A 288,358-nucleotide genomic window follows, 5' to 3' on the forward strand; every position below is an offset into this window, starting at 1 on the left:
CGGTTATAGCCAGGTTTCCTGTTTTTTCTCAGTGGGTGGGGGGGTTACAGTTTCTTTGATCTTCCTTTGTTGTCTTATGTACCTGAAGAAACTGTTCTTGTTACTTTTCACATCCCTAGCCAAGGTCAGCTCCAGCTGTGTCTTGGCTTTCCTGATCCTCTCTATGCCCTCGCTGGCCACATCCCTATAATCTACCCCCAGGACGTATATCCCTGCCTCCACTGCCTATGCATTTTGGCTTTGTGATTTAGTTTAGCCAAGACATCTTGACTTAGCCAAGCTGGCCTCCTGCCTCCCCTGCCCGACTTGTGCACCTTGGGATTGAGAGCTCTTGTGCCCCAAGAAAAATGTCTTTGAATATCTCCCAGCTCTCATTCGCTCCTTTGCCTCTGAGGGCAGTTTCCCAAGGGATCCCACGCACTAGTGCCCTAAAGAGCTCCAGGTTTGCCTTCCTGAGTTTTAGGGTCCTGGCTCTACTTTTTCACCCACCTTGTACCCCTCAAGACTCAATTCCACCAGGCCATAACTGCTGCAGCCCAGGCTGCCTCCAGTCCCGACCTCTCCAGCAAGTTGTTGTGCGTTGGTGAGCAGCAGGTCCAGCAGTGCCTCCCCTCCGGTCGGGCTCTCTGTCGCCTGTACTGGGAAGTTGTCCTCTGCGCACTCCGGTAGCTGCCTGGGGTGCTTACAGTTTGCTGTGGCGCTTTTCCAGCAGCGGTCTGGGTGCCTGAAGTCGGGGTCAGGGCCTGTGAATGTAACTTGGAAATGCTGGCAGAAGGTTCAGAATACGTGTGTATAAATTGGCGCAAAAGTCGCACGTGGAAGCTCAGCCTGAGTGCGCCGAGGAGCGCTACTGGCTGTGAGTTGGATCTTGAAAGGCACAATGCTGCTGCCACCGGGTGCTCTGGTGGCTTTGGAGCCTTAACTATATGGAAAACAAGTCTGAGCTTTTCCCATTAAGCTGGACCTGAATTATTTTTAAAAGCTGACCCAGAGAGCCTGCTTTTGTGCGTCCAGGCTTGCTTCTTTGTCCGAGTGATAGAAGGTAGTTGTGCACTGATTAAATTGCTGCTCTTTCCTAGGATGTGCTTTAACCTGCGTATATTAAAAATACAGTTGTGACTATGGGTCTGTTTTGATCTTAGCGCAGCAAGCATGTGGCACTCCCTCCCTTCCCTGCCCTTCCCCACCAAGGCAAGCGCCCATGGAAGACAAGTTGCTCTTACCTTGACAGCTGAAGGTAAAAACAAGCCTGGATTTGCATGGCTTTGCATGGCAGCCTTAAAGTCAGCACAGTCTAAGGGCCTGTCACAGGAATTACTGTTTTACAGGGATGAATACTGATCGTATAGATATTAAATATATCTATCGGTGTATTCTGTCCGGTTCTTTGGATGGCAGAGTAGTTTATAACCCTCACTTCTGGCTGCTGTAAGCTAGCACAGCCAAGGACAGTCGCCACCACGGCAGCTGCTTTTAGTCTCAGCCCAGCTGAGTGTGGTCCTGTGATCCTTCCTTACACTCAGAGCTGGAAGTCATGGGAGTGCCTTTGCTGTTGTCACCATTTGTCTCAGACGAAATCATTGGACGTTATTTATGTCCTGTGAGGTAACAATTCAGCAAAACAGTTAAGGGTGCGGCCGTCTGTTGTGCTGACGCAATGCCTAAACCAATCCTAAAGCAAGCATTGTAAATGGGAAGATGAAAAGCAAGTGGGTTGCTAAAATATGGAAAATAAATACTGTTGACATTTGTTTTTTTACAGTGTTTTACTACTGAACTGAAGTGTGGCGAGTTAGCACATTTTCATAGCTAAGGCTTCATTTCATTTAGGGACATGGTTTAGTTGTGGACTTGATTTGGCGGTGTTAGTTTTATGGCTGGACTTGATGATCTTAACGGCCTTTTCACCTAAATGACTCTACGTTTCTGTGATCTGGGTATTGTTTAACTCTTTCCATCTTCACGCATAGGAGTCACCTGCACTCCTCATGCCTTGTTGAGTGTCAGCCGTTTCAATTTAAGTGCGTGAAGATAACGAGTGCTATGCTATAAAAACGCCAGCTGCTGCTGCTACTGCCTCAACAGCCAAAACCTCCTTTGCTCACCAGAATGTCCCGGAGCAGGGAGCTGGCGCAGCCCCGCAGTCTTTACCGCGCGGTTCCTACGGCCGCTCTCCGCAGGATTGTCAGAGTCTGATTTTATATGTGATTTTAGTTTCAATGGTTCACCCTCACTGCAAGTTTGTCATGGAAAGGGGTTTATGACTGAAGATGGTGCCTTTTACAGTACTTACTGTATGGATGTTACACTAACACGAAAAACCCCCTCCCCTTCTGAGCTGCTCTTTAGCTCTGTGAACTTAGTGTTTGTCCCGCGCTGCGTTTCACTCAGCTGTAGGTTGCTGTAGCTGAATAAACAGGTATCATGAAACCCAACGATACGGCTTTTTGTCCATGTCTTTCCTGTAGCTGAGCTCCGCCGTGTTCCGTGAGTACATACTGGTGTGACTGCGCGGCCTGAGCGTGTCCCGTCCTTGCCCCGCAGTCACGCCACAACCTGCGGGCTGCTTCCCTTGCCAGGGGCGCGACTTCTGGGCCTGTTTACCAGCACGCAGCGACTGCAGAAGATGCAGGCGGAGCCCTAGTGCCTCAGGGACCAGCAAATGTAACTGGCTGTGGGGACACGCTGTAAGGAACAATCAGTCCTCTGCTTCCAAGGCTAGCACAGCTGTTGTTGGCTTATTTCTTTTTGGTGGGGGGGTGGTGGTGGCCTAGCTGAAAACAGGCTGAGGTCTGTCTCACCTCCCTGCCAAAGGAGTAAGACTTCAGCTCAAAACTAGTTTTGACCTGGTTTCACTCCTACACACAGTGCGTGTGCAAAAGCATCTCTCACTGTTGCTCTTGCCCTCTTTTTTTAACCTTTTTTTTACCCTTCACTAACAACCCAGTCCTGAGCAATAGGATGACACTAAGAAAGTGGTAGGTATGTTTAATAACTTGTTTGAAGCAAACTTCAGTGCCAGCCTGCAGTGCAGTGGTTATAATCAGCTGGAAGTAAAACTACTCAAAACTAGGGTTTGGAAGAAGAAACAAGCTTCTTTTTTTTTTTTTTGTGACATTTTGAGATAATTTCATGAAAGCTCCTCATTTTATATATTACATCAGCTCAACAATTTGATACAACTGTACTTAATGAAAGGAAATTGCAGGCTATGAAATTTTCTTTGGACCTTTTAACATTGTTCAGGTTTTTTTCTCCTGCATAGGTCCTTGAATGGCAGAGGAACGGAGTATCATGTCAGCAACTGACTATTAGTTCTCGGCAGAAAGGTTTGCATGGGCATTTGTGACAAGCTGGCAATGAAATAATGGTTAGAGGTGGCTGCCTTCTACAGGGACAGAAACTTAAATGAGCTCTATCTGAAAGTAATTGCTTTCCAAATAGAAAATAATGATAGCAGAGGGAGAGGAGAGCGTGTGTGGCGAGGGGCGGGGAGGACCCACCATTTCTCTCTGCATACAGCCCTGCTGCCGGCGCTGTAGCTGTGGAATCGGTCGGTAGCTGATGCACAGCCCTGGCTCCACACATCACAGTTACGAGTATTAGTTTAGTTTAACATCCTGGAAATAAACCACACTTTGCCACCATGGTTGGGAAGAAGCTGTCGGGAGTGCTACAGGTAAGAATGCAAAGCAACTTGTTGCATAAATCCCCCTACCCAAAGATGGGGAATAAGCAGCCACCAGAGTGAAAAGTGTAGAAAAGGTGGGAGAATTCTTACAGGCTAATCATAAATCCTGTTTTCTGTAGGTTAGCATTACAGAAGTTGGCTAGTTCCTGGGTGATTTTCACTGCAACCAAACACAAAAATTCTTAAGTGTTCAACCAAACTGCTTAACTAGCAGCCGGAGCTCTCCTCGACCCACGCTTCCCCCTCTCCAGCACTGCTGCTCCCGCTTTAGAAAATCCGTGCCGGAGTGGGGAAATAGTTCAGCATTTTGAACTACTAATAAGCATTGGTTGGTTTACCTTCATGTTCTTCCTCCAGGAAGTTCCAGGCAGTTGCAAAGGAGAGTATCACAGGCTCCACGTCTGAATTTTTCATCTCTTGCTCCAACAAGCAAGAGGGTGGTCATGCTTCTTCTGACACTTGTGTTAGCATGCAAGTAAGTTGACCTGTACAGGAGTGGAAGGGTCAGCACTGTTGGATCGTAGCGCTGGTAGCCGCCCCTCCCCCCCACCCCCCAGATACACTGATAGTCCCTACAGACATGGGCAAAATTTTAATGACAGTACTCCAACCGTACAACCGAGAAGCAATGGCAATGCTGACCGTACACAGTGTTTCTCTAGCCATTGCTCAAGTGTCAGTTTAATTTTAAAGATGAAGCTTATAAAAATGCACAATTCTCTCCCATGATACTGTACATTCTTCAGCAGGTTAAAACCAGAAAAAATCTTTCATTAAAAAAAGTCATTACATTATTTGTATACATCAGGGATAGCTGACATAATCATGTTCATCTAGAAAATATGTGCATTGTAAACCATTTCCAAGCAATGCAGCAATTTCTTATTTCAGAGGTAGTATAAAAAGACGACACAGCAGTCCTAACCACAAAAACGCTGTTTGTTAAACAAAACAAATATGCATCCTTTTATTGAACGTGTCAGATGAATAAAACACAATACTAATAACAAAGATTCAAAGAGACGTCAATTTTTTTGTTTCCACCAAGTGACTACAGACCCAAGAGATACAGGTAACGTGAAATATGTGGGGTAATCATTTTATGCAAAGTGCCTCTTCAACTGCTCGTCTGCATGCTAACCTGAGATAGACTACTGTGTTTAAGATTACTGTGATGTAGTTTCTGCACCTAATAACTCAGTATTCAATCACCTTGCAAGCTTAAGAGTACTGCACCTATAAAATAGTGTACCTATTGCATTAAAGTATAAAGCGGGTTGCTTACAGTTTAAAAATCTATAGAAAAAGTTCATTTTCCTTACAAAACCACTGAAATTTTGTCAAGATATAAATTCTGAGATGTGAAATTTAACACGTTCCCTGCAACAAGAAAAGGAGGCTTATAAACGCGAGGCTTCCTTTAGGATATAAGGGTGCTGTAGGAGTCAACTAACAGCACAAAAGTTCCTTTATCCAATTGTGTGACATCATTGCTTGACGAATGTTGGCAGCACGAAGAAAGCACTGCAGAGATGGTGAAGACTCACACGTTGCTTTCTAAGTCGGTGGAGGCCCGTTGGTGTACACCAGCATGAGAGAGAAAGAACGGGCAAAGTTGTTTGCCCGGGTGCAGCTGTAGTCTTCCTCAGAAAAGGGAACCATGAAAGCCAAAAGTAAAAGGATTAGAAAGGACAACTGGAAAGGTAAAGCTGCTCGTAACACGCGGTAAAAGAAGGAGGAAGACTGAGGAGTTGCTTGATTGTTGTTGCTTTCGCTTCTGAAAAAAAGGGGGGGAAAAAAAGAAAAAAGAATTAAAAAGGCACTTTAAAGTTTGAATTGAACAAGTTGTTTTAACTTCCTCTCTAGGGCTGACCCTACCCTTGCAAGGTGCGTGGCTGCACAGCGACAGGAGAATGCAGCGCGCAGTAACCACACTAACTAACTGGAAAGCCCGCCAGACTGCTCAACAGGAAGCCGAGCTGCTGGTTTGGGTTTATTGTCCTTTCTACCAAAGAAGAAACATTTATTTGTAATGGCTTAGATCAGTGCATTTTTACCTACTTTTCAGATGCAAACTTAACTTTTCCCAGGAGACAAACAAATCACCCTAAACACACGTTGAAGTGCAAAGGAAAGCCACCGCTCAGAGCGGCTAGGCTCTGCCCTGCCTCGGCGCTACTGGCGTGTCCTTTGAACAGGTCCTAATGTAATGTAAGGTGAAGGTCTCCCTTTGTCCTTCATGGCCTGTTTTTAATTAGTGGCTCTAAGCTGCAAGTTTTTCTTTTCAGGTATGCTGGTGGAATTAAAGGAAGATTTCAAACGAAAACATTCCCCCCTTTGACACAAAAATGATTTCCTCAAGAGTAAAGAGAAGCCAAGGTTGCAGGTCGGTGCCGAGGTCTAGGAGCAGGAGGGCTAAAGAAAACCATTCACCGTGGTCCAGCCCAGAGCTGGTGGGCAGAGCAGCCACTACAGGTAGGCAGAAACCATCTCCACCTGTATGTCAGCCTGTGAGGAACAGCTGCCAAGGTTTCTGCTGGCACTCGGCCCACCTCTGCCATTTACACTATCCTTCAAGAGATCACAGGTGAATATACAATCATACCTGGTGCTGCTGCCGTTTCTGCCATCTGCCGTTCTCCTTACGCTGTGCTGTTGAGAGAAACAGCTTTTAGTATCCAGGTTTCAGAAACTACAAGGAATTTCTCTTTCTCAAAAAGATTCAAAAGTCCTCTTGTCAATTCTGTAATAACGTACATGCATCTAAAAAGCCATATTTACCTTTGACCATCTGAGGAACTTTCAGGCTAAATGTGTCAAAATATGCTATAAGCTGATAGCAGAATATTAGGAAAAAAAACCAACTTGCCTTTGTCATAGCAGGGCTGGATGAATTATGGACTCTGGAGACCAAGTTGTCTGGAAGCAGCAGGAACGATTTGGTATCCTGAAAGGTAACCACACCATCCCCTTTAAAAATGCATGTTCAAAACTCACAACAGATGAAGTGCAAAGAGCCATCCCGCACTGCCCCTCTGCAGGGGCCCGGCCCACTGCTTCTGCAGGTGTACGTAACCAGCGCCTCCACTTCTCCAGCATAAAGAAATGCTTTCCTGTGACAGCCCAAAGGAACTACAATGGAACAGGGGCGTACGGGTACCAACTCGAAAATATCTCCATCTCTGCCCAGGATGGGCAATGCACTGCCACGAGCTACAACTCCTATGTGTTTGCTGCACGCTCCTAGTGTGATACTTGGTATGGATGACAGGGTAATTCAGGCTGGAAGGGACCTCAGGGAAGTTCAGCTAGTCCAACTGCCTGCTCAAAGCAAGGTCAGCTATGAGGCCAGACCAAAAGCCTTACTCAGAGCTTTATCCCATCTCCTCTTCAAGCCCCTCAAGGATGGAGATAGTGCAACCACTCTGGGCAATTCCTTTCGATACCGTACTCGCCTCGTGGTGCTCAGGTTTTTCCTATAGCCAGATGTCCCATCCCAGACACCAGACTTAACTGGTTTTTTTCAGCTTCTATTGCTGGAAGTACTGAAGTTTTAAGTCAGTCTTTTACAAATACCTTTACTCTTGGTATGTCGTTACTTTTCAGTAAGAAAGATTCATGACTTAAGTATTGAAACGCTGACTCACCAGATTTCCTTGTATTGTTTTTAAGTCATCTGAAACTTGTTCAGTAAGCCGTTTCAGTTTACTTCCAATTACATGGACCTTCTCACCATCTTGAATGCAATCACCTTGGGACTTAGGCAGCAGGGAAGCAGTGAGTTCTTGAAGAGGGCTTATGTTACGCTGTTGTTCCAGCAGCTCTTTCTCCAGTTGCTTAGAACAAACAAACAAAGAACAGAGCAAAAGACTGTTACTTTCAACTTCCCACAGAAAGAGGGATTCAGGAAGGCTTTAAGGAACACTCAACCTGCCTGAGAACCCACAATGCATAGGAATGGCTACTGCAGCTACGTACGAAATGAAGTTCTCTTGATGAGACTGGTTGTACCTGCTTGAAATAACATTTAGAAATAGTTCTAGCAGTAATTAATCCATATGGAAAAGGCAATGACTCTTGGAAATTATAAGCCTTATTCCAGCATAGAGACTGTTCGTAAGGAACCTAATTATGATGCGTAATTATAGAAAAAACCCACCTCATCTAGGCAATCTCTTAATCTATTTCAGAAACCAGCCCCATGCCTGAATACAGCAGGTTTGTGGACAGGCTGCAGGCATCTTGAGAAATAAACATACTGCTCTTTGTTTTGTGGCGAGAGCCACGGACTCACTGGAAGGGCTGAGGCGCTGTATTTAAGACCACACTCACCATGAGCTCCTTCTGGCTTTTCAGTATTGTATTGAGGTCAGCATTTGGATCTGTGATTTGTGCTTCATCCCTTCGCCTATCGGCACTTGCTAACCACAGGGTTAGTTTTTGGCTCTGATCATGGAAGTCCTAGAGAAACAAAAGATTTGCACATATGAGAAAAACCACCTTTACACTGCTTTCACCTGGCTTTGCCTACAAACAGAATTACCAGCCCAGATTAGGCAAAGCCAACAAGAAAATCAGCACTAACGAGGCTACAGCAATCTAGTTAAACTATGTGTAATAAAAGGGTATTATCCAGTCAACAGATATTTTTACCAAATCCTTTAACCCAACACCGTCAAGTTTGTAAGAAAATTAAGTGTCTTGCATTCTGATGTGCAGGAATTACACCTCTGCTCTCGCCCCCCCATATCTACCTCTCAGTAGCACCCAAAAGAGGAGTTTTCCCTTATAAGCTGGCATGTGATATGCACCTGGCAATGCAGTAGGGCTTGTTGTAAACCCTTCTTCCAGTTGTTCAGTACATGAGCGACTGTCTCCCAGTGCAAGTTCACCTTCTGAAGCTTGTTCTGAAGCTCTTTGAGCTCTGTGCTATCCGCTTCCTGGAATTCTTTGCTGCTCCGGTTAATGGAAAGCATCACTGCCCTGTAGTTATCAAATGCCTTAAGAATGTCCTGGTAGAAAAAGATTAGGAGCTTCTATGAATGATGAAAAACATGTTGTTTATTTACAATAAAACTATGCCCTCAAAAGATTCACAGGTATTGGGGAAAGCTGTTTGAATCTGGCAACTTTCCTGATACTGCTAAGGAACATATTAAGGTAGGTGGCTGTTTTTGTGTTATTGTTTTTAATGCCAAAACCTCCACTTCGAAGAAAACAAATCTGCCTGGGCTTGTGCTTCTCCCTAAGTCACAGGCATTATGGCTTAATCCACAGCTGCCCTTCATTCCTCTGAGCTGTTTCTTTCTCTGACATTTGGACAAGAATTCCCATAGGTCATCCCATGGTGTCTCCCCTTGATTTATAAAGGTTTTACCACTTCAGAATCCTAGATAATGCCAGAAGGAATATCTGGAGGTCTGTACTCCATCCTCCTGCTCCAAGCAGGGCCAACTTCCTACTCTGAGCAGGCTGCTCAGGGCCTCATCCTTTGAGTATCTCACAGGATGGAGATTCTCATCATCCCCTCTGGGCCCCTGGTCCCACACCAGGCCACCCCATCATGAGAAATTTTTTTTTTCCTCCCTAGTCAAGAGTTTCTGTCAGCCCATTTCTCTTGACATTTCCTTGACATGACTTGTCAAGAGTCCCCTGAATTGCAGTCCTGCCTGCTTTCCTCCTCTCCCTTAAAATTGCAGGGGGAAAGAATATGGAATTCGCAAATTCATGGCTGTATCATCTTAACCACCTTTACGTTACAGTAGAGCCTGAAGTATTTTTGAAGTTTTTTAAAAAATAGAATGCCAAACAATACTTCATACCCTCAAGATGTTTACGGTTTGAATCAAGGGTACTCAGTCTTTTTCAAGTTGTAGGCTCTTGCAGTAGAAAAGAGCTTCAGGATGAGTCCTATAATCAACACAGCTCAGATTGCTTTTCTTCACAGCCTTTCTAACTAAGTGTGTCCATCTATATATTCTCAAGATCTGCATCCCACTTGTTGAAAACCGCTAGTCTAAATTACATTTCACCCAACAAAGAAACCTGTCTCCCTTCTTCAAACAACAAAGTTTCTTTCAATATCAGACAATACAAACGGTCCATCACAGACTTCTAAACACCAGTAAGCCAGTCTGCAGCCAGACTGGCTTTACCCTTATCCAGGGCAATTGGGATGTCCTGATACCTCATGAAATCCATGTCTTAAAGAGGGTGTTGGCTCTTTTTGACAGCCATAGGAAAAGAGAAGTGAAGCTCTGCTCCTTGAAGAGGTCAGGCACCCACCTCCAGCCTGAAGGGAAGCTCCTCCCTCCACCTGCAAGGCATCACCAAACCTTCCCTAAGTGCTTGGCACCTAAGCCAGACTGGCTGATGGAATCAGAGTCGTTCTTCCTGGAGTCATGCACTGGGGTGCAGTTATTCTCCCTGGCCTAATGACTGCTCAAGGACCTGTAGGCTTAAGTATGCTCTCAGCACACAGGGAATCCCCCCTCTGCCCTGCAGAGTGTCTTATTTGTGAGCATCATCCCAAAGTGTAACGCCAGACTGACTAGCAGCCTCAGGACTTGGGTGACTCCGTACGAGGCTGCTGGCAGAGGGGTGAGCAGACAGGGTCTGCACTCCCACAAGCATTAGGAACACTTGCTCTCTCCGATTTCAGCCTGAGGCATTTTGTTACTTAAGTCCTGGCAACCTCACACTTATGTGTACCCTGATAACCTGCTGGTTCAACTTGCAGACCTGACCTCGTCCTAATTTATGGAAGCCGAGAGTCATAGCAGGCAACATAACGTGACCATATATGCTGATGAATGTTCACGTTATTGTCTCTCTAACTGTTCTATTACTTGGCTGAAGATTAACAGTGACTGAATTTATTTTGATTTTTAACTAATGCATTATATTCAATGAGAAATCTGCATTTGCTAAGCAAAAAAAGGCAACTGCACATTTTGAAATACTTCAAATACTGGCCAAAGGTGCTATTTAGAGCTAAGATTTTTTGCAGACACCGTATTGCTCAAAAAGACAGCTTTAGAGCAGATCTTTCTCAGTCTCCCTGTTGGAACTACAAACCACCTTCCCCTGCTGCCCCCTGCCAGATTAATTGAATTTTAAAAACCCCAACAACAGCCTAAACTTTGTAGCCTGTAGACCCAAATAATTTTCAGTCTGTTTCTGGTTTGCATAGAGGGGAATGGCACAGAACCAGGAAAAAATGCCAATATTGCTGCTCAGAATACCCAGCCTCCCAAGGCAAGGCCTGACCCTAGGCAGCTGGGGAGTCTTATGCCTTCATTATATAGCTTTTTTGTATGTTTGTTTTCTAAACTAAAAGGCCTAAAAAGAGATGTTTGGGGCTGAATGTTTTGTTTGACAGAGAATAAAGTGTCTGCAGTAAAATAAAGGGAGAGCGCTTCATTTCAGCCTCGCTGCCTGTTGTACGCAGCCACACTGCCGTCAAATCTCTGCAGATGAAGACAGAACCACCCTGCTTAACAACCCTCTCACTCCTCTTGGCTGAAAACAGCTTAGCTCCTTTGTGGCATATGCTGCCGACAGATCCTAGGAGCATAAGGACAATGATAAAGAGCATCGGCATCCTGAAATCCCACTTCTCAGTATGCCATAACTTACTTCCAATTTCTTGACCCTTTGTCCCAATGCCTGTATGCTGGTTGGAGGTTTCATTTTTTGCAGTTCTTCCAACTTTTCCTCAGTTTTATCAAGCCAAGCAGAGACGTCGCCGAGATCTGAGTTCAGCTGCTGCCACTGCTGCCATTTCTGTTTCATCTGAAGTTTATTTCTGAGGTCTTGAGCTTGGATGAGCTCCCATCTATCAATAATGCCTACAAATGATAGAACAACAAACATTTAAATCTTCAGTAAGGTGAAGAGTGTGTGAAACAGATACACAGAGTTTTACCAGCAAATTATTTTCCGGTCTACTCAAGGCCAAATAATTGCTACCATGTATTACTGTTACCCAGACAGTAATGCTACACAGGATTTTCATCACATTAATCGATGTTTTAATTCACATGGAAGAACAGAGCAAATCTAAGGAAACAGAATTCAATGAGCCCAGTTGTGATTTTGCAGACACTAAAATTCATCACGGGACAAAGTATGGTCCAGTAGTTTAGGACTTGGGTTTATGTTTCATCAATTCAGTGCTAAAGGAGCTGGAGATGCCACCTGTGCAATCACTAACACTATTTCTGGAAGGGCATCTAAGCCCTTCTCAGCGGTTTTCCCGTTCATCCCATGCATGGGCCCCAACCCTGGTCCATCTGTGAGACCAAAGACAAAGTGAGCTGGTGCATACAGCTTCAGTCTTCTTTTTATCACTTGATTCGCTTTAGTGATTGCAGTACGGATGTATTACTAGCATCTCAAGCACCTGAAAGCAGGAATGAGATCTTAAAAGGTTAAGAGAACCAGCTTGTTGGCCTCTGTGGAAGAAAGTACCACAGTGAAGACAGTGAAGAACAGAATATATTACCAGCTTTGACAAAACATTTCTGTAAATGGGAGCTGTAGCATCTTGTTATATGGAGTACCAATAACTGAGAAAACCTACAGCAATCTTTTTTTAGACAGAGACACACTTCTTTGGTTTGAAATCTGATTAAAAGTCTTTGAAGTATTCAGTATTACACAAAAGTGAAATTGTTCCCATTCATTCCAAACAGCAAAGAGGCTGAAATATGAGTAATAAAAATCTCAATTCTGGCAGAAATTGCAAAAGCTTAGAACAGCAAACGCAAGTTGGACAGTATCAGGTTGAGAAGGCAGCTCAGTGGATCTTAGCAAAATATATGAATTTAGAGAATAGTGGTTTACTTCTCTCCTTCTCAAGGCAAATGTACTGCCTTTGTGACACCTCTGCTTTGTGTCCCCGCAGAGCCACAGGACAAACACTACAGCACCAAAGCCACTCCTAATGCTCTGTACCTGGCTGCTTCCCTGCAGCTGCTATATTCACAAGCTCTTGGTCATCTTGGGGTTCTTCATCGCTCATGTTGGCAGAAGGAATTTTCTCCTTATTGCTGCTGCTGCTGCTTGCACAGCTGAGCTGCTTCACCTGGAACAACATTTTGGTGGGTAAGCCCTGCACGTTAACAAGCCGTCAAAGGTCAAACTGAATTTGTGATCCTTTGGGGTGTCTGGGCTGCCACTGAGCTCTTGCGTGTCAGATTTAGCACTGGACTTCTGAATCTTTGCTAACAGCTTATACAATGGCTCTATGTGCCTTCTCAGTAAACAAACACAAACCATAGTGATGCTAATTATTACGAGCCTGGACCCAGCAAATTAATTGCTTTTGCATGACATGTACCAGACGCTCTTTGCTGGCTTTTGGGTCTTGGCAATATTGGCTCTAATGCTCTAAGACTGTATTAATGATGACAAAAGCAACCAGATACCAGTACCAGCTTCGCTGACAACTGGTCCAGATCCACTGAGCCTGGCAGCTGCTGGTGAAGCCACGGCTGGCCCCCAGCCACCAGGGCTGAGGCACCAACAAACAATAGCCACTTGGGCACACTTTTTAGTGCCCAGAAGCAAGTTACATGGTGGCCTGCATGCTAGAAAAGGGCCCTTCAAATTGGCCTGCTTCGGAAAGGGAAGCATGTCAGAAAGTATCAAGGAATGTATTCAGCTCTCTCCTTCTGGGGTGCGGCGGTGGTGGGTGAATTCACCTAGACTTGCCCTATGACAACGGAGGAGCTAATTTGCTCCAGATACTGACTGTGATTAGAAGCTTACCACAATTGTTCTGAATTGCTTTAAAAAAGCTATTTAGTGAGGGGATAGAGACTCTCACTGGTTATCTGACCCACCAGAAATAATGTCTAAGCTTGCATAAAGTGAACATTTGCCCCCACCCCACGGCTGATCTCTTCCTTGATGCTGGAGGAGGGGAGAGGGGGGAGTAACACAGGAACAACAGACTGTGTAGTAGTGGTTCAGTGCCCGTAGAGCCTCCAACTCACATAGTCTGGCTTATAGGGAGTACTCGTCTCTGGACCAGACAACACATTTCCAGCAATCTTTGACTGGTGGTATCGGCGTTTCCTGCAGACTGGGCTATCTGGGGAATGCCAGGGATGAGCTTCTGAAAGAGACTTTTCTGGAACAAATAAAACCAAAACCATATGCCATGAGTGCAAAATTCCAGCTCCACAAGGAAGCTGTTGCTTTGTATTAAGTTAGAAAGCGCTCTGCATAAAATGGCATCAAGTTATGGCATAAAAATGACAGTTTTGCAGCTTTCCTTGCAAAGCATGCACATTTGCAAAACGTCCACAGTGTTTCAAAGGTAATGAGATGAGAGCCATGCAGTTATGGACATTCTGTTTTCTTCTGGAAAATGCCTGAATGCATGTATGAATATTCAAAAAATAAAAAGGCTGCACTGTGGGTTTGCAAAGTTTGCATCCCAACAATACTATCACACATCTGCAATGCATGCCAGCAGGGACAAGTATAGACACGTCCCTGTGTGGAGAATGTTTGATCCGGATTTAACAGACAGGACGTACACAGTTCTGTCATGCACAAAACACCAGAAATACTTGCAGAGTTGGAACTAATGTCTTCAGTAATTACGCAATCAAAATCAGAAACAACCAAACAAGTGATACTACCCAGAGCAAACCACCAAGAAAGTACCAAAAGACTTTGGATCAATACAATGAAATGCACGTTAACCACCTTGGCATTTACCAGGCAAAATCTAAATGATATGTTCTTGACTTGTTTTTAATGTACATGTGAATACTGCAGCGTACGAACACCATGACAGGATGAGACATGGTGTCCACACAAGGCAGGAAGTCAGACATTACGTATGAGAGAGGTTGAGGAATATAGCGTGCAGCACAGGGAGATTGCCATGTTCAGACACATGCATTAGCAGGTGCCTACCAGAAGATGCTTTCAAAGTTTTTGTGGTCATTTTAAGATATGCCTCAGGATTTTCAGTGATTTCTACATCTGAAAAAAGAATAATGTCATTTTCCTCACTATTCAATATTTTCCAACTGTTAAAAACAAGTGAAACAATGAGGGACAGCAAAGACAAAGAGCAAAATAGGGTGTTGGTACTACTTTCAAACATTCTTAAAAAGTAATGTTTCTAAAAACCTTGTTTCTGAAAATATAAGTTTGGTTTAGACAATGCCACTCCCTTCATCAAGGCATCCGAGAGATGAGACTGCCCACATCTATTAACAGTACCTCGAAAACCAACCAACAACGTGGGAGCAAGACCTCACCCCCCCTCCCCTCCCACACAGGGACATCCTGCAATTGTCCATGTCGAAACAAACAGCTGGCGATCGGTTCTCACCTGACAGAGCACTGTAGTATGTTGCTTCTTCTTCGTCTTCAGGAGAGGAGGAACCTCCCACATCACCTGTGTGATCCCACTCGAGTGGGATGGAGTCAACACTGACAGGGGTTTCACAGCCTGATCTTTCATGACCTTGAGCAGGGGGCATAAGCTGGCCAAGGGACTGTGCTGCAGAGGCCTTCTTATGCCAGGGATCATTCTGGATTTCTCCAGAGTCTTCTGGATCTGTCTCATTTTCAGAGGACTCTTTTTCATCATCCAATCCCTAAAAATAAGTAACAATTATGCATGTTAATAAGATTTACAATAGATCTAAACTGCTCAATAAGCTAATGACTGAGCCACACAGTACTACTAAGGACTGTTTTGCAGTCAGCTGCAGTAATCAAAGACTATGTGGCTAAAATTAAAGGGAAGCACCATTTCTGCCTCCTTCTTTTGCCAAAATGATCCTTGCATCAGCAGCTACCTCCCTTCTTTCAAGACACTCAACCACCACCATAACATCTCTCTCTAGTTTGCAGGGAAGGGTACCAAGCGCCAAATGGACTGCGCAGGTCAGCAATGAAATGATGCTCAGGCAGGGGTGAACAGCTACTTGCAGATGTTCACGTTACATCCTCTACCCAGCTTTCTAATAGATGTTTGTTCTTTTTGAGCCAAAGCAAACTGAGAATCATCTAGATGTTCCCAGTGAAAAGTAAAGAGCATGCTGTTCCCCATTCAGGGTTCTCACAAGAAAGTGGACAGATGGAGCCTTGCAAACAAATCCATAAAGAGATATTCTAAGTATGCTACTGAAATTAAAGACCACAAAGTGATATTAAAAACACCAAAACCACTTTTAAAACCCTCAAACCACTACTACCTAAATATTAATCCCGTTAACTACTTCCACACTATTAGCCAGATTCTGCTGATGAAGTCCCAACAGGAGACCTGTAAGGAGACAAGGCTGGCGACAAAAATTTAGCAAAGCTGGCACAACTGCTGAAGAGCTCCTGACCCCTTTGAGCTCAAACCACTCAGTCAAGCTGCTAGGGATAAGCAATGAGCATTGCAGTTCAAACACCAAAATCTTGCCAAAGCATCTAAACAACTGTTGCTTCTTACAGGATGCCTTGACGTCAGCCTTTGATGGAATCGAGCAACTCGCCCAAACACCTCCTGACAATAGCGATGAAGTTCCTCCAATTCGCCTTCAATCAGGGTAGCATCCAGAGGCTCACTCTTCTGAATCAACTGCTCCCCGAAAACGATGAGCTGATCAATCTTATTGGTGTTTAGTGTTATTTCCTGCTGGAAACCCTATTTGGAACAGACAAGAAAAATAATTACTTCTGCAATACCCCTTTCCAGCCTAAGGTTTGTCCTTTTCTTGCTCACTACTGTGAAAGAAAAGCAACAATTTGACATTGTTGTTTAACTTCATTGGGCAAATATCTTTTTACTCAAGAGGTACAGAGGTTTGTTTTATTAGCAGTACTACAGTTCCAATGGAAGTGACATTTTCCACCCACGTGTACGTCAATGATTGCAGTGTCCTGAGCCTGCAGGGGATCACGAAACGAGTTTAACTAATCAGTTTATTCTTCTGTCAGGTACATACAATCTTTCCTCAGTAACAAAGAAGTCTGTTTGGCTGGTTGGGCCTCTAGCTTACACAATGGTAAATCTACATCCCAAAACAATTAACAGCAGAGGGGGAAAGGAGAAACCAGCATATAAGCAGGCAGCAAGGAACTAGTATGTTCTTTAGAATCACTCACGTGCCTGCTGTCTTATTTCTGTTGAAAGTCGCAGCTACAAACAATGCACTCAGAGGAGTGATCCTACCTTAATGCTAATTCAGAAAAAATCTCAACAGAAAAAAAGCACCTGAATATAGGAACGTAGCTTTTACTGTTAACACACGTGTGCCAGATGTAATGTCCTTTCCAGGCCAGATATCACTGTCACTGACAGCCGGTGTTGGGAGAAAATGGCAGGATAGAACTGAACTTGAACACTGAAGCTAAATTTAAATACTGTACAGTTTAATCTTGATTCAGAGGGTAAAAGTCTTAACGATTTACTGGTGTCTTAAAAGAAATATAGCCCTACAGTAATCTGTTGGCAATTGTGAAGTTCCAGAAAAGCAGATGATTCTGTCAAGAGAGGGCAGCCCAGTAAGATCAGCTGGGCTGTATTAAACAACTGCTTTCTAAGAATACGTACATTTAACTGACGCATTTTGTCATCAAAGTTACTTTTTGAGAAGTGCTCCACGTTTGTCAGTTGGAGGTCCATTTCTGTGAGCCAAACAAGGATGCTTTCTCTCAGCCCCTCAAACTCATCTCTCCGACTGGTGAAGTGCTGAACAGGAAGAAGGAAGCCAGTGTTATAAGACTTCAGCTACAAAAAAAGATGGTCATGGGAGCCCTCTGAAAACAGTGTTTTGTTTCAAAACTGCTGTTCACCTTAAAGGCCTTCAGGGCAGCATGCCACGTACAAAAACTGTCCCCTTCGTTACCGACGCTGGAGCAAAGTGTCCTATGTTAGTACGCTATTCATATAGGAGAGGGAACAAAACTTCAGCAATGCAAGATGCTTCTATGGGATTATATTCTTGCTTCCACACCATATACCTTCTCCCACATCATTATAGCAGTGTAACTAACAGTTATTTGGACTCAGGTTTAACATCTAACCTGTTCTAAATTTAGAAGACAGGCAAAGGAAGCAAGCCTCATCTCTAATTACAAGTATTAAGGCTATGACATTAAAATCAGTAAAACAATAGAGAAGCTGGATCATGGATGACCACACCAGTGTAATTAATGCGTCATTTGGCAGGCAGCCAGGAGCTCTCTCTGCTGCCATCTCCCGCAGAAGCTGCCAACAGACATGCAGCTTGCAGTGGATTTGCTGTTCAGGAGGGGCATCGTATGCCACCCCAAACACAACACTCCTGAACTGCACAGACCAAACTCCATCAGCGCTCTCACAGTCTCATCCACAGACTTTCGAGATCTAATAGTTTTCCCTGTCAACCGCTTGCAGCACTGCTGCATTTTAAAATCAGGCAGTGACAAATTTGCCCCTGGGCACAGCACAGAGTATCTGCCCAGAAATCAGTTTACCTCCACAAGCAGGACACCTCTTTAAAGTGTCACAAATACACTCTTTGACAACGTTCCTCTGTCAGGCAGAGCAGAGCAGGAGCTGGTGACAGCATCGTGCCTCTCCATCACATGTCCATGTTTAAAACCTTCTGGGTGAATCATAACAGGGCATAAAATAGAGCCGTGTTGTAAACTCCAAACCCTGCCTGCACTGGGGCCCTTTTGTCTCTCTGCCTCTTATTTACAGAAAGGTGCAAGTGCACAAACACATCCACCCATGACAAGGCTGGGTAAAAGGAGAGTGGGATAGACGCAGTAAGGCCTGCAAGACACCTTCCAAAAATTGCACCCATTCTTCCCTTGTGCTTCTTCAGCTACCAAGAACCCATCTACCAAGGACACACTTATGCCAGGAACTTGGTGACCTTTCCAGAGCTGCTCTCCTACACTGGTAACTCCAGGCACAAACCAACGCAAGGGAGTTGCTCCAGGAACATGCATTGCCCTTGGGCAATTCCTACAGAAACTTGCAAGTGCTCCTTACTCTCTCACCCCACTGTGCAATCACCTTGAGTCTCCTCAGAATGGCAGCGACTCGTTTCTGGAGATTATCCCAGCGCTGGTTGCCTTCGTGTACCATCTGCTTCAACTTGCTGGCCGAGTCTGTACGGTTCTCGCGGGCGAGACGCCTGTACTGCTTATTGATCAGCTCCAACTGAGTCAATCGTTCATGAACGTGCCGTTGGAATGCCTGCAAGGCAAATCAAGGAACTCAGTTCCCTTGCTGCTAAGAGAAAGGATCTGTCTGATAATATCCATCAAGAGAGATGATGATGCCCTCCCCTTAAAAAGAGACCTTCCAACTGCCATGACTTCACTGATTAGGAAAAGGAAGGGGGGAAAAAACCCCATAGTCAACCCACAAAGGTCTCCTGCCCATAAAAAACAAACCTTGAACTTACAAGCAGGAGCTTGTCAGTTCAGAGCACTGGATTCTCCACATTAAAAAAAATAAAATCTGGAGACAAATAAATCAGCCAGACACCTAGCAGCCACACACTGGCTGAATTATTTACGTTTTCTATACCACCACTGTCAAACTGGTGTTTTTCAGTGATCCAGGCATTTCACACGGACAAGAAGTATTGAGCAGCCTGACCATGCAGCCTGGTGCTGAGCGTAAAAACAATGAAGTTTTCCACTTTTTCACCTCAAATTTCTTCAGCTCCTCCTTTGCATGTGTATACAAAACCTCTGAAGAATTAGGCTTTGCGGCTATCATTTCAGATGATTTTAGCCAATCTTCAAAGCGAGAATAGTCATCAAAAAATCTCTGCCACAGGTGCCAGGTTTCCTCAATTCTGGGAGGGAGATGCAAAAATGGAAAGGTTTTATCACAAGCAAACTATTAATTTTGGGGTTTTTTTCTTCTTCAAAATTCAGCTTGTGGCAAAAGCTACAGAGTTTCTTCAAAATGCTGCCACAGGCTCCCTTAGAAGGGGTAAGAAAGAGAGACTTACTTCATTCGCCTTTCCATAGACATGGCGCAAATGTTTCTCCACCGTCTGTCCAAACTCCTGGTAGTCTGCTGGATGGAGTCACACTCTGTCTCATTAGCACACGCATCTGAATCGTGTAGCAGGACTTCACAAATATTAAACACGGATTCCACCCCTGCAGTGTGTTGTTCTATGTCTCGTTGCAGATCCTGCCATTAGCAAAAGAACAGTTTGAGCAGAAGGAAACATGCACTGCTAGACTTCAGACATACCTTTTCAAAATGCTGCAGAGGATGGGGAAACAGTCATTTGTGTGTCAGGAAAAGCTTATTCAGCTTTAGAAAACAGACTTGCAGGATGAGCTGTGCAGATAACAGGCTGATAGGTCAGGACAGAACTGCCATGCAAAAAGGGATTGTCCAGCTTTGGTTTCTTGGTGAAACCTCCATCTTCTCCTTAACAGTCTGGACAATTTTAATGTGTATTCAAAATCCAAACCTTACACATACTGTAAACACATACTGGCCAATTTTGACAGTACAAGATGACCGTGTCTCATATCAGCTTGCTACGCTGTAAGACTTGACAAAGAACTCGTAGTACGTGTACTTTAGTGACCATATATATGATCACAGGCTGGCATCACGAAACACAGCACACAAGCAGCTGGTGTTACACTACCTTTGTTACCCCCTCTTGTAGAGCTCCTGTTTTGACAGACTATTTCAAAAGGTCTGGAAAAGACCCTTTGTCTAATCTACACAACCGTTTTCCTCTCCAGAGCCTGCATCTCCAGCATAGTCTGGCCTTGCATTCTGTACCTGTAACTACTCTAAAGTCAATGTGATTAAATAACAATTGATTAAATAACAAGAAAGCCTTAGCTAAATAGTTCTTATTGAAAAGGCAGCTCTGTACAATGCTACCAACTGTAAATATTAATGAAATTACAGTGTCTATACATTTCCATCTTTTTCAACCCATTTCCGGTGTTCATAATGAAGGACAGGGAGACTTTTGCTTGAGTCACACTAAAACAAGAAACAAACTTTTCCGACAACAGTGAACAGGAACTCCCATTAAATAATGGGATTACTGATTCCAGTGAACAGATGAAGCAGAACTGGTTTTGCTCTAGACTTACAAAACCAAACCAAAACAAACCAAATAACCCCCCCCCAACAGACACAGCCTGTAGTAAAAAGGAGTTGAAGGAAGATCTTCCCAGAAGTCAACAAGTCGCAAGGAGCTGAGTATCAGCCACTGGCAGTCGTCAGTGGTGTTACATGAGTACCTGAAAGAAGAGCTGAGCCATAACTGGTCAAAATTTGGCTTGTGGGATTTGTGGTAATGTACGGCTTTAAGGAATGTAGAAGCCAAAATCTCTACATACATGAGAGACTGCCAGAAGCAGACACAACATAATTTTTATCAGCTTATTAAGGATTCACAGTTGTTTTATGAGCAAGAAGCAGCAGTGTCTTTTTAACACAGGCTCTACGTTTGAGAGCAGGCTCTACCCCACTACTGCTGCCTGGAGAAACCCTTCTGAATTCCTGAAATTACACTGGATTTATGGCTGTTTTAGTGAAAATAAGAATTTGGACCACAGATTACAAATCCACTCTACCTGCACATGGTAGTGTGGCTGACATGATCTCATTAGTTTTGGTCATACTTGCGTTCATGGAATAATGCTAAGCAGAATCCTTGCTGTTTTCCAAGCTGTTACTCCAAATGACCTGACCCGTATTACAGTGAGACAAACACAACAATCTAAGTAACAGGGCCAGGAACATTCACTGAGCCCAAAAAGGTACTTTTCCTTCAACTCTGCACAGCATTGTGCAGAGAGCTTAAACAGACTAGGTGCTGCTAGAATTCCACATTAGTGAAACAGCTTTGAAATCTTAAAATTAATATTCACCTTTTAATTGAACAAACACGCCATAAAAATCTCTGTGGATGCACAATGCTTTTAAAATGTCATTATTCAAGACTGAACAGGTAAAGCTTTTCCAGTCATGGGTGTCAAATAAAAGAAGCCTGTAGGGCGTATTTCTCACCATCACTCTGCTCTTGCTGAAATAATTGTTTGGCTAAACCCAGGAAAGATCTTTTTACTTGTCACGTTCAGATAAAGGTTTCTTTCATGTGGAGTGAAAGAGGGCTGCTTTTTTTTTTTTTTTTTTTACTGTGGTCTTTTTAGCCAGCTGTCTTCTCCTACTCAGCCTGCTAAAAGGTTAGAGTAGGAGTCTAGAGGTGCCCAGAGGTCTGTGTTTGAAACAGACTCCAAACAACAAAGCAGTATGTAGCTCTGAGCAGCAAATGATGGGTCTTAAAGCAAGCTGAAGCTTGAATGCTCATAATAAGAATAAATTAGTTTGGACACAATTCCTTTGTGCCCCACGTTCTTCTCTGCCTGGCAATTTATCACAGTCTTTGAAAATGCAAGAGGTTTGGATGGGGAGAAAATATTTCCCCGTTGTTTACATCACCATTCACAATGCAGACCAAACTGTCAGAGGCACTCAGCACAGGCCTCTGGTGTTTGACTAACTCCTGCAGTGGAGCGTGGGAGCCATCTCCACTCTGTCACAGAGGAGCTGGCCCTTCCTGGGATGTCTGGGACAGGAGTGGACGGAGAGCCGTATCAAGCAGCAGAGAACACAGCCCTCAGGTCTGGGTCACTCAGGGATCTTTCCTTAAGACACAAAAGCAGCAGCCACAGAGAGAGAAGACAGGAAGGATGGGAAGAACACCCACGGGTGTTCTTAAAGGCAGATGTCAGAAAACTTCCCCACCTGACAGTGTTATTCTTGATCCTCAGTTTTAGGGCAAGTATTCTTGTTTAACACAAAGGCCAGATGACAGCCATGGTCATTCTCAGCCTTCCCAAGGAGGCACTTTGAACCTGGGTGTACTTACAGCACAGCCCTGAGCAAAGGCTGACTCTGCCAGCACGTTTGTGCTTTGGAGAAATTCCTTTTCCTTCCCTGGCTGCTGGAGAGAGAAATGTACTGCAGGACTATCAAACTCATCTCACACTTCTACTTGGCTGGGATAGCTGTGCCCAATCCTTGCCATTTCCAGTACTAGCCTAGATCCTCAAGATCCCCCTGGTAAGCCACCGTCTCAGAGAAATGCCTACACGCGCTCAACCAACACCCAGCAGCGCTAGGCTGGTTCACACTTATGCCTCAGCAGATTCACGCACCATCTCACCCAACCCTGAGGGAATCTTCCGAGCCTGCCCACTGGATCAGGCCTCAGTCAAAGGGCTGTTTGCAAAAGTCCACCCTCCAAAGCTCAAACATCCTGCTCTGCTGTCTGCAAGGAAGGGGACTGAGCCAGTGAGGATAATACATCAAATCACAGCACTTCAATCTGTCACAGCCACTTTGCAGGAGCCCAGGCATTCATTCATGTCAGCCCAAACCGTCCTCGTGTATTTTGCCCACTGCACGTGCCCTGCCTAACCCTTATGAGGTCAGTTGCACTTAATGTAAAAATGCTCTTTTTTGTATTGTGTTTGTCCTCTTTGGGTGGAGGGGGAAAGGGAGAAGTGGGGGTAAGTCAACATAATATTGAACCTACAGCAAGCAAGTAAAATTTTCCCACATAACGCATCTTGGCAGGAACATGCCACGAAAGGCAAACAGAAGGCCTTGCTGAAGAAAAGAAACAGGTGATTTTAAACGAGGACCAATTGTAATCAGCAGCATTTCAGCTCATTTACTCTAGCTGCTGCCATTTCCCACCTGCTGTTCTGCCAATCTCTTCTGGATTTCTTGATCATCACAGATGTCATAAACAACAGGCTTGGAAAGCTCTGACTCAATCCGGGCCAGCCAGGTGCGAAGGTTACTCATGTTTTTGTCCAATAGTTGTATAAAAGCAAATGTTTCCTTCAGTTTCTTCACCCTAAGCAAACCAGGAAGAACATTTTGTTACAAAGATCTGCAATCAGTGGAAAGGATGTTAGCAGAAGGTGATGACAGGCATGGCTTCGCAATGCACTTACTGTCGCACCAAGCTCTTGCCTGTAAATTAGAGCCATGTTTTAGTCAAAATCTACCTAAATTGGCTCAGCAGGCCTTTGCTCTACAGCTGCAAGAAGATCTTGTGTGAATTCTTTAATGAAACTACATAGGCAGAGTGAATTTTCATCTGCTAGTGAGCTCTTCAGCTCTTCCTGGACATTTGTCTAAGCGGGAGTTTGCACCATGACATGCTGCAGTTAATCTACAATGGGTACCTATGGTCTGATTTATCTGCTGTGAATTACGGCCAGTGTCTTCTTCAGCAACCAACAGGCCCACCCTAATCAGCAAGGTATCCCTCCGCCAACGGAGGCAGAATCTGCCCAAACCACAGGTCCAACATGCTAGGAAAATGGTCGCTGACAGGAGAGGAGAAGGCCTGAACAACGGCCACTGCAGAACTTACAGCACCATGATATTAAAAGCTCTTCTAAATAACACACCAACAGGTACGGAGACGTGCCAGACCACCTGGGTGGGTGAAAATGAAAAACACAATCCCGACGAGAGAGCATATCCAACAGCTAGGAAGAGTCGTGCGGCACACAAGCAAGTGAACCATTGAGACTATTTACTTTTCTTACAGCTGTTTGTAACACAGCTCTCAAACCGCTGACAAACTTTTATTTCCAGCCTTTACAGCATATTCCCATGCCAACCCCCCTTATCAGCTCCTCACATTATCCAAGCAGCATGCTTGTACACTTTGTCAAATTTGTCCCCATGTGCTGCAGGAATAGCGGTTGAACTACCTCACTGCTCTCAAATCTTGCCTTGAAATTCTCATTTATTGCAACTCTCATCAAAAATTACTAAAAAGCCCATCACCAGGGTGATGCTTATCTCTTCTGACCTCAGACTGATATCAGTTCTCCATTAACTACCAAGGTCTAGATGGCAAAACCAAAACCAAAATCAAACCCACCCTTGACCACGATTTCCATCAGACCTGTCTTAAGCATCCAGATCAAAAGATGAGATGAACTATACCAAAAAAGCATGTCATTTCTCTCCATGAACTGCAATGGTCTACCGTGCAGTACTCCACCCACATGAGCCACATTATCTAAGTCAAGTGCAGTGCAAAAAGTTAAAGTATGCATCACGAACAGGTCAAAATGTTTCCCATTCATCAGCCACCACGACTGGGAACTGTCACCATCTAAACAAAACCAGCAGCTGGGACTGGAAGGGCAGCTTGTACAAGGGGAACACGGCATGTCCCAAAATGCAGGGGCCTGTTGAGGGGTCTGAGATGAACCCTAATGTACTTGGCCACACCAGCATTCTGCACGCTAGAACTGGGGCAGGCTAGAGGGGATGTAATCTCATCTAGTGCAGGCAGGGGCAGATTACACCAAGTGCACAACAGAAGTGCCCTGACAGCGTACCTGGATGCTGGTGGCATCATGCAAAGGACCTGCCCTTCTTTGCAAAACCAATGAGGAGTTTCCCAGCCACCATCCTGCCTGCTGCCAAACTACCCCAGCAAGTTTTAGAGCAGAGGGGTCCAATCTGCCTGTAACCGAGTGGCTTTTGCAGTTGCCTGTTGCAGCGTATGATACAATGACAGAAGGCATCTAAGATGGCTAATCCATAATGAATATGCCACTCCGTCAGCAACAACTGATCTTATTAGCAACCTTAAGGTAATCAAAGAGGATACGTATGTCAGCTAGACACTTTATCTAAGGTAAAGCACTTACAGAGGAGATGTGGGAATGATCTTGCTGGATTGGTTCAGTCCTGTTGGTTACTGTGAAGGTACAGAGTAAGGCCAGCAAATCTGGGGTCTCATATGGATTAGAAGCCTGGGAAGCACCTTCCCCCACCTCTTGTCCCAAAAGGACCAGGCAGTACTACTAGCTGTTTTACAAGGAGGGTGAGAAAAGCACAGCTCCTACACTAGGAATCCGGGCAGGTATTTAGCAACTCTGTACTCTCCAAAACATAAATTTAGTCTTGTCTGGTTGATGCAACACAGCAAGCCATCTTGAAGGATCTGGCCCAAGTCCATGGCCCACCTTGTTCCATTCTTGCACCCACAAAGCCACCAACATTGGTGTAAAGTGCAAAGCAGATGCCTCTGCCCCTTTATGCTGACAGTGCTTTCCACCGCTACAGCTGATAGAGAGGAAGCCAGCAGATGACAAAAGCATTTAGATTGTTAAGGAAAGTGAGAAGAGCTCTTTTTAGAGCTTTGCTCCCAAGTTCAACCCTGTACTTAGAAGGCATCTGGCCCCCAAGCAAACAGTTGCTATACAAATCTTCCTGTTCCTGGTGTTGCTTCTATTAAGTGGTACTGAATGAACGTGTCATACTCCAGTAACTGTACAGCATTTTCTTATGCTATCATGGGCTGGCAGTAATTTAGCCAGAATATCTAATTCTTCCTCCAGCCTGTCCCCTGTTTCTGTCCCACCAGCCAATTTGGATCCAGTCGGTTACGATGCTCAGCGAGGCCTGTGACTCCCCAGGGCAGGGGCCCACCAAAGACAGGTGACTGAATCCTTCCCCCTGGAGAGATAGGATGATACAGGCTCTGTGTTGAGCACGGAAGGAAAGAACTGCTAGAAGAGCCAGGCCTGAGGAAGAGTCTGAGCCAAACATCTATGCTGTTGCGTTGTTAACTCTGCATAACTTCAAGCTAGTCGGGAGGAAAGCAAGGCTCCATTGCTGCACTGTCCCTGGCTGTATCCAGTGGCCATCTATTTGCTGCATATTCTATAACATTCCCCACTAATGCTTTGGCAATGTCTTTCTGGCAGCTTGCAGGAGATGCACATGCTGGGACCATCTGATGGTACAGCTGAACGGCTGAGACCACAGCTTACTGTGCCGCTCGACATCATCTCTGCTTCCCTGTACTCCTTTTTCTTCTGTGACCACCTGCTTCCCATCCTGAAACTGCATTACAGGAAAATTCATGAATTGCAAGACATCTTTCTTCAGTCTGCCTATTGGATAACAGATAGGTGAACATAGCCAAGGAAGTCCAAAGCAAAAGCAAGAGATATTAGATTATAAATAAATGTCTGAGTGACAGCACATTCAATAAATTAAAAAGCAACAGTTTTAGAATCCAAGAAGGGCGCTTTTTTTTTTGTGCACACACACACCCCCCCCCCCATTACTTTGGCTTAGAAATCACTCTAAAATTCAAGTTATGAATCATACCTTAAATATGTGGGTCTCTATCTACTGGTGTTCCTAGAAGCAACAGTCTCAAAACCAGAATCACTGTGGTACTGAAAGCTTGTATTTACTTTCTAGCAATTGCCCTTGCAGACACACCATTGTATTTCAGTAATTTAATCTGTTACATATTCTGGATAGAATGTGGCATTTGTCAGTCATTTAACCACCCTTAATGCTCTAAATCATTAATCTCAAACTCTCTGGCTAAGCAGCCAGGGAAGAATAAAAACCAAACAGAAGCCCACATTAGTGCTGTGTGTAAGCAGGAAGGCAGTCTTGTCCAGATGTTTACATTGGCTGCTCTGCTCTTGTTGCAGTCAGCAGACAAAGAGCCCAAGGAAAGGGTAGGGATGTACACTGAAGCAACAGGTGAAATGATGAAACAAACATGTGAGCATCCTCCTTGACCACCCTCAGCTTGCACAGAAGTCACAGGGAACTGCCATTTCTTTGGCTACAGCTCAAAGAAAAATGTAAAACAGACTAATTACATCTGTAAAGGTCTTACATTTGCAACAACCACTCTGAGATGCATTTCTACATTGCAGGTATTCTTGCAAATTATCTGCTCTTTGCATGAAAGAAACCTCAGGGACTCTTTTGAGATACATCCTGAAGGGACTATTTGTTGAAGACAGGCCTCCTGGGAGCCAGGTGGGGGTGCACAATGCAAGCCACCAAGCCTGGAGGCAAAAGCTCCCCCCACATCCAGGTGACCAATTGCCTGACACACACTGAATTAACAGCAATAAAAGTTCAAGTTCAACAGATGAAACACGCTCCTCCCAGTTATCCAGAAGGTGGAAAAGGCTGCCACCACTGTTGATTGAATTCTTCCTCTTCAAAGTATAATTCTCACGTTATTTGGTTATTACAAAGGCCCACCTATCCATTAGCCCACTTCCCAGCGTGAACTCACCTGCCACCATTCAACATGCCCCCAGGAGCAAAATAAAATAGTAATAATTAAAAAAACCAAAACAAACAGTCCAACGAATATCACCACTAATCTAAAAAACCCCAACAGACTCAAACATCTCTTGTACTTTGCAAAGGGCCCAGCTGAAAAGATGTCCAGGTTCAAAGCGGCGCTTAGACACATGCATAAGATGCCAGGGATAAGCCAAACAAGGCCAGTTTCTGAATGTCCTAATCTTTACACCAAAACAGAAGCGGCAGAAGAAGAACAAAACTAGTAGATTATACTAAAAGCTGGCTGCAAAAGTGAACAGAAGGACTAACTGGCCTGACTTGAGATTGGATTTGGGTCTTAATACCCTTGATGAAGTTCCCAGCACTGGGTTACAAGAGAAACGCATTAAGCTCTTTCAGGCTGTGTCATTGCATAGCCCCACAAACACACAGGGCTTGCAGGACTGCTCAGGAAGTACCTAGCAGTAGAAGGCACTTCCAGGTTGCCTGAAACATATTCACACAAACATCAAGAATTGCAAAATGCCTGTCAATTGCACTGCATTAGCTGTCAAAAGGCTGCAGGAAAAGGTACAGGGAGGCTTAAATAAGGTAAAAAGTAACATTCAAATTTTAGTGCCTGAAGGAACGAAAAATACCTTGACGTATATTCCAAATGCTCCTTCATAAGCACAAAGGTCAACAGAAAAAGATACTACAGACCCTTGTTTATAACTGAAGAGGAGCTGAAATCACCTTGCCAGCTGACAGGATTGTTTACCACCCTGTAAAGCAAATGAGATGCACAACCCAGGAAACCTTTGTTCAGTAAGGTGCAGGGCGAGCTTAACCGTGTGAGGGACAAAAGACCCCATCTGGAGAGGATGTCAAAGGCAAATTCTAGGCCTTTGTATAAAAGGCCAAAGACGTTTCTCCCTGCTGCGGCCGCGGTGCCATGAGGCAGCCCCCGTGTCCGCGGGCTGTCAGCACCGGGAGCAGCGCAAGCGACGGGGCGGTTTTCTCCTCACCCTGCCAGCCAGGCCAAAAGGCCCTGGCCACAGATGGCCGCCGCCGCCGCCGCCGCCGCCTTGGGTGCGAACGCCCGGCACGCAGCCGGCCGCAGGCGAGAGCCCCCGAGCCCCGCTCCCCGGGCTGAGCCCCGCTCCCCGGGCTGAGCCCCGCTCCTGGGGCTGAGCCCCGCTCCCCGGGCTGTCGCGTCGCAGCTCCCACTCGCCAGGGCGAGCTGCAGCCGGCGGCGCGGCGGAGCCCTCCCCCCCCCGGGGCCGGCCGCATCGTCCCCGCCCGGCCACGGCCCCCGCCACCCCACCTGCAGCTGCTTACGGGTCCGCACTTACGGTTCGCAAGAAAAAACCATTCCTCGGCTGGCAACCCCCAGCTGCCGGGGGACCGTGCCGACCACGGCAGGCACGGCAGAGGAAACCCCTCCTCCACTGATGCCCTATTTATTCGCCGCGTTAGCATCTCGCGTGGGGGGGGGGGGGGGGGGGGGGGCGGGCTCGCCCATCCTCCTCGACGACCCCCAAGTCCCAGCTTGGGGACACCGTGGCTCTCCCCAGTTTGAACCCCGGGTTTGGGTGGGTGTTTTACCTGGCAAACGGCCGCATCCCTCAGAACAAAACCAGGAGAGCTTCATTCTGACACAAGGGAACTGGCACCGAAGCAGCGCGCACCACTCGGCTGGCAACACAAAGGTTGCGAGCTGGAGCTTCGGCACGGGAGAAGATCGATGCGGTGCTCATTTCTCGTGCAAAAGAGACCTCGGACCCGGATGATTTGCAGCAGAGTCAATTTGAAGTGAATCCCCAAACCCGAGAAAACATACATCCATGCACAGGCACCACGCACAAAGATATCCTTACTTCCTCTACATTCTGCTTTCTCACTCTACCATTATATCCCAGGTATTTAAGTACGAATTAAATCTCCCACACACTAACCTGTCCTCTCTTTAACCTTTCAGTGCAGGTGGAAGGCCTCCAGTGCAAGCAGCCTGGTACACTGGAGAAAAAATTAACCCTTAATGTTCATTTACAACACCCTTCATTTGTGGAAAAACACACTGCTGTGATTTCTGTCTGTTATGACTGTCAGAGATCACGGGGTGGGGGAAAAAAAAAGGCAGAAGTCTGAGAACCTTGGATTAAAACTCACCCAGTCAGTATCAGGAAAAAAAATAAAGAAGTTATGATAATCCCGTCAAAAATGCAAGGAATGATTTTGAAATCAAAGATTTTTCCGTGTTCAGGTAATCTTCCGCAGACCTGTAACGGCTTGCCAGTCGCTCACATTTGATACACGACAGGACAAAAAGTGCCTGGGAAGACACTGCAAGCTGGGAGAGGGCTCCAGACATTTGTACAGGTAAATCAGGCCCCGTCACCTTGACAGTTTAACCTGATTATGGTCCAGGGAGGTTCAAAAAACAAATCTGAAATGGTAGGTCTGAGAAAACACCAAAATAACCCTCCCAGCTTGACAGGCAGACCCTGGGAAAGGCGACAGCATGCAGCAGACAAGGACTCCCCTTTGCCCTGCCAACTCCCCCTGCTCCCGGCACACCTCGGCACATGTTGCATAACCAAAATAAGCTGAAGCATCCTGCCTGATACGATAATGAATTCTGTCACAGCTTCTGCACCAAAGAGGAGAGTAATCCCTAAAGGACAGGGAGCCCAGAGAACATGGAAAGAAAGCTGGCACTTTGCGAGTGAGACTTCAGCCATCCACATTTTTGGGTTTTTGCACCAAACCAAGTACAAGAAGGAGATTTCACAGTGATACTACCACAAACCAGTATAATTCTGTTGAACATGGCTGTATAATTTACCTGAGGGCCCTCCTGCAGCATACTTTGCTTCTCTTGCCATGCAATACTGATCGGCAGCAATTTAAGACCTTTGAACTCAGACTGCACTCAGACTGACCGTGGGCTGCCTGGCCGCAGCTGCGACAGGGTAGGACAGCACACCAACACGTGGTGCCTGACAGCCGGCCCTACCCAAGGGTAAGCAATGTGGCACAAAATAAATAGAGATGAGCTGAGAGGTAGCGCGAACCCGGTCACTCCCTGTACCTACCAACCCAGGGTCTGCTGCCACCAGCGTGGCTACCCAGGCAGCCCAGCCGCAGTGAGGGTGCAGGGGGGAAGGGGAAGCACAGACAGCGGCAACTCACTGGAGCTCCCCAAGAAAACCTCCATGGAGCCCCTGCGCAGCACAAGGTGGTGTCACTGGAGAGCTGCAACTCCTTCCCATATTACCGCAACCTCGGCAGTTCCAGGCTGTTTGGGAATTTCAGATGGAGTATGCAGCAAAGCAGCTGAAAACACCTTGAATCTCCCACATTCAATGTGGGAAGGAAGGGTCTGGCTTTGATTGTGGCAGTTAAAAGATTCCTGGATCCCGCAGTGTGGGCTGGCAGCTTGCAACCACAGGGAAAAGACCTAGTTGCCAAGGATTCACATTTTAAATAAGGCAGTATATTTGACCTTGCTAGCTTCCCTCTATTCTCATGCTTGCATTAAAGATCACCATCTCCTGCTACGTACACAAAACATGTACCTTTCTCCACAAGGCTGAAAGCATGGACCAGACCCACCAAGCAAGAAAACACATCGCAGCGTGCCCACAGCCAGAGCAGCTGAGAAATGGCAGTGGGAAAAGCTGCAGGATGCCCAGAGGTACAGCAGTGTTGTATTTGTTACTGTAGATACTCGTCTGCAGACCCTGATAAAGCTGGTGGCTTTAATAAAGGCTCATGCTTTGCACAACCCCAGGCAGTGCAGACACCCTCCCGTGACATGTGGGTGCTCCTCCAGCCTGCCAGCAGGCACTATGCAAACAGCAGTGCAGAAGGCAAACACTTCCCTGCTGGCTGGGAAGCAAAGCGTGGAGTTAGGATCAGTGGTGGACCGGCCAGGGAAGGACACCAAGGAACGTGGCTGTGTGTAACACAGTTCCTTGCCAGTTAACGCATGGATAGGGAGTGCTGCTCCAGAGCATGTTGGGGATTAATTCCCACTCCACATGTTTTTGGCCATTTACCATTCCGTGGGCAGCCTGTGCGCTCCTACTACTACTGTTTCAGGCCTTCACCTGGGGCATTGTTGCAAGCATGCAGCGGTTTCCTCTGGCAAAGTGCTGCTATGAGGCTGGTGACGAGAGTAAGGTATATTCTGTGTCCAATTTTACAGTCAGCACCAATGCTCCCTTTCTGCCTGTTACTATGTTTGTATTCCTCCTCTATCAACAGAGGCTTCAGCACAAGAACCTCCCCTGCTAAGAGTATCTTCTGAGCTGAACAGAAACTCATTTGTTCTCCTTTCCAGGCATGCTAATGTCTCGATGGTTACTTTATCCCAGGAGAATTAACATTTTGAGACTTTTCCAAGTTTGCACCAAGTCACACTATGGCTGTAACACACACGGCAAAGCTTTTGTCACCACAAACCGAGCACAGGCATATAATGAAAGTGTTAAGTCCTGCAAGTGCAGCCATATGGCAAATCTGAGCTTGTCACCATGAACTAAGAGAATCACTTCAAGGACTAAATGGAGAGGTCACCTAATTTGCCCATCTGTCCCAAGACATGTATTGGTTTAAAAAGGTGAAATAAGCTATCGGGAGAAATGTCCTGTATTGATACACTGGCTGGCAACTGGTTTGGTTCATGTTGGTATCACACAGCCTTACGCTACACTACAGAAAAGATAAAACATTACTCAGGTTGCAGGGTCTGCCTCAGAGACCTCAGAAACCACTGAACTGAAACTGGCTATAAATCTCAATTAGACTCCTTTGTGGATACTGTTTATTCTATACTTTTATACCACAGGATCATAAAACGCTTGTCTAGTAGAAAGAGTCAGCACCCAGAAAGGAGGACTGGCTTCAAACACACAGCTATTCAATGGACACTTTCTCCTCCTTTGGTGCATGGCTCTGCGGTTCACTCGCTGCCCAAGTCTTGGCCTGCCATGAAGACATGATGAGATTTGGCCCTTGTCCCTGTGATGGAAGCCACTGGGGGCCAGGGCACGGTGCAGTGGGCTGTGGTACACCCAGAAGTATGGATAAAGGCAGCAGCTGGTTAGATGTTTAACAGAAAGTGCTGAAGTTGTACTTGCCAAAAAAAAAAAAAAAAAAAGCTTCAAGTGGTTGCAGATTTGGAACCCAAAACACTCAGAAAATTTTAATTTCAATTTACTTGCCACAGCTACTTCTCTGAAAAGCCGGGAGCAAAACTACCTCATCATTTCATGGAGGTGCTGCGAAAATAAGCTCCTACAAGTAGTTTTTTCAGAAGCAAGACAAGATCGCCTTCATGCCATGGGTAAAAATAATCATTTCCCTTCAGGTAGATTCTCCTACCTCGATTGCCTCAAACCCTCTGGCAGTCCTGCCCCAAAGCATCTCCTCCATCCCATTTACCTTCCCAGGAAAAGAAGCAGTGTGCAATAACAAGGGCTTTGTCTGGGTGTGCTGCCACAGCCCCCGTTGTGCAGCACTGCAGGCCCTCCTCTGCTGCGTGGCAGTGGGTGCACAGCCCCACACCATGCCCTACCGCCTCCTGCCTCCCCGGAGCCAGCGCATCCTATCCACTGAACGGTGGTGATGGCAGATGTTTGAGATTGCGTGAGGATGTCTAGACTGTGATGGCTTCATGAAACAGGGCCAACATGAATTTTGCCACTGCTCCATTTTCACATGCTCTTTTAACACAACTTGAATACATTTATTTCTTTTCTAAGTTTTTGTGCAAGCAAACCAAAAAGGAAGGAGACGATCTATCAGCAAGGGGACCACAACTCACACTCACAGGTCATCTCACCTCCAGAGCTCCTTGCTCTGCTCCACTCCCCCATGAAGAGGTCCAACTTGTGGCACATCTGTGGTTGGTGGAACTGCTGCCTCCTCCCCATCACCTGAGCTCACGAGAGGCTACCCAAAAGCACAGATGGAGCCTCCTCTTGAGTGCCCCAAAGCACACCTGAGTGAGGCGGGAATTTTAGGCAACTTACGTCTAATTTAATTCCTTCAGAATTCAAATCTCAGTGGCACGCCACCACTATAGCACCAATCTCAAAACGGAAAGTTATAAAGACATGAACAGGGGAAAATAAACTCTTAGAGCCATACTACTCTGAGTGTCTAGCCTGGCAGTTATTTGTGACTGAGCAGCTGAGAACAGCTGAGCTGTGAGCCAGGACCAAGCAAGGTGGATTAGGTGAGGGAGATGCGCTACACCCATGCTGCAAAATGCTGCAATATGCTGAACCTCTGATAGTATTAAATCCAAGAGGACCAGCAGAGCCCACCGGGCTGCCTGACAACTTTGGACAACTGAGGCAGCTGCTTAAAACCACATTTTGTCAGGTTCTTCCAGTTCACTACCCTGGTCCTGAGCACAAAGTTGGCGGAAATCACAAGCAGAAGCTAGCGTGTTCCAGACCTTTTGGGATTAAGAACACAGGAACAAGCATAAACCATCACATCAACTTTCCAGTAGCTGCAATATCCAGTGCTAGGAGCTATGTTGATGCTCTGGGCAAGTCTGCATTAATATACCTCAAATCACCACCATACACTTGTCGGAAAGTAAAGGTTTAAGACATGCCAGGCAGATAAACAAGCGCTCTGTTGTCACAGACTACTTGAGTAAGACCGCCAGATCTCTCTCTAGATATCCCTTCGGTTCTTCAGCATATTTTCCTGACGTTTACTAGAAATGTGCAGTGTTTACCTCAGTTTTAAAATAGTGCATTTTAATCCGCATTTAAAAACTGCTACAACTGAAAACTAACACACAGCAGAACACCAATGGTTGTAGAAGTGCTTGAAAAGTGATGAGTTACCCTCAGATGAGAACAGAAGTGCTGTTGTAAAAGTGAAGCTTTCTTTCCTACACCAGATCAAATGCAAAGACACCTTGAGACAGGGACTGCAAGACTATGTGAAGTGTCAGATCTTAAGGCGGCAACTTCTGCTTAACCATTCAGGGCTCACATGCTGCCATCAATTCAGATCTCATTCCCGATTAAGATCCAGCACACTTTGCACTACCTTGTCACAGCACAACCACCCACCTGATCTGTCCCAAATGTTAACTGAGCAAGAGAGCTTCTAAGGGCCCAGAGGAGGAGGTTACAGGTGAAACAAAACCTTGGGTGAGAAGTTTGGACGAATACTAATCTGGTGTCAGCCTTGCCATTTCTGGATTGCCAATAAACTCAGGCAAGCGGTGAGACCAGCCCAGCATCCTCCTCCCAAGCTGTGGTAGAATAGTGAAATAGGAGAGAATAGTGAAATGGGATCGTCTCAGTAAGGCTAATACTAAAATGATCATGATGCTCTTAACTCTGTCAAGTATAATAAAGGTGTTCAATGCTTTAAGAAGAGGTCGTTGCCTAGACTATGCAGGTTTTTGGTTTAATTTCAACTGATAGTATTTTTCCTCTCACCATCACGCGTAAGATCCTGAATTTAAAAAACAAACTCATGGTATGGTCTTCCAGTTGTTTTTAGGAAAGAGACTGAGTAAAGAAACATGAAGTTTCAAACACTTCTGAATGTAAAAAGGGAACATCATCATTATATAAATCTGACTGTCTACAGACAGGATAGGAATCTATTCCCAAATTCTCTGCATTCACAGACAGGGTGCAACAGAGGCTTGTGTTAATAACGGAGGCTCTCTTTAAGAACCCAGATGAACTCCTCCCATACTGCCTTAAAATTAAGTTGCAATTCAACACATGCAACAGAGAAATCACTTTGGCTCTTCCTTTTTACATAGCTCCCATGATTAAAATTGTACTTTATAGGAATTCTTACACCCTGCCCTCTACCATTAGATAAATTAAGACATTTGGTGTCATAATTCAGCTATAAGCCATAACAAAGAAGCATTAAATTCAGTTTAATTTGACTCTCAATAATAAATTTCAACAGAACTGAGAAGTCATGACAGTCTGCTTCTGACAATCAAGGACAGTAGCCTCTGACTTTTATCTCATATAAAACATTGAAAATAATTTTCTTACCGTGCTCCAATGACATCGAAGAGATGTTGCCAGCGATCATTGATTTTGTTGAGTTTATCATCTATTTCTGCAACCCGGTTCTTGCTGCTAGCCTTGATTAGCTGATCACCCATTTGTTTCAACTGAAGCTTATTTTCACTGAACAGGTTTATTTCTTCCATGCAATCCTGATAAATATACACAAATATTGCTTAACTCCTGGGCAAAACAAAACAAAACAACACAACAAAACAAAACCAAAACAAAACTATTTGTTTCTTTTCCCAGGTGTGTGACAAAGTCAGGCATGGCTTGCAATGGCTGAGGTTTCTATACTAGCATGTAAAACTCTTTCACTTAACACAAAACAAAAAAAACTTAATAGAAAAGCACTCTCACAATGAAGCCACTATGAAAAAATAAGCAGCTTAAAGACTTGCAAGTGCCAGGAGTAAGTACCCCTAAACCCAGCAGTTTAAATTTTCTAATTTTGTCTCTGCTTTCCTCATTTAATGTGATTTTTCAATAGCTACCTCAAAAGAACCCAAATGCAAGTCTAGGACAGTTGTATTTTGCTGGTATTCTATCCCGAGGAGATCTGGGATTAGATATCAAGACCTTTAAGACACGAGGACAAACACCGCAGCAAATAATGGTCCTATTTAAAACCAAGCTAATATAGAAAAATGAGAAAAGCACTAACTGCATGGACTACCAAGGAGAAGGGGCAGAATTAGGTTTTATTTTTGGTTGTGGTAACTTCTTGCTCACCTGGCATAAGACCTACCCCATCCTTCAATCTCCTCTTTGCCCTCTGACTACCAGGTTCATGACTGCCAACATGGGTGGAGGTGGTGAGAGCCGTGCGACACTCCCAGGGCAGCACTGGTCCCCAGCAGGGAAAGCTCTGAGCACTCTGTATGTGCATGTGTGCCCCACAGCGCTAACAACCCAGCCCGCCCCCACCGCAACTCACATACATCACGCTCCATGCCTAAGTGCAGTCAGGTGGCATTTCTGTTTTGCATTACGCTCCAAGCCTGAACATCAAGAAGATGGTAAGAGCCGACGCTAGAAAAGCTCATCTTCTCACAAAGGCCCGTACGTGCTGGTTTTATATTACATATCGCTTCCAAGAGGCCAGGAAAAAATGAGGCACAGTGTCTCTACAACAAGCTATCAGGCTGCAACTGAAGAAAAGTGGTGTTACCACTTACCTTCTGCAATTTGTCTATCATGTCTTCAATGCTGACATCTGCAGTCTGCAACACTTTGCTTTCCATTTGTACCAGCCAGGAGCACAGCTCCTTGTTCTTTTCATTGAACACAATCCAGGCGTTGAGTCTGTCCTCAATCTCCTGCTTACGCAGAGACACCTATAGATAAGCACACAACATAACTGCTGGCAACAGCTTTCTCAGGAGGGAAACCAGCAGTTATGAGCCTTCTGATTTCTGCATTTCATCATATTCCATTTTGCAGAAGCAATTATCAAATCTCTCTAGCTTTCTTTTCAAAGCCAGCAAGCAGATTGTTATTACATCTTATTTTGGATAGCAGGGCTAAAAAGTTGACTAGCAAACACCAGAGTCTCTCCCTTTGAAGAATTAAATGGAGTGACAGCTTTATAAATAATGAGCTTATACAACAATTTAAATATTACTCAGTGAACACCTGAAAATGCCAAACAAAGAAGGAATATAAAATACGTAATTACTACATACTGTTTAGTATGGTCTCATATATAAAAGAGAAATGACACCTAGGTAACTTCCTTATTTCCTGCAACTGTAAGGGAAACCTTGCAACTACTGACTGCAATTATTTTATCTCTATAAAAACCTCCTTCTTATCTTTCTATTTGCTCACCAGTTCTTGGAGAACTTGAAAAAAATATCAAGCATCAAGAATCCATCCTTTTTATTGAAAACTATGGACTTTTCCCTTCAAAATTACATTTGTCACGACAGATAAACAAATTGTCTACATACAGAAAACAAGATCTGATGCTGCCTGAACCAGCAAAAGCTACTATCACCGCTCAAAGATCTCAGAATGAAGCAGGGTCGCTCTTCTACTACTAGTACTTAGTTCTAGCCTAGGGGTCTTCAGTATTTGTATTCATTTATCTACTTCCATGGATTCCTGTACCAAGATACACGAGACAAAGGAAGTGAAAAAAGGTCAAAGTTCTACTAAAACTAAACGAGACAAACTAACCCCTCACCTGACCCTCACCAATAAACCATGAAAAGACTAAGCATAACATTTTGCTTCCCTTGGCTGCGAATGGCCACTCTAAGGATCATCCCATGGAAGGAAACATTCCCTTGTCACATATCACACGCACCTTATACAGCATATGACTCCTCAAAATTCCATCGGTGATTCTCCTAGACTAATCGCTGCCGCTATTTTGTACCGCAGAGTGAAGGTTAAGTGTATAGTGTGGAAGCAAGACCAGCTCCATGTTAACACCAGGATCAAAACAGGAGGCATCAAGTGATCTCCGGCTATACTGCTTTTGTCCTTTAAATTCTGACTTTTTGTAAGGAGGGGATGGAGAGGTGAAAGTGATTTCTAGATCTTTAATGCTGATCTGAACAAAGGGATGAGGGCTGAGAGCACTGTCTTGGGACACAGGGAAACAATCACCAAAGTTCTCAACAGGAAGAAGTTCCTGGAGATCGCAGGGACCTCTGAAAGTCTCCCTAAGAGGGCCGCTGCTCTGGGAAGCTGCCTCCTACCCTCAACCTCGGAGATATGAAGGGTAAATCCCTCATGCTTCCTCTACCACTTGCAGCATCTCCCATGTATGGAGATGAGTTAAGTTGGTCAGTGGAGGAAGAGATGATGCACATCAGCAAAAACACTGTTACATCCTGAAATGATCCTGACACCATTGTTGCCAGCTAAGCGTGGGGCAAGGCAGGATGCTAAATATAGACAGAGGGTAAAACAGGAATTAGCAAAAAAAAAAAAATCCCAGACAAGCTTCTAGGAACATGAACCTTTCAAGCCACTGCTTTGAGCACTTTCTCCTCGGACCAGCTGCCCCAGGACCAGCTCCATTTTGCATCCAGAGAGTGATGCAGGAGCAATCTCAGCGTTCCCAAGAGAGGCTAAAAGATTATCAAGGCCCTGGGCCCAACCTGTTACACTAGCGTTCATTAGAACTGGACACTCGCTGATATGAATGGTTAAATCTTTGACCTACATGTACCTTGCAAGGGCAGCTATGTAAACGCTAATCCCTTGAGTGCATCTGCTCCCTGTGTTTGTCTCTGCTCAGTCCAGCACAGGCATCTGGCTATCCCGCTCATATGGCTGTGACAGCTGCAGCCGCCTCTCGCTCTCAAAGGCTTTCACCTCCCTGTATCTATCTATACTGCAGATTTTTCTTCACACAATACATCCTGACTCCTCTAATTTGCTAGCCAAAACAAAGCAGTCATGCTAGCAGCAGAACCGATGAAGTCTGCTCTCCTACCCTTGTGTCCAGTGCTGAGCATCAGTGCAGGCTCTCCAGAGGCTCATTAGAGCTGCGTAAACATTTCTGTATATCCCTCCACTGCAGCACTAAATAGATTCCTCCCACTACAGACTTCTGTGTGCCTAACAGTGTCACATTAATGTCACCCCTTTCTTCTTTCCCAGACAGACTGAACTAAACATTGCTCCCTCAGGAAATTAAAATGGCAATTTGGAATAAAATCTGAACTTGAATTACTACAAGAAATTACTACGTGCATAGACTGTAGTGGGGTACCTACAAAAGACAGCTTAATTTTCAGGGCTGCTCACCACAGTTGAAACAGCAGCCATCAGCAGTTCGCTAAAAAAGGTAAACCAACAAAGTTCTCTCATGTATAGGCTTAACTAGACATTTCCATTAGGAAAATGGTTCTGGTATTTTGATTTTAAAATAATTGCCTGTATTTCTCAGGAGCGGGGAGGGTGTCTCTAGAACTATTTTCAGAGTTTAGAAACAATAAAAAACACTGGTTGCAGATTAACCATCCAGTTTAAGGCAAAGATACTAAATTATTCTCTCCCATTGCAACACAAAAAATGAACCCAAATAACTTATTTCACCACACCAGTGTGTGAAATAGGCATAGCTGTTCATTACTCTGGCAATATTCCTACCAAGATTGCTTTACCTTTGCCTGAGTAAGGGTTAGACACGAAATACTAACTTGCTTCCATACTTCTTTACAGACTGTAAAATAAAAGCTATTGACTTGTGAGGAAAGAGAACCAAGGGTTTGGCTTGCTGGCATGTGGAGCCATCCAGAGTAACTTAAAGACCCCGAAGTATTTGACTTCTTCCAATCCTGTTAACGAGGTAAAGTAAACACGCATTCAAACTGCATAATAACCTAATGAATCAAGTTCATGTGACTTTGCTGGTAACTGTTCCCCAGCAATTTTACAAGCAGCACTGAATTAAGTGTCATAGAGCAACAAGCCACAAAGAATGCAGACGTTTCACAGTATTTTACTGCTACAGGAAATACAAGCCAATTCTTAATGTGTTTAAGCCCATAGAGTCAGCATTTAAACACATTTAAGTTTTCTTTATAAACTTTCCTGGCATTTTTTTAAACATCAGACTGGAAAGACCTCGACCTTCCCTCCCCTGCCTTATGCCCTCGGGCAGTTCCCGTCTTTATGCCCCGCCTTGGGCAACCCCGAACAAAGCCACCTATTTCAGCAAACAGCTGCGTTTGAGCTCTGTGCCATTCAGGCACTCACAAAGGGGTTAAAACAACAACCACAACAACAAAATATCTCAGCAGTGAAACAAAGGGCAAACTTCAGCCCCGGCTAGCTACAGCAGGAGCGGCCCCATCCCCCCCCCAGGACTGCAAAAGGGAGCCAGCCCTGAGGGAACCCCGCTGCTCCCCCGCTCCCCAGCAATCCTGCCCGCAGCGCCAGAGCTTACCCGCAAGCAGAGCTCTTCCCACTGCCGGTGCAGGCGCTCAGCTTGCTCCCGGAGCACCTTCATGTCCTCGGTGAAGAAGCAGTAACCCACGTACACCTTGGTGCGCAGCAGATCCTTCATGTTTGGGGTGCAGTCTGCCAGCGACTGCTCCAGCTCCTGCATGGAAAGGCGGCCAGCTCCAGCCTTGGCACTAAGCTCCTCCGGGCTCCCAACCTGCTCGTTAATCCCCTGCCCGGCCGGTGGGGGAGGAGAGGAGGGAGCTCGGCCGCCTGCAGCGCCCTGCGGCGGGGCTGGATGGGGTCGCCCCGTATGCGGCTCAGGGCCCGACTGCGAGCCCACTGGAGAGCTGCTACTGGTCATTAACTGGTGCAGCAGCAGCCCCTGCTGCATCCCACAGTGCAGGAACGCCGCCTGACCCCCTGCAGCTCCCCACGCTCCAGGGCAGCCTCTGGGGTTCCACATCCAGGAAGAGGCATGCCCACTACTTTGGGTTTTCTTTTATTATTGTTATTATTATTATTTTGGCCAAGTTGCCTTCCACCTGCATTTGTCCCAATTTCAGGTTATTTATTTAAATGCTAAAAAATTGAAATTGGTTCCCTTCTCTAATGAATGATTCCACAGGCACTTCATCAGATCAGTCAGAAACATGGAGCTTTTAAACTGCTCATTCACAGAAACACACGCTCGCTTCGGCTTTGTTCCCCTGACTCCCCTTCCTCTTTTTAACAAGGTTATGCATTTTCCTAAACAGCGTTAAAATTGTCACCTAAAAAGCAGAGCACTGCATGCAGCTGGGACACATGCCAATCTACATAGGAGGTACTAGGTCCCATTTTGCAAGGCAGTTGCTGCGAGGTGTCACCAACTCCTCAAACAAAAAAAGCTCTTAGAGAGGATCAAATTTGTCTCATTTTATAGGGAAAAAACCGTGTTTGTACCAGAAGTGTGCTAGGTCCAAGCCCTGTGAGCATCTTCACAGGTCTTTTGATCCAGTCACTTATCTAAATCATAAAAAAATAATAATAATAAAAAAATCTGATCTGCTTTTAACACTGGAGGCAAATACTCTGTACAGGTATGCACACATGCATTTATCTGTCTTAATACCAGTCAAATCCCTGCATTAATGGAGCTAATGATGAAATTTCATGGGACTTCGCTAGCCTTGTGTAAGGTCCAGGCCTGAGAGAAAAACAGCTTTATTGCACAGAAGAGTTGAAAGTCAGGGAGAAGAAAGGAGATCCCTTCTCCCCCATTCCATTTTGGTCCTTTATTTTATTATTCTGTGACACCCAAAAGCAGCGACTGCACTGGCACTGTGACTGATGCCTCTGCAGCTGAATTTCTCTCACTGGAGAAAGAAGCAGGAGCTGTGTGCTGCCATCTCAGAAATAATACAGGGCTACAGCAAGACTGCTTGCCATGGGAAAGGCAGCCAGCACTCACAAAGAAGATTTCAGACAGTTCATAATGAGTTCAAAGCCCTGACTTGTTAATAAGCTTATTTGTTCCCACCGCATAGGTCAACAATTCACTTCATAAAAGGATGATGAAAGACTGACCAGTGCAGACCAAATGTCTCCTATCCCTTGGAAATGCTTTCCTTGGCATTTAATTTGCACAGTGCAATATGGGCTGCAAGGGATTCTGCCACTCCCTTACTCTTAATTTTCCTCCTCTTTAATTATTCTCAGATCCCACGGGTATGCATGGTGCTTTACAGACTTACAAAGTCTCTCGCCTGAGAAGCTCCCTGTCCACAATGGACTGGAAAGCAAAAAGGGAGATGCAGCCGTTAGGACAGCAGCCAACTGAGCCAAGACCAGGGAGTTTTTGCCCTTTTGTTTGAGGAACTGCTGTTTTTATAAATTCAGACTGTGGAAAGGGAGCAGAAACAGGGAAAAAATACCAAACACTACTACTACTCTTGTAATCATCTTTGTCAGCTAGACTTTGCAGATTGGCAGCTATCGCGATGGTATAAAGGAGAGAAATTCAGCATCACTGAAGAGCAGGTAAGAGGGAAAATTCTTTTCACAGGGAGCAGGTTTTGTGCAAAGATTACATCTATTGAGGTACAAGATGACTGTTCAATACCTTAATGTGTTCCTTGGCTTTGTAGAGCTCTTCATGTTCAACCGGAAGCAGATCTTCGCTTTTCTCCTTTAGCTCCTGCACCCTGCTTTCTAATTCCTTGGTTCGCTTTTCAAAGAGCTCCAAATTCTGCTCAAGAAGACCCAAGAAAATTATAAAAGGTAAAGAGACTTTATCATAACATATTGAATCATATGGATATGTTACAAAATAGCCTTTTCAACCCAGTGAAGTAAAAAGTCATGCGCTTTGGTGATTTGAATTTTCTTTTTGATACACAGTGCCACCCACAAGAATTTGGTGCACTGATTTACAGAACTTGAACCCTGTCTTGTATTTAAGGTTTATCTTACAGAACATTTCTGCTCATTTTGTTTTGTCCAACCTGAGAGGCTTTAGGCATAGGTTTTGGGCTGTGGATTTTATCAATGACAGTATTCAATTTTAAGACATACCTATGTGCTGTCTATCCATGAAAGCAAATTCATTGCTCTTAAGGAAATAAATATGACTTATCCTTCTGCCTAGGGGTGCAATGACAGGAGGAGCAACAAGTCATGCCAACTCCCTCTGAGCTAAATTTTAGCTCAGACCTCACACCCCAAAGCTGGAGAGAGCTCCAGGTCATGAGAGGCGTGAGAACAGAGTGGGAACATCCATTACAGCAACAAATGGATGTTGAGAATCAGAGGACCACAGTTTTAGCTTCCCACAAGCCCTGATGGCACATGACAGGCAATTTCCTCAGAGCCCCTCTGCAGTGAGCAGCAGCTCAGTATTTGCCTTGTTGCTACAGAGCCCAGCCCTGGGGACCGCAGGGCAGGGAATCTCTTGAGACCCAACACCAGAGATGGACATGCCACTCCTCCCTAGCAAGGGCATCATCTACCTGTATGATGTAGATGAATGCCATCTTGTTTTTCTCCAGCAGGGCCTGAACGTTCCCCCAACTCTGCTGTAACTGGCTGAGCTCCTCCTGGAGAACACTGCTGGTCTCGGGATCCGTGACAGTGCGCAGCTTCTCCCCGACATCAATGGTTAAAGAGTACATGGCTTGCCACCTCTGAAGAATCACTGCCTTAATCTTAAAAACAAAACAAAATAAAAAAAATTAAGTTTCTAAGCTGTTCTTAGCAAGCTTTAGAAGGTGCATTCCTGGCATTTCACTTGGGAAAAAGTGAAGACTCACAAAGAATGTTTCAAGGCACTAGTGTGTTCACATTCATGAAGGAGTAAATTAATAGATCTCCTATCTGCTTTTTTAATTTCAGAAAAATCAGAATCAGATTCTTCAGAATAAAAAAACAGTTTAAGTTCTGTTAACACCTCTAACAGAGATAACAGCTCTGTTAATCGTGACATACTCAAGTGAAGTAAGCCATCAATAACAATTTGCCTACAACACAAATTGGTCTATAACACAAGCAGATATGATCATTGTTTCCTTCTGTAAAACAGCAGCAGGAGGGAAGGGCAATTTGGAGTAGAAGGGAGGTTGCTTTCTCGCTTTTCTCACTGAGGAAAAGCATGAGCGCTAAATTGTAAAATCTGCTGAAAATCATCTTTACACAGCAGGTGAAAATAAAGATGAAATAAATAGGGCAAGTGCCAAATAGAATACTGGTAATGTGTTAATCATCAACATTAGGTCTGTGGGAACACAATAAACCATGGATCACGCAAATAGGGTTCAATAATACAGTTTTCAAAGGTTTTAGATTGCCATAAGCAACCATCAAGTTCATGGCTTGTTTTTACTTTCTTATAAAACAAAGAGCTCCATAATTACACGGAAAACCAAACCAGCCAAAATTAACAAAGAAAAACATTTTTTTGTACTGCCCTGAAGAACTGCCCAGGTCTGCGCCTGGTGGCTCCAAGGACAGACCCCCTTGCAAGTGCTTTGTCCTCTGCTCCTGACACCTCCTGCCCATCCCTGCACCCACCCCGCCATGGGGCCTGCCTTGCCACATATGTCCTGCTTTCTTCAGGCAAACTGCAAGGCCGGCATTCAGCAGCCATGTCAGTTAGATGCACACAGTTCCAGAGGCTACCTGCTGAGCAGTGGTTTTGCCTAATCTCCCTGGCACCCTGCATTCCCCTGTTCATATCAGTAATATTTTTTTAAGTACACAATATAACAATGTTGATCAGGAAGTCTCCTACTATAAGAAGCCTTTCACAACATTACTGTTTTATCATCTGTGCTCAGCTTTAACAAAAACTATCAGCAATTGTTTTTCCCCAAAAAGCACATGATTTTAAAGCTTTTTACCTTACTAGGCAGAAGTTGTTACAGTCTGAGAAAAAAACACAGATTTTAGATTTATGAGAAATAAATACAGTACCTTGCAATCATGAATTAGATTTCTAACATGGTGAGGGCTGTAGCGGCCCTGGCTCTTCAGCGCTGCCAAGAAGTTGTTCATATCATCAAGGAATCTGCCGAGGCTCTGCTGGGAACTCCTGAAGAGCTGCCACTGGCTCACAAGTCCATCGATATCTTTCTTCCTCTGCAGAACCGTCTGAGTAAGGTTCTGCCACTGCTCTTTCAGCAACAGGAGCTTGGAAATGAACTCTCTTCTGAAAATGACAAGTGTTGAGTGTTCAGGTATTTTGACCTCAAGGCTGCATTTTACAACAATTGTGATGGATTTCCATTTACAACACTGTATTTCAATTACAATCCTCAACTATGTAAAAAGCTCTATGGAGCCCTAAGCTCAACTCTGCTCTCTGTATTTTGTCTTTTAAGCAAGCCAAAAAACCTTTTACATGACACAAGAAGGGACAATGCAAGTCGTTCTTGCTATCATTGTATAGCAACATATATAGTACAGTAATCACAGAAACAATGTGCACTAAACATGTCTCTGAAGAACAAGAAGGTCAATGTAAGTGAGACAAGGTCTCTGATTATGCTGCAAAACTGATCTGTGCTTTCACCTGTCCGTAAGCGGGAGTTCAGCCATCGCTGCACCTTACAGCAGTGCGACCTGACTGCAAAGTGAAAAGGCTGTGTAGTTATTGAAGCCATTCAAGATTTTTTTGGCCTCTTTACAGCATGGTTAGATGGTCCAGCAGATCTAGCTGGAGTAATTAAGACTACAGTCCGTCTATCAATTCTGCTCCTCTGCAGGAAGCCATGGCCCCCAGATTAACTCTTAGACAAACACTGTATTTCTGGAGCTAGCTTCAACACAAAAATCCAGCAGCTTTGCTCAGTTCAGCCCTACTTTCCTTGGCAGCTTTAAGCGAAGCTATGGACTTCATACCGAAGTGGCTGAGGGGAGCACACATGCTGTCCTGCCAGCTCTCTGGAAGCAGCAAGCTCTGGCAGAGAGGGGTAATGCATTCACAGCAGAAATGCCTGAGGCAGTTGAACCTCCGCTCACAAATATTACTTTCTGCTTCTCACCCTACATTAATTAAAAGTATGAGATCACACATAAAAACAGGTTTAGCTGTCATATGTTTTGGGTTGCGTGGACAGTGACTCAATGCCCTGTCACATGTGCCAGGGGCAATGCTGATAGTCTCACACCTCTGCACTTTTGAAAATAGTAGAGAAATCTAGGAAGACGGAAAGGATCCTTCATATGCAGTATCCTCATCACCCTCTGTAAGAAGGTAGCTTCTCAACAACAGGTAAGAGTTTCAGCAACTGCAGGGTAGCATTAGACAAGAAAGCCTCCTGTTCAGGAGTAATTATTTTTGTTAGCAACATGAAGTTACTATCTAAAATGTAGTCTGGCCAGGGCACCTGTGTTTCTTTCTCACTGGACCTCCTCACACTTCTGTAAAATGGGCCAGGAGATTATTTAAAGAGTGAACCTAGTCAAGAATTTGAGTTTATGTCCTCATGACAGCAAGGATTCAATACCAACTTCATGAAAGAGAGCATATTCACCGAATTACCAGGACCTTAGGGAGAAAAATGGATTACCTCTTTTCTGCCTCTTCAGATGCCAAGGAGTGTAGAACTTTTGCTATGATAGAATTAAATATCTGCTGATTTAAGGAAATCTCAGTTTGCAGCATCTGAAAATACCATGGAAAAAAACAGATTTAATTATTCACTGAACCACCTTTGCTTCTGCTCCTCTAGAGTGACAGCATTTATTTAATTTTAAAAGCTGAAGCTCTATTATTTTCAAGTGCTAGTGTCAAACACATCCTAAAAGATTCCACTCTTTTTGGATGCCAGGGGGAATTTGCACATATGTGATAGGAGAACCCATCAGAAGCCGTATCTTACAGGTAATCTAAAGCCTACAGTTTGCTGGACTCATTCGTGAGAAATGCAATCTAGACAGAAACCCATAGAAAAGGTCTAAAAAAGCTACATGTAAGCATGAATTTACTCTATCACAATGAGCAAAAGTTTGTTCTATAAATAATTCCACTGCAATGAATAAAATTATTTAGAGATGTCTAAGAGAAAAATGCGAAAGAGAGAAAGGAACTTTCTCTGGACCCAAATGAATATCACTAACACGCAGAGACTTAACACCCCATGCAATTAGCTGCAGTATTTTGGCTAGGGTGAAGCTGTGGTCTACCGTGGCAGCACAAAGCTCACCCCAGCAGTTCACGATGTTTAGCATTTACCACGTGATTTTTTTTTTCTTTATTTTGGTTGTTTTTCCATCCTCCTGCCACTAGGATAAAGTCTGTGGATAGACACAGAATTGCATCCACATGCTACTGCTAGCATGCAGTGTACCTTCTGCTCTGAATGGATACTGTCATACGCACGAAGAGCTAGCTCTCTATAACAAGTAGCAAGTGTTCGCAAAAATGCCAGTGAAACAGAATTCCACCAAAACCTAACATTGGTCAAAACGGAGATACGCTGCAAAAATATTTTGATTTAAATGCAGTGCTTCCAAAAACTGGTAGAGTTCCTGCCAATTCGCCAGCAAACTGCCTAGCTAGTCGCCATAAGCTTCAGGGCTCTGGGAAAGGCAGATAGAAAAGTAACCTCAGGCTTGGAAAAATCTAGGACTTCTATGACCCAACACTTGAGGATGCACTCCTAAAGGTCTGATCCCTGCAAAAAGGGATCCATCCGTTTTGGAAAACTATTTTCACATTTCAGAGTTTTTCCTTGAATAAGTACAAGACCACATTCCAAGAGTGAAATGCTCGGCAAAACTCTGCCCATACCTAATTTTCAAAGGCTGAGCATTTTCTAGTGATTTCCCCCCACCTTCACCATTCAAGAAGATGCTTCCATTTTTTAGTTAGCTTTACCTCATATACTCTCTGTTGCTCTTTCAGTTCTTCAAACCGTTCAGGAATATTTGTTTTTAAGGCATCTCTCATTTTTTCTAGGAATTTCATCCAGTTTTCACATTTCTGGAAGATTTTCTTTTCATCATCATTAATTCCTTCACGCTTACTGTAAAACAAAAGAAATAATCAGAAACTATTGTGTTGGTGGTGGTTTTTCTGGATCTGTTTGCATACAGCCTAACACGGTGGTTAGTAATACGAACATAGTAGGGGTTTGCTTGGTACTTTGCTACCTTTTTCATCTATGAACATTCAGATTTTTGCTTCAAGTGACTTGGAATACAAATAGCCACTGAATAATCAAGTAAATTGAAACGGCAGGAATTCAGCTTGGAAAACCCCTGAGAAAGCTGAGAAAAGACTGCAAGACTTCCCATGCTTGAATTTGGTTTTACTTTCCTCACAGGAAAGAAAATGGTTAGTAGTGATTTTTTGTTTGCCTTTCAGACCTCCAGTGTTCCAGAGCAGCGGCTCTTTTCTGACTCCACAGCCGAGTCAGGCTCTGCATTTTCTTCAGGGTGAAGTCACTGAGTGGCAGCTTAACGCTTGTTTCATTCAAACTCTTTACATTTGGAGAAAGCGCAGCAAGCTCCAGTGTGTGATTCTGGAAGTAAAAGAATAAATTAATTGCAAAAAATACTGCCTTTCTTTCATTTCAAAGAAATATAAAGCCTATTCTCCTCTGTAGGAAGTGTCAGAACTTTATGCATCTGAAATGCTAACCTCAAAAGTCCCAACATTTCTGTCTTAACTTCTTTGAAGTTAGGAAACAAAAAAGCCCCAGTTCTCTTACACATGGTCCACTTCTCCAACAGTACTGAGCAGATTACTCAAGAGCTGGTACTTGCACATTTACTTTGTACCCTACGCGGAGGGCCACATGGTAGGCTCCAGAACAAAACTGGGGAAAAAAACCTCCCATCAACCCCAAATCTATGTGGTTTTCCTCCCCTCCATGCAGGCATTTGGCCTGCAAAGCATCTCTAGAGTTTTTACAAACTGAAATCATTGCTTTCGATGTTTTGGATGAAGTTATAGTTACTCAGATGGAAATGCTAGAACTATGATACTGAGGACACGAAGAGTTTCTTGAAGGAGGCAACAGCTGGCATCCTATGGACACTTAAATCCTGAGCAGTATCTTTTGGTATTTGGGAATCCAAACATACCAGGAGCAACTCTGAGCTGTCTGTTTCTCCCCATATACAGAGACTTTCAAAGGCATCGGTGCAATTCTTGACACAACCCTCCAGTGTTTCAAGGCACTTGTTGAAATCCTCCAGTTGTGAAAGACTGAACTAGGGTGAATATTGCATATTTACATTAATTATGATTTAATACACATATTAGTACACATCAAGGAGCAATAAGCAGTATCATCAATAAAACAAACAGACATGAAATCCAAATTCCAATGTATAACTCACACAATGAACTTTTTCTGTTTTTGCACTGGGTAAGGGGAAAATTTAAGCAAAGCAGAAAGCAAGAAACAGTCTCTAAATTCTGAGATTCGTAACTATGTGGAATAGGGGCATCTGTGATCCCTTTTTGTAGCTTTGGGCTGTTTGATTTATTGTTAGACTGGAAAATCAAAACTTATCAGAAGGAAGAAACTTGTGAAAATGAGCTTTCTTTGAGCTATGCACAGAGCCTGCTGCCATGTGCCTACAGCCACAGCTGTAGAACTTATACGAGCTCTGTGGAGATAAATAACTAGAGCTGGAGTTCAACTTCTTTATTCACTTGCTTGGTTTCTTTGGGTCAGAAAAGCACTGGGAAAGCTGCTTCTTTCTTGCAAGAATTAAGAACACTGAAACAGCAACATTTTCATAAGGAACAAATGATGAAAATTGGTACAGGGAAAGAGACAGTTGTGTGGTAATACTACAGGATTACACTAGAGAAAATGTCTACCTAAGAAGTGACATTTTTCATGGAGCAAGAAGTTCACAGGGAATAAGAGAAATCTGTTATCTTCACAAAGATATCTGGCTTACAGCCATTGAAATACAGGTAGATGGAGTCATAAATAAAGTTGGCTGAAAATTCTTGATGAATTTGGGTTTTCTTTAGAACAGAACAATTCCTTGAAACCAGACTTTTTCACGGAACAGACTAGTTTTGCATCAGTAACTGTACAGCAGTACATTTGATTGGAAGTTATCTCAGGAATACCTGCACAGAGGGGCAGGCAATCCCACAGCACTCTTGTGAGCAGAGCATCACAAGGGGAAACCTCTGTGCAAGTCCCTCCCTGTTCTGCCTGAATGGGGATGTGAATCTGGTCTTCAAAATTACATCAAATGACCACAGTTTCCTGTTGGGTTTGAGGTATGCTGTATGCACTCTTATCAAAGCAAACTGAGGCACTTAGGTTTTTTTCCAAGGCAGAGCTGAGAAAGTTTACAACTTACTTCAAAGTTCATAGAATAAAAATACGTTTCCTGAACTGTAATCATCTGAGGGTCCGGTACTGCTTGACTGTACTAGGACCACTTACAAAGGCTTGTTAGAACAACACAAGCAGATAAGAAGGGTGAAATCCTTCCTTCATCTGTCCCTCTAGCTTCCTGTATTATTTCTTCACATAGTTGACCATACTGCCAAGTTTTATTTTATTGAAATTTCATTTCGGTTCAAGATGAAGAAGGTAGTTCACACAGGGCTCTAAGTGAAGAAGTTACCTCACACTGACAGCTAATTTAATAATAAAAAAAATTACCTCAAATTCATTTAACTTCCTCTGCAACATCTTTTCCAAATAGTATGCTCTCTGGAGCGGCTCACACTTCTCCAGCAGAATGGTTTCTGCAGTTGTCCCAGACGTCTGTTTTATCTTATCAGCCTTGAAAGAAATCTCTGCATGGAATACTTGGATGTTTTGAACACGACGCTGTAAATTCTGATGAGGGAAGGGGAAAGAAAAAAAAGTCAGCAAATGAATCAGACCATCATTCATGTGCCACTTTCATTTGGTATCTTTTGTTGCTGTAACTAAGCACTTCTTGTTGATCTGCTCCGGGAGCCAAATTCAGCTATGGTGAAAGCTTCAGTCTTTTACTCTGAGGATAATAGGACCTGCATCCATTGACTGGTGCTGGAAGAGGCAGAATTCAAAGTTCAACAGAACACCAGTGACTTCAGGCAGTGGAATACTAGTGCTACAGAAGACATTAGGGAGAGAAATCAGAAAATCCATCTCTACAGAATGGATGTACACCAGCAGATGGAGAAACTAGCCCATGCTGCAGATGAGAAATGCTACTACGTTACCAGCATACTTTGGATCCCTTAGTGACTGAGGACTTTTAGTTTTATTTGTTCCCTTTTACTACAGAAAGGATGCTATACAATTAAGCTCTAAAGGCAGTACAAGAACAAAGGGAGTAATTTTAGACTCCTTCAAGGTACTTGTTTTTCTTCTTTTTGACCTGGACAACTGTAGTTTACTTTTAGCCATGAAACCCCCAGGAATTTGCCACTGTATATTGCCTTTTCTGTGAGTAACAAAGACTTGCGATTGCCAGCAAAGAGCAAGTGTGTTTCCCTAAAAACCAAAATGGCTCTTAGCTCCTGACCCCTGTCTTTGGTATGGATCATACTGCAAACTGCCACTTCAGCCATTTCGTAAATATCCCATTTTGATTTCTTACTCTTTATACAGGACTTTATTTTTATTTATTCTTGTGACAGTGGTCCATAAACCCATCATCTTTCCTAACGTATAGTAGAGGAAAAGATTAGAGATTAAAATACGGTTTTGTAATGCACATGTATTTTCAAAGACATGTAACATATGCCATTATCACTGATCCCCATTCTTCTAACTCACTACTTACAAAAAAACTACCATAAATTCCATGTGTCCTACTCACACATACCAGGACAGGATCTACACTGCTATTGGCACTATAGTAGTCACGCCTTGCTTAGTAGGTGCAAAACTCTTCCCAAAATTTCCAGAAAATGTGATGCCTTTTTGCTGACATATTCATGAATTTATGTCATGGTCATTAACAGGTGAGAATAAACTGAAAATGTTTTGGTCTAAATTTTGCTGCTGTCAGTTGTTTCTGACATAGGAAAAAATATATGAGGTTTTTTTCACATACTGTAAAGTTTCTTGATTGGCCACATGCAAAATGGGGTGCTTTGGACTTCTTCCAATACGTGGCTAGAGGTTCATAAAGCATGATGAATCACTGCTCTGTCCTGAAATAAGTATTATTATACACTTCACTGCAGTCTGAAGAAAATGTCAGAACCTAATGACAGCTTTGCTACCTGACAGAGTCAAATGCACCCTGTGGTGGTCTCAGCATGAGATCTCATTTGCCTAAAGTCAGAAGTATTTAGAATAATCTAATGAGCCTAGAAATTTGTGATCTTACCAGACCAGGCCAAAAAAAAGTAGCAAACCCAAATAAAAAAATCTGAAGAATTCAGAAGACCTCAAGATGTTCCTGTGTTCTGGAAAATTGGTCTTTTCCCTCGGCTATTGTTCTAGTAGACATTCTCTCTCCTACCAAACAGCGTCCCATAAAGTAAACAATTTTTGGTTTAAGGATTCCTTCCAACACAGGCCTGATTCTTTGCATAGAGCAGAAAGGGGCAGGGATGGAGTGAGATTGCTCCCTTTTGCTCTCTTCTCACCCTGTGCTGACTCTAGTTTAGTTTGGTCTCAGGATCTGGCCAAAGTATTTAAAGGAAGTACAAAGGTGCCTGTTAATGGAAAAAACCCACAGGTTTTGTTTTCCACTGACTGGATTTGGGGGAGGAGAGGGGAAGAAGATGTTCTTTTGATTTGTTTCTCAAAAATAAATCCTGGTTTTTACCAGGCAGCAGAAACATAGTCATGTACCCTTATATCCTGTATCCTCTGATGCAGAGTTTCTATCATGTTATCCTCAGGCATGTGAGCATCCAAGAGCTGATTGTACTGCTCTTCGTGCTGTTGTAACTTGGCTGCTGCCTCAGTGCATGAAGTATTCAAGGGCTCCAAAAGCTGCATGGTCGCTTGTGCTGCCCGCAGTTGATCTGTGATGTCTTCATTTACTGAGTTCCACCTGCCGACATATGAAAGGATAAGAGCATTTTCCTAGCAGATTCTCCGCCAGAATATGGTTTGGTGTAGAATTCCTGTGGGAGTTTCTTTGCGTTCATACCCACATTACTGAAAGCCTGCTGACACGGCACCATTTTGCGTTCTGTGATCCATCACTTAAAAGGTAGTATCAGCTACTCCTCACACAGGTACTCTTCGACGGGTGAGTCGTATTAATATAGAGTTAAAAACCTGACAGACAGTTAAGTCCTGCCTCAGCCACTTTTTTTTTTTTTTTGGATACTGGTAACTGGGGGTCTTTTTCATAACCTTACCTAGTGTGTGCCTCCATGCACTTCTGTTCCATAATCTCTGCAAAGGAGGGAGAGCAGTTCTTCTTCAGGTTACTTGCAGCAGCCTGGAGCTTGGCCCAGCTTTCTTCACTGCTCTCTGATTCATCTTGAAGGGACTGCAAAATGGATTATCGCAATTAGTTGCGGAGATGAATGACCTAAGCATAGCTGCCCCATAGACTGGTAGAGTTAGGGTAGCAGTAATGCGACACGTTTGCAGCACACACTAAAATGTGTGTGAAAATAACGCCTGATCCGAAAAATCAGAGAAGTTAAAAGAGAGGTGAAATGGTCCAAGTTCAAAACAATCATATAGGAGGCCTATTTTAAACTGAGGTCATTTATTTGCTCTTAAACAAACAGCTCATTTAACAAACCCACAGCTTTGAACTGATTAAATTAATTCACTAGAAACCAAAAATGTTTTTCTTTTAAGCTATGTTTCAGGGAAATTTCTACTGGCAGTAAAGTTGGCTTGACAGCTCCTGTCCCTGGCTGCGTGTTCCCCCTCCTGATACAGGCAATTGCAGAATCTGCCATGGATCGTATCTGTGACCTGATCCAGATTAAAAATAAAGCAGGTGATGGAAAAAAGGAGGTAAGAAGGTGCCCAGTTACTTCCATTTATTATGTGTCCCTAAGGGAGGGTGGAAAGTGCTTATGCAGGCTTTGCTGCCGAGAGACGTGTACCTGGCATTCACAGCCTCAGTCTGTCCTGTACCACTTCTGATACAACTTGAAAATAAACCAAATCAGGCCTTAATTACAACTGAAACAGGGAGTGTTTACACAGCCTTTCCAGATTTGTTTAAAGCCAGGGAAGGGGATTTTAGCCATATCTGTAAAACATTCAGAACCAGGGCCAGCCTGACTGCCTGCTCCAGATGCCCCACTCAGACGCTGTAATAGCCAAGCAGAGCAGCAGGCTGATCCAGGGCACTTACGCCTGGTGTTTATGCCCAGCCTCATTCAGAGGCTGCGCAGGGAACTCCAGCTCTCTGGAGGGTGACTGAACAGTTCACTTTGCACTAAAGCAACTGGAAATGCCAGGCTCAGGGGTCCCCCTGCTCTGCCCCAGGGCTGCTGCACCCATGCAACCCAAGCCACAGCTTCTAGGAAGGGGAATCCTGGGTCCTGGTCCTTGACTCCAGTGCTGTTTATACGTGGAAAGACGCTTTATCGCAAATAGCACTTTAATGCAAAATGTGTCAGTGGTCACTGGCACAGTGGCTGGGACACAGTACCCCAAGGGCAACGTTCAAACCACAGATCTAGAGACGTGGTCCCTTCGCCAATTTTCTCCCAGGTCCCCTCCATTTTTACGCTGAGTCCCAGCATCGATGCACAGGCATCTCCTTCCAGGTTACGCTACAGCCTTATGGCAGGGCATTTCCCTGAGAATCACAAGTGAAGGGGTAAATTTCCTTTTAACCAACAAGCCGAGAATCAACATCTTTCACCTGAATGGTGAGTAACCTTTAGGCAAACACACGCAATGATGGCATTAGGTTTTCCTTTGCCAGCTGCATTTTCAGCCAGACTTCCTGCTGGTCCACATGGATTAGAGACGGACTGAGTAGACATCAGCATAAGGGATGGTGGTGTAGTGCACATGTCCATCTCGACTCTGCAGGGCAACGGAGCATGAGGACCTGGTGCCTCATATGGAGATGCCTTCCAGCACGTGCAGAAGACTAAAATGTCAAGGCATCTTTGCAATCCAAAGTGGAGGCTCTGCTAGCCCACAGTAAGGCACACATGGTAGCAGCTGACCTGTACGTCTCTCTTGAACCTTGGTACCTAAATCACACCAAAGTTGATCTTACGTGCTAAAGAAAGTAAGAAGCCTCAAAATAGTCCTCAGTGCCTGTGGAGGTTAAAACTAAATAAAAATATTCCACTGACTTCAGTGGCACTATTAATAAAGCGGAAGTTGTTCAGATAAACGTTTCTGTCTTTTTTCAGTGGAGTTGGTTTGTTTGTTTGTTTAAGGGCACAAAAGGAAGTAGAGAAATAAGACAACATCGGTAGATCTACCTGGAGAGTGTTGACCTGTTTTTCCAAAGCTTCCAAAGATGCCACAGAAGGTTTGCAGTGGTTTATGCAGTACAAATATCTTGTTGTCATCAAGCTGACTTCTGCATAAGCTTCATCATATACTCTCCACTGCTCCAGTATTGACTGCATTGAGGTCTTTAACTGTGCAACCTGCAAACAAACCACTTTTGTCACTATTTCTTGGGCAGTCCTGACATGGAAAACCACCTTCAAATTGACCTAAAAATCTAAGCTCAATGCTTACTCCATGAGGTTCCAACAAGAATTTCACAAGTTGGAGTATTTTCCTACTTGGTAAGGAATTGTGCAGGCTTCAAACCAAGCAGTAAACAGTATTTAGAGTGAAGTATACGAGTTTGCTGGAAATAAAAATTTAATCAGAGTTCAAGGTAACGCTATTCTGCCAGCCACAACACCCCAAAATGTAAAAAGTACTGAGATAATGAACTGCTTATTCCTTCCTGCCAAAATCAATCTGAAATGGGAGAAAGTTGAGAGCCTTAATCTTCTTAGGAAGCAGATAGTTTGATCCAGAGATCAAGTTCCCTTTTAAAGAAAATTTAAACAGAAATTGTATGGAAGATGATGCTACTATAATACTCTGGAGAGTTTTCATCCCTCTTATGGCGCCGTGCTCTAATAATGCAAGCCCACCTGAATCGCAGCCTACGAAACTCAGGGTTCTGATCTAAAATTAAATTATGGATATCCTCTTTGTTTTCTATGTCTCTTTGATTATTACAGTCATTTAATCTATATGGAGGCAAGCATAGTTTCCATTTGCCATGTACTCCTAGACACTGCAAACCAAACGCATAGTCCTCCTTCAGTGCTATTTGTCATTTTTATCCTTCTGTATCAGGTAAGTACGTGTCCTGGGCTAGACAAAACATTCACGTAGTTCAACATCTATTTTCAGTCATGGCAGTACCTGATGCTTTGAGAAAGGCATGAAAACCAGGCAAAGAAACAAGCATGTCTCTATGGGACCAGGCAAACCCAGATGCCAGATTTCAGTTCTGACTGCATCCACACAATGAAAGATGGAAACTCCTACACCATAGTTCACCCTCAATAGACTGCATAGATCATTGTATCCATGTGTTCCAGGCACACATGGGTTGATGGATTAATCACCCCTATTCTCATTTGAATCACGGTAGAAGTGGGAGGAATCTCTAATTGCTTTTTGTGGCCTGCAGCTAATTACTGCCCAACAAGGAAGAAGGAAAGACATCGTCCATATGAAATGTCTCTGGGACATGGACTCACAGTCTTGAGGTCAACCTATGGACATTACAATCATGGTATCACATCTCCTTAGACCTATATTTGAAATCACAGCCTGGATCTGCTGAGAGGTCACCTGTGGGAAGAAAGCTGCACTTGGTGTTTCATTGGACATGCAGACAACTAGGCTGTAAGAACATTCTGCAGTTTATAAGTTTGATAAAATAGTCACAAAAATAAAGTAATAAAAATACTAAAATTAACATGACCCATAATGACTGTAAGAAGAAAAAAGCACTAGGCTGTCAATCCTGCCAATTTCTACCCCCAGCTCTACAGCAGAAGGATAATCTTTCATCTTGTACACAAACAAAAATTTATCTGCTTTCTTGGTAAGAAACAGCCACATGATTTCTGTTGAAAGCCAAAAGAAGCAGCAGCAGACCCATCCTGGACCGACACCTCATGTGGAAGAGTTCAAGCAAAAGAGTTCAGGTTTCACAAAATTCTGAGGAACAAAAGTAAGGCATTTATAATAGAAAGTGTAAGGGAATCTTTAAATACAATCACTGCATCATGTATAATCCTCTAAAGCATATTGTTATTTATATCACAAATTTAAATCTATGAAGGTACTCATTATTGTATCTTCTGTGCCCGTCGGTTACATCTAGATAAAAAATATTAGTTCCAAGTATAAACATAATATAGCAATAAATACAAACTGCTGGGGTGTCAATTTGCATGGGAAACCATCTGCCAGACTCTCCTTGAAGCAACTGGAAACTACAGAGGATTTGAAGATGGCAAAAGCCATCCAGGTGTGTGGACAAAAGAGTAACTGGGAGATGGAAAAGCTGCAGTGAGAATGGGGCAGGAGAAGGCAGCTTCCACGAGAATACTACAGGGGATAAGGACCAGGGTATGAAGAGAAGCAGACTGAGTAAGAGGCTTTCAGGTTTCCATTTTCAACTGGACAAAAAAATAGCAGTTCTGTTTCTTTTCTTGAACTGTATGTAGATGAGGGTCTATCCCTCCTCCCCCTGTATTCAGCCCACTTGGAGATCAGACTTATTGTAAAAACTTAAAAGGAAGTTCTTAAGAAGGTTAAGATGAAAGAATACTTTGCATCTTTTCTGTACCAGCTCCTGCCATCCCATGAAGAAGATCGATAACACTGGTCATAAGGATATGAAGAGGCAGAAATCTGAATGCAAACAAAGCTTTTACCTGGCTTACAACGCCGTCCACCATTTCGCACAGCTCAGCTATCCTGAAAGATGGAGATTCTGGGCTTTGTTCTACACTACCATTCAAAGCCAAACTCTGTTTGAGCTCATCAAGAGTTTTGGATTTAATTGTGAGTTGGTTTTCTAGCTCCTAAATGAAAAAAAAGAAAAAAAAAAAGACAGATAAAGAAGATCTTTCAATGAGACCATAGAAAAAACCTTCTGTGTGACTAGCTTAGGTAAACATTCTTTCTGTAAAACCAGTTCTGTGTAATTCTTCAGCCATGCAACACCACCACCATTTCAACTCTGATAGAGAACAACTGCTTTACAGGAATTCAAGATGACAGTAGCTGCTTTAAACAGTCTCTTGCAGGTAGAGCTAGAATCCGCCCATTTAGCATCAGCATGAGCACTGGACATCATGCTTGGGAAGGAAATTGTTAGAAGCTAATTCCTCAGCCACCATGCAGGCTTCTCTGTACCTCTCCAGATTCAAAAAAGTTTTTCCCTTAATGCAGCTGAACTTCTCCTTGGGCAGGTTAGCATTTTGGGTCCTCCTCTGCTCCAGCAGACAGAGGTAGTATAGGAACTGGTTTTGCAATATGAGAGTTCCTGACATCCTAACAACTTCTAGAAAGTTATTTTCAGCTTGTCCTCTTAGTCAGAGGCTTTCTCCCATGGGAGAAACACCACTGAAATAAGTGGAAATGCCTGGGCGAATAACACTCCCCCAACACAACCAGCAAGACTGGAAGCTAGGCTTGACAAGCTGGGGAAAGCTCAGCAATAAGTTCCTTCCCAACATGAATAAATACCCATACACACAATGGGCCATTACATTTTCCTATAATACTATGCTTATAAGCCACGACCTTTCTTCTCTCCCACTGGCTGTCTCCAAAACATTTTCGAATTTGGACCTCATTTTTATTGAGCAAATCCATTTTAATGAAACCATTTAGCCACCTGCAGCCCAGCACTGTACCTCACTGTGAGCAGGTCAAAGATACTGTGTTTTAGTCAAAGATACCCTGTGTCTTTCTTAGGGTCTGGCCCCTCAATAACGTTTCAGAGTGCTTCAGAGAGACAGGTAATTCAGTGTGTAAGAGAGCACTCTAGGCAATAAAAGCAGCCTACTACAAGACAGAGACATGTAACCATGGCAATGAAAGAACAAATATACCATGTTAAAAAATAGAGACGGAACACTGTACTGGATGAAATCAGCAGAATGTTAGATTAATAGGAGCCAATTATTAGCTGGCTGCACCGGTACTAATTTTGAGGGAGCTGATGTGTAGAAAAACACAACAAAACCAAAGGACACCCAGATTCTTGAGGCTGGTGCAGAGTGACTACGTTCTAGGGCAGCAGTAGAGAGAGCTGCTATTCTTCCAACTGGAATGTGCAGTTTCCACCACAGAGCTCTTCAGGCTAATGGAACTGATAGCCTTTGCCATGGCTGTGCTGAACTGAGAACTACTTCTTCCAGAGACATCTCAGAATAAGAGCTACACTACTGCTGCACAACACTCACAACACTCCAAATACCACAGAACAGAAGCAAATGCATTGCCAACTGGAGGGAAAAACCCGTAAACTAGCAATTCACATTAAAAGTGGATCTGGCTATCACCTGAACATAACATGCTGTAATTAAAATCACATCGTTGTGTTCTTCCAGGAAATGGCAGCTTCCTTCACATTTTTCCTGTTAAAATCTGTGCAGTTCTTTAGTCTGGATTCAGCAAAAGCCAAATATAGTTTTTTACAATAATACCACATATAATGCTTTACCTTGCAAACATCTAACGTGTTCTGTGCAGAGATGAGACTTGCTGGGGTTTGTAAAGATCTCAGTTGATCACTCTGAGCTTCCAGCCAGTTGTGTAGAGTCTGGGCTTTGTTCTCATTTTCAGTAATATCCTCCAAAATGTATTCCAGGTCTTGTATCTGAAAGTTACAGAACTATTTTAACTTACTTAAACCTAGAGGTGGGCAGAAACAGGGCTCCCCCTTACATGAAAAAAATGGAGATTACAACATTTACGTTGAAAATACTACTTAGAGAAAAGATTTTAAAAGGAAAAGCTAAAAAGGTTTACTGGCTATTCAGGATCTGACCTTTTCCCTGGAAAGAAACCAAGGCAGTGTGGGTTCTCGAGCTGGCAGCCTGTGGACCTGACAAGTCGGCGGACCCTGGGCTAGGTGGACACATTTATGTGAAGTCTGAAAACCTCATTCCCCCTGAAACTCACCAACAAATTTACTAATAAGCAAGGGATCCTAAGTCTCCTATCTTCAGTCTTGGCCCTGAAGATCCATTAAATCCTAGAATGGAGTTTATTGAAAATGGTTAGAGAAGATAATTTTTTCTCTCAAAAAAATTGAAATTTCATCATGGGAATTTTCAATTGGCAAGAACTGAATTTTCCATTTGAAAATGTTTCTGGAAGACTTTCTGATTCAGGAAAAAAATGGGAAATTTCTGTTTGATCAGTAGTCTTTGTATCTGGATGCAGGGAGGGCAGCTTCTCCTAAAGCCTTGTAAATTCATGAGAGAAATAGAGATGAAAGAGGAATGTGCTGGTAGAGGGATTCGTTCCAGCAACCTCACGTTTGCATTTTGGGATGCTAACCTTCCCCTGGTCTTCTCCGTATCACCAGTCACACTAGCTTTTCTGGGCACTAGGGCACACAAAGCAGTGGCATCTAATTCTGGATGCATGGATTATTTCTAGTCTCACTAGAATAAAGTAATTCTGAGGCACTGCCTGAAACAGATTTTCTACAGAGAAACACAAGATGCACTGGTGTAGTCAGTCTACATGTAGAATTTGCGACCAGCTACTGATCTTCAAAGCCCTCCATCGGGAAAGCCGATTTCATTACTGCAGAAGGAGGACACACAAGAGAGTAACCCCTTTCCAGTGTCCCAGAAGGGCTGGACCAGGGCTGGGAATTGATCCCAGCTGTGCCTTTTCCAGCAGGGTCATATGTCCCCATCTGAATACATCTGTCAACACTACTTCCTTAATAATTACTTTTTTTTGCAAATCCAACTGCTACAACAGGAAAATGGGTGGTAGCTTAATATATCCCTATTTCTCGTTCCCATCATATGGCATGTGGAAGGGTTGTTTGCTCTTTCGGTGCTGTGTTTGCTGAGCAGGGCCTGGCTGTTTGCACCAAGCAATGTAGCACCTCTCCTTTCCACAAACCATCCAGTGTTTCATTAGGTTTTTAATGACCCAGCTTTCACAGTACCCCAAAGCTTCAACAGATTTCACTGACAGGTTCCCCTGCAGACACTACCCTGAATTACTCCTTTTTCATAGCTTTCTCAGCATCTGTTGTCTTTGTTGACATGTCACTGACTATAATTTCTTCATAGGAGGAATCTTATTTTTTCCACCTAATACAGGCAACTAGGGTAAATCCCAGGCTATCAAAAAAAGGTGTTTTTTTTTCTCTTTTCCCTCCCTGCAAGTTACAGGAGAGTTTACCCTTCCAGACCTTGCTGAGGTTTGGATGCCTGCTTACCACCTGATAGCTGATGCACTACGAGACCACTCCACAGGCTGCCCGTGAGACGGCAGCATGGGTGGACAGCATAGAGCACAGGGCGTCTGTGTTCCTCAGTGTTTTCAGACTCAGGGAAAAAGACTGCTTGCAAAATACAGAGCACTGACACAGGCAAGGTCAGAGTTGTGAGAAATAAAGCGGTGAGAACTCAATCAAACCTTTCTGTTCAGAGATGCCTGCAGCCTGTGCCACCGCAGGTTCAGCTCTCCAAGACACTCGGCAAATTCTGTCCTTTCATAGCGCTTGCTCTCCACATCACAAGTGCTCATCTGCAAGAGCGACTGGTTAACAAAATCTACTGTCCACTGTTTAAAGTTCATTTCCATCATATATTCCTGCAGGGGGGGTGGGGAAAAAGAACAAAACCATAAAACAATTAGTTTGGCATTTTTAATCTGATCAGTTCCAACAATGCTTCAATGCATAGTTATGGGACATTCACAGCTTATTTTGAGCCACGGCCTAAAATATTTTTCTGAAAGAGACTTGGCTATAGGAATAATCCTTAATTTTTCCATAACTGAAACTTTGGCAGAAAATGACTATCATTACATGGGTAGCTCAAGGTAAGAACAGGCTAGTGCCAGAGCAGGGAATAAAACCTAGGGGTACCAGACGCAGTACTTTACACCCACTGGACAACACCATCACGCTGCCATGGGCGCAGACTGGGCCTAGACCAAGGCCTTCCCACACTCCTACAGCTCAAAGGCAAGTGCAGACAAGAGCTTGCGGTCCTTTATCAAAATATCTGGTATCAGAATAGAGTATCAGAGTACCTAGGAGAAAAACCTCCAATACCAGAGTGCTAGCCCACAGAGACAAGTAAGAAACTACACACAAAGTGAGAACAACGTAAGGGAATGCCTTTTTACTTCAGAGGGTCTTAGAAGAGGGGAGGAAAGGGCTCCTCATTGTATCTAGTAGCACCTAGAAAAAAGCCATGAGGGAATACCACAGTAAAGCCATAGCTGCTTCCCTGTAGGAATTCGTGACCCACATGCCAGCTTTCTTCTCAGCATACGCATCCCCACATGGCTGACAAGTGCAGAAGACACACCTACAAGCTAATCTCTAAATACCCAAAGGGCTAAAAAATGGCACCTGGCCTACATGTTCCAACTTCCAAATCCAACCGATACAGACAAAATGCTATGTATCTGCTACACTAAGGCACTTTGAAAGAAACGGTTGCGGTGGCACTTGCCTCATGTGCAGTACCAAAGTGCCTGAGAACTGTCATCCTGCCCGAGCCCAGAGCAGCGCTCAGTAGTGAACAGTGAATGCTGTACCACTTATCTAAGGGATGACGCACCTATGTTTAGTTGAAGTCAGGAGATGTCCAACCCTTATTGCAACTCGACGGATGCACAAACTGCTAAGTCCTTGGGTTGGTTATCTTTAAAAGGGACATTTTGTCTTAGATTCTTGTTGTACATGCAACGTGGCAAAGATGGAGACTTTAAACATGACAGCTAAGGAAAAGAGTCTGCATAGAGACAACTCCTCAAGGACATTGTCCAGGCACAAGATATGTTAATGTTGTTAACTTGAAGATATACTAGGTCCTTGAATGGAATGTGCTAATTGTCCAGGTGTGAGATATGTTAATGTTGTTAACTTGAAGATATACTAGGTCCTTGAATGGAATGTGCTAATTGTCCAGGTGTGAGATATGTTAATGAGTTCCCGGAAAGTTAATGAATAGACATGAGTGACTTGTATAAAGAGGGGGCTGAAAGGTTCCCTCGGTGTGCATGATTTTGGTGGAGCGATCCCCCATGCACCCAGTGCTGCCGAACAAAGATAACCTCTGCTCACTCAAATATTGGTAATTGATTCTTCAAATCCGTAGCTCTGCAAGTGAAAAGCAAAATATGGCGCTCTAGGGGTCCATGCTCTGAGGCTGGGCTCCCTGGCACCTATGGAGGTACAAGCATAGCTTGAATCCTTCCTGCGGCTGAGGCAGTCGGCCTCTGTCATTGCTGCTTTAGCATCTGAACAGAGCCAAGAGTCTGCTGCAGCCTCTCTCTGCAGGGATGTTTACCCTGTCCCCCTTTCCTAGCAGGTTATGTCTTTTGATGAAACATAATATTCAAACCCCCTGTTCTCTAGTTAAATGGATCCTGGTTATGGAGCTCTGTTACGAGGCACTGGTGAAAAGGCAGACCAAAATACAGCACAAACAGAGTCTATCTTCCTCAGGAAGCAAAACCTTCCTGCTCAATGCATTTTATAATCTAAATGTAATGATATGGAGAAATAGTGTGAAATGGGGACAATGGACATCGATCGTGATTGTATATGTCTGCTCAAGGAATGTGGGTATGATGACTGGTCATGGGTGTGGTGTATGGTCACATAGCCACACAGCTTTGAGGAGATACCTACCCTTCTTCCTCTAACAAAGGGGCTATTTATAAAAAGGATGAAGGACATTCCAATGTTATCTAGAGGGAGGGAGTGCTAAGGCTTCTTGCTGGAGAAGATCAGATGGTCACAAGGACATGAATCACCTACAAACCTGCAAGACCACCACATTCCAGGCAAAGGACTGATAAGCTACTTAACATACGAAGCGAGAGTAAGCGGGTTTAGGTAACGAATACGTATAGGCGTCAATTGAATATTCATTTGTTTTATTGTATAAATGTGAGATGGTTCGTTCGGGCATGCATGCTTGTGGAGGAGCGATCCCCCATGCATCTGCGCGCAATAAACATACCTACTTTATAACTTTCGAGTTATAGAGTCTAATTCCCTACGTCAGTAAGAGAGAGAGAACAAGCTAGACAAATGGGACAGCCTGAGGAAAAGGAGATTATAGCACAGCAAGCAGTAGCTGTGTTGCAAAGCAGGCATTGTTTTGTGTGGCATGGAAGCAAAAGGGTTTTATAAAGGAAGATGTTAAGGCACCTTTGAGACTGTTTGAGGAACCCTCCCAAAAGCGAGGGGAAGGGTATGGCAGTGCCTGTAGGCTGCTTCCATCCTTCTTACAGCCAAACACCTTGCAGAAGGCCTGGACTCACACCTTCCCACTTACCTTGTACTTCTGAAGGAGGCTTTTGACTTGGGCAGCACTATGTTGTGAATTTATTGGCTCCTCATGTCCCAGCTGTTGTTCCACATGGTCCAGCCAGGCCATTAGCTCAGCAATAGCTTCTCGCGATGAAAGTTTTTCCATCTGAAGCTGGGGGTAAAGCATATAATAAATCTTCTATGTTCTGCTTGTTAGAAACATCAATGAAGATGACATCTCTCTTTTTAGAAAGTCTATTATAGCTGCATTATAACTGCAATTATTGGGGTAGGAACGTGAAAGTGAGCCCTGTGCTCCAGAGGTGCATATGACTTAAATTCAGAAAAGTGTGAGAATTCAGAAATTTAAAATAAAATTCTTCCCATATAAAATTCCCACTTTCATATAAAATTGTGAAGATGACAGATATGTGCAAAACAGCCCAGGAAGAACACTGCAATAATTAAACTGCAGTATAATATTGAAGATATTCTAAAAGCAAGACAGTCAGCTAATTAGGAAAGAAGTGCCTTGGGGCCTTATGGAGAAGCCAACCGAATCCCAGAAGCAACACTGTAAAGTAATTATTGAGTTCAAACTGAGAGATGGCAGCAGAGTTTCTCCTCACCTGGTGAAGCTTTTCTTGGATGGCTGAGAGCTGTGTAGTCATTTCTCCCCATTTTTGCTCAAACTTTGCCAAAGACGACCTAAGTGCTGTGGTATCAGCTTGCTTCACATGAAAGAGCTGGTTGGCAGTGCTCACCACAGATGTCTTCAGGGAAGATTTCTCATCAGCTTCCTTAGAGAATGCCTGAGGTGCACAGGACAAATTTAAGAGAGGGTAAATATTTACTTATCTATTTAAACAAAGAAGAGAAACCAGGTTTTCAGTCACAGGATGAACTGCCTCAATGAACTGATCTTAGCAAGTTTGTAAAGTTCAGAAAACCTAAACTCAACATACTGTGGCAGTAGGTAAGGCCTTTTTCTGCCCAGCTTGATACAATGCTGGGTGCTACCTCTTGCTCCACAGGATTGGGAATATCCTGATCCCCACTTCACACCGACATCCAGGGAGTCCGAGTGTCTGGCCAGCTCACACCTACCAGCCCAACGCACGTGGTGATGCTTTGCTTTGCCACTGTGCAAGACTCCTAGCAGGCCTCACACTGGGGCTGAACTTCCTGGCTAGTCATACAAGTGGAGCACAGCACCAGGCGGGCAGCCAAAGACATGAAATGCAGTTCAGCACATTTCTTTTCCCTGACTTTGGCTGACCATCTTCACAGCCCTGCTGTCTTCCCCCCTGTTCCCTGAGCCCACAACTCCAGATTCAGTTGGTAAGTGGCCCACCAGGTTGGCCTAATTGCTGTGTGTGGTATTTGGCATCATACAAGACAGAAACCATGCTATTACACTGTAGGCACAGAAGAGATCCTGTCTGGGCTGTGATGTGCTGCAGTTGGGAGCTCATTATGAGAGGATTCCATTCTAATTTGTGCCCTGTGGCTGGCCTCACAATCTGAAGGAAGGTCTTTGGTGGCCTCCCATGCTCATGGTTCCCCACAGATAACAGGGCAGCTTTGGGGCAGACAGCCATTCACTGCTATATTAGGTGGGTATCTTCTAGGTCATGACAAATACAAAAACCACTCAAAAGGGTCATTTTCACTGGAAGTCACAATGTCTTATCTAACCCTGGCAGGAGAAATGACTTACAAGCAAGCTGTTGATGTTATCCCTGATGGTGGGAAGATCTGGTGACACGTTTAGAGACTGCTCCGTCCAAAAATTAATTCTCTGCTGAGCAGAATCCAGCCATTTCATTAATTCCTCTGAGTCTCTGTTGTAGCTACAAGGAGGAAACAAAACACACAGACACACATCTCCTAACTGAGTCTAGGATACATTTCTCACCCTCCAAGTTGTCCTCCTTATGTGAGGAGGCATGTGCTGTTCTTGCACCCATGCTGCTACATAACCTTGCAGAAGCATGGCTACAGCATGGACCGATGTACCACACAGAAGTTCTGCTGGACCTGCACATGAGACTGTTTGTATCGGCTCTGTGCAGTTGGTTTGCTCTCCCTGAAAACCTCCTCTTTCTGTATTCACCCAACAATTGACAGGACAAGCTCACATGGGTGATATAAGAGCTTTGCCGGAGGTCAAAACCTCCAGAGGAGACCGTGCAGACTCCAAGATATAGTGCAGAATACACAGCAGGGATAAATACGAAGAAAGACTGGGCATGCTCTGTCCACACTAAGGTCCAGCCAGCCTGAGCTCAGAGCACACAGACCAGGTGAAAGGAGAGCTGACCCTGGTGCATCAACTGGTGGACTGGGCTGGAAAGACCCAAACTAACTCTACCTGACTGCCAGGACTGCATTGACAGCTGGCCTGGGGGCATGTGAAAGCACTGAGCATGCTCAGGTCTTCCCCCTTTGGGGAGCTTCAAAACACAAGTCGAGGCAGCCTCCTCATGAATGTCTGTAAGGTGGATAGTGTACATGCACAGACAGGCGCATTATGCCTCTGCTGGGGAATCAAGGCTAGCTTGCATTTGCAGCAGGCTAAAATGTTCAGGGCAGCACGATCAGAGCTTCTGTTCACACTTCCGAAGTACAAACAGCAGCACGATGCAGCTAACTCTCACCGAGAACATTGACATTGCGATGGCAGCCATCAAAACCTTGTTCCTAGAAAAGCAGGCAGGAAGCGAATCCCCTGTCTACACAGTGAGAGAAGATCAGCTGTGTAATAAAGGGCCACTTTTCTGATCACCACCGCTTTTTTTTTCCCCCCCTTCATTTTTAAGTTAAAGGAGCTATGTTATTTATTAGTTCACTGTTGTATTTCAGAAAAAGCACCTATAGAAGATCAAAAACTAACATCTAGCTGATATCTCTAACTGCTTTCTGAATTACACCCACCTGATCAAGAGTTTGAGTAATGTTTGAAGTCGGTGTAGTTCATGGCCAACTTTTTTGGTTAAAGACAACCTCTGCTCTTCCAGCTTCCCAATCTGGCTTCTTATTTCTGGACAGCTCACAGCAGCCATCAATTTCTTCCCTTCTTTCACCATCTGATACAGCCTGGCATGCTTTTCATCAACACTGCTCTTGATTTGCTGTCAGAATATGGGAAGTTTGCAAAACAATAATTTATTAAAAACTGAAAACACAGCTAGCAAAACACGTATCATTTGTTCTAAATACTTAATTTCACATGTCCTCTTTGTGTATTTTATTTTCCAAACAGAAGGAACCTGGCTAACAGGACACTGTTGGGTTGGTTTTTTTTTGGTTTTGTTTCCTCTGGACAGATAATTCCAATTTCATACTTTATCAGAATGACTGTGTCATGATTCAATGGGCTTTGTGGACACTTGTAAACCTCAAGCAATGGACAAACACTATCAGAGCTGGCTGCATTGTCCAAACACGACTGACCCCAGCAGAAAGTCATTGCCATCCTGTTTTTAAAGGGCCTTCAGGCTCTATCCTATTAAAAAAAAAGTTACCAGTGTTTTGAAAAAAGCTGTTGGGAGAATTATTTAAGATACCATATCGATATTCAAGGCATGAAGTAAAAGACATAGGCATGGCCTGGTTTGCTTAGACAGCTGAATAAAATCAAAGCATCATTTTATCATTACTACACTTCACTGGAAGGTCAAAACGAGAAAATGGAAAAAAAATACCAGGAAGTAGATCAGTCCCAGGGAGAAGGCAGAAAGTAGTAATTGCGTGATGTGCAAGTATCTCACTTCTCTCCAGATATAAGGGGCTTGTACAATATTATTAACAAGGAAATTTCTCTCACAGAAATTAAGCCCTCGAGAATTTTATTCTGCTCTGTCCTCGAAGCTGTGAAGCTCCAAGACTAGGACTCTCCTCAAAAGCACCTTCTAAAGCTTTACTACTTTGTTTCTGATGTCCTTAAAGACCAATAGACTTAAGAGTGAAGAGCTAGTTAAGAACTTAAAAAACAAGGGAAACCAGGCAACTTCACACTCAACGGCTATGCAAATATTCCATGTCTCCAGTCTCAGTGATAAGCATCAAAAGCACCAGGGGGACACTATGCTTGTAAATATCTACTGTTGTTGTATTTCAAAAGCTTTACTGTAGCTCAGAGTTTTCTGGGAATGTCGAACGACTAGACTAAATTACGGTAGTCCTTTTTGCCTTTGTGGTCTATGAATCTAAATATCAAACTGGACTCAATACAGATCCAAATACTCATTAATTCAAAAATTTCTAATACAGTGGGTCCTCTGAAGACCGAGAAAGGTCAAACCTCTGAGGAATGCGAGAGCACTCTCTGAAGATACATCACTAAGTTCATTGAACAGCATTTCTTCTTACTTTTATGAAACAACCATAAAGGCTGGTTTCATATCCTTATATTCAAATGTTTTGAAAACATAGATTAAATGTTTCCAGCTGGAGTTGAGGTTCTAAAGCCTCCAAAGCCATCAGAGATGCAGCTATGAACAAAGTAGGAAGCTATTTAACATTCTGTACAAACAGAATTTTACTGTCTTTGGTCAGATAGAAATTTGAACATCTCATTTTGAATTCTCGGGATTTTAAAAGGACCTGGTAAACCTGTAGATCTTCTACTGCAACTAGGGGTTCAGATTTTTGAAGGCATTATGTTGATTCTCCTCTTCCACAGGTTTTATCTCATGGCATGAAAATTGCTCCTGAATTACAGAGAAGTGGCTCTGTGTTCACTCCAAGGCTTCCTGCTGTCCTTGGGAGCCACGTAACCTGCACACCATCTTCTCCCAAATACTTGTACTTGAAGATCAAGTTCTAAAGTAGCTATAGTCATTACTCCCACTTAAATGAACTTGTAGCCCCTGGCTGAAATTAAGAGCCTGATCCCCTGCTACATTTAAAAGTCAGTTTTCAGCTTGCATCCACACAGAGACAAGGACACAAAGGAAGCAGTGCCCTACAAACTGTCTTTTACTCCTATTCTAACTAATTGTTTTGCCAGCTCTACAGATCTACAAAGAAAACCAGAGACAGACACGCAAATACCTCTAAAAGTGCAATCCTTTCCATTAATCTTTCTTCTGTTTCTTCAACCAAATTCACAGAAGGCAATGCAGAGGCAAGTGCCTCTAACTCCTTATTGAAAACGAGGCATTCATCATCAAATTCCATCCATTCCTAAAAAATAATTGCATTATTAACACAGCACACATCTCTCTGCATTTTTCCTACACCAGGCTGAGGCCTTAACGCTTATTCTAGCATCTGCAGCTTTTGTTTTAATGAAACAAAACAAAAATAGGTAAATGATATAGAAATATTGAAGTGAGACATGATTTCATCACAGATTAATTCCTTCATTCTCCATTATCTTCAAGGTTTCTTATTTGTAAGTGGTATACTTAATTTTTTATTCTCTAGGGTGTTTTAAGATCAATCGTTAGGTTTTATTTTAAAGTGGCACTGGTATTTTTGTGCCTTAAAGGGCTCTTCTGTCAGTCCAGGCACTCAAAAATTGCTGCAAGAAGTCATGAAGTCAGAGTAATGGGTTGAAATGTCCACTTTCAGAGGTTTTCAAGGAAAAAAGCCAGTTGACTGACACACACAGAACAAGCAACAGACTGTTGCTGTGCAATGGTGACAGGAAAGGAGAACTACTAGTCAAAGAATCACTGGTGTGAAAAGGGATCCCCTAGATGCAACTCTTCTCCCTTCTTCCTCCCAGCTTTTACTCTGGGTTTCTTTTGGCTCGTTACCTTTAACAGGCTCTCCAAGTGTATGCCATACTGGATGGCCTTCTGCTCCAGCAACTTGACGTCATTCACCAGCTCTTGCCAGAATTCCTCTCTCTTTTGTAGGATGGAAGGAGTCACTTTCTTGGAAAATGCTTGCATGAAAGCCAAGCGGATCATAAGGTTGTGGAAAAAGTCCTGAAAAAAAGAAGTTAAAGCTTTAAGAGAGATCACAAATCCACAGCAGGAGAATGAAGAAGACAGAGAAGACTCGCTGAGAAAAATAGCCAGTTTCAGTCTCTCACAGCTGGACTCGGGAGCCTTCTACCCAAATTCTGCATCACCCCAAGACGGGCAGTTACTGTTTTACAGTTAGTCAGGAACCACCAATAAGTTGCATACACTATTTTCATTTATACATTTCTAAAGAAAAAGGATCTACATTTATACCTTCAGTTTGTGTGAAATATGAAGATGGTGCAGGAAGATGTTGGAAGGAAAAGTTTAACTATGAATAAATTCATAGTTTAGCTTGAGGTAGTTATCACCAGCCATTATCCAGTTTGTTGCACCTGGATGCAAGGCGAATCCAAGCACCAAGGGTATTAGCAGTTCTAAGGCCTAAGTAGTAGGCAGGGCACAATAATCCTTTGGGATAACTGTAAGGGAACAGTTTGATTCAGTTATAGCTCAGCTGAGCTCTTGGGAAATGTCTGATCTCAACAGAACATTTTCCCCACAGAACACAAAATAAAAAAAACTTTGAGGGTTTAAGATTACAGCCTTCAGTCAAGATCATCTTCACTAGGAACTAATAACTAGTACAAGAATTTCACTTGAGGATCATATACCAGGCATTGGCTGTGTGAGCATCCTGATAAGTCTTGATAACCAGGGCAGGGAAAACAGCTTTTGCAGTTTTGTTTCGCTTTTGGAAATCAATGTATGTATATTTGGACTGGAGATACACTATCTGTTTTCTTTTCCAAATAAATTCCTAATATTTTGCTTTGCTAAGGTCAATTTGTGAGTGACAAACAATATTCCTACAACTCTGCTGTAGTGGTTTGCAGTGCTTAGCATCCTGAAGCAATTCTTACAGGAGTTTGAGCTACATGGAACACTTTAAATCAACATGTTGACAATGACACAGACATCTTCAAGTGACTAGCATTGGCCAGGGCTTCTTGCCAAGCAGAAAGACAGGGAGGATGCAGATGCATTCTCAGCCACCTTCCATCAAGCACGTAGCAGCTGGGTACCTGGGACACTGGGCTGCTAAGGGGAGGATCTAAACTATCCCCCCTTTGGAAAAGGAGCTGTTATGGGTAAGTTTCTTCCATCAGATCACAACGGCACAGAATGCTGAAAGCAAAGGCTCAGCTCCCAGTTGCTAGACAGCAACTTCAGGAATCTCACTACTGATTTATTGCCAATAATTACAAAGACGTGTTTTCCTCACAAATCAGTATGTTCTGAGGTAAGCCAAAGGAGTATTGGACTGAAAAAAATGAAATTGTGATCTTAATTTATCACTGAAACCGCAGTTGTAATAACAACCTCTCTCTCATACTTCAGTGGGTCCTATTTTGGTCTACTGAAAATCTTTGCTTTGTTTAATGCATGTACTTCAGTCCCTCCCCTGTGCTGTGACCTAGTTATTCTTCTCCATAACACTGGAGAGAAACCAGTCACAGAAAACAGTGCTCCTGCTATGCTGTTCTGAGCAGTGCTATGATAAGCATCTTATACCTTGTGATTTTCCAGGTGAGACTGTAGAGCTGCTTTGCTTTTCGTTAGCTGCTTTGGATCTTGTGCAATCTTCTCTTGCCCAATGGCTACCAGGTCTGCAAACCCGCGAAGTAAGTCTTCATACTGGCTGTCAATGGTGGAAGGAGAGTACAGCTCCTCATACTTTGCTTTCAGAATCCCCCACATGTCGTCCAAAACATCCTATAATTTAAACATAGTTTAATGATTCATGAAGGACAGAAATTAATCCTACAACCCCGCCACACACACATTCCCAGAACACAATATAACCATCAGCTTGTTGGTGTTAAAAATACATTGCTTAGAAGAATATGGTACTGGGCTCTTACCTCTAATTTATAAACTTCCTGGATTAAGGTGGTAGGTAATTGAAATCTTTCCCCAAAGCCTCTCAGTTTTGCTACTTTGTTTTCAAAGTCTTCCAGCTCCAAAACACAGGCATTAGTTTTCTGAATTAAGGACAAAATAAGCTATTAGGAAGAGTTCTGTTTCATTAAACTTTCTATTTTCACTAGTAGTGCAGCAGATCCAGGGGCTATATCTCTGCCATGCTAGCACTTCGTAAGTTCACCATGAGACACCAAGAGCCGACGATCTTCTAAGCTAAATTGACACGACTGGTCATGACCCAGCTTATTGGGTTCACACAGCACAGCCAGGAAGGGAATTCAGGTCTGGTGTCTCAGTCCAGCGTCCAACATGCATTTCAGTTTACTAATTCAAGAGAGCCATTAAAAGGAATCACGGACTCGGAAAACATCATTTTTTCTTAAGAATTAGGAAGACTTAGGGATGGACTGAGACAGGTTCTCTCTGAAGGAAGGGAAGCTATGTCCTTCTGATATTTCTTTTCCAAGAGTGGTTACTTGCCAGAATATATCTAAGGCAGCAGTCCCTGCTAGGGGATTCAGCAGTTCTGAACATAGCTTTCAGCCTGGCAGAAAGTTATGCCTGTAAACAAGGTTATGAGCCTGTAACAGGAAAGTTCTGGGACACCTTATTTGTTTCATCAACAGCTAAACAGACAGCCGATGGCCATTTTGGGGAGGATATGCTGTCCGTTCATTTTAAATTCTCTGCTAACTTCTATGAAAGCCAAAGAAAAGAGTTCAACTGGTCAAATGATAAATGACTGCCATATGACAAAAGCGCTCATAAATGCTGAATAAGCAGAGACACTAGAGTCCTATTCCCACAAAGGAAAGCTAGTTCTTCATACAAAAAGGCATGATGTGCAAAGTGCTGTACTGTGTGTAGCTTTTTTTCTTCCCTGCTCTAGTGTGGGGTGTATTTGCTTTGAAAGGTTGTTTGTGGACAGACTGGTTCCTCCATTCCAACTATTAAAAGGACTAAAATTAGGTCTGACTACAGGTCAGGGTGTACTAAAAAAAAAAAGGGAGGGTGGTGGTGGCGGCAAGTACTGAACCCTCCCCACCCCCCGCTCTTAAAACCTAACATCCCAGTTTCAGCTAATGCAGAGAGTTTTTCCTCTCCTTTCCTTCGAACAAAACTACCTGAAGCTGTTCAGAAATGTTATGTCCACGTATTGCATTCAAGCTTTGTTGCAGAGCAGCTTTTTTCTCAGTTAACTGGTCATATAGCAGCCTGGTTTCATTCTGCAAAAGAAACAAACGGCAGAAGTACATCACATATCAGGAATATAGTATAGACTAGACAAAATTACACAGCAAACCAAATGGTTACCTCTTACAGCAAAACCACTTTTTCCTCTTAAAAAAAAAAAGACAAAATAGAGCATATGCATTATGAGCTTAAAGCCGTAACTTAGAGAGGGAAATTCTGTAGTCTGTGTAATGTAAGAAAGATTAGTCTGTCACAATGATCCTCTATGACTGTAAAAATCTGTGAAATTCGTAGAGAAACAATTTCTTCTCTTCTGAAATGAGAAAATGAGCCCATTACTGGCAACTGATGGGGCTCCATGGATTCCACATAAGTAAACATTGCAAGACTAGCCCTGCTACTGTTTGGAGACAACATCCCAGTGCTCTTCAAAGGAACTGTTCTATTATTCAGCAGTGAAGGGCTAGGCTGACTTGCAGCTGATGAGCACACTGGAGTTTTGCTGGACATTGGAAACTGTCTTTCAAAGACCATGTTTTTCTTTCCTTACTTCAGCCTAAATACCCAACCTGAACATTGTCCAGCAATAGCTAGTAGATTTAGCCCATCACGAGAATCTATAGAAAAGTTTCTCATGATGGGCTTTTCCAAAAAAGAACAAAGAAAAGCAAATTTGCAAAACTATGGCTTCTGCTACCATGGCACACAATCTAAGGGAACAGTAAATACAAAGCGTCAAATCAACCTCCAGCACATAGCTAAAGGTGCCAGACACGGCACCAAAAAGGAAGAAGGCTGCCTCTCCTGAGTCCACAGAGCAGCAGAAAGAAAATACGAAACCCTCTTTGGACTAATCTCTACACACAGAAACTTGCTTTAGCCTATAGCTCTGCATGCATGGATCCCAGGTTACTTCCATTTCTTCTGCATGCAAATTCTCTGCTGTGATTAAGGCCTCCATGGCAGTCAGCATTGCAAACGGCATCATAAATAGCAAAATTAATTTGCTTCTTGAGAGGCCAAGACAAGTTTGTTTAGTACCAAAAAGTGAAAGCTCATTATAGATTGCTCATCTGTAACCCAAATGCATTAACACTGACAAGTCTAACAGATGCTGGGAAACAAGATGTGCATTTGGCAGTCGAGTACCTGATAATTGCTATTATGATCCAGCTCATCCTTCATTGAGTTACTCCTTGAAGCAGTGGCAGCTGCAGTTTGTTCCAGCCATGCCTGCAAGTTGTTAAAGCACTTGCAGAACTCATCTGTGCTCCCACCAGTGCAGCAAATACACTTTAGAAGATCATCCTTTTTATCACTCACATAAGCCTGAAGTTTTTGCAGGTCGACAGAAAGAGTCTGAAGGGTCGAAAGAAAGACAACACAAGTGAAAATGGTCTCTGGTCCAAGGACTCTTGCCTGTAAAAGGCAGCAGGAATCAAACTGATAATTGCTGTAAAAGCAACAGGCCCAAATGTGTGCAACACCAAATAGTTTGGTGGTGTTATTCCTAAGTAACACCAGCAAAACAGAGAGGAAATATGTATTGTTGTAACAGAAATCCATTGGGGTTTCTCCTTCCCTGGATGCTTTAGGACAGTTACCTCACAAAAAGCCTGCAGCATGGCTGCCTCTTTGGTGGAGAAGACTGAGGTGGTTAGTATTTCCATGTTCCTCCCTGCCAGAAGTGGCTCAAACAAATTTCTGCTCAAATTGGAAGAGACTTTCTCTACCACATTATCCTGGGTAAAGGCAAGTCAGAAGTCTTCAGTACTTTCACCCAAGGCACAGCTAAGATTTATTCTTATACAAGATATATAAGATTCTTATATAAGGTATATAAGATAAGATTGTATAAGCTTAGAGGTTCAGTCAGCTATTAATGAAACGGAATTAATGAAATAATGAGGGACAGACCTGGATGAGACAGTTACATGCATGTAATACTCTGAGCTGTCAAGGCCAAAGCTGAGACAATGAACCTTTATGTATTGGGAATGGCTGTGGTCTTACAGGTCTCTAACCTCAGGAATGGGCACAACATTGTCTTGCCAGTTCCAGTACTGCAGGTTTACTGAAATCATTCACAGGCTCCTTGCTTTGCACTGTTTGAGGAGTTTCACCCCCATTAGCAAATTTATGGATTCGGGTAGCAGAAGAATCATAACAGAAACTTGTAAAGTTTCCTCTCAAAGTCCTAAGCTGATTCCTAGATAATAGTCCATACTTGATGCAAAAGCTACACTATAGTTTCCAGTAATATTGTTATTGGCTATGTTTCCCAGTGCCCAAACAGTGTCTTGTGTCTAGAATCCCTGCTGCTTTCTGCAATGCTAGGACATGCTACTTTTACCTCTGCATGCACCGCATTTGCTTCTTGGCTTAGGTCTCCCAGCTGGACAGTGTGAGTTTTCAGTTCTTCCACAGCTGAGGTTTCTGCATCAGCAAACGTGCCTTGGGGGGTGATGTTCATCTTTGCCGGAATCTAACATTTGGAAAAAGAACATTGTAATTAGGCAAACAGCTCAACTGGAGACAGGGCTGTGGGCAACTAGATAACACTCCCCTCAAAATGTGTTAAAATGAGAGTTTCAAGGCATTAATATAAAGCACCTGGATAGCAGGGTTCCTTTTTTACTGGCAAAAATTAGTTGGGTAGGCTATGCCGTGATGAGAGACTGACTGTAGCTCGTGTTAAGGCAGCCCTGCTGCCTCACTGCAGTGTAAGTCTTGCCTGAAAAAGACCTGACATTCATCCTTTGACATGACTGCTGTTCTCCCATTTAGTGCAGTCATTTCAGAGAACAGGAAACCTAGTCATTCTAATCTAATGTGAACAAAACTATTAATAACAGAAATTACAGTCTTGCCCAAGTAAAATTCTGCACTCTGTTCAGAATATACACATCGCGTGCGCTTGTTGCAGTCCAAACTCTGCTTTTGATATGTGAGAAAGACAGAACATAATGGTGAAGGACAGAACAAAATTTAAGCCAGAGGTTTGTTTTGACCAAAATGATCTCATCTGCAAGAGCTAAGACTTAACCCACATCCATGAAAACCAGCTGGAGCTTGCTCGCTCTCTTAGTTGTCTTCAAAGAATTAAGCAAATAGCACCTAGTCTGAATGTTAACTGCAAGGATTCACTTATGTGCTCCCAAACTATGCTTAGTAGTCACTACTTCAGAGACTTCATTTACCTCAAAGTAAAATGAAAAGACAGTCATGAAATCGCAGTAACAATTTCCTCTGGAGAACACTTGCACGCATTTCAGTTATCTGATAAAGCAACATGAGACGATGATGCAGGAAGATACACTAATTGCCATCTTTACCACAACTAACTGCCTGCAGAAAGAGTGTTTTACCGAATTTAAACGGACCGGAGGTTCCACGAGCTGCCAGAGAGGAGATTTCATCTCTGATGACAGGTCTTGTGGGAAATGTTGCCATTTATTATCTGTTTGGTCCTTTGGAGCGAAGGTGAGATCAGGCTGCTTGCTCTTTGGATCAGATTCTCCGTTGCTGTATTGCGCAAACAGCAATGCAAAAACACTGTTAGAATGGCAAATACTGAAGCAGAATATGCAAAATTAGATTTGTAAGACTTCTTAAGTCTTACAAGATCAGTGTCTATTGCTCCTGCCTCAAAACAAAACTGAAAACAAGTGCATGAAACCTTCCCCTGAAACACTCTAGGGGCATGCTCTGAAATGACAATACGGGGAGCATAATCCTGTAGGGGGTCTTGGCTCCGTGCTGGAAGGTGCACGATCCCAATTCCCCCTTTTCAAAGTTGCTGCCTTTAAATCTGTCTGCGTATCTCCATGCATTTGTACAGCAATGGCTGTGAACATAGATACCCAACTTGCCTCCAGACGGGCCTGCTTTATTTTATGGCAGGTGTCAGTCCTGTCTGATACCAAGACTGACTCTAAACACTAGAGTCAGCCCAGTAACAAGGAGGTCATCAGCGAAATGAGACTCCATTTCTCTAGACTGTTGATGGCAGAAATCTCCCAGCTTCTGCAGTTTTTCTTCTAAAGGCACACATCCCTGCACAGAACCAATAGTGCCACTGCAAAGTTTGAGCAGGTTTAGGCACTTTTACATCACTGAATCTGGTAACCAATTCTGTTATTTTGTACCTTGATTCTAATTTCTGAGTTACGCTGTCCTCAACCTGTTGCTGCATTTTTTCCATGCACGACTCAATTAAGTCAATGAGGCTTTTCTGCCCAGTTGCTTCCAGATCCTGTACACAGAGAACAGTGTGAACAATCGAATGAGTAATGTGCACTGTATTAATCTGAAATTATAACTGTGCTTTTCCAATCACATTTTACATGCATTCATTTAGCAAAGAAAATAACAATACATCTATCAGAATAAAATGCAGTTTATGTGTAAACATGAGTTTACCAGACAAACAGGTTTCTGAAAATGTGTATTTTTATGGAATATATTTCTGCCTGAGCTAAAGTTTAAAAGCAAAAACCGTCGATCAGAAACAAATTATGCACTTACAGAAATTTAAAGGCCAGTGACTGCCATCCTTGTACAAAGAAAAAGGCAAAGGAAAATGGGGATTTGCTCAAATATGAGGCTGAGTTCCACTCGTTAAAAGGAGAGTGTTGATTTAAAAGTGAGTGATTTTAGCAGCTTAGGCTGGATCATTTTCTCTAATTCTTTTCTAATAATATGACAAGAACAAAAGCTAATTTTCAGTTAGCAAAACAGATCTAGTTTTCAGAGCACAACATGACAGGATTTTTTTCACTGTGTTAACAACCTTAGAGTCATTGTGAGTTAGCCCATGGGAAAATGTTCACAAGGCTTTAGCTTCAAATTAATCTTCAAAAGCAATGTCAATATACAGATTCAGATTTCATAATACATCAGTGCTTCAAAAACAGGAGATTGGAAGGATGGGTGATGCCATCTGAACCACTGGGATACAAGGCAAGTGTCAGGGTTACATCAGTTACAAGGATGTGCAATTTATGCTTATAAATTTGCTCATGCATGGAGTTTCTACCTGCCTGTGTTCACAGAGATATTTCAACAGGAGCCTTTACCAGAGCTAATTCTCTCCGGGGCCACGAAAGTTCCCTTTTAGATGGTGCTCCTCCAGCACCAGAAAGACTGTGGCTGCTCTGGCGTCAGGTGAGCTCCTCTGGCCCCTTGCACAACAGAGCAGGAATTAGCTCTGAAGATGGGAGTTACTGTCTGACCCACTGGAAACTCAGCAAAGAGTGTACAGCTGTGGTACAGGACAGCTGGCAGTCACTGCCCTTGCTATTTACACGTTCTTCAAAGAGAAAACTACAGCTTAAAGTCGTCTCTGCTGTGACACTGTCACAGACAAACATCATGGCATTTTGAAGGCATTAAGAAAAAAAAAACCAAAACCAAGCCAAAACAAAACCCCCAATCCTTTTTCTTTACTCCTCACAAAAACTTGACCTGTCATTGAGCACTTAAAGCAGAAAAGATGTTGTTCATAGACTCCTTAAAAATCCACTACTTAGTACAAACTACAAATAATTATACAGCACTGTAGAGTAATAGCAAGGCTGACATTTCTGATTGACTTTTCTCCCTTCCTTGCTTATCATGATGAGCTCTAACTGTTCTTCTGCAACCACAGCACATTAAAGCACCATGACTCTCCCACTCTTGCTCTGCATAGTATTCATATGCTTTACCTGGTCTTCATCGTATGTGTCTTGAAGCATCCTCTGGACTTCTTCCAAATTGGATTTCACTTCCTTCAGCTTCAAGGAGAGTGACTCAGTCTCTTGTTGGTAGTCTGGACTATCTCCATAACCTCCCATTAAAGACAGGACCTTTTGTTCAATATCTGATAACCTCACCTAGAAGGGACAGCAGTCAATTATTCATCCTTAGAAGTACAATACTCCTTTCCTGATAACATTTTGAAGTCAAAGCTCATGCTTCCCCTGTCTAAAAAGAATGGAAAAATGCAGGCAAAAAGAGGAATAGCTGCAAATCCCCTAGATCTCCTCCAATATAGCCTCTCCTTATTCTGAACAATTGAATAGATTTTATACAGAATTAGTCTTAAAACTGTTTCAAACAACAGCCTTTGCAGGAAGTTATGTTAATGCAGACACGGAGTAACAAAAGAGAAGAGCAGAAATGATACATGTGGATACAACCAAGACGACAACAAACCTCAATACGGGAGAAGGAGGCAGCGCACAGACTGATCACATCACCCTTTGGGAGGAATGATGCTGAATTACCAAACCACAGGAATGTTTACACATCAGCCAGGCCATTAAGAACTGTTGGGATCTGTTTTCTGACTCAGGCTGCTGTGAATCAAAGTGCATCACTGCATTACTCTAAACTCACCTTTTTAAGATGAGTGTGGAGACAGGTACCATGGCTCAACTACAAAGTGATCAACTGCAATAAATTAACTGCTTTACATCATACGTCCATATCTAGAGCCTGTTTCTGCTTTGGTACTATGCGTATTTTTCTGTGTAGATCTTGACCAGGTTAGAAAAAGCTGCCCTTCCCAAATTCACATCTTAACATTGAGCCAAATTGCTAAATGCTGACAGGAATTCAGCAGTGCTTACAGCTGCCTGAAGCCTACATGCTTTTGCTGGTTGGAATTGCCCTCTTGAAGCCTGTGCTGACACTAACCCTGAATGGGATCCACACACAGCCAGCTACTTCGGTGCGTTCCGGATCTGAATTCCCACAGAGTTCAGCACCCGAGCACTTGGCTGAATCATAGCCTAAACTCAGAGGCACTTCTTGGTATGGACTCAGTTCCTATTAAAAAAATCCCCACCCAACAACAACAACAAAACAGCTGGAAATGTCTCCTAGTAATTTAACATGGGGACATTTTGGTATTGGCTCCTTTATGGCGAGTGAAGTTTGTGGCTTTAGGTATTAAGACTCACTGCTTGAAGCAAACTAGTACACCAGACTGGCACTGCAGGGAACTTCAAAGTGACGTGCCCACACATTTTCTTTTAACCTGCACACCAGAGAAAAAAGCTGCATGCCAGGACTCCCACTCATCCAAGCCCCTCATGCCAGTCCTGTTTTCCTCTACCCGTTTTCACGCACAGGTACCACCCACTGCCTCCGCTGCCATCCAAGGCTGCCCTAGCACTACTGCAGTAGGTCTAAATATTGCCACTGCTCACAAAGGGCAGAGGAAAAGCCCCTTTCTACCTATGCTGGCAGCTTTTCGCAAAAAGTATACAAGAAGAATTTACCAGCTTGGAAGCTACCTTCTACCAGTCTTTTATATCACTCCAGCAAAAACAGAAATTGAAAATGTCAAAAGAAAAAAATAATTTCTTTTTTCTACCTGATTTATCATGATTGCAAAAAATGAAAAATTGCCTTTTAATAGAGGATTCAAACTATACTAAGCCATATTTCTGAAAATAATCCAAAGAAAAACAGAGCTTTAAAAATACTCAAGAATTCTACCTAAATGCCCTGGATGCATAAAGTTCCCAACTCTATCTGATTTAACTAAGCCCTTCCAAAGCCACACCTGACACCAAAGCCAAGCGGTTACCTGTTTTTGGCCAAGTGTGATGAAGTCAATTAAGCGGGGAGAAGAGAAGCAGTAAGCATAGCTCTTCTGCAGACACATGCTCCAGGGAAGGGGTGACTTTGTTTGGATGGCAGCAGCGAACTGACTGCTCCGACTTACCTGGCAATCAGCAAGCTGCTGTTCCACCATGTGCTGCATTTTGGGGGTCTGAGGGTCTGACCTCAGGGACACTTTGGTTTGATCTAGCCATTGATCCATCTCAGCAACCTGGGCCTGGCACACCTGCAGGATCACTTCCGGCTCAAGCCCGCTGTGAGCTACAGCCTTCCCAGCGTGGGCAGGAGGCGGCTTGTTGCTCTGAAGCAAAGCACATGAAAGAAACGCGGTTATCGGTCTGGATTTTCACACACACACAGCCACCGTGTTTGCCAGATTATTTTTTAATTTATTTAAAAAAAAAAAAAAAAAAAGAAGAAGAAAAGAAAAAGAAAGAGAAACTCAGCAGCCAAGTGATCCCTCATCTAGTGTAACAGGTTTCCAAGCAGCAATTTGCATTGACACAGGTATACCCGAGCCTACAGGAAGCGGGATGACTCACCATCAGCCAGGTCTCCCTGGGGAGAAGTGTTTTTCTCTAGGAGTTAGATGCAAAAGCATTGCAGTTTAGAGACGCAAAGCAAACTGTTGGGCAACACTCAAAAGCTACCTGTGTTCAGCTGCAACAGTCAAATACACTTTATTTGGCTCCAGGTGACACAGAAAAAAAAAAAAAGGTGTATTTTCAAGTATGTCTTGTGCAGTTCTTATTTGCCCTCCCTTAAGAAGCAATACTGCACACTTCTGCTCCAACAGCTCCGTATCTTTCCTGTGCTGAGGACTCCGGAGCTGCATGCGGTACTCCAGCTGGGGTCTCATCAGTGCAGACCAGAGGGGGAGAATCCCCTCCCTCAGCCTGCTGGCCACGCTGCTTTTGATGCGGCCCAGGACACGGCTGGCTTTCTGGGCTGTGAGCGCACATGGCCGGCTCACGTCCAGCTTTTCACCCGCCAGCACCCCCAAGTCCTTCTCCGCAGGGCTGCTCTCCATCCCTTCGTGCCCCAGCCTGTATTGATACTGGGGGCTGCCCTGACCCAGGTGCAGGACCTTGTTGAATCTCATGAGGTTCACACGGGCCCACTTCCCAACCTCATCCAGGCCCCTCTGGATGGTATCCCGTCCCCCAGGTGTGTCACCTGCACCGCTCAGCTTGGTCTTGCCTGCAAACTCGCTGAGGCTGCGCTTGATCCCACTTGTAGTGTTCGAGAAGCCTTAAAGGGCAGCACCCACTCAACCTACAGTGGTCCTGGCCCAAGACCAAGACAATGCTTGTAACATTGATATACAGAAACAAACAATTGCAGCTATCATATTGGGACACTATGGAGAACAGAACACAATGCCAGCAAAATCGTAGCTGACTGCATCTTAGATGCTGATCTTCTCACGTACAAAGACAAGCTCTTCCAAAAATCATCCTCCAACAAAAGGCACATTTTACAGCCTTTCCAGGAATTAGGTGAAACAAATTGCTGCTATCAAGTGTGCCTTTCTATCTTTGGGATTTTTGTCAGACTAACAAGAATTAATATAGAATCATTTAGGTTGGAAAAGACCCTTAAGGTCATTGAGTACAGCCAATATTGTGCCACAGGAAAACAGATTTTAAATGGCAAGATTTAGTGTAATATGGAAGATGGAGGATCTGAATAAGGACATCATGTCCTGCACTTCTGCAGTTCTTCTGCTTTGCAGACTTCAGCAATACTTAGGATTTGCGCAGTTCTTTTCCACAAAGATGCGTTCCCATTGCCATGGAGATAAACCTGACTGTGTTACCTGAACTATGCTATCCAACAAGGTACCAGAAGACCAGGAGACTGCACTGTCTTCCTCGTGCCTTTCATCGTCTCTCCCTGAAGGCCAAAAGCTTGCATCTTTCTCTGCAGCTGTACCGTAAGAGTCAGTCTAAAGAGAACGATATTGTCTCAACATTGCTAACAGAGACCTGGAGATGGAATGTGGTCCTCACGGACACTGAGACCCAGAGACCTTGGGAAGGAGGACTGCACAGTACAAGGAGTACTATGCTGCTTCCTGCTACCCAGCACTGGAAGGAACAACTACAATAAGGCCGCATAACAGCTGTCCAGAAGATGGATCACAATCATTGTCATGACAATGAACCAGAAAACATAAACTTCAGGTTAACTTTCTACATTATAATATCATTATAATACAAAAACACACCTCCTGGTCTGAAGCCGCCCGCCTCTAAGGCAAACCACGCCTGGGGCACTCCTCTTTGGACACGCTGGTAACCGGTAACCCTGGTAACCGGTAACCCTGGTAACCGTGCTGGAGAAGGCAGAGACTGGCAACAATCCATGGACCAGAGGAGCAGCAAGGTGTGTTGCTTGGCATAAATGATGGCTCCTTAGCAACCCAACTTCGGAAATCTTCCCCGCCAAGGATCACGAGGATCGGAAGGACCGGTGGGATGCTGCCTGGACCTGGGACCATAGGGACGCCTTGGACCCGTGGTGGTAGCTATAATCCTCTTTCCTTTTCTTTTTTTTCTTTATCTCTTCTTCACTTTCTGTCTTTCTACCTATTGCATGCCGCTTTATGGGCAAACAATAAAATTGTGCTGTTTGACTGAAGCATAACCCTTGGCGTGGTCACCTTGATTTTTTGTGCTTCGAGATCATAGTAAATGAACCACCACGAGTCCACTGAGTGGACCGTGACATGTACTTCCCTTTGAAAGCAGTAACAGCTCAGCATTAGCTTGTGAGCAGGAAGCTCAGATATTCCTTCAGGCAATGTAAATTACTGCAACACCTTTAAGTAACACTTTGATATATTTCTGCCTTGTTTAACTATCTTTATTGTCTTTTCTAAATCCCACCTCTCCCCTTGCTCTATAGCTTCGCTGCAAGGGTAATGGCAGCTGGATGAAACCGATAGATTGCTCTAGAAACCTCAGAGTATCCTCATTGTTTTCACACTATTAAAAAAATTTAAAAACCCCAAACATCAAGAAATAACCTTTCTCCTGTCCTGGACCCTAAAATGTCATGTATACCAAGAACACTGCACCAGTGAAGGTGCAGAACCAGAAACTTGAAACTGAACTGCTTGGATCAGACCAGTAAGACACAGGTCTATCCAAGCTGTCTGGACTTCTTTGCATGGTCTAGCCATGGAGTTTCATCCTTGCCTGGCCTAAGGCAACCCCTCCAATACTCTTATCACCTCTTTGCCACATTCCCTTTTGATTCTTGTTGCAAGGATGTAGCAAAAAGACTAAGTAATATTCATAGCCAGGACTTCAGAGAAATGGAGATTCTTCAAAACCTGGTTGAGGCCACAGTCCCTCCCAGGAGATGCAGATGACAACAGCTGCTCACTACCAGCCGGCTGTAAACTGCTCTACAAGTGGGTAGCCAAGCTATAAACTCACCAGCACTTCTGCACATTTCTGATTTCATTCGAGTATATCTCATTTAGTCCCTAAGGTGCAGGAAAGTGTGCAGAAGGTTTTATGGGTTAAATTTTTTTTCTTTTTCCAAAAAGCTATAAAGCTAATTTCATCTGAAACTTCACTCCCAGCTTTGCTCCTCTGCAGTTCACCTGGAGTCTGAAAGGGCAACCCAGATTCAGAGCAACCTGTTGAGCAGCATCTCCTGTTCTCCCAGAAATCTCTCCTGTTTTAACTTCATTCCCAACAGTCAGATCATGCCTTTTTTTCTTAACACTTTCATAAAGACGTATTACTGCATAAGTAATCCCATCAAAAGCAGGATCACACATTACAGAATGAGGTGCTGTGTGATATTGGTATCATAACATCAGTAGGTTGGCCTGAGTGCAATTTCCTAGTATCCTGGAGCAATAACAGATATTTTAATTTGTTCTGACGTATTTCAGATTTATACATTTTTCATAATTTGTCCTGTACCAAAATCTTGTATCTTACATGTATAGCTGTATATGTAAAATATATACTGAACTCACCTTGCTGTGGACAGAACAGTCTTCTGATTCTTCGTCTAAGGAAGGTAGAAGAGACATCATTCCTCTTTTTTTCAACTACAAAAATACACACAAAGAGACAACCCAGTTATTCATGACAAGAACAGTAACATCCTCTTCTCTTTTGCCTGTAAGCCACAAGAAAGTTACCACTTGGAGTCCACTTTTGGAGAAGCACTGAAAATCTGCCACCCTGCATTAAAGTAATTGAAAGCTGCAGGTACTAGGCACCACTGAAAATCAGGACTTGTCTCTATGCTGTAATGTTTCAACATGGCAGCTATAATTGGGACAAATTTCATTTTGCTTCATGAAAACAATTTACCAAAAATCCCAGAACAACTGACTATCAACAAAACTACATATCGAGCATTTTGCTGTTGATTGCTTGGTGCAATCTTCATGTTGGATCTGCTCATGCTAAAAAATAAACAGAGGCACACCTCTCCTGCCTCCTCCTAGACATGCATCACGCTTAGTCCTTCTGGGACCATTCAGAAGCACAAAGGGGAGGAGAAATATTGATTCACAGCTGCAAGGGTGCTCCCCTCTCACATGCCACTCCTCCTGGAGGAAAAAGGGTTATTTACCTTCCCGCTTTGGCTCTCAGGTAAGTGATCACAACGTGGTGCTCCACTTACCTGCTGACCAGGAACATCAGACCCCATCAAGTCACTTTGTGCTAATACAGAGGCTGTGGGTTCACTGTCTGATTCAGGCACTTCTTGCTGTAAGCGCTGGTGAAGCTCAGACATTGAATTCTTCATCCCAGTAAGGATATCTTCCTTTCTTTGGCACAACTTTATGATTTCTTCTTTTACAGCTTCCATTTCTCCCTAAGGAGCAACAACATCTGTAAGCATCCATTTTTCTTACTTAACCAAACAGTAATGTAACAGATGATACTAATGATGCATCTTACTGGGACTGGGGCTGTTTCCCCTTTTTCCTTTTTCAGGGCATTGGGACAGTTCCCCATTGTCACTGCAAGAGATGTCCAAAGACATGCAAAACAGCAACAACAGATTCAGCTCAGGACAGCACTTGCTGCCTGTAACACAGAAGTTGGTAGTCTGGAAGGAAATGCGAAAGGCTGGATAACTAATTCTAACTAGGTCCTGCATAGCCATGGGAATACAAGTTTCCTTCAGGACAGAGGGAATGCAGCTGGGTTACATTACTCTGTGTGTCAGCGCAGGTCATGTTACCTGTAACTACCTTCTTTGGGAACCTGACAGAAAACACTTGGGATAGCCTTGATGGGGGCAGACAGCAATAAGGGTAGCCCAGGGCTGAATCTTTGCTGAAGTTGGCCTAAGAGAAGGAAACAAGCCATTTGGTGGGCTCTAGTGACATGGCTAGGGGCAAAACTACCCCACATATTTGAATGAGATATTGGGAGCAATGGTCCCCAACAAAGTACAAGGAAAATATATGATGTTCTGTGGGGATTAAACAATAAACCAAGTAACTCTGTACTAACAAATAACAAGTAACTTTGTACTAACAAAACTAATAAATCAGTCTTGATTGCCTCCTGGGCCATGGCTATTGCTCTAGCCGGTGTTTTGCCCTTCGAGCTTTCTGCTAGAGCCTTTTCTTACCACCCAGTCTCCAGGTGAGCACAGAAAGCACAACAAATAAGAGTAAGGCAGGGCAAGGAATAAAATTACCTACGCCCTGCGTTCCTGGAAGTGCTAAAGCTCTTTGAAGCATTGTTGCTTGCTCAGAAAACTGAAACTTGGGGCTAAATATCCCATTGCACACTGGGCTCAGTCCATCAGAGCAAGCTTTGATGCTAGGCTTGAAATAAGAACCACAGTGATTCCTTATCATGCTCTACCATGAAAAATACTATGCAAGTAATAATCTGTGACAGATGAAAACAGGAAGACTGCTGGTTCTGTCTCAGCTACAGCTTCTTCTCTTAATAACACTAGTGCAGCTGCATGACAGGGAAGGTGGAAGGAGATACCCCAGCAAATTTTCAAAGGGCATGGAAACTCTGCTCAGAAAAGGATGTTGTTTTCCTTTTGTACACTCAAAAACTCAAAAATCTTCCAAAGGTAGAGGCAAGAAAATGTCACTGGAACCAAGAAACAGCCATCCATGGTAATTTGGCAGATTTTAATAAATGTGCACCAAGAACAGTATTTCTATTCATTGCAAGAGGAGACTTTACAGCACATGTTTACCAGCTACTGTTTTGCAAACTTAATTAGCCAAAAACTTCCTCAGACACCAAATTTGTATTAGCATCACTTTTTCACCTGAAGTCCCTCAATAAGATAGGCAATTCCATTGCCCACTTCTATTATGAAACGCTACAATTATGAAACACGTTTTCTTTTAAAACAAGAGCTATTCAACAGTAAGTCCTACGCTCAAAGACAAAAAAAAGCAAGAATCAGGAAATTAGTCATGCTTAGTACTAGCATCAAGTCTCCAACATCCAACCACCTGAAAGCAGAGCAGCTATGTACTTAGGAGCCTACCGAGTTATTATAGTTATTAGGCAAGTATAATGTATGTATAATAACTTTATCGTGACTGACTGCAAACAGCCAAGCATTTCAGAGGCACTTTATAAACAGTTATTACACTTAATTAGTCATTTCCTGACTTCTGCAGTGCTGTCCTTAAAATACATCTTATTTTAGCATTGAATAATCAACTCATCCACTGCAGAAAGCCCCTGACTGTAGAAAGAAAAGCAACACATGTTTATCTGTTGATGAAAACACAGTGTGGCAGTGAGGACAAGGAAAGGAGTGTCAAGAATCTAACCCTAACCAGAAACACCGAGAGCACCAACGCATGGTCAGTGATCAGAAATGGTCTCAGTTCTCTCCTTATGCACTATCCCAAGCTGCTACCTCAGCAACATCAGGAGGATGCTGCACACAGGCAAGCTATCAGTGCTACATATTCTTTCACCAAAACAGCCATCATGAAAATAGCTAAATTTTCCTTATAAGTTGATATAGATACAAATGACACATCAAAATCAGTAAGGAGTAAGTAACAAAAGATAAACCCATCCTGCAAACTAATATTAGTTGTAGCGTCTCTTGGTATACATCAATTTATAGTCACACTATGACATTCAATTGCCTGCTTGACTGTGGCAGGGAGGGGAAGAACACTGGTCTTTCTCAGTGCTCTGCATTGTCATGATTAGCGTTAGTCAGGACAAGTAACACACATGGAGAGAAAACAACGAAACCCACCTCTGGACAATGAGTCTTTTGAGCCAGTGGCTGATCTTCATGTGATATTTCAACCAAGTGGTTCTTTAAGAATTGTTTCAACTTTTCAATTTCTTGCTCACATTCTTCTATTTTCATTACAGCTTCCTGTGAAATAGTAAATAGTAATCCTCATAAATAATTTGGAATTAAGCAGTACAGAAACAAACTAGTCAGTAATGCAACAAACTTGTACTGAGGAGTACTGGAGCCTCCTTTGCATCTGTAGTTACATGTAAAAGAAACTGTGTTTGTTCTGCCAACTTTGCACAACCCTATCGTTACTAAGTTTATTATTCATTTGCTAAAGACAAACAAACCGCTTTATCCATAAGGCAAAGTATGACGGTGTATTCTGCCTAGGAGACATCTTTGCTTACTCCAGAATACAGATACAAATTTGGCTATAAAATGCAAATGGAGCATATTTAACACATTCACTACAATGTAGAACAGGTTGGGGGAAAAAAAACAGAGAAATTACAGGGTTTCATATCAAGTTAGAAAGCCTACCTGTTTTTTATTGGTGCTCACGCCTTTACTACCAGCTAATTCTGCACTGACCAAAAATGAACTGTGCAGTACACTAGGCAGACACTGCAGCTCAGAGGATAAGCCAACCGCAGTATCTGACAATTTGAATATTTCCTATAAGAATGATAAATATTCCCACTTCGGGTGAGCCTCCTCTTCTTACATGGCTTACAGGAAAACGTATATTATAAACAGCCAAATTCACTTCTACTCATTTGACAGTGACAGGAAAATCTCCTCAACCCCCATGCTTTACTGTTCATACAGAAATCGGCATCTCCCCACAAACACTGCTCATGTTTGTCAGCCACAGCCTGTCACAATGTCTCAGGTAATTAGGAATTTGTTACATCTACAAATCAGAATATTTTGTGAAAACATTTAATTTGCAGAACATTTGGTGGCTCTGTGTTTTCTGACCCATGGGCTGAGAACCAAAGAATATCCAAGGACTGACTGTTCCTCAGGTGTCTGCAAAAGGTAATGAAGAAAATGCGGCCTATTGTCAACAGGCTTGAACTTACTCTGCTGATGGCAGCACCTGAACAGCCCAACATGTCAAAGAATCTCTCTGCCAAGTCTGCACAGACTCTGCCTTTCAGAGCAAAGAGTCTCTCCTGCTATGAGCAGTAGTAGCAGTGTTGTTCCTTCAGTCAGTTCTTCATAGGAGCACTCCCTCTCAATAAAATGCAAACTAGTAAGGTTCTAAATGTCTGGGGTTTTTTTCACTTACGGGTTTTAAAAGGAAGAAAAATCTATTTTCCCAACTTTAAAAAAAAAAAAGAAAAAAAAAGCCAAACTGGAGAGGAAGATATTTAATTTCGGCCTATAATCTTAATGTCATAGCTAAAGAATCAGAGAAGGAAAAAAAAAAAGAGTAGGTCTTCTCCTGCTCAGTTTTAATGAGAAACTAAAAGCCCTTCTAAAAGGGAGATTCTCTTACCCATACCTTCACTTCCATGCAAATAGGACTGCCTAGTGATAGGTAAAATTTCCTTGACTAAGTAAAGAACATGAATATTTTGTTCTCCAAAATGGAGACACTCCAGTGTCTTCCATCACAGGCCAGTGAATATAGCCACTTGCCTGAAGATAACTCATCTGTTCCCTGCCTTCCACTGAAGGGCAAAAAAATCTTTTTGTATCCTTTTCCTAATGCAACTTAAATTATGCCATATATGTGGGGTTGAAACTCTTCCTAGAAGTGTTGCTTCTCTTTTGAGTTATTTCCTGCTTAATATCTGCTCTTTACTTTTCATGTTGTGGTGATACTAGAAGACCTACCCATGGAAAAGGCCCACCTGCCCAGAGTGTACACACAGGCAGGCACTGTATTTGTTATGGAAGAGGTTACTAAAAATGAGCATAGTACATCATCTGGTATGCAAATACTGCCACTCTCCAGCACAGAAAACCGGTAGAAGCAGCTGTGGCTTCCAGCTCCTCTTCCTGATGACATTTAGGTAACGATAGGTGTGGTGCTTGACAGGGCATAATAAAAAAGAGGGCAACTTCCAACACAGATCTAAGTCACCTAAAATTCTGCCCCGAAGCGTTTACACTACTTCTTACAGTTTTTTTTTCTGTTATACTTTTCAGCTGTTACACTGCAACTTAATTATACAACAGTTACTAGTGCAATATCCTATTGCATCACCGATAGGAAAATATGGGCAACTGCATCCAAACACTAACATTTCAAAACTAATCCTCAGGACAAAAATAACTATGTCTATACTTGTACAGGAAGACTGCCTTTCATTTGCTGTCCTCTTTATCAGGATACTTGCTACCTTTTTACTGCAGCACTCAAAATGCCGTCCTTTATTAACTTTATCCTTTGTGGCATCTCAGCTGGTGCTAAACTTCTATTGTAGTACTGCTGCTTTCAACTCATTCAACAGGACTGAAAAAACCTTTTTTTTGCACAGGTTGACATCCTAGCTGCCAAGAACTACAATTTTTCCTATCTGTTTTCTCACAAAGAAATTTCACTCAGCTACAGATTGTTAGATGCCTACAAAATAAAGGCAAATCTTGAGCAAAAAAAGGTTACAGCTCCCTTTCAAAAGGGAGAAAAATCTAGATCTTGACCTAATGCTCCACATAAACCAGTTAGAATTCTTATGATAACACTTCATAATTGCAAAACATCCTGTTTCTGATGGGTTTTGAAAATTCTCGAGTATTTAAACTAGTAAATCTCTGAAAAAGTTACATTTTACCACATCCATTTTTCTGACGTAAGAAACTGTACAGACTTACAAAAAAAAGATCATAGGGATCATATGGATCTCACCTAGTCATTGCTTTTTGGAAAACTCCAAGCATGCATTAGTCGTGTAGCATGTCTGAGTTTTCTCTTGGTGTGGTACTCAATCTCACAAACTGAAAATCAAAGATGGACACTCACATTTTAGTTGCGACTTGTGTCTGCCTGGCCTCTGGAATGCCCAGTAAAAAGTTAGATGTTCTAAAGCATTCTACTTTACTGTAATAGGTTTGGAAAACCAAATCAGCAAAGATACTGTATCATTTTTCTAGGCGCTGCTATCATCCTGCTGAGAAATGGATGGGTCACATGAGAATTTTCCCATCTCTGCTGACACAGGAACACGCATAACTGAACTCCAGATTGCTCCCCGAATTAAAACCTTCCTGAGCTGATACAACCACATCACTCAGTGAAGTGCTGCACAGATACTACTTCAGGTCTGGAGCCAGCATAGCTGTTTCATAAACCTTCCTGCCCACGAGTTAATGCTCACTGACCCTCGTTAATGCTCACTGACTCACCAGCACTGCCTTCTTGTACAGCCGTGTGTCAGACCGGTGCTGTTGCATCCCTTCTGTTTCCAAACGTAGCCTAGCAAAAGCACCTCCAAGCCCCCTGTCGCACAATCACTTATGCAGACACATTTGTACATGGGACCTTCTGAGGGCAGGAGTTCACCAGCCTCAACACAATGAATTAACCAAGTGACAGTGGTAGAAAATGCTCACTTCCCTGGCTCACTGATTTGGGGACATCATCTTTAGCAAAAGACTTTCTGCTGTCAGCAGTTTCTATCTGTTGGCTGTCAACAAGAACTGACACGTTCAAGATAAGTTTAAGCACTTGAACGTTGCAGATTTGAATGCCTGCATATAACACTGGACCTCAATCATCAGTTGTGGGTCATAACACACCTGGGCCTTCTTTTCTTCTACAATATGCTAAAACACATGGTGTCAACTGTGACTGAACTGGAAAACTGAAATGAATTGCAAGACTATCCAGTGTGCCTTGTTGTAGTATCAAATTACACAGAAAAAACCACCCAGAACAAAAAAATCCCCAAACCACAACATAGAAGACACAGCAGGTGTATTATATACCTGTAAAAATTTTGATCACTAGACAATATTGTTATTATAAAATTAAGGCGGTTTCGGTGACAGAAAAAAAAAGGAAAAAGAAATTAAATCAATTACCTCCAATAGGTCACTTTGTTCCTTAGTAATTTTTTCTAATTTCTTCAATTCTCTCAAGAGTTGTCTTGCTGTTTGGAAGACTGAGAAAGGTTGCATTTTCACCCCTGGTAGCTGAAGTGATTCTTTGTAGGACTGTATATGAGCAATGGTCTTTTGCATGGGACCAACACGGTCAAGTATAACCTATTAGGATACAGGACAGATGATGGATGTGATTCTGAGCTGGAAAAATCAACACTGAAAATTTATATTACTGTCATGATGTGCAAAAGTTCTGTTTGGTGAGTTTCCCATTTAAGAAGGAAGAATATTTTAGTCTTGGAATAAATAAGTGAAAATGCATGCTGAGGTTGTCAAAAGCAAGACAGAGATACAACTTACATTTACCGTTCTGCTTTTTTTTGCATATACATACATAAGGTTTGCACAACAAAAAAAGATCACATTCAGATTAGTTACTATTTACTAAACATGTAATTTCAAAGTAGTGCATCTTTGGCAGTGAAGACAGTTAAAACACTGGTGCAAACCCTTTGATACCACTCTAGCCATTCTGGTTTTTCTTTCTTATGTTGCAAACCAGCTGTGAAATGCCCTACGCTAAACCTCGCCATTTTATAATGGTCTTACAAACAGCCTTATCAACATAGCTGAGATGATGAACTGGGATGGAAGCCAGGAGAAACCTCTGAAGATGGCTTTCCTGTCAAAGACATTTCATATCAGAACACCCCAAGTGGATGCACAGTTTACAAGCACCTTTATCAGTTCTGGATGAACAGAAATGTGCAGTTTCATACCACAATACACATTTTATGGAAGACTTGGTGATCGATCAACTTAGGCAAGACACAATGGCAATAGCAACTCACAACTTCTAGGCTCTAAAGAAATATGAAATCCTACTGAGGTCTCATTCAGCTGGGAACTCCAGAAGAAAAAAATATAAATACAAAGCACCTCTGGGCCTTTTAATTACTAATATTTTTGTTAAATTCCCTTTCAATGTCATTTCAAAGGTTCCAACCTTTGATGTCATTTCAAAGATGTCATTTCAAAAGGTTCCAAATGGAATAGAGATGTTTATTCTCTCATTCATAAGCAGCCTGTATAAGGATTTTTTTGTTATTAGCATACTATCCAAGCTTCAATTTAAAATAAGGAAGTAGGTGAATGTTATTTTCCAGAAGAAATATTACCTTAGGTTTTCCATATAGTGTAGCCATTACAAAATTGTTCTTTGTATAACAAAGCTATGAGGTATGATGACATTTTTATCCCTCCCCAGAAACTGAAGCCACGCTTTTTGCATTTAAGTCAGCTAATGAGGTGGACTGCACATGGTACGAAAGAGAAGATACCATACTACTTTGCTTTACTTCACTCAAGGAGAGAAAGTAAACAATCTGGCCAAGGTATCTTTGCAGTGAAGTCCCTGCATGACGAAATGGTTTTATGGTAAGTCACCCCAGCCTATGTTTCCAGAAATACCTACTAAATTTTGCCTCCTTTAGGGAAAAACAGGGCCTGATCCTCAGACTTTCAAATTACTTAATGTCTGATGCTAACAGACGGTCGGGCAATCCCTTCAAGAAGCATACTCATGGTTTGAACAAAACCATTCTGCTTTAGTAGGGTTTACATTGAGCAGTTGTCCTGGACCTTGCAAACTGGATTGCTTTCAAATGAAGCTAAAGCAGAAGACACTCTCCAGAAGAGTCTCTGAAGACATCCAGCCACTAATGGATGTCTGTTCTACGGGATCAGTCCAAAGTAAGCCCCCGCAAGGCACATGCAACTATCAGGTCCTCTGCACCAACTGTTTTGCCCTACCAGTATGCTCCTCTTGGATGACACTACTTGCTACTGTAGAAATATGGAACAGAAACTATGGCTGAAATAATACTTTCACTCTTTGACCTGAGGGTTAGAATTTGTGTGATACTAACATTTCAGTCACATACCAAAAACTTGTTCAGGGAGTCTGCACTCACAAAACAGCCTTATGCTTCTGAAAGCATATTTATGCTAACTTATGCTTAAAGATAGGGGGGGGGGACACACACTATACAGGGATTTTCACGGACCTGTCCATGTTGAAGTTGGTCTTTAGGAGAAAACTCTAACAGATCTTCTGATGACAGGATTGTCTTCATTTTGGCAATTTCCTTCTCAAACACTTTCACGTGAGATTCAATGGCATCCAATTCCTAGATTTTTGGGAACAAAGAGAGTATTTGCAGATAGTACAAATGCCAAAGCCAGCTTGCATTTCTGCCTTCTGCTTACGTCTAAAAAGAAATACTAAAACACAAGTGCAGCACATGCAGGATATGTGAATGGATGTGACCTGTCAAAAGGCTAGTTATTATAATTCCATATCATCATAACTTCTGGAGGAATTAAGTATCTAAAGTTACCTAGTCTATTTTAAACCTTCAATACAGAAAAGTCACGTTATAAATCACCAGTAGTGATAAGACATTTCTCCAGCGGTGACTGTTGTCAGCATAGGAAACTAATTACTCTGTTGTGGCTTCCTATACAAAGACTATTATGTGAGTTGGAAAACGGATCCACATACAGTACAGCTGCTTCTGAACTCTCACGGAGACAAGAGTCATAGAATAAATTAGGTTGGAAGGGACTTCAGGAGGTCTCTGGTGCCGGTCAGAGCAGGTCATTTGGGGCCTGATCCTGGTGAGATTTGGGTATCTCCTGGGATGGCAATTTTAACACCACTTTGTGCCCTTGATCCAGTGTTTGATCAATCTCACTGAAAAAAAAATCTTCCTAATAGGTAGGTGAAATTTCCTTTGTTATGATTTGGGTCTGTTACTGCTCATCTTTTCTCCGCACACCCCAAGAAGAGTCTGGCTGTATCCTGTCTATGGTCTCCCATTATGTAGCAGTAGACAGCAGTAATACCTGCCCCACCCCCACCCCCCGCCTCCCCCCCTAACTGTCTCTTCTCCAGGCTGAACTGACCCAGGTTTCCCAGCCTTTCCTCCTACATCCTGTGCTACAGTCCCTTGACCACCTTGGTGACCTTTCTGGACTCTCTCCATGTATGTTTATGTCTTTCTTACACTGGGAAACCTAAAACTGGTCACAGCACTCACATATGATCTCACAGGTGCCAAAAAGAAAGATCACTCCCGTGGACCTCCTGGGTACACTCTTGCTCAGGCAGTCCAGGATGCTGCTGGCCTTCTTGTTGCAAGGCCATGCTCCTTTGTTATGATCAACTTGTCTACCAGGACCACCAGCCCTTTTGGCAGAGCTGCTTTCCAGCTGGTTGGCCCCCTGCCTACACTGGTATTTGGACATATTCCCTCCTGGGTGTAGAACTTTGCATTCACCTCTGTTGAACTTCATGAGGTTTCTGTCAGCCCATTTCTTCAGCCTGTCCAGGTGCCTCTTAAGAGGAGCCCTACCCTCCAGCAAGATAAGCCCTTCTAATTTGCCAGTCAACAAGCCCTGCATTTCTCCTCCTAAACAAGGAGTTTCACCAATACTCCTGAACCTTACAGCTTAATTAGATACAAAACACCTTCCTGATGGTTGGTTTTCAAACAATTAATTTCCTCACATGGCACACCTACTAAAACCAGCACACCCTTTTCTATGCCGGCAATATAATCTGTATTTCATAGCCTATGATGAAGCTCTGATAAAAGGCACTTACAGATCACCCAAACTTACATCAGCCACATGCTGGATCTGCGGAAGAATCTCTGCTATCTCATGCTGTAAAGTTGCTACTTGATCATTTATTTCATTTAACTGCTGCATTATGCTGTCTGTTTCAAAGACTGGCGCTAGCTCTTCCAGCTCCAAGTAAACACTGTGTAGAAGTTTTTGCTTTTGCTCCGAGTCTTCCAAAGCCATCTGGAGACAAAATAAGAGCTTAGTTTCATCCATCAATGGTGAATATGAAACTTTCACAGGTTAGGACCAGAAGGAATCAGTTTTAATTCCCTGTATGTCACTGACCGCTGCATATACTCCCAAAAGCTTAGTTCAGACTAAAACACTTCTAAGGGAACCGAACTGCTGCATCCTGCAGGCAGAAAATGGAGAGACTGCTGCTATATTTTTAAGGCAATCAATTAGATAAAATAAGCCTACATGAGCATCACAAAAGGCATGAAGAGAAAGACTTCAAACTCAGAGAGAGGTTCCACACCAAAAAAAAGGAAAGCATCAGATCCTGGGGAAGATTTCTCTCCAGCTCCTGTGCCACAGTCGGGCTAATCCCAAGTAGATGAACAAGACATGTCAGCCAGAGACATGAAAAGGTTTTCTGCACACCAGCCTGCAGACAGCAGATGTAACAAAGTGCTCCAGAAAATACCTGGCCAGTTGCGTGTGATGGGAAGATTCTTCCCATCTCCTGCAGCTAACTGGATGAGCTTTTGGATTAATTACAGTGAAACATCTTCACGAAGAACAGTAAGGGCTGCAAGAAACGCATGTGATTCACTTGTCTCTGTAGTGTATGAAGGAAAGGACCAAATGCATGTCTCAACTCTAATGCAAGCCTTGGGTGCATTTCCAGATCCACTAGTTTCCCAGCCCACAACACATAAAACAATCCAAATCATAAATGGAGAAGACTATAAGATTTTTCATGAAAATGGTCACAGATTTTGGAAATCACAACCTCCCCATTGTAGCTATTTGCTCTGTAACATACCAGTCCAGAACAGTCAGCTACTTCTTGTGAGGAATTCTTACTAGTTTTAATACAAAAATCTATGTTCAGGGCACCAACTTCTTGGCCTAAGCCAAGGAGTGGATGTATAGAAAACTTGAATTTCAAATATGAAATTGCCAGAAATCCTCTTGACACTTGCCTGGCCCTAATCTTCCCTGTAATATTACAAACATTTGATTCTTGAAATCACCAATCACTATTACTTTCCAGATACAATAAGAAATGCCTTCCAAACCACAACTCACTTCAAAGTTTCCATCTTTACACACAGACATCAAATCTTTATCCTTTTTGGATCACACACACAAAATACAGAAAGAACTGTATATATCCAGGCAGTAAAAACTGATTATAGCCACACAGAAGGGTAACAGAAGACAATCACATATTTTTGGAAGATAGATGTTCTACAGTTCAGCACTTCTACAAGTCAGATATGTTCAACGCCAAAAAGTACCCATCTATCTTTCATGAGTGTCAACTATTTTTCACTTAAAGGATTTACTGAAAATGGTAAATTATTTATGTCAGTAAGACTTAAGAATGCATTGTTGCATCTGTACAGAGCAATCAGTTCTAACAAGACCATACATCTGCATTAACACTTACCTGAAGGTTATCAGTATGTTTGCGTAAGCTTTTTCCAGAGTTAATTTGAGCATCTGCCTTTAGCAAGCAGTCAGTGTTTTCTATCCAAACTTTCACATTCTTCAAGAGTTCATCATATTCTTCCATCTTGTTGGCAGCCTAGGAAATGACAGGATTTCACAAAAAAGCACATACGCATTTCTATCCCTTGTATAGGATAAATGCATCTATGGACAAGATTAAAAGAAAATAGCATGTATTTTCATCAAGGTCAGTTAAATTAGTATGGTGAAATAAAGATCATAATTTTTTTGAAACAGTTTCATGATTTCAGGCAATCTCCCATAACCAAAGGTAATTTTGGTGCTTACATGCTTACATTTCATGGGGGCATTGTTGCAATTTATATAGCAACGTTACTTTAATAGATAGCACATTAGCAGAGAACCATCCCATCACCTGCCCAGGGGCATGAATTCCTCCCACTAACCCCTGTCAACCAAGGTGCAGAGCTGGTTCTTTGGGGTAGCAGCTGGGGGTGATGTTTGCCACTCCAGACGCTCTTAGCTACAATAAGCCAATGAACCTACAGCAGGCTTTTGACTGTTGACTCATTTGACAGCCTTTGATGATGTTTATTGCAAGGCCTTTGTTTTGTTTTTTTATAAAATATGATTTCTTTTTCTAAACTTGTACATTTGCATCTACCTTGTTTAAAATGGCAGTTCTGCGCTCGGCAAGTTGCGAGACCTGTTGGTACTGCTGAAGGGGGGTCACTAAGATATCCATCAACTCCTGTGCGTGGCAGGAATTCTGCTCTACTATATCGTGCACTTCTTCATCCAGTTCATTGAGTTTGTAATGCCAAAGGTCCAGCATATCCCAGATTTGCTGCATGTGGAGGTGGAGAGAGGGGAAATTAAATACAAGGTCCGGCTCAAAGATAACAGAGGAATTACTTGCTTTTCATGTGGAGCACATGGAATTGCAAAGATTTCAGAACTGATACGATGGGAACAGAATGCACTGCATCTAGCAGTGTGATTCACAGTTGAAAAAAACCCAGGTCTTTTCCTGTGAGAAAGAACGGGTAAACATTCACCAGCTAAATGCTTGCTTGTACTTCTCCCTTTACAGACATAAAATGAATGGAGGGCCACTTTACACTCCCGCTAAACCAGGCCCTGTAGAAACAACCAAAAATCTTTTGGCACCCACAAGTTTTTTTGGCAAAATACCTTCTGAACTTCTTTGGCTTTTGCAATGTTTTCACTCTTCTGTTGTAACATCTTTTCAATAGCTTGAAGGCCATTGTTAATAGTTTCTGCTTTTCTTTTCAGCACATACTGAGGAGAGCTCTGCAAGATTTCAAAGCTAACCTGTCAGAGTAAAGAGAAAATGATAGGGAAGATTACAAAGATCTGCTTGTTTCTGTGCACCACATCACCAAAAATATTCAAATTCTTTTAATGTTTCTTTTGACAAGCCATTTTAACACACAGGAATAGAATTACACTTGCAGGTAGAAGCATTAATACGAGCAGGTTCAACATTTACCTGTTGTTCAATCATTTCCCCTCACTTAAAAATGACTGGTCATTTTTAAGTGCAATTCCTGAACAAAGGCAATCCCTGAAGAAACAATAAGACACTGCAACTCCCTGCCTGGGTGCCTGGCTTCAGCTGCTCCTGTTCACATCTGTAACAGAGGCTAATCATTCTGCACTGTGGAAAGGGTCACCTTTAGATTCATGCTGTAAGAAACCTAGAATGACACCTTCATGTCTCAGCTGACAGCTACAACTTCCACATAACAAACAAGGCAATGTAGAAATGCATCCGTGTATAGTGAATTTCTAAATATAAATTTAGAGATCTATTACTAAAATAAAAGGCTCTGAGCCCCGTAAAGCATGCGGAAGTTAATACTCTGCAGAACTCCACAGAAACGAAAACTTGGTACACTGGAGGGCCTGACGTTCTACGTGAAGAGAAAAACTCTTGAGCTGAAGTTGAGTAATTTAATGAGGACAAAACTGAACACAGGAAGGTACCAGGCTACTACAGACTAGATGAAGTGCAGGGAGTGAGAAAGTCCTTGGTCTTAGCCCAAAGTGACATCTTTTCTTCCTAAACCCTGCTAGCTGCTAGGGTCAGCCAAGCACCAGGAAATTGTTAAACCATGGTAAATCTTTTGTGTGCTGCAGGCTTAGGGTTTATGGGGCATATGTACATTGAACAGCTTTATGCTGCATTGACGCAAAAGATTTCTAGTTCAGTAGTTATTTTGGTTTGAAGCTCCTGATACTGAAAGACTTTTTCCTTTTTGTGGGAAGAGGAATTAAGATCATCATTAGTTAATAAATGATTTATCAACTTTTATTTCTCAATTTTATTACCATTATTTATAGATTCCAGCTGTTGTGTCAGACCAATATAATAATGCCCATAGTAAGGTACTGTATTGGTAAAACTGCACTGATAAAAACAAATACATAGCGAAAAACCCTACAGTGCTCCTCTCAAATACTTATGCTTATACAAGAAAGGTATGAAGTTGTCTGTACTTAGTGCCCAAGACTCCTTGGAGAAAGGGACTGACTGTAATCACTAAAAGACCTGACCATTACTACTATCTTGGAGTACATCAAACATGAAAAATCATTGATGTTTGTAGTGCTAGTTTCCAAAACAGAAGGGACTCACGTATCAGCGACGCAACACAGTTGGAAATGAGAAAGCAGCCCGAGCACTGACTTTGTATCTTTCCTCAGAAAAAATACTGCATCTGTCAATGCTCTGGTCATCAGTGGCAGGATTTGAATTTCAAGGCTGCTTACTGGGATAAATTTATTATGTTTTTCCAAATAAAATGGATGGTATCAAAATTACAACTTATTTTAATTTTTAGCTAGCAGATTTAGAAGAAAGCAGAATGCCATTAAAATATGGCAAGTTAATGCAATTTAGCACATGCTGGTATCTCCTAGTTTGTAACTAACTTGGCCTCCAGTTCCACTAGGATTTATTTTGTTTCGTAAATGCATTTTGAAAAAATTTATAGAAATATATATCAAATATATATATTTTTATATTGTTTCCCACTACCTAAAATGTGAAAAGCAAATGTTATCTAGTTTCCAGGACCAGCTCTTTCACTCCAACATGTAATGTGTGCATTGGGATAATCTTTTATCTCAGTAAATGAAACAGTAAACAACCAAAAAAAAAACCACCAACCCAAAGCATAAATACTGTTCTACTTCCCTTCTCCTTCTCTCTCCTACCCAGTTGTTGGTTCTGAAAAGAGTGGTTCCATTTCAAAACAGAAGCTACAATGTTATCCAAATTAAAACTAATAAGCTGTAATGAATATGTCTCTAAATATTTAATGAAACACGAATGAATCATCTGATAGACACTAGCAAGTAACTGGATTTTAGAATGGTTTCATTAAACTTTCATATTTTATCAAATTAACTGAGATTTAGTCTTTAAAATTAGCATTAAATATTATTATTTCTGAAATAAGAGAACGGAAAGATTTTTTTTCTTTTTAAAAGTAACACAAATGAATAAATAACAATGACAATAATTGTACCAGGCTAAAATTTGACCTCAAACTTACAATATTACTCCATTTTCCTTTAACTTTGCTTTCAGTAAACTGTTTATACCCCCTGTAGATAGAAAGCATTTAAAAAACCCAATGCAATATTATTTAGTTGTTTAAATGCCCTGCCTGCTTTTAAAGGAATGCAACCATGTCTCAAGGTGTGCTATAAAGAACCATGCTGTGATACCCTACCGTGTGTGCAAATTAGTTTAAAAAATATCTGGTTTCAAAGTCCTCTTTTTACTCAGTTTTGAAAATAGCTTCTCAGTTAAGCTATACAACTTTCCAATCACCTTTGATTACTAGTGTAGTTTAAGAATCAGACTGGATAGAAGACAGCATCCTATATCACATGCAAGACTTTGTTGCTAGCAATTCTGCAATGCCCTCTTCTAACAGAAAAGGAAAATACTATATTCACACTGCTTACTTACTGTAAGGTTATTCTAAAAGGAGAACAATTAACACGAGGAATCTTTCCTCAGGTATACATGTTCCCCAAGAGGAAAACGCAAATGAAAATAATCAATGTTTCAAGTTGAGATTTAGTTACAACATTCATCAAGTATTACTGCACTTATTTATACATTACAAAAAGGTAAATATGAAAATTACAACAGTCACCTTGTCTTCTAGGTCTTGCAATACTTTCTTGCTGTCCTCCAGCTGTGTTTGGATTTCTGCAGGAACTGTTGTATACATTTCAGAATACTTGATCCGGAGTTTCTCCATGATATCCTTTAGAGTTTGATTTTCTTTACCAATCACGCTCTGAACCTCCTACAAAATTAAGAATAACTTCAGCAGTTTAACCCAGTTTTTACTGAGTGCATGTGTGTATATGTACATATGTACATATATATACATACATACTATGCTTTGTATTTCCTACCATGATTATGGTTTGGAAAAGTTGGTTTTGTGATATCAAACCTAATCTGACTACCTCTGCAAGCAGATTAACTTTGAGAAATACTCACTCATTTAATCAAATAATGCTTTTCAATCTGTAAGAATTAATTAAACTTAATACTACTCCATGTCAGGCAACTGACGCACTGATGTTTATTGACAGGTATAGCAATTTAATCATTTGAAGTGCTCCTAAGATTAACCCTGTTAACCCCTGTGCTCTCCCTTTGAATGACGTTTAATAGCCAATGCTCATTTCTTCATTATTATAAACAACACAAAGGCCACAAAAAGCAACAGGTTTCAAGCTGAAGTGTCTGCTTTCAGGCAATTACGCAGAGCAGCACAACAGGCTCCTTTCAAAACAGTAGTTTCCAGTTCTTCACGAAGAATGTAGCTTTTGTGAGATAAAAGAAACTTGAACAACTGACTACAGCCTGTGGCCTAGAAATAAAATCTGATCTAAGTTCTATTGCAGAAAGAATGAAGAAACTTATTTGTTTTGAAAGTTTTCTAGAATTTCAAGTTGGAGAGTTCTGTTTTTTTCCTTTATGGTCCTTTTTCCCAATGTTCAGCTGTTTGAGAAATTCAAACGTTAACTCAGGTTCTTGGGAAAAGTGATCCAAAGCTCCTACCAGGCAATGAAAGACATTAAAATTAACATCCTTTTCTTTTTCAAACAGGGGTAATGACAATCCATTAACTCCTAGTCTTTACATGGGAATCTTTTCCCTCACACAAATACAATGCACAGAAGAGATATGTAAGAGTCCGAGACTGATTTACTTCCTATCACCCCATGACAACTGGGTCTGCTATTAAAAAAACTCAAAGCCATGAAACAGCTGTGTGCCTCTACCACAGAGAAGACTGCTGTTGTCAAATGGTCTGGGTGAGACTGTGCCAACATTTACAGGAGATTAGAGATTCCCTGGCTTGAATTTGGAAGAATCGGTTACAATATTAATCTCAAAAACAAAGCATGCCTCCGCAAACTTGTTTCTGTATATAAATGCATGTTCACAGATTATTTAGCCAGAATGCAGACATCTGTCAAAACTGTCCCAGGTTTGGTTTTTTTTTTCCTAGGGGGCTAGATCTAGATGATATCACTTCCCATTTGCATACCCATCTATGCTGGTGAGTTACAACTTCACCACCCAACTAACGCAGACTTACTATCATCTATAAGTAAAATAGGCATTTCCATTCAAGAAATGCAATGGAGCCCTGCATAATGCTATAGATTTTATAGAAACTAGGTTTTCTTTGGAAGTAGGAATGAAATTGCCCTGCAGATTTTAGCAATACTTTTTCAATCCTTTTGGCTGAATCTTCTCAAAAGGAATAGGCCTGCTGCGATACACTGCTACGAAGAAATCATTTGCCAGGATTGCTGTTAACAATTTGCTTGTGCCTACTGTTGCCGTGATCAGGAACAAAGTCTAAGCTTACTTTTGGGTGACTTTCAGGTGCTCAGAGTAGCACAGTTAGGATGTGAGGGGAAAAAAGCAGGCATCAAACACCTGCAGTGGTAACATTTCCTCATGGATACAAAAAACCTCAGCAAAAGAGCAGACCCAACTCTAACTTCTAATTCTAAATAATTTTAAATGGAAAAATAGCCCTTTCGGACAAATGCTGGTTCATGGGTTTTCAGAACTTCCAAAAGATGTAGTTAACATTCCTCTCCCATGCTAACCCATAGGGAAATGCTCATATCTGCCACCACAGTCTTTGGCTTCTGTGCTTTTCCTAGCCCGTTGCCAGCTTTAAGCATACACCTTCTAAAGAAAATACATGGCAGAGACTCCTATTGGTTTTATACAAGACAGAGAAAAGAGAGTCCAAATTTGTGATAGGCCTTAGTAGGCTAGAATAAATAAATAAATAAATAATGATGTTCTATAGTTAAAAGATAACTGAATATAACTAAAAATAAATTTCTGATCAAGATTTAAAAATTAAGGTAGTAATATAAACAGTAAGACTAAATTGAAACAGATATAATTAAAATAATAAATAAATAACCCCATATTCAGGAAGTATTAGGAATAATAGCATTTCATAAAGTCTGAAGAAGGGTAACAAAAATATACTGAAATCATAGAAATGTATGGACTGGGTTGCTGCAGAGTGCTGGTTGCTGCTGCTGGAGACTGGTCTTGATCACAACTGGATTTCTAAAAAAGCATTTACCAGGTTAACCCCCTGATGTGGGACATCAAATCCAGAGCATCTGAAGCTGCTCTGGCTAGGCATGCAAAGGGGGAAGGGGTGCAGGATGTACACTAAGTAGTCCTTCCTAAAAGGCATGCAACTGACTGTGAATCTCTCTGCAGTCTGGACAGACAGATCTGTTCCTGCTAACCAGACCACGTAGAGGGAGAGGATTGTAAACCAGAGATATGGCAAGGCCAGTCATACTCCACTGAGCCAGATTCATTCTCTTCAAGTCAATGTGCATAGCATATACTAATTGCCACTAATTCTATCTGGAACAAGTTCAAGTCACAGGATAAAAGAGATCATATTCAAAGTGTCCCCACGCAATAACAGAGCCGTTACCAACCTCCAGTTGTCCTGCCTTTCCAGCAGCATCTTGTGACAATCCAGATGCAGCATGCCGTAATGCATTTGTCACAGCACTTATTTCCTCAGTGATCTTGCTCCTCTCTTGAATCTCAGCTTGTACGGAATCCTTATGGTCTTGAGTCTTTTCATATAACCTATGAAAGATTTCCAGCAAGAATACATTACGTGTTAGGCTCTACCCAAGTAGGCATGTATTATTTTCTGTAACTAAATCTCAGAGTCCTTTATTTCCTCCGTTTCCTCAAAAATGAGTCTGCAGATATTGCTAAATGAAGTATGCTTGGTAGACCAAATCAGACAGCATGTGTGTTTTAACAGCAAACAGAGCTCAGGTTCTCAAGAGTCTGAAGATGCTGGCAAAACAGAAGATATTCACAAAGATTTCCATGTCAAAAAGCAGGCGTGGAGAAGGGCAAGTACAATCACAGATTTGCAAAAAATATTTGAAGCAAATTTTAAACAGTGGCACTCATTTAGTAAGGCAAAAGTTGCACTGTTGCAAAAAACACAAGGTTCGATTTTCCTAAGAGTGGAAGATCCACATATCTCATTCAAGTTCACAAGAGCTTGAAACCTCCAAAACTGGCTGTCATCCCTTCCGATTACTACTACATTTGAACACAAATTGCAGACTAACATGGTATGGCCAGGCTCAGGTCTTCTCCCTAACTAGTATCTCCCAATGTCCATGCTGGAGACAGCAGATGGGTTAGATGGAGCACTGGTCTCACCCAGTAGGACATTCACTATCTTGTTAAGTGCATTACAGTTTTCATTTATTCTTTAATACCCAATAAAACACTGTGCTTATAAGTAGTCCTATGTCATATCTTCAACAGAAATTTCACACCACTTACTTTTTACATCGATCCTGCATTGCCTTTATCTCGCATAAGGCAGGAAGGGCAGCTTCTGCCTCAGTATTTTCAGATGTATTCAGGATGTTTCTTATTCGGTGAAGAAGTAAGAGTAAGAGGAGCTGTTGCTGGTTGATGTTTTCCTCAAATGAGTTCACAAAATCTAGTAATTCTACCAGTTCCTCTCTGGTAGCCTTTTCTTTCTCTTTTAGACTTTCTGGCTGTTCTTCCTGGAGCTTATCGAGAATTATTGCTTCACGTTCCAGCTAAGTAAACAGTAAGTCAAAGCATGAGGTAAAGTGATTTTTTTATTCCACCATCTTAAGTTACATTATTCATTTACTCATATGCGTGACTAAGTCCTGGGAATTACATAGCCAGAGAGCTTGAACCTCTGAAGTGTGCTAAAACATTCGAGTTTACTCTAACAAAGCACACAACCACAAACAGAGTTGTTCTGGGTTCAGAGAATTTGTACTGTAAATATCCCCATCATTTTTTACTCCGGGTTCAAGAAAGGCTAGGGACAACTGCCTGATCAGCGAGCGGGAAATGATGTTCTACACTGATGTCAGCTGTTTACGTGCCATTTTACTGAGGGCCTCATCCCTACCACATTCCCCCAAACCTACAGTTTGTTGAGCAAGTCACCTCTTCATTGATGAATTTCCATTCCTGCTTTAGTTCTTCACAGTTAATTTCCAGCCCTTTTGCAGCCTCAAGCAAACTCAGCCAATTTTCCCACAGCACTGTTACAATCCTGCCCAGTGCCCTGTCATTTCTGCAGCGTAATTTCATCAGGTCTCCAGAGACCTGCCTCAGCTTCACAAGATCATCTTCAGCCAAGTCAATGTTGGAGACTAAAATCTGACAGGAAAAATAAACAAGTAAATAAATAAAACAATACAGTTAGAAGTGCTAATGAAGCATTCAGTAATATGATTAGGATCCTCTAATAAAATGGCAACAACTCCACTGAGCTGGTTAAAAATGGTTTTAATGAGAGAATTCTGTTGGCTAAGACTGCAGAGAAATATGGGGTAAATAAAACAAACAAACCAAACAGAACAGTGTACCCAGGTGATTAGGTTGTCCTTGCTGCTTTCTAGTTATTTGGAAGGGAAGATAAATGAGCAGGAGCTACAGATATATAAAATGACAAGCCTGTAATATGATGAGTACTAAAAGAGAAGGCAGCAAAGCAGCTGATTATAGCAGAGGTCTGGTGGGGAGGCAGCAAGAGAGTCTTGCGGGGGGGAAACTGGAAATCCTCTGGTTTTCACTTCTGAGAGAAAACAGCAGCAATATTAGAAATCTGAACAGTCCTGGTCCTGCAAAGAAGCAATGAGGGATCTAAACAAAAATGCAACATTATCTTAAGCACAGACAATGTTTGATTTCTACAGTGTTATGACGTACTCTTTTTATGTGACCTATTATAATCTGGTCTTTTTATAGGTATATATTCTGTGGTTTTATATATACATAAATGCAGGATAAAGGAATTTAACTTCTTTCTACTGTGACACCATACTGTGTGCACAGCTACATCACAGTTTTGTGTAAGTTTTTCAAGTTCTTCAGAGCCTCTCTTACCTTGCTTTCTTCTAAGTGCTCCAAAGCTTCTTTGTAAGACGTTGGTATTTGAGACAAAGACTGTCTAAGCATCTTTTTCAGTTTGTTAAGATTATCACACACCTTATCTTTGGTTTTTGTGTAGCTTTTGTATTTTTCAAAATACCTGTAGGAAACAATTAAGAGACTGATTAAAATCTGTTGTGGTTGCTCCTCTCTCTAACCATAATGCCCACTAGAATAAAAAAAAAAAAATTAAAAAGAATCTTCTGAACTAGCAGTCCTTACTATTTGTTATATACTTCAGGTTCGATATCCAAGATACTTTAGAGATGCAGGTACAAATGCCCCAGAGATAAAGAAATATAGGTATGCATATCCATATATCACCCTAGGAGCTGCTCAAAAGAATTGTATGTCTTGATCTAGGTCTCCATCCTCCTCAGACGTTCCCAAAAATTAGTTCCAGTTTGTAACACACATTCTACTTTTCCCTACGATGTGTGCTCTGCACAATTCCAACATCTTATTTCTATATCTTATCATTTCTTTTCTATTACCAAAGCCTTTAAGGTTGTCCAATTCTTTGATTATAAAACCAGATTTTAAGGTTACGCTCAACAGAATCAGAAGCACTGGATCATGAGCAAACAATTTAAAAATCCTTTAATCTATCTCCAAAACTGTTTGTGTACATGTATCTGAAGGCCCTTCAGATCTCCTCTGCACCTGTATTTGAAGGAAGGAAACTATGGCCTGTGTCTTGTTTGGTCTTTACTTTCTCAAGCCATCAGAATAGCTTATGGAAGAGACACATTAAGGCGCCTCCAAAAACCATTCTAACCCACAGCAGCACTGAACTAGAGACTGTGAAAATGTGCTTTACTCTGATTCTGGCACCCTATGACCCTCAGTCAAGCCCCATACACACTTTGTGCAATATACTAAAAACTATTGCATTGTGAATTAGTAGCAATATGCTTATTGCCTGGTAATTTTCCTTCCATTACTATCACGTCTAGAAACAACAGAAATGCTTACAGTTCTTTCTGCTGAATTACCTGGTTCTATGACAGCAGAAACAATACTGCATTTATTATCAGCCAAATTCTTCATAATAAGTAACACGACCCAGGAAGATCTCTTAAACTTACCTCTGTTCATCAGCTTCCTTTCTTTGAGCCTTCTCCCTTAATGCCAAACTCTTACTGACTAGTTCTGTTAAAGTATTTTCCAGGCATATTTTATCTTCTGGTTTCACTACGTTCTTCAGCTTGGAGTACACGTTTTCTATGTCAGCCTTTGCAGAGTTGAACTCTTCTTCGTTCCATTGTGGAGTCTGACAGATCTCCTCTGAGCTACCAAGCTCTGCTGTGGCAGACTGGAGTCCAGCTTCATAGTCCTCAAGGAACGTGGCAGCCCTCTGAACAGCCTTGGTATAAAGCTCACCAGCTTTACATGCCTCCTCCAGAGCACTCTGACAGTGTTAAAAAGACAAAGGAACAATTAAGAAAGACCACTGTGCTCCTCTGGACCACCCGATGGTCTTTTCAGAATTTCACACCTGTTTTTGAGACCAGTGCTCCCAGAACTGGCCTAAGGAAGTGAGGGAGGACATGGCAAATGTACTTTGCTACCTAGGCAGTCACAGAGCAGTGCTGTAACCTATGGACTGATTGCTCTCAACCGCAGGAACAGGGGTTATGTAGGAACTGCCAATACTGGAAAAAGCCAGAGAGAAGGATGGCAGAAGACAAAAGCGATAAGACCCCTTACGGACATGGCATCCCATATGTCCTGTTCCGACAAGGAAAGCCCACACGTTGATGCTTTATTCTGCTCCAGGTGGTATACCCACTCTGACTTACCGAACTACTTCTCACTAAACCCTCTTCTTGAATGATGTGTAACTTTGCCAGCTCTTGGATTCCCACAGGGCAGCGGAACTTTGGCATTGTGCTTCCCACACAACACCCAAGCAGTGAAGATGAAGCACAGCAAGCCAGGAAATCTAGCAGCAGGACCGTAAGTCCATCAGTGAAGCAGAGTCCCTCCCCCTGTTATTAGCTACTACCTCATATTTCCTCATTTGTATCCACTGATCCTTTGGGCCATCATGGCACAGGTTGTCTTGACCTGGATGCAGTTCCAGAACCAATCTGCTATGAAGATTACCACTCTTCTGGTTTCCAGTGTAAATTTATTCACTAATTCTTTCTCTGTGTATTAACACTGCCCTTTAGCTTAAGTAGTCCTTTTCCATTCATTAAGTCTACCTCCAGCCTAATTACATTTCTCAACTAGATTTCCCGCTTGCCCTTAGCTTAAGAGGTTGAGCAAATTCAGTTTTATCAGCTACCCTCAACAGTCTTCATCCCTCTAATAGCATCTGTTCCAGTTTGAGTGGACCCTTCCTGACAAACGCATCAAGAATCAGGTGGATCCTCCAGCAATGCTTTATATACTTGTGTTAAAGCCTTGGATCCTGGTTGTCTTTCCTTTGCTTATCCTTCCTGAGCCTGACCACATTGGTGCTTTACTCTCCTTGATCATTCCCAATGAGTAAGCTTTTTCACTATAGTAGGAACAAGGAACTTCTGTATTTTTCATCACTGTCAATACCAAAAATGTTACATAAAATCAGTTCCAAGAATAATTCCAGGACAATTTGCACCCAGTCTTTTTTCAACTCAACATTTTCCTTCCTCCCCTTTACCTTTCTTTTCTTATGCTAAACCCCAGTGCTCAATTATAATCAAACTGAATACAACTAATTTCGTTGTATCCTTGGTTTCTTATCATGATTCCCATCATATCCGTCAATGCAGAGATGATCACCGGCCAATTCAGTTATTAGAATAAAAGAAGCATATAAGTCATTAAAATATAAACACTACAGTCACAGACAGCTGATCTAATTATTGGGAAAAGACATATGGCTATACCTTATTTTTAATAAATATACTTACAACACGGGCAGCAATGTCTATCTTCAGTTGTGTTTCATGATCTTGCAGTGTCTCTAGTTTTGTTTCTATACCAGCCGCAAGAGATTTTTCTTTTGGATTTTTTCTCTCTTTTTCCATTATACAATTAATAGCGGAGAACTTTGCTTGCATCATTTTCTGAATTGCTTCCCATCGTAACTTTTCATACTGCATTATTTTTATGTCTATCAGAAGTGGCTGCTGGAGCTCTAATTGAATATGCTTTATGATGTGAAATATATATTCTACTTCATTCTGGATATCTTCCTTATTTACACAGTGGAGACCAGAGATGAGGTTTTGAAGAAACTGATTCAGTTCCTCAGCATCCTTCTCCAGGCTCTTTATTTCTTTCCTCTTAGATTCTTTGAATCGTGTATCAAGGACATCATTTTTGTTTATTTTATTTGCTACCTCCTGGGTTAAGTACAAGATTTGTTGAACTGCCTGAAACAGAATCTGTGCAGACATAAGATTCTCAGCAGGAGAAGAGCAAGAGCCGTCATTTAGGATGTAAGCTTCTTTTCTTACAGTAGATGTTATAGCCTGGATTTCATTTAGCAACACTTGAATCTTATTGCATTCCCTAACGACATTATCAAAGCGTATTATCTTGCCCTTAATTTTATTTTTAATTTTAAAAAATTTCGTTTGCAATTCATCTAGCTGTAGTGAGTCCCATTTTAGACCTACGCATTCAAATATTTCTTTGTACTTCATTATTTGTGACAAATTGAACTGGAAATCTAATACTTTTTTTTGAAGTGCTTTGCATTTATCCTTTAATTCCTGCTCGGAGCCCAGTAGTTCATCTTCTTCCAAGTTCATTTCACCATACTGCAGGACAAGATCTTGTTGCAATGAAGTTATTCCTTCAGCAAACTCTTTGTAGACAGCTATTTTTTTTTCTACTTCATGAAGTTTACTCTGAATTTGCCTCTGTGTCTTCTTTGCTCTATTCTTCAGACTTCTTAATTGATCAATCAAAAATAGTTGTTCAGACAGGCTCAGTTCCTCAGCTGTGATCTGACTCTCTTTATAGTGGGATGAGATAAGCCCTTCTATTTCCTGTACGTCCTTTAAAATCTCCTTTAAAATGGCTTGTCGATCAATTAATTCTGACCACGTGCTGGTTTGGTTCATATCAGGCCTGGCAAGCATCTCAGCATTTCGAAGCTGACAATGAACTTTTTCTATTTCTGCAATAAGTCTTTGCCTCTCCTCCAGCTGGAACTCTAAGTGCTGTAATCTTTGAGCTGATTTTAAAACCAGAGCCTTGTATGAATCCTGCAATGTTTGTAAAAGAAACTTCATATCAGATACCTCCTCAGGCTTCAAGCTGGGCATGATGTGTTGGAGCCCATAATCCAGCGATACAATCACAGGCTCTCTGTTTAGAACTTCTGTGCTCATAAGCTGACAACTTCTGATCTGTGATTTAACATCACTGGGGAAAAGTGCTGCTTTCTGATCAAGAAAGGACAGTGAATCTCTGACCCATGAAATATTTTCTTTGATCTTCTTCATCATTTCATGTTTCATGAGAGCAGGACCAGTGATCTGAACATCCTCTCGAGGAGTTTGTTGTGCTGATAATGCTTCCAATTTGCTCTGCAGGTCATGTATAGAGCTCTCCAAAGCTACCTTCTCTTGATCACTCCAAATTCTTTTCATCTGCAGTTCAATCCTCCTTGTTAATAGAGAAAGACCATGTTTAATGTCCTGTAGCTCTGTCATCCAAAGTACAGGATATTTGGCTTTTCCTGCAGCAGAGGAATGTAACTCCACTTGTAAACACTGCTCTTGTATCAGTCTCTGAATATCCTGTGCTTTATTCATAAGCAGGTTAAATTCATCAATTTCTGCCACAACTTGATCATGTTTCTTTTGCACTGTTTGCTCCATGTGTTGCCACCATAGCTCCAGTTGCCTCATTTGGCTTTCAGTTAACACTTTATCCATGCCTGTTAAATGCTGAGATAAACTTTCTTGCTGAGTTTTCAACTGGTTTAAGACATCTCTTTCTTTTCGTAAGGACTCTATGCATGCCTTAATTTTCTCCAGAAGAACTGTATTGTTCATAGGACTTCTGTCAAAAATATGAATAGCATTTAAAAATAAACCCTAAAAAGTTCCTAAAACATGGACTAGACACATCTAAAAAAAAAAAGAATTTGACTGTTTCAAAAGTGATTCACTCACTTTATTCATTTAATTACATGTGTCTCTCAATGTTCTCTCACAAATTTCCTAATCACCGTTGTAGTATCATTGTTTCTTGCTTATCTGTACAGCATTAGTTATTTCTAGTTATCTCTGCAGGAGAGGCACATTCTAATGCATTTTATCTAAAATTGCAGTATATGCAAATACAGAATGCATCATTTCCTAAAGAAATGTAGTCTCCTGTTAAAGCTACAATAAATAAAATTTTCAAAATAAAGAATAGTGTTAGAGTCATCTCTAAGCAAATTAACATTTTATGGTAATTTCTGATTTACAATGAAGATAAAGTTAAAAGAAAAACTTAAAAAATTCCCATTCATTCAAGATTAATTTGGAGTTCATCTACTCATCTTTTACCTCCAGGAGTATTTTGAAATTCTCACCTACATTTAGCAGCTAGATTTTTTCAATCTCTTTGCTGTAAATTAAAAATTATATAAATTATTTTAAAGATTTTCAAATTATTGTGATTGATAGGCTAGTTCCATGGTTTGAAGGCTAATTCATAGTGGGTACTGAACATTTTGTGTTAACTGATTAACTGTGAATTGGTTCTGCAGACTTATTTATTGCCACAGAATTCTTCTTATCAAAGAAAGTTAATTTTTCAGAGCAATGAGATATTTCCCCCCCTAAAAAAATCAGAACTGATGAGTCCCTGAAAAGAAATTAATATTTCCACATCTGCCATATTTTTTCAATAATATTTTAATATGGCTTTTGTATAGGTTTTTAGCACAGCAACCATTTCTTTGTGCTGCCTAAAAAAAATTAAAAAGAGTAATGATGCTAAAGGATGGCAGAGAACCACCAGACATGCTTCTTTTAAGGGCTGTTTAAACCTACAAATCTATGAGACTTCTCTTGTTGCCTAACATCAATGAGACAGATAAAACACTGTATCTTTGTCTGAGTATTATTGAAGTATGGCAGAAAATTCAGTCTAGGATCACATTTGTTCAACCTACTCACAGAAACCCTCAACTATACTTACATTTTTATGTTATCTTTTTCTGTTGACAAATTTTTCATTGAGGACTGTGCAGCAGAAAGATTTTTCTGGTACTCATTAATTAAACAGTACTGTTGTTGCTTCACTGCCTTAACAGCATCTAGTTCTTGAAGCAGCCTGTCCCAGCAGGGCACCGCAGGCTCTGTGGTTTGCAGCTCTGCTCTGTTTGATCCTGTTGCACTGGGAAATGCTTCTTGACTATGACATAAAGATTTTGCTTTCCATGTTTCCAGTTCAGTTTGTAAATTCTACAACCAAACCCACCACAGAGAAGAGATTAAAAGAGGACCTTAAACACTTTCAGCTTTCAACACAAAATATAGTTAAATACCGATACACCTACAAACATACACTTCCTCATTCACATGCAAATGAGCATGCATGGAAGCACACATGCAATCGAAGGTGTATCTACTACTGCATTCTAGAAGAGCCGTACAATTTACATGGACATACCTGCATTAAGACACTGTGTTTGTAGACTACCTGGTAGACAAACGGACTAATCATGCAGTCAAACCTCAGATAAGACTATATGCAAGAATTTTGCTAAGCGAACCATAATTCTGTGTATCAGTACATTAACAATGAGGAATGACTTCGCAATTTCCATACCTCCAGCTCTTTTAGTTGTTCATTTATAAGCACGATATCCAGTTCAGCCACTTTATTTTTCAGCTCATTGACCTTTTGTTCCTCTTCAAAATATTCAGTATTTACTTGCACTCCGGGAAACAATTCTTTCTGAACAACCACTTCTGCACCTGTGTCCTACAACACAAAACAGGATTCTTATTTCTGAGGATCCTAAATCAACAAGTTTTCTGACTGCAACACTTTGCTTCACATGTTTAAGCCATGCCTAAAGGTTGCTGTGGCTTCCCCCACAGCCTCTGTGGGTCAACCAGGACCCAGAGGCTAGAATCTCCATCACTACCCTCCACCTCACCCTGGCTTGCCAGCACTGCTCAGATACCTATGAAATCTCTGCCCATCATTTTAAGCTTGAAACTCGGACATCCCCACCTTCAAAGAACATCCTCCCTGCACCCACTTCTGCTACTGATAAACTCACAGGTCCGTCCTGTCTTCTCCCCCTCCTCCTTACACATTCATGGACTTTTAACTTTTCCTCACAACCACATTCCTTCTGCTCAGCACCTGCCTTAATATACTGCTGTGTCCTTCACCAAGACCATCTCTTCCAACTGTTCTTCATGGACTCACTCACGCATGAAGCAGCTTGCCTGTGACACAAAGCCACGGCTGCTACTGCCACAAGTGCTATCCAAATTCAGGGGCAAGAGCATTAGGGAGTCATGTCTCAGTCAGGGTGGGGAGGAAGGGAATGAGGGGCTCCAGAGCCAGTCCCTGGCACTGCCATCAATTCCCACAATGGCAGAAGAACAAGTCACCTGTGGTGTGGCCAGGTTGAACAGTCCACCAGCTGAGCCAAGGTCATTGCCCAACTGGATGCTCTTAGACAGCCCCAGTTCAGACGTAAAACGTAATCCTCTAAATCACCTTCAGCTATTGCATACAACAATATAAATGAAATGTCACAGGCTTATTGGGTCACACGGCAATACCTTAAAAATCTTTCTGCATTTCCCTTCCCCCAGTCCTTGTCTCTATCTGGTAAACTGTGATCTGTTCCACATATAGACTTCACGTGAGTGAATGCATACAAATACGCAGATATGACTACAGTGTGAGCTTCCCCATGGTACCAACATATAAAATGAGCAATGATAAATTCTTGTTGGATAAACTTACTGTATTGCTACTTTAGATACTATTTTACTAGGAAGCAGTCAACTATCCCCACAGCCGTATCACTTGTAAACTGTCACGGTCATCTGTTTCTCTGTGGGTCACGAGCTACTAAAACATATACCTGCTCCTAAGCGTGGGAAACATATAGGAGATTGTACATTCAACTCAGACATAAGATTTCATCTTAAAAAGACTTTGGAGTGCCACAGAACTGAAGTAAGCAGAAAAACTGAGCTCAGCTATCACAGAGCGAGGAGAAAATCCACTTTACCAGATAGAAATATAAATGCATCAAAACACACAGAAAAGTGTCCTGACACTAAAAAAAAAATCAGGATTGCTGTATACATGTTTTGCTTGTTTGTATGACTCAATGTACACTGTAGCACCACCTCTCCGGATACACAGGCACACAGACAGTGTCCACCTCCCAACACAATAATTTTAATGTTTCCCATAGTTTTTCAGTCTACTAGATGGTTGGGGAAGGAGCAAAACATGAGAAGGGAAGAGAATGGGGGCTGCTAACCAGCTACTGTCCTTCAGACAAAGCCAGGGCTCCCCTGTTGACTCTTCACCGTGCAGGCCTCCAGGAAACCACCAAATGTGACTCTGGCTTCAGGCTTGGGTATGACCCATAGTTTAAATCCTTTCTTATCCAACACCTTCCTCAGGAGAACAGCAGAACCTACTTCCCTTTCCCTTTGCAAGCTCCAAATCTTTTGAATATAAACAATCACAGTCAGAAGTGAAAGTCTGTCAGTTTAGAACAGAAGAGTATTTTCAGTTGGAAGAGACCTACAATGATCACCTAGTCCAACAGCCTGAGCAATTCAGGGCTGACCAAATGTTAAAGTATGTTTTTAAGGGCACTGTCCAAATGCCTCTTAAACACCGACAGGCTTGGGGCATCAACCACCTCTCTAGGAAGCCTGTTCCAGTGTTTGACCACCCTCTTGGTAAAGAAAAGCTTCCTAACGTCCAGTCTAAACCTCCCCTGGCACAGCTTTGAACTATTTCCAGTGTCCTGTCACTGGATCCCAGGGAGAAGAGATCAGCACCTCCCTCTGCACTTCCCCAGCTCAGGCAGCTGCAGAGAGCAACGAGGTCACCCCTCAGCCTCCTTTTCTCCAAACCAGACAAGCCCAAAGTCCTTCGCCGCTCCCCACAGGACATGCCTTCCAGCCCTTTCACCAGCTGTGTTGCCCTCCCCTGGACACATTCAAGGACCTTCACACCTCAATTGTGGGGCCCAGAACTGCGCACACTATTCAAGGTGAGGCCACACCAACGTAATCACCTCTTTTGACTGACTGTGGTTAATACACCCCAGGATGCAGCCTGCCCTCTTGGCTGCCAGGGCACATTGCTGACTCCTATTGAGCCTGCTGTCAGCCAGCATCTCCAGATCCCTTTCTCTCTCCAGCCACTCCTCTCCCAATTTATACGTGCCCAGTGCTACTCCATACCAGGAGCAGAATCCAGCATTTGGACTTGTTAAATTTCATCCTGTTAACCATCGCCCAATGCTTCAATCTATCTAGAACCCTTTGCAAGGCATCTTGTCCTTCAAGAGAGTTCAACAGCACCTCCCAGTTTGGTATCATCATCAGAATTGCTAACGGTGCATTCAACTCCTGCACCTAGATCATTTATAAATATATCAAACAGAACTGGCTCTAGATTTGAAGCCTGAGGTACACCGCTGGTACAGTCACCAGCCAGACGTAGTCCCATTCTTTACAACCCTTTGAGCTCTGCCCTTCAGGCACTTCTTCACGCAGTGCACTGTGAACCAGCCCATCCCACAGTTTGACAATTTGTCCAGAAGGATGCTGTGACCAACAGTATCAAAAGTCTTCCTAAAATCCAGAAATTTTACATCTTTTTTTTTTTTTTTTTTTTTACATCCACCACCTTCCCTTTACCCACTAGGTAAATATCATAGATGGATATCAAATTAGTTAAACAGCACTTTCTCTCCATGAACTCACGTTCACTGTGCCTGATCTGTGCCAGTCCTGTTTAATATCTTTATCAGTGATCTGGATGAGGGGGTTGTGGGCTCCCTCAGTCAGTTTGCAGATGACACCAAGTCAGGGGGCAGTGTTGATCTGATGGAGGGCAGGAAGGCTCTGCAGAGGGGTCCGGACAGGCTGAAACAATGGGCTGAGGCCAGCAGTTTGAGGTTCAACAAGACTCAGTGCCGGGTCCTGCACTTGGGTCACAACACATCCATGCAACACTACAGGCTTGGGGAATAGTGGCTGGAAAGCTGACTGGTGGGAAAGGACCTGGGGGTACTGGCTGATAGCCAGCTGAACATGAGCCAGCAGTGTGCCCAGGTGGCCAAGAAGGCCAACAGCATCCTGGCTTGTACCAGAAGCCGTGTGGCCAGCAGGACTAGGGAAGTGATTGTGCCCCTGTGGCACTGGTGAGGCCGCATCTTGAATACTGTGCTTGGTTTTAGGCCCCTCACTGCAAGAAAGACACTGTCCAGAGAAGTGCAACAAAACTGGGGATGGGTCTGGAGCACAAGTCTTAAAAAGAGCAGCTGAGGGAACCAGGGTTCTTCAGCCTGGAGAAAAGGAGGCTCAGGGGGGACCTCATTGCTCTCTACAGCTGCCTGAAAGGAGGCTGTAGCGAGGTGGGTGTGGGTCTCTTTTCCCAAGTACAAGTGCCTCAGGTTGCTCCAGGGGAGGTTAGATTGGATGTTGCCCAGCATTGCAATAGGCTGCCCAGGGAAGTGGTTGAGTCAGCATCCCTGGAGGTATTTAAAAAACCATATAGAGGTGGCAATTAGTGGTGGATTTGGCAGTGGCAGGTTTATAGTTGGACTTGATGATCTTAAAGATCTTTTCCAACCTAAATGATTCTATGATTCTATGATGATTGTGTTGTTCTCTAAGAGGATTTCAATAGTACCCAGCATGATCTTCTCCATAATTTTTTCAGGAACTGAGATTAGTGTCCTGGGTCTTCCCTCACCCCCTTCTTGTAAATTTGAATAACACTGGCTAGCTCCCAGTCAGCAGGGACCTCCCCAGGCTCCCAAGACCTTTGGGAGATTTTGTTGAGGCTTCCAGTTACAGCAGATGTGTGCAAGCCCCAGGTAAGACCTGCCAATGGACAGGCCAGCTGTGGAACGGCCCATAGACTTCACTGTGAAGATTAGCTTGGCCCTACCTTCAATTTAAGAATGTGGTGACCAAGGATCAGCAGTCACAGGGCACCTGTGAATGTAATACCCTTACTCTTTAAAGAACAGACTTAGTAATAATGTAATTTAGTAATGCATCTTGTAATTCATTCAGCTTGAATTCATCCTTCTTCCTCTGTTTTATTTTATTTATTTTCTTATGCTGTCACTCCTGGATTTCAGTTTTCTGATTTGCCTTCCTTATGGTGGCAAAGACTACCACAGCTAACTATAATGACATGGAAAGAAGCTGTATTGATTAACAGCTTAAAAAGAACCTCTAAATATCATAAAATAAAGACTGATTATGATGGCTCTGAAAACAAATATTGCCCTTTTGAACATATCCACTGAAAAATACAATGTGGCTAGCACTCTGGATAACGTTCAAAACTACCATGAACATAAAGCAGAACTATACACTTGATTTTGTGTACACAAGACAAAAATCTTGATTTTGATGCAGCAGTAATTGCCTCTTCTTTTATAACAGAACTTCAGCTGAAGCCCATGTGGAAACAAAAATTCAGTGACTCTAACAAATATAGCTTGAAATAACAGAATGTGGGTTACCTCACGTGCAGGAACTGGGGGATTAGATTGCAGACCCCCTTTCTCAACTGCTGCAGATTTCAGGACTTGACTCTTTTGGCACACCCTTTGCTGAACCTGCTCCACATCTTCTCTATATGACTGATTCTTGACATCCTCCTTTTGGTGTAAGAAAAATAAAAGAAACAAGTAATCAAAATGCCATAATCAAACCTGCTGAGCAGTAATTACAGTGCTTGAGATGACAAAGTTACAAAGCCCATAATTATAGGTAGATGAGGAAAACCACAACTACATCTCATAATTTATTGTGGGCAAGGTTATGGCAAAGGAAACCATCTAGGAGAAGCAGTGCTGTAATTCTGTTATGAATTTTTAGAAAAATTGCAGACTGCAAATGTGGTTCTTCTACCTACACTGTTCATGCTTTGTTACTCTAAGCATGGGCCTTGAACTGTGTGCCCCTGGATGCAATCTCAAATGCATTTTTAAAAAAGGTTAGACTTTTTCCTGAGGCTCCAGTCTTGTACTTGTACTGTAGACAGAGAGTCTGTGGTGAGGCACCCAGCACATTACCAGGCAGGATACTTCCCTGGGCAGCCCAGGAATTTGTTGTATGTACATGCTGAGGTATTTGCTGACTGTAAGTTCTGCCTGAGTTTGTTTATCATCTGGAAACAAGATAAAATAAAACGGCCACCTACACAAAATAAAAGAATGGCAAATCCTTACAGCATGAATCTGCATGGTTATTTGAGCTAGTGGCTGCAAGTCACACAGGATATGTACTGAAAGTAGCCCAACCTGCAACCCAGAATGAACAGATATACCCCAATTCTCGGCAAGCTCATGAGTGCACACCGTGCTCCATCTTGTCACAACCACACTGCTTTCAGCATCTCACACAGTTTGCTGAAACTTAAGGTCTGAAAAGAGCCTGGCTGTTTTCTCTGTAACACCCCTTTCAGGGAGGGGATGACAGCAACAAGAGCCCTGTTAGCGTTAGCTTTTTCATCTCCAGCAAGAACTTTGTTTCTTCCCACTCACTATGGCTCTAGCTCCTCAACACTACTCTACTCTGTCAAAACTTCCCTTGTACCAGGGTGCACAAAACAGGACACAGCATTTCAAATGCAGCCTCCTACGTGCAAAGTAAAGATGTAAATAAAAAATCTAAATAAATGAAATAGACTCAAGCAGAATAACAGTATTGAAGCAAAATGGTAAGAAAACGTCACAAAATGTCCAGGTGACTTGGAATACATTATCCTCAGCAAATCACTAATGGAAAAAAAAATTCCCTCCATACTAATTTTAAATGTACAGGAAAAGATTCAGAGGATTAACACATACTAAGCATACAGCACATCAGACAAAAATAGCTCACTGTAACTTGAGGGTTTTATTATTTATATATTAGTCATATCATCCCCACTGCAACTAAACTGTATACATATACCCTCAAATTCAATCAGTCTTGTGGAATCTCATGTTCAGTTACCTCTGCTGGATGGGTGTCCTTTCTTGTTTCATCACCTTCAATACCAACACCATCCTGATGTCTTTCTAGTTCTGCTTCACCACCCTGAACCGTGTTGTCCAGAATGTCCTCTTGGACCTTCTCATGTTTGTCCATACCTGGGCTCTCTTTATCAACCTCCCCCTGATTTGAAAAATACAAAATGTTCACAACCAGTAAAAGTCACAGTCCAAATTCTAAGTTTACTAAGGAATAACACACTCCACAAGCTGCCTACACTTTCTTCAATTTAGCTTAATGAAGGAAGCTGAAAAGGCTGAGGTAACCCAAACCCAGAGCCTCTTGGAAACGCCTGCTCAGATCAGTTTGCCGTATTGGGACCTCAATCACTATGAAACAATTTCAGGACAAAACAAACAGGAGTAAGGGCTCACATGATTTTTAATACTGTCATAGAAGTTTCTGCTCAGACACACTTGGCAACTCTAACTATTGATCTTGTTCCTTCTCCAGAAAATGCAGTACGGATGGTTTCCACTCTGATACTTTGATGGTCATCTCTCCCAGCTACTGCTACCACTCAATGGTCAGGTCCACGAGGGAATTCTCCAAATCCTTCCCTCAGTTTTGCACATGTGAAGTAATTTACAGTGATAATGTCCTGAGGTCCCCTAAAGATCAATGGTTCCAGGTTAGTGACCTCTCATTACCTACCTAGTGCACGCAGATGACAAAATGTGTTAAATTCACAGGAATGCTGCACATTTTGCATCATGGAGAAAGTAGGTCCAAGCCCTGGGGATGTGCAGAGATCTTGCATACTTCACATGTGCAAGACTGAGGGGATGATTTGGAGAACATAATTTACCATTCCTTTCATTAGACTAGGAAAATACATCTCTAAGACCACAAGTTTTAAGGAATTACATATGCATTTCTGGTGAACAGACACAGGCGTATATATGCATATATATTGACATGTATTAGAACATATTTGTCAGGCACCTGAAGAGTCTGCCCCAATCTGTCCTTGCTTTGATGGATGCCCTGTAACGGATTATCTGTCAATACACTGCCTTCCTCCAAAAGCAGACCATTTTGCTTCTCTCTCTGACATATTTCCATTGACGTCTTGATCCAAAGAGAAACAATATAAAAGACAACCAGCTTGTGTGACCGTTAATACTGTGTTTTAACATTAGATCTCTGAAAGGCACAACATTATTTATGAAAACAAATAGCACAAATTGTGTTGCAGTTCTAAACAAGCCCTACTGGTTTAAGAGAAGCTCTCAAAGTCCTTTGGCAGAGGTGTATCTGCAGTTCTCTCATCTATACACCTTCTCCCTTTGTATCCTGACCAAGGATACCTGCCCTAATCACAAGCAAGAGAAAGCTATGTGCAGGTTGTGTTTCAATGGAAGACTGCAGTTTTGAATAGACATTATTGGCTTGTCACAGACTTGTTAAAGTAAGTTACGGGAGTTCTTCTCCACATCTTTGATTTAAACACATATAATTACAGATGGCTTCATTTCAATGAAATGAAGGATGCAATATAGGATGCAACATACAAAAGGCATCTGAGACACAGATGCCTCCTTAACCAGTCTCCCATTGTGACTGTCATTAAATATACTCACATCATGCATTTCAAAAGGGTCCTTTAACTCCACTGCTGCAGGGCTCTCTTCTGCAGCAACAGGAGTATCAGAAGTGATCTGTGTCTCTCTCTTCAGCATTGCATCTGCCTTATCTTCCATCTGCATTTCATTACCAAACTCATCTTTTAACTCAAGGACTTCAGTGAAAATATTTTCCTCCTTTTGCTCAACATTTTCAAGTCTTTCTTCCAGACTCCTGTGTTTACTCTGAAGTGTTTCAATATCATCCTTAATAAACTTCTGCCCTGGTGAAGAGGTGTTTTGTTTAACAGTTTCTGCTAAAACCAAAATCTTCTTTAACATGTCTTCGCATCGACTAAGAGGTCCTTGTTGTTCCTTTAAACAGAAAGAAAACATTCTATTGAAAAGCATCTTCAATCAATATACTTAATGCTAAGATCTAAAGTCAACCACTAAAGTCATAAATAAACAACAATCTGTGCTGAAAAGTACATGCAGACCTGTTTGCTGCATGCAGAGAGTTAAATACTAAATCAGTAATTTTAGTCAGCCATTTTTATGAACAAAGGACTCCGAAGTTATAAGCATTATGACAATGATAAATAATCAGGTAGTATCCTGTGAGGTGTGTGGTGATCTTTCCAAGTTCTCAACTTGGAAATCCCCTCCCTCTCGTATTCCTTTTTACTTGTTAGAGGTATAGCAAATTCTGGTGGAAGGGAAATTGCAGTGATTCGTATCTGGCTATGGTTTAAGCTTTCAGTAGCTCTCTACACTCACAGCTACAAGACTGTACAAGACTTTTGACGAAGTGCAAAAGAATGCCTACTTATGCATGAAGGACACTTCTTAAAACTGAATTGGTCTCTCTGACATTTTCCTAAGCTTTCCACTCTGGCTAATTTAAAGGCACTTCATAACACCAAATTTAATGATCTCTTTCACCATTACATCCAGAGACACACAAAAAAACCCCCAACCAACCAAACTGAAGAAGCCTGTGTGCTTGAACTTGGACAATTCTACCTTCAGTTCAGCTGACAGCAAAGGTCCTTTCAGTTCATTAAGAGTGGCTTAGGACTACAATTATCTTGATGAATGGAACACCACATGTAGTTTATAAAGTTTATAAGTTTATAAAGGTTTCTTAGTTTTTCAGTTTGACACCATTAGCAGCTCTTTTTATATAAATATGATGGTCTCTACAAGTGCCTAGGGCATGGACCCACTTTCTCCATGATGCAAAACCTGCAACATACCTGTGATTTCAACTGGTTTTTCTCAGCTGATGGTTGTTCTATTGCTGGACCTTTACAAGCAGCAAGCTTCTCAGAGACAGTTTTCAGCTCAGTGCTCAGGCCCGTTACCATATCCTGAAACTGCTGGTGCTCTTGAACGTGACTTTCCAATGTCTGCACTATGGTCTAGAAACAAAGGAGTTTCTAGGATTAGTCCACCATTAGCTCAAATAAATATAACTCATCCACAGCCTGTCACAGCAGCACAAAAAACTTGCTTGTTTCCCTTAAGATACCCAGCTAACCACAGGTGCACAAAAAATATCTTGCCCTCTTCCCAGCACACCGTGGGCTCCACCATGAACAAAATCTTTACTGGTAGCCGGAAGTGGAAGAGTTTGCATTCCATAAGAAGGTACTTTTAAAAGGGATGTTTTCTATTAAAAATTGGTGAAAGATTAAATGCAGTATGCCACATAGGATGCAAACGCAATCTGCACTAATCTGGTTGGAACCAATAACCAACAGGATGCAGGAAAAGCCATTCATCCTTCCAAAAGGAAAAATGAAACTATCGTGGCTTGGAGATTAGGAACATATGCCTCAGTATTACAGCTCCCTGAACCTGTTTATGCAGGTACAAAATGTTCTTCACACTTACCTTGGTCTCATTTGTTTAAACATTTATCCCTCTGCAAAGCATAAGGCAGTGAAAAAATATGAGCTTCCCATGCTCTTTTTCTCACAGTAAGAGACAGAGAGAAATTCCCTGCCCTTCTACGGAAGAACTTCCACCACTCCCAGTTTTACCCACAAACTTGCCTGCTGAATGACACTACAGGCAAACAGTGAGAACCGCAAGCAACAGGCACACCAATAATCTCATAAGGAAAGACAGCGAGGTCCCAACCTGTAGCTGGCTGAGCAGATTTTCATGTTGGTGCTTTAATTCCAACCATTCCATCTCTGGGAAGCAGGAATCCCCAGTGTGACCCTGTAGGCAGTCTTCCTGGCTTTCCAATTCATTGAATCGGGAAGTTAAGTTTTCTGCTTTCTGCAGGAGGTTTGCATAGTTTGTCAGCTGCGCTTGCTTCTCCTTCAAACCAGGCTGAAGGGCAAAACCTATCTCCTGTTGCTGTTTCTCCACTTCAGTCAGAGCCAGTCTCAGATCTTCTTTGCTTTGCTCATATCGCTCCCTCTTGAACTGAAGTTGCTCTTGAGGGCTAGGAAAAAATACTGCACTTAAAAACTTTTTACTTATTACCCAGAAAATGTCAAATTGTGAATAAGTCAACCATTAGAATGAACTTGAGCACACTGAATAATTTTCTTTAGGTTTTAAATTACTGATCAGCTCAGACTGGAATTTTTAAAAGGTGATGAAAATGAAAACCACTGAAGTGACTGCATGATGCTCATGCTCTGTATTTTTCTGCCTTTCATTACAGCAGAAATTCTACAATATGGCTATGAATCTAATTTCCTTGACAACTTTTTATGACAGTCTCCTGAAAGGGAATAATCTGTAGCAGATACACATTGCATTGGTTGAGGTGGCCGTGGGGGAGTTGTAGAAATACAGATAACAAACCCAGCATATGCAATACGGGTTATGTCAGCACAGTCCAGTGCCTACTTTCCTGATACTGACACTGGATTTCGATTTGTGTGCTTTGTAAGCACGCAAGTTGATCCGCTGCAGGTGAACATGTTGCATTTGTCCACTGCAAATATGCAACTATTATCAGCAAGACAAAAGTGACATTTGTATGTTCACATTTGGTGATGAAGCTCAAATATTTTCCAGATGGAACTTAAATGCCAAGAGTTGAAAATATGATCCCACACAAACAAATCCAAATAAATAAAGTCTGGCTGTAATTCTGTAAAGTACAGCAGGATAAATGAGGACAAAAGCAAAGCTTAAGTGTTTTGGGTTTGGCCCCTCAAGATTCATGTTTTTTGGCAAATGACAAAGCATAGCCTCACATATGTTAAGTACTCTTGCTTCAGCTTCACACTGCTGCTGTTACTGTGTCACTTCTGTTATTCACAGGCCTGATCCTGCAAGGTCCTGAGCATCTCTTCAGATGTGCTGTCTTCAAAAGCTGTGAAAAACGTGCTCTGAATTCTGCTGTGTTGGATCCAGCATAGCCAATGCTCTACCTTTCTGAATGCCACTTGCATTGCTTGTACAGAGTGCTCAGTAGTAACAGAAGGCAACTGAATACTCTCAGAAATACTTATTTTTAATAATTCTTTCCCTGGATATTTTTTAAAAAAGCATACAGTGGGCCTACTCTTGCTTCCATTGCTCTCAACGGCAAAGTTCCCAATGATTTTACTGAAAGTCAGTTCAAGGACATTACGGCAGACAAATACCTTGAAAGCATCTGCATGTGCAAGACCAGTACTTCAGTTTCTGTTTATACAACACATCTGGAATCATCTGACATGTTTTAAAGGATCAAGACGGCTCTCAGACAGAGTTGCCACACTGCCAGCAACACTAAAGTGCCTTTGCTGACTTAACCATACCAGCTGCCACAGCCAAGAAAGCCTCTCTCAGAGCCAGAATAAACCAGCCTTTAAAAACTCTACTTTAAAATCCCAGCCTCCTGGATTTACCCCAAACTCTCTTCTGAAGCAGGACGAATCTCTGCAAAGGCAGATCTTACCTCTGCTGGGGAACCACGCCTGGGGCTGGGGCAGAGACCAGATCACATTGCAGGGAAGGGCTACCACAGTGGTTAAACCAGCGCACCCTCACTGCACAGTCCAACAAAACAAGGAGCACTGGCTGCACTGGTTTTTTTTCTTTCAAGAGTGGCTGAGCTACTTCAGTATCAAACAGGAACCTGAGGCGAGCTAGGCAGATCCCCTCAGCTGTCTTGCCACCCCCTCACGCCTCCTGCTTACAACCTACGACTGGACTGCTCAATCCAAACTGTGACCTGCCCTTCCACAATACTGCAGAAATACAAGTATTTTTGTAGGTGTCTCGTTCTGCCCACCAAGAACACAAATTCAATCCAACTGATGCAGGAAGAAGAGAAGAAAGTCAATATAGCAGTAAGTCAACTGTACTGCTTCTTGGCAAATTCCACATTACCTTCTATATTCAGTGGTTTGCTGACAGATGCTTTCCCACTTGTTCTGGAGCTCAGAAATAGTCTGCTGAACCACTGGCTTCCTACTTTTCTCATTTTTCATTAAAGTTTCTCCTAGAGCTACCATGTTCTGTATTTTGGCCTCTCCCGCATCTCTGAGAGCTGTGATTTCCTGTATTAGGTGAGAAGCAGAAGCAGTACATATACAACTGGGTTTGGTTACAAAATAAAACATATTACCAAAGATTTTTTTCATATTTTGTACATTGCTGTTCAAGACAAAATAATTCTCCTTCCAACTTACCACATAACTGATATATAAATGGATAGATCATCTAGGTTTAGCAAGTCTGGGATAATGAAGCTGATTTTTAAATTATTCTCTACCTAACAGAACCAATATTGTGCTGACCAATAAAGAAAACCTCTCCAAATCTTAGGGAGAGATATTTGTTACAATACTACCCCTTCCACAGAACAAGGCATGTAATCTCAGCATCCCCATCCTATGTAGTCAGAGAATAGAGGACACCAAAAAAAAACCTGACATTGGGGCCTGAGAGACTCGCCCAGGCAGTGGCACAGCCCAGCTGGACACCCAAGAAGCCACACACTTTGCAGAGGCTCTCCAGACGCCCCAGCTGTGTTACTGACCTCCCTCTTCACCTCTGGAGTAAGCTATGATGGGGAGATGCACGGCCACCAGCACCATCTGAGTTCAGTGCTGCTCCACCCAGACATGCAGCAGAGAATCTCATCTTACATAATAAACTATGCAAAACCAAACAAGAACAAAAAACCCCAAACATCTCCCCTCCCCAAATAAGCCACAAAACCACCTGCAGTCAGCAGTGACAGTATCTTACAAGGGACTGACTCATCAAGCATTCCCCTGATACTAGCACAAGCTGTGAAGTGGAAAAGGAATAGATTTAAAACAATACCTTTATCTGATTAATCCTTTTGTCTGATGGCAACTCACTTCCCTGTGAACTCAGGTTATTGACAGCCTCCTCCAGCTTTTTGATCCAGCAAGAAACATCCTGGACAAGTTCTTCAAAATTTTGTCCTTCCACTGGAAGTCTCTCAGTATTGCCTGTCATTTCACTTACATGTGTTATCAGTGTCTGATATCTACTAAGAAGATGAGCAGCTTCTGAAACAGTTTCATGTTCTGTCAGCCCAGTCTCCCTCAAGGAATTTACTAGCTGAGCCATGGAGTCAAATGGTTTTCTGGAAAACACAAAAAATGTTAATGAACATCTATTTGTTGTAACAACATGGAGCAATCTTCTTTAGAAGACAGTTCTCAGATAGAGACCAAAGAAAACAATACCTCTGTGCTAACAGTGTTTTATAGAAGTTTTCAAGTTTTGTCTCATCTTTTTGGATCTCTTTGAGTTTTTCTTCCTGAGCAATGAGCCATTCTTCTAAGACCGTGCTGCTTTCTTCAAGGCTAAAGAGAGTATAACAATAATAATAATAGAGGTCAAAATGAGAGGCATTACATGACTCGAACCCGCTGACAGCAGTGTTTTGCTGAAAAGGTAACATAAATATAATGCACCCGAACAAGCAGAGTTTTAAGCACAAGCTTAATCTTCAGTATTTCAGATCATCTCACTGAAACTGTCCAGAAGCACATACTGCCATATAACATTGAGTCTGCTACAAAGCGAACAAACACATAAAGCAAACAACAAAACACTCACTACCCTTTATTAAAATATGATCTTTAAATAAAAAGCAGGGTTGTCTGCTATTCAGTATGGCTGTTTAATAATGAATCATTTTACATCACTTGTGATTAAAATGTCAGAAACTACATTAGTTCCCTACCTACTGAGCTGCTGGAGAGAAGCACCAAGCTCCTTTTCCCGTTTCTGACATTTGGAGACCAGTCTTTGTAGTTCTGCTTCTTGATCTCTCACACAGCTGTTAAGGTGGATAATGCTTGCTTTGGACAAGTAATGCTTCACTTTATCCAATAAAGTTTTAACTTCTTGGATATCTCTGTCTTTGCCTTCAGATGTTAAGAAGCGCTGAGTAAGAGCACAAACACAAGATGCATTTGTCAAATTTGCTGTGGTAGAATAGGTATTTATGTTACAAGAGTTTTTCAACTCCCATTACCTCCACAAATGTTTTCTACAGCAATTTCAGTTCCTGAAAAGGAATATATGTTAATTCACAGTTTGCTTACTATTCCACTCGTGAATGGAAAATTTGCTGTGTGTAAAATCAGGAGAAAGTCAAGTAGATGACTTGGATCTACAGCACAAATACACACAGAAGAAATAGGCAAGCAGCATTCAAATCTAACACTGACGTCACTGTCTTTGGCTGCTTAACTGTGATTGCCTCTTCCAGATGTTGGGGCTTTTCCATCTCTTTCCCGTTGATTCTGTCTGACAGAGGGAAAATCTGGCTAAGCAAAGCAAAGTGAATGCAAATTGTTCACACTGGAGTCCAAGAGGGGTCAGAATTTCATTTTATTCTCTACATACTTGACTTTCTGCATCTTTGCACACTTAAATACTTGGTCAAGGTCCACTGACTTTCACTAACTACTGTCCTGTCTCTTGTTTGCCCAACTATGTCTGAACTTGAAACTGATATTCCATTTTAACAAAGTTTTATTTTCATTCCACTTACTGTCCTAATTCTGTAAGTCACATGAAATGTTCTCGCAGCCTCAAGCTACAAAACCACTGTCAGTGAATTCACTCCCAAGAGTAGTCTTCCGTGTAAAAAATTAAAACTTAAAGAACAACCAGCTTTAGAAATTAGAACATTTTAATGTTTTACCGTTAGCCTCTGCAGTCTTTCTTCCATTATTGGTTTTGTTTCTGACAGGTCAAAGCAGTCCTTCAAAGACAGCTGAGTGCTGCTGAACCAGTCATTAAAATTCTTGCATTGACCTGAAAAAAAGATACATTCCAATTTTCTTCATTAATTGTATTCTGCAAAAGAAAATCCCATTTAACACACAGATTTCAGACAATTTTTAATTACATTTATCAGTGCTACTGTCAAAGGTTGCTTTTCACTACAGACCATGTGACAAAATGCTGAAGGCCACACATGTTTTTACCCAGCATTAATTGACAATAAACATACCTATTCACTTGGGAGGGACAGCCTGCTACACATAGCAGTTTCAATAAAAAAGACTTAGTATTAGCCTTTTGGCAACTTTTCTCATTTCCACACAAATAAGTATTACTCAAAAACTATCTGAAGATGAGACTACCTTTAGGCCTAATTGTACACCTGCAAAATCCCATGTCTGCATAAAATAGAAAGTAATTAATTATGTTATTCCTTCTCACAACCAAGATTAAATAAAAAATAACTGGAAAAATGAAAATGTTTGATTTCTGTAGTTTTTAATGAAATGCTCTGCCATTTGTTCCTCAGTTATGCTTTATACTACTTTTATCTATTTTTTTAAAATGTAAAAACAAGAAACAAAATACTTTCATTCAGACTGAGTGGTTTGTTGGAATCAAAAGCCATTTTTAACCAAATTTTTATCTTGTACAGAATCCTGAAGTAGTTTGAGATATTGAAACAGTTTCAGACATCTAAGCAAAAATAAATTCATTGCATACCCTTTAAGTGATTGGCATGGTCAATAAAAGCCTATAAAGCTACATAAATGTGAAATGTGCTTGCTTACGGTTCAAAACTCCTATAAAGTGATCTTGAAACACACGTTTCTTCTTATTAAATAAATCAATAACACATTTAAGCTGCTTATTTAATTCATCCACATCAGGACAATCCGTCTCTTCTTGGAGTAATGTGACAAGGTGTTCTTGTTGCAGAATTTTCTGGTGTATCTCCTAAAGTTAAAAAAAAAAAAAAGGACAACCGTTAAAAAGAAAATTTTGAAGAGCAATCATAAGTACACTGCATAGAGCTGCTTAGTAGAAACTAGGGTTTTGCAAAAGAGTTTAGTCTTGTCTATGTGTCAGAAAAATTTCTTAAACTATATTGACATTAACAAAGCAATCAATAGGTAGATGTAAGCAATAAACTATCCTTGAGCAGTGTGTATGCATTTGTATGAATACATAACCACACACACATTCACTCATGCACATTTTGGTATCACACAAAATAGATACATGAAGTGCACAGTAACACAGTGTGTTTCAGAGCGGATAATACTACAAGTTGTAATGCCTTAGCTGCCATAGGCACTATTCCACCCCTAAACACTTTAGTCTGTATGTCAGGTTGAAAGGTAACTTAAAAGAAGCTGTGAGAATTCATTAAAAGCTATATCTTTCTTCCAATGCCTGTGATTTCACTGCCCCAAACACTAGTGGTCTGACACCCAGAACGTGCATAATCCACTCAACGTTCAACAGGTTTAAATCTTGCCAGCCTTGAACCTCCAAGCAGGAAGCATCTCTTTCTTCACCTCTCTCCCTGGTGGAAAGAGGATGGAAAGTTGGCTGAAATTTGCCTACTGGGAGTTTCCCTTGCAGGAAGGTTCAGGTGGCACAAAGATAACCTCTGGATATTATCCAGTCCTGGAAAAGATACAACTCAGTACCCCCGCTGCTGCTTCAACATGTGTTGGGTGGTATTCTGTTGTCGTGCCTATCACTTAACCATTTCCAACAGCTGCAAGGGTTAATGAACTACATCTGATAACATCCAGTGAAAACAGTCTTTTTGTTTCATGTTTCTGGCAGCTTAAAGAAATATTCAAGCCAGGCTCATCACTTGAGTTATTCTAGCAGTTTACAACATATACAGGAGAAACACTTACGAAGACTTGCCCAGGAGAGAAATAATGAATGAAATTATAAAAGATGCTCCATTTGTGGCACATTACCTCTAATTTAGTAAAGATCTCTAAGGTGTCAGAAGGAGACAGAGCTTTTAAAAGTGATTCAGTCATTCCAATTTGTGTCTTGGCCAGATCAAGGTCTCCTTTTAGTTCTGCTGTATTCATGCTGAGTTCACTGGTCCCCTGCTTCATTGACAAGAGCTCTTTTATTAGCTCCATTTTTTGCACAACAGATGATCTGATGACCTAAAAATTGGAAATAAGCGTATGTAAGAAATTATGCTGCATTGATTTCTTATAATATTACAGAACTCCACAACAGACATAAAAAGCAATGAAATGATCCAAAGTCCAGACATTTCAGTCACAGTTGGTTCCAGTGTCTTGTCTTCCCTTCCCACTCCACAAATTGAAAAAGAATAGTATATAGCTCTCCTTTTCTGAGAGTAATGATCTCAGATCATCTTTATAAGCAATGCATTTACTAGTGCTGCCTTACTAACAGTTTGATTTGTCAGCCTACTCCAGGATCTACTCTCAGCTGGATAAAGGCCTCATATGTGGTTTGGCTACCATGAAGAAGAAAGTACCAGGTCTTTCTGTAACACACTCCCCTGCAGTGACCCCACCGGGGCAAACTCCTCACACTGATCCAAAAAAACAGGCAAGGACAGCAGAGAGGTGGGGACCTCTGGCTCCAGACTAGTCACTAAGGAGGAACAGGCCCTTAACCTTACCCGTAAGGCTCCCGCAGGTTTGCCTAAGACAGCAACTCAACTAGATCACAGCCACCTGCTGAAAGACCACCCAGGGGGCTCAGGGCACCTGCTGCTCCCAAGGAGCACAGCGTGCACAGTACAAGGTTGCAGAGTCCTTTCCTAATCTCCTTAGATCACTTTACCCAGTGAAACTCTTCCAAGTTCACTGCCTGCTGAGGATAAACACAAATAGCTAAACTGGGTCAAGCTCAAGGGGCATCTGACACTGGGAGCGGACGCTTAGGGAACTGCTATAGGATCAGGGTAGGCTAACGTGGTCTCAAATGGGGAGGATTTTATTCTTTGCTGTATGAAGGTAACACAAGAAGATGATATTCCTTCTGATGTCCCAAAGAAAAATACCACAGTAAACACCACTTTATGCAAATAGCTACATACTACCAAGCTACATTAAGCCATGTCCAGGTAAAAGGGTGGTTTAAAATAGACAGTCAGCATGCTGAGTTGCTGGGATCCCCAAAGGGATGATAAGGTCCACCACGCCACCTTCTCGGCCAACAGCTAAAAGCCAGATATCACTGATACAGGCCTGCAAACCAGCTGTGTCAGGTCTAAGCCCCTAAAAGCCACAGGACTGAGAGAGGACTATGTGTTTTAAATGACGGGTTTTGGTCTGACAGCTTGAGAAAGACAACAAATGAAATGTCACTGCTAATAGCCAACAAAACAACTCCAATTTTCTTTGGGTAGATTAAGTCAAACCAATCAATGATTGTGCCAAAGGTGATACCAGAAGCAGGGCTGTAGGAATGAGTGCTGGCATATTAGCTGTAAAAGCTTCTTCACACCTGTAGTTCCAGTGGAGGTTCATTACTATTCAGAAGTTCTTCTATCTCAGCCACCGTGTTGTCAAATTTCTGAAGCTTCTGCTCCTGGACTCGTAAGCATGCCTAAAGGTGGAAAAACCCACATCGTTAACTGTGTTTCCCCCTAGGTTGTTTCTATTACCAAATTATATTACTAATATTCTGATTCTGCATTTTAGCATATAACGCTCCCACAACTGGTCCATTGCCTGATTTTCAAATCAGCGAGTTAGATTTTTTTTTTTTATTAGAGCCAGAAACACGCTGTTGCTCAGGCAAAGCAGTTGTTAATGCAAATCCAGCATAAATTTAACAATCTTAATTATTTTACTTCCATATTGTCCCAAGTAAATTTGAAGGAAAATAATCTTAATTTTGTATTTATTTCTTGCTGCTTCTATTAAAAAAGGCTATTCTCAGATGTTAGAGACTTAAAGTCAAGAATTGGCATCCTGATGATACACTTCAGTAGGGATGTGATAAAATACAGCACATGCTGTAAGCACTTTTTTAATGTAAATTCTTTGTATACGAAAAGACTTCTACTCATTTGAATGGATTTTGGAACAAGCCAGTAATGTGAAAGTAAAATACCAGCTTCAACTTATGAAATAGGATATATCTAAAACAATCATATTGTCTCACATTCCCAGATCGATATTCCAAACTCCCTCAGCACAAAGTATTCCTCTGCAGTCTCTGTACAAGCAACCATCAAAACCCATTCACGTGCTGCAGCCCTTAAAAGAGTTCCCATTTGTGTACTGGCTATAGGGGAAAGCAGAACTTCTCTCACGTTATTTATACTGAAGCCATCTTTAAATACGCAGTCAAATAACCATTACTCTGTTCTTTTGTGACAGGCTTCTTGGCAGCACATGCACCAGCGCTTTGCTGGGTGGTCACAAAGGACGCTGGGTTTCAACCATATGGGCCATGATACACGTTGCAACAGTTGGGGGTTTTGTAACATGGTTAACATTTACAGAGATGTTTCAGGATCAACAACAAAAGAAATAATAACAAATTGAGAAATGAACCTGAGGCCTTCTGCACTTTAAATCATTCTACAAAAATACCAATGCACTGAGTTCAGTTTTCTCTCCTATTCTGGTTTTATAGTAGCTCATGGGAAACACGGTTTCTCTTTCCCTTGCCCTCTCCTCCCCTCTCCTTCCAGGATTATCCTCTCAAATAGGAGCAGTGGAGTAACTTTAGCACAGCCACCTCCAGCACGGCCCTTCCTAACCACCCGTAGGGCACATCAGGGGCTTGGTCTCATCACGCCAGGACTGAGCAGTTTCCAGTAACAAATGACTCTTTAAGATGCAGTTGCCAGCTGGTGCATTTTTACTGGAGCCCTCAGTGACCTGAACTACCCCAGGTAAATTCTAACAATACAATAACAAAGGCAATAATAAAGTGACAAAATATCCACCTCTGCATAGTGTGTATACTACTGTTTCACTGAGAAGATCTATATTCAAATAAAACCTTGGCTTTTTACTGCTCTTCAAATCAAAACAAATGAGCTGTGCTAACAGTAGGCGTAATGCTGCAAATAAGCATAATAAAAATCATGGCATTTTTAGCATGTAAACACCGAGAAAAAACTGCCTACATATTTTCAAACAAGTGGATATGGGATATATGTATGTCTCAACCCCACTCAAGCAGGAAATTATTTTTGTTGAGCTATTACCACAACGAAGCAGGGCAGCTGGTCGATTATGGCCCTTAAGCCAGAAATTAAAATATTTACCTCTGTACGTGAGGCTTTTCAATGGCATAGAACTAGCGCATGTTTTTTCACACCCAGCTGCACCCTGATACCAAGAGTTGATGCTACAGCGTGTGCAACAGGGGCACGGGCAGCCCAGGCTCTGCTGATGGCTACCTGTGTGCAGCCCCTGGAGACCCTCAGCAGCCAGTCACTACTAAGGGTGCTTTAAGTTATACCAGAGAGCACACTGGGACAAGGGTCACAGCAACAAATAAGCCACCTCTGCAACCTCTCCTTGAACACTGCCCAGCCATTTCTGAGGCTCCAGTATCTTCACTGATAGGCATTTTCAAACTAGAGAACTAATCATTAGCCTACGCACACTCTCTTCCCTTTCTTCTCTAGGCACAAGGAAATATGTGCACCACCGTGCTCTAGGCTTCAAGCTTCCCAGGCCTTCTCTTTGCTGTATGTTTGTACAGCACAAAGGAATGAGGGGGCTTTTGTAGGCTAAAGCAGCATTTACAGTGTTGCATTAATTTTAAACAATTTAGTATACAGATATGCCACCAAGTCATGAGTTTCCAAGACCTGTATCCCCAATACATTATGCAGTATCTTCAGTGAATCCATCCATGCAGATATAATTGCAAATGTTACAGCTTCCTCTGCTTTTGCAGTGCTGGCATTTCTATGCAATGTGCATGTTTATATCCTGAAGAATAAGAGTAAAAAATTTCTATTCAAATTACCTTCAGCTGTGTAAGGTCCTCTTCAGTCAGACAATGGGTTTCTGCATTCTTCAGTTCTGCATTTGCCCAAGCATCGATTGCGCCAGATAAACCAAGGAGTTTGTCCCACAAAGCCTGAACTCTTCCCAAATTATCACAGTAGTTTTCAGTCTTTTCATTGATCTACCATGACATTTATACATAGAAAACACACAGAGATTTCAAAAATGTTGAGTTATATTCTAAAATCAAAAGCAGCATAATAAAATCAGAGCAAGATAAAACCAAGCACAAAAACAAGGGCAGCAAGGGGGAAAAAAAAATCTCATGTGTCTTCTCAGTGAACTGGTCATGGAGAACATATTTAAATCCCTGCCACACATGTCACCATCATACCAATCACAATGGCAGCTTGCCAGTTTTAAGGCAGGTTTAGGAAGAAGCCTTGCTCATTAATGTTTATCTACTCTCAGTAAATACCATCTAATCTCAGTATTGATGCACTGCTTAGATCAACAGTGGCAAACATTTCTCACCAAAAGCACCAGCATTGTGATTCTCCAGACTGTCTCCCAAAGCCTAAATCCACAGAGGTTGTTAAGGAAGCTTACAGGTTCATGCAGAAAACACAGATATTGCCTTTCTGCATTTCCTAGAATTATCTACTGTCCAGGAGGACTCATGATGTAAACTACCTGAGAGATCAGAAACATTACACCAATAGACACTCTGCAAGCTTTCCTCTGGTAAACACTTGGATTTATCTCTTAAGAATCTTTGCCATATTGCACTTCATTTATTCCAAATATTACACACGCGTCAGACTCAATTACTATAATGCATAACAGATAAGACCACCCTGATAATTTACTTTTTACATACATCCAGCCATCTGTCCACAATAATGTTAGCCTCATTCTCAAATGGAGGCTCCTCAAAGCTTCTCATTTTATTGAGCTGCAATTGAAGGTTTTTGCAGATCTGATTTATTTTGTCTACATCTTCTGAGTGTTCATTAAATTCTTCTTTTGCCTCTTCAATCTGTGAAAAAGACCAAATGGATATTTACCAGCATGTTTGCTTATGACTGTTCATTCAGTAAAACATTTTTCACTGATGTGCTGTTCTTTTTAGTTTAGAGAAACAACAGCATTACTCAAAATCATGTATTTTATATAATATGATGAGACTAGGAATGTATCCGTTGTTGTTATATCCCTGTCATGCTGATAGGAACATTTCCCTGTTAGAAATCCTTATTATTCTGGTATCATCTGCAAAACAGCTGAGTGGGAACTGCAGATAATATATTTCTCCCTAAAGGCAGCCAAAACCACCGTTTGCTTTAAAAGTCACAATCGCAAGATCCAAGAGGACTGTACATCCATACACAGAACCTCAGTTACAGAAATCAACAATGTATACCTAATAATTGTCTGAGATACTACTACAACTCTAAAAAATATAACCTGGCATTCTAACCCCCAGGTTTTAAACTACTTTTTTTTAAAAAAAAAAAACAAGCTTAAAGCCTACTTAAACGTAATCATTGTCAAATATGCCATTGCCAGAAATGGAAATGTCCCTTTTTCCTACTTCCTAGTTAAAAACTAGACTACCTCTTTGTGCTGAATGATGATGGCAGTGTTTACAAACAACATGGAAGCTGGCTGGAAAAGAAACACTGACCTCTGGTGTTAGGCAATCTGGTACCAAAAGCTCTCCTTATCTCCCAGAGACAAGCGTTACATCTTCCCATACGGATTCTGACAGCCACTGAGAAATGGGGATGGCAGAGCAGCGCTCACAAACCAGAACAAGGCAGTGGACCTTCTCTGCTATTATTTTATATAATTATAAAGAACAAGTCATCAGCACCCACGGACAGGCCTGTACCGTGCTGCAACTCTTGCAGATCACAGTTCTGAGAGTGGGAATCCCAAGACTCGGGGTGAAGAGGAAGGGTTGTTAGCAGAGAGGGCTGTCCGTACAAGCAGGGGCCGGGGTATGCAGGCAAACTCCTCCTGCAGCAGGAGCCTGAGCCATACAAGGTGCCAGAAGTCTCACTGGTGAAACCAAGAGAAGACTGCCTCAGCTACAGGGTGGGTGCTACATGCTGACACCACCCCATTGCCCAAGGGAAGAAACCACATTGCTTCTTAAATTTAACCATCCCAGGCACTGCCTGAGAGCAAATGTTCCTGAATGACTTGGGTGATGCCTCATCAGAAAGCCTAAACGTGGCATCCAAACAACCAGTTACAAAACCCAGCCAGGAAACGTGAAACCTGCACAGTAAAACGGTCATGACAGACATGCTGCCGTTCCCTAATCCATTAGCTATGGACAACTGTGTCTGGTGGCTGTATTCATTTAGCCAAGAAGAATGTAGCTGGCTGCCAAATTTTTGTCTGAAAAAGCAGTAAACTTTAAACTAAATGAGGGGATGTCCAGCAGGGCATTCATTTACGCTCATTCAGTCTCATCAGCTAATGTAAAAAAACACTGCAAATGTTTAACTGCTGTCAAAGACAGCAGGGAGCAGATGTCAGTTACGGAGGCCAAGGCTCTTATGTAGAAGGTCTGTCATCTACATAGGTTTGTAACACAAGAGAAGCAAGAGGAGAAATACCAAACTACGTTGTTATGGCTTCTGACAGCAACACAGTTCAGTCAGCAAAGTCAGCGTGAGGACAGAGATTCATGCTGCAAATGTAAAAACCAGCTCAAGGAAATACTGTTATCATCAGCCCAAGTCAAAACCATTCTGGCCTGCAGAAGTCCACATCCCAAGGCAGCACCATGCTGGCAGCCCCCACGCTGTCTCTGAGCACAGTGGCAATGACACACAGCGAGGTACACAAGCTCCAGCCTGGGAAGCAGGACAGGTCTGGCATGGCCCAGTCTCTGAGCAGATATGCCAGCTGACAGCCTTACAGTTTCTCTTCCTGATCCAGCTTGCCTGGGGCTAGCTGAGGATCTCTGCACAGCGTTGGATGGTGCAGACAAACCCTGTGGCTCTGCCTGGGACCCAGTGACATGAGCAAGGAGAGGATACACATCTAAATTCTCGGTTATAAGCTAGAGCAACAGCACAGAAACAAGCAGCCCTAAGGAGCTGCGTTACTTTACGTTTGCTCTAAGTGGTACAACATTTTAAAGTATCTTCTTAGTAACAAATGAATTTGCTCTTTTTATATATTTACAAATGGCCCACTATAAGGCTTTTTTTTAACTTGGTAGAAAACACAGAAACGTTCGAAAGGGTATGGGTGAATATGGCTGATTTCAACATGTGCTTTTAGTAGAACAGGATTTCATCTGATTTTTGTACTTGATTATAGTTTTTCTATGGGGTTTTGCTTTTGTTTTTTTTTTAATCCCTCATCTTTAACAAGACCTTGATTCACTAAGCAGAACTGGACTTCAACTTAAAACAAAACCAGAGTATGGTCCCTAAAGTATTTTGGAAGCCAAAGCCAGGTCTTAACATTTGCCCTGAAGTCTAGGCATATAAGGTAAACCCTACAACTGAATGCTCCCAGGAAAGGCTTTTCATCCTTTTCACTCACCTTTGTTATCAGTCTATTCAGATTCTCCTTCCCCATGTAAGAAGCTTGCTGTGAAAGCATAATCTCCTGTTTCTGGATAATGCTGGTCAGACTAGTTTTGCAGCTTTGATATTGCTTCAGGAGCTCCAGAGCCCTTGCACACTGCTCCTGGCTGTTAAAAAGAGATGTATTATTTATGGCCTAAGCACAAACCAGCAGCCTCAGCCTCTTATCTGCTTCCTTCTCCTATATTCAAATATGTAGGGACTTGACTACTATGTTTGGAAGGGAGAAAAGGGGGGCTAAACCGTACCAGTCATAAACCCTGCAATATTGTGGGATACCTGGTGTGGTATTTGGACAGATTTTGGAATCAGAAATGCCCTTCACTATCATATGCCTCTGACTGACATTTAACTGTGATGTGACCTGAATGTGACTCTCCCACCTGAAAGGTGAGCTCAGTCACCAGTAAACTGAAATACAGGTGCAGTAGATATCACAACAGCTTGGGTGGTGGACAGTGGGAAATACCACCTCAGCCCAGCCTTCACTGGCATATGAAAACAGATTACTCCCACTGACACCCGTGCAAGCCATAAGGATTAACCAGAACTGTGCCAGTCCATGCAAAGCCTCTAGGCATCTTGAAAAACTGTAAGAGGAGGACAGATGCCTTGGGTGATCAATCATAGCCTTTCCCAGGCCTCACTCTCACAGACTTATCAAACCAAGCTCCTTTAATCTTTGCCTGCAGAACAGACTGTTTTCCCAGCTGTCCTCTTCCATTTTTTCAGTTTGACTTTTCTTTTTTAATGTGCTGGCATGAAATTTACAGCAAATACGGAAGACACATCATTCCCAGCCACAGACACGTTTTTCTTTTGGTTACCAATTAAGTCCAACACATCACTGCATATCTGCTAAATGATGGGGCTGTGATGTCTTAAAAATATATAAAATTCATGAGCTTTGGCTGCAAATCATTATGTGCAATTCTTGGCTTTATAATAGTTTACAGCATCATAACAGTAAAGTTTGCAACTGTTTCAGGATTTAATTTACTTTAAAGTATGGTCTAAGGCTTTTTTTGCTGTTTCATTTTACCAGCAAAGTTCTTACTTGTACAATACTACTTTAAAATGTAGCTTTTCTCCTTACCATTCAGCAAGCAAGAGTTTTGTATCCTCCCATAACCTCTCTGTAACTCTGCACTGCTCATTTGCTTCCTCTGCTTTTTCCTCTTTGATCTGTAGGAGCTTATTAGCAATTTCTTGCATAGGTTTCATTTCAACAGCAACACGATCCAATTCCTTTTCCAATTCCATTAATGATTTTAGCCTTTATTAGAAAAAATTAAATACAGCCTTATATTAAAGAAAGTCCTTGATTTTTTCCCCAATATAATTATTGAGTTCCCTAGAAATTCACCCCGAGCTGCATATACTGACTGTATTTAATGACATTATAGAAAGTCTAATTTGATCTTCAGCTTGTTGTAATTTGACACAGTCCTTCAAATGAGTTATGCTGACCTAAGCCCTTTGAGAAAGTAATCCAAAATCCTAAAGGCCAACAGGGTCTGTATGAACCTTCTGAATCATTTTGTATTAAAAGTGCGTTCTACCTGTCTTAAAATACAGTCTAACAAAGGAAGGTATGCCATAGTGTGGGATTTCACAACTGAAAAAATGGCACAGCATACAAGCCCCTCTCCCCTCCTCCCTTTTTCCCTCCGCATAAACAGCAGCGAATTGGTTATTCATCCTTTGCAAGGCTGCAGAGAGATCCTCTGAAACAGTACCAGTGACATACAAATCATGTTAGTGGCTTTCTCGTGGTGTGGTGAATTAACACAAGGCTTCCACACCGCAGAGTTCCAGATCTCAGGCATCAGTGCTCAGGAAGAAGACCCGTTTCTCTGTTTGACAGTTTTCTAACTGAAAACTAAGATCATAACAGTCAACCTCCTTCTATTTTTTTCTTCATCAATGCTGCTTCAAACTCAAAGGAGTTTAAAAGAAAAGATAAAAGGGAGAAGACTTCCTTATTTAGGCTGTGATAGAACAAACAAAGCAAGTTCACAGCTTCTTTCAATGCTCCGCAGATACCTCAAGACACATTCAGGTTTCAGTGCTCTACTGAGAAGGGGCCACAGGCCCTCCAAGTTCATTGGAATTATGGAATAGAAAGAGTTTTAAAAAAGGATTCACCTTTGTTGAACAGCTGGAATCGTTGGATCCTTCAAGCCTATTTTGTTAATTCTGTCACATAGATCCTGAATATTTTTAAGGAGTTCACCGTTTTTTGTGGAAAAGATCTCGTATAAGTCTTTTTCCTCTGAAAGCATCTGTTCACTTGAGGAATCACAAGTTGCCTTTAGGGCTTCAGATAAAGTCAGAACAAGGTTTTCACAGCAAGTCTTTCTCCCACATTCACCATCTTCCAGACAGATATCAACTGTTTTCAAGCGTTCATCCAAACATTTAGCCTTTTCTATCATGTGAGAAACTTCTTGTGCAGCCTCTCTCAATGCTTTTCCCTGTGTTTCAGGGTGACCTGGGGGATCTGTGAGGCATTTGATGGAAGACTGACACTTCCTCAATGAGGCCATGAAATCTTCCAGATCTTTGAGGACTGTCTCACGGATCTGCATTTTATGGCTCATTTCTTCAAGCTGGTTTTGATAGTAAATCATGATTTTACTTGCAGCTTGCAGATCTATTGGATTAAATTCATCTCTTGCTGAACTCTCTAGGTGTTCCAATTGTTTGCACACTTCAATCTGATTTAATATGGACCTCTGTAGCTCCTGAAATTGAGAGAATGACAAACAGGGTTAACAAGTGAAAGAAAACTTGTATCCTGCATTCAAGCTAAACCTATGACTGAAAAACAAATCATGCTAGCAATATCTGTTTAGTATGCTAAACAGGGCTGTTCAGAAAAAAAAAACCCCAACTCTTTTATCCTACTCTGGACTTTGGTGGAGGGAAAGAAAAAATAGAAGGAAAAAGAAAAAGGTATTCCACACACAGGGAAATTGGTCAGCACTATAGAAAGCTCAAGCCTCTTTCCAGCAATCAGACAAAAACGAGAGAATGATGGTGATAGTCCTGAGACTGAAACTAGCAGGCTCTTACAGCGGGAGATCACTCAGCACAAGCAGGCACACAGATGTTTGTTACTCTGCCACCTTTTAAGTTCTTTAGGCTACACTTTTTGAGAAGCCTTACACGCATTTAAAAATCTCTTGATGAAGTCTGTGTGCTATCTGGTTACAGATTTCAGACAAACAGCAGTGTGTCAGTGTTGTGAAACTCCAAACATGCAGAGAGCTGGGATAAAACTAAGGGTCCTCCCAGGCAAAGAGTCGTCTCAGGCAGACAGTGCATATCCCCCCTGCCCTAGAGCTTGAGAGGCCTAAATCCTACCTCGCTCAAGAGCCAAGGGCAGACAAACACAATCTTTCAGCTCTGTGTAGCTGTCAGTGTGTTCAGCTCGGAGTGTGTGTCAAGAACAAAAAAATATTCACTCTGCCTAATAGACAGACCAGAGCCTAAGCATAAGAACCTCACAGTAGGCGAACAAGTTATTGCACACGTGCAGAGCTTCCAAAACCATCCTGAGGTGTGCTCAGATACCTCAGCAGATGTGACACAGACAGCTTAGTTTAGCTCACAAATTAACACCAGATTACGTATATGAGTCCACAGAGTGATGTAAAGCCAGGTGGGAACACAGTAAATCTGGATCAAAGGAAAGTCCTAACCTAAGACAAAAAAGTTCATGGCCATGCTTTTTACAGTAGAGCTCATTGAGGGTCCCTGGTTGGCTCTACAGGAACAATGACATTTAAAGCAAAGGGAGTAAAATGCCATTATAGATTTTGGAGGGTTTGGGAAGTCTTGTGAGCAGTCCCAAACTTCTGAATGAAAATCCCATGAAGTTCTCCAGCTCCTAGACATATTAAGAAACACGCTGGCTGGGGTGTGGTCTCTGCATTTTCCCTTACCTTTAGTTCCCTATAAGCAAGATCACTATTCATCAGATTAAACTGCTGGATTTCCTTCTTCTTCAGCCGCTGATCTAATTCACATAGAAGAATGGATTCATTTTCTATTGGCAAAACAATTTCCAAAGCCGTCCTTAAAGAGTTTGTTCTACAAGAAAGGTAACAAACGATGAATGAGGAAAGCAAGCAAGAAAAGACACTCAACATTTTACAGTACAAAAAGCCACAAAGATAATGTAATTGACTGTCTAACAGATCTAATCATCCTCCTCCTGAGGTCAAAAGAGTTTTCCCATCAATTAGAAAGACAAGTAGTGTGAATACTAGTGAATTTAACCAAAAAGTTGAAGGAAATAACAGCAAACTTGAGAATACTGCACAGTGATGTTACACAGATTTGGCTCTGTGCTTCTTGGAGAGATTCACACTATCTGCAATATGTATATGAACCAAGTACAACTAAGAAAAAAATTAATCTTATGCAATTAAAAAAAAAGGTTAAAAACGTACAGGTATTTTCTGTAATGGCATACCATTTCCTTCACAATACACACGTTAGTTAAAATGAACTATTCTTTAGCTATTATCATGAAGTGTTATTTTATACCTGTTACTTATAATATCCTGAAGCTCTTCCCATTCTTCTTTTAATTTGCTTCTTGTCTCAGAGATAGCAGCCTGCTGCACTTCAACTCCAAGATTTTCCAAGGTAGATGAGATGTTTTCGAATTGTGTCCAACCACTAACAGTTTCACTCTCTACCACCTACAAGATAGGCAGCGCTAATTGCATTAATATGATACTGTATTTCTCAATGGACTAGACAGCTCATAAAATTACAGTCACAAGACTCTCTACAAAAGAAGTGAAAACATCACCTGAAAGTAAGAGTATCTAATGCTTTCTTTTTCTTTAAGACTCCATTTTTAGCTGCATGCAGACCTCTACAACCTTTTACGATCAAAATTTCCCTGTCAGATATATGTCTCAGCTGTATTTTATAAAAGGGTCAATAAATATGCTTCAGCCATTTTTACTACAAGAATAAAGAGAAAATACCTCAGCTATGCTCAAAAGAACAAAACACAAACATTCTGAGATGCTAGATAAGCTTCACACTCCTTTCAAGCAAGGACTTGGAAAATTACATTAATAAATTCTCCAACATCAATTATGTGCCTTTTATTATCCTCTTAAGGACCTCACAAACTTAATCAAGTTTTAAGTCCTGCACATACACCCCTACTATTTGATGGCTCAACTCCGTTGACTCCTCCAACCCTGACCGTGGTTCATCACTTACCGCTCCTGCCGATAAAAAGAGCTGCTTTCTGGTTATTTTTACCTTTAGAACTATTTCAGCCTGCAGAACACAAACTGAGAGCCACCCATTTCTTCTTTCAGCAACATTTGCAAACTCCACCACTAAGAATGAATGTAGTTCTGCTGAATGCTAAACCCTTGATTTCCCTTCTACTTCTAATAAACCTGGTCATAAGGATGCTACTTTTCCTAACACAGAGAGGTGAGGGCTCTACATAAGAAAATAACAATTTAGGCACCAGGTAAGTTTTTAAAAGATGAACACTTACCTGTAGCTCAAGCAGCTTATTCTGAAGGCATGAAGTGCCTTTTACTTCATCTGTAAAGCCAGATGCTACTTTATCTCGGCTTATTTGTAAAAGTTCCTCCAGGTTACTTCTTTGTGTGTTATAGCTAAAGAAAGATGCAATCACTGTCACAGAGAATATTACTTCTAATTCAATGGAAGAAGGCAGGGTATGGGACTAGCTGACCAATAGATCACTGCATAAAATAAGCACAGTCTATTGCAAATGCATATTTTTACCTAAGTCCCAAATGAATGGGCATAAATGAGTAACATACAAGAGAGCTGAGAAATTCCTCACCTGGCTGATTTTCAAGTATGAATGTCTGCCTGCAATCTCTAAATTCAGTTTTATGAAAGTAAAAATGTCAGTTCTTTAAAAATGTGCCACTTCTTTTTATTTTGCAATACTTGAAGTTATTAGTAAGGCAGATACAGATTTTTCCAGCCCAAGAAGAGAGCAGAAGAAAAAGTTTCATAGCTCAAAGTGTTCTTGCCCCAAAATCCCAATTTTTTTTTTAATTAATTTTGAAGCATTTAGCTACTATAGTTCTTCCTTATCAATTACAGAGCAATGTTAAGTACAGTGTAGTAGAACAAGAACAGAACTCCGCATAGCAGAAGTGCACCCTATGTTCAATAGATTCAATTAATTTATGAATGTCTAGCACAGTACCATCTCTTAATATATAATCATTTTATCCTTTAAAAAGTACCTCTCCAATAAAGCTGGTATGGGCAAATCACTGTCTTCCTCAAATTTCTTTGCACAGCTTTCTCCATTGTGATGTTTCACATCTGGTTCCAAAACTGTATCTGCAGCAGGTCTTGAGGTCTAAGTGAAAATAAAAAAGGCAACAGTGACCTCTGCATCATGCTGCGTTAACACACAGTGAAGACTGACAGACATCTGTGAACCCCTGAAAGAAGCAATCGCTTCATGTTTCCCAAAGGAGAGGAGAGGTACCACTCCTGAATACAAGATGTTTTTAAACTCATCATAACCAAAAGAGCAAATCTTTGAACACTTGCAGCCAGGTCATTCATTCATTCCTTCCACAGATGCTGGGGTCTTTGGCAAGCACAATCCACTTATGCAAGTTTTTGCTGCAGCTCCATGGACATCCTCGGGCAACCCCAAGGCACTGTCTTCTGCAGCTTTTGTCAGGCTGCTTGTACCAGATGGCTTCAGATGCCTCTCGCCCTTGATTCCAGGGTACACTCTACTGCTCGGCTGGAGGCTAGCTTATGTTATACAATTCATACTTTGATTACCCACGAAAGAACAGATTTCATCGTTGTATCAGGGACACTATTAATAGCCTTACAAGAGGTGTCCCTTCATAATACTCAATTCCTACATATCTTCAAACTATGTAAATGCAGTGGGTCCCTTCCTACAAACCACCGGTCTCGAGGCTGTCTGATGATGAGCTGTCTGCAGCCTTACTTGCATGAATGTTTAAGCTGAACAAGACATCTGTGGCATCCAAACAATGAAGTGCAGTATCTTCTCTCTGAAATTATTTCTAAGAAGATACATGTGTTCCAGTTTGCCCTACGTTTTTCTAAAGCAAATGCCTCCAACTCTTCACTAGTTTTTCTCTCTCTATTCTTTGGAACTTGTTCAAATTACAGGGGCACTATGGGTGATTTGCACTTGAACACACATGATGACTCCAGCTAAAAACCACTCTTCAGGAAAATACAATGCAAGGTCAGAGGCTCGCATCTCCTCAGGATGCTTAGAGTTGTCCCTTGCACGCTACTTCTTAGTATTCACTTGGTCTACATTCCCAAGGTGCAACGGGTTTTTGATGTCTGACCAGAGGCCTGAGGTCCTACCACAGTAAGAACAGTAACAGAAATAATCAATTTTTCCTTCTGGCAATGATCTTCCTTACACAGGGCACTGTTTTCTAACAGTAAGTATGGACTTCTTACCTCCTGCACTGAGAAGATACCAATTTGTTGAGAAGAACCAGGCTTTTCTCCATTCTCAGAAACAACAGAGCTCCTGCAGTTTAAAAAAAATCTCAGCTTAAGAACAAAATACGAAATACAAAGGGAAAAAAAGAAATCCTAGCTAATGATTAATAACAGTGCAGCTGTGATGGAGGGTAATCAAACATTGTACTTGCCAGTTTATAAATGCTTAAATGTACAGTTACCTATAGTAGTGTACATAGTAACATACTCGGTAATACATTTACCCGATCACAAAATCTATCCATGTATCCGATTTCTACAATGCTACAACACACCAAGCACTCAGTCACCCACTCTTTTTTAGATGACTGTCCTTTTCCAGCATGAGACAGCAGGGCTGTGTAAGTATCTGCCACACTTTGTTGAAGCTTTTCTAGCTTTTGCTCACAGTCTGCAGTCAGTGTCTGTAACCCTGGGATGATTTCTTCTGATAGTCTTCCCAATATTTTAAGGTTTTCTAATGACTTGCTAAGTTCTCTCTGGCTGCCTTCATGTGAAAAAAAGGCCTAAACAAAGAAAAACAATATAATAAACTCATGTTAAGTCATGAGGATATGCAATTATTCTCATACATTTTTTTCTGTTTCCATTGTCTTCTCAGATGAGTGCACTTAAAGCATAAGCTGTCAAAACCAGGAGAGAAACATTTATCTTCCCTTGATTCTTTTTCAAATAGAGACAGGAAACAGGATTCCTGGCAACATGTTGCTCAGCTGCATTCACAAGACTATACTGACTCTTGCTTGATTATGTTTCTATAATTTTAGCTACTTTGGTCCCAAGTCCTCTTCACACTGATATCAGATATACATGTTCCATTGACTACAGAAAAAGAAGAATTGGACAATTTATTTAAAATATTCCCTATTGATAACTATACTTTCTAGGGTAAAATCAAGATATACTAAAAATCTAACAAAAATATGAACAGAAGGAATGCACCTGAGAATGTTTATTTCTCTTTACTCTTGCATATGTAATATTTGCTGAATGTGAACCCATAAGAAGCAAAGACTAAAACTCCACTGAATTCAGCAAAGACCAAAATTTCATCAGGAGAGCAATTTCTTAATCTTTGAAGTGGTAAACTGGCCACACCAATGCATCTCAAAGAGGAAGAGGAAGGAAAACACTAGAAGTAATGAAGTGTAAAACTCGCTGCTTATGGAATATGTAAAATTCACCATGACTCACCCTGGCAAATGAATCATGAATGTCTTATGTCTAACCCTGTAGTTAATTTATATACAGCACAAGCACAGAGGTAAAGTGCAGCTATTGCACTGTGAGAAGATACTCTCACCTGAAGACACCTAACACCACCTATGCAACTGTAACAAATCAAGGGAGTCATACTTAATAATTACAACACTTAACAATTTCTTAGTTTTACATTTTGCACAGCTAAATCTGTTTAAATGCTTCAATGTCTTTTAAAAAAAAAAAAAAAAAAGGAAAAAAAGATACCATCCATGTAACAAGGAAGTAATCCTAGAAGTCTGCAAAGAGGCTAATATATGCAGTCAAAAAAAGGTAAAGAAATAAATTAGGTAGCCTCTTTATTCTGTATTTACATAGCATAGAGCACAAGGGTCTTGTTCCACAAACACAGACTGCAATAATGTACCTAAAACCGAGCGAGAGGGACAGACAAAGCATTCACAAAGACAGGTAAGTGACCAGATAAGGAATGTGTTAGGTACCTCATGTTCCTTGATGAGCCCTTTGGTTTTATCCATACTTAGGAGTTTCTTCTCTTTGCCTAATTGCTTATTGATTTTTTTAAAAGTTGCATTAAATTTCTTTTTTTCCCTTTCTACTATAAGCTGGACATAGGATATAATTTCATGATGAACTTCCTGCAAAATTCAAAACACATTGTCCCTGTGAGATGGTGAGACAGTATTACAAAGTAAATAAAAACCTCAGAACATACAGTGACCAAAAAAATCATTTTCAAAGATGCAGAGCTTAATGAGAACAGACAGTGGATTCTCCTTCCTATATTATCTCACCTCCCATCTTCTACGAACATCCTTACTCTTTTCTTCCACTACCAGTTTTTCATGATCAGGTGAAATATTTTTCAGTTGTTCTGCTGCTTTCAAAAATTTGTCAAGAACTTTATTGTCCAGAGCATTAAAAGCCTCCTGCAAGAAAAACATCACAATGGAAAATGACCAGAACTGAATGTAGTTTATTTATCTAATAAAATTACACCAGTAGCATACAAAAGCCATGCATAAAGCATGTACACATTGCATGTATGGGCTGTGGTGGCCCTTGCATGGGTGAGTATGAGGGAATTCTCCACCCCTGCATATCTGCAAAAGGTTGCAGACAGTACCACTGTATGCTTTTTGGAGAAAAGGAGATGTTCTTGTAACTCCTCTTTTAGGGGTGAATTTGGTACCAAAGAAGAATGATTAAGGTCCCTGAACTCTGCCTCATTTCTAGGGAATATACCTGGCCACGACCCATGCCTGTCAGAGAGCGGGTGGAGGTCTGCCTCAGTGTGATGGGACCCTGGGAGATGGATGGCCTGGGGTGAGGCTCTGTGCCACGTCTGGCACACGGCCACCCAGGCCTTGCTGTGCAAGGCGAGGCAACACAGATTCTGTGCACCTCCATTTCTGATACCTCACTAAGGACTCTTTTAAGAGATTCAGATTTTGAGATCAAACACTTTACCAGTTAGTCACTGGGAAAAAGAGGAGATTCAGTATTTATAATCACATTTGAAAAACCTGTCCAAGAATTCAGAATGGGATTCTCGATGGGAATCATACTTATTAATCGGGCAAAAACCCATGGCTGTAGTTCAGAACATGATGAGTTCTGATGGGATGATGGAGTAATTTAAGTTAAGAGAGGGCACTGAATAAACTGCCACACAGATTTACATTTCCTCATTCAAGCTGTCTGCCAAGTTTATATATGCAAAAAGTGCTAAATTAAACAGTTGAAAAAAGCATTAATAACTACCAAAAAAAAAAAATCTGATATTTTTCTCACTGTGGTACCTTAGACCCTTAGAGACTAAATAGCACTAATACTCAAATTCATCTGGCTCAGAAAACAAACTCACCTCGTATCTGGAAACACATTCTTCAGGACTTAACTTTTGACTGACAAGTTGCACAGCCTTTGAAATAGAAGCCTCAAGTTCTTTCTGGGTTTCTTCAAAATTGAGCAAAGCCTCCTTCTCTGAGGGTCTCTTCTCAGATTTGGACAAGATATTGTTAATATCACCCATGACAGCCTTTGAAGAAAGAGACTCTTTTCAAAACATGCCTGAGTGTCAGTAACTACATAAAGCTATTGGTTCATAACATCATTCAAGTTTTTCGAGTTGAGATACTGATCTTTGAAATCTTCTAGTTTTTGCCCCAGAAAGAGTCTGGGAGACTGATTCCAATAGTATAAAACCTTTTCCATTTTACCTGACTGACAAGGAGTCTTCCTAATCACATAATGCTAAAATTAGAGATGTCTGTGTGTATAAAGTACAGTAACAATAAAAAAGGAGTACCTCTATTTTGCCTCTGGCTTCTTTAATTCGTGCCTGTAATCCAGGGACGTGAGAATGCTCTTGGAACACCGGACTTGAAACGTTTTGCGTCAGGGATTGCAGGACCTCTTCTGCTGCCACAACTTGTTCTCGACATGAAGTTCCCCTTGCAGCCAGGCTCTGGTTGAATGAAAAGTATTAGAAGTCTCTACAGTGTTTATGTTGTTTTACTTAAAGGAACTGAATGAAAAAGCCAGCCCTGATAATGGGTTATCAGCAGTTACTCAAGGAAAAATTCTATATTACAATTATGGTCAGTGTACTGCACTGCAAAAGCTCTGTGTAGAGAGAAAGAAATTTGCTGCCATCCACAGGGGATTCTGTTGGCTGAAACAGTCTTTCTGTCAATGTAACACCTCCCATGTCTTTGCCTTAGAGCCAATTAGACTTATTTTTTAAACAGGGTCTCCCATCCTAACAGCTTTCCAAATGAATGTACAAACTACACATTTGGATATGCATCATCTGATCACAAAGTCATCCAAAAGTAAGTATATACCAAGGCTCAGACTTTCTTGCTGAAGTACTAAAAGACAGGAAGCAGCTGGGTATTTTGCATGCAAAAGTTGTGTGTGATATTTGAATATTTATAATGAATTGTCATTATTAGAGCTGTTTTGATCTATGAATATTCAATACGTTTTCCTGTTTGGTGTTGTCAGTTAGCATTCTTCTAATGATAATCAGTGCTTTATTCTGGATCTCAGCCTATTGTACCACAGGTAATAAGCGATGCATCTCTTCTGCTCACAGACATGGAGATACAGTACGAGTCGCCTTTTTGGAGGCTGTATTTCAGGGTATCTTTCGTTACTTCATTGGTTTTAAAAAACTAGTGTCACACTGCAAAATAAGGCTTCTTTTTTAAACATATGCCCACAACTACAAAAAGATTAATGCATTCTTTTCATAGTCTCATACTCCTAATTCTGTCAACTAAACACAGAGCAAGAAGGCACAAACCAAAAGTAAAATAACATTTATTCTGGCTCACAGTTATTGTAGGTGGATTTAATGTACTAAAAAAGATCTCTGTCTAATTTTCATACTTGGAGGAAGCTCCTTTTGGTGGTCACCTTCCTATCATTAGATTATACTGGCCCTGTTGCAGAAATAGCAAAAGGCAACATAAGACAGTGCTTCAACTTCTCCAATGCAAAGCTTGGCATCTTCGTTCAGTCTCACCTTCACTGGCAGGTGAAGAAAATAAACCAGAATTTCTGCTGAAACTGCTAATTTTTCCACCTGCCACCTGCTGGTGGGGGAAACAGTAATCCCTTGCAGAGAGACATGGGAAATAATAGACTACTGGAAGTAATAAGAAATATATCGGTGCTCACTGCAGATGTGTAGAGCAGCTGCCTAGAAGCTGAGATACCCAAATTGCCCAGCATGCCACTGAAAATACTTCAAGCATTCTAGTTTTTGACAGGTAAGCCTTGAATACAGCCAAGTTGTCCTAAACTTTCTCCCTGCGCTGGAGGGCAGATGATAGAAAACACTGTATGACCAGGGGAAATTCTCAACTCTACACCTTGCAAAGTTTTACTGTGCTAGGAAAGCTGTGCTAGACAGGAGGAATTAATATCACTTAAGAGCAAGCTGTTGATCAGTGGCACGAACAGCACTTCCTCAGCACCTGCTCAGCACCTGGAAATGCTGATGTTGGAAGAGTCATTTATAGCTCATCTGGGAGTGATCCTGGGAAATAACACCAAAACACTAATATGTATATGTAATGCCTTGGCTTTTACCAGTGTTACAGCACAAAATCCACATTCATTTCTGCTTCATTGATGACGGCTTATATTACCCCAGCCACAAATCCATGCTGAAAGATGAGAATCTGATGAGCAAGTATTTCAAGCAGTATTATTTCCATTTTCACCTGCAAACGTTCCTTCAGCTCAGGTTCCACAAGCCCCTCATGACTGATCTCACTCAGCAGACACCCAGCCTCTGCTGCCCAGCCGTCCACCCCTCCAAGGAGCTCGTCAGTTTTCTCCAGGCTCCCTGGAAGCTCCCTGGTCTTTTCAGCAGCACCTGTGCTCTCTTCACCACCAACCTATAAACAAAGAGCAGGGTAAGATATTCATTCCCCTCATCGGTTCACAGGGCTCTCCACTACCCTCCTGCAGAGCACAGTCACCACTTGAGTTACTTTCCAGCTTTAGCACCCAACAGGGGTTGAAGAAGAGATAAATGCCAAACACATTGGTAAATAAACCACGTGAGGCTCGGTTCTTCAACCCTGAGAGCAGGTGGGACAGCATAACCTGTGCCAATATGGTCTGCCCCCTCCCCTATAAACAAGCAGCCATAGCCACACTACTATCAAGAGTAACTCCTGGGCTGCAGCATCCCCCAGTCTATGCCAAGGAACTGTCCAGGAGAACAACAGCTGGGGTTGGTCAAATCAAGACCAGGGAGGGTGCTAACAGTTTAACAATACTGGCAGTCACAGGCTACAGCTCAAGCATTTAACCTTGCCTTTTTATATACAAAAATAGATATAATATATATTATAGCCATAATGTCCAAAGCAATGCCAGAAAAATAACTCCTGAAGTCCTTAAGCCCTTGTAAGGGTGCAAGAGGCCTCTTTATCCCTGCTTTCTGAATGTATTTCCTAAAAGCATCTCTTACTAAAGGTTTTTCTAGGAAACTCTCGATTTCCTTCACCCTGGGGAACAGGTTTCCTTTGATCTTCTTGCATTCTCACCAAGCTCATCTGCTACAAAAATGTTGTCATATTTTGCCACCGTCTATTGTCACAGCAATACCTTTAATGAATGTGAATGAAAGGCTCAACTTTGAAAATTAAGAGCTCTAATACTCCCAGGCAGAGTGAAAATGTCATTCTTGTGAAAGCATTCTAGGAAATGTAATATACATAACATTAAGCAGGTTGTATAGGAATTTACAGCAGCCTAAAAACCTGTCAAGTGAGATGGTGTGAAGTCGCACAACCCTGGAAATATCATCTGTGCAGCAATAATTACTTTCTACTAGCTGAGACACAGATTATAAAATTTAGCAAAGGCTCACAAGCTCTTAACAAATTGATTATTTCTGTCTCTGAACTTGAATAAAGAGCTTCATTCTGCAACAAGACTACCTTTTATAAGTGGTTTTAAAATTTCCATTTAAACAATTGAACACTTTCCATTGTGTTATAAAGAGCATTTAACTGAGTTTAAAAGACTTAAAAATGGGATGCCTCTGTGCATTCTCTGTTCCTCCTGTTTTAAAACTAGCAATACTGAGTTGACTGAAAGATTCATTCATCTCTTATTAGCAAGCTAAGTCTAGAAAACACCTCTTTGAAGGCTGCATGGCAAAAGAGTCATATGACACTAGTAACTTACAAAGTGTGTCCTCTTGATGAACTTTGCCCATCTCCTGTTCAGTTTCTTCAGCTCTTTGGCAATATTTGATCCAACTTGCTCTTTGCTAACTTTGATAAGATAATTTCCAGCTTCATTTAAGGAACCATGAACCAAATTCCACTTTGCCAGATTCTCAGCAGGGATCTAGACAGAGACACTGAAATTGTTTAAACAGAACCCTGCCGAAAGTCTATTTCCAAAATGAAGAACAGAAAAGCAACAACAACAGCCACGTATAATGCTTTCTTTCTAGAAGGCTTCCAGGTATCTGTCTGTCATTACAAAGAGAAATCCAGCCACATACCTCTTTCAGATGCTCATCTCTGTTTTCATCCAGCCACATCTTTAGTAAGCGGATGTTTTCTGTATAATTACTCCAGGAAGACAGGACTTTATGTAGGGTGGTATTTACATTGGAAATATAGTCTCTGCACACAGAAATCTTTGACCGCACTGTCTTAAAAAGTTTGCTAATTTCTTGAGGATCTCCAGCTAGGACATCAAATAGGGAATATCGTTATACGTTTGGATGGGAACAGATGCTAATTACAAAGAAGCAGTATTTTATACAAAACGTAAGAGGGAGTTAAAACTGATGATGGCACATCGGTTCAAAATAGAGGTCTTCATATCAGTTTATGTGCACAAACTTACCGAAATCAGGACTGCTTATGTTTTTGTTTTTCAAATCTTCACAGATGTGAGTAGCAGTTTCTAGTTGCGTTTCAAGTCTCTTTTCTTCAATGAAATTCTGCCCAAAGTGAAAAGTAATTGGCATGGGTAACACTAACCTACATAAAACTAGGTAGGAAATGTAGCCTGGGATACATTTCTCTAAGTATGAGCCTATAACCTGCATCCCATCCAGCAACTCATCTGCACCCTTTAGTCTGAAACAGACTTGCTCTTTTTTCTGCTCGTGCAGAGAGTAACTTAAATGGGAACATAAATACCTGAATGCCATTGCCTAAGTCACAGCCCTGCATGAGTCAGGACTACCTATTTCAAAAATTCACAGCCCTAGGACAATATTGAAAAATGGTATCTAGAACAAGACAGGCAGAATTTAGTCACATAAGTCAAAAAAGTGATGAAAGTGAAAGGTGGGTTTCTCTGCATGCACAGAAATACCGACATGCCTAGTTCCTGCCACAGATCAAGTAGGATCCAAACTGAGGATGGAAAGGCTGAGGGAGGAAGAAATGAGAGCAGAAAAGGAGACTCGTGCTTTGAACATTCACCCAGGGAATGAGGGTTGATCCTCAGTCCCTCTGTCTGAGCTGCATCTCACCCCAGAGCTCCCCACTCCTACAAATGTATTATCCAGTGGGCTACAAAACAACCCCTCCTGTGGCCATGACAAACCTAGGCCACCACGCCACCACTCAGCCAGGACTGCACAGCATGGGACCAGAAGAGCCAGCAACAAGCCTTAAACTCCTGGGGAAAGCTCTATATTCTATCAGCTTGAGAAAGATCGCGAACCACAACTGCAGAAATAACATGATAATAAGTATTTAGGAAACCAACTGAACCAAGAAACTCAGTGCAGATTAACTCTGTACTCCCATCTCACCACAGGGTAAGGTTAATACTGTTCAGGAAAACTGGTATTTTACAGAACCTCCTGTTGCCTCCTTCCATAGTTCCGAGGCTGGTGAAATTCCCACTCATTTAGCTAGGGATTGGCCAGGCTGAAAAGCTTCAGAGAAACTCTTTAGAAAATCCACTAAGACGGAATTCACAAGGAGTCCCATTAACTGGAGACAGGGCAAAACTGATGGCATCAGCATTTTCATCTCTCTGCCACTATCCTTGATGCAGTATTCTTTGTCAGTATTTGGGCTAGGGTAATCCATCCCCTACTATAAGCCTACATGTGGCATTATTTTAGTAACTTGAGTCCAGAAGCTGAGCTAAGCACAAAACGTAACAAAATAAGACAATTCGTCATATTCACCCTGAAGGACAAGGGGGTAAGGAAGCTGGGAAAAGGAAGAGACAACAGCAAAAGGCAGTATTACCCAGCACTGTGAGCAATGTTTGTTTTTGAAGATAGCTACTACTGAACTGCCCCAGAGAGGTTGGTATGGATTTGTGCTAGGGAAGGGGTGCTACTGCTGGCTCTATAAATAGTCTAGAAAGAAAGAAATCTTCACAATAAAGAATAAAAAAGGGCAGAGAGAAGATTACAATCACAGCTTTCTCTACTTCTCCAAACTGAAGAAAGAACCCTCATTCAGAGCAAAATGGGAAGACATGGAGGGGAAAGAAAGCTTCCATGGAAGTCTACCTGTCCTTTGATTAAATGCCAAATCTCACAAGTCTACCACGCTTCTGCCAACTATCACAGGATCTTCAGATAAGGACAGACACAAGCTTGAAGCTCAAAGAGAGGTGGGAAAGAAGAATTATTGTCTGGGTGTGATACATATATTTTAAACTTACATTCCAATTTTCCAGCAGTGATTCCACGGACTCTTTTGACCCATATTTCATGTCTGAAATATTCAGCTTTAACATCACCTCATTGGCAATGGCTGAGCACAGTCCATAGTGGTATTCAAGAAAGGTGCTGGACCTTGTGAAACTAATATTGCTGAATCTGCAAACGGTGAAATGTTTCAAAAGTTGATTCAAAATCATTGGATGTAGAAGACATTAATCTATAAGGTTTCTAGCATAAAAACTCAGAATTACATATATGTAAACATTATTTTGTTAGGACAGGAGTAAAATTTTAAGATAACAGTTCATATTTTTAAGTAGCAACAATTTTGAGTCAATACTGACTGCTCAATTTATAAAAAACCTTAAACACCCAGAGAAGGGGCATCTGCCATCTATATGTCATAGCGTCTCAGGTTACCGACACAGATTCGCTGGTGATTTTAGAAAATATCCACCAACCGACATATGGGGTTGCACAACCTGTAGATCTCAGTGATGTTAGAAGGCGGAAATTATTTTCAAAAATGAGAGAATCCCCACCTCCAGAGAAATCTGTACATTCAAAATAGTCATGTTTCCTACCCCTAGTGGGTGTTTCCTATCCACACTAGCAAAGGGCATCTGAAAATGTTCTGTTAATGAGCTCCACTCTGTACACTATGTAATTAGACATTCATTGGACCAATAAGTGACTCTGTGCTTAGGTGTAAAATGCTCTTTTTCTGCAAGGCATAAATAAATTATATGCTTTGTTTCAGAACAGCTGAGCAAGTCAATAGCAGAGCTAGAATACAATGTAGTCAAAGTAGAGGGAATTTGAGTATCACAACCTTCTTTTCATTTCCTCTAACTTTTCAGGCAAGACTAGCGGCATACTCTTCTCATCTTCATTCTTAAATGACTGAAGGGTGTCCAAGTGAGAATCAAAACAATTCATCAAGCCCTGGGGAGAAGAAGACATAGTAAACCAGTCATTTTTATTCTAAGTATTTCATCTGGGAATCTGCAAGTCACGAGCCATTTGGGTGAGAGCTATTAAGAACTAGTCAGCACAAGACAATCTTCCAGTGTCTTTACTCATCAAAGTGTAATGGAACTATTGATCTCATCACCTTCTAAAGTGTATGTTCAGTGCAGTACTATCTGATTTCTCTTACCACTGTGCATCTAGTTAAATATAAGGAACATGAATCTACACTACCCATGCTCTCAGTTTTTTCTGCACTTTCACTGTCACCTTTAGGACAAAAAAAAAAAAGTGTCATTGTAACAGCTTCAGTACATTAAGTTGTTCTGTGCTATGTGTTAGCACAGAGTTGACAGCAAAACCAGATGCATAAACCTATTATGTCACACTTATTTAATATGTCATTTGACTGCTCAACAAATTTACATCTAACACCATACTGATAGCATATCACATTAACTCTCTGATGACCAGTATCACATGATTGAAAACTATTTTACAGCCATGTGTCTTAGCACCAAATTCCCTATGAAAAATAAAATGTAAAATGCATTGCACAGAATATAAGCATATTCATAAATGGCATATAAAGAAATATGCTAAAAGTTCATTTCTGTGTAATAAAGCCTGCCACAAAACATGGTAATGGAAATGGCAAAATCCTGGGGCAGCCCACAACCCCCAATACTGCACAGATTTTAAACACTTTGTGTCCTGGTTTCAGCTGAGATAGTTAATTTTCTTCTTAGTAGCTGGTCCAGTGCTATGTTTTGGATTTGGTGTGAGAACAATGTTGACAGCACACTGATGGTTTTGGTTGTTGCTTGCTAATGTTTATACCAAGTCAAAGACTTTCCAGTTTCTTGGTCCCTGCCAGCCAGAGGGCTGGGGGGGCACAAGAAGTTGGGAGGGGACACAACCAGGACAGCTAACTCCTACTAGCAAAGAGGATATTCCATACCATATGACATCATGCTGAGTATATATAAGCTGAAGGAAGTAGGAGGAGGGGGGGACGTTTGCCATTATGGCATTTGTCTTCCCAAGTAACTGTGAGGTCTGATGGAGCCCTGCTGTCCTGGAGATGGCTGAACACCTGCCTGCTGATGGGAAGTGGTGAATGAATTCTTTGCTTTGCTTCGCTTCGCTTGTGTGTGTGGTTTTTGCTTTACTTATTAAATTGTTTTTATCTCCATCCTTGAGTTTTACATTCCTTTCCAATTCTCCTCCCCATCCCTCTGGGTGAGAGGGAGCAGTGAGTGGCTGCATGGTGCTTAGTTACCAGCGGGGGTTAAGCCACAACAACTTGCTTTTGTAACCTTACAACTATTCCAGTCAGACAGTTATGGACATTGGTGGGTAATTTCCTAGACTTTAAAAGAAAGTAAATTTTCCATTATAAGGCACCACCTTGTCAACAAGATCCCCATATGAGATATACTAAAAGGACTGACTAAAGGAAGGCGGGTGTGTGTGTGTGTGTGTGTGCGTGCGCAGGGGGGGAGCAGAATTCTCAGCAGAATGTCTTCCCATCAGGAAAAGTGGATTTGACAGAAATTAAGTATCTTGGGTTTCTCCTTCTTCAGGAACTTCATGATTTTATCTACATGTTCAATGGGAAAAAAGAAACTCCTAAAGCAATGACATCTCTCTCTCTGTCTCATTCTTAGAAATGCTTTAGCTACTTCAGCTAAACAACAAAAATCACAGATCAAATTGCTTAAGTCTGGCAAAGCTGTCATCAGTTAAAAAGCCATCTTGTAACAGGAACTGACTAGCAACAGTACAAAAACTGGTGTTATTAAGCCATTCACAAGAACCTCTGTTTCCCATTTTTTCAAATTCACTTTAAGGACATGTCACAAAAACATCCAACTTCCCCTTGTTCATTAAAAAAGTACAGCATTATGATGATCAACCAGGCATCACCACAGCTACTCTTTTCAAAGTTTTCACACTCACGAGAATGTTTAAACAATTATCTACATAGAGATTTCAAGATCAGAACAGAAAACTCGCAGGTACCGAGGTATCAAAATACCTTTCATTGCATTGAACGGAATTACACAGCGATTCGGCAAATACTTAACTCTAAATACACAAACTTTGTGAACTCACTGGAATGTAACCCTGAGCCCAAGTGCTTTTCTGAATAGGTATGCAGTAAGACTAGATCTAAAGATAAGCATGCAATTACCTTGTGTTATTACTTAACAAACAAACAAGTTGCAGGAACCACATAAAAGAGACCATAATTCACTCATTCAGATAGTATTCAAATTTAATCTCACCCCAATGAAGTCAGAAACCTTCCTTATAGAACCATGCAGTTATTTAATTAAACTCATCATTGTGCAAAGGTATGTTCACAAGAGCTTTTCATCTTCAGAAGATAAGCATATCCACACCACTTCCCAAAATGTCAAATAGCAATTCCATAACAAATGCTTTGCTAGGTCAGACTGAAGCAGAATGTTTCTTTGTAATCAGCATACCTTAAATACTACAATTATTTCTCTGAAGACAAACATTGCTTTAAACGGGTCCTGCAAATCAGGCAATTCTTCTGCCAGCAGATGTTCTACCTCCTGAAGCCAAGCCTCAATGCTATCCAGAGGGGAGGGCAACATCTGGTCCAGCTTCGCTTTCCATTCATTCATCTTAAAAATGAAAACAAGTGATTACATTTCTCACTATTATTTTCTTCCCCATCCCCAAGATACTGATCCCAGAAAAAACAAAACCAACACCTGTCACTACTCAGAAAAGGAGCTTCCAGTGAAGTCAGCTGCAAATCAGCCATGTTTACCTGAGACCCAGGTTTGCTCCCCAGCCTGCAATCTCTGTAACACTGCAGAGAATTTGGCAGTTACTATCCTTGGCTGGTGACAATGTTGAGGCTCAGCAACGGGGAAACATATAGAAAACCAGTTGCAAAATAGAGGGGAAACAGGGATGCTCTGGACAGCTTTCCATCATGGGGTTAATGGAAACATCTCTTCCATAAAGAGTGATTGCCAGCAAGGCCAAATACATCCCCGCTTGCGGCAGAGGGAGGCAACACAGCCAACGTCATTGCAAAGCACTGACCAACTAGATCTCACTATATCACCATCTCTGCTATGAGAAAGAATATATTAACAGACTTTGCCCAGTTGCATCATTATCTGAACCATAATTACATCCCAAAAGAACCTTTTAAGCATAAATAGGCCAAAAACTTTGATTAGAAGACGTGGGCTGTTTTTTGAAGATGTCTCACAGTCCTGAGGCTCAGGAGGCAGAACGGTAACAACACATAGTCACCTTCTGCCTCTTCTTGGGCACTGTACATCCCTCAGTTTGTCTGGACTTCAGGTTCAGGGTCAATACCTCTTCTATCAATCCAAACAAACATCACCCCTCTGCTTTTCCCTGGGCGAGTTCCTGGGGTAGACTTAGCCGCCTTCACCCACCATACTCAGGCTGGTAATGAGGTGAGCTAGAAACGCCTCTGACCTGAGAGATCAGTTTGTCCCACTCTTCCCTCATCTGCTGGTGGCCTTCACTCAGCTCAGCTTCATTTCTTTTAGGTGACAACACAGGCAGGAAGGGTTTTTTTTCTTGGTTAAATGCTTCCATAAAGGACATCATTTCCTAAGGATAAAAAGGAAGAGTAATTTGTAGAAGACTTCAGATGGAAGCTCATGGAGCCAAGTACTGCCTTTGAACACACTGGTATGACTTCCATTAACTTCAAAGGGTGTGATGCATGGAAAGGTAAGATAGCAGGAAAGAGGCCTATTTCTCTCCAGGCAGTATTTCAGTTTGAAATTATAGGTGCCATTCACTAGCAAGATCTGTATTTAATATAACGTTAGTGCAGTCAGGACATGGTTCTCCCCTCCGACCAAAGGAAAGGGAAAATTATTCCCCTCATATTCCCCACAGGCCATTTTGTTACAAACTCGGGCTACAACATAAACCAAAGGAAATTCTACTTCAGCACAATCTACAACCAACATTTCAACTACTCCTCTACAACATTCGGCTAGCAAAACCTACTGTTATTATCACAGAAATGACAAAGGTAACCCTGTAAAGGGCCTATGTGCTTTAATCTTGTCCAAGTCTTCAACTGTGTCAATTAATTGAAAGACATTACTTTATTCTCTCAAAAAAAACCCTTGCTCTGCTCAGAAACCAAGCAGCATAGATCTTTTTCTTAACAGGAAGAATTTTACCCTACCCTTCTCTCAATCATATGAGAGCATTTACCAAATTCATTGTCAGGTTTCCAACTCTTGTTTAAAAGTGTATTTAACACTTCAGTTTAGGCAACGAAGATGAAAAATATTACAAATATTCCCAGAAACATAGCTTCTTTTCACAGAAGCAGTTAAATATGAAACGTAACTTACTTTGTATTTCTGGTAGTGTGTTTCATTCTCTGTGTCAATCAGCAACTGTGCTAACTTCTTCTCCTGTGCAGCTAACCATCTCGTGGCCTCTCCTACTTTTTCCTGGTAATTAGAGCAGAAAATTTCATTTTTCCATTTTGCAAGCCTTGTTTTTAATTTACATTGTGCTATAAAACAACACACATTGAGCATATGATAAACCCCGTTCAAAGCTACTGAAAACAAATAATAATTCCTGGGAAGTCTACTGAATTTTGCGTCAGGCACTATTATAAGAGCAAGGCCAAAGTTTTAAACCTGGCACCTGGCTATATGAAGGCATCTTAAGAGAGGAGCCTGACTGCAGTCCTACTGAAAGAACATTATCAGTATGGAGATACACAAATAAAATTAATACATAAACTATCATAGGAGAATACAAGGAATAGAAAACTTGGTTTTCCAGCCAGTGTGATGAGAGTGACAACTTTTGTCCACTCTACATGTGAGTTATTAAATTTAAAGCTGGTTGTTCTGCATATTTGCAAATCTGTCTGCCTCTACCCCAGTATTTACATACACACTTCAGAGCACTCATGAGACAATCAGGCTTGAAAATGTCCTCTGTAATAGTTAAATGTAAAACCAAGACAACCTCCACAGCAATTCCACCTGTATCATCAGAAAGTCTCATCACACTGAGTCTTGACTACCACACAGGAACATCAGAAAGTTCAAGCCAATTCAGCCCTATCAGTAGCCGAATCAGAGGTTCTACAATCTAATTGCTAGTGAGTCTGGTTATAAACTGGGCAAAGAAAGTACTAATATTCTTGGCATCCATGATGCACATTCATTTGAAAATACCTCAGTGATAAACCACATGCCATGTCTTTTCCAACCTGAACAATTCTATGATTCCAAGACATACCTGCGTGTCTTCTTCAGACTCACACAAATTCCTGGAGTATTGCAAAAACTGAGCCACATAAGTCATGATTGATTTTTCATCCGGATCCATAATGTCAACATCTACAAGAGCCAATGCACCATTTACATAGTTATGCAGCCTTCTAGGCCTGATCACATAATTACACCCTATACTGCAGTTATTAAAACACATTACCATAAACATGTTTATTTTGCAAGAGCTCAGTTAACATACCGTTGACAGAAATTAATATGTAATGAACATTTCTTTTTTCCTTGGGAATATTTTAATATAACATGATTAACTAATGAAAAAGTTTCTCGCATGAACGGGAGAGTTTCATATCCTTTCTTCTGCATATTGTTCCTGCATTTGCTGCCAATTCAAAAATCCTACAAATCTTAAGTACAGTCAGTGTTATAAAATAAAGAACCTCAGGTTCGAGCATTACAGTAAAAATCAATGTTCCATTTCAAAATTAAGCACAGTCTTACTTGTTCCTGTATTACAAGTCAACACATACAGGATTATATTAATTGCACCCCTGATAACAAAGACTAAAAAAAAGCAGATCATTTACCTTCGGGTTCAAGAAGCCGTGGAATATTCAGCTCCAGTTCTGCTATTCTGAAAGCTTCTTTCAGGTTCTCTTTATTGCTTCTAGCTTCTGCCTTCTCCAAATCAACTAGACCTGGTCGTAAGGTTTGGATGATGGCTAAAAAAGGCAGTCCACTTCGCCAGCTTGACTTGAAATCAGTCACATTAATAGAGCCATACCTATCCCAAAAATTATTAGAAACAAAATGTTATAGCCTATTTCCTCAGATGTCCTAAGTAAAAATTCAGAAACAGAATATAAATTAGTAAAATGCAGTATGAACCGAATCCAAGGAGTTATATAGAACCTTGGCACTGAACTTCTGCAGAAGCTGGGTCAGACAGCAATACAGCCAGTACTACCGATCACACGAAGTTATACATTTTTATACTGTCTTTGCAAAATGATTCAATGTTTTTATCTTATGTTGCATTCTGAAGATAAAGCCTTTCTGATCCAATATTCTTGCTGAACATCACCTTTGTGCTCAGTATCTGTGCATTCCATGGGACGGTAGAACACCAATCAAAGTACTGAAGAACATGTAGGTATTTGTAAGGGCACCAAATACTGGAATCACCTCTGGCATTTTACAAAATCCAGACCTCAAAAGTGATCTATTACTGCAAGAAAAGTATTTCAGTTTCTCTGATTTACCTTAGTGTCTTTAAAACATCTTCTATTAAGCAGTGCCTGGACAGTGCTGTGAGGTGCCCAGCTCTGCAAGCCATAGTGAATTCTGGGACAAGTTCCCAGAAACAGCCCATATGAGTATGTTATGACATGGAAAAGATGTGGGGTTTCAGGTGATCAAATTTAGTTACAAAACAATGGGCCAGGACTTACAAGATTTGTTCTTTTACCAAAAACTATAGCATTCACTGATAACAAAATCATTCAATGTAACCACTGCTCAGAAGGGACATTACAAAACAGAGAGCAATATTGCTGAAAAACAAAGACAAGGAAAAGAGGAAAATTAAACGGACAAAGAGCTGTTTTTTGCATGCCAATCAATCTTGTCCTGATAAAACACAGCTAAAAGGGAAACTTCAATGCCCAAAACCATTCTCCCAGCAGAAAGTGTCTGATGCGCTGATGAAGGCCTTTATTTCCCACTAACAACATGGAATATTAGTAGGATGTTATTAGAACATAAAGCAGCCAAAGCGCTGGAGAGAAAGGGCTGACATTATTGTAACACACATTTGAAATGTCCTGGAGTTAACTAGTAGCCCTTGAAGAAATTGGAAAACCTGTCCTTCCCAAGAAATATCCGTATCTGCTCTAGGTTGTGTGCTATGAATACTCCTACTGAAATCAACAGAGCTGTGTGTACATCAAGCATGAGGAAACACCTTGTCAGAACTGGGGACTAAGACCTCTAGGACTAGGGTCCTTCTTGGGGATCATGCAGTGTTTTGACAGAAAAGCAGGAGATATGGTAATCTTAGAAATTCTACGTTTTCCAGTTTAAAAAAAAATAATTATTGAAACTTTGTTAACCTGTGCCAACCACAAGGATTAAAACTAACAAGTCATGTAAACATTCCACGAGACTTATTACAGAGATGCCCCTAAAAGAGAAAAGCCAAACAACTCAATTTATGTTGTGGTATTTTACTACTAGGACTAGCTTCATGTCATTATATTTAAAGGGATCATGCCAAAACATTTATGGCCTGATTGATGCTAAAAGCACTGGTAACAACATCGGAAATCTAAAGGATTTTCTGCTAAGCTGTCACTAAGTGATGTTAAAAAACCAGGGGAAACTATCACCACATTTAGAGGAAAGCAGTAAATACAACGTGTAACATACTATTGGTGAGTCTCGGGTGGAACTTACAGTGAACACTGTTCTTTTGCCCACAACAAAAGAGCCTTTGTAGCAGAGATCTTCCACCGTTCCTTAATTTTAGCGCTTTTTTTAGCTGATCGACTTGCCTTTGGAGAGGAGTCAACAGCACTTGAACAATCAAGTGAAGGCTGATTGTAAGTAAAAGCAAGTGTCCTGGCAAGTTCTTCAATCTATCAAAGATGATGGGAGAGTTAATCAGGCTTCAGTGAAAAATTACCAAGACATCAATGGCAGAAAAAAACAGTGAATTAGAAAGGATTCAGTCACAGCTGTAATAGTAAGTTCCCTGCCCCCAACGTTCAGATCAGGTTTTTTTTAATCTGTTCAACCTGAACTATTTCATGCTGAATTCCCATCTTTAGGTGATTTTTTGACAGGAAATACTCACCCAAAGACTTCCATGTTATACTGTGGGTACCAGCAATGGCATCAAGGGACCTCACTCAATGTGCTTTTCTACTCCTACCAGTGAAAGCAGCCAGTGGCAGCTGTGTTCTCTGCTGTCAACACTGGCAGGTATTACACACGCTTAGAGTTTGTCTGAGGTGCAGGAAAACTTACTCGATAGACCTCAGAGATCTACATCTGGTTAGAGAAGCTTGGTTTAGGTTAAAAGATAATGCACAGGCTATGTGCAGCACAAGAATCTTTAGCACCAAAGTATCTTCACCAAGAAAACTCTGGGCTGCAATACTGTTAAATAACTTTGCTTCTCAGTGCTCTCCTGAGCCCAAATCACTCCCAGTGCACCTATGTTAATTCACTGCTGGGCTTTTGGTCAGAGACAATTTGGCTCCATCATCCCCTACAGTCCTACAACATGATTAAAGCAAGGCCCTGTGCTTTCAAACCTTCCCAAGACCTCACGCCACAGAAGATGCATGCTCAGTAACTCGTATAAGAAACATTGCTATGACAGCTTTCATGTTATTTCAGGCACCTGGTACTAAAAAAAAAAGATAGCAAGAATTACACATTGTCAGCACAGCCAACACTGAAGAGGGGAGCTGCCTCTGAGGGAGATGGATATGAGCCATTTTGCACTGTTTGCTCTGTTTGGAGCTTAATCATTACAGGCCTTCGACAGACAGGCAAAGTTTAGCCTATTTTTTAACCGGTTACTTTAGAAAAAAATCTCAATATCTTTCCTTCCTACCATTTGCAGCTAGATACTGTTCAGCAGGCTGTAATGCATCATCGCATTGGTGAAGCAGCTCAGAGACACAGGGAAGACGCACTGCTGTGTCTCTTCCCTGAGCCATAAGTAAATAATCTTCCTCTTTGTACTAATTCATCTCATCTGGCAACCACGTAAATCAACACGTTTTTGTGCTTTCCTCCTCTACTAAAACTCTCTTACATTGCTGAAATACTTACATGAAAATGAAATATAATTGTCCAAATCAGGCCAAGCACAATGGAAGGTTTTCCTTCAATAATGTCAGCAACATGAATATTTATGAGCTTGAGCTAGGGGAAAAAAAAAAAAAAAGGATCATTGTTAACAAAGAAAATGTTCCACCAGCTAAACTGGCTTTAGTTGTGAATTCTGAAGTTAATACTCACTGATCTGCTCTTTAAAAATGTCAAAGCATTTTCTATGTTACTTCTACACTGAAAGGTATTAAATCCTTTTTCCCGTGGCTGTGAAGCAAAAAGAACAGGTTACATCTGCAGTTGTAAAAAATCAATTTTATTTTATATTTTGACAAGGGAAGTCCTTCAAAAATGCACAAATTACTTTGAATCAACTCATTTCAGCATGTTTCAGTATCAGCAGTGTAAGAATAAGTAACTTGCAAATAGCTCTATGACTCCAGAAGGATCACCCATATGATTACAATTAAGCATATCCAGAAATCTTTGCTAGATTTGACAAAGGACTGAGGTAATATTTTTGTTACTCTGTCTTACCAGATGTTGCCCTGAAAGCACTTCCAACAGATCCAAAAGCAAATGTCCTTGCTGTATGTCTGTATATAGGTCTGAGATAACAGAAGGAGGTGTATGCTGCAAAACAAATTTTAATACTTGTCACACCATCTTTCGTCATTTTGAATTCAACACACCACAGAACATCTCAGACTGTTACTAAAAAATGTTTAGCATCCTTTATTTTTTCAATAAGCTGAAATATAAATTTTGCATCTAATCAGCCATATCCTGCTTCTTCTGACTGATTATTGTTTGTTTCTTATTCCTCCTTGCCCTGCCTCTGTGTTTTATAAGGGTTATTTTAGGCCTCATTTTCAAGTATTTACACTTTTTAGGGAGGTATGTGGCAAAAGCCCCCAAAACTTTGAAAAAGGGAAAGTTAAGAGCAGAGTTAATCCACATTTTGACTTCTTAATCAATGTACCCCAAGTACATATCTGACTATAGAGCTGAATAACTAAACGCTCACTCTCTTCACCCACTTTTGGACAACACAAATCTAACATGAGCTCAGCAGCTTCTGGTCAAGGAGGGACCAACACAGGATTTTTTTTTTTTTACCTGAGCAAGTCAGAGCCCCAGCACATACTGCATGAGCTGCTTTGTGAAAGCTTAAAAAGCACCTACACTACTATGTGTTTTGTCTTAATAGTTACCACTCATTCAGGTCATCCCATTAAATTCATGTTCTTGGATTGCATAATAGAATGATACCTACCTAAACATAGTAAAACTAATCATAAATACAGAACCTCATAAAACCCTGAGAAGTGTGCCACGATCCAGCACAAGTACGTTTTACCACATCAGCAAGAAAGATACTGTCATCTACTTAGAAACAGTCTCTTACAAATGTCCTTAGACAATCACCAATACAATTCTGTTGCACCTATTAAATAGATGCCCTCCAGGGGCTACTTTTTCCAGTTGGTGCCTAAAAAGGCAAAAGGCACCTCTTTTCTAAAGAATCCCCTTCTTACCTTTGCCAATACTGAATTTATCCAGCTAGTGAAGGTTTTCTTCTGTGTAAGCTCTCGCTGCACTGGAGGGAAAAACAAAGGTTAACGGAAAAAAAATGTATCTGGTTTTTTTCCCCAACTTTCTCAAAAAGATACACAGCATCCATCTCAAACCTAAGGTCTGTTCTTCCAGATATTAAGTTACTATTTAATACTAGTTTTTCTCAACTCTTATTTTAGAGTTGATATTTCCTTGCTTGCAGAGATGATACTGCAAGGACCTCTACAAACATCAAGCATATTTCCACATTGGATGCAGCAAACAGCAATTAATGAAGGTTTTCTCAAAAGCTCAGCAAATGCAAACAGCAGTGTGAACACATCATTCTACAGAGCAATACATCTAGAATAACTCCATTCATTCCTAAATGTTCCTTGAAAGACCCAAGGCTACCATCAGTACGAGATCTATCTTGAAATTTGGGAAAAGCCAGGCATGGTGTTGGACGATGAGACCACGATGGAGGCTGTGGTTAGGCAATAAACGCTAATCTGTCGGTGAAGCCACATAAAAGCATGTCTTCGCTAATTGAAGGGCTGAGGAGAATTAATAGGCCATCATCGGGTAATATATCCTCTAAAAGCATCCTTTTCAGTGCTGGGCCCTCCCTGAGGTATACAGACAATTAATCCAGTCAAAAAGGGCCACACAGGTCTTAAAATAGAAGGGAGGAAGAAGGAAGTGCTTGGACCCCATTGCCCCAGTAAAAAACAGTTAAATGGGACTCAAAGCATGACCCGGTCACACAGAGATCCAGCCCTTCAGGGTGGTACACAGTGATAAACTATCAGCAGTCATGAAGGGAGACGGGAAGTTGGTTAAGCCCATATTTGAAAAATCAGAATATTTAAACTGTTTCTTGTACCAGAGTAGAGATCAAGAGAGGGGGCTTCTCCATGCCTTGTGGGTAGCAGAGACAAAAAGAAGTCTCGTTGCCCCAAAAGGTGAAGCAGAGCGTGAGCAGCAGAAGCAGACCAGACCAGCTCCCAGGCCCCGGTCACAGCCTGTGGATCCCATGACTCCCCAAGCCCATGCTCCCTCCCAAAAAACCACCCCATTCCCAAGCTGTACTACCACCAAAGCCATGTGTCCCTGCTGCATGTCTGTACACAGGTCTGAGGCAACAGCAGGAGGTGTGCCACCAGCAGCCATCGCAGCGGCTCCTGGGAGCAGGCGTGAACACAAACTCCTTTTTCTCTCCCTTTCCACATTAGTTTTCACTGCAAGTGTTGGGGTTGGCTTCCCAAAAACAGGCCAAAGTGCAGCACTACCACCCTGGGGAGCCAGCCTGGAGCTGCGGAAGGGCGGTCATCCCCTCCTTCTTCCCCATTTGAATTAAAACCCAAAAGGCTGCACTGGTTTTTAACAGCCCAGACATTACAAAGCAAGTCAAATAGACTATGAACTGAGGGAAGGCAAGATTACAGTTAGGAGAGCTGATGTTTTCGTTGCCCAAACCACCATCTTCGGCCTGTGCCAGCTGCACGGCTCTCCCAGCACTTCCCTCTGGAGGCTGAGGCGGGTGCCAGCCCCCCCATGCATGGCCACAGGCAGCCACGCCAGGGGTCAGCCTGCAAGGCTCCTGCCTCTCACTGCAGGCAGCAGAGAAGCAAAGCCTGAGAGGTGGCAGCAAGCTCCTCTCCCCACTGCATCAGGCAGCCCGGGGAAGAGTCTTGGGCCACGGCAACATAGATGCTTGGAGCTCCTGCACACGAGGAGACAGATGGACCAGGGGATGCCAGCCCACCACCCTGCTGGGGAGTAGGAGAGGACAGTGCATGTCCTGCAGCATGGTCCCAGGGCAGTTCCCCAAGGGCAGTTCCTGGAGAAGCAGCGAGTGGTAGGGCAGCATGCACAGCCCAGGCCCGAAGGGAGATGGCAGGCAAGGCAGCTGCAGGGGTACTCGCTGCCCACTTCCCAGCTGGGCCAAATCCTTCCACCACATGGGAGAGACAGCTGGAGACCAGCCAGGCCATCAGCTTGCAAAAAGAAACAAATCTGGGAGATAGGGTGGGAGCAGATGATCCCCTCTGCCCCTGAATGCATGCTCTTGCACAAAAGATCAATGTGGAGGCAAGTTTGACATCATAAGGCAAATGCAAGACTACTCAGCAATAGATGTGTATGTTTCTGTAGGCTGGGCAGGATGAAAGATACCAAAATTATCAACACCTTGGGGGAGGAAAAAAAATCCTGACTGCCCATGAAAATGAAAATGCCATTCAGAGGAAAATGTCCCACACTATTACGCCCTGGGATTTTGTCAAACACAAACCCCAGTCCTGGGTGGCTTTCCATCATCCAAGACAGCCTGAAGTACTTGCCACGCAGAGCTTCAGCAGCTCACAAAGCAGAGCAAGCTGCTCAAGGGTAATGCGGCCTCCTGTTCCTGACCCCACCATCCGACACACAAACCTTCTTCTGCTTCACTGGGTGCTTGAGCAGCAAGAAAAACACTTGAGTATTACGTGTGTCAAGGGCTGTTTTGCATCCGGTAGCTAATGCATCTTTCAACAGTCCTCCTCTGATCTGCAATACTATGATCCTGTCGGAGCATGAAACAGTCTATTTCCCCTGCTTGCTGGATTGTTTTATGCTTCTTTTTAAATATCACCAAGATAGTGTTGAGCAGTAAGATAAGGGCAGTCTCAAAGACACGGACACAAATGCAATTTTAAAATTCTCTTTCGTTTGGAAAACAGAAAGTAAGTGCAAACATGCCACACAGACCACTCAACATTGCAACGCTCACAAGGAGGACATAAAACAGCATGGAGATACTGGCTTCATGTTAGCACAGGACCCAGCCACACCCTTTGGTTGAATACCTGTGCAGGAGCCGTTCCAGTTACCTAATGAGCGATTACTGCGTGGCTGTGCTCATTTTATCAGGCAGGCAAGGCTGGTATTGCTGGCACTTGAAAAGGGACGGAAAGCAAATATTGACCACTTTGGCTGACACCAGCGACTCTTCCAGCTATAGCTCTTGCCAAACACACACTACTGCTACTGATTTGGAGAACTTTCTTTTGGGGTCAGTTACAAAAAATGGTTAGGATGAGGACATTTGGTCTTTTCTCGTTGAATGTCTCCATATTAACATACTCCATTATGCAATATGGGCCATTTTGTGATGTGTGTTGATTCATGTGGGCAGCTCCTCAGGCAAATACGTCACCTAGCACAAGGCAGTTATTTCACTGCACAACCTAAGCACACCTCAAACCCCCTCAAGCTACAGCCTCTGCCTAGTGCAACCCACCAGGCTGCCTTGCAAGCAGCTGCCATCTCAGCTGCAATGTGACTTATTTTCCTACCCAAATAAATAATAGTAATAAAATCTCCTCCTGAATTAATAACAGAACTCCATCCTTGCCATTATTTCCACGGACTGTAGTGCAGCACTCCGTTTCCATCCAGACCACACAATGCACAGCTCAGTACAGATGTGTTTCTGGCACCGTGGCAGGCAGTTGTATTGCAATTTTCAGGCTGAGTGTGTTTTCCCTCCCAGCTCCCCTCCGACTCTCCTGCTCAGAGGCACTAATGATTTAATCAAGCTCTCAAATTCTTATCTCTACCATGTGGTTAATTAATACGGATTTTTATTTTTATGAGGATGAATGGATTCTTTGTTAGGCTTTTTTATAGGACTCTAAGTGACCTTGGTTTTCCCTTGCCCTAGTTTTCAAAATGCCACTGACCCAGAATAAAAAAGCTATCAGGAAAAAACTGATCATTTCGTTCACTTTGGGCCAAAGCTCACCAAGCCAAAAAGTGGATTTGAGATAACAAAATAAGAACATGCTAATCTGAAAACAGCCAAAATCTATCACATTTCACCCTGTGCTTTAAAGTTAATCTTCAGAACAACTCTTTAGGGAGGAATAACACACAGAAGCAGCGTGTCACGTAGGCTAGCCAAAAATCAATACACGCTGCTGGACAATGACTGTTTTACCCAGTAATGAGCTATCAACAAGTGCTACGAACCACACTAATCATTAAGGGCTGGAGCATAGGGACACAGCAGGAACCATGGTGGTGCTGGAGTCTCCCAGGAGGAAGAGAAGGGGGCAGGAGCACTGCCAGCTATAGTTTCACTCTCACTCTTCCTTAAACAGTGATACAAAGAGCCAGACTTAACATTAATCTCCTCTCTGCTGCCTTTCATGCCTCCCTTTCTGAGGTGGGAGATGGCAGCTCCCAGGAAAGCACCTTGCCAGGGAGCTGGGGGAAGCAAATCATAGCAGAACAGATGTACCCTGTCTGTCCACCTCACCAAACATCACCAAACAGCGAAGAGGTTTTATTCTATTGTAAGGACTGGTGCGTCACTGCCAGTGAACCATTTACAACTGTGTGGCTTTTTTCTTTTAAAAAAAAATAATTAAACAATTGTTTGAAATTAATGAGTGCAAGCCTGTCTGTCATCTTCCTATCTCTGTTTTGCCACAAAGAGTTAAGCTCTTGTGTATGATATTTTTATATCTTCTTTCCATCATGCTGGTCAGCTGAGGCTGTATCTACAGCAGGATGCAGTGAAGCTCAACAGGAACAGATCAGCAGATCAAAGAAGCTGGCAGTCAGGATGTAGCCTACCCACAGCCAAGAAAGGTTATGTTGGACTACCTCTAGCCTGAATGACCACAGTCAGCCATGGTACCTTCTTGGAGCATTTGTTTTAGTTTCATCCAAAATAACCATTCCCACACTCCCTGACGGCTCAGCAAAATGAACCAAAGCATGGTCAGCAAGGATAACTGGGAAAGCTCCTTTAAGACAGCACTGCTGATAAGAACTAAAACACCAAGCAGGTACATGCTGTAAGTGACAGGAACTATCAGAAGAACTGTTAAGTACTTGCCAAGCCAGGGAGAGGGTGAGCAATTCACCCCTGAGCCCTTTACACAGTCCCTTCCCTTCCACCCACTAACAGTTTCATTTTCTGCAGACAGGAAAGCAGGGAAAAAGGAGTTATTTCCAGCATTTATGTTCAGCAACATGGTGTTAAGCAATTAAAAACAAACACAGGTTTTTTTTGTCAAGATTATGAAGTTTATCCAAAACCCAGTGAAGGTGATGAAAATAATTCTACAGTAACAGGTCTTTTAAATCCAAGTATCATATAAATATTAACTAATTAACTACTACCATGTCTGTGTGGCAAATGGGAACTTTTCTTTCTACACTATTCCTTTCAACCTCCTTTTCCTTTTGTAAACAAATTATCCAATTTACCAAAAGTGCTGCTAACTCAGGAAGCGTGCTCACATCGAGTTTTGCCCTCCTGGCTTTCTTAAACACTTGCTCTTCTCATAGCCAGGATCCTGGAGCTGCTCTGCTCTGAATCACTACTGTCTTTATGGCCACAACAGCCCATGAAGTGAGGCACTGCAGCACTTGTGGGCATAGACAGAGGATGCAGATTAAATTCTTAAAAGTACTAAATCACATCATTTAGATATCAACATAAAGATAAGGGCTTAAGTGGCTTTTCTAACGTTTTAAAGAAAATCCACAGTGAAGCTGGGATTTCAGTGCCCTGTGTGGGTGGCTCAGAAGCCATCCACTCCTTAGACATTTTAATGGCAGATTTTAACCAGTTAAAGCACCTGATAATGCCTTTAACAAACCAAAATTTATCTAGGAGGAAACACATTTATACAACTATATAATCTATTTTTTCATTAGACATGCGAAACAGACCAAAATGTCCATGACCGATTTTTTTTTTAGGCAGTGTCATGTATCAATTGCCTCTCCAGTGCCATCAGCCCTGTCATGTGCCATGGCAGCTGCGCAGTTAGGGGAACTGCAGACCAGCTCCTCACTGGGCAGCAGGCAGCAGAAACAGGGCATAAATTCCTGTGCAGCTCCTATAGGAGCTTTTTGGTTTGTAAAAGCCACTCTTGAAAAAACTTAATAAACATGTAACGATCATTCTGGTTAAAGAAAAAAACCTGTAGCTGTAACAACATACTGGCCCCAACAGATGAGGCATACAACTAGAACAAAAAAAAAATACTGCTGTGTAAGTCTACTTGACCTCTGGATAATCGGGTCTCAGATAGATATCCTCCTTGCAGATGAGTGCTATCTACTATATGTGGCATAACAAAACCTATCCATACATACCACTGTATTTTCAATTTCACTTGAAATCATTCATAAAGGATTAGACGTAATTGCATGGAAACAATATAATTAATTTATATCATTAAACACTCTTCAAAAACAGTTTTAGCAGCCACATTCTGATATGATCATCCTTTGGGGTACAGTAACAAGCAGTAACAAGCACATAGATCAATAAGCAGAGCCAAATATTAGGACCCCTGCAGTTAAGTAAACAGTGAAAAAGTAAGTGCAAGCCCCAAACTCCTTGAGCTAAAACACACTCTCTTGCTATCAATTAGCTCAGTAAGCACGGGAAAAAGGGAAAACGGAGTTCTGCACAGGTTTGATGTAAGCTCCACACACAGGTTCTGTCTGTTTTCTTAAGGAAGAACAGGGAAAGATTTGTGCATGGGAGGGAAAGCGGAGGTTGGATCCTTCCACAGGTACAGAGATCTACATCCTGAAAGCGAGAAATATTCCTGCTCCAGAGTGCCACGAACCCTGTTCAGTTTCTGCTGTAGCCACCCATCCACAAGTGGCTGCACATTCTCTTGCTGCAATCCCACCCTCCTGCTCATCGGCAAAGAGTAGTCATACCTACAACAGTTCTCAAAACATTGCCATGAAGCCCTTCTCTTGCCAAAGAAGGTGACAAACCTCCTCATTTCAGGTAGCTGAAAAGAATTTTGGACCCTGACTGTGCCTCTTCCACTAAGGCTGAGGGCCAGACTGGACACGTCTGTGGGGCCAGCCTATAATGCAATGCTGGGAGGGAAGCTATATCCTAATTAACCAAACTAGATAAGTGCTCTATCACCACTGGATGCCTTTCAGGACTAATAGAAGATTGGATCCCAAAGAATTTAAATGTAGATTAAAATATGAGCAATTCAGACTAGATCTCACCCCTACTTTTTTCTTTTGCACCAAGTATTTATGCATACCTCCTGTGATTCTGTGTATTATACAAAGCTGGACATACCCTTTGAAGCTACATCTTAATTTGAAAAGCAGCTCATAACAAGTTTTACACCCATCTTTAGTCACCCAAAAAGTAAGCTGCTTTTCTGATAGTTATAAGCAGCTATTCCTTCAATCTGAGATTTCTCTACAACTTATCCAGGTGAACCTGAAGATGTGAAGTAATCAAAGTCTCTGGCTGCTTTGCAAATCTCATCCCAAGATTCTTATTAATGGAAAAACCTGTTTCCTTGAGTGACCCTATTATTCTTATTTGACCTTTGCTACCACAGATCAGCAGGTAGAGTTACTAATGGTTTCTATATGTCACGTCAGGGAATGTGTCTTCGGTGCTTCATTGCAGCTGTGCTGCCATTTATTTGTTTGACCCAGAGCAGATGCTGCAGCATCACAGCTCCATACATAGAACACACCTGTACCATTTGTTGCATCTTTAATTATCACAAAAATTGCTTATATTGCATCTAAGGGATGTCTCTGGATGTTTTACAACAGTCAGGCACATACAACTTGGCCCCAGATTTGCAGTGTGTTCATTTCAGTGTAATCTAGGAGCTCAAATTACGACAACAAAGAAATATAATTTACTCATTTTAATAAGCAGGGCTCTTTCACTGCGATATTGACCAAAAAGCCCTACTGTTATTCAACACAAACATCAATCCGACTTTTCAGAAAATAGCATAAATATTATTGCAAAATAAAACCCTATTCTAAAATCGCATGTAACTTTAATTCAGCGCCCTCTGCCTTAAATCTAGGCAGTGTTTTCCAAACCCACTTCATGACAACAGCCACCTCAGTCTTTGTACCAAAGGCTGACTTTGACTGGCACAACAAATGTGTGTCTGACAAACTGTGCTTGGTGCAACAGCCAGACTAGCTCCTGTCTGCTAGGAGTTTTTGCTTGGTGTCCTGAAAATGTAATACTGAAGCAAAACGGAAGAAAATTCACCATTAAAGACATTTGGCTTTAGACCACTGTTAACACTCACTCATCAAAACACATGGCTTCAATGACAATATTAGTGCAAATATGGATTGCAGAAGTGACTTGGCAGAATATTCTTTTGCACCATCTGTTTTAAACATATTTTCTCTCAACTAAGCACCATAGTAATTTCATTGCAAGTGAGCTAAAAGGAAATAGCTCTGTGGAAACACGACAGCCCATCCATCCTAGAATAACCAGGCTCTGCATACATCAAAGACGGGCTTTTCAGCAGTGCTAGTCCTGCTGCCTGGACTAGCGTCCTTGGTAGCCTCCATGAATGTTTTCACAAATAAGTTCAGAGGAAAAATCAGCCTTCCTAGGAAATTCTTAAAGAAGGAAATTCAACACATGATCAGAAAACCCAGAAAGCCTATCTCAGAGGCCAGCTCTGATGTACTCATTATCACCTAACCATCCCGGTAGCTGCCATTAAATTGGAACAATTAAAAATCATCCAGTGAGTGCTTCCTTAATAAGTTATAACTCATTGCCAGTACAGATGAAAGACTCTGATCTCTAAGAAATTTGTTTAGAAGCCACAAAAATTTTCTACTTGTTTTGGCCACAAGCTATCTTTCTACACTTCCAGGGGATCTAGCAGTAAGAACAGAAAACCAAAACTAAAATCAAATAAAATAGTACTGTGGTTAATAGCCTCATTAAGACAGCTTAATGTAACCACCTAATTGTCAGCAAATTGAAAACAAGGAAACTAATGAAATGGCATAACTGTTTTCATACTGGCAGTTCCCTTGAAAATAGTTTACAGTAACATGTATTCTGAATAACAAAATATAAGAACTAGTGAGCACATCTGTACCAGAGAAGGCAACAGATCTGAAAATATGAGAAAGTACTACAAGAGCTGTTATCTTTCACTGCTGAAGTGCCTCTCACAAAACATAGAAACATCTGCAAAGAAGCACAGACATGAACTAACTACACTGATCATAATGCTAGTTTTAACAGGTTTATCAGAAGTCCCTTCAACTTGTACACACAGTCACAGACTTTTGCCAAAAAAATCTACATTACAAAGGCACAGAAAACTACAGTAACTTACCTTGCAGCGATAGACAGAGATCATCTATTTCAGAGGAAGCCTGCTCCTCTGTTGAAGGAGATGACTGCTTTGATGCCATATTTAACTCCATGGAGATTCTTTAATCAATTTCCAAACTGAAATTATAAACAAAAAAGAAAAAAACCAAAATCACTACAGTTTTACATTAAGTACTGATGATGCTCAAGTGTGTGGTGATGAGATGTGTTTTGGCTTGTGTTTTCTTCCCTTGGTAGGCTGTTTCCTTAGCTTATACAGAATAAAGTAACTTCCTACTGCATGAATCCAAACTTTGGTCCCTTGACTCTTTTCTAATGGTGGCCAGCAGTACTCCACAACACAAACCATGGATCCCAGCGTGTCTTTCCATGAAAAGAAAAGTACTAGGATTAGGAAAATTCAAACACAGTTGCTTTGAGAAAGTCATGGTGACAAAGGCTTACAATGCCTTCTGCAGAACTGTTGCTGCCAAAACCAATTTTTTTAAAAAAATCTTTGTGCTTTTCAGAGTTCTCTTCCTGTCCAGATAAGTTGTTGCAGAACAGCAACAATTTAGGCAGAATCTGCAAAGATTTAAGTAAAATGAAAAAGCAGCGGTTATCATGTGAGAATAATTACAACTGCTGTCTCTGTCTGGTACCTTTGTTACTCCCCAACCCTATGCAGCAGTTTCTTTTTCCAACTCCTCCATTTTCCCCTCCTCTGATAACTCCCCTGTCTCTAATGCAACTTCGTAAACGATATGCTGTAGCTTTCTTAAAAGACTAACATTGTTTCTGGTACTGCAGTAGCTACATTGTTCCATTTGCCACTGCAGGAAAAACTGTATACTTAGATACACTCATGTTTATCAAGAACTTAAATTCACAACCATATAAAGCTGAAAATTAAACAAGGGTTTACCTTAAACGAGCTTTGTTACCTAAATAACTGTAAGCTTTTCATCAGAAGTACTAGGATTTACACACCATATATTAATAACTCATCCACCAAGTATATGTCAAAATAAAGGGCGTGAATAGAGAGAGGAGCAAGGAAACACAACACTAAAGAATGCCAGAGAAATTTTTATGTTCCCTTGTGCATATGAATTATGAGGCAGCCTTTGTGTACTCCACTACATACTATTTTTCCTCACTCCCTGTCTCCCTCACTGCACAGAAAGGACAACATGTGTTTAATGAGGAGCTATTAAATATTTTGTTTTCCTCACCCTGAACAATGTGTGTCCTTGTGCTTTATCCAAGAGCTGCTCTGATGACAGGATTATTAAGTTCCTCCCAAGACTTTCTATGGCACTCATCACCCTGGCATCTGAACACTTCAGAAACATCAATCAATTCACATTTACAGCATCTATGTGACATCAGGGGTTATTGCCCACATTTAGAATCACAGAATGGTTTGGGCTGGAAGGGACCCTTAGAGATCTTCTAGTCCAACCCCCCACACACCATGGGACATCATTTTATCAACAAGCAAAGGCACAGAGAAAATAAAGGGGAAAAAAAGTCGCTAATTTGCCTCTGGTTTTCCAGAGAAATAATGCTAGTTCGTATGGCTGAAGCACTGATTCCAACAGCTGCAGTGAGTATGCAACATTTCCGAAAGTCACCACCAACTTACGACTAAAAACTCAAGGCACCAGATTCAAGAAAGGGGAGTTCTCGCAGGGGCAGGTAAAGATGAGACCTGACTAAATAATCAGAGAAAAAGGAAAACAAATGTTTTACAAGTTTGGCTTGCTTAGCCTACCAAAAAGAGTATGAAAAGGATTAATTTGATCTTTAGCAGGCACAAGAACAAGATGATATAAGCAAGCCATGCCTTGAGGGTAGAATGGAAATCAGAAAATTTCTAAATAGCCAAGAAAGCCAACAGAACACTGAGTTGCATCAACAAGGGCATCACCAGCAGAGCTAAAGAAGACATTATCCCACTCTACCCAGTGCTCATCAGGCCACACCTGGAATTAATTCTGTGTTCAGTTTTGGTCCCAGCTATACAAAAAAGATGTGGACAGGCTGGAAAGGGTCCAGGGAAGGGTCACAAAGATGATCAAAAGACTGGGAAGCCTGATATATAAGGAAAGGCTGAGAGAAATGCGTTTGTTCAGCTTTGAGAAAAGCAGCTTAGGGGACACCTTAACACCATATTCCAGCATATAAAGGGTGCTACACAGAAATTTTACAAGGTGTCACATGGAAAAGATGAGGGGTAATGGGTACAAGTTACTCTTGGGGAGATTCTTGGACAGAAGAGGAAAATTTTTCACAAGAAGAATAATCAGCCATTGCAATAACCTCCCCAGGGAAGTGGTGGATTTCCCCAACATTGGACACTTTTTAAGATTCTGCTGGACAGGGTGCTGGGCCATCTTGTCTAGACTGTGCTTTTCCCCAGAAAGGCTGGACCTGGTGACCCTTGAGGTCCCTTCCAACCTGGTATTCTACGATTCTATGATAAATATTGGGTTCTAATAAAGCCTACTCATATAGGCAAGTGGCACAAAGGGTTTATGTGATTTTAGGATTGGAATTGTTCAGAAGTAGACAACATAAAGTGGTTGCCTTTATTAAAGGGACACTAGGACTTCCAACCCTGGAGAACTCTCAGAAGTTCTCTGTTCTTGAGCTAGAAGTATGAGTCTCAAGTCAGACAATCAAATAAAACCCACACAGTTAGCTGCCACTGATAAAACCTGGGGTTTATATGCCAGGGCTAGCATCTTGCAGGAATTGAGCAAGGGCAAGGGCTGAGCAAGAATCCAGTTCTCCCAGCAATGCTGCCTATACCCAAGCAGATGCAATCCTTCCTGGGAAATTCCTTCCTTTTTCTATCAAGATCAAGCAACACAAAACCAAAGTCTAAAAATGCAAAATGTCAGGTGGCCTTCATATCATTTGGGTATCACTGTATGTCTTGAATTTGATTTTGTGATCACTATACCTTGAAAGATACTAAGTTAGCAGCAAGACCCAAATGGAGAGTATGTAACCAAACCACATCATCAGATCTGTTGCTTTTTGTTCCCAGGACACAGGTATAGTTAACTGCATTCCCTCCACCTTGTATTTTCCAGTGCCCAACTGTAAGCCTTCAGAGACATTTAAGAAATAGTAAAACCTGGGCAACAGTGAATCCACAGGTGAAATGAATAAGCCTGCCTGAATCTGGACTTAAGGTTATAACTCAAATTGGGTGTCCATGTAAAGGGTGAGATTACTTAGAAGCACACAGGTAGACACGTGCCATTGCCACACCAGCATAACCTACAAGCAAGACATCCCCAAAACTATGTATGTTCCTGCGGTTCTGGGGCATGCACTCAACGTCAGAACATCAGTAGCAACACATGTTCTTTTTCTCTTCAACACAAGTTTATTCTCTCTTTTTTTTTTCCATTTTCTTTTAAACTAAGCACTATTTAAGGACTCTCTTTTAAAGGCACAAAAGCAGCACAAAATCCCCAAACAGCAAAAACATACGTATCTCTAGACTTTATTGCATCCAAATTTGAGATGGTGACACAGATGGAGCCAAAGCACGTTCACCTAACTCGCACAATGCTACAGACATTGGGAGCATAGTCTAGCATAAGGATTTGGCATTAAAAAATCTTCTATAATAACTGGAATATATGCAAAAGCCATGAACAGCATTGACAAAAGTTTTGTAATCAAAACAAAATGCAATTTTAACCTTTCTGTGACTGTTCCTCCTCTGTCCCCATCCCCTTGCAGCTACAGCAGCCACACAGTTCATAGCATCTCCTTTTATGTGCTTGTACTGCACGTCATGTGATGGGACCTCAAACTTAGTTCAGATCTCTAAGCATGAAAGTAGCTGAAGTTAATAAAACTTTCAGGATTTTAAAGCAGAAAGTATATTAAGCTTTAAAGCATTAACTTTAATTAAATTATTAAATAAATTATGGCATATGATCATAGAACGTGTATAAATGAAAAAAAGCATATGTTCCTGTTTTCTTTTAAGGTCAAATTAAGGCCTCCTTCCCAAAAGGATGGGACATTTTAAAATGTCTTTTTAAATGCAGAAATCCACTCAACAAATCCACAGTGCAGGTTACAAAATCACACAGCTAATACCAGGTAAGTTTGTGCTAAAGCCTTCACATCCCTGAAACCCCCCAGTCACCATCCAACACGGCACATACATTTTGCCCTGCCTCCAATTCCTGCCCAGCCTGAACAGAAGACTCCGCAGCTGCTCTGAAGGGGAGACACTCACACTCTTGGAGGACATACCTGCAAGGATTAGTATTCTTTAAAAGGTACAAGGTACAGATTGTCTGAGAAGAGATTATACAGGGACGATATGCTAGTCCCTTTGCCCTTCCCCCACCCTGAATTTCATTCAAATAAAGTATATTAAGTATAATTATATCATATCAACCTCTAAAGAGTCTAAAACCATCAAGCTATGGGTAAGATTGCTTAGCAATGCTTTTCATAGGTAATAACAACAACCACCTTTTTTTCTAGTTCATATTTAAGTCAATTATTTTGTTTCATAATTATTCAATGAATGGCAGAGCTAAACCAAATCCTTCATTTCCAGGACAACTAGGAAATACATACCTATAGTGCTGAAAATAAATCAAATGCTTTCAAACGACACCATGCTTTTTCAGTGGGGATAAAACCAAAGGTGAAGAGAATGACCTTGTCTTTCACTCTTTCTCGAGAGTCTAGCATTAATGCAGGAAAGCATTAACTGCTTACACCTTGGGATAACCTGTGAAATACCACAGAGCCAAAAAGACAGTTCCAGGAATGCTGGGACCTTGTTTCCAATGGATTTGTTTCCTGTTTATTAACTTATATGAATTGCACCAGAGCTGTTGGGCGAGGTCATCTTCTCTTCAGTGTGGGAGATGTGTTTCAACACACAAGAAAGGTACATTACAAATGTACTCCTCAAGAGAAAAGCTTTCCATACCATTCTCCAGAGGAGTAAATGGTCAAGACACCCTGGGCTTAACCTATAGCTCATATGTTTCAACCATCAACAAAAGCTTTTCCCATGACAAGAGCACTCATAATCCTCAAACCCAGGCTTGCCTCTACTGGGTATTGGTAGAGTACTTACTTCCTTACCTCTCTAGCTGTTCCCAAAATAGGCATCTAAAAACATAGGTGGAAAACAGATCAACACAGTCATATTATGTAATTTCCACTTAACTTGCTTGGAATCTCTCTTCCTTTCCCAAGTTCAGCTGAAATTAGCCAGCAGAGTGAAAAAAAAAAACCCTGGGTATTAACATACAGACATGGGCACACTGACAGAGAGAAACCTAAGTGCAGGCAGCAGACTAGAAACCTGAAGGAACCAACTTGAAGATAATTCTACCCAAGTTTTACATGTCATTATCATAAGAATAGACAACACTGATTTAAATACCATGTCTCCAGTGAGATGTAAGTCCCAATCAGACCTATGAGATGCTCTTCTTAAGCAGGGTCTTTATAAGGACATTCTTGTCTCAGAAGAAAGGCGGGAAAAAAACATTTCAGATGGATTTGGAGGATTCATTAGCAAGGATTTCACAGCCTTAACATTAGAGTTTGGATCAGGATGGTTTACAAATATGTTTCCACAGTACCAAGCATAGGAAGGTTTCATCATATGAAAAAAAGTTATACAGTATGCTCCTCTACAGTGAAAATGCCATTTTCTAAACAATTATGTAACTACAGTTAAAATATAAAATGTGTATTTCATGTGCATTCTACAAGATATCTGTGCACACTAATTAGGAAGCAAGGTAAACTAGTTGGTGTGATTTCCATACCGCCCCAGGTACGACCGTTTTCAGCTTCTGAGTTTACAGCTAACTCCTGTATGCCACGACACTGTGCCTGCTGCACAGATGTACCCTCAGACCCCTCCCCATGAGCCAATCTTGAAAAATCATATGGCATGAAATTATCTCAGATATGCACTCCTTAAAGCTGAAAGCAGCAGACACCTTGCAAACAAGCCTGGCTAGAGGTAGTTGGATATTATAACCCCACTGTTAGTAAACCCCTGCTTGGCTGGTTTTGCCTTTGCAGACACATGCCCCACATTTTCCCAGTTACGCTGGCTACATGCTTTCCACTGGTGTTGCAATACGAATTACAGACATCTTTGCATGGCATCTCCAGCCGCTTGCTTTTACTTTTCCTCCTTTGAAGTGCCACTGATTATTTATGACCCATCGAGGGACTCAAAAGACTTTCCCTCCACAGAGGCCTCTACATGTAAACTGAAGTCTGTTCCTAGCAACAGATTATTATTACTCATGTATTCACTCGAGCCAACGTCATGAACAGAAACAGCAGATTTTTATCTTTGATGAACTAGTCCAAAGGAAGCAGAGCTGCACAATGCAGACTGACAGAAGACCCTTTTCCTTTTTAGTTATTAACAAAGATCTCAGTTTATTTTATATTCAGAAAGAAGCAGTAACATTCAGAAGTGCAAGTCTCAAGCCTTACAAAGTGCTGCTGAGCCACCTTCTTTTGGTAAACTGGTTTTCTGTAAGTCTGTCACAGCCTCCCTAAAGGCAAATTGTTGGCATCCAGATCATAATATGACCTAAAGAATTATCACAGAAAATCCCTCAAGTTGGTTTGGTTTTTTGCTTTTTTATGATATTTTATTTCCCCTCATTTCCAATGTACTCACACCTCTCTTAAGTCAGAGAAGTTCACACAGCACTTAAGTCTGATGGTCATGCTTTCTTCTCAACACTTCATTTACAAGGCTTTCACCATTTTTTCACCCAGTGTCAAGAGTGGGGAAGAAGTTCTGTTCAAAACACACATTTTCCAAGATCTCTGCGCTAAAACGCTCCCTTTTTTTAAGGTCCAACTCCAGAATGAAGTTTATCCCTCCCACATTTAAAATGTTTGCCAACATTGCTCTCGTGGGGGACCTCAGATTGTATACATGTCCACAGCTGGAATAAGATCACACAGCAAACATACTGATCCCCTTCCCTTCAAAGCCACATCCTCAGGTAGCAAAAATCAGGACAGCACCACTGACATCTACTTTGGCCTCCCCACTTGTGCAGCTGACACCTTCTTTTTGGCAAAAAGCCCCAAACTTGTCATCATCCAGTAAGCAATAACAGCACACCCTCTGCATTTTCCTGGAGGAAGAAAAGGGTTTCCATTAGGTTTCCATCCCTTTGAAGGTGATAGGAAAAAAGCGGCTATAGCCTTCTGATCCTACATAATATCCTACAGCAGTCAGATGGGTATCAGCCCATCTTTTAATAAGCACATGCCATTAGAGAGACTCTGCACTGCCTGGGATAATGCAGAAAGAAGTCTAGCCTTGGGTCTTCCTAAGCTATCAGTACAGCTGGAGATGAAGGAATCAGAAAGGGAAAAGCTTGCAAAAGGCGGAACAAGTCTGCTCAGAAAGAACCAAGCCCAGAAAGCACTAGATCTGTGGGAGATACAGAGATGGACACAAAGCTACACCCCATCGCCACCAGAAATAGTCTTGCCTTGTGTGAACTGACACACCTAAACTATATTCACCAGTAAGGACTCCTCCAAAGAATAAAAGCTGCAAGACCAAGACATCTCTTACTAGTTTATTTATGACAACCAGCGGCAGTACACTTTTGTTATCCAGGGACTTCCCAGTGATCTATTTATAATTTTTGAAAACATGCCAGGACAAGCATATGAGTATACAAAGGCCACACCACTTTTTAAGGCCAGCAAATGTTGCTGGTTTGTCTTTGATTTACACATCAGTAACACTGCCTGTTACAGAAGCACAATGGATCTTCTCCTTGCGTTAATCAATTTAAAAATGTGGTTAGGAAAGTGTCTTTCTTAACCTTTTCTTTTTCTGAGGGGTGGTAATATATTAGGTATCCTGGTACAATTACACAGTTTGAAAACTGCACTAACTCCATGCTGTTGTTAACATACACACAAACCCACTTTTATTAACAGAGCTAAGCCTTGTTCCCACATTCACAAAAGTTGACCTGTGGAGATGCACGATGCATTTGCTTGCCCATGAGGGCCTATCTCACATTTATCTATTCCCAAGTGGAAATGCAGGGTCAAAGTACACTTTCTAAAGTCGGAGAAAACATTCAGTTTTCAACTGGCTTCCAAGTTCTCCCACACCGTTAATAAAAACAAGAACTGCTCAGAACTCAAAATCACAGTTGTTAATGAAAAAAGGAAGAGTGATGAATGTCTGGAGGCTCAGAAAGCTGATGCCATGCCCCTCCATCCCTGAAGGGTACACTGCTATGCAGGAAGCCAAAAATACTATGCTGACTTCATGGCTCCTTCAAAGTCAAGGGTTTGGGTGACAACTCAATCTCCAAAACACAAAGCCCATATGCACACCCCAGCCCAAATCTACCTGTGCAATGCCCAAAGTGTAATGCCCAAAAGCCTGCAGTGATGTGCAAAAAGCCATGGTGTTTATGTGGTGTGTTGCCACAAGGCCAGAATGGAAAAGCTCTTTGAAAGCCTTTGTGTGTTTCCCTGCTGACCGGCACGCCAGTTGAGCTGCAGCCCCAAGGCCACCTCCAACAGATAATGGGGACTGCAGGGAAGGGTTATGGTAAAAACAACATGAGAAACACAAGCTGGCTCAAGATCTGCGTGGCTATACCTGGGGAGTACACCCAGTGCATAAACACGACCTCTTCCTACTCGCTTGGTTAACTCAGAAAGCATGCAACACAATAGCAATTGCTGTAAAGAAATTGTCCTACAAGCCCTTCTCCATTCCCACACAAGACACCCCTAGCTGACCCCCGTGCCCTGGCAACATGGGCTCAGGCAAGGCGCAGCAGCCAGGCACAGTGGTGAGCAGCCATGCTCTGCCTGGCCTCCTTGGGGAAAGGGTGCAGTGCGGCCGCAGCTGTCCTGGCGCCGCAGGGTGCAGACAGACCTCAGACCTGTAGGCACACAGCTCCCATCTCAAAGGGGAAGGGCTGCTCGCAGCTCATCATACCCCTTCCTCCGCGCTTCCTGGCCCAGAGTCAGTTCTTACAATTGCGAAGGGAAGGGGGAGGGAATTGCCAGCAATCACAGCAAGTTCAATTCTCCTGCAGGGGACTGCCTGATCAGAACAAACCAAACAACGCTTCCAGAACAAACCGAACAACGCTTCCTGCTTCAACCAAGCAAGAAGTATTGCAATAAGTTCTATCTTTTATTTACAAATGTTTCTTTCTTTCCCCTGGACTGCAACTGGAATTCTTCGGTTAGTCTTTTAATAGAGACTCACAGCCAGCTTCTCATTAACACTGGAGCCACTTCACATGGTGTAAAAGGTATTTAAAATAGCAGTACATAATAACTACACCTGCTTTGTATTAATGACACGATATTAATGAGAATCAGACTCCTAGTAATGTTCTGCCTTTGAAGTAATATGAATGTTTCCTTTCTACTGCCTTCCTAATTCCCCTTTTCCCAAAATAAAGGAAACAGTCAGATGGTTAACAAACAGATTATTCTGTTGAGTGAAGCTGGCCTGAGCAATAAAAGGCCTGGAGTTCCTCAATTAAATCATAAGGCCGTGCTTGTTTAGAAAGATCTTCCTGAAGACTAGTAATCTGCTCTTTCAGGAAGTTAAGAAAAGGGGAAGGCAGGGATAACAGCAATCTAGATGCAGGAGTTTTCACTAAAGCAGGGACTTGTTCTTACTGAGCAAAATCACTGGAAGTGTCAGCGCAATGTTTGCACAACAGACCTCTGCAGAGAGAGCCATCGATGCTGTCAGGACAGGGAAGTGAAATGCAATGTGCATTTGGGAGCCAAAAGAGAAAGGGCATGTCTCATGCTAAACCTATCTGCTTTGGCAGTATTCCTGTAAAGATCACAAACTTGTTTTGATCCCTAAATATAGCAGAGAAAAGTAATCTACTCCAAGTAGCTCTCTCCGGCAGCACTTGCTGTTTCACGCAGGCAGCAGAACACAAAAGAGATTTGTCAAGCGAATGGGCAAATGAAGCTTGCCAAATTTGTAGGGCAAATTACAATTTAAATGATAGGTCCCAGCCTGGCAGCTGTGAATTCATCAGCTTCTCTCTCAAGCATGTCCAGCTGAGGCTACAGCAGTGCAAACTACCACTCTTCCCCAGTACACCTCTGCTCTGACCTGGAGGAGCTGTCTCTCCAAAGAGTCAGTTTTTCAGGTCCATATAATTCGTCCAGCTAAAAGTTCCCCCCCCAAGTGCTAGTCAGGGTCCTGTGTTTAGTTTTTACACCTTCTGTTCCATGCACTTCAAGCTTTGTGGGCAAAGCAGCCTTCCTCCAAGCACAGCCTGCACATTCGTGTGTCTGTGCTAGTTTTGCACACATGAAAAGGGCCTTTCGACAGTGTCTCCCATGCTGACTGTGCAGGACCCTCTGCTGCAGGAGAAAAACAGGGCTTTGCACAGGCAACTCAGCAGAGCCTCTCCACTACTCCACTAAGTGAAGCACTTTTGTTTACTGATTAAGACAAATAAAATGCCTTTCTCTTTGCTTTCAAAGAATTAGTTGCTTTAGAGGGGAGAAAAAAAACATCACACAAACCTAAATCTCTGATTTACAGCATAGTTTCAAGCCTGTAGAATAACTTTGTGTGTGCAGTGAAAACCAGGCCAAACACTGTTATTCTTACCAGTACGGTTGCCAGAGAGGACCAAACAGCCAAACTGCACATAGACAAGGCAAGAGAAAGAACTGGGTGCTAGGCAGTAACCTGCTAGAATAAACTGTTCACGCTATACAAAATAGATTAAAAAAAATACAGTTGCAATTGCAAAGCCAAAGACTCCAAATCAGAAATAGCCCAGACTAAAGGATGCCTTACTTATTTCACACATTCCCCTTCTGAGCACGCAGGATGACAGAGCCTCCTCACCAGTGTCTGAATCACAGAGAAGTCCAGGCTGCCTTCTTTGAAAACCGGGATTTTTCACAATAGACATAAAGAGGATGAAGGCCTGTGAGCCCTGTGCATCTCCCTCGCTGAAAGGCAGCAACATTACTAACACAAAAGCTACTTACAGGCAAGTTCAGTCAAGCAACAGAGAACGCATGTTGCGTAAACAGAGCTGCGGTGCCATCCTCTCCTGGGCCAGGCAGGCGCCGCTAGGCCACGGCCAAGCAGGGGAGGTAAGCCGCAAGCCACAACGTCTGGCTGCCCCAGCCAACCCCAGCCCACCGAGGCATGGTTCTGTACATTCTGCAGAGATGTACCTCTCGCAGTCACTCCAGTTGTCCAGGACAAAACTCCAGCAAGGAGATGGCATGTGACCGCCAACGCAATTCCTTGGAACAGGATATGCTTCAATTTCCTTACAATTCCACCGGCTTTCGGGACAGTAAACTCCTGGACTGGCTTTTCAGAGACTCTTTGCAAGAAGAAACATGTTCAGTCACCTCAAGCTTTTCCAACGTGAAGCCTTCCCTCACAAATGTTGTCTGTAAAGCCATTCCAAGTTTACCTACAGCACTAGTAAGGCACAACTGCTCTGCAGGAACAGTGTTTACTCACACCTACATTGCACAGGTATCTGCTTCCTCCCCCTTAGGAACTGCTGAGGTGCCCAGGGCACATAAATAGGAAGAAAATTCAGATTTTTCACCCCTCCAAAACAAAGCCAGCTCTGCTCTTGCTTCCTTCTTACAACAACAAGCTCTGCTTTCTCCATCCCAGGAGTATTTCATCACCAACATCCCACCCACTTCTGCGTAGGAAGCATTTGTTCACAATCAGACACTTTTTTTTTCTTAAAAAAAAAACAAACAACAAACCAAACCAACCTTAAACCTGTCAGTCTGCTACCTGTGAAACCCCTTGTTGCAGTCTAAGTGGTTGGTGATGCCAGATGACAATACCAGGAAATACCAGGAATTGATCTTCAATGTTTATTTTTAGAGACTGGCTTTTCTCCCAGCCCTTATTTAATAGTTTACTCTTTCCCTCCTCTCCCCAGTTGTTCTCTCTGGGATCAAATTGCCATTCGTTTCACTTCCAGAGAGTTCACCCATGGACCCCCTCAGCAGAACTTTAGGAATTGAATCCTGGCTCAGACAACACATTCTTTCTATTTCATGGCTATCGTATTTTTCCTCATTTATCAAAAAGGTAGGAGAATGCTCTGGTATTTGTCTGAAATCCGAAGTGCACAGGATCCATTTAACACTCGGCACTTGTCTGTACTTCCTATCTCTGCTATACAAGCAAATTCCTTCAGCAAATTCTCCCCTTGGACACTCAGCTCACTTAGCAAAAGAAGTCTTTCTGCTGTAAACTAGTTCTCCACACAGGAGGAATTTTATCCTTAACCTACCCTGGTTTCCCTGCACAGATAAATTAGGCTTTTTCCAGAAGAGCTCTTGATTTTATTTTTTTTTCCCCAGGCTGCTAAATAACTCAGCGGTGGCAGCAACACTTCAGATCAGACCAGGTCACAGCTCCCTGTGTGGTTCCAAAACTCCCTGAGTTTTGCATTTAGATATGCACTGCAAGGTTCACATATGTCTGTTTAAAGAGTTCCACACCTACTCTGAACATGACTGAATAATCACACACGCCGTCTTAGGCCACTACGAGCCTGAACTGTAGCACTTTTACTCCAAGGCTTATCTGTTTGTGACAGCACAAGTACAATCATCCTCAGCAGCCTAATGGATACACAGTAATTCAGCTATGTGCCTGAACTATGGATTTTGGGATGAGAAAGGACAGGGAAAGGAGGATGAGTAACAGCCTATATAACTTCGCAAAAAGTTTTCACAAAAAGGAAACTAGTACCTACCAGGCACCATCCACCTGCAAAAGCCAGGCAGCTGGTCTCACCCCCAGGAGAGCAGCAGATTGCAAGGCAGCTGCCAGGAGCATGGGCAGGGGAAGGAACACGCCTGCGGCAGCCTGCAGTCATCCTCACCGCTTCCACCTCTGCCACTAACCTGATGTGCGACCTTGAAAAAGCCACTCCACAAATCCCCTCAGCCCCATATTTATAGCAGAAGATTGTCTGGCGCTGTGGGTCCAGCCCAAAGCTTTTCTGAATCCAATGACTGACCAGGGGAGGAGGATGACTTTGAACTGGGCACTGCTGCCTGCTCTCCAGTCTTGGGTAAAGCCCTCCAGGCACACTGCCTGACACGGTGCAACCTACATGGACGCCAAGTCTGGTAGAAATGAGGACACTAGGAGCCCTCCTAGAATCTCCGCTGGGATATGAGACACTTTGGCCGAGATTCAGCTCTCCTGACACTAAACAGCTACAAGAGAGATGCCTCCATGCACATTCATTGTTTGAACTCTGCAGAAACAATGGAGAGAAACAGGCACTTTTAGGGCAGTTCGTCGGGTGTATTTTTAACTGTTCAATTCAGTGTAGATGAATCATGGTCCAGAAGTGTTTGCTCCTCTCTAGTGACTATGAAAGGAGTCTGGAGAACTCTCTCGCAGATAGTTATGTTTTAGCATGGCAAGAGGAATCTCAGCCTTTCAAGTTGGGAGAAAGGAAGTAAGCAACCAGACACATCACACAAGCTCTATGCTTCCCTCCCTCATAAACATCTTGTAGCTAGACAGTATGCATCCACCTTCACCAAGAGGGCTTGGCTTTGCTAGAAGGGTTCCATTCAGTCACTGAACTTGAAGCTTTCACCAAATATGCCTGCAAGCAAAACTCCAAGTTGCTCACCGCATGAGAGCCTCCAAGAAGCAGGACATGCTGCTTGCGGGGCAGCTTTTGTTTCTCTCCCTGCATCATTTAGGTGATGTCACTAAAGCAAACTGAGCTGAACTCACTTCTAAAGTGTCTTTACAACCGCTTCATGGCCAGTTGTACACAGGCCATTTCCTGCAGACCAACAAGGTATGTTCAGCAGTGTATTCACTCCCCTCTCTGCCTCGCCCCTTCATCATTCACCAACTTCTCTTTCTCCTGGCATCCAACAGGCCAAAAGGTCCAGAAAACAAAAGTTTTTTCCTGTAAAACCCACATTTCTGCCTCCTCCCTACACTTCCATCAAAGTAATTACAAGTGCTTTGTTTTACATCTGAATTGTCATTTCCTGTGATAGAACTTGCAGCTTGAGTCTTAAAGCTCAGGTAACTAATACTATTATTTTCTCTTCTTCCCCATCCCTGGCCACAAATAGTACTGCTTGTATCAGTAATATGGGTCAGCAATTCCTTAAAAACCTCTCAAGCCAATTTGCACGGCTGCATTGTGTAGGGAGTTATCAGCACGCTGCAGGAACACTAGAAAGCAAACATGCTTCCCCACAAGAGACCAGTGACCAAAGTTATGGCCAGAGTCAAAGCTCTGCCCCATTTCCCCTCCTGTGGGGAGATAACAGCCTGTTCTGCACCAGCCCTTTCTCCCTTTCTGGGTACGCAGCTGAACTAAACAGAAGTTTTTCCCCCATGCCCTCTTCTGTCCCTGTCCTGGTCCTGTCACATCTCCACAGAAGCGGCTCGCTTTGTCTCCTGCTGTGAACACTCTGAAACAGGTGATCTACAGAGGCTGGCTGCCTCATGGCCTCACTTATACTGGGGTTTGTGTGTGATCCATGAAGGTCACAGAAAGCTGGTCAGTATTCAGAGGCACTGTTTAGCCTTCCCGACCCCACTCTGGAATCCCTTTGCAGATAAAAACACTCCAGACATCAGGGGTCTCTCCCCTCTCAGCATTATCTCAAGCCAAAATACGTTCATACATTTATCCTGCACAGTGACTGCTTGCTGCCGACACCCCTCATGCTCCACAGGATGCAAGTCAGTCCAGGAAGGGTAAGACAGTCAAATCCATGTCCTATGGGGTAACATACACTATACGGTTTGATTCACAGTCCAGGTATAATCTCCTGCTCCTGCAGGGGAAGCTCCATGTTGGCACGGGAGGGAGCGAGGTGAACATAGCCTGTGCCTTAGCACAGACATACCACTTGTATTCCCAGACATATATTTACACTCTAGACCAACTCATCCACACCAGCTGAAGTAAAAAAATCCCCCAGACCCCAGCTAGGTCTCAATCCCCTCTAAGGAGCACAGCTGGCAAATCAGATCAACCTGATCTCCCAGTGGCTATGCAGGCTCTGTCTCATTTACAGGAGTATTCCACCCACACTGGCTGGGGATGAAATTCAAGCAAAGAACGATTAGGTGCAAGCTGTAGGAAATGTCACCTTCCCTTTAATCACAGCTTATGGATCCAGTCCCGAAGCGTTACTCATACACCTCATACACACTCCACGTGTATAATCCCACCACTTAATCCAACTACTTGTTCAAACAGGCACGTTGCTAGGAGTGGGTCCCTGCCACCACTGTCTGCATTTCCAGCGTTCCTCCAAGACCAGGTCCTCTCCCACATCTAAAAGTCCCATGACAGTTCAAAATAAACCATGGGAAAGCGAGGGCAAGTGTGGTGGCACACACAGCTCATTCCCTCAACATGAGAAACAACACAGCCCACTGCAACCTGGTATGTGCTCTCCCACACCGCCAGATCATCTTGGGGAAACACTTTAGTTGTGGTAAGCAAGAGATAAGCATCTCTGCACATACACAGAAAAAGCATCTCAGCTGGTAGACTTTTAAAACTAGTACTTATTGTGCCCCAGGGAAGAAAAGAAATTGGGTAAATGGGCTGAAGGGCACAGCTTTGCTAGGACGAGTTTGGATCATCTCTTCGTATCTCTCCGTACAAACCCAGCCATTGAGAGTCCAGATCTGAAACAGAGCCGCAGTTGCTAAGAAAACAACGCTGCAAACAGATGTCAGGAGATGATTCATGGAGTACGGGCATATCCCTGTACTACAGATAAACCCAAATGAATGAGGCTCTTTATACCTGATCTTCCAAGCTGTGCTTCTTCATGCCCTCTTTGGGATTTTTTCTTTAGTTCATTTCTATATTCAGACAGCGAGGAAACGAAGCAGAGCTGAACTCACTGTTAACAGAATTAATTACTGGTAAAGGGGTTTTACAATGTGTATAACAAACCCAGTAAAAGGGCTAAACTCTGGCCCATTTTTCTGCTGAAACACAAAGCAACTTTGCCCAAAATCCTATCAGAAGAAATAACATGAAACCCACAGTTTAAAACTGCAAAGGAACGAATAGCAACAATTTTTGCCTTTTGCTATGTTCCCATACACCATAAAACTTAAAATTAACAGCTAGGGAGATAAAGCATTTGCAACCTATTAGATCATTAGCCAGCAGTGCATGCCACTTCTTGAATTACCTCATTGTCTCTATGCCTAAAATCTTTGCCTGACAAATAAATTAAAAAATCTCTAGCGTGCTACAGGACTGGCCGAGTGCTACTGACACCAACAAAGTTCTCATTTACTTTAGTGAGCTTTTAATCAGATTTAATTGGAGAAAAACAGCTCCTTCGGCCCTCTTAAACCATCACAGTCAATTCTTAACACAGTATGATAGGAACAGCACTTCAAATACAGTTTCCTGAGGTTATTTGTAAAGAACTGTTGAAATAAAGGAATTCCGCTACATGTTTTTATAGATAATTAGGGTAAAAAAGCAATTATTCATTACCCTTTATTATGAAGTAGAAAAGAACAAACATAATTTATACACTTCTGAGCACGTGTTTGTACAGCATCTCACACAAGTAGGGTCCAAACATTGCCACAGTATGCATCAGTGCAGGGCAATGCGTTGATTGTGGTTACCGCTGATTTTTCATCACCCCCCCAAACTCCCCCATGTCACTGCCCATCCCCCTCTGCTTCAACTCGTCCCCGCTGCCATCCGCTCCCCTGCCACCTCACACTCACCCCACGTCACCCTGTCCTCTCCCACCAAGGCATGTCACCTTCTGCCTCAGAAATCAGCTATTTAGGCGACCCCGATTTCAACGTGAGGCAGCTGCATGTGTGCCTGTGGGGCAGCAGACACTGTTATTGTGGGCAGCGTTAACAGCCACCACCGTGCCCCTTCCCGGAGCCATAAATCCACCCCAGGAACGGCTGAAGCCCATGACTCAGCTACCCAGGCGCCAGAGGCCACGTGTGTCCCTCCTGCAGGTATTGCGTTTCAAGCGGGGCTATAAACACGCTACGGTCTTGTTAGCTTGGCCAGCGGTCACAATAACCGGCCCAAATCCTGCACGTGGCACTTACGTCTTTGTCGTAAGTGTCTCTGTGACGTGAGATCGCCCTGAAAGCTGAAGAGAACGTGGGGATGACAGAAAGAGGGGGAGAGGGCAGACGGGACACAAGGCATGCTGAAAGAGGGACACGGAGGTGTGAGGAGCACAAGCTCGCTGACCTGACAAAGGCCGTGAGAAACTCGCAGCCAAACTTTAAGTGAAGTTTCCTCGGTGTAGGTACTGAGTAACTCGAGGAGCGCGCACCTGCTCTGCCTCCCAACTCCTCCAGCAGCTCCCAGGCGGGACACAGGAGCAAGAGGAATGACCCTGTTGAGGGGAGGGAGGGCCGAGGCTGGTTTTAGGCATCTAAAAGCCAGGTGACGGCATCTCACCTTCGGTGAGGGGACAGGCCAGAGCGCCCTCCCTTAACCCCGCAGCCCCCGCCCAGAGCCCGCCCCGACCGCAGCCCCAGAGCCCCGGGGCCGCGGCCCGGGCCCCGCCGCGCCGCCCCGGGAGCGGCTGCAGCCCCACGCGGCGGGAAGCGCCCGCAGCCGGCACCGCTTTACCCGGGCCCAGCGCTACCAAACCGCCGGCGGCAGAACCGCCCGAAAGTAGCAGCTCCTTGTCCCGAGAACTTTGCCTGAGCCAGTACCCGCCATCGGTTCCCAAGCGCGGAACCCAAGGGAGCGCGACTGCCCAGCCCGGCCCGCCCAGCCCCAGCCCGGCGCGGGGCGGCCGGTAACCGCCGTTTACCTGAGCGCTCCCCCGCCCCGGCCGCGCTCCCCGCCGCCTCCGAACCAGCCGCTTCCCGCTTCCCGCCGGGGAAACGCTGCCGGCCGCGCCGCCGGACGGGCACCGCTGCGGGGAGGGGAGGGCAGGGCCCGGCGGGGGCGGCAGTTCCCACAGAGCCCGGCTCCCGCCGCCGGCCGTGCCCCGCCAACTCCCGCCGCTGCCTCCGCCCCCCGCGGCCCCTCAGCCGCTTCCCCAGCAAAAGGGCTGGGAGAGGGGGCACTCGCCCCGGGAGCGGGGTCCCCTCCGCGCCCCCCGTGGGGCGTCGCTGCGCAGGGGGCGCGGGCGGTGCCGAAGGTGAAGCCGGCAGAGAGGGAACAAAGGCGGCGGGGAACAAAGAGCGGCAGGTACCGGGGCAACGGAGGGGAGGGCGCCGGGCGGGGCGGCGGCACCGGCGGGCTGGGGCCGGCGGAGCCACCGCTCTCCGCACAAAGACGCGAGCGGGCCGCGCCGCAACTTCCCGCGGGCGGGTCCCGGCGGGGCACACTCACCACGGGCGCAGGCCCGGCGTCGGCGGCGGGCGAGGGGGCGGCGGCAGCAGGAGGAGGAGGAGGCACCGGCGGCACCGGCCGCTCCCCGCCCCGGCCGTTGCCAGCGAGCGAGCGCGCTCTCCGCCCGCGAGCGGGAAGGCGGCGCGGGCGCGCGGCCCCGGCCCCCGCAGCCCGGCCCGGCCGGCGCTCCGCCTCCCCCCGCTGCGGCGGGAGGGCCCGGCGGGCTGCGCGGCCTCCCCGGGCCGCCGCCGACCCCGCAGCCGCGCCGTCCGCCGGGCGGGCGGGGGCTGCCGCCGCCTCGCACCCTCCCGTGCCCCCACCAGCCGGCGGCGCGGGGTGCCCGGGTGGGCCGGGGAACGGGCTCTGCCCCGGCCTGTGCCGCTCCTCAGCGCGCCGGTGGAGGTCCCGGGCCCCGCGGGAAGAGCCCACCGGGCCCTCGCGCCCCGGGCAGCGGCTCGTCCCGGAGCCGGATGGGAAGAGCTGTGCGGTGCTCGGAACCGCTTTCTGGCCTGGGGAGACGGAGACACAAAGCAAGAAAGTACCTCAGTGCTGTCACCGCTCTGCAGCCTCCCAGCCAGCTGTGGAAGGGCGGGAATACGAGCAGGCAACAGCTGGAGACCTCTCCCCTCCCTGCACGGCCTCACAGCCCTGCCCGGCTCAGCTCCCTTCGCCTCAGGCAGCGCTCCCTGGCCCGAGCCAACTTACCCCCTTCCAGGTCCAGGCTTTCCCCAGCCGTAGGGGCAGCGTCATCTGGCCTTGCCTTGCCAGGACTCCGGCAGGGGAAGCAGGGGCCCGGTTACGTGAACATGGAGCAAACCGGGGCTCTTCTAGAGCTTCAGAGGAGGGCTTTTGCAAGGGGGAAAGGAAGGAATTCCTTGGATTGGTTCCACTTGATACTGGCTAGCTTTTGGCTGCAGGCTTCGCGAAGTGAGAGGGTATAAATACTGAGATTTGCTTTACACAACCAGAGGTCAGCCACTATGCAAAGAAAAATACCACTTCCCAAAAGCCTCTTCCTGCCAGCACCAATACATCGGCCGTCTCCTCAACCTGTGCTGATAACACATCAGCCCGCTTAAAATAAGCAGAAGCAAGCAAAGTCTTGCATTTGAAGGCTACAAAGCCAAACGTACCTACTTGTTAAAGTTTCTCTTAATACCCACAGACGTGCAGACACTCAGAGAGACTCTGCCAGATCTGGAGCCCTGATTTTCTGTAAGGAAATCCTTCTTTTCCAGGCAAAAGTGAACCCTGCACCTCTCTGAGTGCTACTTCAGCTCAGCCCAACTTGCAGAAGCACCAGTCAAAGCTGGTTACAACTTTACTGCCCTGCCTTGGCAAACATATGCTCCAGTTCATGCTGTCCTTGCGACAGATTGACCCATGAGCGCCCTTTATGTACTTTTTTTACTTATTTTATTGAAGATTAATTGGTGTTTGTATAGTAAGTAACACCATTGTCTTCGGTACTCCACAGACACAGCTGAAGGCGAAGGGCTGCACTCTGGCTGTGCTGTAGTTTCTTAACTTCTGTGTTATGACTGCTGTAGTGCATGTCCTTGAAGTGAAACAAGCATTTCTGACTGATTTGCTACTTTTCACTGCCAGATCTCAGCCTTGTGTTTAAGGAAGGAGAGAAGAAAATGCACTATCAAAGCCAAGCCCTATTACTTGCAGAATTATGTCAGCCCCCTTCTTGATCATTTGAGACTCTTCCACGTGCCATCAAATTCAGCAGAAAAAGTCTCATGGAGTCTTGACCTTTTGTGCCTTGGAGAACACCACCCCACGTTACTGCTCCATGCTGCTCTTGCTGGCTTAAACCTGCTGTGAATCACACAGCTCCCCATCCCAGTGTGCACAGCATTGCAGGCACCTGCCAGGCTTTGTCAAACACAAGCACAGGTCCCAGCCCAAGGTGCTTGTTTCCACTGAAGTTATGCATTTCCTAACTAGCTTGTGAAGCACTTTGAAGCTATGACACTAAGTATTACTAATACTGAATGGTATTATTGGACAGGCATAATGTGAGTAATTAATTAGTAATACCATAAAACCCGGTGCGAGACACAAAGGTAGAATTAAGCCATATAGGCCTACTTTATATCCAGATCTTCTAGCTGTTGATTACTCAGTACAGCCTGACACTCTGAAAATAAGCTTTCTTCTCTTTTTTTTACACAGCCTTCCAGCTAGGAACTGCTGGAGCCCTGTGCTCAGACTAATGCTCTCACAGGTATATGGGCACTGCCAGCAAGGCTAGCAAGTGACTGCCATGGCTCAGCCACTGTGGAAGGTGACCAGCTAGAAGCTGGGTGAGCAGGGCTCTCACCTACTGCCCACAGGTGTCCGAAATGAGCTGCCTGGATGGATGCACAGGGCGCTGGGCAAAAGCCCTGCAGAGCAGCACTGCAGGCTACAAGCGGCGATGGTGAAGGTAACTGTGGTGGGGATGAGAAGCCCTCACAATTCCTGCATGCCTCCTGAACAAGCGCGTATGATAGTCCAGTGGTGTGTCTTGCCCCAGCCTTCCCACACCACCCTGAAGAGCAAACTCACAGAGCTGGATGTCTTTTGTACAAGGCATGCAGGTATCTCGCACTCGCAGGTCCCATGGATGAACGGCGTGAGCTTCATGGTGGGACATCCCCTTTATAATGCAGAATTTGCACAACTAGATTCCAACATTGGAGGGAAATCAAATGCCCCAAGTCCACTGGATAAAGTGTTAATTCTGAAGGATAGTGATGGCTGCGTAAACTAAGTTTGTTTGGAAACTCCAAGTCATGTTTACTCTGTAGTCTGCCAGAACAAACCTTTGGCCTGGTGACCCTCCTCCTTCCCCTGTGTGCAACCCCCTGGGCCATGCTGGCACGGTGTGTACGCTGGAGCTGGGACCCATATTGAGGTTAGCCCAGAAGAATACTTTGTTTTCAGCTGGATTGCTCCCAGGACTCGATTGCAGTATGGACACACAAAGAGGTATGTCAGCACGACTGAGGGTGCAGCAGGATCCAGCACAGAGACTGGAAAGCATGGCATAAGCTGGAGCTGGGAACAGGACTGTAGAGCAAAAGAACAAGGGACCAGCACCATGCCAGAAATCTTCCACCCTGCTGGTGCAGCAACACTGAGGAAATAACGCTGTGGTTCTACAGACATCATTTTTGGTGGCAGCACTTTGATGGAGCAGTTGGGTTATGCTCCCTCCCTTGTGCTGGTGCAGCTCTTTGTGCCGTTCTGTCATCAAATGGACCAGAGACTGCTTAAAAAAAGCAGCACCCTCCCCACCGCAGTTATTTTTACCTTGACTCAGTTTCAAGGCACAATTCACCTGTTTCTACCCAGGTGCAACTGGAGGGAGAATGTTGGAGTGGGCAAGTGTAGCCAGGAGCAGGCAAACAGGGGTCTGCCTAAATCCACAGTGCCCCTCAAAAAAAAAAAAAATAAAGCCCATGGCCTAATGCCTCAGGGAGCATTTCTTTTCAGCAATCATGGGCAACTTGTTTGTCAGAATTAAGGAGATCAAAAAAGAGAAACAAAAGGTTGAATCCATACAGGCACTTGCAGCATTTGCATACAATTTTCCTCTGCAAAACATAAAAGGAAATCTGACTGTAATCATGTTAGAAATGCTCCCTTTTCCCCTCCCATTTAATCTAAACATCATGTATGACACCATCCCCAGCATGAAAGATGACAATCCAGCAGACCACTTAGGCGTGGACACTGGCTTTAACATCTGATTGTTTCTGATGAAGGCAGTGGAAACACTTAGGTGGTTAAAGTTGCACATGCTTAAATGCTTTGTTAGGTTACAAGCTAATTTAAGGACCGAGAAGCACAGCTCCGGAAGAGAAAAATAGGTTAATAACACTGAAGTCGCAGCAAATCTGTAGGAAGTCTCCTGGAATAGGCTCATAATTAGTAAATTTATACCTCTCAAAGTAAATATCCTCACCTTCAGTTCCCTTTTTCCCCTGATTTTGCCTGCAGACTACGGTTCCTGGCTAAAACCGAAGCCTTCTACACTTACACTTAGAAATTAGCACCTGAACCTTATAGAAGCATATAGGAGCCTGCACCACATGCATCTTTCTATAAAGCATTGCATGAGTGATGTGTTTCAGAGAGGTAAGAGTCCTAAGGTAACCAATGCTGAAAATGCAGTTTGATGTGAACTCCCAAATTTTTCAGAGCAGAGGCACCAGACTGCACTCACCCAGAGGCACAGCCCAGGTTAGTCTCCTGAGGGCAGGGCAGGCTCCTGCAATCTGAACTGAGCAAGGCTTGTTTTGCTCTATTTATAATGCAGGCACTATGCGTGAGTAAACGTTTCCAGTCTACATTTTCCCACCTCCCAAAGCACATCAGCTTCTTAGTTACAGGCAAGGCACAGAGTTGTAACTTCAGGTTCCACTCTGAAAATTGAAATTCAAAGCTGAGCACCCCCAGCCCTCCCTAATAGCTGGGTGGAGTCTCTTGGATCACCGGTTTTTACTGAGGTACCTCTACCTGTCCAAGTCATGCTTCAGGTACTTAAGTGCCTTTTTGGATCCCACTTGAAGCCTTGTATTGATGGGCTTAGTGGGCTTAGCAGACTGTGTTTTAGGAGTCTGTTACACTCCTGGTAAGATCGTGTCAAGGTCTTCCCAACCTTTAGTGGTCCATAAGACCTTGACTCAATCTTGCCAGTAAACTCAGCCAAGGCTTTGGGCTCAGAATAACCTTATCTTAAACTCAAAAGTTTATCCACTTTTTTCACTTACAGTAGTCGGTCTAACAGAAAACTATGACCTCTTCTGTCCTTAGACTGTTGTGGTGCAGCACTTGTGCTGCAGTGTATTTGTAAGAGCATTGTAACAAGGCTGCAGTCGAGATCACACCAGTCCTATCAGCTTTATCCTCATGCTCCAAGGTTGGCTGGTGCCTCCCAAGTACACTGTATCTCACTAGCAGTTTGGCATCTCAGTTTTGGCTCTAGTTTTCCGAAGCTGAGTGAGGGAAACCTGCCAAGAAACACGCATTCAGCTGACTGTAGTAGAAGCTGGAGAAACAAAGTGTAGTGGTCAAATGCCAGGTCTGGGTTCAGGAACCTGCAGGACGTGTGAGGAAATAACAGCGGCTGGGCAAGCAGCTTCTTTGCAAAATAGCTCCAGTGGGCCACCTGCAAGCTCCAGGTGCCTATAAAGCAAATCTGGGCAGCAGAAGGCACCTAAGGGCTTATGCATTTTTCATTTGATGGCCTCCTCTCACCCCCGAAGCCCTTTCACTGATGCTCAGACAAGACCTGCAGTAGTTTCACTTTGAGAAGTGACTGTTTAGTCTCTTGACAGCCTTTCGCTTCCTTGCCACCTCCAGCAAAATGCCCTTTCTCCATAGTTGCAGGTCTTGATGGTTCTAGGACACACCTAGGCTGAGCACTGCCAAAACAACATCAGCACTTGCCTCCTGCTCATGCTGTACCAGGCACCCTTCTCACACCTCCATCCTCCTGCAGGACAAGGCACCCTTGAGCAGCTGTCAGGCAGCAGTGGTTTTATTTGCCTCTGCTTCTACTGGAGGCAGAACAATCCCACATGTCTTGGGTGGCTACAGCCCATTTTCAGCCATGATTCAATGGAGAACAAAAAAGCTCTCAAGGGTAGGAAGCAGGGCTAAGGCTTCTTTGGAAGCAGGATTTAGTAATCCTGATCACCACCTTTAAAAATCAGTGCCCTTGGGCCCCAGCCAGCCCTCAGCTCTGTCAACATCTTTACTGCCAGCTTTACTAACAGTCACACAAATGTAAATCTAGTGTGAGAAGAGGATTAAGCCCATTCTGGTTTTATGGCCTATGAAATGTCTACTGCCCCGCTGCCACTGTGTAGTAGAAAAGGGGAATTCAGGTTGCTATTGCATCTTGAAAATTTTAAAGGAGAAAATGTAATTGCAGAAACTTCACCAGCCAGCGAAGTGTATATGCATACAAGGTTTCTTCTAAGTCAGAAGCTAAAAGCCTGTACCTTGCCAGATGCTGGTTAAGGTACACCATTTTTTTCCTGCGAAATAAGATTAGCAACAGCAATTTTCCATGCATTCAAGTTCAAGATTTCGTCTGCAAGGGGATTACAGCGCAGGCAAACATGAGCCTGCCTGGATACTGCCCTGTGTGCTGCTCTCACTTGGGATGAGACCTGTGCAGGGGGCTATTTTGGAATCTTACTAAAATGATTATTTCTTCACTCATGACTCGGTTGGCTGAGATCTGCAAGAAGGACTAAGGGAATTAGATTTATGGTTTCTAAAAATTTCAGTTCGATGTGGGTACCTGACTCCCTTAGGCTGATATTTTCATACAAAAGGCTAGTAATGTTTTTTTAACTATAAAATTTATGATTGGATTTCAGCACTTGGTTTGGGAATATATTTTGGTTCCAGATTTCTATAATCTTAAAGCATCGCTTAGACCTCTTAGGAGAATCACAGTACCACTGAATAATTGCTATTGTTTATTAACAGTATAACTCCACTGTTCTGTCAGCAGAAAAACAGCCGGGCTGAATACATAGTTTAAAGATGCAGAATTATGCGCATTTATGCACAAGCCTGAAGAGCAGACAATATTTAAAATGTACTTCAGGGCAAGAGATTAACTTCTCATTACATTCTTTATTTTCCAGTTTATCCTGGTCTCTAGCTTGAAAGTCTCATTCAGTCCTTTCCCGTGTAAAGCTGCCGCTGTCTTCAATTGTAAGATTTCCTGGGTGACTGACTTTTTTGGTCACAGCAGGTAGGTAGGGACTACAATGAGATGCTGCACTGACCCTTGAAGGCACAACGGATGGCATTTGCCAAACTGGGATTCCATCTCCCTGGCAGACACTTGCATACGCTCTACCTCTCTGCTTCATCTTTCAGTCCTCTCAGTGAAAATCTTTTGCAGATCAGAAAGAAAAGTGGCCCATGGAAGACAGAAGGCAGTGACCTCTTGTTTTGGTATTTAGTGCTGTTTGTTTTGGCATTTCAGGTATATTTAGTGAACTGTCATATGTTATAATTTGCGTGGGGACAAGCTCCCATACTGTGAGAAACATTTGCTGTCCTGCATCACCCAGGGTCCTTAAATTGCTCTTTCATTTTCACACTGGTCTATTTTAAAAGCAGCGTTAGGGGGCACATTGTCTCCTGTAAATCCACGGTGAGATCTTGAGCTACCAAACACCTGTGAAGCATCACTGCAGGTTTTTAGCCAAGTCCTCTTCTCCTGAGCAAATAATTTGGTCTTTCTTTATAAATAGTTTTCCTGAAACCAAGGGTAATGCATGCTAAACAAGACACTGTTGTGTTTTCTGACTGTGTGGCAGACTGTCCCTCGAAGCATGGCCCCAGCCTCTGGTGGTATCACCCGCCCTGCGACAGGCCTGGATATTTTTGGCTGTTGAGGCCCTGGTGCCAGGCGCTGAGGGACCTTCTGCTGCGCAGGAGCATGTGTACCACCATCCCATCGCATGCGGGCAGCCACCAGCCACACATCAGTACTGCTCACGGGTTTGCTTATTCATCTGCTGCCCAGGGCTGACTGCAGAGCATGCCTTGCTTGCAATTTACAGGGGGAAAAAACAACCGTTATTTTGTGTTTAGCCTGAACACTGAGTTGTCGGTGATCAGCAGTCACCCTCACATCTTAAAGAAAGGGAAGGAACACAACAACAAAAAGAGCCCCTACCAGCACAAAGCTGGGGCTAAATCATCGGGACAGGCGCAGCGCTGCTGTCATCCCTCCCCAGCCCCTGCAGGGCCCCCCAGGTGGGACCCTGCAACCCCTGCTCTCCCCAATCCTCTCCACAGCCTTGCAACCTGCTGTCCCCACCCTGGGGATGTTGCACCCCACGGCCAGCCTGTCAGGGTGAAGCTCGCCCACTGCACCGGCTGCCAGCCCCAAAGACGAGCCCGGCTCAGAGGCAGCCGATTACACCTCCTGCAGCCAGCTCTGCGCTTCCTCAGCGCTTGTCCCCCTGCCAAAAAGGAATACTCCCGTCAATACCACTCCTGACATGGGCTTTTCCTGCAGCAAGTCCCAGAACATACTCAGATACACACTACCAAGGTGGATCTTGGTGCACAACAGGGAGCCAAGCTGCCCCCTCCAGCTGCTGGACTTCTCCCGGCTGCTGTATAGGGAAGGCCTGGCCCTTATTCTGCAGTAATAAAGTAAATGCTTTTTCCAGATTTTAATTTCTGAGTAATATCTACTGATACATACGCCAGTGCAATACATTATCAGGTATTGTATACTACTTGCACTGGAAAAAGCAAGGTCAAAGGAGTACGCCTTGCAGGCATGGCAAAAATTCTGTGATGATTGCAGATCTTCCAGTTGTTGTTATTATTAAGGGTTGCAGTGCATAAAATCCAGGACTCTCCTGTGGCAAAGGAGCGAACCGCTGCCACCAGCAGGAAAAGGGTTAGAGAAGCCTGTGCACAGCCCTGGAGGTGTCAGAGGTAGTGGAGTCATTACGGGTGCCGGTGCAGGAGGTCATTCCTGCCAGAGGTAGGACCTGTTCAAGCCTAAGTTGGTCAAACTGATGTCTGAGCCTCCTCAGGGTTTGGTGGGCAGGGAGCAAAATGCTCCCGGCAAGTGTGTGGATGAAGACGGGAGCAAAGGAGTCCCTGTTGGAGCACAAGCTCACACAGGTGAGAAGGAGCAGGCCAAAGATGGGGGAAACATGGCTGTGAAGAGCAACAAAGTCCTGGCAGGGCCAGGGCTCGAGTGGACGGTGGCCGACGCAAGGCCTCACCACTTCTCCAAGAGTTTTCTGTCCTTCCCCACCACCTCTAGCTGGGTGGTCTTTGCATCTCCTCCGCATGGGGACTGGCACTTGTGGGAGCCATAAATTCCAGCTTAAACGAGCCAATGCAGCTGCAGAACAGTCCGGAAAAAGGCATGTGGTTGGGTTTCAGTTGGCTGGCTGGAGCCAGCACAGGGGTCCATGGCTGACGGATTAGAGACGTGGGGGAGCAGGCTGCAGCTTCTGGCAGCTCTGCCCACATAGGGAGCATGAGCCAGCGTTTCGTTTAAGCTGATGTGAGTGGGGCAGGCACAGTAGGGTGATCCCATCCTGCGCCACCCCAGCCGTGCTCTCTCTTTCTGTTCCACATCAGATTTAGGGTTGCGAGGCTGCCAAGGTAAGTCAGCTCAACTAGCAGATCTAACAGAAAACTACTAGGAAGCTTTTCTTTACCGAGAGGGTGGTCAAACACTGCAACAATCTTCCTCGAGAGGTGGTCGATGTCCCCAGCCTGTCAGTGGTTAAGAGACATTTAGACAATGCCCTTAATATCATGCTTTCACATTTGGTCAGCCTTGAATTGGTCAGGCAGTTGGGCAAGATGATTGTTGTAGGTCTCTTGCAACTGAAAAATTCTATTCTGTTCTACTGTTTCATGGTGGTACTTTCTGGGATGCTTCCGATCAATCAGATCAGCTCACTGAACAAACTCATCCCATGGTCATGTCAGCACTCGATGCAGTGCAAAGTCTTACGCGTGTGGTTTTGTGATGTGACTGAGCTCATTTACTTGCCCACAGCCCCCGAGGCACATGGTCGGGTCCCTGCTCCCCACCCCATCAAACCTGTGGCTGGGGAGGACTGCAGCACCAGCACCGGTACCCGCTGAATACACCGGTACATGCAGCAATCCTGCCCTTCAGGGAGCTGAAGCAACAAACAGCTCATTGCGAAAAATAAAAATAGCTTCTGGCTGTGCTGGTCCAGCACCCTGACTCACCATGCCGGGGAGCACCAAAGCAAGGGATCGGGGGAAATGGATCTGCTGGCAGTTTGATGCACTCAGCCATACCCTAAAGCCACCCCACCCAGCAGAGTCGGCCCACAGCAAGACTCGCAGTGCCAGCTGGCAGGCAGAAAGCAAGGGTCGCAAGCCGACGTGCAGTGAAGTGTCCTGCTGCAGGGCAGTGTACGCTGCTGTAGCAAGATGCAGCGCAGGGCTCCAGATGTTTCACCAACCCAGAAAAAAAAGCCAGGTCAAGGTCTCTCCAGGCCATACAAAACAAGCTGCAGGCAGATGTGCACGAGCAGACCGTATTTCTAGGAAAGAACACATCTTTTAAGACAAAAGGCAATTCTTGCTGGTGCAAGCAAAGGTAAGCTGGATGTGGGAGAGCACGTGCCTGTTGGGGCAGGGAAACAACTCACCTGCAAGTGCCAGATGGGCCCCCAAGAAAGCCCTGTGTGACACAGACATGCTGTTCTTCCACTGCCACCATGGACTAAAACAAAAGGTAAACCTCTGTCAAGGTCAGAGTCTTACTCCTTGCTGTTTTAATAACAAAGTTCACTGTGCAATTCGTCTCCGTGCTCCTTCTTCACTTCAGGCAAGTCCAAAAGTGAAATGGGAATGGGGTAAGAGGCCAGAGCTGAAATGCAAGGAGAAATTGCTCATGGCTAATGTTTAGTTTGTGCCGTTGAGCCTTTCACTTGCAGTGCTACTAATCCATTTTCATGACAACTTCAAAGATCCATTATAATTATAATTTAATGAAAAACTGAATCCAGAGATGTAGCTGCAAAAGGGCAATGGCCTGCTGTGCATTGTATTTACAAGAGGGTATTAACTGTGTATTGCAGGGAGGGACAGAACAGATGAATTTTAACGATGACAGAGTTAAACAATCAGGAAATCTTAATTTTAAACATCTATCTGGCATTTTTATTTTCTTTTTACATGAGGTCTCCATAGTTATTTCAATTTTTAAAGAAAGATTGATTTCAGTGACTGTTAGGAATTAATTAGACGTGACTAACCAGGAGGATACCTGTAGCTTTTACTTATTCAAGTGAGCCTGTATCTTACATGCATTTGTTCAGATGACTAATTATTTTTTTTTAATAAAACTATTACAAATGGTGAATGGTGCTTTTTGTTAAACAAGATTATTTCCACTTAGGTCAGACTGGATGGAGGTTGGGTTGCAATTAGAAATGAACAAACGAGTGGGTTAAAATTTATTTTTAGCTGTCCTGAATATATACAGGAAAAGACACAGAACTTACACTTTTTTAAAAACTAAAACCGATTTATTCAGTAAAGGAGCACTTAATGTAATTTGATTTGGATTTTTTTTTCTGGATTTCAAGGTTTCAGAAGTGCTAGCTCTCATCCTCAGCTGTCTTCCTTTCTTAGGTAAAAGGAAGAAAACTAGTTTTCCTGCTTTTTCACTTGTCAATTAGTTTCTTGAGCTATCCTTAACCAGGTAACTGGATGAACTGAAAATAAGAAACACTCTTTCTGCTCCTGCAGCACCAGCTCTCGTCAACACCAGGACCCTGCCTCGTGCCAGGGTGGCTGCTGTCCCCCCAGAGCAGAGCACCTCATCGGGAGACTGACACCGCCATCTCCAGTGACTGTGGCTGCATTAAACTGGGGGTGCTGTGGGCCGTATTTAGTTATAAGTAGCCTTATTTCCAATAGAGTAAATAAAATTAAACAATTCCAATGATCTGAGTGTTTTTAGAGAATGGCACCAGGCGCTGGGGTAGTAGTAGGTGGGCTCCTGGCGACATGGATCGGCACGACAAACCCTCCTAATGAAGTTAGAAGCGTTTCGGTGCAAATCTCCTCCAGGAAGCATATCATCCAGGTGCCAGCGGGGAGGGGAGTCTCCCACCAGCGCGGTGAAGGCCTGGCTGCACGGGGCACCTTCATTAAAGGCTTTTAATCAAGACCCCCGTGATTTGCAGAAGCAGCGATGACATCTAGCGGGGAAGCGCGACTCGCTCTGCGGGGGAAACTGCAGTTCCTGCTCCGGGCCGGCCAGTAATGCGGGCTTGGGCAGGATTTTTCCAAGGAGGAATTACCACCACTGTTGCTAGCGGTTGGAACGGCACCAACAATGAACGCTTTGAAAGCCTTACTCCAATGATTCGTAAATGTTACGTGACCCTGAGTTTCTTGGGGGGGAGCCGACAGCTAGCACTGAGACCAGCCCAGTTGTTTTTTGCACCGTTTTGAGCACTGTGGAACCAAACCTTCTTGTTCCAGCCTTAAAACCGAAGGGTTAAAGCAGCAGAAGGGAGGGATCTTGCTGTCGAGCTTCACTCTGTGCTTTGTCCATTTTGTACTACCGAGATTAATGTGGCGTGCCCTTACGTGAACACGAGCAGAGGCACATGCTCCATATTGCCCCTCTGCCGTCATAGCTGACATCAGCTGTGAAAGCCTCAGAAATCGGAATTGTTATGCCTGCAGTCCGTGCCTCTCTGTGCTTTTAAAGGGTGGTTTGCCAACAAGTTGGATCAGAAAAGAAGTTAAAGGAGGAGGTGTTTCCCTAGAAACCTGAAAAGGCAATAGCCGGTTTTATAGTCCTGATAAGAAGAAAGATATCGAAGGGAATGATGAGCCTCCCACAGTTTAGAAACGAGGGTGAGACTAAGGAGGGAGAGCCCACAGCAGGCTACCAGGAAAACCTGCTGCCTCCAGAGCCAGCAAGGCGAGGCTGAAAAAACAGGAGCGTGCTGTGCATGTAAGGTTTATTTTGCTTGTTCAACCCAAAGTGCATGAGGTCTACCCATAAGCATCCTGTTTGGAAAATGCTATTGTGTGTCAGAGCAAAGCCTTTAGACTGTGCGGGTTAAGTTTCCTCCAGGATCCTGCTTTCCTACAGGAAATCTGGAGGCAGAAGCGGCTGCCAGGGGCTTCCCTGGGAGAGGGGCAGCGAGGCAGTGGTGGCAGGGCTGCCCGGTCCCACAGACTGCAAAGAGCATGGCCTGGGAACCATGAAAATGCTGCTTTTTCAGACTTGAGTTATAATAGCCCTACAATCAAATAAGGCATGTTCTCAGGCAATGAGTAGGAAAGAATGTCTAGTTTTCACTGACTTAAGGATATTCCTTAAAAAGAAGGGATTCCTATGGCTGCAAAGAAAATTGACAAAACATGCCCTGGTTTTTTGACAAAAAAAAAATTAATGAAGACCTTAAACAATGAGTTCAGTTACACAGAGAGCTAAAGCATTCCTCAGTTTAGGCTTGTTCATTAAAACCTTAACAGAGAACTTGGGGATTGTTGAGGATTACTGTAGTGCTCAGCCTAAATCTCAGGGTAAATATTGACTCATGTTTTAGGCTCTGGGAGTATATTAAATACTTCTCCCCGTACTTCTCCCGAATAAAGGGTCCCGTGTCTCACAAGATCCCTTGAAGCTGTGGCAGAAAGCTTGCAGACCCTGCAGGGCTCCTTGCCTGACTTGGTTGGAGAATAGCAGGACTTAGATGTAGAGGGATGCTGAATCCTCTTCATCCATGCACTGCAGATGCCCACAGAAACACTGGAAAGCAGGAGTGCTTTTCTGAAGTGATTTCCACTGCAATAGCTTCTTTTAAAGCAAACTTCTTCACCAGCAGTTCCCAGTGTCCCCACGTTCTGGTGGTCACACATGATTTTACTCGCTACCTTTCGGTGTCTTTTTTTTCCTCTCTTTTGTTTGCCTTTGCAGTTCGGTGCTTTGTTAAAGCTTTATTGGGACCCTAACTTGAAACTTGGCAAAGCCACTCACAGACAAAGCAAAGATGCAGCTGCTGGAAGAGGACAAAAAGTAATCCCTGCCAGCGCTGAGGTGTGTTTGTTCGGAGCAGAGTCAAGCGGACTGCATGGAAATAGTAACGCATATCACACAGGCGATCACGTCTGCATTTGACTGCCTTGCACTGTTCTCTTCCAGTCTCACACGCCAGATCTAGGGACTGAAAACCAATTCCTAGCATTGCCTCTTTGGCCAGAACAGTATCAGTACTTCAGACTCGCCGTATATGCCTCTGTACTGATTTTCTCTTTCCAGCCACCCAGACAAGGCAGCCCAGCACCCACCGCAGGGCCTAGGGCAGCAGCAGACACAGGCACAGCAGCACTGCGCTCTGCCTCGCGTGGGTACGGGGGGCGGAAAGCTGCTGCCATCTCACACGCGCCAGCTCGTGTCTTACAGTTCCCAGCAGCTTTTGGGCAACCTTGAATGTTACTGACCAAATGCCTTCCAGTCCCACCCCTCTTCCCCATTAACATTATCGCTCAGGGCGCCCTTTTCCCCGCACAACACGAGCTGCCCGCACAGATAACCGAGCTCGTCGCTGAGGCTTGGGAAATCTCCACTCTCCGCTCGAAGCGACTTCAGCTGCAGTGCTCCTTTTTCATTTATTTACCAACAGCGGCTTATTTTTGTCCCTACTGCTTGCCCATAAAGCACAGGCCAGTGAACAAGAAGTAGGAAAGCAACGAAAGCAGGAGGGTTCCTCTCCCGGTTGGGTATTCGGGGCTGGGCGGAAGCAGACAGACGCACAGCTCCCAAGGGACAGCCCCCCTCTATCCTTACTCAAAGCTCGCAGTAGTTGGTTAAGGATCAGTAACTTCTCATACGTTATACTTGTATCCTTGCTGTCCTTGCCAAGCAGCGCTCTACTCCAGGATTAGCCCAACGGATTTGAACAGGCTCACGTAAAGCTCAGCACAAACCACGAGGGGTGCGGTGCACAAGTACCACTGGAAAGCTGCCAGCCTGTGTTACGCAGCTTGGCAGAGCGGATCGTCAGGAGGGGGGGTCGAAAGCTCCGAGGCCCATGTCAGTGAGGGGGTTTTGTGTAAATGGTTGGAGAACTTGCCCCCTGGAAGGGCAGCAAAGAAACTTCACTGAAAAAACAGACAGTGGTATGGTAACGGCTTGGTGGAAGAGGTTTTGGTTTACCTTTCCTCCCTTGAAGTAAGCAGGAGGCTGTTACATTTCTACTGGTGACATTTTTTGGTGACAGACGCAGGAAACGCATTTAAAGGAGAAGGAGGGATCTGCATTGGGGAAGATTTGGGAATCTGGGCATGCCAGGAAAAGCTACCGCAGAAATTTCAACAGTGTTTGCTCATAGATTTCCACATTTCTCTTGACCATCACCAAAGTGAATGGAGCGCAGAGCAACTTTCCAAGGTCTTTCCAAAGCTTTATGGAAGCTTAGAAATAGGTGAGATATGAGGCTGCTCTGCCTGTAAAGCGTCGTAAGGATGCTAGCATCGTGTGGGATTTGGTGCCCGTGTGGGTGAGACTTGCTCGTAGATCCCGTGGCTCTGGGCACGCACCAGCTGGACTGAATGTGGCCGCAGCGGCTGAGGTTTTCTGGGGAGCGGGGGACCCGCGGCACAGGCGTGTGCACCGCGGTGCGCGGGCCCTGCAGTCATGCAGGGTGTCTCGGCCCATGGAAAGTACTCGGAGATCTTTCACGGAGATTTCGGCTACTGCACCTCTGGCAATCTTCAGCACAGAAAGGACTTAACCAGAGAAAAGCAGCAGATGTACAGGGGCCTTGAGTCCATCTACAAATGCAAGCGCTTTCAGGCACTCTGACACACACACCCACACCCCAAATCAGCCTCCTCTTCTGATTAGCTCTAATGAGCACAGACAGCCAAATATGAGTGTCCTGGGAGGGCTGGCGTGTGCCTTCTCACAGCCACGCAGGTTCCTCTTTACCTTCATCTGGAAAGCTGACGAATTTACTCGAAGCTATGTGTAACGTTTTGTGCTCGCAAGCTGCGAACACTGCTCCTCACAACCCTACAAATGGGGCACATTTCCAGAATTTCCTTCCCAGATCCCTTTTATTTTTTGCCACAGATTTCCATCCCCCTGGTTTAGGTTTCTCTTTGCCCATGCCATACCTGCCTCAAGGATGCCTAAAAGGCTCATGGCAGCCATGTGCCGCAGAAAGAAGAAAGTAATTAGTGCCTTCAGAGCAATACCCCATGACCTGGGGCAGGTCTCAGTGTGCACAAGCCAGCTGTTGGTTAGTTGTCCTTGCTCCCTGCTCCTGCATCCTGACCTCCCTGGCTACCAAGCTCCATGTTGGCTGGGGCAATGCCAGCACTTAGAGATATTTCCCTGCACATCTTTGCTCCTCCTTTAGCTCAGCAGATGCAGTTCTGTCGGTGCACATTCATAAATGCTGTGATTTACAGATTGGCACATTTATGCACTTACTACATGTAGTAAACCCCATGCCTGGTGTGTATGTACAGATGCATTTATGTAATTAAACACTATGGGGTAATTACTCTAATTGCCTAGCTTGACTTGTTAAGCCTCCCATTCTGAAGATGAAATTCATTTACCTAAAGAGGCTCCATCTTCACAGCCTCTTTCATTCATATATCTCTGCCTTACACATATCTCGCTCCTTACATTAGAGGGAGGCCGTGACTAGGGCTGCTTAATTCCCGGAGCTGGCTGCACGTCTCACAGGTGGCCTGCAATAAGGTGTGTTTGCTTACACAGTCCCACAATTTCTAGCCACAGCTTGGCATGGTGCCCCCTTCTCCCTCCCTCTGTCACCACTCATCAACCAGCACAGGCTAAGGAATCCTGTAAGGTCTGACTGTGTGATGTGGCCATCTGCATATGTGCATGAGCTAATCCCTCTGTTTGCAAAACTCCCTGATCTGTGTGTTCACAGATGAATGTGACAATGAGAAATCACTATCGTTTGAGGGCAAAGCTGCAAAGACCCTGACGTTATAAAACCCAGGCCTCCAGCATGTGGGTTGTAACTTTGCATTTTGACTCTTTACATAAGAACACACCACCTATGTCATTACTCTTTACAAAGGCTCAGGTTTAATCATTGATGTGCTGAAAGGAGATAGGCCTCCATTCTTGCAACAGCTCTCCACTGCTTGCACTGAGGTGAAGGGTCCTGAAGGAACGGAGCTGTTATAACCGTTTGCCAGCTCCTCTCAGCCTTTCCAAAGAGGCAGACTTTCACACATCAATCATACATGGTCCTGATCTGCCTCACCCAGCAGCTTTTTGCTAGAAGGGTTAATATTTGTTTTCCCAAATTGGATGCCTTTCCCATTTCTTTTCAACAGACATAGAAATTATCCTCAAAAAAAGTAACCAGTGGGACCCTGAACAGAGCTACAGCTAACCAGTGTCCTTCCCTAGCTCTGCAAATGTTATTGTGCTTTAAAGCCATGACATAATGAAGATTAAAACAAATAGTACAGATGCTTTATGTGCTTTCTTCTCTTCCTGGGCTCTGGCCAGCTGTACTTAACAGTAACTCCTGCATTTATTTGGACAGGTGGGAAGAAAAACGGGGCAAACTCATTCACCCTCTTTTAATTCTCTGAAATAGCTCTAAATGAGATTTTGTTGTTTACACAGCATATATAAAACAGGCAATGATCCAACATAAAGTTTCATGGTACTGTCCTCTGACAAATTTATTCAGTAAGTTTGTGGGTTTCCTGCTTGTGTGTACTACACATACCAGACTCCCACGAGTAATAACAAAACACCTTTATAGCATGCCACAGCACCGTGGCCCTGTAGGAGAACAAATCTTTCCTTGGAATTCAGAGGTGCCTGCTCCTGCTTGGCACCATTTCTCTGTATACCACTAGGTGGCTTTTCCACCCCGTAGTTTGTATCTTTCTTCAAAGTCACTACAAGTACAAGGAATCTGCTCCTAAGCGCAACAATCAAACGGGTGGAAAAGAGAGGCGGCTAAGTCATCCTTCAGCAGATGAACTCTTAAATATCCCATACTTTCACAATGTAATCTTTACTGAGCCCTTGTCTGTCTTTCTGATGTTTTGTTTCAAGTTGGTTACAGCTAGCTAGCTTATTGCTAGATTTTGAGTAGCATAGGTATCTGCTCAGATACATTTTTGTACAGCTATGAAACTTTGCAGAGTAGTGCATGCGTCTAATTTTATGATAGACATTTTTGTAATTCATCAGAATAAACCTATTAGTAACACAGAAACAGGATGCGTACTATTTAATGAAATGCACTGTCTCAACATATTCTCAGGAAGAGTAAATCCAGGTTTGCCTTTTCAGATATTTTACTCCCATTTTTAATTTACCTTCAACTTTTTAACTACAGATCTTTACTCACACCGAAACGCTTCAACTACCTGGTTACTGGTAGTATTTTTTTTCAGGTAACACTCAATGTCTCAAACTCTCTCCAAAAATAACAGCTCTGAGGGGCTCATTTGAGTACAGAACAGTATGAGGGGGAAGGAGGAGGGTCACAAATCCACAGCTGTGTTAAAAAAACATAAATACCTCCCCCATTAGTTTTTCTTTAAGTTTGGCACTATTGAGTATCAAGTACTTTACTGGAAGCACAACACAGCTGAGTTGGGCAGAGACAGACCTAAGAGATATTACAAATCCGGCAGAGAAACTCAGGAATTTGCATTTTTCATTTATTTCAGACATTTTTTTCTTTTCACACATTTAACTCTTGTTTTCTATTACAGAAATGGCCATATATTCACTGGAGAGAAACCATGGAGCTCTCTCCTGACGAGCACCCTTCAGTGGTATGAAAAGCTGCATCAACAGCTCTTTCAGGCTGAACAGTGACACACATGGGATTGACAAGCAAATTTTAGGAGGCTAATCCTGCAACTAGTTTTACACACATCAGGTGAGACTTCAAAGAGGAAAGCCAGCTGCTGATGAAAAGGCTGGAGAAAGCTCCTGCTTTCGCAAATGGCAGAGAGCAGCGTCTGGACTCGATTACCTGTGTAAAAGCCAGTTCCCACCTCCACATAATCAGCAAAGCTGGACCCAGACTGGCAAGAGGCTGAGAAAAATGCACTGGAAGCTGCTCTGCGTGGATGCAGAACTACTCACTCTTGGTTGCCATGTGCCAGTTCGCCCTGTTTCGATCCAAGTCTCTGCCCTGATAGTAGCAGCCAGCTTTTTACACCAACTGGTTTTCGATACACAGTTTTCCCAGAGCCCCTGGGCTAACAGCAGATTTCTGAGGGAAGAGGAGGATAATAGTTAAATTTATTGGAGTAAACTGGTGCTCAGTAAAATGGAGTAGTAATATAGCTGAATAAATAAAGCCATTAGGAATATGTGATGCCTTTTTTCATTACACAAGTACCTTTCCAGCAGCGTTTATATAGCATAACTGGCCATGGCATAATCCCCTCAGACCCACGCGAGCTCTGCCTGAGCAGCCAACTAAAATGTTATTATATTAGCCTGGTGCTGATTCACAGTCAATATATTCTACTCCCAGGGGGCTTTTCTGCTGTGGCTCAGCACTGCATGAATGCAGGCACACAGCTTTTGGTGGGCATGGAGCACGGGCAAGAGCTGTCTGCAGTATCTCAGTGCGTGCCACACCGGAATACTCAGACCTACCTGCAGTGCACTATGCAGGTGCATGTCTAGGCTGATCTTTAAGTTACAAGAATCCTAATCAAAACAAGAAACGTTTCGATTTGTCATGCTCAAGTCCATCATAATCTGTGCCTTTGCTTTGGCCCAGCAAAGTTTAAAGCACCTGCACAGCATGAATGTAAAGCCCTGCCAGTCGGTGCCGGCAGTATTTCGCTCCCAAGGAGAGCTGCACTATGCAGCTTCACCAGTTGAATGGCACTGGACAGCTGGTAAAGCTCAGGACAACCTCCAACCTCTTGGCTGTCCCTCAAGCTGTATTATCTCTGCAAACATGCACTTCCCTTAATCTCTGTGTAATCTTTCCCCAGACAGCAATCAAAAAACAGTTCCATGTCTTTTCCCTGGCTTCTTTTAGCTGCGCATTTTGCAGCCTCCCCTCCTTGTGCCAACACTCCATACATTTTGTCCTGCGCTTCTTTTTTTAATGAAACTTCGTACTCCTCTGTCAGCTCTGCTCTTTACACAAAAGAATTGCAGGTGAAATGCTCTTTTTCCCTCTCCACCTTGTGCAGCTTTATTCACGTGCCTGAAGAGTCCTTGTGGAAGCAAGCTCTGATCCCAGCCCTGCATGGCTTTTAAACGGTCGCCTCTACAAATTTCTACCATCTCTTCTTATCTCGCTGTGCCCACAAGCCAGAGCAGATGGCTGCAGCACAGGAGCAATGCGAGGGGGGGTCTTGGTGCCAGGGCTGTTTCCTGACCTGCTGCAGGTCTGCATGCACAAAGGGATTTCAGTACGATGGCTGCCAGCGCGTACAAGCCCCGGCAGAGGAAGCATCACCCAGATGGGTATGTCAAACTGACAGCCTGGGGCTGCTGTGGGAGGCAGCTGGACACCTCTCCCGGCCTTGCCCAGCCTCAGAAGCCAGGGCCACCTCCTGCCCACGAGGGCCCTGCCCTTCTCCCAGCCCTTGGAGATACCCACTATGGAGGCTGTGGCTCTTGGTCAGGGTAAGATTCGATATGCTTTCTGTAGGGTCAGTATTTCTGTTAGATATCCCTCTTGAAAGCTTCTCTCCTGCCATCTTCAGGATTATGCTCTTTGGTTTTATGCCTTTGTGAAATACTTCTATGCTAAACATGGGAAATATGCATGCTGTGGTGTGATGGTTTTTAACGTTTTGGTATAGTTAGAGGACGTGTATAGGACTGACATCAATTTTCCAGCACAACAAACAAACAAACATTGTTATAATCCTATATTCTCAATGATTTTCCCCTGAGTGTGGTTAGACCATATGGGGAGAAGTATGAAAACAGCTTTTGCAAAGCATCAATTTTGTTTTATCAAGGACTGTGCTGGCAGCTTACACCTCATATTTTAATTGTTCGCAGTAAGGAAACATAAGTGGATTCAATGCAATTATATTTTTCTATGTGGGTGCCAAGGTTCCTGCATCTGAAAGGCTAAGTGGAAATTATTCATAAATGCAGGTATTCATTGATAACAGCTTTTCTAGTGCTTTTCACCCGCTATCTACAAAGGAAATCAGTGTCCTTATTTCCCTGTTATTGGTACAGAATCACAGAGAGGAAAAAGAACTAGATAAGGTTTATGCCTGCTAACAACATAATAGCTTGCAGAGCTGCTAAAGACTTCGGACTTGGCTTGACTTTATTTGGAGTTAAGAGAGCCCTGAAGGCCCATTAAGCAACTATCAACCTTGACCTAAATAATTTCTTTACATTTCAATCTATTTATTGCCTTTACTGAGAGTATTTCAACACTAAGAAAGGAAGCTGCATTTTAATTCTATTAGCAGTGTCCCACAGGCTTCTCAAAACTCATTTCAAACATTTTATGTCCTTGCCAGGATACAGACATGTTCAGCTTTCAGCACTGAACCACGTGCAAGCTCCATGACTCCAAAGGGATGCGTGAGCATGATGCATAAAGAAAAGTCCTTGCAGAATCAGAGCACTGGTCAGAGTCGTCACTAGAAATTAAACATCTCATGGTGAGGTACTACAAAGAGGTATTTTTTTGTAATTATGCATTTGGGAATATAGTGTGGCTGCTTTAATTCGGAGATCATTTTATACCGAGAACCTACACAGACTGCCCTGTAAGAAATAACCCTTAAAGTAAAAGACAGAACTTTCTAACTATTTAAGTGCCACCCAGATTCATGCATACAGGCTTCCTCCATCTCTGCATGAAATGAGTATTTATATTAGTAACTGTATGTGGTCAACAAAGCAGCTGAAGCCACAAGGCTATAAATTACTATTTATACAAACTTTTCAAATTTCAGGTTTTTGAACCATTTAAGCCAAAATACATAAATCAAGCCAGATTTGTTGAACACATGGCTCAGGTTCAGTGATACAGATCATAAAACTTAGGCAGCCTTACAGAGAATCTGATCTGAGTTTCAGATTTGTGATTTACACTGGTTTCAGGTTTTTTTGCAAGTATTTTGCATGTCCTAACAAATACAACTGCATTTTAGTTTTCAGACTGTCAGGATCCTTCATGCACCAATACACTCTGTAACCTCTTTCCACTGTTCTGAGGGATTTGGCGTCCATGTTCAGGACCAGCTCTATAACCTGGAACAAGCCTGCAGGGAAAAGAGCTATGAGAAGTCTCCTCCAGGCTGGGCTATGCCTGACCTTGGACCTGACCCTGCCCTTGCCTCCTTGACTTGCCTTCCTGGTTTCACCGTGGCCCTACCTCCTCGCTGTGGCTTTGCCCCACCATCCTTGGGCTGCCATCACCAGGGCTGCTCTGCTCAGCCTGTTAGGGTGCTGCAAGTATGCACCCCAACAGACACCCAGCTCACATTAAGAGAGCCTAACACCTGGCTTTTCCAAGCACTTGTTTCAAAGATCAAACCGGCTTGTTAAGTTACAGATAAAAACTACTGCACCTTCACTAAAAGTCTTGCAGGCAGTAGTCATTTAGTTAAACAGTAGGGTCTGCCACTTGGGTGAAATTTGCCAGGATTTCACTGAACGTGACATGCAATAGCACCATGATGAACAGTCTCTTGCACCATTTAGATGCCTTTTTTTGTGAGGGTTTTGTTGGAGGGCAGTGATTTTGTTGAGCTAAGAAGGTGTTTTTATTAAATCTATACGTGAAATAGGGCTGTAAGTCATTGCTAAACTGTGTTTGTCTTGCTCTCTCCGTTATTCTTTGGACACAACACAGAGTAAGCTGCTACTAGCGTGAACACCAAATCTTGCGGACTCAGAGGCTGGCACTTTCTCTAGAGCAGGAAGGGTAAGCTCCATTTACATACTGGACAATATGCAGAAATCTGCGATTCTATCTATGAAGCTTTAACATTTCAGTTAGGTTTCGTTTATGATTGTGCTTGTGTAAACGACATTGGTTAATTATTTTCATACTCATCCAAGGATATGTCTTCAAGCAACCGCATCACTCTGACTTTTGTGTCTCCAGTTTCTTAATGAAGTCCAAGCTCACCAGGAAAAACACGGGGAAGTCCTGCCCTAGGTAGGACTTACAAGCCATATCCCACAAAGAAATGACTCTACTAAGGGAGTGATTCTGTCAGGATTTTTATTTCCCCCAGAACAAATCCAATTTTACCCTTGTTATTCTCATTCTTAGGAAGACTCTGCCAGTGCTTTTCTTCAGCTGGCACTTAAAGGGTGAGGAAAATATGGTGAAATGTAGTAATATGGCCCTGATACTACCATATGACCAGATGTGTGAGCACTCCCAACAGTGCTGGTAGGATTAAAGAGTAGGACAGAAGTGGTTGTACAGTTTGTGGCTGCAGAAGCTCTGTCAGACACAATAAGTACACAAAACCAAAAAGAGTTTTAAGAGTTCTGACTGCACACATGGGTTAAGTATCAACCAAACAAATACAGGAGAGAAAGCAGACAGAGCTAATGATAACAAGGCATATTAAAAGAGGTGTACAGACATATATATACATTTATATCTACATATACAGAGATGGAAAGCAGGACAGTCATAAGGCAAAACCACATTACAGAAAGTACGCATTTTCAACCTACAAGAAACAAGGAGAAAATGATCTGATTAGCCAAAAAACCTGCAAAATTTAAGATGAAGTGAGCATGACAACTCCAGCCCCCTCATGAATAGTGTTTTGTCTTCCTTTGTTGTCTGGCTAAGCTGGTTGTAAAAGCCCCTTCATCAGCAGTATGTAATTTCTACACAATAAAGGTGCAAAACTAAACAGTCCTTAGAACACTCAGGCTCTTAACTGATGAACCTACATTGCAAGTTCTTCCAGTCCTGTTTAGTTTCTTTTTTTTTTTTGAAATACAGTGATCCAAAAGATATGCAGCCTCCCACTTCCTCCAAAATTAGTAACTTCTTTAAAAAATGCTTCTTTTACTATACATCATATTATATTGCTTGCCTTTCAGCAGGCACAGCAGATCATGAGGGTGCTGTTAGAAAACGTACAGGCAAACTAACGAAGAGCTCCTGGATCCTAAAGTTACGCTTTGAGCGCAGTTGCACCATAGCTCTGTGAATCAGCAGTCTTGCATTCTTGACCAACTTCTACCATTTACATATCCTGACTCCAAATCTACAGCTGCTTTTGTTGCATGACTAATCTCACCGAACTCCAAGGGCAGGACTCAGGGGGCCTCCAATACAAGTATTGCAACTCCCAATACCTGTTGATTCAGATCACCTATGCTCCCTTTTCAGCCAAAACGGTTAAGCTCCATCAAACGCAGATCTCCTACATCCCAATCACATGCACTCTCTTGCTAGATCTTTTTCTAGTCCTCTGTATTTTACAGCCAACAGTCTAAATTCAAGAGGAGGGACAGAAGATGCAATGCCATGGATTAAGCAATAAGCTAGTGACTAGCAGCCTTCTGAGTCACGAATGGGTTGCATCCCATCAGGCCAAGGTGAAACTGAATTTAGATTTCCCACTCCCTAGTTGACTATGTTTACTAAGCTGCTATGGGAAGGAGAAGCTCTGGTGCTTCCCTTCCCTCATCCTTTTCACAGAAGCCTGTGGTTTCTCTGTGGACTCAGCACTACGAGACTCTGAGCACGCATAGCAGAGTAGGCTTCTCCAGGAATTCAGGTGGAATATAGACACGTGTTTGCTGTGCTCCTGATCCATGGCAGGATTCAGCCAAGAGCCTGGCCCTACCTGTCACTGCCACCTGTGCAGTCATGGGCATTCCAGTTTAGTGAACTAGGGAACTGCCAGGACAAATGCGTAGGTGGTAGGAATTTTTGCATGCCTCTAGGGTCAGACAGCTGCCACAGCAGGAGATTACAGGTAGTTTTCTTGAACTTGGCCAAATGAATCCATATAAGTTCCATTTCTGGTGCCCAAAGTAAATACTGTAGAACTTATCCATTGGGACAATGCACCTTTTTAAGGACTTGGATGTCTGAGAGCAATCCCATGTATTTTAACTCATCACTCCTAAAATTTTAATTAGTTACTTCATGATGATACTTTAAGGGTTAATTTACATTTGAGGAAATATCACGTACACCCACATAATTCTGAGCACTTTTTGTGTAATTAAGAAAAGCAGCAATGTTCATGCTATCCTGAGAGTGAGAGCCTGCAGAACTACCGGTTACATTCAAAATACTTGTCATACAGGTTCTGAATTGCCCTGGGATGCATGGGCTGCATTACCTGGAACAGGGTGCAGCGGTAAGGCAAGCAAGTTGTTCCCAGTACCATCACATGTGTTGAGCACACCTGGCCTTTTCCTGAGAACCTCCCCACGACTGGGATCACGTAACATCCCGAACACAGAAGACTGAGGGAGGTGGCTCATTGGCATCTTCAGCAGATTGGAAGGAGAAGGCTCTTGGTGATGTTGTGGATATTCTCAATTGACCTGCAACAAACAGCACCATAGCGAGAGTAAATGAATATTGGCTATCACATTGTTAAAAGGGCTTAGAAAGGTTCTTCCCAGCCAAGAACTCTGACCACTAGGCATTTACATCAAAAGCAGGCCTCCTATCCTGCAACAAAGTGAGATCTACCCAATTATTTATAAAAATACTCATGACTGACTACCACCAGTAGATCCTGTATCACACATAATTCAAGGTATCTCTCTTCTAGTTCCGTGTGAGGTGTGGGATGGAATTTCAGAGCTGTCCTCACATTTGGTTTGTTATCAGCCTACTCCAAACAGCTCTCTCATCAGCCTGTAGACTTTCCGGTCTGTCTGGCAAGGGATCTGCCTTTTCTGATGAATTGCAGAAGGAGCATAAGGGCTTAATTTTGCTCTCTAGATTGTAGTTTGAAGGGTAGGAGTTAAAACGAAAATACTACAGTGCTTAATATACACACACATATTTTTTTTATTGGCTGCAGATCAGATCTTCATTCAAATGTGGATGACCTCATTTGTAGTAACAGCCATGGTTACAAATGGTGCTCCTGAAACCCAAGAGAATTCATAATTAGTATGAATTAGGAACATATTCCTCCAATTGTGGCTTCTTTTCCACCTCTGAATAGAAAATTAACAAATGTTATCAGAAAGAACCCCAGGGAAGCTTTCACTCCTCCTACTCTAATGGCAAGCAACTTGACACACCCTTGAGGATGAATCAGCTCCATTTCATAATCTTGGCACTGTGGTTTTCTAAGAAAAAAAGTCCAGAACTGATTAAAACATGCGTCTGTGCATGCAAAGGCAAATTCCCATCTGCTGTGTATCTTATACTTCGTATCCCAAGTCTCTCATCCTATCAAATCTGTCTTCCCTAGTCATTTATATGGCACATACATGGTCTTGCCTAGTTTCCTGCAAATGAACATTTGAACCTGATGGTAGGATTTGAACATGCTACCTTTCTCCTACCTTTCATGTCCTAGGACATCATGTGGTAAACTCTCTGCTCCTGCTATTCAGGTTGACTCCCATGATTTCCTTCCCATTAGTGTAGTGTGGGGTGCAACCCTTTGATGAGTTTGAGTAATCAAAATGGGTCTAGCCTCTTTAAAAGGCACTTATTTTCTGTGAAGCTGTAACTGTCAGGATGTGATCACCCTGTCTCGGAGTCCTGGGTGCCTCCCAACTCTGCAATGCCCCATGGAGAGGCTTGCTTTCATCCTTGGACTGGGGATATGCGCTTTGAACTGGCCCATCAACGAGTGGGTTCTGCCGCAGCTGCTCTCAGCATGCTCCAACAAGAAGCTTCCCGCTGCCAAGAGTTCTCAGTACTTGTCTGCCCCTGCAGCACAGCTGGCTTGCAGACATGGATGTAACTCCCACTCTTGCACACAAAATTCGATCTAAAATGCAGTAATTGCAGTTGATGCAAGTCAGCATGAAAGAACTTACTCCCTTCTTAAATGACAAATATCTTTAAGGGATCTGCAGAAATTACAGTGATAAAATGGCTGCTAGTATTGTATAATCACCAAAATTCACAATGTATGAAAGAAGGAACCCTCTAATGCTGGGCTTTAGGTTAATGAAAGCTATGTGCAAGTTTTGGCATTTTATTTTTTTTTTACTCTATCGCTCCTCTGCTTTCTTGCTAGTAGCAATATTTAGCTATAAAATAATGCAGTGATGGTACCCAAACAGGTGCATGCCTTGGGTTAGTGCCTTGTCTCTTCCATAGACAAATGGAGTGGATAATAAAGGAGAGCATGGGAATGAAGGCACAGTCAGCTATTCCAAGTAAAAACAAGCCATCCTATGATTTAATCCCTAGTAGCCACAGTGAAGAAATACCTTCCAGAAATCGGTTTCACCCACAACTAGGCATCATTAACCCAAGCTTTTGAAAAAGCGGGAATCTAAACCTCTTCCTCCTCTTTGATTTCTTGTTTCTGAAAAAAGAGCAAGCAAACCCTACCCACCCACAATGCAGCCATCCTCTCCCCTGCCTCCCTAAATGTAACTGTTTTCAATTCCAAATCCTGGGATGACGAGGCAAAAAGACCAAGGATTTGTTGTTGCTTTAGGATTTGTTAATCTCTATAGACACCACAGGGGGAAAAAAATACCTCCATTTTCTCACCATATAGACAACAGATGACAAAATTAGAAAATTAAAATTACGGGAACGTGGGAAAATGGAAGAAATGGAAGTATAATGAAACTGCTATCAAATGTGTATCTCTTTCCCAGTTGAGAAATGAAGGGGGTGGTAACTATACATTCCAGTCCCTCACAGAGCTGTTCTGAGGAGTTAATGAATGTAAGACACAATCATGCTATAAATGAGGACATACAATAATTTAAAATAATGTAAAAAATGGAACAATCTCATTTTTAACACAATAGAAACACTCCTTAAATAATGTTACCTTTATCTGAATTATGTTTGAAATGGCAGGTGACATAGATTTAAGTTCATAGATGAATGAAAAGACTATAATTGCATTCCTGAAATGACTTTACAGAGGAGATCCTATCACTGCAGTCACTTTTATTACTTAGTTTCAACTTTTTTATTCTTTTTTGTTATAACAAATCACAACACTGTACACTTTGCATCTGCATACAATTAACCTGGTCAATACAATTTTGCACCTTTCCAAGATTACGCGCCAATATAGACACGTGGAGAAAAAAGAAAAAACAACCCAAACAGCTGGGCAGATTCTGAAACGATGAGCGTACTTGGCCCTCATCTAAATGAGGTGGCAATATAATAAGAAGTATATCTTGTGACATGAGAACATGTGCTCCTGTGGCCCCCAGTGCTAAAATAGCAACACACCAAAGCCACCTGATTCCATTCCCTGGAAAATCCAGGCCTGTAACTCTGAAGCAAACTACCCACGACTTAAACAAAGCCTGTACTTTCTGCTTCTGTTGCTCGTGGGACTATAGCCAAGTGAGTGTTATTTGGGCCTTCGTGTTTCAGTTTAGCTAGTCTGCCAACAGATCAGATTTCTGAGGCGCCCAGTGTCCTTCCCCTATCATACCAAATGCTACAGCAATTCAATACTTGTGTTAGTATTAATACCTTTATTATTATTAATAATGTTATTGATATTAATATTAATAAATTAATGAATTGTGAACAATTTAACAAATTTACAGAAGTAAATAATACAGGGAAAGGGTTAGAAAACCAAACAAAAACCACAAAAGCACTCCCGTATGGAACTTTGAACATTATCCTGCAGAAATAAATCCATAACCAGGCTAAACTGAAATCAGGGGATTACAGCAAGTCATCGAGCTCATATTGCAGTTGGTAAAGTTTTTAGCACAGCAATCAGAGTACCAACAAAAAGAGACAAGATCCAAGCCTTATTCTTTCCAAACCACAAACTTTTTTTAACCCATGGAGAGTAGCATAGCTGTTAGACCTTACCTAAAAGAAGTGCTCAACTGGCTCATTAAATACACTTTTACTAAAGACAGCTAAGTTCTTTTAAGTTCTATTGAAAAAGCTGGAATTCATGAGCGGTAACTTGTACAGAGATAAGCTGTATTTTAGTATCTTACATTGTTCACTAAGAAAGTACTGTGCAGAACCCAGCACTGTCCAAGTACAGCGTAAGCAAGTCAGAAAGCCTTCAGCACGTTCTTTCTCCCACTGCTGTAACGGAACATTAGCACTTGCCCAGTGTTCCTGCACTGTGCTATTGCAATAGCTCATACTCACGAACAAATTAAAGCACTCTTTCATTTTTGCTTAGAGTAATATGTATTAATTGGAAGTAAAATACATTTCCTTATTCTCCCATCTACTTTTCAAGATGAAATCTTACAATAAATACACTCTTGCCTTCTCAAATCTGGATACTCAACTCACCAATTACTTCAAAAAATAATGATAAACCTAGTATGATTAGCACTAGGTTTTATTCATTTGCATTCAAAATTATCTCAAATGAAGCCTTCCTCTAACTCTAGGCACTTTAACATCATTAATAATATAACAAAACCCTAGCAGCATTGGAATGATTATTTCAACAGCAAACTAACCATTCAGACCTCTACAGATACTCCTTTCCATCCTTCATTCACCAGGAAATAATTTTAATTCTCTTCACAAAATGCTATCAAACAGACGTCTTTTGCACAAAAAGATGACCAGATCCAAGCTATTTCAGATGATGACAGAAGACAAGTCCCACAGTCCTGGACAATGTCCTGCCACCTGCTCCTTCAGAGCCAGAGGGAAAAACAACTGGCTGCTGTTGACTCAGATAAATTGGTCTCCAGTTGTTTGAAGATTTACAAGGCAGAACCAGTACCTTAAATACACGCAGTAACCAGTGGTGACCCAAACAGATGCCAAGCAAGATGTTCTGCTTCAAAAAACAGCTCCTGGTTCTGCTCCTGTCCCTTGGGCAGGGTGATCACGGCAGATCACCTCACTTGCCATCGATTCCCACAGCTGTCTTGTCAAATAGGTACAGTCTGTGGGAATGCGGTTGCAAGCACCCTGGTTTGCCAGACATCCTTGAAAATGCCTGTGTTGCGGGTGTCATGCTCAGACAGCACTTCTGCAGCAAGCTGCAACGTATTTCGAACAGCTTTGGGGCCATCTATGGCAGACAGTACAATAAAACACATTTTCTGGAAAAGTTCTGTTAGAGGGTGTACTCTACACTCCTCTTGGAATGCCCACTGCAGTTGTCACTTACTTCAACGCACAAAGGTAATTCAAAAGCTACTCTAGTATTAATATCATGTAATTTTTGCACCAAGTTCAAAGTCAAGGTAAACAAGTTTCAACCACACACACAAACACTTTCTACTTTTTCAAGTTACCAGGTACATACCATAAACAAGTCTTGCTTTATCCTTTGTAATCTCTGCAATTTTTTTCCCCTGTACAGTTATTCAGATCTCATTCCAGAACTCCGCATCAAGTTAATTAACAGATTTCAGTTTGTACTGTGTTGAAGGGGAGACTGTTTGTGGCTTGACTCTGGGAAAATGCACAAAAGAAGGTGGCAGCTTGTTTTTCAGCTCCTCTCTTTACATTTTCTGCTCAAGAGCCAGGGAAGTATGTAAATTAGGAAGCACATGTATCTTGCAGGATTAGCATCACATGTTTCTCAGAAGGCAGGGAAATGACAGCACACTTTCCATTCTTGAGACAGAAAAATTGATCATGTACCCTTTCAGGGGTGGTGTTTTCACATTTCTCTGCCAAGCTGCTGATCTGAAATCTTATTTATATTTCATTCATCCCTTTTCAGTAATAGCAGCTCTGCCACTGGTAATATAATTGTTTATATTATGATAACGCCTTAAGTGAGGTTAAGATTGTAACATGCAAGCACACACAACATACAAATATATGTAATGTACAATATAGGAAATCTATCAGGCTTAATTTGGTGCAGTTACCTGAGCACTCTGGATAATAAACCTCCAAGAAATATTTCACAGTGTGAACATCAATTATGTAAAACTGCCCCAAGGCCAAGAGAATCAGAATGTACCAAATGAATTTTCTTGTAAGGATCTATTCCCTTAGAAATTTAAATGAAAATGCAGATAAATATTTCCAAGTAATCCCAAGAGTGTAAATTTAGGAAGCAAAAGGCCAAAACCTTTAGATATTGTCTTAGCAAGTATATTCTGCAACCAAAAACTTCATTTAGATCAGCTTTTTTATGGCTTATAGGTATTTCAAGACAAAAACAATAATTTTATTCTAATGCTCATGGTTATTAACGGAATGTCTTCTGGCATTTAAAATTTAAACCATGATGGTCCCACTAGATTAACCTGACACTATGCATCTCACGGATCATCAGACTTCAACCTGTATTCATCCAATAAAATAAAGCATAACTTCTGCTCTGCTAAAAAATAATTTTCAGAAATACATATAATTTTCATCGGAAGACATAAAACGATGGAAAATCCTCAGCTTCTCTTGGGAATGTGTTCTGGTGGTTAACCATGTAAAAATGCGTGTCTTATTTCCTATTTGAATTTGTCTGGCTTTTGCCTCTGGCCATTACTTCTTATTATGCCTTTCTTCAAGTAGATTAAAGAGCCCTTTCATATCCTGTACTTCCCCCTAGGAACGTTCCTATACACCACAATCAAGTCACCTCCCAATCTTCTTTTAGATAACTTTTGACAGCCTGAGCTCTTAAAATCTCCCAGTGTAATGTATTTTCTACAACCATCGGAGCATTTTCCTTCACTCTTTTGCTCTCTCATATTTTCCAATGTGCTTCTTAAAATCCAAAAATCAGAACTGCATGCATTATCCTGTGGATGGCATTGCTGAGGCTAAACATGAGATGTAAAATAAACATTCCTTTTTTTACACGTTGATTAATCCTTTTCTGCCACAGCAGCCTACAGAAGAGCCCTTATCTGATTGTTTACTTATTCTGACCCTTAAATCCTTCTCAAAGTCATTACTTTTCCAAGCTATAGCTTCTATTGTCCAGTTACAGTCTCCACGCTTGGTTCTTAAGATAGACAACTTTATAGTTGGCTAGATTAAAATTCACTGAGTATGAATGGGCTGCTTCTACCAACCATTCTGATCAGTGCCTCGTCCTTCATCACTATTTACAACTCTATTAATCCTGGAGCTGAATTTTTGCAGCAGCAGGTTTAGATCTGCTTCCAGATCATTGCTAAGAATGTAGGACAACACAGAACCTACTACCGGAACCTGTTTAGACACCACCTCTTCCAGCTGAGTTCTCCTACAGACTTACTCTTCTTGAGAACTGGCAGCAAATTCCATTTGCATGGTTTATTGACGCTGCATGCACCCAATGTTAATGAAGATACCATGCAGCAGCAGTAAGTCTGAGTCAAGTACCTCCTCAAAACAGTATCAATAGCTACTTTTAATACAATGCTGTGTAGACTTGATTACATTCCTTCGTTTCAACTTTTTATTATTTGAATTCCAGATGCTCAGATGCTCTATTTTGGTTAGGACAGCCATCAAGCTAACTAGTTGCTTGGGTCATACTGATCACCCTTTTCAAAAACGGCACAAAGCAGCACATTTATCACTTGTTTAACCTCCTAATTTTAAGATCTGAACACACTGGAGTGTTAGCAAGCCATAGATCACCACCAGTTGGACAGGCACAAGCATCAGCGAGCACCTGTGACCAAATCTCATGTTTCTCATGGCATTTCCAGGACGGAAACCCCTGCAACTGTGGCCTGTCAAAGCACCTGACTGCAAATTTTCTGGCCCTGCTGAAATTTAAGCCATGCACCCCCACGCCGGCGGGGGTGTGGAACCTCCTCCTGACCACGGAGAGCTGGGGTAAGGCACAGGCCCTTCCCTCAGGCCCAGGAGAAGCCTCCCCGAGCGGCCGGCTGCTCCAGTCCCTGCGGGTAACTGACTGCCTCCGCCGCTTACCCGGCCTCACCGGTGGGGCTCAGACCTCTCACGGCCTCTGCTTGAAACCACCGTTCCCTCTCGCGTGCACACCACCAGATTCAGGCTCCTGGGGCCGCCCCGGGCAGCAGGGCAGGCGGAGGGCCGGGGCGGCCGGGCGCAGGCCGCGGGGGTGCTGGTGCCGGACAGGGTGGCCAAGGCGAGGGGTGCAGCAGCTCACCCTGAGCCAGAAGGACGGGCTCGCCGGGGGGCGGCCGGGCCGGTGAGCGTGCTGCAGCCGGCGAGAAGGAAGCGCCCCCCTCACCCGCCGCTCCCCTCGCCGCCGCCCGCGGCCGCCTCCGCGCCTCACGCTCGAGGCCGAGGCACGCCGCCCGCTGCCTCCCGCAATGCCAAGTCCTGATTGGTTCCCTCTGCCAGCGGGGGCGGGATCGGGAGAGACCCACGGCCAATCCGCGCCGCGATGAGGTTTCCCGGGGGGTCCCCGCGCGTGCGAGTGCGGGTTGGGCGCAGGCGCAGCAGTGACGGCGGCTGGCGCGCGCGCGAAGGAGGGAGGGAGCGAGTGAGCGAGCGGGCGATCGCGCGATCGGCGGGCGGAGCGGAGCAGGGGCCGGGGCCGGGCGGCCGAGCTGAGGCGGGGGCAGCGGCAGCCCGAGCCCGGGGGAGCTGGGCGGTGCCCGTCGCATCGCGACGCCTCGCCCTCGAGCGGGTTTCTCCTCAGGGAACGGCTCCCCTCCCTGCGGCGGGCGCGCCCGGGAGCCCCCGTCCCTCCCGCCGCCCCTCAGGTGAAGCCCCCTCGGCTCCGCGCCCGCCGCCCTGCGCCCGCCCCTCGCGGGCGGCCTCGTCCTCCCGCCATGGCTCTCTGCCGGCGCCTGGCCCGGCTGGCCGCCCACCTGCAGGACCCGCGGAAAGTGGCCGCCTTCCAGCGGCTTTGCGGGGTGGAGGGGCCTTCGGGCTGGGCCGACGCGGAGCAGCAAGCCGGAGGCCGGGAGCCGGTGGCTAACGGCGGCCCCCCGGCCGCGGAGCATCCCGCCGGCAACGGGACCGTGCCCGGCCGGGCGGGCCCCTCGCGGCCATGGAGGAGGAGGCCGCGCCGCAACTCCCTGACGGAGGAGGACGGCAGCCAGGAGTTCTCCACCCGCAGCCGTTTCCTTTACTATCTCTTCAGCCTGGGCACGGAGCTGGGCAACGAGCTCTTCTACATCCTCTTCTTCCCCTTCTGCATCTGGAACGTGGACGCCTGGCTGGGCCGGAGGCTTATCATCATCTGGGTGTGGGTGATGTACCTGGGGCAGTGCACCAAGGATGTCATCCGCTGGCCGCGGCCTGCCTCCCCGCCCGCGGTGAAGCTGGAAGTCTTCTACAACTCCGAGTACAGCATGCCCTCCACCCACGCCATGTCGGGCACTGCCATCCCCCTGGCGCTGCTGCTGCTCAGCTACGGCCGATGGCAGGTAATGCTCACCTCCTTGTCCTTCTCCGTGGGGTTTCCAGCCCTAGAGTATAAGGTTGTGACAGACTTAATCTCTTTTGTGAGGGGAGGTGGCTGAGTTTTGGGATAATGTGAAATTCGTGCCTTCCCCCCCCCCCCCCCCCGCGATCCCTTTTTTGTATTTTTTTTTCTATGATCTAAGTGAGTGCTGAGGTAACAAGAACTGTTCTAACAATTCTGTCTTCTGAATGGAAGTTCTGCTCCCTTTGGGACTGGCTAGCTCAGTGTGCATTAGAAGTCTGCACTAACAATCTGCATTTTGTCCTTGTGCAGTTGTTTTTAACTTATTTCTGGTAGGGTGAGCGCTTTGCACAAAGTTTGGATAGGCGTTTGGTTTTACTGACTGAAAATTTGGTACAGAGCCAGGAGCTAAAGGGCTTTTTGCTGATCCTTCTTTGCCTTGAGTCACTTTGTAGCTTGACTCAGTCTGTGGCTTTAGCTTTTTCTTTTTAACGCTTTTAGTTTCGTCACCCACAAACTGGAAATTATTATTTCTGTTTTGAGGAGTACCTCTACTTTCAGATGGTTTTGCAACTATTCATGTGCAAATAATTAGTAAGAACTGATAATCTGATCTTTTCAGTACCTTTATTCAGCAAAGTCTTAAGATCTGGCTATTGCACTTTGGGTTAATAGATTGAATTAAAATAACACAGTTGACCATCTGGTTGACGCAAGCTGTGGCATGTGCTTTGGCGCTTGCTGTTAGCACTATGGGCAACACTAAGAACTCCAAAGAAAGTGTAACACGTTCAGCTCTCTAAATCACTGCACCAAGTTCAGAAGTAGATGAGGGAGAAGGATTTCCTAGGCAACAAATGTTCAATGTAGGGTTTTAAGGGCTGCGTGTGTAATGATTAAGAAGTTATGCAGTAAGTCTACTATTAAGTTGTTAATGTTAACAGATTCTAATTATAATACCTATCTGTTTTGAAACAGATGTATGTCATCTCTGTAGGGAGAACCTTTTGTTTTGTTTTTTTTTTTAAAGCTTTATGCAGGGCCTGAACTCTTGTCTTCCCAGTTACTGTTAATCACGAGTTGTCTGCTGTTACAGTGTAACACTTTGGGGCTCTGTCTCAATATATAGAATGGGTGCCTGAAAGGGAAGACAGTTGAAGGTCAGGGATTGTATTGGGCCTCTCTTTAACCAAAGTTTATATATCTGCTTCTGCAAGGTCATCCAGCATGCTCAAAAGCAAGCTCTTAGGGTTTCATATTCTTTGCTAGGAAAATGTGAAGTAACAACTCTCTGTGAGAGTTGTAGGCATCAGATAATGCCATGTTTTGTGGGTGTTTGAAATAAGTATTTGGAGTTCTGTCACCTAGATGCTTGATCTTAAAGTTGGTTTTGTTTTTATTTTTTCAATGACTACTCTGAATATGTGATTTTTAGTTCTTGTATGTGTAGGGCTGATGTCAGTTGAAAGAATGAACTGGATTTCTATTTCTTTGCATGTGGGAAACCTTATTTAGGAGTATCAGTTGGTTAGTTTTGTACAGGCTGATGTCTTGTACAAAGGAGAACTTGGCCTCATTGCTTTTATAGAACCAACAAACTGACAAATGTGTGAAATGGTATTTTTGCCAGTGAACCAAGTTCGATCTCAGCTTTGCCAGCCCTGCAACTGTGGTCTCTGAAATACTGTGCTAATTGACTAAATATGTTTATAATGAATGCATATTAAGAAATCATAAACATGCAGCCTTGTTATTATTCATTTAGAACCGTGCTTAAGAAATGAGGAAGCAAAGTGGTTTAGGCTTAATTTTAACTCCTTTTTTCCTATGAAACGGCTATGAAAAACAGAACTCTCTGAAACCAACTTCTACCATTTTGAAATGTTAATTAAAAAAACCACAACAAACTCCATGTGATTTTAAAATTATTTACGCATATTAATCAAAAGTTGGCATGTTGAGTATCTTTTGATTCACCTCTAAAGAGAGTTAAGTTTTCATCTAATGCTGCTTCTGTTCTCCATATTTTGCTTTCGTTGAAAGGGAATAGAATCTATATGACAACTTTTCGTCATGCTTTTCTGGAAATAGATGGGGTTAAAAAAGACTGAGTGTAGAAATTCCTGGAAAGCTATTAACAGTAAAGGAACTTGTAATAACTCTGATTTTTATTAAATTATACCTATTTATCAGTAGATACAGATCATTAGATTCAAACTTGTTTGTAAATGTTGGGATATAGTCTTTCTATATATTCAGTATAACAAGCATTCACAGACCCGATTCTGATGAGTCCACATCTTAGTACTGTTTGTTCAGCAAAATCATAGTGGAGCAAGGCTGAGTATGAATTCAAGCAGATACAGCTATAACTCTCTGCAGGGACTTTTACGCTGGAATACAGGTAACTTTAATTGAGTTTAGCTTAGCTTAAACTTCAAAGGGACAAAGAAAGCCACTCTTGCTCTAAAAGAGGTTACTCCGGTGAGAAGGGAATCACTTTCCTGTATAGCTTATTTGGAGTTTGCTTTCATTAGGCTATGACTTCCTACTATTGTATCATGGTTCTTTTCTATCAAAGACAATCTATGAGTCTTTCCCTTGAACAAGATAAAGAACAGAGAAATCTGTTGGTATGCAAATTTAGGTATGGCCCAAATTGTCCATTTAAAAACAAATATTTTTTTATTCCAGTAGGTTTTCTTTTGACCTGCTGAATTAAGTTTGTGCTTTCCAAGTTTTCAATGCCTGTCAGTAATCCTATTACAATTATTTTCCTTTCATGTAGTATTCCAAAGGATTTTTGGCTATACATAGTAAAACTAAAATGCTTCCTTATAAATGCAGTTGTTCAAGTAAAGTATTTTCGGAGATGATGTATTTAAGATGGTTGTGACAAATTTTCACAATTAGAGACTTTGGACATAGGGAATATTCAATGCAACTGACTTTCAGACAAACAAATGTTAAGATAATTTTCATAATAGCTAACTGTACTGTCCATTGTGGAGTATTACGTTTCAGTTTCTCCTTGTATTATGAGAGCTTGCCTGAAACTTTTTGATTCTGCTGGTGTAATCCTTATTTATTTATTTTATATTTCAGGGAAAACCACTTGTTTCAAAGAAACTTCAGTAACCTTGAAATATAAAGCTCATGGCAAAACCTCATGAGAATTTAGGAGTGTTACAGATGCTGATGTTTTTCTTTCTGTCTTTGAAGCTCTGTTACCCTGAAAGAGGAGGACAAACACTTAAAAGACAGTGAAGTTATACATCTTGATATGATGTAGGAAAAAGTATACCTTTATCACATTGGGAAAAGTGCTTTCTTTGAAATATTGACAGCTTGAGCCAGGCTGGCTTATATTGTGTCATGAATGGGGAGGAAGAGAGTGTGAGCTACTAATTCTCTAGAAAATCTGCAGAAGCCTCAGGCTGAGACTACTGAGAAAAGTCTTTTTTGTATTTGTGATGACTTTGAACTGCTGATTTCAGATAACAACACATTTTATTAGAAGTGGTGCTTGACTTAGGATGGTACTTGATTGTGTCATAACCCCGCTGTTTTATTTGGGGAGTGGGGTGGGGCAGAATCAGTCAGGGAGACAGAAAGCACACTTTTCTCTCAGAGTTCCTCTGGGATGCAGCTGGCTGTAGCAGTAGCTGTGCGGATTAGGAAGTAATGGGTTTGCACTCCTTCCTGAGCTCTGCATGAATGAGCTGAGTGAGGAACTGCTGACTCTCACTGTAGGCCATTGAATGAACTTTGTTAAGTTGATATTCAGCAGGAGCCCAGAGCCCTGATTGATGAGTAGCTGGCCTCTATAACTATATTAACCAACGTTGTTTGAATGGACTTATCTGATGAAGCAGTTTAGATAGCTAAATATGACAGCGTTGTCCTCCCTATGTACTTGTCTGCCAATGTTTTATATGCAAATCCTATGATCAGTGACTGTCTTTCCACCCCACTGATGATAATGGCAACCTTAATAAGCACTACTGCTATACCCTTAGTAGAGTGCCTCTATTCTGTAATGGTTTGATTAACAAATCTAAAAGTATTTTTCAGTTTTCATTTATGTAGTGCTCTATTGACTCTCCGTAGTACCAATTTTGTAAGGCTGTCATGTGGTACCATGTCAAACACCCTTCCAGAAACCTTTCATCTGCACCATTACTTCTACCAACCAAAGCTGATGAATCTAGTCAAATGTGATGAGTTTGACAAGATCTGTATTGGGATTTCAGAGAGATGCATCGTTGTGTGATTCTGATTGACTGCTACTAAGTACTACCTCTAGAATTATCTGCCTGCCCTCTCATTTCAAAAGGGTAACTTCTCTCAGATCCTCATTTAGGATGGGGAATAATTGGTTATTGGGGTTGGATGAGTACTCCAACCATGATACTGCTGTGGAGAGAATTTTACAGGAAGTGGGCAAATACTAGTTCTAAGTGTCTGTCCTTGTTGAAAAACTTGCATAATCAGTGAGAGTGTTGTAATAATAAAACTGGAAGCTACACATAGGAAGCCATCTCCTTATATATGTGTATATACAGTACAGACTCCTTTCAGAAAGAGTTGCCTCACCTCTCAGAGAAGTTCAAATGAATTTTCACTGAAATACTAAAATGTTGTGAAGAAACTTAAGCAAAGAAATGCGTGCTTGTCTGATTGGTTTTCTTACATGTTTCTTAAACAGTGAAAAAAACCCTCTTCTGACATGAGAAGCATAGCTGAAGGGGTGATCTGAAAACCCAGAATTGCCCACACAACGAAGAGCTCTTGAGAAAGAGCAATGGGAATTTGGAGGGTCAGCACTGGCCTTGTCTTGTGTATTTGGGTTGTAAGGTTGTCTTTTGTGAGCCATATTAATGCCTGTAGTTTATTTTTAAAGGAAGCTGGGAAAAGTTGAGGCCTGTTTGATTCGGGTGCTCTTAAAAATTTGAAAAGAGCACAGCCAGTTCTTACAAATCTCACTGGGGAATCTCTGCCATAGGAATGCAACAGCTTGTCCTATTAAACTGTGTTGACTGGCATTAAATACATTTTTCAGTTTTGCATAAACAAATCTTTAATTCATGTAAAGGAACTTGGGGGGGATATGTAAAACCAAATGCCGTAAGGTTAGATGCAGAGTTTTTGATAAAGAAAGGAATCAAAGGAGATACTTTACTTCTCAAGCAGGTTTTTTTTCTTAGTGGACTGTGCACATGTAAAGCACTCCTTGTACTTTCACATAGCATGTCTTGATTAAACCTGAGAACTTCAGTTTGTAGAAAAATTATTTTTTAGCTGTTGGGGGCATAAGCAGAGCAAGCTGTAGATGATTCTGGCTGTTTGTGGTCAGGGAGGGTTTGTGTTTGTTTTATTTTTCTGATGACTGCAAGAAAAAGAAGTAAGAGGCTCTATTTCCTCCTGTAACTCCTTAATTTCTTTTCAGGTGATGTGTAGCAGAAAATTAAATCTTTTAACTCCCAGCATGGCTGGCACTGAAAGCTTTATTTTGGAATTTAAAGAAGAGGTTCTTGTCGTGACATGTAGCACTCTCAACTTTTTATGCTTTTCAATGTTAAGGTTGGTTAGTGGAAGAAAGAAGGAAATAATTGATAAATGTAGCTTAATCAGTGTTATTTATCACTTGGTCTCTTTTGAAAAGATAGATTTCCTGTTCATTTTTCCTAAAATAATTGATAAGTTGTCTTTCCTTTTAAACCATCCTTTTCTCCCTTTTCTTCTGTTCCCTCCGCAAAATCATTTATATGCTGTGCTTTTTGTACTCTGCTGTCCAACCAGGGTCTCGGGGTCATTCCTGTAAACATTGGTTGTAGCTTTTTGTATGACAACTGCCAATATATAGCCCAAATATCTTATTAAATAAAGCATGAAGTTGCAAGTGCTGCTTGGATTGTTTCTGTGAACTCTGACCCAAAATAATTGTCTCAAACTCAGGCTGAACTTCTTGAGTTATCATATGATTAAAAAAGATCATTGAGAAATACTGTAGAACACTGAAAATATTAGAAGACTAGTTTGGAACCCTTTGTGGATGCTGGAAACATCTCCGGTGTAGAATGTGCTTTAAAAAAGTAAAGACATGAGCATCTAGAGTGTGTTTTAGGAATGTTCCGTTATGAAAGAAATAATTTTCTGACCTAGGTCAAAGCTTTTAGGACAGATTGTTTCCTTATGAGCATTTTAAAACAATGGTTATGTTATTAAGACTCTTGGCAAAAAGTCAGATTAAGGGGAGGGAGGAGGATAGGCATTTGAGGGAAACGTTCTATGGAATTTAGTCAGAAGCTTGCAAGCCTGTTTTAGAGGATATATTTTAATAAAATGGGAATTTCCTATTAAAAAATAGGGCATAAAATTGTCAAAGACTTACTGGGAGTAGTTTCACTGCTTTTTTCCAAATATGATCAAGTTAATTCTGTTTCTTTGATTAAAATGAGATTCTGGACATGGGAACAAAATTGAGGCCTGGAAGAAGATGAGTAGTCTACTTGATGAGCTTTATTCTTTTTTCTTTAACTTAATATGTGAGTTTAGAGAAATCAATTAACCCTTTTTATCTTTTTTTTTTTTAATAACATGCTTGGTGATCTGTCCCTTAATCATACACATCAAGACTGGGAAATTTTTCTTAATGGGTAGGATGCCCTCAAAGAAACATATCTATTCAAACATTTAAAAGCCAAAATGTTAATGAAGGTATCTTTTCAACCTGTATGTTGCATTTGTTTCTATCTCCAGTCTCTACCTTGCTGTCAGTTCCATCTGCTTCTACTTCATCTTCTAATATTGTGTTTTTATACTACATGCTTATGCACATTATCAAAGTTTTATTCTGGCCTTTGGAAAACTATTTGTGCAAGCTGGATAGCAGGGATTTGATCTAATGTGTTGTGGGGTACTTAAGGAGAAAAATTGCAAGTTAATGTTGGTTTTGAGTCAACATGTGATTCTGAAATGCAGATTGAGTACTATGCGAGTGTCTTTACTTTCGTATAAGGTTAAGATTTTCAAATTGCAAGTGGTTTGGTTTGGTTTTGTGTTTGTTTTTTTTAATTTAGAAAAAAGAAAGCAGTATGCAGTTCATTAAATGCTCCCCATACTTCAAATTATTGAGGTGGCATGGTAGCTATGGAGGCATAATGAGTTTTTGAGGATAAAGAGAGACCACAGGATGGTCTTAGTAGAGAAATGGAGACAGGGTTTGAGATATGTGTGTCTGAAAATGGGCTGTTCCTGAATATTTGACTTAAGTGACTCTTTAAGTGTGGCCAGGAATGAAGAGATGTCAATTCTGTTATCAGAAAGAACAAGCTGAGAGAATGAAACCTGGTTTTTACATCTACTTCTGCCAGCTGTGATCTCTGACAACTTTTCAGACCTTCATCTTTTCTTACAAGGATCAAGGTGATGTGCCCTGTCGGTGTTACGGCTTGGCATGCTGCTGAGAAGACTTCTTGCTGAGCTAAAAGGTGTGTGGGAGTGTTAATATTCTCCTTTACTCACCTTGTACACTTATCCCTATGCGTGAGGACAAAATATGTGGTTGCCTTATCACCTCAAGGCAGACTTTAAGCAGGTGCTACCAGTTCTATGTTTAAGGAATCTTTGAACCCAGTAGCTACTTTTAAAAGGTGAGTGAAAACAGGCCAAGGAGGCACCAGGGTATTGTGCTTTATTTGTGTGGAAGTAGGGGAGGAGTTTTGCTTGATTTGTGCTAGTGCCTAAGGAGGCTGGTGAACTGTGGAGCCCCAAAGGGTACATACAGCTTTGTGATGCTATGCAGGTGGGTACTGGGGCTGTGAGAAGAAAATCAGATCGGTTATATGAGAAATTCAGGAAGGTATGGATATAACACTGGAAGAAACCAGGACAGGTAAAGGTTAAAACCTTCTTTAGATTAAATTTTATTTCTGTACATTATACATAAAGGTGTCTTTACCTAAACTGATAGTTATTTTACTGACTGGTAAGTAAGCTGCAAATGTAAACTGACAGTTGTCAAAGTGTGCCGGTTACATAGTGGGAGCGTAGAGGAGAATGCTTTGTGTGGGAACTCAACACAAGAATCGACTTAACTGTTGTATTGTGGAACATTATTCCAGACAAAATTAGAATAATTGCTTCAGCCTTTTGCTTTTTTTATAGTGGATTGGATATAGTACAGGTAGGTATGCTGTAGTGAATAAGTTTGCATGGGTGGAAAGAAACTGGCTTTAGTACTTATGTAATTATTGTGCATTAAAAATACCATAAATCAGCAGGTGCCTAATACTGCAGACACATCTGTGAACATGTCATTCTAAAGCTATTTCAGTAAGAATTGCTTGTCTAGGTTTAAGTTAAAGATTTAAGAATATATGAATCAGGATTAAATGTATAATTGGCTTTTTATTGGGGATACAGTAGGGAAGTGTTTGAGCTGTTGGATACAGATGCTTTGCTACTAAGGAACTAAACTAGCCAGTGCTTTCAGATGTTTTTATGGGTATTTAGTCTCAGTGCTACTAAAAGCAGATTTAGTGAGATATGACAGAACCAAGTGTTCTTTCCAATATTTTCCTCCAAGTTGAAGTTTCTGATGGTCCTTCTTCCTCAGACATTCCTCCCTTGAGAGTTCCTAACTGGGAGTGAGCATGTATTTTCATTTTCAGAATTTATCCTACTCTTCATGCTGTTTACAACGACCTGCCCAGGACTCCTCACATGCACCTTTCATACTCTTTGTTATTGGGGTCTTGCTCTTTACTGCTCTAACCTCCCCCACAATCCCAATTTCTTACCCACAGTATTGTTGACTGCTATAGCCTGCTAAGCCTGGCATTTCATTGGTCTTCCTGCTAAAGCTCCAGCTTCTGTTTCTGTCAGGTATTTAAGAGATACAGGAAAAATCTTTTATTTAAGGAAAGCTTTACACCTGATTTGAGCCTGAAAGCACAAAAGATGTGACCCTGGAAACAAGAATGGACATATGGTATGGAGTGATGGGCAGAACGGTTTGAAACTTTTGACACATGCAAGCTCATTCTACCATCAAGTAATTGCAATGCCGTTAATTTTCTGGTCAAGAGGTTTGCATTGCTGCTGGAGGTAGTAGATCTTCCCTTGCTAGTCTGACAAACAAGAAGACTGTTTTACCAGGCTTTGATCTTGCAGAGCATGTAAAGAGGTGCTAGAAGCTCCTCTTTACTTCAGAGGATATAGGGTATACCTATGCCTGTATATACAGCATTTCTGCTCTGGTAGTCCTCTGGGGGGTGTGAGTGGAGCAGCACCATGCAGGGGGGGTTGGGTGGCCTGAGTGTCTTCCTGGTAATGCTCTGCCTGCACTTCTGTGCTGAATTTGATGGAAACGGTGGTAGAGGCATGCATAATGGGGATGAGTGATGAGGCTGCACTTGTAATGTGTTTTGGTGGTGCAGCACAGGGTACAAGGATTACTTTGGATTGCTCCAAGGGTAACTCCAATCGTGTCTTGAGTGTGACCTAGTAACAGGTATATTGCCCATTATTAGCATAATTCCGAAAGGCAGGAATCTTAATTTGTTCCTCCATAATTTCTGTTAGGAATGAATCATTAAGTACATAATTTAGGTACAATTTGTAGGTGAATGTAGTAGAAGCACAGACAAATGTTGCTACAGAAATTAGAGTACTAGATGTAACACAACTGTGAGCTAGGCATTTAGAATTGATTTTAATGTGAAATAAATTTATGTGAAGTGTAAGCTTCCTCATTTTCTGTTGGCTTGAGAGAACTTTTTAGGTTTGTCATGCTAACATGATCCTGGAGCTGAGAATTCAAAGAATGTTGGAATAATGCAGAAGATTGATAATCTTCTCTCAAACCTTTTATTGAAAGACTGGTCAATCTGTTAAGTGGCCTTCACAGAGGACACAGAACTCTCTCAAATAAGTTTAAAAATACTTTCTATAGTTTGTTGGATATTCTACCCTTCAGGATACCCGTAAGAGGAACAAGGGAAAGGGCAAGAAAACTGAATGCAATTCTTATTTTTTATTCTGAGATTTGAGTACGTCTAGATGGCCTCTTTGTATTGAAAATGTTTATCGTTGCTTTCATGTAGGAAGTGAAGCAGTTTTGGAAATGTGCCATTTTGTCTTGTGACTGCTGCTTTGATAGAACTAATAATTATTTTTAATACTGAAAAAAGGAAAGCGTATCCTGTCTTGTACAGCATTTTGCAATATGGTAGTCTGGAAAGTATTTCTTTCTTTCTGTGCTCCAAGATGTGAATTAGCATACTTTTATCCAAAACTGAAGAGACTTAAAATACTAAGTTTCTACACATGCTGATATGATATGTGCTTATTAAAACAAAGTATTTTGTTTGTTCCTGGTAAACAGTCCTTATTAATAAGGACTCTCAGAAGACGAAAAATAATTGGAAATAATTACTTGAAGTTTTTTGTTTAATAAATGTGGATTGTAAGAGGAAGTTTATATGGGTTTGTAGAGAACAAAAAAGATTACTGTTCTAGGGAGTTTAATACTGATGCTCAGAGACTGCCTCAAGGATTGCGCAAATTCTGAAACTGTGTAAGGAAATTTAATTTATTCCTTTTCAGCAGAAAGGTAAAGCTACTAGATTCTGCCTGGATAATTGTTAACAGTACTAGTATATTATGTAGCTGCTTCACCCACTGTAAAACTGTTCCACAATTTAGAACACAAGGCTTGTCTCTGCCGATATTGCCAATTCAGGATATCATAACATGGCAAGACTAACCGCTACAAAAATCTACTAACTTGTAACTGCTTTGTCTGAAAAGATATGACCAACGCCCTGGAATTCATATATCCTGAATGCAGATGAAGAGGACAAGGAAAAAGTTTGACTTAATGTTTTGTTTATGAAAAGTGGATTTACTTGAGGTAGTCTAATAGGCTTGGTTGGGCTAGGGTAAAGAAAAGGGTAAGCATAAATTGCATTAATTGGAATTAATTATAGGATTCTTACAGATTTATTTTTAATTTTTTGCCCCCCGAATTTTAATACAATCTCTCAATTTTTTTCTACCAGTACCCCCTTATGTTTGGACTGATCCTTGCATTCTGCTGGTGCTCTTTGGTTTGCTGTAGTCGAATTTATATGGGAATGCATTCAATTTTGGTAAGAAAATAATTCTACTAAACTTTAATGTTGTTCTGATTTCATAAACTTCCATCACAGTTAAGTTTTTACAGTAATTATATATAGATTTTTTTTTTTAGAATGTCCTGCCATATAAGAACAGAATACATAACATTTCTTCAGAGAAATTGATAGAGTAGCTAAAAGTGGATGTCAAACTTCTGTTTATGTATACTTTTCTTTCATAAACTTAGTCCACAGTTGTAACTTAAAAAGATATTTAATAGCAATTTTAGTGTGGAAATTTATGACTGCACTTAACAGTGGCCTTTCAATACTTAAAGGGGGCTTATAGGAAAGATGGAGACAGACTTTTTAGTAGTGCTTGTAGCAATAGGACAAGGGGTAATGGTTTTAAACTGAAAGAGGGTAGATTTAGATTACGTACTAGGAAGAAATTATTTACTATGAGGGTGGTGGGGCACTGGAACAGGTTGCCCAGAGAAGTTGTGGATGCCCACAGTGTGGAAGATGTGGAAGAGTGTTCAGGGCCAGGTTGGATGTGGCTTGGAGCAACCTGGTCTGGTGGAAGGTGTCCCTGCCCATGGCAGGGGGGTTGGAACTACATGGTCTTTAAGGTTCATTCCAACCCAAACCATTCTGTGATTCCATGATTCTGTGAAATTCCTCTTCAACAACAAAAGGTGACAAAAGTTGCACAGATAATTCTGTGCAACTGATTAATCAACAGTAACTGAAATTTAATACTACCTTAAAGTGTAATCTTTTTCTAATTCATAAAACACATTTTTAAAACAATAATAAATCTGAAAGTCAAGTATGAAGCCACAGAAGTTACCTCTTCCTGTCCTTTGATAGCTGAAAGCAGTTCTCCATTTTTCTGGTATTGTTAATTCTGAAGCTAGAGTTGAAAGTGTAAGCTGCTCTAATGCTTAGCTGCAGCTGTTGCTGCCAGCGTGCCTGTGTGTTGGCACCCAAGCACTTAGATCCAGCGTTGAACTGTTCCAGCAAACTAAGTTGGCAGATTTATTTAGCTGGACTATCTTTGTGCTGACCAAGTTGGAATGCTCCGGTCCTGGACAAGGACTGTTGTAACCAGCAAATCGAATCATAGAAGAATCATTGGACGGGTTGGAAGTGACCTTTAAAGGCAATCTAGTCCAACCCCCCTGCAATTAGCAGGGACATCTTCTGACCGTGAATGTTTCCAGGGATGGGGCATCTACCATCCCTCTGGGCAACCTGCTCCAGTGTTTCACCACCCTCATAATTTAAAAAAAAAAAAAAAAAAAAGTCTTATATCTGGTGTGAATCTACCTTCAGTTTAAAACCATTACCCCTTGTCCTATTGCTACAGGCCCTATTAAAAAGTCCGTAGATCTACAGCTTTGTTTGATCATGGATCGTTTCATCATAGCTTCATTCATGATCTGATTATGATGCAGGTGTTGTGTTAATAGGTGATCAAATGCAATTCCTTACCTTAACATAAAACAGATTTAATCTTGTACAGTAAATGGGAAAAGAAGGGGATCCATAAGTAACTTTTAGAAACAGAGCAACTAGGCTTGTTGTCTTGTGAATGTAACTCTAATTATTTTTTGAAATAGTTATTGCACTGAAACAGTGTCTCTCTCTTCAACAGGATGTTATTGCTGGATTTCTGTATGCTATTCTTATCTTGGTTGTCTTCCATCCAGTTGTAGACCTAATTGATAACTTCAACTTAACTTACAAATATGCACCCTTAATTATCATCAGTCTCCATTTAGCCCTGGGCATCTTCTCTTTTACTCTGGACACCTGGAGCACATCGCGAGGAGACACAGCTCAGATACTGGGCTGCGGTGCTGGAGTAGCCTGTGGCTCTCACGTTAACTACATAATGGGTCTAAAGCTAGATCCTCCTCCCGAGACATTACCTTTATCCCTTTCCTCTCTCAGTGTAACTGTGTTTGGAAAAGCCATATTGCGGTTATTGATTGGAGTAATAGTGCTGCTGTTAACAAAAGTAGCGATGAAAAAAGCCACTATTCCACTGGCATGTAAGATATTTCGCATACCACATGACGATGTACGGAAAGCAAGGCAACGCATGGAAGTCGAGCTTCCCTATCGCTATATTACGTATGGAATGGTTGGGTTCTCCCTCATGTTTATTGTTCCATGCCTCTTCCATTTTATTGGTCTGTCTTGATGCAGTTTTATCACTTCAGGCAGGGAGAACAGAGGTAATTGCTTTTTGAAGAGGTCCACTAGTTTGCTGAGGGAAGGCCAGTGAGCTTGGCTTTAGCAGGCTCTTCACTTTAACAGCAATACATAGCAGGCAAAGCATTTGAAGAACTTTGCACGTCTTTGGGCATGGTATGGGGCCAGAAGTCAAATACCATCCATGAGAAGTGCCAAACTCTATAAATGCTCTGTCTAGACTTACTGTTGTAACAAAGTCTCTGTGTGAGTGTGATGCAAGGAATGTGTCTGGGATGTCTGTTATCCAGTACCTGTATACGCTGACATTTTAACAGGTATGTCTGACAGCTGATCAGAAAGCTCCATTGACGATCTGTTTGCCATTTCATAGTAACTTATTCAAGTTGTTGGACCATAAGACTGCTAAATTTGCTTTCTTCTTCTTTCCTGAACTCCTGCTTCAAGATGTTTCAGTTAATAGGCATTTCTAACGGACCAAACTTGCAATGAGATTGAATTTTTCTAAATAAACAAACAGAAGCCTTTTTCTTTAGCCCCCTCTACAGAGTAAAATGTCTGGATTTGCATTGGTAGATATCACTAGAATATATATGATTCACGTACTGTATTTTATGGTTTAATAACTGTGCCTTTTTGTTGCTAAATGAAGAAATGCCATATATACTGTGATGTAAAAATGCTGAATTTTATTTAAAATCCTACATAATTAGGTAGATACTTTTAAATGTTAGCTTATCCATGTTGCTGGCATGGTTCAGGTTAACCAGAATATTTAGTTTAGCCTGATCAAAATTGCATCAATGAAATGACCCAAGAATCGTGTCCTTAAGCTCAAGATGTTGTAAATGGACAATAATCCCTTTTGTAAGTGTTTTTAATGTGTATTGTAAGTTACTGGAAGAGGATATATTTTTCTGGAGATTGTTTATACAGTGGACAGATATTCAAAGTTAATTGTCTAAAAATATAAACAATAAACCAACCCCATTTTGCAAAGAAATGGGCTTCACTTATTATTCCAAACTAATCTAGAAGGACCATTGTTTTTAGATACTTGCTTAGAAAATATAATAGATTCTAGAAAAAAAAAGTATTTTTATGCATTAACATTATATTTGAAGGTGATAATCACTTTTACCCAATTTAGATAGCTATAAGACAATATAATGATCAAATTAAATTTTTAATCATTCTTATAGATTGTTAGCAGTCAAGACAGTACAGTCAATGCGTAAATGGTTTGTGCATATCTAAATTTTACTGAATTATTATGCACTTCTCAGCCTTTCATGATCCTTTTTCCAGTGATGAGTGGAATATGACCCTTCAACTGTAACTTCATGTGCCTCTCTTGTGTTTCCTTTTGTCTATGTTAATGTTTTGCCTAATCTGTTCTTTCCATGTCAGGAACCGTCGTATTGCAGCAAGAGCTGTCTTATTGTCTGATTAGACATGACTTATGTAGTTTTGTATTGTATGTTTTTTTTCAGGAAAAACATAATTTGGTTGGGAAGCGTAGTGATTATATAGAATACAAAGCTTACATTTTTTGTAAACAGTATTTGGAATTGGAAAATTTTTTGTATTGGAGCTTGTATCTCCAAACTGTTAATATATAAATTAACAAAATTAACTTTGTATTTCTTCAAAGCAGTTGAAGTTATGGTATGCTGCCATTAGATGATGTGTAAAGCTAACTTTTCTGGTGCATTTCTTCAGTGCATTCAGAACGCAGCCCTATGAATGTATTCAGAACTGATAGTGTGTTAACTTCTAGAGCTGAAAAGACCTTACCCAGTAGAAAATGGTTAGCTTGTTTCAGTGCATTTCTGGATTTGATTTTTCTGTGAGTTCCTTGTTAGCAGTTTCATACAATAAGTGCAGTAAAAGGTAAATTGATTTCCATGGGTTTGGCTTTGCACACTTAAGATAGTAATTACATAAATAGTTGGGGGGAATGTACACAAAATGCCTTACGCTTAAAGCCCTGAGCAAGTGGTATAGTTCCAATTACATTAAATTACTCTTGAGGACTGGTGAAATAATAGTATAACTTTCTCTGAAATTTGGGGCATACTCTCCTTAAATATCCTAGCTTTACAGTTTATAAAGAAAAATGTTTAAAATCTAGCACAGAAGAGACAGGTGAGCAAAACTAATTTTTTTAAGGTACATGTTTGACTTCTAAAGAACTCCAAGTTTACAGCATGAGAGTGTTCTTATAGCTGTCTTTTCTAGCTGTGCTTGCACTGTTGTACTATTAAAGAAAATAATCTACTGTGGAAGATCTAGAATGAGTGAAAAAAATCATATGCAGATAGGGCTTTCAACGGGCTAAGGAAAATTGCACTGTAGCTTATTCTACTGTTACTCATAAATACATATTTTATATTTTTGTACATTACACTGGGTAACTTGGAAATGTCATGTTCCATGTACCATGTAGTCTAGTACACAGGAAATGTATATCAGAATGTTTATATAGCACCTTTACAACCCTGTCTCTAAGACTGCAACTACTTTACTGAAGTTTACATGAAAAAGTTTTAGTATTCTATTTTCATGTTTTATAAGGGGCTAGGCTCAAGAGGGCAGTTTAGCACAAAATGTCATGCAATATGAATACTGTTACAGAAAAAAGAATCTAAGACATGCAAAAATTCAGAAATCCAACTTAAAACTTGTATTTTAGTATATTTTTGTTCAGTAATAAGCTAGGATTTCTTCAAACAGGGCATAACAAAACAGCAGGTAAAATTGGAGCACTTTCTTTGCCCTAAGCTATTCTTAGAGTTGAACATGAAAAATGTTTCTAGTATGAGCATCAGCTAGTACCAAATTATTTCTAAATAAATCTAACATAGCTTTAAAAGATAGGTAAATGTCTTTTCAGAAGGACAGTGCACTTGAAACCTTTCATGAAGTGGTGCAAAACCATATTCATATGTCACTGCTAGTGAACTTCCTTAGATCCAGGTTGTATAGTTCTAACGAGAGAAATGCTACTGTTTTATAGAAGCAGATATAAATACACATTTATTACAAAAACTCTACTGATTTGATTACTGTACGAAATAAGCCCTGAAACTGTGTGGAGTGTAATGTGGCACAAAATTCTTGCCAAGAGGCTGAAGAGACTTGAATTAGTCTTAGACTGCCTTAAACATAGGAGCAGGATTTTTTTCTGACCGTGGCCCTCAATCAGAACTAACATACACATTGCATCTTGGGTAAGTCTGAAAATCTATAATTTTTTAAAAAGTTTCATGTTTATAAAAAAGCTATTACTTTGGCTTCCCATACCGTGAACTGGGGTTGAAGCATCTTTCTCCTGTGTGATCACCCAGTCTCTGATAACATTTGCCTTACCATTTACCTTGCAAATTGGGGGTGGGGGGGAGGTGGAGAAGATATTTTAAGGTAAATTGGCAAAATAAAGGGAATTGTATTTTGTTTATTTACTTGGGTTTTGGTTTTTTTAAGCTTATGTTTAGCTTTTCTCCTGGAAAAAAACCCAACAAATGCATTTCTTCTAAAATGGTATCTCTAAATGTGATACATGGCTTTATTTTTTTTTTACTAGAACAGTGTTAAATTGTCTGGATTTTAAAAGCTATTATGCTTTCCTTTGCTACTATTTTTTATTACTGCTTTCAGTACTTTTTACTCCATTTCTTGCTTATTTCCCAGAGTGTCCTGAATTTTTCGTAAGCAGTTGCTACTTATGTGAAGATTGTAATTTTGAACTTGTAAATACTTAAGGGCTGTTGGTGGCTGTTAGCTGCTCAAATACATAAAAACAAACCTTGCATGTTGTAAGTAAATACATCTGTTGTGCTAAGAGTTGTTTCTATTTCAGTATTTGCTTTCTCAATACAAAAATGAGATATTTTTTTTCCCACACACAATACATAAGATATTTAATAATTCAATGGTGTGAAGGGGCATTGCTGTCTAAGTCCTGTTAAATTTACTTCGAGTTCTGCACCTAGTTCCTTCCATATTACATTGAGAACGAACCCTGAAGGTCATGTCCATGCTCTGACAGGTTTATAGACAGTAACTTACCTTCTAAGGAGTAAATGTAATATCCTTGCTTTTGAGGTCCGAGAGGTGGTTTTTTAAAAAATCATACTAGGCCCAGTTTTTACAAGACTTTTAAAGGGCTTAACTTGGAAGCTGTTTCTTAGTAGCTGGAACTGGCTGTACCTTTGCAACACTCGATGCTTTCCCCTCTGTACCATAACTGTGCTGAATTATGAGATCCCAGAATAATGTCTGTATATAAAATAATGACAGGAGAATTGATTTCTTGGGGTACTGTGACTCAACTGTAATTGATTCTTGGGTGGTTTTTTTGGTCTAACGTAGAATGTTTCTAGGTTATACAGTGTATTTCTGTATTCTACAAATAACTTTGAGGAAAAGGACTTTTGTGGGATGAAGTCTCATTGAATGACTTCAGAACTTTATTCTGGAAAAGCTGAAGTGGCCTTTTTGTTTCAGTAAAAATATATAAGCCTATTTTAAAATTTACTGTAAATAACATATTTGTCAAATTGATAGATTAGTTGGGTCACTAATGTTGTTTTTCTTCCTGTAGTACTTTTTGAAACAAAGGAAAACAAAGCTTAATATGGAAACAAAATGTGATATCGTGTAGCAGAGAGGATGTAACTCTTTAGGTAATCTCTAAAAAGTAAGTATTGCATGCAGGAAGTGAAGTAAATTTAACTATGCATTAGAAGAATTTCTTTGCACTCCATTCTGCACCAGAAATAATTTGCATGTTGGTAAGTGTCCATTTAACAAAGTGAAGCAAAGCAGTATGTGCGTGCAGTGTATAATTAGTAACTGTTCCTGTAGGATCAAAGAAGAATAGAGGGGTATGTAGGAGAAAACTATGTTAAAGGTATCGACTAGCAAGTGTAAATAAAAAGTCTTATCAAGTTGGAGCATTTTATTAGTCACTAAACATTGACTAAATTAGTCACTAAGTTTTTCCCACAACTTTATTTTTGTTAGAAAGTATAATGAAAGACAAGGGTGATATTCCTGAAATGGAAATTAGATCTTAAGACAATTCTAGATGTCTAAAGTATCATAACTGAAAAAGATCAGTTCAGGAGCTAGTAACTTGAAAAATAAGAACAAAGTTTGAGGGGGATTTTATATTAAACTTAATGCACTTAAAAATTATGCCAAAATTTGGCCTATACTTGATTTATATGAAATCTGTAGTACAATATATATATAGAGAGAGATATATACATAATATATTACATAGTGGAGTTTAATTTTTTATGTATAGATTTTTTTCTTGTTACTGCATACTCTGTTAAAAGCAAGTGTTTATAAAATATAGAACAGCTTTGTCTGTGTGAGGTAAGGCTTATGTTAGTATTCTGGAAAATAATGCAGTTGTAACCCCCAGTCTCTCAACCTCTTGCAGAACTTTATTGAAAAACAAACAAACAAAACAAAAACAAACAAAAAAAAACCCCAAAAACCCTTTCAAATGCAGGCCCTGTGCTAGTTGAGGATCATGTAATGGTTGCTGTAAAATAGTGTACAACTGAAGTTTTAAATACATTGTAACTTTTTGTTATATTTTTGTTAATGATTTTGTACTTATTGTACACTTCTGCAGTTGTCAACTAATGTTTAAATTCATATTGACTGGTAACTGAAGTGTCTAACTTCATCTGCAATGAGTGGGTAATAAACTACTATTGGATTCAATTGTATTCTGTTTTCTCTGTTCCTTCCAGTGCTAAGGAAGATGTGGTTGGACGTGTACCACAAGTGTAAAACACTGATCACAAGAAAACTTACATTCACATCAGTAATAGTAATAATATTGTCTTTTAAGGTGTGGGCTTTAGATCCAAAAGTTTAGGAAAAAGAATGAGGAAATACTGAAATGAGGTTTTTCTTTTTCCACTGCCTTAAAATCTGGACTCTCCAGTTTCATATACTAAATAAGAAATCAAGTCATTGAGCAAACTGTATACAAAGATTGAAGTTGTATCTTTCTATAGCTTTTGTCAGTTCTATGCTGATAAATGAGTATGGAAGCATGCTGTTACTCTGCCAGAAAACTTGTTTTCTGGGAAAGCGTGTGTTGTGGGGAAAGAAGAAATAGTTCCACAAGTTCTGGAACTACTGAAACTGGGGTTTCCAGTGGGTATCTGATGGCTGCTTTGACTTACACTGCAGGGTTAGCTCTGTGAGAGAGCTCAGTCCTTTACTTCAGAATTCTCACAGAAAACAACCATGTGAGTTTGTATCCTGTTGGGTCACCTTCCAGTAACTTCTGCTCACCTCACAAATCAGCTTTGAAAATTGGCCAGCTGTGGGTATTTTTTCCCCCCCCAGACTACTGAATATCTACAGATCTTCATGGAATGCATGTAAGCAGCATATTTACATGAGCTTTACTTCCTTAGTAATCAGAGTAACTGGAGAAAATTATTTATTTAAAACACTGTGAATTTTGTTTTACCATGGTCCCAAGATGTTTTAATTGCTATGTGATATACTAACATGAGAAAGTATTAGTTCATTTGTATATCTGTATGAACTTTAGGTAGCCTTAAGTTGCTTGGAAGAAGTGCAGCAAAAAAAATACTAGCATAACTCTTGCTTCCTCTCTTTCTGTAGTTGTACAATGCCCAGTGAGGAAGTTGGAGCAGTTGAGTAATGTATCTGAACAGTACTGCAGAACACACTAGAAGAGGTGGGAACTGCCTTTTAAAAGGAAGCTGTTAGGCCATTTCAAATCTGTTTATTGGGCACTGTACAATATTCCTCCTTGTTTTGGTAACTAGAAGGGTTTACTTGGAGCCAGTGCACAAATTCTACTTTTTACACAAGGTAAAAACTTATATATTTATGCCAAGGAAATCCCCTACAGCTTGCAGAGGTTGCTGTGATTTTTATTTTGTCTACCAAGGCCTTTTTGTCCTGTTAAAGCTGCCAAAAACGTAGATAAACCAGGATGTTAATGCCGAGGACCACAGAAATGTATGATCTGATGGTTGTTAGTTTGTTCTATAAGTTTGAAGGTAATTTTCAAGATGTGGAAACAAAAACATCAAAAAAGCAACTGACACTTGAAGAACCCCAGAAAAGATAGAAGAAAGTACATGATTAAAACCTCAGCAAATGTAAGTAAACCACACCTCTGTGGCAAGATTTTAATTCATATTCCACTGATGTTTCTGTTTATGGCCTTTGCTGGGGAAACAGTGGTTTATTACAAGCACGTAACTTGTTACCAAAGCTAGTCTTTGGTCCCTTGCTTCATAAAATGTTTCATAAGTGCTTGGTCTTTCTAATTCCTGATTCTAAATAAAATAACATTGAAGGAGTTTGGAGTAAGCATTCCTTCTCTACTTAAACAGCTGACGGAGCTTAATTGACAGACTCATGGCAGTTCCAGTTTATGCCATAAGCTGAAATTTGAAAGATGTAATTGAAAAACTTCTGATCAGCCCATCCTAGCCAAATATTGCTAAACTGATAACTAAATCTCCATAGACCAAAGATTTGGATCTTCCTCAATTGTGTATGGTTTGTTGCTCTTTCCATGAGACATTAGATGACAAGAGTGGACCAGATACAGAAGTGCATAAGCCTTTATAGATACAAATCATCTTTAGTAGTCAGTTTAGCCATGATTTGCACATGTATTATCTAATCTGATTGGACTTCCTGCTTGCTAACTACTTTCTGCAAAGTAAAACCAAGTTCCTCCCAACAGTTTAAATTTGCAGTGCACTAGTAATTGTCCCTTCCTCCACTTTACATTTTGTAATAGAGCTTTCCCTGTGTTTTAAGATCAGTCTGTGAAGAACAGTTGGATAGAAACACTTAATGTTTTCTGAAATATTTTCTTATTGCTCCTTTTAATTGTCAAATATTTATTACTCCTTTTATTATTGACTTAACTGACTGCTCTAGCTTTTTACAGGTGACTTATTCTGACCACATGCTGTGGCATTTTTGGATGGCGTGGCAAGTACTTGGTGTACAGATGATGTGGTTTTGATACAGTATGTAACAGCCTTTTTGAAGTGTGGCTGGTATGTTTGCTTTTACTTCACTCTGATGTTCTGACCCTCCCTCCCATTTCTGGGACAAATACCACCTTTTCCTGTTCCCACAACTATAGAACATGGATCATATCCTAAAGAGAAATCTTTTTTAACTATGTGGTAGATCTTTCAGGGAAATCTAAATTTGTGGTGTTTGTCATCACCCCCCACCCCAAGTGCATATGCATTGCAGCAGTTTGCAGGGGAGCCAAACGTCTTTTCTTAATCTTAGGAGGAAAATAGCAAACTTCCTTTATGCTGCTTTAAAAATCAGTGAAAGACCACTGTTTAAATAGATGCTTCATAATGAAATTCAGTGAAGTTCAGACAACAGCAAACTCAACAAAAGGATCTCATTTTGGTGGCTACTATCCTAAACTCGTTAGTTCAACAGAACTAAAGCACAAGTTCTACTCTAGAAAACACTACAAATTGGTGACAGAAAGCAGCCAGACTGCAATTAGGTGAGATTACCTTTAACTAGATTCTGATCAGCCTTTCCTGGGTGGGAAAGCAATGATACCTGATTCTGTACAACTGGCCACAATTGCCTCCCAGCTCTCTGGTGCTTTCCTATGTGCAGCTTTCCCACGTGCTACAAGCCATTTTTTCTCACTTTCAGGGATGCCTACTTCTTATCTACTCTTCAGTTTTTTCCCTTCAAGCAGCTCCAGAGACCAGCATCCTACCAAGCTTTGCAGCTGTATTTCATGCCTGGTGATACGCTACACCACAAGGCTCCTCCAGCTCACAACGGACAGCATTCATGGGCCAAACTGGTTTCATTAGGGTGGCCATCCTCTGCGTAGTTGGGTATCTCCATTCTGTGTTAAACACTGTGGCTGGTCTTAAATGTGTAGAGTAAGATGGTTGAAGGTGAGAAACAGCAAAGTATGTCACTGGGGCATTGCAGAAAGCAAGCAGGGGAGGAAGCTGTGTGTGGCAGAGGTAAGATGTTGGCATATGGAGGAGAAAAGGGTTGTGGGAATAGGTAAGGGGAGGACATAAGGGATTAACAGAGGTGTTGGGAAGTGGTAGGCTGAGGAAGAAATTGACAGGTGTAAACAAGGCATGAGCTGTAAACACTTTGCTCTCTTCAGAACATCCTTGGAGCAAAATTCCATCTTTATAGTCTTCTCATAACTTTAATTCCTTTTTTTTCCTTTTTTTTTTTTTTCTCCCTAGCGGATATGCAGTCTGGATATACTTAATAATCAAAAAGGAACTACTAAGAGTTTTCCAAAGTTGGAGAGTGGGGAGCTATTTTGGCTTAAAGTTGTGGCTATTTGTTACAGTAGCAGGAGAGCAGTTCATCGCCTGTACCAACTCTAATGCAGTTCAGTTCCAAGTAATCTCAGATTTGAGTTTGTAGATGGATTCAGCAGTCAATCTTCTCAGAATCTTAAAAAAAAAAAATCCCCAAAACAAAACGGCAACAAGAAAACCCAAAGCTTGTTTTCTGGAAGTTCTTTTCCCCTTAAATGTGTAAGGCTAATTTGACATGACAGCTTAGCAGCATAAGCAGAAATACATTCTGCTTCCATATCAGTTAAAGACAAAACCTTCCCCTGAATTACTTAACCCATTACATGTTTGATCATCTCTCCTGATATGCCAGTAGCTGTGTTTGGGCAATTCCTGTTGTAAATTCAGTCCTGGTGGCTGATAAAGTGCAGAACTGCCTTGGGAGGATTGCCAAACAACCGCTGTTATGAAGAGTTACTTTGCAATTGCTAATCTTGTGCTCTTAAGCAAAGGGATGTTATCATATTTGTCTCGTACACAATGATTAAATTTCAGAACATGATGACCCAGATTTCTACTAACTTGCAAAGATTTTTAAACTGAAAATTTAGAGAGGCTGCTACCTGTGCTTCCACTGTGCAGCATGTCCTTTAGTCATTCATTTTGGTGATCTACTGTTTACAGCATTATTCATGCTGTTAATAGCTCCTAATTGCTTAGTGGACATTGCTGTGGACTATAGTAGATCACTTGCAGGTGCTGGAACTATAAATTAAATACAGTTATTACTCAAAATTGGTGCTTGCTGCCTTTAGAGCTGAGAGTGTTTATAGGACATAATGCTGTCTGACAAATTTTAATGGAAGTTTGAAGGACTAAAGTTGCCAACATCTTTAAGACAGTGGTAAAAGCACAAAGTTAACCAGTTCAGCATTCAGGCTGATTTCATACCAACACTAGCACTGCATCGTGCTTGCCTTGCAGCAGTAGCTGTTGGCCTTGTGAGTGTTGGTGCTGTGTCTATAGACAACAGGCCACATGTGTGCACAAGCCCATTGAATTGCAAGTAAAAAAAAAAGCAAAAAAGAGTATTATTTGGAATTTGTAAAAACCCAGGGGTCTGGAAAAACGTAACAGCAAGCCCCAGGAAAAGGAAATATAATTAATTCTTCTTGTTTGGATCCCTCCTGGGAAATCGCCCTGCACAGGCTTCATTTCCAGCCGCTGTCAGTCGCTTATAAAAAGCTATAAAGGAAAATCAGCCCCCGGGCCCCGTCCGCTCTCGCGTGCGGCGGAGCAGGCTCTGCCCACCGGCCTTTCGGGTGCCGCCAGACGATCGCTTCCCCCCCGCGGCGCCCGGGGAGGGGACTGGCGCACCAGGGCCGTGTCCGAGAGCAGGCCCGGCTCCAGCCGCCCGGGCTGCGTCGGAAGATGGAGGCCGCGGCCTGGTACCCGCCCCGGGCCCGCAGCCCCGCGCGCCCCTCTCCGCGATCCCACGGCGCGGCGCCAGCCCGCCCTTCCTCTCTACGGGCCGCTAATGGCGCCCGGCTCCCTCGGCCGCGGCGCTGCCTGGCGGAAAGGCCGCGCCCTCGCTGCCATGGCAACGGGGCGGGGCGCCAGTGTGTCGCGCCCCGCCCCGGCAGCCAATGAAACTGTGGCGACCGTAGAGCGGGCAGCCACGCCCCCGCCACCTGCACCACCCCCCTTCCCGTGCGTCGCTTCCTTTCCCCGCTGCCAAGGAGGGAAGATGGCCGCTGGAGAGCCGCCGGAGCAGCCAATGGGAGGGCCGGGGAGGGCTCCGGGGGCGGGCCGTGCAGGGGGCAGGGCAGGGCGCACGCGGCGGCGGCAGGCTGTGGCGCGTGGCATGGCGGGAGCGGGCGGCTCTCAGGGGCCGGGGTACGGAGCCCGCGTACGGACCCCCGGGGGGGCCGGGCCAGGGTAAGGGACGGCCGCGGCGGTGGCGGGGTCCCTGGGGCGAGGGGGCAGCCGTGGGTAGGGCAGGGACGGCCGCGCTGGCGTCGCTGTGAGGAGGGCGAGGGGGGCGCCCCTCGGAGGGCGGGCGTATGTGGGGGCGAGAGTGGGGGTGTAGGGGAGGGCTGTGCTGCGGCTGGGGGCGGCCCGGTGGGTCTGCGGTGGGCGAGGGCAGGGGCTGCCCACAGCCCGTGGTTTGGGTTGGGAGAGCGACGGCCCGGCGGTGGCCCTGCCCCGCCGCCGTGCGCCCGGGTCGGGCATCGCTGGGCCTGCGGTGCCCGCGGCCCCGGGGAGGGGAGCGGGGCCTGCGGAGCCTTCCCGCCCTCACCGCTGCCTGGTCTTCTCCGTTAGGCTGAACTGAAGCGTCCCTGGCTTGGCTGCTGGCGGGGCTGCTGCGTTGCAGGTGCAGCGTGAATTGACACACTCCACTTACACGTGAGTTTACCTCGTTGCTCGTTGAAGCCTAGAAGCGTGGCAAGGCCAGCTGTGCGCTCAGAGCACCGGGCAGGGGGCAGGGGGCTGGTGGGGCGTTGGCACTGGCCTGGGCACCCTCACTGGCTTTCGTGGTTTAACCCGGCCAGCAACCAAGCCCCACGCAGCCGCTTGCTCTCTCACCCCCACCCAGAGGGATGGGAAGGAGGATCAGAAAGGGATGTAAAACTCCAGCGTTGAGATAAGAACAATTTAATATGTAAAGCAAAAGCTGCACAGGCAAGCAAAGCAAAGCAAGGAATTCATTCACCACTTCCCATGGGCAGGCAGGTGTTTGGCCACCCCCAGGAGCGCAGGGCTCCATCACACATAACGGTTACTCAGGAAGACAAACGCCATAGTGCCAGATATCCACCCCTTCCTTCTTCTTCCCCCAGTTTATATACTCAGCATGACGCCATATGGTATGGAATAACTTTTTGATTAGCTTGGGTCACCTGTCCTGGCTGTGTCCCCTCCCAGTTCCCTGGGCCCCCCCAGCCCTCTGGCTGGCAGGGCCCAGGAAACTGAAAAGTCCTTGATTTAGCATAAACACCACCCAGCAACAACTAACAACATCAGTATGCTACCAACATTGTTCTCGCATCAGAGCCAAAACACTACTGTACCAGCTACTAAGAAGAAAATTAACTCTATCCCAGCTGCAACCAGGACACTGGCTTTGACGCTGTGTTTGTGAGAGACTGGGCTAGGACTGAGTCTGGCACAAGGATTCGGTCAGTGTGTTGCTATTCTGGGCAGGCACATCTGATTAGAGTTGTGACTGGCCACTTCAGGGCTGTCAGGGTTGAAGTTAGGACCTGTATTGGAAGATAAAATACATTTATTAAGAAGTTATGCTGGTAAGTACCAGCTGACTTCGCCTACATTTGGTGAAGATGGGGATCTTTTTTACTAATAGTCTAAATAACAGTCTAAAACAAAAAAATCAATCTGGAAAAGGTCAGAAGAACTAAAGAGTTTAGTTTTATTTTTTCATTTGGTTGTTTTATTCCCTTGGGAAAAAGTGGAAAGAAACTTTTAAATGTTTTTGAAAAAAAACCTCAACAAACTACTGCTAAAGCTGTAATACGTGTATCTTAAAATGATGTTTTATATAACCAACAGGTGTTTTAAAATATGCTATGTTGGAGAACTAACTTTTTCTTACGAGATAAGGGAAGTGAATTGTCAATGCTGTGTTATGTTACTGACTCATGGGTTACAGTTCTACAATTCCAAATTCATTTTCCCTAGAAATGTACTGTATATTCAGAAGAACGCAGAAACACAAGGTCTTTTCTTAATGCGCTGTTTTTTTGGATCTGTAAAAACTTCAGAACTAAGCTATGTTAATGCCTTTTATTTCCTAAAATTTTAAATGGGTTTCCTGTTTGAGAGCAATCCACAGATTCAGTGAAGTGTATGTACAGAGCAGCTTCTGTAAGATAATTGTCATTGTCAGCAGAGTAACTGAAAAGGTTTCTCTTTGTCTGTATCCCAAGGATTGCTTTCTGGCTGCTAACTTTATGCAATGCTGCTTTAAAGTTTACATGTTGGTTTCTGTTTGTTCAGAGTTAAGGACTACAGTAGCTATTTGCACTTCCCCCAAATAACTTTTTATGGGATCAGGGAACAGCCCTGTAGGGAAGGTGAGCCGAGGCTCCTCGGAAGCCTCTGCATAGAGAGGGACGTGGGGCCTGGCTGTTCTTGTGTGTTCTCAAACTGTTTTGGAAACAGTTATCTTTTTTTTTGCCCCATAAGTGGTCTGCTGTGCATGGGGTGACGGATGATGTCCAGGTAGTTTTTTAAATGCCCTAAGTATAAGATGATTTTTTAAATATTTTTTTTTCTTTCACTGTATCAGTCTTGGGGACAAGAGTTGTTTGATGGGCAGCCCTAAGGTCTGGTCTGTACCTGACTGCGTGGGAGGTCTTGTGTAGTACCAGATTGTTATGTGCTGGCAGCACTTCCCGGCTGGGTTCTGCAGCTTTGACGTGCTTTTACTGTAACTGTACATGTAACGGGATTGCTTTTATTAAAAAAAAAAAAAAAGGGCAAAGCAGAAGGAAATTGGCACTACCATGCAGATTAGCTGTGTTGATGTGAAGTCACCTGTGCAGACTTCTAGGACTTGCTTTTAATTGGTGAGTAAAAAGACATCTGTGTGGGTCAGCATCTCCTGTGTGATGACAAGTTTGTTAGTGGGCTCCACACCAAACATAAAACAAGAAAGTTGAGACTTGGCAAGGCCAGGTTTTGGAGGTGTGTGCTTGGTGACTGGCAAACAGTTTTAAGTGCAAGATGGACAGTGGAGGGCATAAGGAAGGCAGTAAGAGAGTGTGTTGCCTATAGGCATGTAGGGTTAGAAAATTCAACTTCAAACATGCCTTTGCCCTCTTCAGACTTTAGCCTGACCCACTGTCCTCTTCTCCCTCAGCTCTTTCCCTTTCTTGTGTTCCTGTACTGTCTCTTTTCCTGTAACAGAACGGTGACATAAATTCTTGCTGGTGCATTTTCCTGTCATTTCCTCCTGCCATCTCCTTTTTCTTCCCCTCAAAGCTGCCCTCAGACTGTTCCCTCCTTCCTGCTTGCAGCTGTTGAAGCTCTAGGAGAGGACGGCTCTGCTGCAGCACTTTGCACCTACAAACCAAGCAGAGCCGGCACTGGTTCAGATCTCGCAGAAGCATGTTCTGTTAATTTGTGGGGCTGGTACAGTCAGCATGTAGAGACAGGACATGTTCAGCGCAGTCTGCGAAGAAGCTTAGAACATTTAATTTACAGCTGGTTAGTTAAATATATGTGGAAGTAATCTGGTGGATGAACGTGACTGACCAGAGAATCTTGTATTAGCTTCTAAAATAAACGAGAGGGCAAGGAATTGTGAAATTATATGTAGAAGATGGTTGCTTTGGTAGAAAAGCTTTAGGTTGGGAGTGAAGGATGTCTGATGCTGAAATACTGCCTTCAGATTAAATTTCAGTAGCGTGGATGCGTTGCTTCTATGACGTATTTTTGCCTTAGCTGATATCTTGATGCAAGTTTCAAGAAAGTATTTTAGTGAGAACAAAGCAGGAGATGGGTGTGGACAGCTCCCTGGAAGAAGAAAGTAATCCAATCTGTAGCACTGAAAAAAATCATGCTCAAATACTGAATAATTTCATTAGACTGTTCTGAAGGGCCCAGCACAGAATGTGTTTTCTGTCCCATTTCTAGGCCTTACAGGTTATTTGCGTGTTTTCAACAATCAAAATATTTTCTAAGAGTGGCAAGAAACAAATATTGTGCAGCTGTCCATTTTGACAGGTTCACATTAATATTTCTTAAAAACCCTTCAGTCTGATACATTTTTATTTTGTTCCATTATGTTATATGTTTAAGCCCAGAAGGACTATTGTGTTAGCTGTCTGATCTCCTTTGCAAGATAAACCATCTGTAGTGTTGTTTATACCTTTTACAGACTTTACATAAATTTATCTCCCCTTTTCATATTAATCTGAAGGCACTTCTTGCAGACTGTTAATATTCTCAAGGTTTTGTTTTTTGGGTTTTTTTATGCTGTTTGTATTGTTGAAAATGTTTTGAGGTGACCTTAATATTTAGTTTCAGGATAAAAGTTGCAACAGATGGAGGAATGAGAATATTTTAAAACCTCTTACTCCCTATTAGTTTGCTCTTTGAGGATTCTTGGTTTATATGAGACTTCACTGTGGCCTTACAAGGGCACTTGCTACTTTTCTTTAGTTCTCTAGTTTTCCAGCTAAATGAAAAACTCATCATGAAAAATCCAAACTAAAGGGTTCTGAAAATCCCTCATTTAATATAGTGACTGAATCATATCTGTGAAACAACAGATGCATTGAAACACTCGCTGTTCTTATACTGGATTAAACCAACTGAGTCAAAAAAATTAAAGTAAAATAATTTTTTTGCTGTGTTGTTAATAATCTTTTGTGCAATTTCTTTTTTTTTCAGCAGTATCTTCATCTTTTTTTTCTTTTTTTTTTTTAGTTGATTAGCAACTTTTCACTTGCACCTTTCTCTACATCTAGCCATAACTACTGTGATCTTTCTTTTTTCCCTGTGCCTGCTATTTCAAGGCAAAACCATTGCTCAGCTTCTCAGTAGAAATAAGATGTAAGCATGTTGTGTAACTGGTAAGCAGGTAACCTGGGGAAAAGACAACCTAGCGTTTAACTAAAATTGGCGAACTGCTTGCTAGGTGGAGTTGTGTGCTGGCAGGGTGGGAAATTGGTACTTTCAGATATTGATCACTTTTCAATAATTTGAAGATCTGCTTGTAATAAGGTCTTTTGTATGTTTGTTGCTATGGGAATGACTGTGCTGGACTTACGTGTTACTATTCCTTTATGGAATCAGAAGGGATAAGCAGATGGCTGTGAAACCAAAAATTCTTGTTCAGAAACATACATCTCTTTCACTAGCAAAGCTGATGTACTCAAGTTTTGTACATGGTTTGTGGAGGATGTTTTTGAGGTAAGTGGATTTTAGTTTACTGAACGTCTGTCATTAAGGAAGGAATTAATGAATTTTATGTAATTAAGGAAATACACATAAGGAAGTACATGACTTAGTTTTGAAAGGGGGGACAAACAGATTTAAGGAAAAATTTATTCTAGTGGTTCCATGTCTTTGGTAACTATTACCGTGTGTGTGTATTGAATGTTCCTGCTTCAGGAGTGTTCATAGCAGCCAGTCAGGAGTGTAACAGATTGAGAGAGGAGGGGTTTTGAGTTATGGGATTTGGTTTGTTTTGTGGCTGTCCCCCCTGCCCCTTCCCTGGGAAAATAAAGTAATGGATGTTCCTGGACTTGACACTTGCTGGATGCTCGAAGACCAAATACAAACACACAAAAGTCAGTTATTCCCTCTGTGCTTCTGTGTCCATTGCAGGGAAATAAGGGAGTCATGTCTTGCATTATCATGAACTCTGAAAGCTCAAAAAGCTTTGAATTAAATTCACAATTAAAAAAAAAAAGTCTTTAAAAAAACCCATGTACTTCTTAAATCTCCTTGACAGATCAGAGAGAAAAAGTTGCAAGTAGTTGAATTTAGGTGTGTGTTTTTCTTCTCCAGTTTTTGGTGCTAGACCATTGTAAGTGAAGGGTATGATTTTTGATTAAAGTCTGATTTGAGGAACTGAAGCCTTTGAAAGGAAGAAAAAAATGCTGGTACCCGAGTAACATAATGTCAGGCTTATTTCCTCTGCCTTGCAATGTAAATTAAGTTTTCGTTTCCTCGATCGCCACTCTGTTAAGGCGATAATCAGCCTATCGTAAGTGATTAAAATGAGAGGCGGGATATGTAGATGCACTAAGAAGACTTTAGTGCTCTGCTGCTGGATTGCGTGATCTGAATGGGACCGCGCCGGTCGTTGCTGACATCCAGCGGGCTGGGTGCGGAACGGCAGCCTCCCGCTGCCGGCGGGGGTGCCCTGCACGTGTTCCCAGCCACCCTGATGTCATCTTCATGTGACGCCGAGAGATGCAGTCACCGCGGGACAAAAAAAAAAAAAAACCACCAAAAAAACCCCACAACACAAAGACTTCAGTTCGGCATTGCAGTGACTGATAAAACCTTCACACCTGAGAGTTTTCCACGCGACAGCCTTTGCAAAAAGATGTGGTGTTGCAGCATGAACTCACTCACCGGCTGCAACAAGGCTTTTACCATCCCAAACCAGGTTAACTTCAATAAGTAGCTGTCACGCCTTGCCCTGGCACAGCCACCAATCCCCCACAAGGTTTCAACAGTTCATCTGCTCTCCATGCTGTTTCTTCATACTCTTCAGGCCAGTCCACTCTGCTTCTTGCCTCTGCTGCATCCTTCTCCTTATCTCTCCTACATCCAGGCACTCTCTCCTCCCTCTGTTTCTTCCAGCACTCTCTTCCTCCCCTGCTCCTCTTCATACAGTCCATCTCTTTCATACCCATTAAAGCTATTTAACCACTTAGCAGGAACCAGCCACAGCTGCACCTTATCCACATCAGCCAACCCACCGCCCCTGAAGCCAGCCCACAGCTGTATATCATCAATGATAATTAACCTGCCTTCATTCCTCTACAATTCCTCTACACTGTGGCTGGTCAGAGGAGCATGAGCAAGTCCTTAGACTTTTATCCCAACGATTTCAGGGGCATTGAGAGAGGAAGCCACCTTAAGCTAGAAGTTGCATTCTCTCTGTGCACACAGATACCTGCTTATTATGGTCTTAATATTGCTTTTGAAACTATGCAGTAAATGTGTTGTGTCTTGCTATTGTCTGTCTGGCAACGTGGTATCTTCCAGAAAGAAATGATGTGCCAGCTTATCTCGTAGTTGCTTGTTTTTCAGTCTGCCTTCCTATCTGTGTTCTTTGCTGTGCAAGGGCAGTCGTGGGTGTCAGGCTGATGAGGTTATAAAAGTAGATGAAGACAGTCAAAGGTTTTGCCCCCGCTGGTCTAATTGGAAACTATTTTGAAAGACAAAGTTTATAATTTCTGCTCTAAATTTTATTTATGGTCAGTTTATATTCTTAAACTGTTGTGCCAGTATTGTTCTTGAATAGCTCCCCTCCCTCCTCAGCTTTTATTCCTTTGATGTGTTTGTAGATAGTAATCATATCCCCTCTCAGTCTCTGTCTTTGCCAAGCTATACAAGGCAAAACATCCCAGCTACTTCTTGCAAAATAAACAGTCGATTACCTGGGTCATCTAACCCATTTGCCTCTGCACTTGATTGTGATTTAGTTATCAAGAGGTTGGCTTCAGCAAAGAGCCCTGCTGGCAACCTGCTAAATATGAATTGGCTAAAATATTGAGAACAAACATGGTTTGAGTGCAGGATTATTAAATTACATAAAGCTCTTGACTTTGCTTTCTGTCCTCATCTTGTTTTGGGGTAACACTGTCTGCCAAAGATGTTAGAAGGGTCTTTGTGGATGTCGGAAAAACAAATTCCCCACCCAGATCTTAGGGGCTTGTGGGTGCTAAGAAAAGTGTAGTTTTTGTTGTGATGTGCCAGAAGGGATTGTCTGTGTGGCTGCATATAGTAGATCTCTTGATCAGAAAGTGGTAGAATATCCATACCTACGCACTTGCTCTTTTGTCCTTCCCTTTTGCGATTCCATTTCTAATGACCGAGTCCTACATCAGTCTCATAATGAAAAAGCAGTTGAACGTGAACTTCCAGTGCAGTGTGGTGGAAAGTCACTGTGCACTTGGATATTATAAACAGGGAAAAATGATTATTTTTAATCTGTGTATGGCATTGATGAAGCTAGTACTGGAGTGCTGCATATGGTTCGAGTATAAACACTGTCTAAAGGCTTTTGAAAACAAAGAGCTGAAGCGAGTGCTTTGCACAGGTACAATGAGCACATACTTGATGCCTTAGCATCATTTATGGAGACTGAAAAGTAAATTCTCTTGAACAGGATAGAGTCAACATAGCTCTAAACCCTTTTATTTCAGCCTCTTCTCTCCTACTGTTGTCACTGAGATGACATCTTTTCCTTTTGTCTGCTACAAAGCATTGAAAACTGAGCTTAGGGCATGATAAGGATTCAGCAGAGCCTCCAGCTGTCAGGCTGTGCACAAAGAGCATGTTTTGGAAATTGATAGTCTGTGAACTGTCATAGGCACGCAAGGATCTCCAGTTTCTCCTGTTGCTCTGATACTGGAGAGGGTCTGACAAATTACCTTGACATGGTGGTGTCCTGGATTAGCTGAATATAGAAAATGGATATTGTAGGATGTGACTGGCGAAGATACCTTAGTGATCTGCATATTCCTGGGGAAGCAAATGAGGAAAACGAGAAGTCATTTCCCCTGCTTAGGCTTGACGGATGTTTGTGCTTGTGCAATACATCTGGAACTGCAGAGAACTGCTTGGGTAGTGATGTTGGTATAATGTTAAAAATCAGTAAGCATGCAAAGGTTGTGTTTGGAAAACACTGGTGCCATATCTGCACATGTAGGGGAATATCTTCTTAGCTGTTCAGCAGCAACATCCCCAGTGAGGCTGAGAACTGTAGTAGCTGATTTAAACCTGGGTTTTAAGAAAAGAGTCTTGAAAACATAATAGTTGTGTTTTGTAGTATGAGCTCTGATAATGAAGTGTACTTAAGCTAAATTACTGTTGTGAAAGAATGTTTTTATTCTGGTAAATAAAACATTTTATCTCATTATAGGTATTTTGGCACCAGTGTGTGGCAGTAGGAGCTATTTTTCCTGCTGTAGCTGTTTCTTTACATCCTTTTATTACAGTTGCTGCTAAATTTAGGCTGAAATTTCCCAAGCTTTCGGTGCTGTAGAAACAATTCCTTTGGAAGAATTTCAGAAAAATTTATTAATACTTGGGAACAATATTCTTAGTTATTTCCAGGGTTTTTTAATATGAAGATGTTGGTACCAAGTATCAATGTATTAATTGAAGGAAATAAGTGGTGTTATTTTGGAGACGCTAAATTATTCATGCAGCTTCATACATAATTTTTTCCTTTCACCTTTCTCTGTAGGGTGGATCATGGGGGTTGCCCATTCATGTGGTGGTTTTGCTCACCTTAAAATGACCGCGAATATCACTCTTGGAGTCCTTTCTTGTAATACCAAACTTGACAGGACATCAAAGTACTTTTTGATTGTGGAATTCGCAGGTGCATTGGAACTTTACTGTGACTTTTACATTTGATCTTGTAGAGTAGATGTTTAGAACAAGGCTTTTTTTTAAAAAAAGCCTGCTGCTCACTGTACTTAATAATGTTTGTGTACGTAAGTGTTATGAGTTAGGCAGATACTGGTTTTGTTTCACTAATTAAGAAAGTAAAGAGTGAATGTTGCCTCTTGCTGGGAATTACTCAGTAAGCTGTTCTGCCAGAATCCAGGCTAGTAAATGTTTGTAGGCCAGCCTTTTCTTTTGTTCCAGTCCACTCAGATGAACACCATTATTTCTGTCGTCTTTATCTGTGAGATGACCATCTTGGTGCGTAACTCAAGTGCCAAGTCAAACAGCTTGCTGTTCGACCTTTTAACAAAAGAAAATGCTGTTAGTGAGGAGGCGTGTGAGGAATAGTTCAGAGAAAGGTACGAATCTTCGCTGAGGTGCTTACGGCTGTATTACAGAAATGTGAATGGAGAAGAACTTCATACTACCCACAGAACATTGTACCCTACATGTTTGATTTTCAGCAGTTGCTGGCTGTACGTAATTGAGAGACTGATTAGTTCTGTCTCTTCTTTCCTATGTTTGTGGTTACGGAAAGTAATGTCAATATGGTGTCTACGATGGGAGGTGCTCACAAGAGAAAGGAAATTACTTTTCTGTGGTCACTGAGGTCTGATGAGATAAGCACAAATGCAGAAGGCGAGACTTGGATTCTCTTCAAGTTTTGCAGCGGGTTGGCTGTACAGCCATGGTTACATTACAGACAGACGCCAGGACACAAAGGTGCTGTGTTCTGAAGCTGTGAATTATCTAGCATCTGCTGCAGTTGGGAGCATCGATGTTTGCATAGCACTTGGACAGTGAAGTCTTCTGGAGTGGCTGGGCACCCACATCCACCTTCTGTTCCTCGCGGGGGTGTTAACCAGGGTCCTGGCTCCCATCACAGGGGGAGGTGGTTGTCAGAGAAAGAGTGAGTGTGGCAGAACCGGCCACGACTTTCCTCATAGACACTTACTCTTCTTTGAGAGGGCGATCCGGATGTCTCACTCCATACGTTGTTAGTGTGCTGGGCTGGAGTAACAGGTTAGGCACCGCTTGTGCCTGAGAGGAAGGGGGAGAAGGGAGGAGGAGGAATAGGCACAAACCTCATGTTTGACCCTCATCTCAGAGAGTCAGTCCAGTGCGAAAGCCAGGGCCCAGTGCTGGGACAGTTTTCCTGGCACCTCTTGCCTGTTCTCCCAAATCCACCTGAGGATGCACTGTTGGTTTTCCTGTTCAGAGGCTGTAAGCATGCAATTTAGGCATAGATTAGCTTTCACGGGTGGTTTTAAATACAGTATCCTTTACAAAAATAAAGGAGAATATATAAAATTCAGAAGATAAAGACCCAAATACAGTATCTCTTTCAGTAATTTAACCTTTGCCTGGGACTCTTTCAGATCTGTCTTTATAAAATAGGATTGCTTCTGCTGCAGCTTCTGTCAGCTTGACCTGAGAATAGCCAGGAGAGTAAAATAGAGCATCTTTTATCCTCTTATTACTTTGCAGTCTCCTTTATTGGCTGACCACCTCATCAATACCCGGATGCAATATCTACCTGATGCAATACGCGGAGCATCCTCTACCTGGTGAGGTCACTACTAGGAAACCTCCTCCTTGCAGGAAAGTTCTCAGCTGGATCCAGCTGCTCATCTCAGTGTGATTTCAGTGACAGAGCTTACTTTGCCGCTCCTCTCTTAGTAGGTCTGTCTCACTGGCATGGAGTTGGATGAAAGGAGAAGATTGAAAAAGGAAAGTTCTCAAATATGTTTGAAATAATGTTTGACACGGCTTCTTAAGCGTATTTAGAAACTGTTTCTCCCATGTTTTATGTTAGGGTTCTCCTAAACTGGTATAGATAAGGTAGTTTAGGTATCCAAGTATCAGATTTTAATCATGTTGACTGAAATTTCAAGCCAAAATTAGTAATTCGAGCATTTTTATGGTTTTATAGGGCGTGTTCTGGCTTACTTGAATTTTTAAATTGTGTGTTGGATTGTTCTACACTTAGAATTTTCTTACAGTGGCTTGTCATCTGGGTTCTTTGCAGCTCTCTGCCATCTCTTTAGTTCACGCATTTATATCAGTAGGTTTTCAGTTACTCAAGTTTGAATGTTCATTCATTTGGGCATTCATTGCAATTTGGACTTGAAAGCATGCCTAAATTTTCTAAATCTCACCTGACTCCACCATATTTTCCAGTATAGGATGCAAAATCAGAATTGGTCTTTCTACTTGGAATGCAAAATCTTACACCAAACCCCTAATTTTTAAAGTTTTATTTTGATGAAAATATTCGGTGTATTGGTTTGATGATTTATGCATTTAAAACTACACCTGGTCAAATCCAAAAGTTGTTTTTGTGTTTTCTCTCTATGGACGTCTGGTATAATATTCAAAAAGAGGTTTTATTTCTGTACTGACATAAACACCTGCTTATGTCCCCAAAGGATGAGTGCACAAAAATTGTGGTTTCTTTTTTTAAAATTATTGAAGCCCAAAGCACTGAGCACCTGTGACTTTTTCCCTTTGTTCATTCCTAGCTGACTTTTATTAATTTTTTCCCTCTAAACAATACTGTCGTTTAAAGCTATTTCCTTGCTTCTCTGGCCCACCTACAACTCTTCTCTCCATTGCTGAGCAGGACTGTACCCCTAAGGTCCATGCTGGTGGGAGGGTAGGAATTGATTTCACGGAAGCAGATAGTTCGGTAGACCTAATTTTTTTGCTCTTCCCATTGACATTTTTGTGGCAGTGTTTTATCTTTTTCTTCCTTTCTCCTCTTGATATAATATTTTTCTCTTTACTGCAAATACAAAATTACGTGGAGTTTTTTTCTTGCTGCACTTTATGTTTGGAAAGGAGATGTAGCTGATTTGAAAGAATGAAATAATTCTCTTGGCAGTTTACATCTTGTCTCTGCTCTTTAGCGTAGCCTCTCACGCATGTTATTCCTTTCCTGCTTGATAGCCTAAATGCTATTCTCTGTGCCTTAAAATGGCTTTGTGGGAATGCTGGAAAAACACCTTATCTCTCTGCTTTGGTAAAATAACAAAATCAACTATAGGAGTTTATATCCTGCAGAAATTATGCATGCCTGATGGGTGTTTTGTGCTTCCTTTCAGTGCTTAGATCATTTGGCTGATCCATCTTCTGTTGTGAAGTGGTGCCAGTGAGGAGAGGTCTCTACAGGCATTTTGCATTAGTGAAGTGCGGCGTGCTAATGCGTTCTCCTCAGCCAAGCTTGCGCTTTGCATTTTTATTTTAAAATGCAAACCACATGTAGTGTTGCATGCATGAATTGCTTTCTGCTGCCCAGAGCTCCAGGTTTGTTTTTAGTGTGTTCTTGAACTTTTAATAATCAAGAAAATAAAGGGAGGGTCTGTTTGTATTGTTTATGATAGGAAAGAACAGTGCAAGATTTCATCTAGTGCTGTTCAAATCCCTTGCTATTTTTGGTATTTGACCTCTGCAGAGAAGATTGCCAAAACTACAGGTTGTTTTCATTTTTATTACGTGTTCCTATCCTCCTACTCATAAGTTAACCTTACGTTGCTGATTGAATCTTTGTGAAAGTTCCATTTCTCCCACATTTTCCATGGTATTTTCCAGAGAGGTAATTCTATGTCTCTATGTGTTGTTGATTCTCTTTTGGAAATTAGAACTATGCAATTTGGCAGCATTTCGTGTACACCACTAAAAGGAGAAGAACAATAACTTATTAATTACTAGTTTATATTTTAAAAAAAATTTCTGGATTGAAGAGGACTCATGAGCCTGTTGGCTTGAGTTGAGACTACAACGTTTAGAATACTGCACAAAGAGCACTGTTGTATATACTGAGATGTATTAAATATTTAGGTTGTGCGGGTAGGTGTGTACCTTTCATTTCTCCATCATGGTAGAGGCCTGCTTTCGGCTCTCCCGGCTGTTGGTTTCTAGTCTTGCCATTTAGTTGTTTCCACCCTCCACTAGTGAGAAATGCAAAACTAAGGCATCTGAAAATCCTGTCCTGCCTCTTTGGCACCGCTTCCACTTCATGCTTTCTATTCTAAAAATCAGGCCTTGAAGGATGCCCTGGAGGTCAAAATATTTTAGGTTATTTCAGAGTACTCTGTTTATTCTGAGTTCCCAAGATGTGGGTGTCCTTCGAGAAGCTTACTGTTTCTGGCAGTTGTGATGTCAGGGAGATGTGCAGGGGTTGTATCTAACTGCGAGGTTAATTCATAGAGAAGATTGCATGAATGTGCTTCCAGAGGACTAGATACAATAACACGGACATTTCAGGGTTACTTTGTAAAAGGTGCCTTTACCTTGTTCAGGGGATGCAGATGTGAACGCAGATGAGAGGTGCAGCCATTACAGAAGAGGAATGGTGATCACTGAGGATGGGACTGGACTTCTTTTTCAAACACAGGTGACTAGCCATGCCAGTCACCTTCAGCAGGTATTTGTGTGTCATACAGGTAGTGTTGTTTTCCTGGCACCTGAACATCACCTGGATTTTGTTTATGTTGAGACTGTAGACCCAGACTATGGACCACTGTGAGCTTGAGTAAGTGAGGAACCTGAATTTGCCTGCCTGCCTTATGTTCTGAGCACAAGAGGGACCTTGGGGAAAGAAGAGGTTTCGGCCAGTGCTCTCTGCGGTTTCTTCTGAGACTGGAACAGTTCAAAAGCAAGCCGCCTGTGCCCTGCAAAGTCTTTGTGTCAGTTTGTCACATCATTATGAGCAGTTTTCATCACTGATCATCGCACTTGGCGGTTGTGCTATATCCATAGTATGTCAGGTTTCAAAGAGACTCAGTTTGCCCGAGGTTTCTTTGTGGCACAAACGAAACAGATACCCGTGTTGTTGAAGTTAAGGAGCGCTAAACTAAAAGTGCTTCACGGCGGCGGTGCAGAGCACCATGCGCTTTGTAGGTGGCTGCAGTCCAATCCTTAGTTATCTCCTATTGTGTTTGGAAGACCATTGTTTCCTATTTGTCTCATAAATTTAACACAGATCCTATTCCTGCCATTTAAACTTTCCCATCAAAATACAACAGTGACTTCCCCTTCTGAAAAGGAAGGGCTGGCAGCTACACCCTGAAGTTTGAGCATGAATTGTTTATGTAACCTTCAATCACAATTTCATAATAGTCTGAAGGCTTTCTTACTAAGGCAGACATTTTACTGACTTTTTAGCAAAAACCTGGCTGCCATCAAATGCAATATGAAGGCTTCTTAGTTGTTGTGGTGGAAATAGAATTGAAAACCATACCTTCCAGCTTCCTGACGGTATAAATTGCACATCTATCTGGAAACATGAACAGCATTTTCTGGTATTTCAGAATAGCTGTACCTATGTCGTTTGAGGGTAAAAGCTTAAGAGCTATCTTGGGCTAATTTTATTTCCTGGAAAATATTATTAAATCTGAATGAACACGCTTTTGCAGACTGGCTTTCTAGAACTTCTGGGTACTTGTGGAGTTCCCTCACCCTTTCCTCCCCAGCAGTAAAAGCTCTGATGTGAGTGTTGTAGAAACTGCTCATTGAGTAATATTATCAAAGTCAGTAATATTTAAACAACTGCAGCTTACTTTCCAAATGGATGACGTTTGTCAGGAGCATGCCTGTTTTGAGTTCACTTGGCCTTTTGAGTATAAAAAGTCTGAATATTTAGCGCTTGAAATTCAGGTCAGTCTGGAAAACTACATTTTTCTTACAAAATGTTTACAGAGAGAACCCAATTTTTCAGTAACCGTAGCACTACAGGATAGCTGGTTTATGAAAACTCTACCTCCAAGCACGTGTTTTTGAAACAGTATTTAAATAGGAGCTTCCATTGTAATTCTTCAGTATATTGGATTAAGTAGAAGTTGTCATTAAAAATAGGAGAATGTTTTATTTCTTAAACTATTAATTTGCATGAGAGTTCAATAGTTTTACGTTTAAGCAGTGTAGCAAAGAGTGTTTGAGGACAGTTTGCTTTATATAATAGTTCTGGTAAAAGCTTGTTCCATTTGAGGACATACCCAGACAAGTAAAGAGCAAGCAAGCTCGGTGGGTAGGGTTGTACAGAGGCTAATGCCAGAAAACATGTTGAACTTCTCTTTAGAGGGGAAAGGAGTTTCCACAGGATGTCTGCGTTTTATGGCAAAAATTACTTGTAGATGTGCTCTGAAAGGCTGCTTTGATGTAGAAGATTAAGCTGGGGACCTCATTGTCAGGATATTACTGAGGCAAATAGCTTAGTGAGATTATTTGTGACTTGGGAATTAAGTTTTTATGAGTGTGCCTACTTAAGCTGTTTCTTAAGAATTTGCTCGTTTGTCACATGGTATCATGAATATCTGTATGTACCGAATAGGAGGGAAAGCAAAACCCTGAAACAACAAGCGACACCAAGAAGAAAGAAAAGCAGAATGCATTTTTGTCATAGCAACTTTTCCTTTGATGCCAGTCTCTCGTGGACCGTTAAAATAATTACCCTAAATCAAATAATACATGGAAACTTGCTCATTCCATCCCCCAAAATCCAACCTGTAATTTTAACAGAAGTCATTCGTGTGGATGGTTATGCTTACTTAACATACCCAGCCTACGTCTTTCTATTAAAAACGGTTGTAGTTTGTGAACTCACTAAAACCATGTATTGTTTATGTTGGCAAATGTGTCTTTTAAATTTAAATGCTTCAGTACTTTTTCTGACACTAAATTGATGAAAGCATTTACTGCAATTACAGAATTGAATTTTCCTTTGTGTTATAGAAAGGAAACTTTTTTTGTTTAGAGCACACAGTTTTTTAAAGTGAATCTACGTATGCGAGGATTAAGGGAGTATTGGTTAATTTTGGTTGGTTTTGCTTGGCAAAATTTGAATTTGAGTAACATCACTGAAATAGTTTGGTTTTCTAAGAGGTTTCAGTAGTGCCAGAGGAGAATTACCTCTGAAGGGAAGATTTTTATCAGTTGCACTAAGAGCCAGCATTATGTGGTTTTATAGGAGGCTGGAAAAACATTTAGGTTCTTAGGAGAATTGATGAAAAAGGCAAAGGTGCTTAATTCCAGTGAATTCCACTGATGTCATGTAACCTGTTTAGGTGGTCCATGGTATGCCAGCAGGTGTTTATGTGCGTCATTGGGCACCTAAATACTTGTAAAATTTACTTATCTGGCCATTTCAGGCTGTAGTTCTGTGTAATTTTGGTCTTGTTCTCTGCCTACTCTTTGCACGCCCCTCAGCAGGGAAGTTCACCAAAGTGTCCTGCGGTTGTACTGATGCAACTATTTGTGGGCTGTGCCTCCTAGCAACTTTTTAGAACAAAAATTACTCCTCCTTACGCAGGTAGTGGTGATGGCTTCATTTTCTTTCCGCTTGTGGAGAACAACACTTTATTCTTTACTTTATAAAAATAATAAAGCAAATTTAGCTAAGTGACTTTCACGAGATTCACAGACAGACTATTTAATCTTTTAAGGGGATTATATGATATAGTGCTTACAGTCACAAGAGACTGAACTCCTTAACTCAGGGAGCCCTTTCCGGTTCTCTGTTTCTCTAAATTAAGTTGCAGGGGGTAGGACATCAGGATAATTGAATTTTGACTTCATGCATCATTTCTGTGCAGGATGCTTGTTCATACGTGATTTTTAAAGCTAGTATTATTTATGAATGTTGTAATTAAAACTCACCTTGGATTTTATTTATTACAGGTTTCTGACAACATTAGGAACAGCATTTGGGATGACTGCAGTGGAGAAGATTGAGGAGCAGCTTGCCAGTCTGCGCATAGCAAAACGTTCTGTGCTAAGAGAGGAACCTGCTTACTTACTGGATATAGACATTTCCAAACCTGCTCAATCTGAAAGCAATCGCTTTGTGGCAGTTTCGTGTTCCAATAAGTCAATTAGGGTATATAACAGGGAAACATTAAACTTCCTGCGGGAGTACAGTAGCTGTCCTGGGATACTAAATGGTGTCCGATTTGCACACACGTGTGACAGCGTAGTGTTCTCAGCGTGCAGTGACGGTACAGTAAAATGTTGGGATATTCGTTCAGCAACTCAGAAAGCTGTGCAGATATTTAGTGGCTATCCTTCCAACATTTTCATCAGTTTTGATATCAACTGCAGTGATATCATAATTTGTGCTGGAACAGAACAGGTTGAAAAGGACACGTTTCTGGTGTTTTGGGATGCAAGAGGCGTTACAAACTCTGCCAGTGCAACTAAAGAACCCTTGGGAGTCTATTCTGAGTGTCACAATGATGATATCACTAAAATTTGTTTTCATCCAATCAAACCCAATTTGGTAGTTTCTGGGGCAACTGATGGATTGGTTAATGTATTTGACATTAACAAGGATAATGAAGAAGATGCTTTGATATCAACTTGCAATTCAGATTCATCAGTAAGTTTTATTGGCTGGTCTGGGAAAGATTATAAACAGGTCTACTGCATGACACATGATGAGGGATTTTGTTGGTGGGACATTGCTCAGGTAGATACCGAAGAACCGATAACACTATTGCACGTTCTGGATGTCAGAGACACCGTCTGTGTTGAAAACAACAGCTTACATTACCTGGTAGGTGGGCTGTACCATGAAAAGGCAGACAAACTCTTTCTTATTGGGGGAACATCCACAGGAAACATTCACCTCATCAGCTGCGGCGCCAACGGGCTGAGCTGGGTGGGTAGCCTTTGTGGAGGACACTCTGCCACGGTTCGTTCCTTCTGCTGGAACCTGACAGAGGAGTCTCTGCTGACGGGTGGAGAGGATGCTCAGCTGTTGCTATGGAAACCCGGAGCTGTGGAAAGGTCCCTCGCAAAGAAAGCATCTATGAAGATTGGTTCTTCCGTGCAGAACAGAGTAAGAGTTCACAACAGCTCCCTCAAAAGGAGGAAAAAGTAAAATTCTGAAAGTGGGTATCTCTGCTGTGTAGAGTTTTCCTGGTGTTTAGTCTCTCAGGCAATACTTGGCTGTGCTTTATTTGGGGGTGTTCTGTGGAAAGAACTATGATGCTTGAATTCTACCGGGGAGTGTATTTCAGTCAGCAGAAAAATGCCTTTGTTTGTTTGTTTCTTTCTTTCTTTCTTTTAAAGTTGCTAATATTAATCAGAAAAGAGTAAATATTTGCTCTCGGGTTCTTGAACAATAGATCTTAAATCATATTATAGAAAAATGTTTCTGTGGTTGTTTAATGCCTCAGCCAACATTTTTAATGTGGAATATAGGCCTGTGGCTTGCATAATTTGTTACCTTCCCACTGAAATTCCCTGGCATGTTTTAAAAGCTTTTGTATTTCATGTTGTATTTTGCTTTCTTTACAGAGAACTTAATGAAATTGCTCAATATATTAAAAGATTTTATGTCAGTTCTTAATGCCTGAAGGAATTACTTCTTAATGAAACAAAAAATAACAACTGTTTTGCACTGTCATATTATTGGTTTATTGCAAGCTCATAAAGAAGCAGTTGATAGAGCTGTATTTTTCATAGTGAAGATATGAATGTATTCAACCAAACAGGAACATGTGATTCCAAGCAGCTAATTATTAAACGTATAAGAACTGTTAAACTGGTGTTATTTAGGGCATATTTCCTGCATGAAAATACCCAAGAACCTCGCAAGCAGCTTCATCCTCTCCTGGTTAAGTGCATCTCAGGGGGGTGCACCTGGAAGACTGGAGAGATCTGCAGTGGGTTAAAGAAATAATAGGTATAATTACACCAGTGGTGCTCAAAATCCCAGGTCCTGCGTTTGAAATAACCTGGTATCACATTCTTATCACATGCTAAGTGGGAAGCTTAAAAATGAAAAATGAACATTGCCTTCTGAGACTGTAGTTACGGAGTAACAGACCAGTATGAGGAGACTTTAACAAAACCTTGTAGAGGTTAGTGTGTGTCCTTTAAGAAATGAGACGTTTTATGCTTAGGCATATCCCTAGGACAGCTTTGGTTTAGTATTCTGTGAAATACCTATGAAGTGGTACTTCATACCACTTTATAGGTATTTCACGGAATACTAAGATAAGTACATTACCCGGTACTTCTGAAATGGTTGTGCCTTTACGCTTACTCTGCCCCGCTGGCAGACTACGCCCTGAGCGTCTGGCTCTGCGTACAGTCACCTTCAGCCTCCTGAGGACCACTGCAGCCATGGTGTTGGCAATTAAGCCATGCTTAACATATGTGGACTACAACTGAAAATGCACGAGCGTATTTAAGAATTGCTGTGTTATAGAATAGTTGGCCAAGGAATTTATTTTTATTTATTATTTTGCCTGAGGATGGATAGGTAATTCTTTCCAAACAAGTTTTGAATGTCAAGTCTGAAGGAATAGCCTTGTTCAGAAACGGTTTCTGAGGTACAGAAGATACCTCTAGTATATGGTTACTGCTGTGCTGAAAATGTCTTGATCATCTCTGGAAACGAATCCTATTCAACCAGAAGTATCAAGATTCCACATAATGTTTTACAAACTTAATGTCCTTCAGCCACAACTATGCATCCACAGTTGTTTTGTGTCTGCCTGTTAGTGATAATTAAAATGACTCACTTGCTTTTGATACTGCTGGTTATTTAAAACTGTGACTTCCATATAAAAATCACATTTCTCTAAACTTTTTATATTACTTGTGTTAAACTCAAGTTATGCCCGACAGCTGTATCTGTTACTTTTCAAATTACTTTGTGCTATTTTGAAACAACTTGGGCAGCAAGTGTCAGGGCTGTGACGCACCTGGCTCATGTGCCCTTTCAAGATTTATTCTCCCCTGTCACTAGTTATTGCCTGTTTCTGTGGAATTCATGGTTCTGTAACTAAGTGGACCGAAAGCTTCAGACCCCTCTGAATTCACCGTTGTGCCCTCATGGACCTGACTTGGTTCAGTACCAGCAGCAGTGGGTGGGGAGCTAAAGGATGACTGACACCTATTTCATTGCAAGGATGTTCTATAATTCGCTTTTGAGGTGTTTGTCTACTCAAAGATACAGTTTCCTGGTATCTTGACACACGCAGTGGGGGAAGGTCATGGGTCTGTCTAACACTGGATTTCATGAAGACAGTTCTGTGTGCCACATACGGAAACACACAGTCAGGGAGAAGGAGCTTTGGGTTGACTCTGCTTGCTTTCAAGTGTCTGTTGTTTCAAGTGTCAAGTGAAGTGTTGTGCCAACTGTCTCTGAATTAAAGCAGCATGGATGGGAGTTCTGGTACTAAAAGCATTTGAAGTATGCAACCTGTAGCTGTTACCTTGTTTCTGAATTAGATTGATACGTAACTAATCAACATCCATCACAGTTAAAGCCATGTTTTCCCTAAAAAGTTGATTTTTCCTTTTTATGTGCATAACTTCAGTAGCAATGGAAGGGGGAAAATGTATGTATGTGCCTTAAAATTTGCAAAAGCAGAGCAGCTGTCAGGAGATTCAGGCTTGTGTTGCCTCTGAAAATACTTGATAATTTTTTTTTTGTACGTGTTGACTTAATTTCAGGATAATATCCGTAAAATAAATGTAAATGGAAACCACATGTTAATGAGTAATTAGCATTGCTTGCTTTTTTAAACTGCAAACAATATTTCATAGAGCACAGAGCACAAGGCAGGATGTGTATGTAATCATATAAATAATAATAGACTTGAAATTAGGCGGGTTAACTTGCCTGACTATTTAATCTCTTAGGTTAATTTTGATGTAAATTGGCATCAGCATTGTTAAGAAACATAGAATCACAGAATGGTTCAGGTTGGGAGGGACCTTTAAAGGTCGTCTAGTCCATCTCCCCTGCAATTAGCAGGGACATCTTCTGACCTTGAATGTTTCCAGGGATGGGGCATCTACCACCTCTCTGGGCGACCTGCTCCAGTGTTTCACCACCCTCATTGTAAAAAATTCCTTCCCTGTATCTAGTGTGAATCTACCCTCTTGCAGTTTAAAACCATTACGCCTTGTCCTGTCACAACAGGCCCTGCTGAAAAGTCTGTCCCCATCTTTCTTATACACCCCCTTTACGTACTGAAAGGCTGCAGTAAGGTCTCCCTGGAGACTCCACTTCTCCAAGCTGAACAACCCCAATGCTCTCAGCCCGTCCTCATGCAGAGGTGTTCCCGCCCTCTGATCATTGTCACTGCCCTCCTCTGGACCCGCTCCAACAGCTCCGTATCTTTCCTGTGCTGAGGACTCCGGAGCTGCATGCGGTACTCCAGCTGGGGTCTCATCAGCGCAGAGCAGAGGGGGAGAATCCCCTCCCCCAGCCTGCTGGCCATGCTTCTTTTGATGCGGCCCAGGACACGGCTGGCTTTCTGGGCTGTGAGCGCACATGGCCGGCTCACGTCCAGCTTTTCACCCGCCAGCACCCCCAAGTCCTTCTCCGCAGGGCTGCTCTCCATCCCTTCGTGCCCCAGCCTGTATTGATACTGGGGGCTGCCCTGACCCAGGTGCAGGACCTTGTTGAATCTCATGAGGTTCACACGGGCCCACTGCCCAACCTCATCCAGGCCCCTCTGGATGGTATCCCGTCCCCCAGGCGTGTCACCTGCACCGCTCAGCTTGGTCTTGCCTGCAAACTCGCTGAGGCTGCACTTGATCCCACTGTCTACATCACTGATGAAGATATTAAACTGTACCGGCCCCAACATGGACCCCTGAGGGACATGACTTGTCATTGATCTCCATCTGTACACCGAGCTGTTGACCACCACCGTCTGGATGCGACCATCCAACCAATCCCTTATCCACCAAACAGTCCACCCATCAAATCCGTATCTCTCCAATTTAGAGAGAAGGATGGCGTGGGGGGCCATGTTGAAGGCCTTACAGAAGTCCAGGTCTGACCTTTATAAAACTTATGTTATTAAAACTATGTGCAAGTAACAGGCATTCAGAAATCATTGCCGTGTGAATTGTTTAACTCCAGGAGAAGCTTTAATTTTGGAAGCAGTATCAGATTCTTTCCAGTAAATGAAAAGCAAAAATCCAGCTAGACTACCAAAGCACTGAGAACAGCTCCCGTCTTTATTCAGAGATGATAGTAAACCCGTTGTACAGTATTTCTGAGCAGTGGGAGATGATCCTGCTGTGAAGACATTAAAAGAAATTCACTTGAATTTGGCACGTACCTAAATTTCCTCTTTGTTTCTTTTTCTTTTCTCTATAAGTAAAATCCAATCTTGCACACTCACCATCGTCTAGTTTAAGGTGCGCTCCCACTGAGTACGAGCTTGCTGCCTTTTCTCGTTCCTGTTTCACTGTTTTGTTCTGTTCAAGTGAAAGATGTATTAGGATAACATCCCATAGTCGGTGCATAATTCCAGCAGAGTCTAGGACACCACCAACAATTCAGGATGGTGGTGGCAAAATCTAAATTTAGGTTTTGGGCAAGCCTAAAGGTGTGAATTCATTTCTAGGTGGAATTTATTTAGCTAGTTGTCAGCTTGAAGTTGTTTTGTGGCCAGGTTGTGCATCCTACGTATTCAAATGGACATAACTGCACAGCTACATTAAAATCTTAATTAGCAAAGATGCTGATACAGCAAAACATTTTAAAGGCGTAAACTGCAAGCTTTATGCTATGTTTTTGAATGATGGCTTTCTCTTGGCTAGCGATCTTATGTAGCTCTGTAGGTCATACTTTTATATGAAGCAATATATTTTGTCATGTGAAGCGCTGACTTGGAAATAGGTTTTTAACGGTGTTAGAAGCTGGGCACCCGCATGCTCCTGTAGCTGCACCTTGGGCCTGCGGTAGGGCAGCCGCTCTGTCGGGATGGAGCCCAGGCCAGGTGTTACAGGGGTTGGTACGGATGGGTTTAATCGCAAAGCCTTTGTACTCTTGGAAGAACTGACGCTTTTGGCCCATCTCGTAAAGCTCACCTGCATTTGCCATGGTTAAACTGGGCGACTGGTCTCCATCCCTTCGAAAGAGTCTTCTGTTACTCAGCTTCTTGGTCTTTTCCTCTGGGTAGTAGTGAGTTGTGTCTTGCTCTCTGCTCTTCTGGAGAGGTGTGAGTCCTGTCCCTTTCCCCTATCCTCTGCCCAGGCTGCTGGACTCTGCACTTCTGATTACACCAGACGGGGGGTGGGAAGCAGAGAGGGGGAGTAAACGAGGGAGCTCGGCCCCTGCCCCCCCTCTGAGAGGGCTGGCTGCCCAGGGGAGCTCCTCAGCTAAGGAGCTGGACCCTCTGCCTTTGAAATGTGTGTAATGGCTTATTTTTGAGCTCGATGGAGGCAGGATAGGACCTTAAATAAATTATGCAAGACATAAACACTCTTCAAGCATAAAAGCCAGTTCCTGTTTGTCTGCGAGATGAACAATTTGGCAGCGAAGCGTGCAAGAGATGCAGAAGGTGTTTGCTCACAGGGGCTGGGTATTGTAACTTCTGCGAGCAGTGAGGAGAGCCACTAGTCGTGCCAGTACTGCTGCCTCTACCCTGCGGGAACCAACAGATATGGGGATTTCAAGTGCCGTGGAAAAAGAGGAAGGCAAAAGTGGGTGTGGAGATGACAGCTAAAGGTAGCAATTCAGTCCGTGAGCTTACTGTTAGTCATTACACGGTGTTCTGTTCCTCGGTTCCTTATCAGATTTATTTGCAGATGATCTAACAATCAATCATGAGGACCTTTGGTAACTTCTTGGTTTCTGTTTCCTTTTACTATACCAGTTTGTAAACTGGCACAGGTTTGTTGGCTGGTGGGAGTGGAGTGGGGTTAACTTCAGTTGCTGCTGCTGGCTGCTTGGCCTCAGCTTGCTGTCGTGGTGTTCTGCCCTGCTCAGATTCCAACACATGCCTTTCTTCCAGTCTTATGTCCTCGTGCCTTTAGATACTCTGAATTCTGTGCTTTGGAAGTTACCTTCTCCTCTGGAAACGGAGTGACAGAAAATACTACTCTGTATACTCCTGCTGCAATCTTGGCACCAATATTTTTATGGGAATACATTAAATTTTCAGTTCAATATCAATTTCAGTCTTACTCTCTCATGCTCTGAATAAAGATTTGATGCTGCCTAGATCCCATAAAGGTGGTGCTTGAGCAGCCTGTTGTCACAGAGACTCAGAACTGGCAACGAGAAATGTTGGGAGGAGTTCAAGACAGTTCTCAGTGCTCATTTAAAATGATCATTTGGAAAAGTCTAATAAAAGTGGGAAGAAAAGAAGGTCCAGGGAAGCCAAAATACATGGTACATCACCAAAGGACTGCTGCATCCCAGGCAGGGTACTTGGTATTACTAATACTGGCAAATATATTAGACTAAAGCTGAAACACAAGCACAGATGCACAACGGATTTTTCTGGGTGTTTTTAGTAGAGGAATTCTTAATTACTAACGGAGTTGAGTGCCTGTGAGTACAATGTATGCCAACCTTGCTACTTCAGGTCCAGGTTAAAAAATATGGAACACAGAGTAGGTAAATAGCTGGGAGTGACTCAGCTTTACCTGGAGCTTCTGGAGGGTGCTGGAGAGCAATGCCTATAAATCACGTGCAGTGGTTCTGATTTCTTTGATTTCAGTACTCTGGGTATATGAAGAATGAAGGCAAAAGGTAAACCAGCGCAGTGTTTGTAACACTACCTTAAACTTTAATTATTCCTGCCAAAATTTATTCTGTGCTGGTGGATGTAAACTTTGCATTCAGAGTTTCATGTGTCTTGTCTTAGAGAAGAGCTATTTCTTTATGTGCTTTTGTTTCTGCTTGTATCAGAAGTGAGGGAGGAAGAAGTACAGACCCTGGACTGGAAATTCTGGTGATGCTCTGTCAGCAACTGCCCAGCTGCACACGCCTCCGAAATACCTTCCTGTGTTTGGTAACAATTTCAGGTGTTTCTCGGGTATCCCCCAGCACCACAGAGCCTGCAATACTCACCGGAGTGCTGCAGAGGATACTAGTTGATATGTGAGCTGATCACCGTGTCTTGGAAGAAATTGAGGCTGACATGCTTTGATGGTGGGAACTTTCACTTATACACAGAGATCTCAAATGTTTCTTTAAAAATCTTATGCTCAGACATCCAGACGATGCATAGTGCAACATTTTCTAGCAGTAATTTGGGGATCATTTGAAGAAGGAAGCCTCAAGACTTGACTACAGTAATGGTCTTGCTGAGCTGCCTCAATTTAGGATGGATAAATGAGGGATCGGGAGAAACGAGGATGATCCTTGCTGAGGTACGGTATTTTTTGCAAACTTTGTGTAGCTGTAGATTTGCGGTAGGAACACATAGAAACAGAGTTACATTTGCTATGCCACACTAAAAAAATGTATACTTAATATACTTCAACATGTAAATGTAATAATTAAACTACCAAATGAACACATAGGTGCCAAGCGGTTCTATGTTTCAACATCAGATCTTCTTGGCAGAACTAAGTGGGGAGCAATTACGCCTGTCATTATGCCAGTATGGGCAGAGACCACACCCATCAGGGCAGCAGTGTCTTGGATGAGCTGGGATGGTGTTTGTGCTTCACACCCCAAAAATCAAAGTCCAGCTGAGGCCAGTGCTGGACGACCTAATGTTTAATAGAAAGAAAGGAGCATTTTCTGAAACAATCTTGTTTTGCTAAATGAAGACTTATAATGATGTATGGGTCCAAAGGAATACCTCTAGATAGCAAACCATTAACAGGGTAATGATAAAGGTCTTGGGCAGTCTTCTATATGTGTATGGTATTAGAGTGACGAGAAGATTAAATGATTGATGGAATCAATTCTTATAGTTGGGTTCAGTTCATTGAGTCCTAACTGTTGCAAACAGTAGAAAGTCTGAAGGCAATTAAGGAATGTAATAGGAGCACACAGGCATCCCACCACATGCCAAGGAATGAATGGTGGCATTTTGTTAAAACATCTTGGCTGAAATAAGCGCAAATCCTTATTTATTTTTATTACTGTTATTATTTTAACATTTCTGTTGTGGTTTATTGCCAGGATGCCTAGACAGTGAGAGAGCTGTAACTCTGGGTTGTTATGAGCTTGCTCAGTGGCATGTGCATGAGTGAGAGCTGCTCTCCCCTTCATGCATTCACCTGCCGACCAGGACACTTGTGCTTCCCAGTTTCCACCTTACTTTTGTTCCAGATGTTCTAAGCCTGCATGTTTATTACATTTCGCTTAAGAATTTATTCCCATTTATTTTCTAAACTGTGAGAATGCCCCAGTACTGCATTCAAATGAGACGTAACTGGAGTGTTGGTGGTTTCTTAGAGGGATGTGTAATGTATTGGACACATTTGCTGATTGCTAGATTTACTAACATAGTAAACTTAGCACATGGAAAATTACCTGTTTATGCGTTAATATGGCAGTTTTAACAGTCCTGTCAATACTCCTTAAATACACCCCAAAACAGTGCCGAGAATTGATTTTAGTTGACAACTTCTGTAGGTGTGGGTGTTTTTAAAGAGTTTGGTTTATGAAACAATTCTGAAAAGCTCTATAGTATCTTGTAAATGAAAAGCCAGTGTTTTCCAGATGGCTCTATAAATAAATTTGGTAGACGCAGAAATAAGTAAAGGTATTTCAAGAGCTCCAGGCGTGTTTTTGCACATAATACTATGGTGAGCTTGCAGAGGAAATGAACTTCCTTTTGTTTGCAAAACATAAAAACCCTGAAGTTCTTAACGTTTTTTCCACACTGCTGGGCGTGTTAAGCTACTACGCAGGTTTTTCTTGTCGATCAGAGGTTTCCATGTGTACCACGTTCATGAACCCTCCTACAAAACCTCATAGGAGAAAGGCCAGTGTCAGCTCTAGACAGCTCATAGAGATGCAAACCACAGCATTCTGCTGGGTCAGAGTCCAAGGTGTAGGAGAATAAAGCGTACACGTGTAGCTGGCCTGTAGCAGAAAATACAAAGTGCAATTCGTATTTCCATTCTCCTTCCTACTTTTAAAAAAGTTGGTTTAACTTACTATGCGATCCAGGGTCATCTTACTACAAAAAAGAAAGAGTTACCGAAGTTCTTTGCTGTCTCCAAGAACCTCCTGTATTTGTTCCCTGCCTTGCGCTTCTTGATCTCAAACAATTTCTGTTCTTTAGGCAAAGGTGAACTTGACAGTGCCCAGGTTGATTTCCAACTGCCTGGCTTGCCAGCGTGCGCGCTGGGACAGCACCAAAGAAACAGGAAACATACTGGTTTAAAATAAATGGGTTTGATCCTCAAAGTGCAAGAATGTTACTGAGTAAGTGCTCTAATAGCCCTGTTTTCTTGCTGACGTTTTGGGCCATGTGGCTTCGTGCAGCATATTGAAAAAGGAATGGAAGGTGCAGAGCATTGCACCCGCCTGCCTTGTTACCTGTCTGACTGTGCAAAGGGATTTGGTGTGTATTCACACCTGAAATCACAGAATCCCAGCATCGTTGGGGTTGGAAGGGACCTCTGGAGGTCACCCAGCCCAACCCCCTGCTAAAGCAGGGTCACCTACAGCAGGCTGCGCAGAGCCATCTCCAGTTGGGTTTTGAATATCTCCAGAGGAGACCCCACAGCCTCTCTGGGCAGCCTGTGCCAGTGCTCGGTCACCCTCAAGGTAAAGAAGTTCTTCCTCATACTCAGGTGGAACTTCTTGCTGTTTGTTCTTGTTGCACTTTGTGCCCGTTGCCCCTTGTCCTGTCGCTGGGCACCGCTGGAAAGAGCCCGGCCCCATCCTCTTGGCACCAGCCCTTCAGGTATTTGTAGGCATTGATAAGATGATGGTCCAAGAGGCACTTCTGTAACAGAACACATGCAGGAGCTTGGAATTGCTTTTCAGTATGATCAGCTGTCGGAAAGGTTGTAATATGGTTGATATTAAAGGAACTGTGTAAATGAAACAGTCTAAATATATACCTGGAATAATAAACTATTGCTAATCCTCTGGAAGAAAATGGTGCTCTGTCATTCAAAGGTTATTTTTCCCAGATTTTAGATGGGGTTTAAGATTTTTTTCCCTATTATCTCCAGTATAACTAAAATAAATTAGATTATTTTTAAAGGTATGTTACATAGTTATTCTCAAGGAGTGAAATTAAAACTTCTAAACTTTAGCACCCAAGTGGAATCTAGGCTTCTAAAAGTGCAGCTTTTTTTCTATATACGCTATGCATTCTGTTCAGTCAAGATGGTTTCATTATTATACATTTCATGAGCAGAATGGTCTTGAAAACCGTTAGTATGTATTATACCGGCTTTTAGAGAATGATACAAAATAGCATATCTCTGTACCTTCCCTAAAAACCTCTTCTCCGAGTGCCACTGACTTATTTCTAAACTGTGTTCCTTCCTGTTCATTTGTTGTGGCTGGAGGCAGCAGCAGAGACCACGGCTTCCCTGGGCCCAACAGCTCTCTGCACGCTGTACGTGGTGCTGTGTGGATGAATTGTCCTGCCAGAGAGCTTGTTGGTTTAGCGTGTCAAACAGAGAGTGGCTGTTGTGTTTGTCATTTTGCAGACAGGGACAGTGATGCAAAAAGCTCCCCAGTTGCACATAAGAAATCTGTGCCAGAACTGGATTGGAGCCGAGAGCTCCTGCTTCTCTCCCCTTCCTCTGCACCACAAGGCTGCTGCTGCTTTGGCCTCTTCTGGAGTTTATAAATGTTACCAGCAGAGAGAATTTATTTCATTAATTTAAAGCTTTGAAGCCTCTGATGAGCTCTAGAACCCTAGAGGACAGAGAGACAAGGAGCAGGCAGCTGATGTACTGGAAGGAACGACCTGCACGTGAACAGGAAAAGAAGGGTACGGAGCTGGGAACACCAGCCAAGCCACCGCTGCCAACCCAGAACCCCCAACCAACCCTCAGCCCCTTACCAATTTTTGTAAAGCTTTTGTGGACAGGGGTGGCAGGCAGGGGAATGTGTCGTTTGGTGGTTGCTTCCTAAGAGCCCCTGGGAAGAGCAGAGGGGTGGCGGCACGCGAGAAAGCAGAGGGATGTTCATTTGAAAGTCAGACAACTGATAGAAACTCCTATGAGATGTGGATCGGTGAGGCAGGAGTAAGACGGGTGTAACCTCTGTGGCCTGTCATGTGCTCCATCAAACTCAAGGCCTTCTGCAGGGAGGGCGGGGGGACACTATGGTCCCAGCAGCCTATTTTCCTAGAGCAGAAGGCCTCAGAGAGGGAGCATGGCTCCAAAATGTGCGGGAGATGCCTCTGTTGGGCGTGAGACCCCAGTGCTGTTCTGCAGGTGACTGATGGGTAACGAGAAGCTTTCAAAGGACCCCAGCGGGCAACCGTTTAGGGTGTGAGGAGGAAAAGTGCGAGTAACTGTGGACAAGGTGTGCAAAAGGAGTAGGATAGTGTTAGCCAATGTCAAAGGCAACGGGATGGAGGAGGAGGACTCAGTGCTGTTTGGGAATCGGCTAAGATGTCACCCCTGGTATTTGATGATGACGCCCTGCAATGTGATCTCTTGTTTACATTTTAATAGATCCATTTAGCGAACGTGGTGGTAGGATCCCTGCCAGCTCTGTTCGACCAGCTTTGTTTTCCTTGCTAATGAGCGCTAGTGGAAGGCAAGTGCAGGCAGGCAACCGCTTGCGCCAGTCCGACAGGCAGCCGGGCCTGGGCCTGGGCCGGGGTGAAGCGGGGCTGGAGTTTGTGCTTTGCTCAACTTCTCTGAGGAAGGATTTTTGCCAAGCTCTGCCCTTAGACCTCTTCACACTTTGCACCTGTACACACGTTGTCATGTGGCTGGTGTACAAACTGTCCCAGGGAAGCATGGCGCACCCGCACACCTCCGAGGCCATGTCGCAAACGCCACCAGTTGCTAGTGACTTACAGCTGGGGAACCCCGAAGTGGGATCTGCTGGATTTAAAGCCAAGGCAGCTGGGCAGACACAGCAGTGCCTGTGTGGCTGCTACACAGCTGCAGCAGGTGGCAGGAAAGCTCTCATTGCAGAGCGTGGCTCAGCACCAGTCGGTTGAGCGCAAGGGGCAGGAGCCTGTCCAGGGACAGTCGGGGTCTTGGTAGAGAACAAAGTCCAGGCTGTGTGATCCTGAGTAGCCCCAAGATAAAGTTGAATGGAGGCTTTTTACCATGGGTGACGCTAGAGCAATCTTGTCGGGTTTTTATTCATGTGCTTTTGTCCATAAGAGAGCCCGAGGGGAGAGCACTAACACCGAGTCAGAGGCACGATGCGAAGGTGATGGTGTGAACCGAAATTACGTGAGGCACATGGAGGCTGTTGCCTTCCCAGCTCTGTTGTAGCAACCTTTGTTGCTTTGCCTATTGTGCTCCTGTGTGGGTTTTATGAAAAGTGGTAGCTCTTAATACCACACACACTTGGGATAACAGCGCGAGGTGTGTGCAGGAGCCAAGGCTGCACTTGGTTGCCACCGTACATTATGTAAGAAGAGATGATTAAACAAGTTTGTTTCATTTCATTTAAGTTTGATAAACCCGTGTAGAGGAATGAAGGCAGTGGGTTGATTAACATTAATAATATGCAGCTGTGGCCTTGCTTTGTAGGCAGTGGGTTGATTGACATGGATGATGCACAGCTGTAGCTTGTTCCCAAAAGTGGTTAAATAGCCCTGAGAAGGGTGGGAGAGGAGGTTGGGTGGTGGAGGAGGAGTGTGGTCTGGTCTCTGGAGGAAGGAGAAACAGCATGGACAGCAGAATCTGACTGAAGGTAAGAGCCAACTGGTAAGAGTCTCACCTGTAAGAAGGTGGTGGTGTTACTGTACCACTTGCACAATGAACGTGCTTCAGACTGTGCTTACTGAAATGGATTCCCTTAGTCCTGGAATGTTGGAAATATTGAGTTTTTCCAGAAATAAAATGGGGTTGTCAAGCTGGCAGCTCTTAGTGAGATGCAAATGCTTTTGATTCAAAAAGAAAACAAAATAAAAACCAAACCAACCAAAAAAACCCCAACCGAACCCCAAGACTAGCTTCTTGCAAAAAATTATATTCTTATTTTGAGGGGCACTTCTTGTGTTCTGTAAGTGGGGTAGTGGTACCACTGGCTGGATTTTACTCTTACAGATGAAGTAAAAGAAGCTTACCTAATGTGTTTTTCATCTGGGACTAAGAATTGCCCAATTTATTGCTCTCCTTAGTTAACTTAGTGTGACCCAGATCTAAATTTAGCTCTGTAAGACAAGTTTTTTGTAAATTTCAACACTGTCTAAACATTTAGATTAAAAATCTGTATTTCAGTGTCTTCCCCAATGTTTGTTCTACCCTTGTTTTATTTTCACTGAAGTTTTGTATTTGTTGCTTTTTGCATAACAAAAAGACCAAGTGGCAGTATCATTACATACCTGCAAGTTGTAAATCCTTAGCTGCTTTGAAATGTGCACATAGCAACATAGCCTGCATTAGTAAAGTGGAAATATACACAACAGACTGAACTCTACAAATAATTGTCATTTCCCTAACTTATGGTGCATCTATTCAAGTACAGTATATAATAGAGCTTGCGTACTGTTGAAATTACTTACATATGAAAAGCTTCCAGCATTAAATGTATAAAACTGTTCAGCCACGTTTTTTTGGAACAGAGGCTTCTGTGAATACATTAGAATTAGTGGTATAATTAATTAACAGCTAAGAATATAAGCATCTAATCCTGCCGCATGCCTGTGAGATCTGCTGAATTCAGGTTTGGTGGGATGACTACACAGAGTGGCAGCCCTAAACTTACCAGTATTTTCCTTGCAGAGGTCATAAAGAAAAATCAAGTGACCTCCCCTGCAGCATGTTGTGGTTTACACCTATGTGTTATAGGAATCAATCTTTGTAGAATTACTTTCCCTATAACATTAAAATTATAGGAAGCTTACAGTCCCTCTGCAGTGCGTGTGAGTGTGGGCCACCTAAAGGTGGGGTGTGTGCCCTGTGCTGAGGGATACGTGCTGCTTTGGGACCTTAGGTTCGAATATGACCCCCTAGAAAGTACCAGCCCAGCTCTGTGGCCTTCCATCCACAAGACCCTGTAGTCCTTCACCTCTCTCAGGCACTGGAGGAACCCCCTGGAGAGGAGACAGAAGGTTGTCAAGAGGCTGCTTATCCCTGCGTGAACAGCCTGTGGGTGCTGCGGACTCTGCTCTTCAGCTGACAGCTGCATATAGGAATAAAATCTGGCAATAATATTTATTGCAATAATCACGGTGTGACAGGATGAATGCCTGTGAGCCGAAACTGAACATCATTCAAGTTAGAAATAAGGTACACTCAAATGACAGTGGCCAAAATTAACTATTTCAGCAACTGGCCTACACCCATGCAAGACCATGGCACTGGAAATGCTAAAATTGGTCTTTTTTTTACAAGAAATGACAACTACTCATTTCCTACAGCATCATGTTTAAACACTGATAAATATTTTCTTTTTTTCTTCTCAGGCTCCTTTGGTTGACAAAATGCAGAACGAATCTTAACTCTTTAGCCAGGAGTACTAACTGCCATTGAATTCTTCTCCCTTCTCTCCCCCCTGGTTAAGAAATCATCAGTCTTGTCAATTCGGTTTAATAATACTCTTAAAGGCATTATGGCATCTACACTCCCATAACTTCTCAGCTTTACTTCATTTGAAGGATTAAATGTTTGAACTTCAAATTTAAACACAAAGATGAAACTGCCTCCCTTAGACCGCCTGTGCTAGCCTGACTTCTCCAAATCCAGCTCTGGAATGGCACCTGGGCTGTCAGCAGCACTGGATTGTTTGGGGACTGCGTGGGTATGGTCCATGCTGCAGGTGCAGCTCTGTGAGTGAAGAGACTCACGCTTGTTTAGTGTCTTTGTCTTAATTTTTGAGTACTTTTCAGGATTCAAGTACAGGCACGAGCTCCTCCGCACGAAGGGAGGAGCCAAAGGAAGAAGGAGCTTTTGCAACCACTTCCCTAATCACTTGCTTTGCCTTGATAGCGGTGTGTCATGGAAGTGTTAAGGGCTCTGAACAGATGTTGGAGAGATTTGCTGAGTACCAAAAGAGCACGTTCTGTAAAGAGGTAGTGGAGCAATTACCAAAGCAATTGCTGAGGAAGATGCCGTAACTGTTAGTAAAAGAATCTCCACATGCAAGACAGTCTGACCCTAAGCAAGAAAGCTCCTGGTTTCACCTTCCAGAGCAGAACCAGGTGCTCCACCTGGAGAAAGAAGATGCATCGTTACTTAAGCAATCATTCCAGAGCTATCCAGCTGCTTCCTGCTGCTCATAGCTATGCTGGGAGGTCAGCACTCACTGGGCTTGGTAAGGAACTGAAGGCAAGGTCACACCTTACATTTGGCTTTCAGATGTCTGTCTATGCTCATGGTGTATCATTTATCAATTTTCAGGAAAAACTTGTGAAGCTGAAGTAACTTTGGGCATCCTGGGATATGGGCATGACCAGCAGCTAGTAAAGGATGGTATAGGGGATGGTTCTTTCCTCCTTAGAATGATGCATAACTTTAAACTTGTGTTTGAAACACAGATGAGAGCAGTAGGAACAAAGATATGTTTAAATACTTATGTATTTCATAACTATATTTAAAATGTGTTAAAGAACAACAAAGTTACAGGAGAAAATGACCCTGAGAAGGAAAGAGAAAAGAAATAAGCAATTCACAGGAAGAGAACTAAGAGATGGGAGAAACTTGCCTGCTAAATTGTGTATCGCTGAATCGGGAGGCACAGTGTGGTGTGCTTTTAACAGTCTAATACATATTATGTTTGACGTATTTTTGTCCCTTTTTCCTCAAAAGTTAACAGCTCCAAATAAATCGTTCTGGTTAAGCTAAAAAGAATGGAGAAATGGGTGGTATTTCTAGAGGAGAGGTATTTTTCACTTAAAGGGAAGGTTTTAGAATTCTGCTTGTAACACTGTTGGACCTGGTTCTTCTCTGTTGTTTTTATTTTGAATTTTCAAGTCACATACTGAATTATGCCAAGTGACAGAAGGGAAAATATCTGTGTGGAGCAGAGTCATGCTCTCATGAGCAATTGGCTTCCTTGGCATATCGGTGTTTTCAGGCACTAGTGACCCTCTGAGTGAGAAATGGAAGGAAGAATGATGAGCCAGATTTTCAGAGAGGCACGCACAATTAAACACATTTGAATGGGTCTTATTTACTCTTGCAAGGAGTTACTTGTATTTCCCTCCTGAACACTCTGAGCCTACT

The 288,358-nt window shown here is 42.5% G+C and overlaps 3 protein-coding genes across 8 annotated transcripts; 2 read left to right on the forward strand and 1 right to left on the reverse strand.

The window, feature by feature from the left end:
• Positions 1–4,268: 4,268 nt before the first annotated feature.
• SYNE2 (spectrin repeat containing nuclear envelope protein 2) lies at positions 4,269–189,986 on the reverse strand. 4 transcript variants are annotated; one of them, XM_037393367.1, is made up of 113 exons: positions 189,859–189,986; positions 177,045–177,160; positions 167,847–167,908; positions 166,846–166,941; positions 166,498–166,575; positions 166,309–166,401; positions 164,920–165,101; positions 163,053–163,249; positions 162,473–162,573; positions 161,563–161,664; positions 160,661–160,798; positions 159,658–159,822; positions 157,026–157,138; positions 156,193–156,349; positions 154,399–154,495; positions 154,049–154,236; positions 153,724–153,888; positions 152,244–152,420; positions 150,317–150,475; positions 149,873–150,046; positions 148,800–148,934; positions 148,488–148,643; positions 147,079–147,290; positions 146,740–146,812; positions 145,512–145,630; positions 144,779–144,902; positions 143,794–143,951; positions 143,187–143,334; positions 141,385–141,983; positions 140,333–140,512; positions 139,193–139,343; positions 136,503–136,661; positions 135,642–135,803; positions 133,149–133,250; positions 131,627–131,827; positions 130,457–130,622; positions 129,583–129,695; positions 128,614–128,816; positions 128,111–128,230; positions 127,719–128,007; positions 126,777–126,946; positions 124,575–124,887; positions 123,686–123,850; positions 122,445–122,801; positions 120,823–120,984; positions 119,343–119,480; positions 114,410–114,565; positions 113,777–114,042; positions 110,539–112,645; positions 108,724–109,046; positions 107,591–107,735; positions 106,646–106,861; positions 105,995–106,260; positions 105,115–105,271; positions 102,255–102,410; positions 99,253–99,393; positions 98,723–98,905; positions 98,036–98,173; positions 96,412–96,597; positions 94,794–94,916; positions 92,707–92,889; positions 88,681–88,806; positions 86,092–86,286; positions 85,433–85,507; positions 81,536–81,733; positions 79,527–79,694; positions 77,967–78,073; positions 77,187–77,343; positions 76,172–76,303; positions 74,968–75,177; positions 73,749–73,850; positions 72,564–72,683; positions 72,214–72,414; positions 70,486–70,659; positions 69,776–69,907; positions 67,655–67,851; positions 66,438–66,570; positions 65,347–65,529; positions 64,743–64,889; positions 61,858–62,034; positions 59,912–60,067; positions 58,113–58,262; positions 55,632–55,802; positions 53,577–53,710; positions 53,059–53,263; positions 50,920–51,099; positions 49,364–49,492; positions 48,644–48,798; positions 48,153–48,300; positions 46,843–46,937; positions 45,245–45,479; positions 43,786–43,980; positions 42,900–43,025; positions 40,800–40,955; positions 37,069–37,227; positions 35,873–36,039; positions 23,418–23,580; positions 19,678–19,865; positions 19,368–19,518; positions 18,726–18,908; positions 17,271–17,408; positions 16,167–16,361; positions 15,051–15,318; positions 14,627–14,695; positions 13,693–13,829; positions 12,650–12,779; positions 11,330–11,541; positions 8,503–8,703; positions 8,024–8,152; positions 7,339–7,527; positions 6,561–6,638; positions 6,297–6,343; positions 4,269–5,465 (listed from the first exon to the last, which is right to left on the reverse strand). In XM_037393367.1, exons 2-113 carry the CDS (start codon positions 177,133–177,135, stop codon positions 5,249–5,251), a joined length of 20,346 nt encoding a protein of 6,781 aa, XP_037249264.1. In that variant the 5' UTR covers positions 177,136–177,160; positions 189,859–189,986; the 3' UTR covers positions 4,269–5,248. The 4 variants fall into 4 exon arrangements, with proteins under 4 accessions (XP_037249264.1, XP_037249265.1, XP_037249263.1 ...); XM_037393368.1 differs by having other exon boundaries at positions 4,269–5,468; positions 77,202–77,343; positions 189,859–189,985; XM_037393366.1 differs by having other exon boundaries at positions 4,269–5,468; positions 189,859–189,985.
• Positions 189,987–228,567: 38,581 nt separating this feature from the next.
• SGPP1 (sphingosine-1-phosphate phosphatase 1) lies at positions 228,568–248,534 on the forward strand. Its single transcript, XM_037395321.1, has 3 exons — positions 228,568–229,444; positions 240,510–240,599; positions 242,227–248,534. Exons 1-3 carry the CDS (start codon positions 228,845–228,847, stop codon positions 242,776–242,778), a joined length of 1,242 nt encoding a protein of 413 aa, XP_037251218.1. The 5' UTR covers positions 228,568–228,844; the 3' UTR covers positions 242,779–248,534.
• Positions 248,535–253,960: 5,426 nt separating this feature from the next.
• Positions 253,961–274,803, forward strand: WDR89 (WD repeat domain 89). Of its 3 annotated transcripts, XM_037395329.1 has the most exons (3): positions 253,961–254,074; positions 254,459–254,542; positions 270,980–274,803. In XM_037395329.1, the coding sequence occupies exon 3, from the start codon at positions 271,011–271,013 to the stop codon at positions 272,178–272,180; it is 1,170 nt and encodes a 389-aa protein (XP_037251226.1). In that variant the 5' UTR covers positions 253,961–254,074; positions 254,459–254,542; positions 270,980–271,010; the 3' UTR covers positions 272,181–274,803. The 3 variants fall into 3 exon arrangements, with proteins under 3 accessions (XP_037251226.1, XP_037251223.1, XP_037251224.1); XM_037395326.1 differs by lacking the exon at positions 254,459–254,542 and having other exon boundaries at positions 253,976–254,074; XM_037395327.1 differs by lacking the exons at positions 253,961–254,074; positions 254,459–254,542 and adding an exon at positions 267,396–267,698.
• The last annotated feature ends 13,555 nt before the right edge of the window (positions 274,804–288,358 follow it).

This window comes from Falco rusticolus, chromosome 7 (assembly GCF_015220075.1).
Source record: "Falco rusticolus isolate bFalRus1 chromosome 7, bFalRus1.pri, whole genome shotgun sequence".
In the NCBI taxonomy this organism is placed as follows: Eukaryota; Metazoa; Chordata; class Aves; order Falconiformes; family Falconidae; genus Falco; species Falco rusticolus.

Excerpts from the sequence above, each read along its gene's own strand:
- SYNE2 (XM_037393366.1), bottom strand. The coding sequence starts at position 177,135 with ATGGAGTTAAATATGGCATCAAAGCAGTCATCTCCTTCAACAGAGGAG. Across the intron at positions 60,068-61,857 it reads AGGCATCTCTGAACAGAAAG|ATACAAGACCTGGAATACAT; the intron begins GTTTGATTGAGT and ends TGTAACTTTCAG. Across the intron at positions 15,319-16,166 it reads GGCTGACGTCAAGGCATCCT|GGATTGGATGATGAAAAAGA; the intron begins GTAAGAAGCAAC and ends ACTTATTTTTAG.
- SGPP1 (XM_037395321.1), top strand. The coding sequence starts at position 228,845 with ATGGCTCTCTGCCGGCGCCTGGCCCGGCTGGCCGCCCACCTGCAGGAC. Across the intron at positions 229,445-240,509 it reads TCAGCTACGGCCGATGGCAG|TACCCCCTTATGTTTGGACT; the intron begins GTAATGCTCACC and ends TTTTTCTACCAG. Across the intron at positions 240,600-242,226 it reads TGGGAATGCATTCAATTTTG|GATGTTATTGCTGGATTTCT; the intron begins GTAAGAAAATAA and ends TCTCTTCAACAG.
- WDR89 (XM_037395326.1), top strand. The coding sequence starts at position 254,001 with ATGGCGGGAGCGGGCGGCTCTCAGGGGCCGGGGTACGGAGCCCGCGTA. Across the intron at positions 254,075-270,979 it reads CCCGGGGGGGCCGGGCCAGG|GTTTCTGACAACATTAGGAA; the intron begins GTAAGGGACGGC and ends TATTTATTACAG.